This window comes from Anoplopoma fimbria, chromosome 2 (assembly GCF_027596085.1).
Source record: "Anoplopoma fimbria isolate UVic2021 breed Golden Eagle Sablefish chromosome 2, Afim_UVic_2022, whole genome shotgun sequence".
NCBI classification, from domain to species: Eukaryota; Metazoa; Chordata; class Actinopteri; order Perciformes; family Anoplopomatidae; genus Anoplopoma; species Anoplopoma fimbria.
Genome location: NC_072450.1, coordinates 5,847,066 through 6,135,423, shown reverse-complemented (window position 1 = coordinate 6,135,423; position 288,358 = coordinate 5,847,066). Strand labels below are relative to the sequence as shown.

The 288,358-nt window shown below is 41.7% G+C and overlaps 2 protein-coding genes, 1 long non-coding RNA gene and 2 other non-coding genes across 9 annotated transcripts; 1 reads left to right on the top strand and 4 right to left on the bottom strand.

Annotated features, from left to right (window-relative positions):
* Positions 1-51,765: 51,765 nt before the first annotated feature.
* LOC129106541 (uncharacterized) lies at positions 51,766-58,215 on the bottom strand. Of its 5 annotated transcripts, none has more exons than XR_008531855.1 (9): positions 58,118-58,215; positions 57,889-57,982; positions 55,627-55,714; positions 55,022-55,114; positions 54,095-54,232; positions 53,378-53,560; positions 53,140-53,204; positions 52,717-52,761; positions 51,766-52,480 (listed from the first exon to the last, which is right to left on the bottom strand). It is a non-coding gene; the product is annotated as an uncharacterized LOC129106541 (long non-coding RNA). The 5 variants fall into 5 exon arrangements; XR_008531854.1 differs by having other exon boundaries at positions 58,124-58,215; XR_008531858.1 differs by having other exon boundaries at positions 53,378-53,556; positions 58,124-58,215.
* On the bottom strand, positions 55,452-55,565 carry LOC129110065 (small nucleolar RNA SNORD67). Its single transcript, XR_008532119.1, has one exon. It is a non-coding gene; the product is annotated as a small nucleolar RNA SNORD67 (small nucleolar RNA).
* LOC129110071 (small nucleolar RNA SNORD67) lies at positions 57,488-57,601 on the bottom strand. Its single transcript, XR_008532120.1, has one exon. It is a non-coding gene; the product is annotated as a small nucleolar RNA SNORD67 (small nucleolar RNA).
* A 4,252-nt stretch (positions 58,216-62,467) lies between the features above and the next one.
* On the bottom strand, positions 62,468-177,703 carry lrp4 (low density lipoprotein receptor-related protein 4). Its single transcript, XM_054608185.1, is given in 39 exon segments — positions 62,468-62,809; positions 64,913-65,054; positions 65,188-65,275; positions 66,136-66,197; positions 66,631-66,678; positions 66,680-66,731; positions 67,244-67,357; positions 68,096-68,240; positions 68,573-68,681; positions 69,378-69,512; positions 69,715-69,933; positions 70,249-70,552; positions 71,890-72,115; positions 72,511-72,673; positions 72,816-72,987; positions 73,086-73,172; positions 73,265-73,405; positions 73,782-73,913; positions 75,250-75,439; positions 75,667-75,868; positions 75,973-76,078; positions 76,195-76,276; positions 76,506-76,714; positions 77,478-77,603; positions 79,994-80,170; positions 86,123-86,340; positions 86,893-87,049; positions 87,487-87,717; positions 88,148-88,273; positions 88,730-88,864; positions 89,944-90,069; positions 90,760-90,885; positions 91,106-91,225; positions 97,254-97,382; positions 98,683-98,799; positions 98,924-99,037; positions 105,641-105,757; positions 125,154-125,300; positions 177,388-177,703. Coding segments are annotated over 39 exon segments (5,691 nt in total). The 5' UTR covers positions 177,443-177,703.
* Positions 177,704-277,209: 99,506 nt separating this feature from the next.
* Positions 277,210-282,984, top strand: LOC129107717 (N-acetyllactosaminide alpha-1,3-galactosyltransferase-like). Its single transcript, XM_054619225.1, has 6 exons — positions 277,210-277,292; positions 277,538-277,631; positions 278,007-278,084; positions 278,219-278,314; positions 281,186-281,323; positions 282,120-282,984. The coding sequence occupies exons 2-6, from the start codon at positions 277,603-277,605 to the stop codon at positions 282,811-282,813; spliced, it is 1,035 nt and encodes a 344-aa protein (XP_054475200.1). The 5' UTR covers positions 277,210-277,292; positions 277,538-277,602; the 3' UTR covers positions 282,814-282,984.
* Positions 282,985-288,358: the final 5,374 nt, after the last annotated feature.

Here is a 288,358-nt window from a genome sequence, read left to right as displayed (position 1 = left end):
ATGTATTGAAAAAGGCTTAAAACTATCGATTGAGACCATAAACTCATTTTTTACAATGTTTACTGAGGTAATAAATCCAGTGAGAGGAAGTGTAATTTTCTCTTAGACCTCTATACAATCTGGCCAAAACAGAAATCAATCAAACCAAACAAAGATAATGTGGGGTAGAAAACTTACTTAATTAGCCGTAATTTTACCTTTTAGTTATTTCAGTGCATTTACACATTTATGATTCCAAGGCTGACCATGCAAACAAATCAAAGGGTGCATAACTTTTCTTTACATGCTATATATATGGTTTACTACCACACATAATCAGCAACAGCTGTCTGCTTTCCCTCTTCAGGAACAGGATCCTGTGATGGCCATTTATGAAGAAAAGTCTGCCATGTCATAAACCCAATCTAAAAAGATCCTCCCAATGTTACCATGGATTTTTGAATTTGGATGACACAGCAAATTATGTCACTGCAGCCCTCTCAGTATGTCTAGTAATAAGTACTACAGTAATAAAGCAATTATAGACTTGAAAAAGTACAGGTTCAGGGTTAGAGCCACAGCCTAAAATGAGAAAGAAATAATACATTTTTTCTCAATTCTATCAGTGTCACTGGAGCTTAGATTCTTTTAGAAGCAGCGCCTGAATGCACCATTAGTTTTGGTCTCTATGAGGCTAGACCATGCTATATGAAAAATGAGGTGAGGTGTAACTTTCTCAAAGGTACAATCTGACAAAAACACCCATTCCGAGCAGTGATTGAACAGGGGTGAGGGAAAAGAGAAAGCATGCAGGGTTCCTTCTCTCTAAAGTTTGGTAGTCTGAAAGTGTGCTGTTATCCCCATTTGTATGATCAATTGTGTCTCGCACATCTCTATGATGGCACACCTGTTGCGCGAGTAGGCTGGCCGTGCAATGCTCCAGTCTTCAGGTCTTTTAAAATGACCTGCCTACACTCAGAGGATCCAGGTTCTGAGGATCCAGGCTCTGAATTCGGACTTAGCTGTTGTCTATCTATGCTGAGCCATTAATCAACACTTCCCCTCAGCCTCAAGGTCTCCTCTCTGATGTGGTTGACTGCCAGATAGCAAGTTATAACAAGTCGTGATATCAAAAAGCATGTGAAAGCAGTTTGATGGTGCACAACAGATTCCTGCAGGCCAGAACAAGCACCAGCCATAGCTGCTGATGAAGTCGGGCAGAGTTCGTGGTGGGTCCGACTTCTGAACCACGGAGAGTGGCAGAGAGACACATAAAATGAAAAGCGAGAGGGAGGGGGGCTAATTAAAGCCATGTCGAGCAGGCCTGGATTTGAGTATGCCAGGAGGTCACCAAGTGTTGAATGTGTTTACAGACGGCCAGTCTTATTAAGGCTGGAGAGTCTAGAGTTTTTCCTGCTACAGGTCACACATTCACAGCTCTAACGCCACTGTGGTCCTCCTCCCTGTCCTCTCCTCCACACCTCTCTCCAAGCTAGTCTCAAGAGCGCCAACGTTTCCCTCAAGTGTCGATGTTATCGCCCTGTTTGTCCATCACTGTCTGTTTTTTTCCCTAAGAAAACCACGGTGGAGATTTTCTAACACCGTCTCAAAATGTTGTGAAATGAGCACAGACTTTGAAAGGCGAACTACGTGTTACGGCCATGAATTATGCTTCAAGTTCATACATGAAATTATAACTTGATAACAGCAGACATCTGACATGCCAGGTGTAGCTTTTGGTCCGGTGAAATAGTTTTTCAGTAAACTTTTGTTATGCAGTTCTTTATAAAAGTCAAATAATTTCAGAAGAAGGATAACTCTGTTTCTTTTCAAAGCTGGATCCAACGTTCAAGGTCTTCTCTACACCTTCTTCTTACTCTCTGGTTTATCTGCACATCGTCAGCATATTGCAGATATCAAGACTCATTTTTCCTTTCTCAGTGTAAACGAATTAATTTGGTTTCATCAAAGCTCCTTTTTTTTTTTTATGTAAAGCAAAGTTAATCAACCACTGGTGCTCTAACAATACTGCTATTTCCTGTCAAAAAATGGGATGATACTGGAAAGCCCAGTGCAGACAACACAACTTGACTGTGATTTTCCGGTTCTAGCAAATTGTTAAGATCGGAGACAAAAACTCCAGAGTGGGCAATTTGTGTGGCCAAAACCGGTCTTGGATTTATTGTGAGCCATCCCCGTCTGTAGAGTCAACCCGTTCTCACTCCCAATGCGTTGTATGCCGCTGCTGGGTCAGCGTGTATACGACGCACAAGGGTTTGCAACCAACTTCAATGTAAACACGCTAATTGATAACTGCAAGATAGTCAACATATAGCCGGCAGGAAGGGAGGTTGATCAAACAAACACAGGACTTTCACCCAGCAGACTGCTGTTTGTGTCCCGTGTCAATCTAAAAGTAATCATTTACATTTTGGTCACATCAGTCATTAGTCAGACTTTTCCTAAACCTAATTAAATGGTTTTTTTTGCCTCAACCTAAACAATTTTTATTTTAATGAGACACTATGCATGTAATGGGTGTTTATTGTCACGCCATCTCTGACAAGTCCAAAACTTGCTAGAGGGCTACGTAGAGGGTCATAGCTGGAAATATTGGAGCACTGACCAAGCTGCAGTATTTGATGCATTTGGGTAAGCATGCGTTCGTAGTGTGACTTCTTGCATGTTTTTGTTCAATATCACGATCATTCCTTCCAGTGGAGGATCATCCAAACGCCATAATCTCATTAGTACACCAGTTGTGTATTTGTGGTCTGCTTAAAAAAACAAACTTTTTATTTTGGTCAGGGGTGACCTTGTTCTCTGGAGTTAAAAGGAAATGTCTCCCTCCCTCACTGCTGACCTTCCACTATTGAATGTCAAACTAGTTCTTGTTTCTGGTGGTGTCTGGGATATTTTTCTACTCTTTCATCCACACAGCGCGTTGTTCAGACTCTAAAACATGGTGCTCATTTCACAAACTTTTTGGGAAAGGTGATTCTGGTTGTTTAACCCCCCCTCCGGAGTTTGACCTTGGCATGCAGCGAGGTGTGCCACCCCTCTGACCTCTCGGTCGCAAAGTCCTTGTGTCGTCATCCATGTGTGTCTCACTTGAGCATTTCTCCCTGTACTATCCTCCATCGTCACAATGCCTCTTGTAAAACTGAAATTGTCAACTGTGCACAAAGAACACACACACAAAAGAAAAAACAATGTATGTAAATGGTATCTGTACCCATCAAAGTTTAACACAGCAATCGAAAGCAGACATTTGTACAAAGGATCACTGAAAAACAATGTTTTAAGATTGCTCTGTTGATTGATTTGATATGAAATATGATGACTACTGTAAAACACTATTTGCAAGTCTGTGTGTAAGCGTTTTTACATACTGACGATATGATAAAATTATACAGTTTTTTAATTATCATTGTGTTCATGACTAACGTGTTAATTTCGGTGGACTACTTTTTTTTTTTGTGGGATAGGTTCTGTTTTGCTGTAAATACCGTGTAAAGTGACGGGTTCTGTAAAGAGAGTAAGACCATGTGAATAATTCTCACTAGCATAGCTTCTTAGGATCTGAGCGTTGCCAGTCGAGTACGACAGAGAAGCAACATTTCTATTGTTTTTACTATTTCTTTATTTTTCTATTCTTGCCTTAACCCTTTTAGTATCGGTCATAGTTTTATGTCTTTTCACTGTTTTAGGACAACATTGTAGATTTGACTAGCCTGTGTGTTTGTACAGAGCTCTGATCGGTGTCCCTCACTGAAAGCTCAGAGAGGCAGAAGCGGATTTTGGAATTCAGACTTCACCTCACGTCCTTTTTTTATTTAATTTTTTTCCAACACACGTCTTTTTGAACTGAACTGAGAAATACCTTCATGAGAACCAGGCAGAAAAGAACTATGTACACATGTAAAAAAAAAAACACAAAAAAAACAATTCTAATGTTGAACATGACAATGTTGTTCTTGATTGAGTTCCTACTCAAAAAAATAAGCAAGCCATTGTGTTACTCCTTAAATGTCTGATTTTTTCAAAGAAGCAGTTTTGGGTCTTCTAGATCCTGATGTGCTTGTTCATGTTTTTCATAGAGGACCCCTGCAGAGAGATCCTCCGGGTCTGTTCATTGTTTCTTCTCCAGATCAGAGTGGCCAACCTAATTGTACTCAAAGGGTTAAGTGTCATTTGACTTGAAGACTGTGTCGTGATAAGAGTTTGCTGTAAAAAAAAAAAAAAAAAAAAAGTTATTCGGTTAATAAATATTTTAGTTGTTTACTTTATTTGCTGAGAGTCTTTGGCTTCAAAGTGTGATGATGATGATGATGATGATGATGATGATGATGAGAGAACAATCATGAGGGACGCCTAAATGGCTCGCCATCACTTTCTCCACAGGCAGCTTAAACGAAAGCAATGTCTTTCAAGCCTTGGAAATTAAAGTCAATCCCAGCATTGGGATATAGTTCTGGAAAAGTCTTTCATGTTTCTACTTGTATCAATACTGCTGTTTTCCATTTCACTCGGGAAATGTATGAAAGGCTGCGTCGCAGTGAAGATTAGTACATTCTTTTGATGCTCTAAAAGGAGCGCTGCTGTGCCGCTGACAGGAGCCGCTACAGCAACGCTTTTGAGGCTACATTGTCAAAGAAAGCTCCACAAAATGAGACCTCATGTGTTATATTTTCCTGCAGCGCCACAATCGATAAAAATGCAAATACTAAGCACATTATATAAAACACACATATGCAGATATCCCCAAAGTAGTAGGACCTTACTCTTAAACACATGAAACTATGATTTTAGACAGCGTTCGATAACTCAGCCAGAGCAGCTGAATTTTCATCAGATAGTAAACACAATAGTCTTGATCACTCAGGTTCTGTCCTTGAACAAAACCTGTATACGAAAATGTAACTTTAGGACAAAAGCCGAATTCCAGTAATCCAAGAAATCGAGTCACGTCCCTAAAAACCAAAAACATCAACCTGTTGGTGGTGGTAGAGGAAAAGCTCCAGCTGAAGGAGTTTCTGGTGAACCTGCATGATTTCATCTGATTTCCTGTGGAATGCGCAGGTTTTAATTATGTTCTTCAATATACTAAGCAAGACAAAAATGTCATGTTTTTTCACTTGAAATAAAACCGAAAAAGGTGGAAGACTCTGTTATCTGTTACTGCTTTGTTGTTGTTGAGATAAAGAACTGATTATCTGCAATGAATATAGCACAAACACATTAGAGAATACAGTTTGAATATTATACAAGAACTATTATGACATTAGTCCCAGTGCGTGTTCTTGAACATCCGCTCCCAACAGATCAGTAACAACATCTCTATCTTATACGGTGAATTGAGATGCCTCTGGGGGTCGGGGGGGGGGTGCTCTCTAGAGTGCAGCACTGGGGAGGGTTCAGTCAATTAACCTCCTGTCAGTCAGCTGTAAAGCAAGTGCTCTCTCGTTCTCTCCACTCCGTCTGTCCCGGTCACGGTGAGTGGTGGCCTTGCTCTCCCCTTGTCCATCCCATCGGTCAAGAGCGGCTCCACCCAAAGGTGCTTACCATTCATGGACTGGAACCTTTGAGCTCGCCACTGAGGTTGATGGAGCGACTCCCTCAGCAGCAAGTCTCATCTACTGTATGAGATGCAGAGGTGGAGGAGGAGAAGGGTGTGGGGGTGGGGATGCAACTAGCATCTATGCATGAACGGACCGACTTAACAGCACGCAAGTGAAAATTGCTTTTTCATTCAGCTCTACTTTAACTTTAAGAGATGCCTAACTCTTCCTGATAGATTTCCTATGGGGTAGAACAACAGAGACGAGATTGATGCAGTCTGGCATCAGTTCAGCAAAACAGAAAGTAACTTCAGCAGCCCTCCCTCCTCCACCTCCTCCACCTCCTCTTCCTCCCCCTCCTCCACCACCACAGCTTCATCGTGCCACCAGCAGTCAAATCGATCAATTTCTCCACTTTCTATTGACATTTCATGAACCCCCCTCGGGCAGCCCGTACATTGAAATGCAAGAGGCAACAAACACAAGTGCTCCACCTCAGGCTGAGAACTAATACATAAACTATGTGCATATTGCTCATGTTAATACAACGAGGATTAAGCTGCTTAAATGCCTTATCGGCATCCCGACCAATCAATGGGGGTATAATTAAAGAGTGCGGCTGAGCCAGTGACAAGGCGAGCGGCACTGCCACTATTGACCTGTGGTCAGATGGTGCAGCTAAGTGTTTATTTAACCCAGAGTCATGGCGTGTCTGTGTGTGTATTTAATGTATCTATAGGACCTGCTAACCCCGCCTGCTTGTCGATTTTTGCTGATAATTAATTTATTTAATTAGAATAAATGTACTGTTTTGGGATGTTACTCCACATAGTGTGAAGAATGAACGAAGTCAATAATCACAAATACGATTATGTTATTCAATGTTCAAGCAACTGTGAAATTAGGAAACCAGGTGGAGATAACAGAAACAGGAGTGTTATTCTCTGCTAATAGCAAAAGGGTAGTTAGCTTAGGTGTTGTTGAATGTATTGATGTTCAGAGTCTGCTGTAGGAGAGGCCCGTTCCAGCATGTGAATAAATTGCCTACTTGGACCTTTTATCCCACCACTGATAGAACTTTTCCCTCCTCTTTGTAAAGTGCAGCTTCAGATCTAAAGAAGTAGTCTGAATATACCAATAGATGTGAAAATGATTTCTTTTAAATAAGAGTGGGCAGTTCACCATCCCAGAGTATGAATTTTTCATAGTGCTACTGTAAGGATGAATAAGGTGGAGCAAGATGAGACGGAGCCGAGAGAGATCTAATAAAGATACATATAGAACGGGAACATATTGTGTTGAAAGACCCAAGTGAGGGTGTTTGCTCTATACCTCAGTTTCATGAATAAATAAAAAGATTAATGTGCCACGTCATGTCCAGATATGTCCTGTTCGACAGAAAGTAATTATCACTGTGCTGTCGACGTATGTAGTACTTTAATAAAATGTTAACAAAGGGCTTTGAAAGGTCATCATGAAGCAATTCGAAAATAAAAGACAATTAAGAAAGGTTGTGAAACTGAAAAAAGACAAAGTTACAATTTTTCTTTCCAATAAAAATTATGAATGGCAAGGTTAACGCTCATCTGCAGAAATTAGGTGTTTTAATCTTGCAGATTGCAGGCAAACTCTTACAAAGTTAAAGGCTTCTACTCGTGCTGGTTCTCAGTCACATTTTGAAATGAGATAAGAGCAGAATCAGCGGGTGAGCAAAGGGTCAAGAGCTCTGAAATGTAGCCTGGAGCCAAGCCTTTAGCCGCCTAATATGTGAATATCAAAACAAGCAGACACGTACACAGCTAACACCATACGCCCGACACCCTTAGCACGCAGTTGTGTATTATACACATCCAGCAAACACCGAGCAACAGTATCTTTCCTTTGTAGTTGTTTTTATGTCCACCTCACACATCTAAGTCTACCTCGCTCTCCTTTTAGCTCTGATTTTGTCTTAAACTTCTGAATAAAAGACGGCATCCAACTCATTAGCTGCTAAATCTTCCATTTTCTTCTGGTTGCTAACGTCTCTCTGCAGTTTCTCACGCTATTGCCATCACCCTCTCCACATGCACTCCTAAATGTGAAGAAACACACACCTAAACACAAGTTCATGGACCCTCCCCAGGGTTTGCTAAAAGGCATTCTGGGTAATATGGGTAATCAATAAAATTGACAAACATCTTTGAACATCAGAACGCTGATACCGTACAAAATACAACATACTTTGCTATTTAAAAAAGTAAATCCAAAGGCAGCAGGACAGTCTTTTGGGTATTTCTGTGGACTGGATCCTGATGAAAGTGCCAGTAAGTGTGCAAGAATTAGCCATGGGGGCGGGTTTCAGGTGCTGTGTCTGGTTAGAAAATACTTGAAAGCCGAGTAAAAACCAATTAAACCATCAACCGTCAGCCTAAAACCACGACCTTCACACACCCGCCCTGACCAGCGCTATTAATTTCCTGTCACAAGTTATTAAGCGATAACATTTATCAATTAGGCAAACAGATTTAAATTGGAGAGGGCATGCAGCCCAGAGGCACAACCATCCACAAGTGCCAGGACCCATTTATAAAAAAAAAAACCACACAGACATAAATGAATTCTTGAAGAGACCTTGTATATCAGGAGGTGTCAGCAGATGTGCCGGTCTCTAATGTGCTTGTTTATCACTGCGTTGAGAGAGACTGCGGATAATCAGTCGAGCAGGCAGCTGGCCTTTATTAAAAAAACATGCATTCACAATCAGCTGTTCAACAGCTCGAGGCTCTGTAATCCCCTCCAGAGGCTGGTTATGAGAAAAGCCAGGTTCTAACAGAGAAATCCCTCTGAATCTGTTTTTATTTCCTACTTTATTGCGCGGAGAAAATAAAAAAAAAATGATTTGACAACAACACATCTGATATCTCCCACCATTAATACGGACTGTAAAGCAGAAGTCTTTACATCTCCAGTTGCTGGGTTGAAGTTCACATTAGGGTTGAAGTTAAAATATTCAGTAATATGCAAATGCGGAACCTAAATGAACGCTCTTTGTCATTTAAACATTAAGCTTACAGCATAATGACACACAGCTCCCCGCAATAACTAAAAAATATATAACGGATTGCGTAACGCTGAATAATTACATCTAATTATACATCCCCCCCCAACTCCCTGTGTCCCGCTGTTTCTGTGTTTTTTGCGATTCATTCCAACCCGCTGTGAAATCCTTAATGTGGGCCGAGGAGAGAAACTGGGCCAGACGTGGATGATCAATAGACTTTCTATGATAACCTGACAGATCCTTATTAGACGTGACGCTCTGAAGCCTCCAGCGCCGCCGTCGTATTCATCGTCGCTCGCTCTGACTGACTTTGAATATTTGAATGTGAACAAAGCAGACCGTGACAGCATCCAGCCTCAACCACCTGACTGCCAAAGTCCTCATTTCCTGAAGAGACTGATGTTTCTCTGATGTGCCGCTATAGAAAGAGGAGATGTCGAGTAATTTTGACTAAATGCAGAGAGGCTTACAACATCTGGGAGAAAAAAAGAAACAGACGTTTGGACCAAGATACGACTTTTACAGACACTTCGGCCTCCATCAAAATACAATGTTCTGGTTACTCAAGATTGGATTTAAGATAATAAAAGATTGTCAGCATATGTATTTTTAATAGCAATATAGTATGAATGTATGTGAGCTCTGAAGTGCACACACACACACACACTGATTAAACACTAAGTGATGATTCATTACGGGCACTGACGGATTACGCTGCTAACAAACACGACAGCTCTGTTTTGTGTGTGTGTGTGTGTGTGTGTGTGTGTGTGTGTGTGTGTGTGTGTGTGTGTGTGTGTGTGTGTGTGTGTGTGTGTGTGTGTGTGTGTGTGTGTGTGTGTGTGTGTGTGTGTGTGTGAGCTTCTGAGAAGGCTAAAGGTCTGCTCGGTAAATATGACTGGAATAGATAACAGGACTCTCACTGGGTAATGAGACAGGAAGAAATGTTAAGGGAGCCCTGGGAGACACATGTAATGAAGCATTGTTTGCGGGATGAGTGTGCATACACACACATAGACACACACAGACACAGACACACACTTATACACACACACACACACACACACAGGTAATGAAGCATTGTAGGAGGTTGAGCCTGGCTGAAGCTGATAACATCCCGTTGTGCCTGATGGAGGACAATGGGCCGTAGAAATGGAACCACACCGTCTGTTCACCAAACTCCACAATCACCCCCACCCACCCCCGACCACATGCACTTAAAAAGCACACACAAACACACACAGGTGGATGGATGCACCTGAAAAGCGGGGCTGAAAGATAACAGGGAGGCCTGAAGAGGGAAAGAGGTCTGAAAAGCGATGCTCCGTCCTCGTTGTGCTGCCGCTCTGTTCCCGGCCAACATTGATCAACATCCAAGAGCCCGACGCGTCCCACCAACTAGTTTAATTAAAAGTAGCAGATTTTCATAAGAGGAGAGCCGGGGGAGCTCCGTGGGAACTGCCACATATTAAGGCCTTCCAGAAAAGAAGAAAAAAATAAGTGATATGGTTGCTTAGAAATATTCCCGTGGCGTCACTGCTTAGATGGCTCTCTTCCTTTTTTCATTATCCTCTTTTGTGTGCCAAAAGATTAGCGCACTGACTCCAGAATACTTCACCACAGCGCCTGTACTTCACTTGTGTTCGGTAGGTGTGTTTGATGCGAGTAGTCAATTATATGGTGAGTGGCTTAGCCAAGGCGGACTGGTAAAAACTCCCATTGGGCTTTTGTTTCCAACATCCTGCTCTTGTCATTGCTCCGTGTAGCTCTCACACAGGCAGAAGCAGAATGGGAGTGCGGCTCGACTTGCAAAGACAAATGCAATTTAATGTTTTATCTGGGGGAGCAGATGGAGAACACCCCCCTTGAAAGTGATGGCACCTCAGTGCACACTGTAGTCTAGACTAGAGTTCCTACCAGCAGCGAGGGTTCACAAATTATTATGCGGTTTGTTATGTTTGGAACGGCGGTTTTGTTTGCTGGAATAATGAATTGATATTGATACGGCTCAGGCAACAGAGAAATACGAGTGCTGGAAATGGATTCTAAGAGTCAATTAACCCTGGATAGATGGGGGTTGCATTGCACTTGCTTCCAGACGTCAGTCTTGAATTTTGGATCACATGCAAAAGGAAGCCTGAGGAAGAATGTCTGCTTTCCATTATGAGAAGGCCGGCATCCGTTTTTCCCTGAGATAATTTCAATTATATGAAATAAGCAAGGAATTTTTGAATTAACAACGTGTCTCGAATATGGCAGAGTTAAAAATAAAAATTGCAGCAGGAAGAAAAGTAGGGAAAGTACGTTAGACTTTTTTGCCTGTGTGTGCTGGCTCTGCGGCTGAGAATGCTGCAACCTGACAAACAGCCTGCTCAATTTGAAGCATCTCTACTATGACATGCGCTTTTTCCAGTATAGTCAATCACAAACTGCAGTGGAAGCACCTTTGTGTCATGTTATTATTCATCTCCTCTGTTCCTAATGAGACACGTAGGTCGACACTGTAACTCCTCAGACTGCGGTTACACTGTTCAACAACACATCTGTGCCGGTATGCATGGCATCTTATCCGCACACACCAACTACAATCCGGGGCGGACTCCCCACCAGCCCCCTGCCAAGTGCTGTGGCCTGGTTTACACACAATCTGCTGCCCAGCAGGAGGCGGTGTGAAGAGTGCTACAGAGTCCCTAGGAGGCTGACCTACAGGGAACAAACCCTCTGCAGGTTCCAGGCTGAATTCTAGGCTGCCCCATATCTACATCAAAGTTACAAAAAGTGGGCTGATACGTCCTCGTTTTGTTAAATATTCTACAAATCGAGTGAAACAGAAGGTGGGCCTCATGCGAGTTAAACAAGTAGTTTGACTATAATATAGAATACTTATATTAAGCCTGATGTTCTGTCTAACCCACAATGATGCTGATTCACTTTATTTTTGCCAAGTCCCCAAGGGTGGTGACATCAGATTATGAAATTTGCTGGATATTCATGCTCCTCAGAGGGGGATCCATCATGTTTTTCATGAGCCACTGACCTTGCCTCTTCTGGAACTTCTAGAGTAATCTTAAATCTTAAATCAGACATTATTCTCAGGGAAAATCTAATGAAAGGATCATTTTTTGTCCAAGATTTTAAAGGAGGCTGGTCCAAAGCTGTTGAACCACATAAGCATGATTACCTGCTAGCTATGTTAGCATAATGGTAAAGGTTGAGAGGGATAACGGCATTAGTTTAAGAGATATCATTCATGTGCTAATGCTTATGACAGGTGGAAATTATGACCTATCCGATAGAGATATTCAAAAAAGTCTAAACCAACACACAAGAGAACAACCACGCGTCCTACACCAGTGATGTAGCTAAAATCATGACTAAGTGTCCCTGCAATCACTTACAGGTGAATATGTAAAAAAAAAAAAAAAAGCTTTTTGAAGCTTGATTTAGTGACCAGAGGCATAAAATTGTAATCTGAGCAATATTGATGAACCTTGGTGGAACTGAACAGGGATGTGTAAACATGAACCACTGCAGTTAAGTGTGTAAGGCTTAGACACTGTTGCTGCTTGGTGTCTTGGTGTCTTCTTTTCGTCCCTTGTGAGTCCCATGTATTTGTGAATATGTATGTTTACTCGCTGTTTTTAAAACAATCCACCATGGAGCGCTGGTTGGACGATGCGTGCTCATTGCATGACTTAAGTCAGCGTGAAACCTTCAGAGGTCGCTGCAGGGGAGGAGGATCTGAGGGAAGAAAGAGGAGGGGGGAGTCGGACCAGAGCATTTGACATTTACTGGCCTTTGGCTTCATTGTCAAGAACTCAGCAGGAGAGACCACTGGAGACAGAAACATGCAGGCAATCCTATGCACACAGATTTTAAAGAGCCTTTCCTAACCTTGGGTTGAACCTCGATATGTGGTCGACATAGAGCATGCCTGCATTATATTTCTCCGTCATAAAGAATTGGTAAAACAGGAAGTGAAAATAGTCACCATAATGTCACCCATTGGTTTTGTGGACTTTGAAGCCTGGATTTCTGGAAGTTCAACCAAACGCTGATAATTTTTTGGCGACCAAAATATTACAACTAACATCCATGAAGTGAAAACACACTGTGAGAGGGTTAAAGATGAACTCCAAGACCAGACAACACTTTGCGAGCAACCTGTCAATCACAAGGTAGCCACGCCCTAAAGCATACTCCGCTTCGTTTTTTCTTATGTAATTATAATTTACTGAATTATTATCCTGTATGGTAGAAGATTTGAAACTTGTCTCACATGTTTACTGAGTTAATAAATTGAGAAGTAGAGTCATTTTTCTCATTTTATCTTCTGGAATATCTTCTTTTGAAGAACTTCACATTGGCTTCACTTTTCAGAGTTGGCACCAGATTTTTCCTGCTTGTCTTATGAAAGTCAGGGTTAGGTTGAATATTTAAGTTTCAGAGTTTTTTTTTCTTTTTCAACATTATTCCTAGTTGTCTCACATTTTTGGGTTGCGGTTAGGGCAAAATGTTGGGTTCAAATCAGTTATGAGCGATATTTTCATCCACATATTGTTATGAACATTTTGAAGTATCACATTAGAAAAGCTGTATGGAACACCAACATTTCAATAGATAAAACAAGTTGGTTTGTTAGATAAAAAAAAGTATGTTTTTTTGCTAAACTGGCGTTAAGAAGGTTAACAACAGTTTTGTTTTACTTGTTTAACTTTTGGTTACACGTTACACTGATTTTCTACCATTTCAGACCTCCCATGTTACATTTAAAATGTAAATGCAAAATGTAAGTAGATACTTATCCCTGTCAGCAGTTTTCACTAAATAATTTGTGGTAGCTAAGCTAGCAGGGCATGCCATAGCTAGCTAAATTACTCCTGCGCTAACCGCTAGCCTCTGGTAGTGGTTTACTCCCAGACTCTTTCCTTGGTCTACTTTACTACTTCTCTCCACCACAGAGAAGAAAAAATGATAATCGCATGAATTTGAACATTGAACTGTTACAACGCCATACTCCTCCCTACTTCTTCGTTAGTCTCTAAACAATCATTTATCCTATCCTAATTAATTACATGCAAAAAGCCATGCAATCATTTCCTCATATAGCTCTGCAGCGTATGGGGCTTCTTGTTCTCTGGTTTTGCTTCTATATCAGCATGTGGTTCAGATTTGAGTCCATTCCATCCCTGCCCTCAGCTCTTATTCAGTAAATACCATCGCCCCTTCTGTGGGCTGAATCTTTCTTAATACCCCACAATCCTAAACAGCGCTGGGCAAAGAAGCATGGACAGAAGATTGGCCCTCTATTTTGAAGGGATGATGCTTCATGGGGAGCCAGAGCAGCCACAGATTATGTCCGTTATCTTGACAAAGAATTCAGAGACAGAATGAGGTCTGGCCACCAAAACATGCCGGTCTTAGCCTCCTTCTTTAAGTACAGAGACAAGAAGAGGAGTCGGTCTTTGTCGTGTTACATTTTTGTCATAAATCCACACAACATGCAAGGTTTGCAAATTAAAATCTGGGAAGCACAAACGATGTTGAAATCTGTGTGGGATAAACCAATAAGGGTCACCAGCATGACTCGCTTGAATAATATAATTTTATTTATTATGACTTTCACTAAAAGATGTGTTTATTCTAACCATGAGCCAAAAAAACAGAGCTAATCCAAACTTATCAGAGCAGCTGATTGGCTGCCGCTTATAAAACTCAGCACAAAGCATTATCCTGCAACATTATTGAAACAAATAAGCCTAATGATAAACTTTCAACAAACCTGGATATTAATAATGAGATGATGTTATAAAGGCGATGGAATCAATTCTTTATGTGATGATGGTGCTAGTTTGTGATCTTCTTGCTTAATTTCTGTCAGTGTAGATGCAGCATCAGTGAATTTAAAGGTTTCTGCTCAAAAAAAAAAGACAAAAAAAATTGTCACAGGCTAAAAACAGCACACAGCATTTGTGGATAGAGATAACACATTACTTCATTAATGAAATGCTCGTCTTCTATCTTTATGGTCTTTTACCTTTTTCCCAATTTTCCCAGATAAATATATATATGTTGTTGCCAATCAGCCACTGTCGAGTAAAGGGAAGGGCACTGTAGGGTTAACGGAGGGACATTACAACAAGACAATAGCGACCAGCACTACCATCAGCCAATAGGACTTCTGGGTCACAAATAATGCTTTTTTCATGGCAATAACCACAAAGCAGCTTCTTTCATTACAAATAGCTGTGCAGTTCTAGAAATTACATTTGGTAAAACCCATTTCCATTGGTGGAAAACTTTGATAATAAAAAAGAATTGTCTGTATGTCTTGTAAATATAAAACAAGCCTAAAGCAACATAAATTAGTTTTTTTTGTACATAAGATGAAAATGCCAGCCCCCGCTGCTCATGAGAACCACAGTTCATACTCCAACAGAAAGGTCATCTCTGATTTAAAATAGGTTAAGTGTGAATGTAGCTGCTGCACCCTGCCACATTCACTCCATGTTAACCTGCTTCAGAATGGATTCTACAGAGCGGTAGCAGGATAAAACCTCACAGCGGGGTAGTGACAGATTCAGAGAAACTGTATGGGGGTGTTGCAAAAGGCAAAAGCGTAATTTTGTCTTTGAAAATTAGAAACCATGCTGTGATGGGATTCCACCAGCAGCAGTGTCAAATCAGGTGTAAAATGTGCATGTGAATATTTATCGTTACTGATGAGCAGGTGGCCTTGTATAGTAGCCATCAGTGTATGAATGAGTGTGTGCATGCTGGCTTGTGTTGTAAAGTGCTTTGAGTGGTTGCTCAAACTAGAGAATTGCTGTATGAATGCAGTCCATGGTCTATTTACAAATATTAAAAATTTCGTAACTGCATTTTGATTTGCACATTGACAAAATCTGTCCACAGACAGATATACATAAAAACACTTAGAAAAGTACCGTAGCAGTTTCGTGGCAGTTCTCGCTACAGTGGGTAAATCCAGCGCCACATTCTGCCATGATGACACACACACGCACACACACAGACTATCAAGTCTGAAAATGTCATCAGCCACACGCTGCTGTGGCTTGTTATGAACACAAACAGAGACACATATTGTTTAAAACAAGGTATTTGAGAGAGTGAAAAATATGTGCAAAGTGGAAAGTGCAAGGTTTGGGCCTTATAGAAAAAGGACATTTCATGGTCACATTGTCACAGTTACATAATGAAAGTAGAAATATAAAAAAAGAATGATATTAATGAAACAAAGCACAAAATGAATAACAGTAGATACAAAAACACATATTTTATATCATCACCAGTTAATACAGCAGCTCTCTGATACCTATAAGTCACATCTTGGCTTTCAGCTACTGTATAACTGAAACTTCCTACTTTCTTTCATGTGAAGTTTAACTTTTACTTTTGAAATTTTCAAAAGTACCCAGCAGTTGTTATCTTGGACAGCCAGGCCTTACTGGTCAGCTTCAACACAAACACCTGTCTCTGTCCGCGAAAGCATCATCAGTCAAAAACGCATCAACCTGCACACACACACACACACACACACACACACTTTCAACTCATCACTTTTGGTGTTTGCTCTGTAATTCATTCTACCCATCACATTAAAACTTAATAAATCACATATTTAGCATCCAAGTAATGGTTGGAGTGGAAGCAGACAGAATAAATCAGAGAGTGGAAGGTGGTAAGATTAAAAGTTACAGAAGTCAATACCAATTAGGATACTTTTTTGTCACATTGGATCAAGATAAAAACCACTCAACATGAAATAGACGTGGCTGTTGCCCAGAAACTATTCTGGGGTAAATATAAAATCTGTTTATCCTGTGCCAACATTAACCACCCCAACTTTGACAATGTGGAAGAGACTTTATACTTTGTGTTTTAAAAGGAGAGAACAAAAAGAGATCCAAATAAATCAAACACAGAAGTATTTAAAGTTACTGTGAGGAACTTTTAACTGGTCTCAACTTAATAATGATGCCTTTTTATGACCTACATTAGTGAACGAGACCATCAGCAATAAGATTGTCTTTTTCTGTGTAGTTATTCTTAAACCTTAATGCCACCGGGTTGGATCCTGCGCAAAATCAGATGAAATCATGCAGGTTCACCGGAAGCTCCTTTAGCTCCGACTCTAGCGGGGCCTCTGGCAGCGACCACGCCGCCACGGATTTCAGATGAATCAATTGTGTTTGCATTAATGTGTTTACCTACACACATAACACGATTCTACAGATACCCAGCTGGTGACTTTGAATTACATGTTTTGTCCAACTAATGGTTAAAAACACAAAGAAAATTTGAGATGCTGCAAGTTTGAACATTTTAGTTGGAAAATGGCTTAAATAAACAACTAATTGGTTGATTCATTGATTTTTGAAAATTGTTGTTGATTAAATGTCTCTTAAATTTACTAATCAAGGGTTGTGATTTATGTGACTACAGCAGCCAGTTAAAGCCTTACTGTAGTCAACAAATTACCCCCAAACAGTTCTCATGGTCAGAAGGCTACTTTTTACCAGAAGTGACAATGACAATAGTTTAGTTTTCACCTTGTGAGTCTGTGTGTGTGTGTGTGTGTGTGTGTGTGTGTGTGTGTGTGTGTGTGTGTGTGTGTGTGTGTGTGTGTGATTGTGGCAAAATGTTGTCCTGGCGACACCTTTTGCAGCGGGCACTACCAGGGAAGCCATTTTGAGTACTTTGCTATGTGTTTATATTTCTGAAGGCCAAGTTCCAAGAAGGATGTGGCCCGAGCAAGGGAGCCGGTAATTGTTGGGAAGGAATGAAGATTTTGGCCTGAGGAGTTATTATACGGCTGCAGCGTTTAATCTAAAGCTTACATTTATTGACTGAGCAAAATATCAACTAGAAAGATGCACTCAGATCCAGATCTTGGCGACGTGTGTCAACAATGACCACTGCTGTAAAGTTTGATTGAATGAATTCAATCCTACATGTGTCCATATGGCGCATTGGGTGTGTGTATGGACATCTATGAATGTGTGTTAAAGGAGGCGATGCTATGTCACCATGCTGTGTGTGTTAAGAGTGACTTAAGAAGTCAAAAATAATAATATTGATCTTGGCAATCTTTGACAATCTTTGTTACAAATTATCATCAGGGATAATTATTCTTGAAAAAAAAACATTCAGATTTAGAAACAAACAAGTGCTCTGAACAGCAGCCACAGGGTTGAAACAGTCTGAAATCCTTTTCGGTCTAAGTTACTGATCTTCACTGAACTGTGTAGATCAAATGAGCAACACTGCTGGACATTCCCAGCATCTTGGGAAACACATTACAAGTAATACATGAAGAAATCTCATAAAAAACATGTCTTGCTTCTCTCTATGGAAAATAATTATGGCTTCTTTTCAAAAGCAGTTATCTAGGATATGTTCTTCTCTGTAACACTTTTGTGAGTTTAAAGGAAAATCTGTCTCTGTAGAGACGGGTAAGGTAATGTGATGTTATTGTAAGTTTTAAAAGCACGGCGCCTCCTGGTCCTGGTGTGACATTGAAGCCCATTTAAAAATGTTTTGAACCGATTCCTCTGATCACTGCCTGCCTTCTTTAAGCATAATAAAAATAATAAAAAAATGAATCAAGAAAAATGTTTCTGGAAGATTAAAATCCCAAACCTCATCATGTCCACAACACATCTATTTGAGACATTTTGCCAAATGAAAAATAACTCAGACCCTTCTCTAATTTTCAATTAGATAAAAATATCACAAAAACATAGTTCAAATCACAAAGGTAGTTCATAACAATGACAGACCGCTGGGCCAGAACCTCAAGCTAGAACATGAAAAATAGTTATGATCCAGAGTATTAAAGCACATTTCTACCACTTGCATACCATATATGCAACCCATAGAATTCGAATAAGAGGAGTATACACATTACCACGCCAATCAACATAGAAGGATGGTCATAGCGGCGGCCATTTTTATGTGTAAATGTAGCGGCCATTGTAGCAGGCTATCTTCCCTATACACTTCTTTATAAACCAACCTGCATCAAGTCACAGACTCAGTGTGTTGTCACCATAACAACGAACAATAATCAACATTTTCTTTTGAAATACTCAATTGACCACGGCAAACTGTTCAATGTCCGGTATACTCTCATTCTATTTCTACAATGCAATTACGGCATCTATTTACCACGTACTTAAGCACTGCCAGGACCAATTACTCAAAAAATAAATGATAATGTAAATCATTAATGATGTACGACAGGATGAGCGGGAATAGAGAAAGAAAGAAGTTGGAGAGAAAAGTCTCAACTCTGTGATTGGCGACCATCATGACTGCATATCATAAAAAACAAGGAACAGAGAAAGAGGGAAATGAAGCAGAAAAGAAACAATCATGTGAAAAACTGAGCACGGCCTGTGCACCGACAAGTCATCGCTAAACCTGCCTGGGGACTAGAGCAGAAAACAGATCCAGCCCATTTATGGGAAATCTGGAAAACATCCATATTCATGAAGGGGAAAAAAAAAGTGTCTGACTGTGTGCGATGATGTGTGTTGGCCACGCGACATGACTCTCCCCCCTGATGCAATGCTGACATTTCGGACATCACCAGGAGGGAGGATTAGGGGGGAGAGAGAGATTCAACCCTGGATGGTGCCACAGCTTTGTGCCGTTGTGCAGAGCTTTAGTTTTACAACAACAAGTGTCTGTCTCTCTGTCTGTTGGAAGGAGTCTGCACTGCTCTGGGCAAAGAGCATCTGCTTTCCTTTAAGGGATGTATTATCACATTATCTCATTTCTTGTTTACTGTCAATGGGAAGAAGGTGTGAGCTCATACATTTAAATGGCAAATGACTTTGAAAGTAGGCAGAATACACTTATTATATATTATATGTACAGATTATAGTTGTATTCAATCAAAGCCCTATTTTAGTATATGCAAAAAAAAATTATATAAATATAAATATAATATAAATATATAAATATATAAATATATAAATATAAATATATATATATATATATAAATATATATATTTAAAAATAAATAAATAAATAAATAAATATATATATATATATATATATATAAAATAATATATATATATATATATAGAGAGAGAGACCACCAATTTATAATCAGTTTATCCTTGGATGTTTGTGCCAAGTTGGAAGAAATTCCCTCAAGGAGTTACTGAGATATCCGTTCACAAGAATGGTACGAACTTGAGGTAACAGCGCCCTTGACCCTTTACCACCAAATTAGTATTAATAAATACTTGAGTCCAGATAGACCTCTATGCCAAGTTTGAAGAAATTACCCACAGGCGTTCTCAAGATATCGCATTCACAAGAACGGTATGGACGGAGAGACACGTGAAAAGATAATACCTCCGCCAATGTCTTGCAAGACAAGCATTGATGTTATGCACCTGTGACATACACACTAGCATCCACCCTGGCAAATTGCACCCACAATGCATTGCTGTGTGTGAGGCACAAGAGGCAGCTCAACAGCATTTTCTGCACACTGGTACAATATGGTCTGTCCTTTCGAAGAAAAGACTTCATATTTTGCATGCACAGCAGACTGAGATGAATGACTACCCTGCTGTGCTGCTGAGAGAACGATAAAGAAAAGCAAAGAAAGAGAGAAGCAGTGGGGGAAAAAATAGATCTGCTGGTTGACTTTGTTTAAAGGATATAAAAGAAGGAGAAAGACTGATTAGTCTGCTGGGTGTGCAATAGGAAATTGAAGGTGAAATGTCCAAACCTCTTCAGCAGCAAGGAGTAATAGAGACAGCCAAAGCCAACATCTTCATCTGAGATCAATGGTTTCTAATCCAGGACACATGTACGCATTAATGATCTCTTAACCTATTGCACCTTTTTCTTCAGCCCCCATCCACTCAATCACTGACCTACTCGTTCCCTCAGCTCTGTTTGTTGAACATCTGAGGTCTCCGAAACCCAATAACTCCATCCGACTGGGCAAATATCAGTCAGCAACCAACGCTTTAAAAACTGCCTCCAAATAAAAAGATCTTTCCTCTCCACAGAGGCACACTACTTTTGATAAATATCTCACAGTTTAATGACGCAATTTTCCTGGAAAGTTCAAGATCATTACCAACCAGACAGTGAGAGGTGCATACGTTACCGGCGACTAAAAACAATGAGACTGCCAATTCGGCAATGAAAAATATGACCAAGTTTGGAGTGTGGGCTGTTGTATATTTATGGGAGCCCATTTGCTGCAGCTGATATTCGTAACTAGGAATGGGTAGCACACTGTGTTGTATCCAAAATGAAATATGAAACCACCAGAGCAAAAACAGTGAGCATTTGGAGAAAGTTGAGCTGGAATATTCCAGGCAGGAAATCAGGTAGACAGTTGCTGTCACCTCATCCGCTGTAAGCAGATTAAAATGTCTGGTGGGAAAAAAAAATTGTATCATGGCAGAGCTCCTGTGCAAATGACTTCATTGATTAAGTTAGCTCAAAGCAAATATGTATTATACAAATATAAAATGGCAATGATAAGTATAAAGGACCATCTTAAATCTGGTACTAGTCAGCGGTAAAACAACAAACTTTCTTAGTATTGTCAGCTTCATCAATAACATCATTACCATCAAAACTATCCACCAAATTGACGATTCAACAGAAAGAAGGACGGGAAGCTACAGTTTCAAGACACATGTTCATGTGAAAACCCATTGGAACAAAAAGACTGTGAAGGAAAACCATCTCAAGCAGACCAATATCACCAGATGCATAAAGGATCAATGAGGACAAAGCAGAACATCTTGTTAAAAGAGGTGGAGGATAGAAGGAGGGAGATACAGCAGGTCCAGGGAGCACCATTGACCAAATGAGAATCCAACCTTAAATTGAGACTAGGATGAACACCATTAACTTTGGCAACATCAGAAGGATCCCAGTGGGATTCTCTTATGCTGAAATCAGACTACTTAATACTTTTTCTTTAGGCGATCCATGAGTCCGATAAGCGATTATTGAGTGACATACACGGGTGATTGGTAAAGTGCCAAGTACTGACCACATGTCAGCAACAGCAACAAATGTTTGAATAGTAATAGCAGCTTTATGAATGAAATTGAACCTGAAACCATTCTGCAACCATGGACTGCACCTTTTCCCCTTCCCTGTTGGTAAAAAGGGTGCAAGTGTGTCAGTGTGCGACATACATGTTTGTGCCGCGGGTGATGTCATACCATACATGTGTGATTAATTTGATAAAATGCCACTGACCCGAGGGTGATAGTCAGATTGTTGCCTGCGCAATACCAAGCCTGATCGGTCAGACATTGGACGTCAGGAACAAAGAAAGTGTCGGAAACTACAATTGCTTGGCAGCACTTACTAAAAATCCTTCAGCTCCCTTAAGATCTCTGCTGGTACACCCTAAAGACAGAACCCTATGGGAGAGTAGGACTAGAATGGTTCATGAAGTCGTATCCACCAACTGTAGGAAATACTTAAGCACGTTTTGAAGTTCACTTCAACAACTGAGACAATTTCATGACAACAGAGCCAACTTCATCCAGTGACAAAGATCACGAGAGGAAGTTGCAAGCACCGTCGAAAGCTGGTGAGGGGACCTTGGGTTCGGATGATGACGCCAAAGAACAGTTAAATAACCCTCTCTTAAAGCTAATCTACAAATATGCTATTAAAATAAATTCCCACAGCTGGCCAACACACCATTGTTCATTTGAGTTAACCTTAGCTTTATATATTAGATTTGATTTTGAATATAACTCTGCGTGGACTCTCTTTTTGTCACATTCCCTGAGCCAGATTAGTTTTTTCAATTTATTCAGTTATGGATATATTTTAGAAAGAAAGAAAACTGCCATAAGAGTCCTCTTTTTTTAGTTTTCAGATAGAAGTTAATTAGAGTAGTGGTGTGTGTGGTTTCGCCTAAGCCCTGCATTTGTGTGTGTGTGTGTGTGTGTGTGTGTGTGTGTGTGTGTGTGTGTGTGTGTGTGTGTGTGTGTGTGTGTGTGTGTGTGTGTGTGTGTGTGTGTGTGTGTGTGTGTGTGTGTGTGTGTGTGTTTGTGTGTCAAGCCTTGGAGCTCTAGCGGTGTTAAATAGCAAAGAAATATAAGTTGCTGTCAAAATGAAAGAGTCTGGTAGTGTACAGTGATAAAGCTGCTGCTGTTGAATTAAATTAGTTCAAAATGTTAAGTTTTTCCGCTAAGAAAGCACAGTCAATACGAGTGTTGTGTTGTTCATAAGACCAGAGGCTGTGTTCCTGCTGGTTTCACTCCTCTGACTCTCTCTACAGCCCAGTATGTTCTGAAAAAAGAGAAACTGCACAGTTTTTTTTTTTTAATAACACACAAAGAGCTGTGGCACTAAACAGCCCATAGCTCTGATGCATGGGAAACATAAATGGATGGGATACACTGCATTTACCCATGAGGCCATAGGTTTTGTTCACCCTCGAATTTACCTCATATGCCACCCAACAAAAGAACAGTGTATCCTTGTCAATTATGACTTCATGTCCTCTAATTAGATTCACAGCGATACAATCTGAGGCAGAGGGATATTTGTTTTTGGGCTGTGCGACGTCTCATGGGAAGACAAAGATATTCTTATTCTTTTGATCAGCAGATAACAGTATTTGGTCTCAGTGATAATTATGCCAAAGTGTTGCTATAAAATCAAATTTAGAAGAGCTCTGAATGTAGGACATTTCATATCCTTTGGATATATCTCACATGAAACATTTCAGAAATGTATTTTGTTTATAGTTTTTACACAGTATTATATGGTTTGGAATATCAATGAGAAATACAAAAAAAAAACATTTAAATCGACTTAATTTTGACTTAATGATATTAGGCATTCATTACAAACATTCCTGCTGCCTATTAAAAAAACGTCTGCCATCAAGCTTACAGTATTTGTAAATAATTGCACTTTATCTGCTTTTATGCACCATAGTGTCCTTAAAAAAAAATCAGACAAATGCAAAATGTATGGTCAAAGCTTGTCATGAAACCACATAGACAACAGCCAATGAGCAGAACACAAGCATACACATATATTGAATAAATAAAGAGTATATTAATAGTTAATCGTCTGTATTTCTAAACCAAAAAATCTTCACGTTAATCTTGTTTACCATCCAAGTGAAGCGTGTTAGCATTCTACCATTTGATGCTTTGCATTAGAGTTAAGGGATCGGCAACGTTCTTACGGTTGCACTCGAGGGGGACATGAATGTCTGAACCAAATGTCATGGCAATCCATCCAATACTTGAGACATTTCACTAAAAACACAATTATAAACCTCATGGTGGCTCTAGAACGAAGGTTTGCAAGAGTCATAAGGATGCATCATCAAATTTCGGTGCCATTTAATCAAACAGATGTTGAGATATTTCAGTCAGGGTGGGACTATCTCATCACATTCCTATTCTTCAGATTCAATATGTTTAAGAGTGTGGGACCACTGGAGCCTCATGGGAGTGGTAATAATGGACAGAACAAACTGTATGGTGTACACTTTCCAACTTGAGAAAAAAAGCTACAAAGAAAAAAAAAAAAGACACATTGCCCCCCAAGAGTAGATATTGATTGGAAAGTCTTCTTGTAGGCCATCAAATAGGTCTCTCATTGACTGCAGGAATTGAGCGGATTGATCGGCGGCTTGGTTGATCGATACAGTGTTGGGCAGGATACTTGGAAAGTGCTACGCCACCAGTTACTCTGCATTAAATGAAGCTTCCCTACACTGAAGCTACTCACCAGATAAATGTAGCAAGCTAAGCATCAGCAACATGGCAAAAGTAGTTTAACAACATGACATCATTTTTTGGTTTTACTACATTGAACGAACTTCATTGAATGCTATTAATATAAATTATATAATATAATTTGAAATATGATTATTTTTTCAATGTAATGGATAAAATAATATGCAATATGCATAATGTCAATGCACACTTAATTCTAACATCCATGGACAAGATACATACTTTTACATTTGTTTACTACTGTTCTAATTGGAAGGGCTGCACGGTGGTGTAGTGGTTAGCACTGTCGCCTCACAGCAAGAGGGGCCCGGGTTCAATTCCCGGGCCAGACAACCTTCTGTGTGGAGTTTGCATGTTCTCCCCGTGTCAGCGTGGGTTCTCTCTGGGTTCTCCGGCTTCCTCCCACAGTCCAAAGACATGCAGGTTAGGTTAATTGATGACTCTGAAATTGCCCGTAGGTGTGAATGTGAGTGTGAATGGTTGTTTGTCTCTATATGTCAGCCCTGCGACAGACTGGCGACCTGTTGAACCCTGCCTTCACCCATTGACAGCTGGGATCGGCTCCAGCACCCCTGCGACCCTTAACTGGATAAGCGGTTACGGAAGATGGATGGATGTTCTAATTGGTGGTAAGTTTGCAGAATTCTGACCTCATTAAACTAAAACTATGTCTCGGTCATTTATAGTTTTCATTGACGCCCTAGAGGTCTACATGGGTCCAGAATTTTGGATGACCTGAAACAGACCAGTGCATGAAACAACTGACCAGAGCTAAGGCCAGCCCCCCCTTAGTTACTGTTGCTAGGTTGGACAACCTCAACAAAAAGAAACACGGCAACGCCTGTTCCGTTTAGCCAGGTGCCACAGTGTCTTGGATTGAAGTCTTGTTTTAGGGAAATACTTAATCTGGAACCATCTTTCAACCAACCGACTGTCAGGACTGGAAAAAAAGCATCGTTAACCGTTCCAATATTGGTGATGAAACAGCCAGTGCCCTGTGCATAACTGTAAATGTGTTACCCCCAAATGACAGACTATCGACCTGCCTTGGGAATATCACACCTCTTGCCCAATGCATGCTGGGATAGACACCAACCCCCCCTTCAACCATAAACAGTAGAAGCGGTGTAGAAAATGGATGGCGAGATGGATCTTTTTGATATATCTTCTCACTGTGCTCTCTACCTGTCAGCATGATGTCACTACTTGTCATCAGTGTCCACGGGACGCTTTTCCAATTCAAATTCAATCAGGGAGAAAATGAAAATCTCACTGGGCTGTATTATTTATACACAGAGACCCTGCTTTCATCATTGCTGCATTCAGCATCCTGCCCTCATTATGCAGACTCATAAACACATAAACACACACACACACACACACACACACACACACACACACACACACACACACACACACACACACACACGTCAAGACAAACTTGCACATCTTTTGCATTCACATGCTGTTGGCTTTACTGTATGACAGAGAGGAGGAGCTGGAAACCTGTCCCTGGTAACTGTGGTAGGCAGAAATACTGTAAAGGTAACATTAAAAGCATTGTTTGTGCTCTGTGTTAGAGGACAGTGACTAATGTACCTAAGGAGTCAATTGTTTAATGTGGAGGTTTGTATTTTGGCAAGATTTATATATATATATATATATATATATATATATATATATATATTTAAAAGACAAGATACGTGTGAATAACCTCAGCTAACTGGAAAAAAAGTCCAACTACATATAATGTTAATGCTATTTAATTGGCTTCTAAAAGAAAGATCCAATGAAATGATTCAAGATAAATTCCCTTGGCATTAATGTCAGATGTCAGCAAAATTGCAAGCACGTTCTTGAATGACCTTCCTTACGTATCTGCACAAGGTTAGGTCTGTGAAGAAGGCCCATTCAATCCTGGCTGAGCGTAGTCACAATATTACCAAAGAGTTGAAATTGCTTCGGTCTAGCTGCAGATTCACTCTAGAGTCAAAGAACTCATCTGTCATCTTCCATTGGCCTTTTAAATATCCCAATGTTTGTCTGACGGTTATGTGGTGACTGCCAGCTGTAACAACAAATTGGGATGTCCATGATCTTGTAACCCTCTCAATAAGATGTCACTGTCAACAGTTTTCATGGGGACTATTTTTTCAATAGAAAGTAGTTCTAAAGCAGAATTTGGCATCTGAGCCTTCAAAAGAAAGCTGCTCTCCAGATTGCATTCTTTTTTCTCTATACTTTTAGTTAATGCTGCAACTGTCCTTACAAAGTATGTACTGTTGCATGCGGTATGCATTAAATTGGGGCATACTACTTTCTCAAAATGTTGCACTTTCAACTTTGACCCTCTTGCTTCTATATCTGCTGAGCAAAGAATGGTGGGTCAGAATAGCCAGAAAAAAATGCACAGGAAGTGTTTTCTATCAGTTTGTCCAGCTGATTGACAGGCTTCTTTGTTTAATGCCCATGTGGCAAAATTTTTTTGACAAATGGCATATTCAGCTGGTCGATAACTGACCATCTAATGGGTGTCCAGTAAATAAAAATTGTATTTAGTCAGCATTAGATAATATAAAGTTTTGTGAAAAGTTACTGTAAACGAACTGACACTCTTTCACCCACTGTGAGGTGAATCGTTACAGCAATTAATTTCATGGATCTGTGTTTCCGCCACATCAACCGAGGATTAAAGAACAAAGGGGGGAATAAAAGAAAATGGGCGAACAGTGCTGACTTTAGAGGACGACATGTCACGGCGGCGGGGTCTTAAATTCTGACGAGGAGCGGGATGTGACAGGGACCATCTCCCTGACACTAGAGAGGTTTAATCATCTCTCATGGTTTCACACATCATCGCTCCTCACTCCAGATTAGATAAATCACTCCTTTTAATAAAGCCTTTCTGGGAGTTTGCAGACTCTAAGAGGAAATCGGGATCTAGGGTGTCTCAGACTGTGGTAATGTCAAATATCTACATAAGTCTCTTACCAATAATACGCTGGTATATTACCTTGTTGGTCACAGAAGGTCATAGCAGTGACGCCTGTCTCCATTTTCTGCTAGACTGAAATAGGAGGTAGAAGATGACTCTGGCAGCTCTGTGGCATCAGATGGTCTGAACTCATCCACCCAGTCTGCTGTACCTTTAGGCAAAGCCACAGGCTCAGCCAGCAGCTCAGCTAGTCATTGTAATGCATGAGGTGAGATATTACAAGATCCTCAAACAGAGGTCCTGTGGAAGTTTAAATCATTGAGCTTTTTCCTCCTTTGGATATATTGCTCGCACAGCTAACTAAGGCCAGATGAAAACATTTGAAAACACAAAGGTATTGCAATTGTTTGGCACCTGCATTTTTAGATTGCTTTTTTAAATTTCCACTGCACACATTAAAAAAACAAAATGAAAATAGCAAAACAAAACATAACAACTAAATAGTAATAAAAAAAGTATCTTTAAAAGGTCCAGTGTGTAGGATATGGCGGTTGCATATTGCATCCAGTTGAAACTTATCTCGTGTGCCAAGCGTGCAGGTGAACTACGGTGGCTGAAATCGCAAATGGCTTTATCCATAGCCAGTTGTTGTAAGGGTAGCGTAGGTCATGGAATACCAGAGCCACAGTGTTTGTAGTAGGGAGTGAGTTATGAAGAAAGAGAAAGAACCGCGAACGAGTTGGCAGCATGGCAGAAGAGAGGATTCAACAACCAACAGAGGTTTTGTTTTTTTCGGCCTAGGAAACCAAAAAAACGATGTCCCTTCTGTATTTCAAGAACATGGTCGGAAAGCTGAAAGCAGGTTAGTTAGTCCGTTCTGTGCTACTGCAGAAACATATGTCCGTATGTACATATAAAAAGGCTCATTCTAATGGAACAAATACACAGCTCTTATTTTCAGGTGATTATACACTAAAGAAAACATAATTATTAATATTATATTCCATTTCTGCAAATAGAGCCCCCTGAATCCTATACGCGAGTGCTTTTAATGTCTCGTCATACAAAGGGTATTAACTCAGGCTCTCATTTCTTTCTTTCATCTCCATCCGACTCCTTCTCTCTAATGTAATGATAGGCCGTCCACACTTTCCTGCCATTGAGTTACATCCTGCTGCCACGCAAAGTAGCCCAGATGTCCCATATTTAAGTCACAACCTGCAGATTCTCCTGAGGGGATCCTGAGGCTTTTCTCAGACCAGATAGTTTTAATGAGTGTTCTGGTTCTGCCCCTGAGTCTCCTACTAGGGCCTGGAATACCTCAGGGAAATGTCTAGGGGTCATGATCAGATGGCCAAACCATCTCAGTCAGGACCTTTCAGTGTGAATGAGCAGCGGGTCTACTACTATAGACCACACAACCTTTAAATTAAAAACTCATTCTGGCCTCTTGGGTTTCAAGTTTCACTCTCTACTCGGAGCATGTGACCCCAGATGAGGACACAAATGTAGATTGTTAAATTGAGACCAAACTCTCAATTGACAACCTCGTACAACACGTCCATCTTTGCTGACTATGTACAAATTACTTTGGGAGAGTAATTTATTCATGAGCACTTCAAACTAGAGCTGCTGAGCTTCCAGTGAGGAGTTTGGATACTGATATGAAAGTGTATCTTAAATAACTGCGTGTCCACACAACATTCTTCTTTTTTGAGTTTAAGGGCATAAATAAGGTTCAAGTTTCGAGTGAGGTCAAAATAAAGTCATAACTCGAGTTCGGGCATATGCCCTGAGCTGAGACATTTTCAATCCATGTTATCAAATCGCAGTTATGCATCTCTCTGCCTTGATTTGCTCTGCATTAACCCAAAAAATCGGTGTCTGATTGCATCCAGCTGCACAATTCCACTGAATGGATTCAAGCCCTTCGCTACAGTTTGCTCCACATTCGGTCTACCCACAATACCTCTGGGTAAAGACTGATGGAATTAATGCTGCACATATGATACATTTCCAACGCAAGTCATTACAATTGTTGTGTTCTTCTCACAAAAAGTATGCATTTCCATAAGGGAAAGCACCAGATTCCATCAGAAACCTGAAAACAACCTCAGACAAAACCCTGAGGGAAAGAGAGACGCGAACGTTTCATGAATAAAAAATGGTGTACTGGAGAAGTGTTTTAATTTTCAAGGACTCCTATCATATGGAGGACAGATTAGTAAAAAGTAAAAATAAATTAATAAATGCATTAATAAATGTATAAATAAAAACAGTAATAAATAAATAAATAAATAAATGCTTGAATCAATGTATAAATACAGAAAGTCATAAATAAAAGAATAAATAGATGCTGAAATAAATACAAAAATATTGAAATGCTGAAATAAATGCTGAAATAAATAAATAAAATAATGAATAAATAAATAAATGCTGAAATGAATAATAAAAGTTAATGCCTAAACAGGACATAAATAAATGTATTTCTCCATATTTGTTCACCTTCATTCATTTATTTCTGTATTTCTGTGTCCGTATATTATGAAGTAGGCGGTCTGAACATCATTCTTAAGCAGGATTGGTCAAATAGGGGATTCAGACAGAAGCAAACCATTCGCAGCTAATCGCCCCTGTGGACAAAAAACTAGCTATGCATTTATTTATTTTTAATATTTAACTCATTTTCTGTCCATACTATCAATGCTCACATTGGTCTAACTTTCGCTGTTTGTGCATTCCCAAACTTAGAAATAGTTTTTGTTTTTCTCCAAATACAAGAATACTGATTTTGAACAGCTTAATCAATTACCGTTCGCAAAATGCATAATTTATTTGATGTCAAAACTTACAGTGAACAAAAAATTATATTATTCTTACCATAGTTATGCAAAAATGAGATTTTTGATCATTATACTACAGCTACAAGTAACTATGTGAATACATAATACCACCCAGTACAGCCAGGTCTCCCAGTCAGTTGAAGCCGTGAGAGGGAGCAAAGTACATGTCATTTGGGCTACAAATTCCATTCATTTAACCCCTGGTGAGACTGCATGTAGAGGAAGCAAGATGTACAGCTAATCATGTCCAACACATTCGCACAGAGTCAGGGTCTCAGGGTCTCAGGGGAGAGGTTAGACACGATGAAGGGGAGCAGGAGAAGTTCACTGCACATATACGATGGCAGCGTGAGAAAAGACAGCAGGAGCGGGTGAGAATAATTCAGAGGTTTTGTCTTTGGTAGACATGGAGATGATAATAGATGAGACACTTTGGGCTATTCATCAAAAATTTGTAACAGAATCCTTATTCTCTCTGAGGCGAACAAGATAAACAAAACTCCTCGTGCCTCGCTGTCATTTCGTGCAAAATTAATTAAGCTTCCAGGGCCTCGTGGGGCAAGTAAAATGTAGATTTTAATTAAGAGCTGAGGTTGCAGGGTTTCTCAAGCCCTCAAAGTATTTGGTCTGTTCATTGCTTTATTCATTAAAAAAAAAAAATACCCTTCTGTTTTTATGAATGCCCTAATGCAAAAAAAAAAGTCAACCGAATAGGATTAAAATGTCCTTTTTATCTTAAAACAAGTTAGTCATATTTTTATAGCAACAATGGATGCAATTAGTACATGTTAGGTGAAAGGTATCACTGTGTTCCCATCAGCTATACAGAGGTGTTTTAGCATCTTTCAGCTCTTTGTTTTGGTGTTGCGGGTGGTAATTTGGTGCTTTTAGTTCACTCTCATCAGAAAAGAGAGAAAAAAAACAACTCAGGACTTACTGAACTTGGTGGAAGGAGGAGGGTGATGGAAGGGGGAGGATGATGGAAGGGGGAGGATGATGGAGGGAGAAACTGAGTCGTGGCCAGCAGCCAAAAAACTCTCCCCTTCTGTCTGAGATCCAGATGAAAGAAAGGCTTAGCCGCTCAGAAAGTTCAACAGGGAAAAGTGCTATCTCTGAGCTAGCTGTCACAGCTATCACGGCTGTCAGCTGTCATAATTATCATAGAGGCCGTGAACTGATTTCCAGAAGATTATACGAGGTTATCTTTGCGACGCACCTATTCAATAAAAAAAAGACAAGCCGGGGCTGGCCCAAGCATTTTCTGGAGCCCTAGTCCCCCCCCCCCCCCCCCCCCTTTTCTCAATTCCCCAACTTCCAAGACTCCCCTGATGAATCAGCAAGTCTAAAGAAGGCAATCTAAAGCAATACTTCACCATAAATGTAGATGTTTGAGTATCACTCACCTCTTGTAGTCGTCCCACTGCTTTAAGCTTGCTTCTTTGCAGGGTCAGGGATAGCTTGGGTTCACTGACCTGGTTTCACTGTAAAAAATAAAGTATCAAAATGTTCATTGAAAATTCTTAAACCACTGCAGCAAAATCCACTTCTCCACTCTCCACCAGTTTGTTCAGTGTGATCTAAATACTCATATTTTATGCCAAAATAAGACTAAATATATTCCAATCTATACATTATGTTATTTGACAATTATGTAATAGTGACAACAGCGGGAAGTGTAATACCACCTCTGCAAATAAAGGTTACTTGAAGTCAATATAAAGAGAAAAAAGTTGGATTTTTGTTTCCCTTTCAACAGAGTTGCCTTGTTAGAAAGGTTGGTTGTATTAGATAGAATAGTCTTTGGCAGCATTTTTCAGTGGTAAGAGATCAGACAATCAACACTTTTTCAGGGTTTGCCAGTTTTTCACAGCAACATGAGACAATTTACAGTGCCCCAAAGAGTTGTTATTTCTCACTGAAAGCGACAGTTTAACATGCAGGAGTAGGAAGTGTTGTGTCTGTGTGATCACACAGTATCTGCTGAGCCCAGCTGCTGTTCCATTACTCCCACTGTCTAAAGCAAGCTCCTTCTTTTTTCTTTTCTCAAGAAACACATGTATTGTAATGCTCTGCCACAGATTATCTAAGTCTACAGTCTATGAATAACAATGTTGTTGGTATTCCTCCAATCAGAACACAAGTCCACTGTATTTTTTTCTGTAATAACTTACTGTTGTCACTGTATATTGCCATAATTCATCCTGATGACTTTGGTGATGAACTCGTGCACCACCAGGCTGCCATTTTTGGTTTTGAGTGTCTCAATGTCAATCAATCCAAAAGCTTTTGCCATCCAACATTTTTATAACCATATTGGACATTCATGGTCCCCACAGGATGAACTCTGTTAACTGACTTTTTCATCTGGCCCAATCATCAAGTCCAAATTTCATTTTGTCCAATTATTTGATTTGCAAAGCTCTTATTGTGAGCATTTGTAAGGATGACACTCACTACCAATTTTGCATTTAGTACTGAGGATCAAAAACTCTGAACCTATTTTTTACCATATTACAATTTTTTGTCCTTTCTTTTTGTTTTTTGAAATGAGCATTGCAGTCTCACTGAGCTGGCAATGCTCTTGCTCTTAGGCCTGTTTTTTTCCACATTTGCTTTTAGTAACGAATCAGATTGAATCAAGCCAAAACAAAGCAAGAAATACATTGGAAATGTCAGATATGCATGTTTTCATGTCCACCAGAGACCAATTGTACACACCTGACATCCAGCAGAAAAAAAACTCCCTTCATGTGTCGCTCTGAGCCTCTCTGTAGTATTGGAGCATCAAAAGATACAAGTACACCTTTTTTTTGTGTTTTTTGTTGCAAAAGAAAGGTGTGATCTGAATAAATGCAAAATGTATGTGCACAACTACATACAACGTCCTGGCGGCGCAGATGTTGATTTGAGATATGTCGAAAATGTTACAATTTGAGCAAAGAAAATCATGAATCTGTACATGGACATACATAATGAAAGCTTTACATAATTTATACTGTTCACATCTGACACAAATAGAATTAATGTAAAACTGCATATTACAGTTTTCACGCATAGACTGAAATAAAAGAAAAAGCACTTAGACAGTCTGAAACTAACAATGGCTCCACACCGCTGTGTTCCCGAACAGACTGAAGCCAGACAGGTCGACAAGAACAAATTATCGGGCAGAAACTGGACAGACAGCCGGTGAGAGTAGGTGTAGGCAGAGAAACAGAGCTGCTACCAGACCAAGAAAGTAAAAAGAGAGACACACTAAGGCTGAGAATGTCAGACAAGTCTTGAGTGGCTGGAGGTTTGCCAGAGCACTCATTGTGGAGTTACACGGTGGGGGAGATGACCTGTAGATGATAAAGCTTTTCACCCGCAAACTGTTAATCGCAACCACCCAGAAGTGGAGAAAAATGGCTTCAAATTATGTGCAATATGCAGTTTTCTTATATGTGTTTGTCATTTAGATACATACTTCCTTTACATTTGGTTGCGCTCAGTACAAGAAAAACATTGTATGTAACACAGCATGATTCTTTATGTTATAGACACCAGCTTTTGCTGAATTGTTTTGCAGTAGCTGTGGTTAATAGAGTCACATGACTCATCAGTGGACATGGCCGTGTATCTAGTGACCTATTCTGGGGCAAATATAGAAAGGAAGTATCAGATCCATATGGGAAGTACCAAAGATTAACCCCCAGCCAATGTTTATCCTTATGGAGGTGCTATAATACATTATGAAACTAAAATGACGACCTCACGGTTTTATGCCTCCTCTGACCAGTCAAGGTGCATTTTACATCCATGTCAGACCAAAATGCCATCACTTTATCCTGTTAGACATCTGTGTGGAACTGTCATTTGAGTATATGAATTCTTGAGTTATGGCCAAAAATGTGTTTTAAAATCAAATCAGTTCATCCTTGTATCCAAGTGGACGTTTGTGCCAAATATGACAAAATTCCGTCAAGGCCTTCCTGAGAAATGTGTTCTCGAAGAATGGGTCGACCGGAGCTCACAGTGACCTTTGAACACCACAATCGAATCAGTTCATCTTTAAGTCCAAGTTGACGTATGTGACAAATTTGAAGAAATTTGATAAAGATGTTTCTGAGATATCGAGAGAGTGGGTCGGACAGGAGGACACAGTGACTGAGTGACATTGACCATTTTTTATATTTAGAAAAGGCTATCTGAAAATACTTAAATGTAGTGTACACTTGAACTGATTTATCAGGCATCAAACACAAAATATAATAAACCTTAATAAAACAGTCACTGATGCCCAAAACTGAAACATTACGACGGAAACATTACTTCTTAAAACAAAGTCAGTGCTGACAATAGTGGAAGCCCACTATCTTTATCACCTAGTCTCCTGTCAACCAAGGTGCATCTTAGCAGCCCACTGCTCCTCCGGGATGGGTTAAATGCAGAGAATTGTAATTTCCCCATTGTGGGACTAATAAAGGCTTAATTATTATAAGAATACACACTACTTGCATTTACATTTTTTGCACCCAAACATTACTACACAAATTGCCAACAGAGTAGTAATTGTATAACTATTAATGGACTTGCTGTAAGTTCACACATCAGCGATTACGCTGACACTGTGCGCCTGCAAGGGACAAAACAAGGCAATTTGCTATTTTTCGCAGTTCAGCCTTTCTGAATGTTTTTATTTAACTATAATGTCAAAAGAAAGTTCACAGTTCTTTCTTCTGTGCAGTTAAAAGTGCTGGTCCTTCATGCAGTAATGTTTGTATTTATGAGGAGTATAGAGCTTCTGTCGTAATTATAGTGACGGTAACACGGTATTGCTTTTTGAAACTATAAAGGGCAACATTTGTGGCAGCAAACAATGTGCATCAAATATGCATGTCTATTGTACACAGTGTAATATGACAGTGTTTGAGTTGCTGGAAGCTAAATATTCAATTTATATTGAATTTCTTATCACTCAGGACAACAGCAAGTTTCAGAATTTCCCAAGTATTCCTCTAAATAAATAAAACATTTGCTCGCTCATAGACAACCTTCCTACAGAGTCTAACCAAGTAAATAATAGTTGAGGAGCCTGCATAAATCTGAACGCATGTTGTTAAAGAAAGAGGAAATCCAAATCAGTTTCCTGTACCCTTGTCAAACCCAGCAACTGCAATGATTTTATATATTGTCTACTTTTAATATAACTCTAACTCTAAAAAGACCAAGGTATAGGACATTTAAATTAAAAAAACTGCCCAAATGTGACCTCAATTACATCTTTCCTGTCTGTCTACCTTTACAGGTTGTGAAATGCAGAGGGGTTCACTTTCAGTTCACACTCTCTCATAATTTATTTCCCCGTGAAGCTGGATTGAGAAATGGAGCTGGAGACGTACGGCGGAGAAAAGACATCCTTGTGTCTCTCTGCACAGAGCGGCACAGTAGAAGCCAGGCTTTTACCTCTTTGCAGGTTCTGTCACTTCATGAAAAGGGCTTTATTTAAAGTATTCATGACACATCAGCTAAAATGTTAAATCTGTCATTTTGGTGTCTGCGCTGCTAGCTTATCACTTCCTCAGTTCAAAACATTTGAAGTTGTTTAATTGTTCGGTTTCATTAAACTATTTTACAACTCGTTAACATGACTTACAGGTGTTAGTCATGTTAACAGGTTTTTCAAATTTCCCCCCTTATCTCCCCTAGTGATAATTACTCACTTGTGGAATGCAGTGTTACTTTGAAGTTTGATTGAGGGAGCGTCACTGGAGAGATTTTTCTTATAATTTTTCCGTAAAACAAAATCTGCTACTTTGTTCTTACCTGTAAATACAGTAAAACATATACAGATCTGTGTAGCAAGCAGCAAGATTGACTGACTTTGACTTAAGCAACAAAACAAGCTAACCTTTTAGTCTCTGTACGGTTCCTGCATCATTTAAATCAGCAGCCATCATTCCTGGAACAAAGAAGTGCATTATAAGCATTTTTAATGACAATGGGCCTGTTGTACTGACCACATCTGCAATAGAAATGTATTAACACCTGTCGAATGTTATGTCGGAACACCACCAGTTAGCGTATTGGGATGGTAGGTCAGTGGATGTGTTCTCATTGATTATCCTGATCCTGCAAATGTCCCCGCTGTGGGACTAATAAAGCATTATCTTATCTTATCTTATCTTATTACAGGCGAGGAAGAAGACGGCAGGTTGCTGGCAAACATGGATGTAAACAGTGCAATTCAAATTGGCTCTACAAAAGAAATGCAATCGCTCTGATTGGTAAGTCTCAAGGATTCACTGTACACATTTTTGGATGTGAAAGACTTAATGTAAACATGACTATGTGTAATTACAAGGTAACTCCACAGGGTTCCTTTAAAGGGGACATATCATGCTCATTTTCAGGTTCTTATCTGTGTTTTGGGTTTCTACTAGAACATGTTTACATGCTTTAATTGTCCATTAAACACATTATTTTTCTTATGGCGTCTGTCTGAAGACACCTGTCCTCACTCTCTGTCTGAAACACTCCGTTTTTCTGCCTGTCTCTTTATTCCCACTCCTAAAAAAAGCCCAGTCTGCTCTGATTGGCTTACGAGAAAAATATTGTGCACCTTTGCTAAGGTAGTTCTCAAGTTGTGTGTAGGGATACTCACATGGGATGTGGTAATGTCTAAAGAGCCTGCATGTGACATATGAGGGGGGGGGGCTGATCTAAATAGCTTGTTGAATCACATGCTATCTGATCTAGGAAGCCCACAAATAAAACCACTGGGTTATCTTATTTCACAGTTTGTGAATTGGTAGTCACTCCAGACGCCCATATATGTGCACAAGCACTGAAAGAGTGAGTTTGCAAAAGTTGCATATTTTCCTATCAGCACGGTATAAATAATTCCTAGCAAATGTTTATGTGGTAGAAACTTGTTGAATCATGTACCGAGGGAAGACTATCTAACTATCTACACTACGTCTGAGTAATTGTAAATATCTGTTTTAGCCGTGCTTATCTCTCTGAGTACACTTCTGCTTTGAAGGCCTGGCAGAGCCCAGCGAACGTCTCACTGACAGTCAGGGCAGCTGCTTCTGAGCACATCTCACCGGCAAGCTCAGCAATGCACAGATGGCTTCAAATATACTGCTTAGAGTCATCATTCACTTTAATGTTGCCACTGTATGGCCGGGCGGAGGCATTCCTTTCCTTTCTGTCTTTCCCTGGACGCTAAAGAGTTACCAGCATCCCCCCCGACTGACTCACAACAGCCTGCTCTGTATTCTCGACCCAGGGTGAAGGGCGGGAACGCTCCCCTCTCACCTGCAAATTGAACAAAGGAGAGTAGACTTTATCCTAGGCAATTCTGTAAGCTATCAGCCCACTATATGGTCAGCAGAAATATCAATGCACCAACCAAGAGCTGCCATGACCCTTTTTAGAGTCTCACAATGGCTGTTTTCAGAGGAAAAATCCCCCAAACACAGCACTTATTCAATCTTTTATTCTGCAAACTTTCTGCTGGCATGAAATAAAAAACACATCCTCTGCACTTATAGCTTTAGAAAAGTGGATATTCTGTATAATGTGAAAAGTAAAATTCTTCAACTTGATTTGTCCTTTGTCCTCACGTCACTCCTTTTGTTAAGAAGAAATGCAGTGTGCAATTTCTTACAATGAGTGGTATATAGCTGTCGTGTGAAGGTGTGATATTAGCAAGTGGGTGACTCAGAGATAATCCTCTCTATGAAGTGATGATTCATCTGGATGTTTGGGGGGGGCTTAAAGAGGAGAGCGAGGGCTGTCTGGTCCCCACAGGAATTTAAACAAGATGTAAGGAGGGAAACCAAACACACGAGTAATTGGACTTCACTACCTCCTAATCACTCACTGTCTGCACCTGCAAACTCCAAATGAAAGAAAGCAATTGGACAAAGAGATTCATCTTAAATGAAATCTTTTTGTAGAATATCCGTTTCACGCTGGCACATCTGGCGAATATTAATATCTGAACTGGGAGGAAACTCCCATTGAGGCTCATATTGTCCTGTTACCCTGCGTCATCAATGGAAGTTGCCTCTTCCCTCTAATTTGTCTGAAAAATGAAGGTAAATGGACTGTACTTGTATAGCTTTTTTTCTAGTCTTCCAACCACTCAAAGCGCTTTAACACTACATGTCATAATTCACCCATTCACACCCATTCATATACTAATGACAGGGACTACTAATCAAGGTGCCATCTGCCCATTAGAACTATCTAATCATTCACACACTGCCGGAACAGCCTCCAGGAGCTATTTTGGGGTTATGTGTCTTGCCAAAGGACACATCAACATGGACTAGTGGAGCTTGGAATTGAACCCCTGATCCTCTGATTGAAGGACAACTCTGTTCTACCACTGAGCCACAGTCGTCCCAGCGTAAGGTAATACATTTTATTTGATTTTATATTTTGGCAGAGCAGTTTAATCCTGCGCGATATATCAACACTGAAGCCCTGATAGTGAATTTATTGGAAATAAAGGCCAATTAACATCATCACAACAATCACCTGGCACCAGTTAATATGGATGGGCCATGTTGTACGCATGCCAAATACCCGAATTAAATGCTTTATGGCCAACTGAATGAAGGGCAATGCACCCAAGGGGGACAGAAAAAGCGGTACAAAGACGACGTTCAAAAGTTGGTGCTTCAACCTCAACAACTGGGAGAAGATGGCTCTTACCAGAAACCTATGGAGAAGGACGGTCTGTGAAGGTATAGCACTGCAAGAAAAGGACCTCCACCGTGCCCCAGTGGAAAAGAGGCAACTAAGAAATGTAGAGATCCACCACCACTACCATGACAACCACTCACAGATGCCCCCATTACAACAGAACTTGTAGATCAAGGTTCAGCCTCTAAAGCCACCCGAAGACCCCACAAATGACAAGACCCACCAACAGGAGGACAATAATACTCGACTTCGAGCGATGGTGACCTTCTTGATATTTCTCATCCAGGAAAATCCATTTCAATTATGTTATGTTTACATCTGTTAATGCAGTTTGAAATGTACGTTTATAGAGATATGATTGCAGGACTCATTCAATTTTTAGCCGAAATAAATCCTTGTTGTTTACTTGAATTTATTTACCAAGCACAGTAAAGTACAGCATCTTGAGCTGGGATTTTTTTCCAATGATATAGAGGGAAGGTAATGCAAGGCAGCTTTATTTATAAAGCCAATACGCAGGTCAGAGCTAGGTTCAAGGTGCTGGAGTGTTTTTCTATTAAGTGTTTATGTCATTTTGATAAGATTTCTCTAGTAAAGATCGGAAATTTATCGTTGAATCTGTCATTATTGTGCAGTTTATCTGGCCTGACAGTCATCTGTTGCGGCAGACAGACAAGAGTTTATGGCTGCAGTTTTAATTAAACTGCAAGATATGAGAGTAGATTGGACCGTCAATTAATTTTAATCTATACTTTAGGCTCATATAATGATGGCTGTATTGATGGCTGCATCATAACCCGCAGGGTGTGGTTTCCCAGATTTCCCATTTTTTTTTATGTTCAGCTCAAAGTAAAAACATCAGAATCACTGCTACAGACCACAGATTAACCTAGTTAGGAGTGCAGCTGTTATATTGTTATTGAACAAATAAATATGTGATTTAGACGCAATATAACATTGCTGTTCTAAACTGCTGTTTCTTTATCTCAACTCTTCTCCTTAAGCCTTCCATTACAAGTCACCCTCAGCCCTCGGTGGCTCTCCAAAACAAAAGCTGTGGCTGTCCTGCTACTTTTGACTTGAATATATTACCAGAAAACAACAAATGTTTCATTTGAATGGATGCAATGCTACTTTAAAACACTGTATTGGTTTGTCCTAATATAGTGTAAAGTATGGGTTTTATATTTTAATTGTTAAAAAGTAGAGAATGTGTAGTATTTGAGGTCACCTACTGATGGCATACTTTAACAGTCTCGGGAGAATATTAGGAAATCTAATGTTCAATTATATCATAATTATCTTGCTGCCACTCTTTAGAAAAGCTTCTTTTAATTAAGCCAGCCCTTGTTGACAGGAAATGCTAGTGGTGTTACCAGATGCCACCATCATGATGACTGAGCTGAGGACTTCCACTTCTGCGGTTTGTGTCAGGACTCACCCTGAGATCGCAAGGACAAAAACAAATATTGAATGAGGACAGCAGGAGAGCAGAGCAGCGAGTCAGATAAAGGCATAAACCGAGGGATCTTGTTGGGATGTCAGATAAGCATCACAACAGGACTGTGGTGCAGTGTATTAAGCGGTGAATTTGGCAATTTGACGCAGTGTCCTGGTGCTCGGATAGAGGTGTGATTAAGTGAAGTGAACAAGGACTCTAAAAGACTAATAGTCAGAGAAGACCAGACATTACTACTAGCTTCCCTTTAATAACCGTGTATTCCCTTCAATACTCATGGAGACTAGCTGAATTCAAAGACTTGATACATTGACTTGACACAAGCTCAAAGACTTGGGACTTGACATGGACCCTAGCTTAACGTTTTGAGTCTCAAAGACTTGGAGACTAGCTCAAAGACTTGGGACTTGACATGGACACTAGCTCAACGAATTGAGCCTCTACTTGGAGACTAGCTCAAAGACTTGAGACCTGACTTGGAGACTAGCTCAAAGACTTGAGACCTGACTTGGAGACTAGCTCACAGACTTGAGACTTGACTGGGACACTAACTCAAAGACTTGGGACTTGACATGGACACTAGCTCAACAAATTGAGCCTTGACTTGGACACTAGATTGAAGATTTAGGAGTTGAGTGGGACATTAGCTCAAAGACTTGGGACCTGATTTTCTAGCTCAAAGACTTGGGACTTTACTTGGACTCTGGATCAAAGACTTGAGACTACACTGGGACACTAGCTCAAAAGTGTTGGGACTTTGACGGATTTTAAAAGACTTGGATTTTGACCTACCCCTCAAAAGACATTGCCCTACAAGATTTGACTTGCAAAAAATGACTTGTGAGTATCTCCGGCTGAATCCATACTACGTCTAAAGCTTTCATTAAAAATCAAGGACACCGTTCATTAAAGTCCATGTCAGTGTAAAGTTTCTCATCGTGGGGATCATCTGAGATACAGAGGGGGGGACAAATTACCTACATAAACGAGTGCAGAAACATATGTAATGCAGATGCTTCCGTTGACCAGAGCTTTCTGAATGTCTTATCTATTCAATTCAATTCAATTCAGTTTATTTTGTATAGCTCAGAATCACAAATTACAAATTAGCCTCAGAGGGCTTTACAATCTGTGCACATGCGACATCCTCTGTCCTATCTGTCTGCTGAAATCTTCCAGCCTGATTTGTCAAAATGTTGTGTCATTTTCATTAAATGTAACAGTGTGATATCAGCAGACAAACTGTGTATTCTCTGTAATATCATGTTGTGCAAATCTGCTTTCTTTTCTCTCCCAATTTCCCTTTCCTCCCTCTGTCACCACATCTCCCTCCCCACCTCCCTGTGGTCTGGTCACACAGTGCAGCTGAGGCTGGTAATAAGAGGCGGTCACACCGATCGCTCTGCTCTCCATCTGGGTGCAAACGCCACAGCAAAAGTAGGAGGTCGAGAAGGAGGAGAGGAGGACGAGTTAACAGGTTCCGAGGAAATTTGGGTCACGCTTGAAGCCATAATGATGCTATAATGCACCAGCACAATCTCTGCTGCAGCACCGAATAAATCACAGATGCAACACCCTTCACAGATAATAACTAATGGCTGCTCTCGACACTCTGAGCCAGTGCACAATATGAATCTGTAACCAACAAGTTAGATAAATGAATCTGACATGTGACATTGAATACCCCGAACCACACACACACACACACACACACACACACACACATTCTCACCTCTCTTACTCCAGCCAATGACATTTCACAACTACCTCCGAGGCACCCAAACAAAGATTGATCAGAGCAAAAAGGTATCAAGCAGGAGATTATGAGACAGAGTTCCCAGAGTTTTCCCATTACTGGCCACCTAATCCGTTTATAAGGATATGCTCTTAATGGGATGGAGCGGTGAGAGCTGTGGGTATGTGTGTGTGTGTGTGTGTATGAGGATGAGGTCATCCATCACGGACGGACATCTGAGGGAAGCGAGGGGACAGCAGGGAAGGTTAATGTCGGCCTGGATCTGACTGAAGCTCACATCTATTCAGCCTCCAAATCTCCGGTGACAACGCTGAGCGATTTAGCTGCTACCTTTCTCGTCGACGTCTGTGATGCATATGCCAGCAGAACACGGGTCAGCCACCTGACACACGCCGCACAACAATATCATCCCACACGGCCTCCGAGTCAGGCTTAAAATAATCCTCTCTGCTCTTTGCACAAAGCAATCATAATATCAGTGAGGGTTAGGGCTGCACAAGATATCGTTTTTTTTCATTTTCATTGCAATGTCAACTCAAACAAGACTGCAATATTGAAGTTTGAATGCAATAACAACCAATTAGATGGCGTTCTGTCTGTATATTTTGTCTGATATATTTCATGCTGTTTACTCTCAATAAGATGTTTATTGTGAACATCTAGATGCTCACAGATTTTTTGGATTAAGTTGAATATTAGTAGAAAACTGCACTTTATAAATGAAACTCTCTACCTTTTGTTTTCAGATAAATTTGTTCAAAAAATGTTTTTATAAATTAACAAGCTATTAGTTGTATTTTACCAGTATACTGACAGCAGCAGAAAGGCAGAACTGAGTATGTCTCATTTTTCTCATATCCTAACCCAGTCCTCGTGAGGGTTTGCAAGAGTTTCTCCATAAAGACAATGCCCCTGAACTACTCATTGGTTGTCTGTATTTGCTGGTAGGTCTCATACTGTCAGTCCTACCTTAAAGGTGTTAAATCGACCATTCAGAGCATTTATGTAGCAACTCGTAACTAGTACACAACTATGTTCCATGTAAGAATACATGTAAAGAATTCCATGTAAGAATCCTCTGTGTGTGCTGGAATAAGATCTTCTTCTTGCTTTATTGACATAGTCGGGCCGGCTGTGCGTGCTATGAACACTGCAGAGTGAATAATGAAATAATAATCTGTTTTGAACCGGCCACATACACTTTCTGGAGGATTTTGGTGGAAGTCTACTCTGACATATTTGTAGAAAATGCTCAACTTTTCCGCAGCTAACATGTAGCCTAGTGCATGTGAGCGCACCCCACTGTCATCTCACTGCTGCTGTTCTGCACTATAGGCTTATACAGCAGTAACAGCTGAAAACGCCGATCCAACCGACAGTGTCTACACTTAAGTGAGCGGGAAATACCTAGATCCTGAAGGCACCTGAACTACCCACCAACACTGACTTTCCCTGGGAATGTTAAACTAACCATTGATACTGTGCATTTTCTGAAAAATGCTGCAATGGCCAGGCTACCTGAACTACCCACTGCATGTGTATTGTCTGGGAACGTTCCTATTTCCCAGGCCCACTAAACCATCCACTGGCTCTGTATTTTTCGTACATGCTCTGCCTCCGTTTGTTGAGGCCCTGATTTGGAACTACAAGTCAGCTGATGCGCAGAGATCCACGTATTTACAGGAAACCTTTGAACTGAAGGTCAAGGGGGCTCGCATAACAGATTTCATATCTAAAGAGACATTTTGAACAGATTCAAATTCCCTCTGAAATATTTTGGTAGCTGCGTGTCTCCTACCTGTGCAACCTGTTGCATATTTAATGCGACAAGTTCCTGCTCTTTTTATGATGGCTTGATCTCCCCGTCCAGTACTGGATAAGTGGGAGACTGTGAAAGGGTGATAATAGAGAATAATGAAATAATAATCTGTTTTCATCCGGCCACATGCACTCTACGGAGGATTTTGGTGGATGTCTACTGCGACATATTTATTCCAAATGCTCAACTATTCCGGTAGCTAACATGTAACCTCACACCTCGCGACTCCTCCATGACCTGCCTGCCTCCACTGGTGCAAGGGACACAGAGAAGTCATGATGTATTCATGAGCTCCACATAAATATGACAATCTGTGTGTGTGTGTGTGTGTGTGTGTGTGTGTGGGGGGGGAATCTTTGGACAGATCTCACCATTAAAATGCAACCAGCGTGACATGATTTCAGAGCAGAGAGTGTGTGTTGCAATATTTCTGAAAGCCTTCTCTGTGATATCGGGATGAACACTCGTTTGCTTTGATTCGCCCAAAGACATGAGCTTTATGAAAATAAACGGCGTGTCTTTAAACCGGAATCAATCACGGCAGAACACATTGTATTGAACGCCAGCCTATTTTTGATGCATTTTCATGAGGTGATATAAACAAACGCGCGCTATTCATTTGTGTGCTCCCTTGTGGTTTCTTTTGAACACCTACACCGCCACGAAGCCAGAAAGGCGTCATAAGGCAAACAGAACTTTAGCCAAAGGCATCAGCGGAACCCAATTATAAAATGTTTACAGTTTAAAACCGTTTCCCACTTAACCTTATTATGACTCATATTCAGAGAATCGTCTGTTTAGGCGCTCTATGTGTGTCTCAACATGAGAATCCAGTTGAAGAGGAGAAAATAAAACTTGATCGTGAAAATCACACCATTCTGCAGCATCAAAAGTGGTTTTCAATTAACTTCCTCATTGGATGAAGAGGGAGCTGAGCCAGCGGGCAAAGCTCTTGTTTCCCGAGTCTATCTACGTTAGTTATGAGCTTTGGGTGACCAATAAAAAAAAAGGAGATCAGGGATACAAGAGGCTGAAGTGAGGTTCCTTCTTAGGTTGGCTTAAAGATAAGGTGAGGAGCTCAGAAACTCGGAGGAAGCTGCTCCTTCCCGTCAAAAAGGACCAGCTGTTGTGGTTCCGGCTTCTGATCAGGACTATGCCTTTTTAGAGGTTTTTGAGGCACATCCACCTGGTATCAGGACATAGAGAGATTATGTATCTAGTCTGGTCTGGGAAAGCATCGGGGTCCCCCAGAAAGAGTAGGAAAACGTTGCTGGGAAGAGGGACGTTTGGAATACCCTGTTTACCCGCAACAAGGCCCTGAATAAAGGGAAAAGGTATTGAATGGATGGATGCAAGAAAATGCCAAAGAGCATTAAATGGTAATTGTTGATGTACTCAACTTTGGTTGGGAAAAATCTGGCCTTGTGTTGATATGAATACTATAAAAATATAGTATAAAATACTTCTAAATACATACAACCAAACATTTTATTAGAACTCACAAGTTCTATACAGTCAACACCTGGCAGCAGGACAACAAAGAGTGAGCTAAAAACATCCAAATAAACCGAGCATCCAAGAGAAAAATGACTGAGCACAGCTGGTGACAACTCTGCGACAGACTGCCGCACTGGCACTCACGGCAGTGTGCCCAGTCATTTTCTCCAGGTATCTAATGGCCCTACAGTCGGCCATATCACAGCAATTTTGAAAGTGTGAACAGCACTTTCGGCAGAAGACCAAAAGGTGTTATATGGAGCAACGATGGTTTGGAATGAAAAGTTCCCATTCCTTTTCCCAAAAGACAACGTGAGGAGACTGTCTGGTGGAGATTTTTTTTAAACTTGGGTGAACCTGAGTCATCATCTGCATCTGATTAGTAAGTAATGAGTTTTTAGGGGAGTAAGGGGAGATATCTGTGTCTAGGGTTCTGGGAGGTAAAGTCTCATCTGCTTTCTGCACAGACAATGTTAAATGACGTGACGGACGGACATGAATCTCTCACCAAACCCAGGCACAATCAAGGTTAGAGACATCCAATCAATTAGTTAAATGGCACTTAATGTCACAAGCTAAAGTTAAGGCTTTGTAGTAACCTGATAAAAAGAAATTCATAGTTTGGATTCTTGGTCATTAATTCAGCACCTGCAGAGCTGCGACACCAAAGCATTAAACATTTTCACTCAGCTTAACATCTAAATAGTTGAATTCAGCCATGACATTGAAATTATTTTTAATAACACTAAGCTATGATTTCTAAACTTCCACACAACACGCTCTGACAAAACCAGCAATCTTCTTTCCAACGGTCTCTCACATTTCCACCATCAAAAAGTTTTTCTTTACCTTTAACTTTCTAATATTTCTGTAGGGTCCTTTTACATAACTTATAATAACAATCTGAGCCTGTCAGTGTCAAAAAACAGGCAATTTTACTGGACGTAGATTGACGGGGCAAAATTGCCCGTTTAGCGGCTGCCGTCTGCAGCGTTCTCGCTAAATACTGGATTTATTTTTATTTTTATAGTTGTCACAATTAATCACTTAGACACAAAAAGCTGAGAAAAAAGGGTCAAAGTTGAAATTATCAGTTAATGCACCCGACTATTTCCTTGCTATGAGCAGTTGCCAGGCAACCAGCAGAGACCCAAGAAGGCTACTGGTCGCGGGCCAAGAAATAGTCCCGCACATAACCCCTTGTATAATGGCGAATGTTGGATTTATTATCTTTTTTGTACAGATTTAACAAACCGGATATGACGAGTTAATTAGTGAGATTTAAAGGTGCTGGTATTTGTATTTTGTTCCAATTTGACCAGGGCCGCTGGAGGTCAGCGAGTTGGGGGGTGCTGAGAGAAAGTGAGTCTATATAATGACGTCGTTCTAAATCCTACACAACTTTATTGTTTTTGCATTAACTCCCTAGGCTAGGATAATTTATATCCAATAGTTCTTTACACCAACTTTAAAATGTTTTACACTGCAACAGATAGAACACCAACACGCTGTATGTCAAAGCAGCTACAGTGAAGACAAGCACGAAAGCTGCATGGAGAGAATGAGGGAGTGCACGTACTCGGCTGTGTTTGATCACACTTTATGCAAAGCCAATTTCAGAGGTGTGATTGAATATAAAGTCAATGCAAATTCAATCTGGATGGGGAAAATTGAGGCAAACCCGTTGGTACAAGCTGTTAATGTTTCAGTATTACTACCCAGTAAATCTGGAATACAGACGTAAACATGACATGTTCATCGGATTGATGGGGCCCTTAAAGCATGAGTTCTACACGAGGAAAGTTTCAGCCCTGGACCACACCGGGACTAATTATGATTCTGCACATCTTCATTAACAGCGAATATGACTGTACTATGAACCACTGACACAAAGCTGCTTCTCACCATTAACACGCATTGGTGAAACGTCTAATTAGTATGTTTTCATATTCATGTGCACAGCTCCATGTGGCCCGGGATTACTTTACTCATCGGCCATTTCCAAGAGCTGAACAACTCAACATGGCCTTAGCAGGAAAACTATTTTGTCCGTCGATGTGAAACCTTCCTCTGGTCGGCAGCTCACATCTGCACAGCGACCTGTGGAAGTTTCTTCTGAGCTCCGTTAAAAAGGTGTAGTTCCCTCTGGACTTGCACACTCATACGACAGCCTCCTCAGGCTACACAGACGTATTAATCCCTTTTAACAGATCTGCCGCCATCTCAGCTTTTCTCACTCTCAGGTGTTGGACATATTTATTTTTTTTTACTCCCTAATACTCAGGAAACATCTGTGAGAAGCTAGATTTTCACAGACTCCCGGGTGAGTTCAGGTAAAAGCAAAACAAAAGCCGCCTGCGGTCACAAAATCTAGTCGATCAGTCCTCTAAGAACGCTCTCTGTACTGTCAAACACGCCGGAAGGAAATGAGACAAAAGGTCCGTTTCAAATCCCTCGTGGGCATGTGTGAAAGCAACTAGATATGTTTTCTACTGGTTAGATGTCCATATACTGTGACATTAAAAAATGACATATTCAGCGAGACGAGCAGCTCCACCAACAACCCAATAGAAATAATGCAAAGCCAAGTAAAAAAACAAACAAACAAAAAAAAAATCTCAAATGCAAGCACCCACAGGGCCTTTTTGGATTCTAAGCTGTCAGGTTCTGTGGGTCTAACGTCAAAAAAAATTAAAAATGTTTGCATTGAATTCAGCTCATTTCAATGCTTTCATAGAGTAGTAAATGTGTGTGAAAGCTTTTGTGTCCAGTCTTTAGATAATGCCATTTCATGCTCTACTTTTCTGGTTGTAAAAAACTGCAGTGCAAAAGACCCCGTAGTGTGGTCTGGTCTGGGGTCAGTCATCAGACATGATCCATTGTGTCGTGATTATTAAAGCTGCTACGAGGAACGTTCATTTTGTGTTGATTTTGGCGGTCCCTGTGGACGAAAGTGGTAGTGTTTCTGTGCCCCAGAGTCCCTTTAGAAAACTTGTTATTTTACCACAGCAAGGTCTGACAGTCGGTTACGCACCGTCCTGGTTCTGGTTCTCTCGTGCCCCCCTTCCCTCCAGTGGGCCTCCAGGAGCGAGGTGTCGGTGTGTTCAAGTTGTAATTTTCAGATTAAAGTCATTACTTGTATTTCCTGGTACATTTTATGGTTGAAACATGAATATAAACTACTTTTTTCTTTTCTTCATTCCAGTTCTCTTGTTATTTTCTTCTATCATCTTCAACTGATCTGGTTAAAAGAGTGATAACCCCATAGAACCAAAGACGTACAATATCTCTACTCAACACGGAAACAAGAAAGTTATTAGACGATGTCATTGCTGAAACAAGTAGTTTGTTACGCAATTAGTCAAGACGGAAAATGTGTCGACTACAATGCTTGATTAATCATTTATGTAATCTTTAAAGCTGCTGCACATTCTCTGCTGATCATCTTTGTTTCTATCCATGTAATCTCAACATGTACTGGTTTCATTCTGTTGCTCAAACAACACAAGCTTTCTGTAAATCTAAACTACTGATCTGGGAAACTGTTGGGACATTTTCACGACGTCCAATCTTTGTGAACAAATTATGGATTAATTGAAAAAAACAAGCAGGTTAAGTTGACAAAGAAAATAATCTGCAGTTTCATCTTCATGCTCATTGAAGTACTTTTACTTTGATACAAAAGAACAGCCAACACTTTTTTTACTTTCACTTAACTAAGCAAATAAAATACACTACAGTCCATTTCATTTGCAAAGCAAAGAAGCAAAGAAGAAGCAAAGAAGTCTGGCCTCGAACCTGGCGGACTTGAAAACAAAACTGAATTGAATTAGTTTGTTGTTCCCTGAGAATCAAACACACTGCAAAGAGTGAAAGAGAACAGCTGCCTCTACAGCAACAGAAAAAGAGAGAAGAAGAAAAAAGATGAAGAGCAGAGAAAAGAGTGGAGGACTGCTATCATCGAACAGAACAGACATCTCAACCGCAATCTGAATTTCACTCCAACGGGAGAATGAAAACATCTTTGTTGACAGGACGAGGAGGAGGAGGAGGTTATGTCAGTCATGCTGAAATGTTTTGTTCAACCATTGTACAGCATTCTGCTCTATGGATGCTATAGCAGTGGTGTCAGCCTGCAGTATAATATGGGGTTCAGTCTGACAGAAAAAGTACCGGTACAGGAGGAGGAGGGGATCGTTCAGCTCGGTGACACATCATGACTGACAGATCGGATGATGCTGATGGGTTCGGGTGGGAAAAAAAACGAAGACTTTATTGACATTAGCTGAGAATCGAGAGCTAAAAATGACTCCGGGATCTCTAAAGGTAATGACAGCGCTGACATAAACAAGACTCTGCAACCTTAGAGGCACCACTCTTGAAAAAAAAAAAAAAAAAAACCCTGGTGTCGCTTCACAAATTAACGAGATGAATAATTGATTGTCTCTTGTTCCACATCAAATGAACGCACATAGTGCCTATCACATGAATACAAAATTAGATTTGCAGAGTTTGATAAAGTTGCACAGTATTTCATATTATCAGTGTTCCCTGCAGTTAAACAGATTAAAAACACTGTGAAGAAATAAAGAGTTTATAACACGACACTGGAGGCATTTGATTTTTTTTTTTTCTTCCCATACCAGAATAAGATCTTCCATCACATTATTCGGGGAGAGAAAATATGCTCACAGAACAACAAGTGAGCTCTCACAAAGTCCTCAGACCTTTTCAGGTCAAAGGAAAAAAACTGACTCTGGGTAAAACTGGCACACAGGTATTAAAATATGCACGTTGTTAAAATCAGAGCTTGATCTTTGAGGGTTTTCTGTACCGACTGAGAGGAGCTGATGGAAAAAAGGTACGAACAAAAGAAGAGAAGCAAACACAGGACATGTGAACTAAACTGTGAATGAGCTGAGTCATACACAACCCACTGGCACATGTACCATTATGTGCTGAGACTCAAAGGGTTGGTGTTAAATATGCCTTCAGTGACTTATCTAAGCTCGGTATCGACATGGTAAAGTAGAAAAGTAGGTTGAGGTTTCTTGTGAAAAGTTATTTATTTAGATAAGGTGACACTTTAACATAGTTTACATCGAATGTTTGTATTTGATCACTTAAAGTTGTATTTCCTACCACTGATAGTTATATTGAAGGCTTAATAGAAGTCATTTTAAAAGTTAAAATAAAGCGGATTAAATCTAATGTATGTATTTGATCACAATGTTGTATATTCAACCATTTATATTATGTTTAGTCCAACTAAAGCTCATTTTAAGTGTTAAAACACAGCTGGAAATTCATAGTCATAATATATTCATAATGCATATTTGTGTCAAACTTATCAGTATATATATATATATATATATATATATATATATATATCTTGGCTTTCATCCAGAATCCTTGATAAGTACAAAAGGATATTCATTAAAAAAAATGTTTCCTTTGAAGTACTTCTCTAAGCAAAAAAGCTTTGGCCAGAGAACCTCTCAACTATGATAAGGTGTCAAAAATAAAATGCAAATAATTAATATAGGGATTTTTTTTCTCGCCAAAGGAATTTCAGCATCAAAGAATTTGTTGTGAACTTGCCCGCAAGATGAAGCTTTTCATCGCAGTTGTAGCTTTACCCAACAAGATTCCTCCCTGGGGGATTCATCTGTGTTTGTGCGGTGCCTTCAGGTGCTCGTGTGCTCCTGTAACAAAATAAATCCAGTGAAATGTTGCCTTACTACACACCTGTGCCTGAGAGAGCATCAGGCCACATGCATCTGTCCACCGACTGGAGGAACTATGATGTTTAACTGCCACCTGGTGGTGAAAATAAGGCTGTACAGCAGAGACGGAGACTGAGTCATGGATGTCACTTCAAACACAGCAGCTTCTCCTTTCCTTCCCAGGATGAAGTCCAAACATGTTAACGCTGCTTTTAGCGACTGTACACAACGATGCTTCAGCAGGTTCAAAGCAGAACATATTCACCCGTGCACATTAAACTGTGTGCAGATGTTCAAATAGCAGGAACGTTAGTCACAACTTGACATTTAGTTAACTTTTCAAAAAGAAAATGTATACGCCAACATAAGCAAGCATCCCTCCTAAAAGTCTCCAGCCTCACAAACAGCTGATCTTATTCAAAATATTCCCTGGCAACACAGTGCAACTACAGCAGGTTCTGAATCAAATATAAGTGTAACTATATAGGCATAAGTGCATTCTGGCTCTAAAATTTGCCAGGTATATCTTTTTGTGTTGCTCATGGTGGATATTAAGCTTTTTTTATTGTCTTGTTGCATTTAAAAATATATATATAAATATACAATAAAGAACACAAGTGTCAAAACTTATAATTCTTTAAAAAGAAGTTTATTCAGTGAAATGAAAAAGTACAAAAAGTAGTTTACCTGTAGGATCCGCTAGGTCTGGCTAACACCAAATCTGTTGATTAAGGCTGGTTCTTTAATTCATAAACTTTGTTTATTAAAAATAAGGCTTATTGGAACACCCAGGACTCCACGTAGGGAGGCAATAGAAATAACCTCAATCCGTTATTTAGCACATTTAACAAAAACGTCCACGTAACCAAGCCCGGGGAGCGGCTGCTGGCTGACAGGAGCACAGAGAACAGGGGGATATTTGAGATGAGCTGTGGCCTCTGATGATGCAAGGCAATCACATAAACTGCAATCCCTTCAGGAGGAATCCACAGGCACCGTCAACCCATTCCAGTCACCTCTGCAAAACAGCCTCAGTAGAAGCCATTACTGTGATGTACAGCGGCCGCGCAGACTCAAAGGGATTACCCAAACAGTTGGCTGCCATGACAGGGACTATTAGAAATATATATGATAGTGATTGTGCATATTTACTACAGTGTGTGTGTGTCTGGGACCCGTTTTTTGTGGCGATGACAGTAAAGCCTTAAATTTATTTGAGGATTAATGCAGACTTCCTCCTGTGCTGCTCACCAGCAATAAACCCACAACACAGCAGTGGAGCTGTGGGAGGTCTTCCCAGGGTGCACAGCGGTCAACAACGTTCATGCTGCAACAATGTTGACCATCACGTCTGACATCCTCGTCAATCTGCACAGTCAAAGAAGAGAAAAGACAAAAATGTCTCAATATTGCAAATTGTTTCTACATTTGTTTTGTAAACAAGCACAGCTCATCATTCAATTTGTATATATTTTTTTCTAACTCTAAATTCCCTTTCAGACGACAACAGCACCACTGCCCTCTGAAACACATTATTTCTAATTGCTTTAGCAGCGCCGTCTTTCCACATCCTGTCTGGGAGGACCGTGGTGATTTGTCCTCACCTGTGTGACAGCCTGCACGCCGGCGGCCGGGTCCCCAGATGGAATCTAGGATAAAGCAGAATGGAGGCAGGATTTGAGTAACGATGAAAGGCAGCAGGACGCTGGCATAGTCTGCAAAACAGAAGAAGTCGTCACGGAGACTGACAAAAACAAACATTGTTGGAAGGAAATTGTAATTGTGTTATTCTATCCAACCTTCCTGGTGTCATTGCTTGTTATTTACCAACACTGCGATCTGATCTTGTATCCCAGGAGACTCTCAGAGCTCTGGGACTCTAGTAAGGAGCTGAACGTTGGTTGTTCCAACATTAAAGTAACAGTATCCTCGTTTTTTTTTCGTTTACAGGAAAGTTAAAGGTTGAATCATTACTTTGGGTTGCAAAATCCAATATAGATTCTCAGACTGATTCTTTCAGTGTGTACCTTTGTCATGGTGAATAACGTCCCCTGTCAGGCAGGATTCTAGTTTGACATTGAGCCAAAACAAACTACAAAAGAAAGTCAAATTAAAATCAGTACACAACCAAATGACACTCATTTCGTAATCTTTTTTTCTTAATCTTCTCGTTGTTCTAATCTGGAGCTCTGGTCTAACAGCCCTGTTGCTTTTCAACATGACGGTTTAGAACCTTATAAGATCCTTTAGTACAAGAACACATACTGGCAGTGTGTTTCCCCTCATTGGGTCAATTCAGGTCGTACTGCTGCAGCTCAGGGATCAAGGACAGGAGAGATGTGCAGCAGGTGGAGGTCCAGCTGAACTTAGTTTGTGACCCGCATCTGTACCAGTGGCTGCTGCTGCTGCTGATGCTGCTGTCGGGCTGGCAGGGTGTTCCGAGTCTGCCTTCAGGGACAAAAGGAGGGGGGAGAGAGAAGACAGTAAGTAATGAGGGCTAAAAACCAAAAAAAGAAGAAGAAAATCTAAAAAAGGAAAAGTGCCATCGTGGGCAAAACACCTCAAGAGTCCGATTACCAAGTGGGCCACTGATCACAGCCGGCCCTGAGATTTTAACTGGGTCAATAGTGACCAACAGAGCCGTTATATGATAAATAGAAATGTACCAAGTTATTAACACAGTAAGAAATAAGTGAATGTGCCGTCTCTGTGAAAATTGCCTTCACACTGTATCCTATTAACAGATGCAACATTTTGACTCACTGTGTGAAATGTTAGAGCTGTATTTATTTCCAAATGTCAGACATTAGTCTTTAGAATTCAGGCAGTGAATGAAGAAGCTCGGAGAGTGAAGCTCTGACTTTTTAAATAAAGACGATCCGAACACAAGAACAAATCGACACAAAAAAAAAAAAAAAAAAAAGTCTAGATTTGCTTTCAACAAAACACAGCAGTTGACTGTAACAGGCAGTGTGTCCTCACCAGCTCTCAGGTTGGAGTTCTTCCATCCATTGTGAAGGGAAACCTCCTGCTGGCAGGATGCATTTTCTTCTTCTTCTTCTTCTTGTTCACAATAGCTCTTCCTGCCTTAACACGTCCCTGAACTCTCCCATCTCCAGGCTGCCAAAGAAAAAAAAAAAAAGAGCAGAACAAAAAAAATAAAAAATTAAACATTAACACATTTGTAGATCAGGATATAACGTGGAAACCTTAAAAGCAGTGCCCCGCTGTTCCTGACAGAGTTAGGTCCGACTCAGAGGGCCCCTGTGCACGATTGGTGTCACCACAGGCTGTCAGGACCGGCCCGCTGTGCTGCTGCAATCAGAGACCCGACTGATGGTGCTATTTAGTCATTGCCACCACCACCACCACCACCTCTCTAGAACACTGTGTGAAATAGCAGGACTGTTCAGTTTTGGATAGTGAAGGCATTTCGAGTTATGTATTCCTAAATCAGCGTCAGCACATTCCTGTTTGTTATCACCACACTTGGTAAACAACACTGAATGAATAGAGCTATCATCATCATCATCATCATAATGACAAGTTAAAAATGTTTTTATTAAGTTGAACTGATTGACTCTTGAGACACGCTGCTGTATCCACTGTTTTTTTTACAATATGCTCACTTGACCCAATTCCTTCCATTTGGTTTGGTGACACGTACGCCGTTTGTCAAATGAAATGGATCCAAAGCAATCTGGAACGACGCTGATAACACACTGATTAGGGTGCTTGAAGTTTATTATCTTTTATATATTTTGTAGTGGATGTTATGGAGAACATGGCCGATTAAGACACTCGTCAAAAACACGGTGGGTGACTAACTCGTAAAGAAGACTTTTGTCTGAAAGGAAAGGAAATAATGATCCTATAGTGAAGTGGACAGTAACGGAGCCAGAAACATACCGTGAGCCTCCAGGGCGGTGTGCCCATAGTCCTGCTTGAGGGAGGGAGAAGCCTGATGAAGTCCACAGCATCCTTCCACTTTGAGATGCTGGACTTAAAAAAATAAAAAAATAACAGGTGGTATCAATACAGATTCTGGAAAACACACCAAAGCTTTGAACAGAAATCCAGGTTGTTCAGTTGTCCTGTTGAATCCCCTTAAAAAAGTAAAGTAATTATAAAAGTAACGGTTCACAGTTTAGTCTTCTTAAATGCAGCAGTGGAAGAATAGTATTCTTAATATAATAATATTGGTATTAATAGAGTCCTACAAAAAATATATCACATCATGTAACAGCTTATTGCAAACGTTCTCTCATGTTACTTTGTGTCATGTTATGGTGTGCACGTATATTCAACGTACAGCACACACTAATGAAGAGGGTGAAGGGTGGAGTCAGATGGCCCCTGTGCACACAGTGTGTCCTCAGGTTGGGTCGGATTGGGGCGTCGACGCCACTGCATCAAACACCCCAACTGATCAGTGCAACTCATCACTCTCACACCCACCACCACTTACTGATTGTTTGGGAAATACTATTAGTTCCTGCTGTGTTTGTGTTTACCTTGTGTTTCCATCTCTGATCCAAAGGCAGCTCCATGCAGTCTCATTATGCTCCAATGTGTTGACTTCATGACAGTTGGCAGCAATTCCTGTGTAAGACAAAAAAAACAAGCAGGTTAGCTTAAGAAATTCACAAAACATGGTCAATCTCGGCTACCCAACCAGTCGTGAAAAACTCAAATGTTCCAATAACTATTTTTCTTAAAAAAGGTTGAAAACAAACAGTAACTGGTTGAATCGAAAGGCCAATGTTGACTAGCCGAGTTGACGTAATGTTAGCTTACCCATAAACTGGTTAGCTATGGTGGCGTCTAACATTAGCTTAAGTTTCTCAACAACTTTTTTTAAAAAGAAAACACAAAGTTGGGAGAGTTTTGATGACGTTGGGTACTCGATACTTTTCTGTTTGCACTGAACAAATGTTTACACTGCACTGTTTGCACACATTTTAAATGCTGTACATAGGAACGTATTTATTTTATCCCTGTATATTGTTGTTAATATTATTATTATTATCATCATCATACCAGGCTGCTGGCTAGCTGAGAGCTGCCAAACGGAATTTCGTTGTATCACTACAATGACAATAGAAACCTCTTTATCTTTATCTCAATGCTCACAGTGCACAAACGTCGACGTAGCAGCTGTCAGTGATATTGGTATAAAATGGTCCATAGACAAATGCTGCATATCTTATTAAAGCAATTTAATGCATATTTACTCCTAATGACGTCATAACTGATTCAAAGTGGATTTTTGATCCTTTTGATGCATCTTTTATTTCAAAGTCTTGACACAAGATACCAACTAAATCTAAGTCACTGGTGTTGTCTGAGGCTGGTTTACGTCAGATAACAGATATATCTTCGAGTATGATTATACACATCATGCAAAAATTCAGTATTATTAATATAATATTGATTTAGTTAGTAGAGCCAAGTCACATAACAGTGGAGAGAAAACGTAAACTGTTAAAACCTTATGTTCTGGGCAAATTAAGAAATGTAATCTCATACAGATTAAACAAGCTCATCCAGTGTTATGGTTTGTATACAGTACCAGTCAGAAGTTTGGACACACCTTCTCATTCAACTACTTTGAAGAATCTAAAATATAAAACATATTCTGGTTTGTTGAGCATTTGTTTGTTTACCACATAATTCCATATGTGTTCCTTCATAGTTTGGATGTCTTCAATATTAATCTACAATGTAGAAACAAATAAAACAAAAAAAAAAAATAAAAAAAAAACCATTGAATGAGAAGGTGTGTCCAAACTTTTGACTGGTACTGTATATATATAATATATAATATATATATATAAAAATACATATTAAATAAAAAAAAAATAAAGAAAAACCATTGAATGAGAAGGTGTGTCCAAACTTTTGACTGTTACTGTAGGTAGAAAGGAGAGATGTTAAAAGAGAATGAAGCGGTTAATTGAAGACAACATACAGTGTGTTGTACAAAAAGTATTTTGCAGGATATGTACCAATCATACCAAAAAATATGTTTATTAACTGGTGTAAACAAGCCCCATAAAACACCAGTAACTTAGATTTAGTTAGTATCTTGTGTTCAGACTTTTTAATAAAAGGTTAAAAAAAAAAAATATGAGAATGAAGAAGAATGAGAAGGTGTGTCCAAACTTTTGACTGGTACTGTATATATGTATGTATATGTATATTATTAAAAAAACAATATTAAAAAAAATATATATATAAAATAAAAATAAAAACCATTGAATGAGAAGGTGTGTCCAAACTTTTGACTGGTACTATATATATATATATAAACACAGAACACGTGTTAAATAAACACAGAACACGTGTTATTACACTTAGAAAGGAGGGTGAAGGGTGGAGTCAGATGGCCCCTGTGCACACAGTGTGTCCTCAGGTTGGGTCGGATTGGGGCGTCGACACCACTGCATCAAACACCCCAACTGATCAGTGCAACTCATCACTCTCACACCCACCACCCACCACCACCACCACCCACTGTGACCTCACACCCACCACCCACTGTGACCTCACACCCACCACCCAGCACCAACCCACTATGACCTCACACCCACCACCCACTGTGACCTCACACCCAGCACCACCCACTGTGACCTCACACCCACCACCACTGTGACCTCACACCCACCACCACCACCACCACTATGACCTCACACCCACCACCCACTGTGACCTCACACCCACCACCACTATAACCACATGTTAGACTCTCCAGTTCCTGCTGGGTGTTTGTTTACCTCGTGTCTCCATCTCTGGTCACAGGCAGCTCCACCCAGCCTCCTCTGGCTGCCATGTGTTGACGTCATGGCAGTCAGCAGCAGCAGCTCCTGTCTACAGAACAAAACCCAATGAGTTAGCTTCATGTTAGCTTAGCAGTCAATGCTAGCTGTAGTAGCCTCGAACATCCGCCTCAGTCTCTCAATAAAGCACACTGTTCTTCCTGAAACACAAGCAGCACTGACTCACACTCACACTCATCACACGGGGTGAGTTATCTCGTGTCTTCCTTCTTTCTTTCTTCTTTGTTTGTTTTACATTCTGCTAGCTACTGTCTGCTTCCGGTTTGAGGGAGTGCTTTTAGTAAAGCTTGTCGCTGATTGGCTCAGACGCCCCGGACGATGGTGGGCGTTCATTGGACAGCTGAAACCCGTTTCCGGGTTGAACAACCAATGAAAAGTTGTATACTTGTCACATGCACACAGTTGGCTTCACAAGACCTCATTCCAGCATGGATTAATAGTGCCTTAATGTGGTATCTACAATAATTATCCAGTTTTTTTTTTTTATTGTTTAGTTTGTTTTGAACTTTTATAAGATAAGATAAGATAAGATAATCCTTTATTAGTCCCATAGCGGGGAAATTTAGGCTTACAGCTTTTTATTAAAATGTCTGAACACAAGATACTAACTAAATCTAAGTTACTGGTGTTTTATGGGGCTTGTTAAAGCTTGTTTACACCAGTTAATAAACATATTTTTTGGTATGATTGGTACATATCCTGCAAAATGCTTTTTGTACAATACACTGTATGTTGTCTTCAATTAACCGCTTCATTCTCTTTTAACATCTCTCCTTTCTACCTACAGTACCAGTCAAAAGTTTCACTTCTCATTCAATGGTACCAGTCAAAAGTTTGGACACACCTTTCATTCAATGGTTTTTCATTCAGTAAGTCAAAAGTTTTTCTCATTCAATGGTTTTTCTTTATTTTATTTTTATTTTTTCTACATTGTAGATTAATATTGAAGACATCCAAACTATGAAGGAACACATATGGAATTATGTGGTAAACAAACAAATGCTCAACAAACCAGAATGTTTTATATTTTAGATTCTTCAAAGTAGTTGAATGAGAAGGTGTGTCCACACTTTTGACTGGTACTGTATGTGTCAATGGCTTCTCTATGTTTAGCCGTTGAGTGTTTATAAAGTTTGTCCTCTTTCATGGTCTTTGTGGTCCAGAGTAGGGTTTGTGGTTCAGATCTGTTGCCTAATTTATTTTCTTATTCACATTATTCACTCCAGACACTGCAACCCTCAGCCTGAAACACCTTAACTTATCACATTTAATATTTACTTGATATCAAAAAGATATGAACCTGACTTATTTTGTCATTTTATGTTTTTGTTCTACTAAAACTATGCAACAGTTTATACTGTAATGACTATTTTGCCTGTTTTCCCTCCTCTGTTGCTCTACAATGTTGTTTTAAGTTGGAGGACTTGGCTTCATGCCTCCAAAACCCTGATTCTCTGATTACATCTGTGCTCCCATTGTTATTTCTGTAATTATCTGCAGACTCAAGACCTCTGATTTTCCTTTTTTGCTATATGATGATGATTGTGTCTGATGAGGAAAGGCATTTTTCTGAGACCAATAAGTGTATAGATGAGCGAGCCAAAGGTTTCATTGAAATGCAAATGCAATTTTATATTAAAAGATAGCAAAGGGATCATTCACTATATCACACAACACAGCTTGTTAGTACTGCCATGGAAATACATATACAGTCTTTTCATATTTACACATCAAGTGACAACCAAACAGAAAATCATAAATACCTCTTTTTTGTTAACTTTACAACAGCTATACGCAACCAGTATTTCATGAGATAAAAGAGCACTATTAAATAACTGGCATCTTCCCTATCATTTACAAGGCTTGGAAACACAGTGGTTAAAATAATCCAGCGAAAACAAAATGTTCTTCTCCAGTGAGTAAAAATTAATACAAGTCTAAAAACGGTCATGAAATCCCTTTGTACAAAAGACTATACAACTTAAATCAACACAATATCTTCAACAGAAACGTTTGCTTGTATCCGCATGATAAAATCTGTACAGTTTGAGCATTCCTGCAGCAGAGTTGGAGGGACTGTGAGCCGGGGTGATTGGTTACTGGGTCGCTGTGATGCTCCGTGGGCCTACCGTCAACCAACCGTCAAGAGACCGTCGTTATGTAGCTGCCAAGACCCTCTTTCATTGGCCTCAGTGCTTCGTCTAGCAGCAAATCAGCACGTTGCTGAGCTTGTAGCAGATACTTCAAAAATACATGGTTCTATAAAGTCTAACCGATATATTTGTCAATATAGCAATATAGTATTTCCTCGTACCAATTTCTCAACGACAGACTGGTACTCTAAAGTTAAAGCAATGCATAATATCTTTACTTGTATTAAATTCATTTTTCAGTAAGTTGTCAGTGATACATTTCTAATCTATAACCCCTCACTGTCTGATGGGGTCAGACATGCACAGCGTTCCTAAGTTACCCTTTTGTTATAGTGAACTGTGGCAGATACGGTAAGAGTTGATGGATCAAAACTCAAATTACAAAGAAAAAAGGAACAAATGTTCTCGTTTCCCCTCTAGCAGTGTTTAGCCATGCAGATGCTTTTGGTTGTATACTCCAGGTTTTTGATATATTCACCTCTGAAACTTCGCGAGCCTAATTAGAGCTTATTATTGTTGTTTTGTTCTAGAATTAAGAAAATCTAATTAAAAAAACATACTAACATTTGTAAAGATGCAAATATCTAAATATCTAACCCTACAACATAACCTTTCTCTCAACAGCTCAGTCAATCTGTGAGAACTGGGATTTTTTCTCTCAAAAAACCCCAACAAAAAAACAATGTAATATTGTTGTTTATCTAATATTTACATTTGTACCAGCCTTTAAACCGTTGTCGGTGGTATAAGGATGGACAGGGAGGGCCGAATGACGTTTACATTTTTTAGGCAGCTAAGGTTACAGCAAAAAAAGTTGGAGAGGTGACATTAGGAGAGAAGAGGTGTTTATTTATTTAGCGCTTAAAATGTAATATTGTTAAAGTCAAAGAGCTTAAAATTCTAATAGTAAGTGCTATTGTAGATAGTCATTAATTTGGCGAGTAAACCTCAGGAACATGTTTTATAATTTTTTAGAAAGACCAATGAGTAAAACACTCAATGAGAGATTGCATTGAGAAAGTAGTTCCGAAAATAACCTCTTGGGTTTTGGGGCATCAGAAATCCCAGAGACACATGACTAACACCTGGGTAAATAGAACCACAACTATCTGCATGGCTGAATAGCCCTAGTGGTACAAATACGCTTTTCTGCAATTTGGGTGACCAAACCCGAGTTTAAAAAAATGCTACGAACATTTTAAAACCTCTGTCAAAAATAATTATACAGCTGAAGGAGGAAAAAGAACGCAATGTTTGGCACTTAGGGCTGTTACTTCATCGTGGCTTCCTCTGCTAGGCCCGAGGATCAGCAATAGTTGAATTACAACTTTAAAAAAAACAGGAAAAAAAGGGCTCCTTTAAGATTACTTTTGCAAAAGATGAATGAAAATCTGCAACCAGCTGAGAGCACCAGCTGCAGTACGTCCTTGCTTGACCTGTTGGAGGCTGTAAAATAAGGGTTCAGAAGCAGGTGGCACCATCAGTGAGTTGTCCTACCGGTGGGGGCAAGACAGTGAAGTCAAACGAAACAAACATCCAGTAATTAAGATACATTGCTATTGAAGTGTAAATGCTGAAAGAAGCACGGGGACTGTGTGAAGCCCAACCCTTTGGCACTGTCATAAATACATCTCGTGAATATCCGGGTCCGATTCTAACACAACACTCTCGCCGTTATTCCGAAAGTCAGCAAACCCACTCCACAAGTACAAAAAAAAAAAAAAACGTTCATAAATAGAGTTCATAAAGACATGAGTGGCATCAGAGAGAGCATCGCAAAAATCGCAAAAAAAAAAAAAAAGTTCACAAAGATATAAAGGTGAAGTCGTACACAGAGAAGCGTCTGTCGCTGAAGAGAGTCTGCATCCTTTAAAAAGGCTCCAGATCAACGCTCGTGTCTCTCTGTTCACTTCCTCCCCAGAGTCCTTTGCTTTCTTATTCCAGCATGCTCATTAGTTCATCATCTTGCCTGAAGGCAGTAGCACTGAGGGTACTGTTGGAGGAGTGTACTGCGTGTGTGTGTGTGTGTGTGTGTGTGTGTGTGTGTGTGTGTGTGTGTGTGTGTGTGTGTGTGTGTGTGTGTGTGTGTGTGTGTGTGTGTGTGTGTGCACAAGTAGGACGGAGCCCCAGTTTCAGAGACAGGAGTTGTGTTTATGGGAGCTTAGTCGGGTCTAACCAGGTTCATTTGTACCGTTCTTCTACGTATGCATCTGTTTGTACCTTTTCATATTTGTGTGTTTGTACCAGCTATAAATACAGTTGTGTGTTGTGTGTGTGTGTGTGTGTGTGTGTGTGTTAGGTAACGGAGGTTGAGAAGAAGCGTGGAAAGCAGGGGGTGGGTGGGTGGGGGGGGGGGGCCTCCCTCACACTTCGCTCTCGGTGGAGGGCTTGCGCGTGGAGACCCAGCCGGTGTCGGGGAGGCTGTGCTGGGCGTGACGCTGCGGGGTGATGGCCGAGGGGGTGAGGGTGGTGATGGAGGAGCATTCGGACTGCTCCTCCTGGAGGAGCTGCTCCGTCTCGCCGTCGTCTAGCGAGGCGCTGCTGGCCTGCAGGGACACGGTGTCCGTGCGCATGCAGGTGTGCAGGCCGCCCCGGGACGGCTTGATCTGTTTGAGGTCGTCCCAGTAAAGCTCGTCGTTGGACAGCAGGCACACGCCCTCCACGATGCGGATCTTCTCCTTGGTGTAGCCTCCGTCCACTCCACCCTGGGACAACGAGAGACGAAAAGTTAGTCAGAGTGATGGACGCTATTTGAGACGTTAAAAGGGAAATCCACCTTCAGCTGCTAATCAATATGTTGAACTCAACACTTTCTAGGAGTCAATTGGTGATTACATTTTTATTTTTTTCGTTTTCAGTGTATTAACTTCCAACGAGCCACCAAGATGTGTCAGATGGCCTTGTTCTCCTATATTTCTTTAATACGTTCACATTTCTTCCTTCCTGAACCTAAACCCTTTTGCCTGCTTTTAAAGAATAATTTCAAAGGTTAAAATCTTCAATACAAATCTCAAAGGCTCTTTATAATGTTAAATATGTTAAAGGTGGATTTCCCTTTAAGGATTAATCAGCACAACACTCCAAAACAAGATGTCACCTTAAAAACACAACCCATGCACAGCAGGATGGCTCCGTTTGGTAATGCTGCACTTTCCTCTGGAGTTAGTTTCTCATTTTCAGATCAGGTGCCACAGCTATAGAATTATCATTAACAACTAGAATTACTGCATCGCTGGTGTATGCGGGCGCCAACCAGTCATGTTGAAGTTTACATCCACGTCTCTCTAAATTATTCTCACTTCAGATTTTTTTATTTTAGACATTTGAGTAAAATTTTAATTTTTAGCATACCAATTATTTTATTATGCCTGAAAACGTGTTTTGTGAGGTCACAGTGACATTGGACCGTCAAATTATTGTATCTCATTTTTTTCTACGATGAATATTTCTATTGCTTCTGATATTTTTGAAATCATAGTTACTGTATTATATTTTTACATGTCTTTCTTTATTTACTATTCAATAACTTTCTTATATGGAGCCTCCCAGTGAAAGGATCTCACACGATTGTAATTGTACAACCTGTGACAATAAGCATATCGAATCTTCTAAGTACAATTGGACCTTTTTCGGCAAATTTGAAGAAATTCGCTGCAGGATATTCCTGAGATATTGCATTCACAAGAATGAACCGGATGGACAGACAAAACCCAAAACATAACGTCTCAGACCACGGCTGTCCCGGGCTCGGAGGAATAGAAACACTAAACTGTAAACCTAATCTGGAGGGAAATCTACTGATTGCTTTATGGCACACAAAAAAAGGAGATGTGGTTCATAACACCCACGGACAAAATATTCGGTCTGTTTTAGCAGGAATAATTTGAACAGTGTCTCTATACTCCAGCATGACAAAAAAGTGGCACACCTGTTAAAGCAGAGGCAAAACGACCCAAAGCGGAAAGCTTATTTAAAACTTCTGCATTTAGAAACAGCCTTCAAGCAGTCCAGCCATAAAGTTTCCAGTATTTAAAGAAGTTTTTCAACAGCTTGTGCATTGCGTTGCAACAAACAAGGCATTGGAAATGAATTCAGCCTTATATGCTAAGCTTATAGTGATGAATAAAACAAAAAGCAGACATCCTTTAATTCTTCTCTCTTTTGACAACAACAACATATGACCTGCAGGTGCTACTAACAGGATATATGGGAAATGTAGTGCTGAGTTTAAGAAACGCTAAGTGTAACACCTTTGACAAATGTATCCGCACACTTGGATTTATTGCCTGTTGAAATGTCAGTTTCACAAAAACCCCCGACATGCTACTGATCACAGAGCTCCGACGCCGCACCAATCGGATAAATTGTTATTTTGGAAAGCAGGTAGCATGCAGTGAAAGACAGAAGAAGTGAGGGGAAAACAAAGAAAGCAACTCAGAGGACGCCACTCCTTCATGCTGTGTAACTACCTCTCCACGGGACAAGTGGGTCAAAAGATAAAGGGAGAGAGGGAGTTGTAGGGATGGGAGAGCTGCAGTGAGGAGAGAGAGGGAGGGGGGGGGGGTCGGAGAAAAAGATGAGGGCTGCCGTCGGTAACCTGCTTGTGTCACATGTTACACTATTTCAACACAATCAATCTGACAAACAGGAAAAGTCATTTGTCTCCGTGGTTACCCACCGTACGCCTCCATAGTCTGGGACCATCCTATGGAATTAACATGGATTCACCTTGAATCCATTCAAATATTAAACAAAAAAAAAAAAAAACGTCTGTCGTTGTCACTTTAAAAGTCCAGACTGTCTGTTACCTCTTTCTTATATCGAAGCTGGTTGTATATTGGAGGCTTTTGCGACGCCTCGATCTTGACCTCCTGCGTGGACGTCCGATACGAGGGGTTACTGTAGGTCAGGTTGCTCACTCCCGGGTCAGCAAACTTTGACTTTTTATGTCTGTCGATCAAAAACAGAAGGAACACAGCACATGGCTTGATAAATCAAACTATCAGCTGTGTGTCAAATGTGAATAATAAGACCATGTGTTCAAGAGTAAGAACATTAATATGTGTCAAACGGGGGGACTGACCTGTAAATAATCAAAGCGGCAATGAGGATCAGGATAGCCAGGATGGTCAGAACTCCACCAATCACATAGCTGATATGAAGTCCTTCCCCTGAAAAAGACAGCACAGATGTTAAAGACTGCTGTGTTCACAGAGAAAATCCAGCAGCTTTGTTTTAAAGAACATTAAAGACTATTTTGGGAAAATGCAGTTGTTTGCTGACTTATCTCAGCAGAGAAATAGTTCTGAAAGTGTTTAGCCCAGCTTATACTGCTTTAATGTCCTGTGGGACAGAGGGTGGGGTTCACGTCATCAGAAACTGTGCCTTTAAACTTTGACAGTTGTATGACTGCAGAGTTGGCCCTGTGAGGGTTAAAAATACTGTGCATTTTGTAAAAAAAATAGCACTAGAAACTTATCATCTTGATTTATTTATTGTAGTTTTGATTTAATTGTATTTGTTTACGTTTCACTTTTCTTATTGTAAAGCTCTTTTTAACTGTGTTTTTTTTGGGTTTTTTTTTAAAGTGCCATATAAATAAAGTTTTCTTACATCATCATTAATTCACTTCATCTGCAGTTAATAGCTTTGATGACAGACTTGTTTTTCAGGCACATCTGTATTCATTTCAGAAAAGAAAAAGGAAAAACATAGTTTGCCAGTCGTAACTGCCTGGTGGTCGATGTGGATGATATTTAGAAGTGTGAAACTTGTTATTACTTAAACTCCCACATGACATAACTGTGGCGTTAACAATGCAACACAGGAAGCAGGGGGGAAACTTTAAAAGTGTAAGAACACTCTAAGCTAAGGGAAACACATCCTGGTCTTATCTCTGTGCTTGTCACGTATGGATAAAATGAATACATTGCTTTTTTTTTTTACTGTGCGTAAGATCATAAGTGTGAATCTCCCAAATGTCGTACTGTTCCTTTAAGACTACATTCGGGCGTTCAACCCGTGTACTGACCGTGAGGAGCCGTCACCACGGTGCTCAAGCAGCCTTCTGCGTTTTGGTTCTTGTCGGTGCAGCTGTAAAAATAAGACAGAAATCCAGCTTGAGAAAAGATACTTTACTTAATATATCTTAATATCAGCTGTAGGAGCCTGTGTTGCATTCCAGCTGGTTGAAAATCTCATTGTGTATTCTGTTAAAGATGAACAATTAACATAACACTCCTCTGTGGGATGAGAAAAACACTCATGAAAGGCTTCAGAGCACTCAATATTCATTTCTCCAATTATTGCTATCTCGTATAAAGTAGCTCTTCAAATTAGATGAACAAAGTCTAAAAGGTGTACTCAAAACAACGGACAACATGATGCTATTTGAAATTGTTAAACAAACAAGAGTTATGCTTTAAAGAAAAGGTTTGCCAACATGTGGGATAACGTAGGGTTGAGTTATTAATTACATTTTGCATCATAAATCACTTTGCTGTTAAAAACAGACAGGCAGACATACTTGACCGCTGAGGACCCTCCGTGTGGAGTGTCTGTGGGAGCTTTTGGGGACAGGAGTGCTGCTGGCCCCTTTATCAGGAGAGGTGGGGATGTAACCTGAGACTGATAAACACATGAAGATCAGAACCTGAGTGTGCTGTGTCGTTTTAAATGTATATATTTTTAAACTGGGGCTAAGATAATAACGGAAGTCCTGAGGGGCAAGTTAGAAAGAAATGGTTCCGGTGATCCATTTTCAACATTTCGGAATTGTTTTCACTCCTGTGTTTATGACTTCAGAACAGGTTTTGTCGGGATATTCTCTAAGAAGATGAATTAAGTTCTTTTTGGTAATTTTGGTCTAACTGTTTTTCACATGCTTTTGCACATTAAAGACAGTTGAAAAACTTTTCTTAAGTCATAATCACAGGCGTGAAAACAATTTAGAAATTTAGAAAATGGATCGCCATCCTTTTTTTTCTCACTTGCCTCTCAGGACTCAACTATGAAAAGTTCTTATTGACCAAGAGATTAAGCCAAAACATGCAAATACTTTGGTAAGGTCAATTTTAGTAAACCATTAAGAAGTCGGCAAATAAAATAATCAGACAGCATCATTCCCAGCGGTCACTCACTGGTGGAGCAGGGCCGGCCATCGGGTTCATCAGGACAGGCGCACACAAAACTGTTGGTCTTGGCGAAGCAGAGGTGAGTGCAGCCGCCGTTATTCACCCCACAGAGATTGGTACCTAAATGAGAGGAGAGAGGATGCTCACTACTTGTTTCCACAGGGAGACAAGAAAACTCATTTGATTCAGTTCATTTCAGTCCCAAGGATTGCAAAGCGACGTCTGATGCTTGTGTAGGATTACAATGTCATAACATTCTCAATTTACGTCAATCAGTAGTGGTCATACTGACAGAGCAATTTATTAAACCTCAAAGCACCGAGTGACGGCTGTCCACTAACACTTTTACGATTTCGCCGACTGATCTCTTAGTTGATCTCATCGACAGATCTGTCAAACTTAGTTTCTCCACAAAGAATCACACAAAACGCACACAACTTTCAATCTCGTTTTCTACAGAGATATATTTTTAAGCTTCTTGGGAATAAGTTCAGCATGCAAAAAGCATAAAAAAATGACTAATCGGATAGGAAATCTAATTTGACTAAAACCAAAACGACTGATTAGTTGATTAATCGACTGCGATGGGGCAGCCCTACTTCAGTAATGTCTTGTGTTAGAATATATTTTAAATACAAATTGGGTATGTGTATCAGGTTCTTCTTCTTCTGTATCCAGTGTGTTATCTGTTTCTGTGGTAATCGTGGTTCACCAGACTGCCCTGACTTGACCCGCTCTGTACCTGTGATCATTTCCTGCCATATTTCAAGCTCATACATTTAAATCAGCCTCTGCTGCTGCATCAACTAGTGCATCAGTGTCCTTCAGCTTGAGCTGTGAGAAGAGAAGTGTCCTTACCGGTCTGTCTGTGAGGCGATACCACTATAATGTCCATGAGGCCCTCCACGTTGGGCAGCACGGTTTCCTTGTTACGGCCGGTGTGTTTGTCCACCCGTTGGATGGACTTAGTCTGCCAGTCCGTCCAGTAGATCCAGCGGTCTTGCTGCGAGAGTCGGGAGAAAGGGGTTAGAGGGGAGGACACCGGCTTCAACTGGGGAAACGAGGGAGAAGAAAGAGAGGAGAGGAAAAAACACAGACAAGGAGAAGGGGGATGGGAGGAAGAAAAGGGGGGAGGGAGAGAGGAGGAAGAAAAATGAGGGTCAGAGTGGAAGAGAAGTGGAAGAAATGGTTAAGTCGAATGGGTTCAGCATGGGGGGGGAGGGTGTCACACGGTGAGCCGATGAGTGAGAGAGAGCAGGTGAGTGGAGGAGGCAGCCAGGAGGAGGGTTTCAGCCCAGTGATTGACAGCTGAGGGTGAGGAGGGGTAGTGGGTACCTGTGTGAGGGCGAACGGGTGGGACACCGGGCTCACGAGGACCTGACGCAGTTTCCCGTTCAGGTCGGAACTCTCGATCCTGTCCAGGTGAGCGTCCACCCAGAAGATCCTGCAGAGAACAATCACAGGTTTTACTTACACTGTAAAAAAAGAGTTTAAACCCTCTGTGAGGCTGTCAGGATTAATATGCACACGATAACAAAATGAAAGTTGAGACACAACTTTTTTTAAAAACATTATTTCTTTATTACCTCAACCAAAAGTTGTATCCTCTAGCTTTACATGATAGTTAGCTCCTCTGTATCATACAGTACCAGTCAAAAGTTTGGACACACCTTCTCATTCAATTTTTTTCATTTTTTATTTTTATTTTTATATTTTTTTTATTTTATAGATTAATATTAAAGTTTGGACATCATTCAATGGTTTTTCTTTACTACATTGTAGATTAATATTGAAGACATCCAAACTATGAAGGAACACATATGGAATTATGTGGTAAACAAACAAATGCTCAACAAACCAGAATATGTTTTATATTTTAGATTCTTCAAAGTAGTTGAAATAGAAGGTGTGTCCAAACTTTTGACTGGTACTGTATATATACTAAATTCAATATGTTCAGTTTTACAATAATAGTCAGTTCATGACTCCTTATTTGTCTTGTAGATCTACTTTCTGACACTGCGATGTAAGGTTTTCCCCACAGGGACAATTGGAATCATGATTTAATCTACAAGGCTCCTGTGTGCTAATAGATAATAGCAGGTAGCTCCTTCCACAGACAGGCTTCTCCGTCTCTGACCTTCTCGTGTCGTAGTCCAGTGTGAGACCGTTGGGCCAGCCCAGGTCGGTGTTGATCAGAACCTTTCTGTCCGAGCCGTCCAGGTGAGATCGCTCAATCTTTGCAATGTGACCCCAGTCGGTCCAGAACAGGTAGCTGCAGAGACGAGGAGAACAAAGTTGAATATTCCAAACTAAAACAAATTACTCTTCAGGATGTTTTACCTTCTTTCTGCTAATATCTTGCTTTTCTTCTCCTGATTTACACACAGCTTGTTATCTCACTTTAAGTCATTTATTAACAGCTCCAAAACCTGAACATTAATTTGAGAGGGTTCGAGCCCGGACCCTTCTCTTACCCTTTGCTGGGGAACACTGCGATGGCTCTGGGTTCATCCAAGCTGTTGTTGACCAGGACTTTGCGGCTCGTTCCGTCCAGGCGGGCCACCTCGATGGTGTTGCGCCCGGTGTCGGTCCAGTACATGTTCCTGGACACCCAGTCGACGGCCAGCCCATCGGTGGTCTTCAGGCCCTGGCTGATCACCGTCTCCATGCCGGTGCCGTCTAAGTTTGAACGCCTACAGAACAAAGGAAAGGGCGGACATTGTATGACATAGGGTGGATTGATCAGAGCCAATTCAATCATACCGATGATATCATTTTTAATGTTTTAATGTTTTTCCTTTCCCTACAAAATAAAGCAAAAACACTTTTCATTTGTGCACAGCAACATTAACACCAAGTCAAACTTCCAGATCCAGATCTACTGTATTTTAAAATCTCTAGATGACTGACAATGTTTGATGAATACAAATCATAATGAATATAATGAAAGCTAAAAGATAAATGAAAAAAAAGAGTTCATGCATGTAGACGTGGTTTTGCGTTCTCGCCTTATAACATCCAGGGTGACGTCGGTGTAGTACAGCTTTCCGTCCACGCTGTCGTAGTCCAGCGAGATGACGTTGTGCAGCTCGGGCACGGGCACGTGCACGTCGGTGTGGTCGTTGGTGTCGAGGGAGATCCTGCGCACGCTGACGCGGTTGGAGAAGAGCAGGTACGACTCCGGGGAGTCCTCGCATGACCGGCCGTCCCCCTTGAGCAGGATGCCGGTGGGACAGGCGCAGGATGTGTCGTTGGGGCGGGGCAGGCACAGGTGGGTGCAGCCGCCGTTCCCCCGCCCGCACTTGTTAAAACCTGAAGGGGGGGACGGAGAGAAAAGGGTTAATGCAAAGACACACAGGAGGTCTGATAATTAAAACATAAATACAGACACTTTAACACAAGAATCAGTCTGCACTCAAAGCTGATTTCTGTTTACACAGACATGTCTGACTGTTTCTTGGCAACATATAATTACTTGTCAATCACCTGGAGCGCTACTCATAATATAATCAGCGGAAGCTATATATAGGATCATCAAGTAAGGAGACCAAAATAGAGATGGAGCATAAAATAAATCCAGAAGAACCACAACAATGGCTATAGTGAGAGTGTAACAGAGGCCGCTGTTTGATCAGCTGTGAAAGTAGAGACATCTACAAACTGCAAACAAACAAAATAGATTGTGTGAGAGCAGGTCAGCAAATATTGACAAGGGGGTGGAAATGAATTAAATGAACAGTATAAATAGATGGAACATTTTTTTTTTCCCCCTGAGGCAGAAAGGCTATTTCCAATATGTATTTGTAGCAGTCACACAGCAGACAGTTATGTGTGAGCCAGGGGTGACCCTAAATAGTTGACTATTTAAAAGATTTGATTTGAAGAGACGGATTTAGCTGTCAAAAGTCAAAGTCGAATTTTCATGGGCAGAAAAATGGTGGAAACAGGATCATTTCATTCAGGCTTATGGGTGAGCTGAATGTCAGATTTTACGTAGTACTGCTTGTTTTCTCCAAATATATTATGATATGTAGCCTATTTTGGTTTGGTAGGTTTTAAATATCAACCTATACATGAAGCTGTTAATAAAAAATAACTTATGTAATTTCAATCAATACCCTAAGCGTGCGTGAATAAGTCACCATGTACACTTCATCCACATTTGCCGGACCATTGGAGCAACGTCTTCATGTTAGCCTCAGAAATTCTAGATAACAACATGGTAAGGCTACTGTGTCAAAATCAAAGAATGCATGCATTAATCAGAGCAATTTGCATAGGAATGTAGAACTATCAGAGCACTAAATATTTCTTTGATTTATGAACCATTCTTTAAAATTAGCAGAAGGAGGCGTGTAGAAAAAAAGCTGTTTGCGACTGGTTGGGGATGGAATCAGGGCTGAAATGTGTATTTACAACCATGTGGTAAACAAAAGTGTTGTTGTTTTAACTTTTTTTTTTCTATTTAAAGATTATAAAGCGCAAAAAATATATATATATATATATGATTTCAAGATCAGTCGATGACCGGCGGGACCTGACAATTCAGAATAGACTATGTAAATATATTTGACATATTTTTTAAGCATAAATATTCTTTCATTCATGCACCACGACTACAGTGTGATGTTTATGGTCCTCAGACTCACCCAGCGGTCTCTCCCTGTCCACGGCCTGGATGTCCATCAAGCCCGGCAGGTTGGCCCGCACCGTGATGGTGTTGGTACCCGTGGTTTTGTCAGCTCTCTGGATGCTGCGGCTCTGCCAGTCGGTCCAGTAGATGTGGGAGCCCAGCAGGGTCAAGCCGTACGGGTGCTGGACTGGAGTCACCAGGGTGCGTCGGTTCTGCCCGTTCAGGTCGGCCGCCTCGATGCGCTGCAGAGGACCGGAGAGAGGAGAGGGATTACCACCATGACGTCTGACACCTTTTGTTTAAAAGCATTTACTTTGTAGTTAATTAGGCATTTGACCTTTAAATCCCTATTAAATTCTACAGACTTTGGTTATCTTTTTATGTTTGTTTTTAATTCAATTGGGAAATTTTTGTTGTAAATTATTTGACTATCATGGCATGAATTTGCAATTTTGTGGTTTTCTCACTGTGAAGCCCTTGTCATATACAGATAAAAAATATGATTATTATTTTGAACAAGATAAATTCCCTCAACATTACAGCACAAGTCCGTAGAAACACACAGACCGGGGCTTTTCTCCGGTTACAATTAATGATTTGTGAGGTGGAAGTTTATGCGTAAGGAGTCAAAGCTGACCTCGGTGTGAGCGTCGGCCCACAGCAGCTGCGAGCCGGCCATGTCGATGGCCAGGCCGTTGGGCCAGCCCAGGTTGTTGCTGATGAGGACCACGCGGTCGGTACCATCCATCGCCGAGCGCTCCAGCTTAGCGTGCTCCCCCCAGTCCGACCAGAACATGTAGCTAGAACAGAGAACGCAACACGGAGGTCAAAAAGGTCAGACATGTGCGAGGAGACTGAAAGTAGGATACGAGAGAGGATTTCAGAGATTTTCACCCAATGCTCTGTAAATTAAAAAAAGCCACAAAGCTCTAGCAGTCTCACCCCATCTCGTGGTAGAGGGCGATGGCTCGAGGGCTGTCCAGGTTTTGCCAGACGAGAACTTTCCTCATGGATCCGTCCAGGTTGGCAACCTCGATGCGGTTGGTGCCCGTGTCCGTCCAGTAGATCTTCCTGCCGACGGCATCCACCGCCAGGCCGTCCGTCGTCACCAGCCCTGAAGATAGAGAGGCGGAGAGAGAGGTTGAGATGGAGTCGTGACGCTTTGACAGGATGGAGTCAGACGTCATCGTGCATGAGAGCCATCCTCCTCACCTGTAGATATGAGGTCTTCTTGTTCTTTTCCGTTGATGTTGGATCTGCTGATTTTCTTCAGCGTGCTGTCGGACCAATATACTTTTCCTGCGGGGGGCGCCACATACAAATGTAAGGACTCGCTTTTCTTTCCAAAGAAAAAAAAAAGGCATTATAGAAGTCTGAGAAGAAACACAAACCTTCTTTGGGGTCGACCCCGATGGCGATGGTGTTTTTCATGGAGCCATTGACGGCCAGAACCACGTCGGCGAAGTAGGGGATGTCCAAAGAAACCATCCTGATGTCCGTCCTCCGTGCAAAGATGAGGAAGCTGCTCATCCCTGTACAAACACACACACACACACACACACATCAAAGCGCCTTCCTGTCACAATACAAAAAGGGGCTGTCATGCTTTTATCTTCCTGGAAGCAAAAGCTTTTGACATTTACCCTTTGAACTATTGTCTCCTGTCATTTGATTTTTTGTCAGTTCTGTGTTAAATTGTTTTTCTTTTGTTTGTATTCCATTTTAAAATGTATAGAATGATAATGTAGGTCAACAAGTTACAGTAGATGTGGGATTTTTTGGCTATTTATATACGTTTGTATTGTGGTAAATCATCAATATAATCAAATGTTGCATTAGCTACAAGCAGTTACTCTTCGTAGCATAAACATGGGTGTACAGGCAACAATAACTGGGTTATTTTGGTACCGGGCGTGCAGGTCTTTCCGTCCGTCTGCAGGTTGATCCCGGTGGGACAGGCACAGCTGGAGGCTTTGGGAGCAGGAGCCAGCAGACAGAGGTGACTGCAGCCTCCATTATTCACCGCACACGGGTTACGCACTGCAGAGGGGGGGGGGAACACACAAAGCAACTCCGCTCAGTCACTGTTCTACTTTCTGAGTTAGCCAAGAGGCAAGCGATGGAACAAGGGAATGGGAGAAATGGGGTCAAACAAAACAGAAACACACGGCTACCCTAAAGGGAACAGTGGAAAGCCCCACATATCAGTGAGATCAGTGAGAGTTTCACTTTGGAATGAGCCCCCCCGAGGCTCTCTGCCCTCTCAGTCAGAGATCTGGGATCAGTTTACCTGTAATCCCCTCAGCGTCAGCAGAGACACGGGATCTGAGCTCCGAGAAAAGGCGGCAGAAATTAAAAAAAAGTAGAAAGTGACAGGAGGTTTTCTGTCTTTGTCACAAGAGACTACACAAGTCCAACAGGACACGTCAAGTGTACGGACACATTCCCTATTTGTATATTTTATAATCTCTGTTTGATAATGATTTTAATGGTGTGAAGTGTTTTTGAAGGTGTTCATACACATCCTGGATGAACAGTGTGGGACTGTGTATAACATAATTAAGTTATAATGACGTCAAATATCATAAAACCTAAAAAATAGCTGGTCACTCAATGTCATCCGTATTGCAAGGATCATAGTGTATAATTCCTGAAGCATTCAAATCTTTGAAAAATTTGTAATGCATATAATGTGATTATAACTTACTCTAAGTGGGTTTTTTTTTTTTAAGTAAAGTAAAAGTTAATTCTACAAGGTTTTGTGCATTGTTCAAACGTAGATTTAATGATATTTTTTTCACATAACTTAAAGGATCAGTGTGTAGCATTTACCAGCAATTATGAAATATTATGATACTTGACCCTATAAGTCCTGATAAAAGGCTTTATAATGTATTAGAATTAGAATTGCAAAGCATTGTGAATATGTACAAGTGCTTATAACTATAATTATACAGCGCTAAAAGGAGATAATAACTTATTAGAAGTATGTTGATAATGCACAGACATGGGCGGCATAGAAAATGCTACAGTGCTACTGGACATTAGTCCTCTGGTATCATAATCAAAACATCATATGTTTGGCTGCTGAAGCTAATGCTAACAGGACAATCTGCTCCATAGCTCAGAATGCTGGAGGCCCATTGGTCAAGCTTGGGCAAATAACAGTTATTAGCTTGTGAAAATGTCTGGAGTTCCTACACTGTTCATGTGATGTGGATGTAAACATCCTCAAATTACAGCTGAAAGTCTGCACTCAAATCCCACAGTCTCTGTTTCATTCATTTCAGATCCAAAGTGTTGCAACAAAACAGTGAAGAACGTGTCTCTGTTCCTCTACTTGCTGACTGCGCTGTAGATGTGGACGCACACAGACCTGTCTCTCGGTGTCGGTGGAACATGTGAATGTCCATCAGGTTCTCCAGGTTTTCGGCGAGCGTGCGTCGCCCCAAGCCGGTGAGCTTGTCGGCGCTCTGGATGCTCTTGGACTGCCAGTCGGTCCAGTACAGCTTGTCCTCGTGTACAGTCAGGCCAAAGGGGTGAGGCAGCTGGCTGCCAATCAAAACCTGGAGGAGAAAAGAAAACAGGAGCGGAAGTCAAGGTTGATTGCAAATCAACAGAAAAGATCTAAAGCAAATCCCAACCAAGGATGAACAAATCCTCAAATTGTTGCAAACAAAATACATTAAATTCTATACTTTTTAAATGTTAAATTTAAAGAATTAGTCAAACATATCAGCATGAAAACATGAGGTTAAAAACGACTGCATGATGTCATAAAAACACCCTTTACCTGTCGGTCCGAGCCATCAAAGTTGCCAAATTCAATAGTCTTCATGCCGGCGTCGGCCCAGTACAGGCGCTTGGTCTCGTAGTCGATGGCGAGCCCGTTGGGCCACGTCAGGTTAGATGAGATGATGACGATTCGACTGGAGGCGTCCATTCCTGCACGCTCGATCTTTGGGTTGGCACCCCAGTCGGTCCAGTACATGAAACTATGAAGACATAATAATAAATTAAAAAAAAGAATGAGACATAAAGAGAGCGCCATGTGAAGTTCAGATTCATGCGTTTCAATATTTTTTTTAAATCATCTCACCCTCCGATCGGGTCGACGACGATGTCTCTGGGCCGGTCCAGGTTCTCCCAGATCAGGACGGTCCTCATGCTCCCGTCGGCGTTAGAAACCTCGATACGATCCGTACCTGAGAAACCCAAGACATGACATGAATGGTTGAAATCCCAGAGCGCACGCTGTCATGCAGGTGATGGCATCAGGAATATGATTTTATGAGACAATGTGTGAAATGAGGCTTCTTACCAGCATCGGTCCAGTACAGCTTGTTGGTCACCCAGTCAATCGCCAAACCTGCTGGGCTTTCCAGACTGGTGTCCACCACAACCTTAAGAAACAGGGACAACAAAAGATATAAATTTCCCCAAATATTAGTTTTCAACCTACATTTTCCTCTGCAGAGAACAAATTGACGTTGCACTTTCACATCAGCCCCAGTAGATGTCAGTATTGCATAAACATAAATTCTGCAGTCCCCCCCTTCTGTTGATGAGATGGTGTGAAATGATGGGAAATTCTGTGTCCAGTTCTCTCAGACTGTTGGGGGTGTCACTGACCTCCTGCTTGGTGCCGTTCCACAGCGCCCTGTTGATGGAGTCGGTGGTGACGTCGGTCCAGTAGACGTAACCGTCTTTGGCGTCCCAGTCCAGCGCCACGGCGTTGCGCACGTCAGCCAGAGGGATGACATCATCGGACATGTCCTCTGTGTCGAAGCTGATTCGTCGGATGTCCGTCCTTCGGGCAAAAAGCAGGAACTTGTCAAGACCTGATTAAAGACCAAAGGTCTTCTGTCAGTCTTCTAGGTTTAACAGTGGGGTCAACAGTAAACACAGCAAAAACAGCACTGACACACAGACAACTAGCAACCAAACTGGACTGATTAATATCATAAATCATGAGCCTTTCTCTAACATCATTATCTATATAAAACAGATGATAAATGCAGATGTTTTTATGACTACAGGGTGTGTAAATGTCTCAGAGTAGAGAAAAACTAAAGAAAATGATTAATGAAATACTAGTTCAGCACTTCTTTAGCTGCACTGAACCGTAATATGTCATTTCTCTTGTTTAATCCGACTTTAGTGGATTTCTTGCCATCCTCAGCATACAGTGTAACCTCGACAATGACTCTTTCTGACTGACTTACTGACACTGACTGTTAAATCAGTGTAACAATCTCTTTAATACTGCTGAGGATTTGTCTTTAAACTTGAAACTTTCTGACTCTTTATGCGCCAATGAAAGATAAAGATTCTCTGGCAGAAGACCAGAGATGACTGAATGAATTCTAATTAATAAAAAAACAATAAATTCAACCACCAGGACACAAATACGGTTGTGGGTGTCGTGTTGTAACCACTAAAAAACTAGATAAAAGTATTACATTGTAATTTATATATTAATTGCCAAGGGGTAACTGGCTTGAATTATAGTTGTTGGCATTTTATTGCAAAAATAAATATATACATATGTCACATCCACTCAATTTTGACAAATATCAAAGATCCAGATGTTGAGGGACTCACCGCTGGCACAGTTGGAGTGGTCCACCTTCTTGAAGCCGGTGGGACAGGCGCAGGTGTGAGTCTTGTTGCTGGGGAGACACAGGTGGCTGCAGCCTCCGTTGTTGGTGCCACAGCGGTTCCTGCCCCCTACAGGACAGACGGAGAAACACAGCTCAGTACGTGATGCTTTATGTGGTGGGAAACTTTTTGAAAGAAGCTGTTTTATTTGATTGCATGTCCTCCCTTCACACTCATTCCTTATTTCCTGTCCCCCTCTAGACTGTGTGCCATCAAATTAAAGCTAAAATGCTTCAATTATAGGAAAAAAATGCTTCAATTTGAGGAAGTACTTATATTTGTCTTTACAAAACGGCAAACATTTCATACATGGCCAATGTCTCAAAATGTATATTATGAGGAATGTCTTATAGTAAGTGATGACATGCGTAGAGGAAACCAGTGTGATGCTGATGCTGATGCTGTGTGATTTCCAAGGTTACAAAAAAACATCATCCTTGCAGCACTCTGGTTGGAGCCGGCTGATGCTATGCTATGATTGGCCGTTCTAGGTTCGAAGGGCGGGACTTAGCCAATGCTCAACTGCTCTTTTTAAGGAAAAACATATCAACTTTATTAAAATGCAAGTAAGAATCTGCAAGCAGCTTGGTGACATTTTCCATTATGATTGCGGTCTCCATCTTCTCATCTCACTCTTGGCAGGCAAACAAATGAGCACATTTCCCAAAATACCACATATTTATATAATAATTGATCTATTCCGAACATTTAATGAACTTCACATGGACAGCAGAGCTTTTGTCTTCTCTTCTAAATGTCACAGTGTGCCTCTGGATTCCACTCGAGTTCTGAAGCATCCCCGCTATGTTTAATTGATGCGCGGGGGCTTAGATCTTTCCCACTCCCACGCGACCTCACATGACTCACTGAATCTACACCAAAACAGAAGGAATAGTGCCCGACCTCCAACACACAGAGAGGCGTATAAGTGTTTGACTGTTAAACTCCTCTATCAGCGTGATAACCCAAACTTTCCCTTGGCCAGAGCTCAAGTTCAACATGGTGTGTTAGCAAAGAACACAAGAACTCTTTGCTACCACGCTGATAAAAAAAACAAAAACCGCAACAACCGTCCGGTTCAACCACAGGGTCTGACACCAGTGAAGCAAATCATTCTCTCATCTCTGGGTCTGGGAAAAAAGTCTCTGATACTCATAAGGTTCCTCTTTTCCACGTCAGTCATCAACCGGCTCATCTTCCAACCTCTGATGAGGGTTGAGTTTGTGTTTGATGTTTTTTTTTTTGATGTTCAGCTTTCTGTTTTCTGCTGCATGACTACATGTTCTACCGCTCAAGGCTGAGAACTTGGATGTTTCCAAAAAATAAATAAAAAATAGATCCATTGTTCTCACAACTTGCTTTAAAAAAAAAACCATAAACACACACACAACACACACACACACACATAGTGACGGACAGATCTGAAGAGATGCGAGTGAACAAGTGGCCATTTATGTAGCCTCTGGGCCTCATGAATGGAGGACAACGGTTTTCTTTTGCTTTCAACTCCAGCTGAAGTTATGTACACTCTAATATCTCTGCACGGCTCTTTGTCCATCCTGTGTGGTGCGTTATTGTCAATGCTCTTTTTGAAACTTAAAAAAAAAAAAAAAAAAAAGGCACAGACATCAAAGTCCATTCATCCTAACCTCTAGAACCTCAAATATTCCTGTTTCACTTAATGTGACGTCACTCTGGTTTTTCCTAGAAAGACTTTGGCTGTTGCACAGAACATTACTTCTTCTTCTTCTTCTTTCTTCGGCGGTTCCCGTTAGCAGTCGCCACAGCTGGTCAAATATTTCCATCTAGTTGGTAACCCTGGGCCTCGACCGATCCAGTATGGAGATCCGATTTTACGATCTGCATTTTTTTAAATTAGGCATTAGGTTTTACGCTGGATTCACTTCCTGACGCAAAACCCATTCACAGAGCCGGAAACCATGTTATGATGGTGGGAGGAAAACCGCATCACCCTGTGGAAACTGTACAAAATCCACACAGACCGGCCTCACCCAGACCCGACTGTTGCACATAACGAAGAAGTAAATTGAATTTTTTGATGATACTTTTTTGGTTTTGCCTCAAACGGTAAAACCTATATAAAAAGAGAAAATGTAACATCATCATTATAGACTTCTGCCATGTCTTGCTGCTGTTTGATGCAATATCTTAACAGTGTATTGAATTCTTCCATTGTGATGTTATTGATTGCACGATTTCAAGTCGCTGCTTTGTGAACATGTTTGTATCATAAACAACAACAACACGGCCTTTGATAAAACTTATTAAAACCGGCTTCAAAGATATTAAAATTCCACTTTCCTCTTCATTTAGCTCCCATGTGTCCTCTGATCCTCCCACAAAGGACCTTGGCTGCTCCCCCTCAAAAAGTGCTCTGCTAAGCACTGAGGCATTTAAACAAGGCAAACAAATTTAACAAACTTAAACCTGGCACCGACCTGCGGGCTGCCTCTGCGGGTGCAGGGTGTGGATGTCCATGGGGAAGTGCAGCTTGTTGCGTATGATCTCCTGGTTCTTGCCGGTGAATTTGTTGGCGCTGTTGATGCTCTTGGTGTGCCAGTCGGTCCAGTAGAGGCTGTCCTCAAACACGGTGATGGCGAACGGGTGAGGCAGGCCTACAGAGAGAGAGAGAGAGAGAGAGAGAGAGAGAGGGAGAGATTTCAGAAAGGCTGAACGATCCTTGATGAAGTGTGCAATAAACCCAAAACAGGCCGACAACATCTTTCATGACACACAATGAGCCGCAACTTATCAAAAGGTGATATGTTTGACACCGTATATAAACAAAACTTGAACAAAACTTCTTCGTGTGGACACACAGGAAATAGAAAGCAGAAATCAACATTTGTGTTGTTCCACCAACGCTCTCCAAACATCCTTTCAGATGTTTGGAGAGCGTTTAGAGCTGCTTTCAATTACTCTGCCTCTCATTGGCCTGGTGCTGGTTAAGTTGTGGCCAAAAGCAGAGGCGCTCCATCGCTCTACTTAATTAATGGGACTTTTTTTTCTCCCCCGTCCAGAATCTGAAAGCAAGGTGGAGGACAGCCCTCGAAACCGGGTCAGACCGGTGCTCGAGACTTTTTGTCTTAGTCTACACTTAACTTTTTATTTACTTTGTAGATTTCAATCGTTTAAATGGGTGATTTTAATCTGAAGCACAGTAATATATCCCAAAATATCCCACCATTTACAAGGTGTGTGTGTGTGATCTATCCAAAAAAAACATTCTATTGGGGAGTTTTATAGTCTTCTAATGGTCTAAATGCTCGTAAAGATTTATTTTACCTTAAAAAGTCAAATACTTTGGTGAAAATGTTTTTATTTCTTTATTGGTGTCGTCTTAAAACCCTTTCCCCCATATCTTAAGTACATGACGCCATGAACATCTTTGACTATATGAGTCTAGCTGATGTCATTTTTGTTTGACAGAGCCCCCCCACACACACACTTCAAAGCAGTGAGAAGAACGCAGAGAAAGCATCAAATCAAAACAAGTCCAAAAACCATGTGTTCTAACTTTGGCAAATCATAACGTGCTTATGTAGAACCCCAACCCCTATAGTGAGCGCAGTGGATTTGAGTCTTTGACTACTTTTGCCTTTGCACAATTCATTTCTGCCCAAAAGTATCAGTGTTCACGGCCCATATCGGAGGAGGCCCGGCCTAAATACTAACCCCCCCGCCAACACTCGCCAAAATGAACGTCCGCTTTATCTCTCCGGCTTAATCCTCCTCCTCCTCCGGTGAAATAGCTGCACACAGCCAGTTGGAGGAGAGCGCTAAATGGATGGAAAAAGCGATTTTTGCTTCTGCACTGGGAGGTGCTGGTGGAGGTGATGGTGGAGGTGGAGGTGTGGCGAGCGTGCTGGGCGCTTGGCTTTTAAAAAACAGCGCTGTTGGTTTAATGACAGTGTTTTACAGCACGGCATAAATGTCAAGTGGTAAATGGTTTACACTGGAGAGCAGAATAATAATGAGCCACGCGGATCAGAGTAATTGTCTGCGTTTGTTTGAGTGCTTAATGATATAAAAGTTTTTACAGTTTCATTCTATTTAGATGTTTTATGAGCAAACAAACTATTTGTTTAGTGTCTCTTTGGTCCGCGCCAACATTAGTGCAGAAAATGTTTCCAAATACCTCAAAGCTTTGTTAGAAATTAGAAGCAATTGGATCGCGTTGGACGGTAAACAACAATTCTTTTTTTTTTTGAACAGAGCTGCCAAAGATATGTAGAAGTTACATATTTTGTCCACAGTTCTTTGATAACTAATTGCTATGGTGCACTAGCTCATCCCGTCTGTTGAAACGTGGACTTCACAGACTTTAAGAGGACACAGATTTGGATTTTGGAGAACAAGGGAAGCTCTGGCTGTTCTTTCTGTTCCGTAAAGTTCGTAAAGTTATCTCTGCTTTTAAGGATACTGAGTTGAACATGTATGACTGACAGAGAACATAGACTTTATTGAAGTTAATAAAGATAAAAAAAAAAAGATAATAAAAGATAATTTTAGTGGATACACACTTGGCTTCAAAAGGTTGCATGTTTAAATGTGGATTTTGACATAAGATGAGAAGATGTTTATCGATGATAAGTGTTTGAGAGTTACATGTGTGTAAGGCTTTGATCAAATTATTTATTTCTGGATTAATTTATAAACACAGACATATTAAGCCCTGGGTTGCTTTTTATAGAGACCGGCTTTACCATTGAATACTAAAACTGGACAGGCTTCTTGTCTCCATATAACGTCTGCCGTCTACTCTGACCCTAAGCACTCTTTGCCGAGTAGGACTGGATATTTAAGTGCTATTTTAAGTGCTAATACAATACGGAGTTTCAATAATAATCTCACAACAATACTGATTTAATATGTTACTTTAAGAAAATATACTTTTTTCTTTCAAATTCCCTTCCTTCCATGTGTAAACTTCTCTTTAATTAGACAAAATATGATTCAAATCAGGAACGGTCTGGTCAAAGAATACTTAAAGAAGTATAAAGTCATTTTAAAGTTGTAATAAAAAAGAAGAAGTTTAAATCGAGAAACAGTCAAGTCTGTACATCTTCCCTTCCCCCTCCTCCTCCTCAGACAGGTCCAGGTGTGTGTGTGTGTGTGTGTGTGTGTGTGTGTGTGTGTGTGTGTGTGTGTGTGTGTGTGTGTGTGTGTGTGTGTGTGAGAGAGGTGATACAGGCTGAATGTGTGTGTGTTCTCTGATCTTATCCTAACATGAGGGAGACAACAGAGCACCCTCTTCCCTCCTCTGCGCCATCGACATCTCCGAGGCGCCTGCCTCTGATACGGTCACCTTCCTTCCTCCCCTCCTCCTCCTCCTCCTCCTCGTCTCCCTCACCCCTCCCCTCTCCTCCCCTCCCGATCCTGTTTTTCCGGGACAGCTGGGGGAGCAGCTGCAGGCCGACAGGGCATCAAACGTCCCACCAGCCTCCGCAGTAATGTCCCCTTTAACCTACATGTGGCACCTCCACAGTCCTTTCACGCCTCGCCCTGAATCCGTCACACAAGTCATCGAGACACAACGTCGCCTCCGGCCGGACGGAGCGCCGCTCTGCTTAGAGCGTGATGGACGGCAGCACGGGGAACGCTCAGTGCTCATCTTTGAGGTTTCAGTTCTTGAATGGCAAAAACATTAACTCCCAGTGATCGAAACCAATACCTTCCTTCAAATTCATCATTTGTTTCTCGCCATACACTCATTTTTACCAGATTACGTATAAACACGTCATGAGAACGTTATAGTTTAATAATTAACAATTGGCGATTCTCATTTGCTCTGAATAGAACTTGAACTATCTAACACAATACAGCCTTCCTGGTTAACTCTGTTGTTTAGCCCAGCAGCACTGTGCTGCCCACCAGCTTCTAAAAGCTAATGTTACCAATTTCAACACAGATTTCATTTTCACTCGATCGGGTAAATTTACTATCTTCCCTCCGGCGACGTCAGTTTCGAGCTCCGATCCCCCGTACTGTGAATTAGGTATCATTGCAGTATGTTTGTCCTCGGGCTGATGTACTCTATGACCACGTCCATACACACAAACGCACAGGAACACACACACACCCTTTCTCTTCCTGTCTCCACCCCCACCTGCACAGGTGTGCAGACTGGATAGCGGTGTTATCCGTGACACCCACCCGCTGCCTAGCTCCAATGACAAGAGGAGCTGGCACACATCCAGCACACACACACACACACACACACACACACACACACACACACACACACACACACACACACACACACACACACACACACACACACACACACACACACACACACACACACACAGAGAGAGAGAGAGAGAAAACTATAGGTGAAGGGACATAGACACTCGTTAGCATTCCAGGGCACAGTGGCTCAGAATGTAACTATGCACACAAGCGCACACACACAGACACACACAGACACACACACACACACACACACACACACACACACACACACACACACACACACACACACACACACACACACACACACACACACACACACACACACACACACACACACACACACACACACGTCCTATTTGTCCGGTGTGTTGTCTGAGCAAACAGAGACTGTGGAGGAAGGACAGGGCCAATTACAGCTTTTATCCTGAGAGCACACATCATTAAGGAGAGCTCACAGGGCTGATGGCAGACACATGGCACACACACACACACACACACACACACACACACACACACACACACACACACACACCACACACACACACACACACACACACACACACACACACACACACACACACACACACACCCCGCTCATCAAAAATTTGCCCTGTTGCTCTCCCTTTTCACACGTGGTTGTCACTGATTTGCTTCCACACTTTTTTCACTTTATCACAAAAATAAAATAAAAAATTGGAATTGAAAACCTGAATAAAGTATGGAGGTACCAGGATCAGCCAAAACCTGAGAAACACATTTTACTGTAACACGAGGTCTCATGTTACTGTGTGTGTGTGTGTGTGTGTGTGCTGCCTCCCGCTACTTTTAGTGTACACACACATCTACACACACACACACACACACAAAGAGGCTAGGCTTCACTGTAGGAGCCGACAACATAAACAGAGGCACGCACAGCTTTATGTTGTCATTTATGACGTCTGTCTGTGTGTGTGTGTGTGTGTGTGTGTGTGTGTGTGTGTGTGTGTGTGTGTGTGTGTGTGTGTATTTCAGTGGTAGCCACATGCTTATGCTCTTTACTGGAAATATGGCATTGATTATCTCCATAGGGTATAATGAAGTAGCATCAGCATGGAGCATCCTCTATATATGATCCCTTTGTTTGTGTGTGTGTGTGTGTGTGTGTGTGTGTGTTTCTTTTTGTTTGTTATAATAGATGAAAATCAGACCTCGCTACATCAAATCTCTCCTCTTTCTCTCCAGCTCACTCAAAAACCAAAGCACCAGACATATGGTTGGGTTTGTTTACATTTTATATATTCTAATTCTGCTTATTGATGCTTAGTTTCAATATGTCAAGAGCATGAACCGCAGACTGGGATTCAGTTTCGAAGGAAAAACAAACTCTCAAACCAGTGTTGGTGATTGTTGGGACAGTTGAACGACAAACAGGGTTTTGGTGAGTCTCGTTTTGTTTCTGTCAAGTTTGCATGAAGTGTGTTTGACAATGATTGGCGGTAAAATGAAACGGAGTCCGACAGCTTTGAGGAGCGCATATTTCTTTTCATATGAAACTCAGTTTTTGAAGGGTTTATGTCGACCAAACCAGACGTACGACTGTTTTGTTGATTTTTATTTACTTTCTGTCAAGTTTCAATTGCTTTTTTTCTCCAATGATCCTCGAGGTAAAATGACCGTTGTCTTGTGGCTTTGAGGATAGAATATTAATTGTATGTTTTCTATGTTAATAGATTATAATAATGTCCAAATCCCCGTTTATCTTATTCATTATATACTAATTTCAACGTGCGTCACATGGCATTGTGCTGGAAAAGCAATGAAAATAAGTCTGTCCACCTGGGAGTCATGTTTCCATCACTGCTGATCTGAGCTGATAAATACAGTATCTATTACTACTGCAGAGTGAATGAATGCAAGTTGTTACGTTTCCTACTGAAGGCAAACACAACTTTACTGCAGATGTTCTGCTACTTTCTGCTTGGACCTGTAATAATATCTGCAGTTGAACTTGTGTTATTGCAAACATATTTAGTATTGTTACATCAAAAGTAAAGACTTTCAACAGGCTTCATTGCTGAAAACTGTCAATTGCAAGTGTAAAACTATGTCTTTGTTCAAATATATGGATATTTGGGGGATTTTATGGAAGTTTTAGCCTCCATTATTTAGACACTTACTCCAGTCCATCACAAAACATGTACAGAACTTAACCGTCAAAGGAGAAAGTAAAGTAAGACATTCATACTTTGCAATCAGGAATCGATGAATAGCACCCAAAAAAAGCATGTTTCTTCACAATGTCCCAGTTCTATCTGTAACAAACTCCAGTTCTGGACTGGTTTTTGATCCTCAACCTGACCAATAAAGACATGCATCAGTTGGGAGTCTACCTTGGCTGATGACGGCCTTGCGGTTGCGTCCGTCCAGGTCGGCCCTCTCGATGACATGGTGCTTCGCGTCCACCCAGTACATGCGGTGGCCGGCGTAGTCGATGGTGAGGCCGTTGGGCCAGAACAGGTGTGTGTCCGCGATGACCCGCCGGTTGGAGCCGTCCATGTTGGAGTACTCGATGCGAGGCGTGTTGCCCCAGTCCGTCCAGTAGATCTTACTGGAGGAGGAAAGTGGGGACAGTCGTGGTTAGTTTACTTGTTGTTAAGAGGTAAACAGATTGCTGTCAGGACTCAAGACACAGCAGATGTCTGTTATTATGAAAAGTCTCCTCTGTCCTTGACATTCATGTCCTCCTCCTCATCACTCATCTGTCCGACCGGCCTCTGAGGGAAAAGCAACTTTTAAAAAATATTTTTCAATTATCCAATGCAAATGAGCTACCTAATAAACTCAACGAGTTTTCTAGCTTAGAATTTCTCAGGGGCTTCACCTAAAACTCTTTCCTGCCGCTGCAGCATATGAAGCTAGCAAGAAAAAAACACATTTAGCTGCTGCCCCTTTCGTGAAATACTTGTTCCACACAGATGCTTGCCTGTGGGCGCTGCTGTGCTGCCAGACTTTAATCCCTGCTCTGCTGCTACACTACAACTGGGACACATCCAGGGGGGATATGTACATATGGGTGTGTGTGCATTCGAAACCATCTGTAAGGAATTATAGTTCTGTATGTGTGTGTGTGTGTGTGTGTGTGTGTGTGTTGGACTCTTACCCCTCTATAGGGTGCAGTGCGATGGCTCGGGGCTTCTCCATGTTCTGCCACAGCAGCACCTTGCGGTGCGTCCCGTCCAGGTTGGCCACCTCGATACGGGACGTCCCAGAGTCCGTCCAGTACAACTTATCATGGATCCAGTCTATGGCCAGTCCACCTAAAAGGACAGAAAAAAACATGTTGAATTTATCCGAATATGAACCTATATTATATTTATCTCATTTTTAAAAACTGTTTTTATTGTATTTATATTCATGTACATCTTACATTTACTAGTGAGCTTTAGGGGTGTGTGTAGTTTTTTAAACTTGACTTAGCCAAGCTAGGTGTTTCCCTCTGTGTCCAAGCTAAGCTAAGCTAACAAAAACCCAGCTCCATGCTCACACAGACATGAGATTGATATTGATCTTCTCTGCATCACTTTTACAAAGAAAGACATTTTTGTACTAAAATGTTGAACTATTCCTTTAAAAGGGGACATATCGCGAAAACCCCTTTTTCATTGCATAAAATAAGACATCTTAGTCAGTTTTTGTGATAAACGGGCCTGTGGTTCCACATCTGAACCTGCATCCTATCGGCCGCCACACACACCTGGACTCTCCAGACCAGTGGAGACCACCTCCTCCACGTTGGAGCCGTTGAGGTTGGCCTTCATGATGCGGTCCAGCGTCACGTCGGACCAGAAGACCAGCTCTTGGTTGTGGTGGAAGTCCAGGGCGATGGCGTTCTCCAGGTTGTTGAGCAGCAGGGTGTACTCGGAGCGGTGCGGCAAAACCTGGCGGATGTCGATGCGGTTGGCGAACAGCAGCACGGGCTCCGGACCTAAAAGGACGGAGAGACGGACAGCGAAGGAGACAGTGTAAGTTTGTAATGTAAAGACGAAAGAGACAAAAAATGTCTTGAGTCACGACCGACCGTCACTTTTTAATAACGGCGGGCATTAATCTAACAGGAGGTGAAGGTCAGGGTGATGGCAGCTGCCTGACAGACAGTCCTGACCTGGGTTTAACTCCGGTCTGCAGCAGATTAATGGGCTGCTGGATCAGACCTGCACTCTACCTTCGCTGATCCAAATCTAGTCCAGACCGTCCAAATCAGCCAGCCTCATTCTGAGGCATGGATACAGTTACCTCTGGGGCAAGTATAAAGACTATGCAACCGTGTTTTTGTTGGAGGTCAAACCCCAGCGACTTCTCTGTGGTCACAAGTTAAGGTTGAAATAGAGTACAGTGTTATTGTTTTTTTTACTTACCCAGAGCTTTGCAGCTGCGCTTGTCAGGTCGGAGCTCGTAGCCCTGAACGCACCAGCACTGGAACCCCCCCTCCGTGTTGGTACAGCCCTGGCTGCAGTAGCCCTCCTCGGCACACTCGTCCACATCTGGAACGGACCACAGAGGCAGAAGACAAGAGGGGGGGAGGGAGAGAGGGAGAGAGGGAGAGAGGGGGATGCTGGCGTCAAACTCCCGCAGGGTTATTTTACAACAATGAAATCAAGACGCAGAGTTAAGTGTGCGGAGGTGTTTGGAAGGTGAGCAAACTCGTTCACGCTTTTGGAACACATCCAGATCCTACTTCTTGTTACTACGCCCCTTAAAGTCGAAATTAACTTGAATCTCCATGAATGAAAGAATTCTGTCAATGACACCTTTAACTGTTGGCAGAAATCCAAGACTCCACACGTAATTCTTATTAACAATCTCTCTGCCCAAACCTTAACCTTTGAGGTAGTTCCATGGAATTTTTTTCATATTTTGGGTAAATTTCCTGCTGACATAAAGACTAACTGTAATGAACACACACACACACACACACACACACAGACACACAGTGGTACCTTGGCAGGCTTTGCCGTCGTCCATCAGTCGGTATCCAGTGTGACAGGTGCACTGGACCAGTCCTCTGACCATCTGACACTTCTGGGAGCAGCCTCCGTTATTCTGGTTACAGTTGCCCTCGCTGGAGCGTGGACCTGCTCGCCGCACAGAAACATTACAGGAACATAAACTCAGCGTGATGATTCAGTATAAATACGACCGCACGCTGTGAAAAAAGTATGTAAAAGTATGACTCATGTGGTGTTGGGGAGCCTTGAAATATCTGAGGCCTACGAGCAGCGAGGCCTGAGGATGGGGGTGACGGTTAGTTTGGTTCAGGCTAAGAAAGCTGAAGAAAAATACAGCCCCGGTTGTCATTTAATGATTTCGGTGACCTTTCCTCTAGTGCCTCCATAAGGCCTTAATCTCACCTTGGCATTTCCATTGCCCCCCACCCCCCCACAAGATTGTCAATGAATCTTAATTAGGAATCAATAAGTGAAATGCTCATGTCAGTCCCCATGACATTGTTATGTCATCTTTAAAAGCAGGTGTTATTTCAGAGTCTGTGCATGCTTTAAGGGGAAAAAACGGCTGAAGTTAAAGACTAAAGGCCTTATCTTACACCGGCACAGAGCAGCATTGCACCATTGACAGGCTGCATTATTAAGATGGTAAGAAAAATTCCCACATTTTTCTCCTAATGGAAAATTCTTCTTCCTTTTTATATTTGTTGGCATTTAGCTTCGGATAAAAATTGCAAATATAATGACACATGCAAGTATCCGACCATAGAAGACACAGAGCACAACTCTGACGATGACATAGGTCAATTATTTAAAAAAACACAGTTTGTTATATTTCCTGAAAAGTAACGGTTTTGGACGTACAAAGTTTTACGCCTTTCAAAAAACAGCATTTTCATTTTATGTTCCCTGCATTTTCACGACAAGTGCAGGGAAGTTAAAGGGGCTGGGAGAAGACACACCGATTAGTTTAATTCATGTTATAATTAACTAAGTGACTAAACACAAACCCTTTACCCCTTGGGCCTTACAATGTGCTCAGATAATGCACCGTTTAATTAGAGGAAGTGCGATTGGACATGTACTTAAACACACTGCGCTAAAGATCTTTAAAAAAAAAGGCTCCAACACATTCAGTCTTCACACTGCAGTACAGATGCGGATCATATCGTCTAAAGTACGGATGCATATGTGGTGCTCCAACTCACGACAGTCATGGTGTGGGTGTTCGTCGGTCCCGTCTCCGCAGTCGTTGACCTCATTACACACCTTCCTCTGACCGATGCAGCGTCCATTCCCACACTGGAACTGATCCGGAGCACATGGAGGACTCTCTGTGGGGACATAATACATCACACATCTCATGAGACCCTTGGCCTCCATCTGTCCCACACACAGATAATGATGATTATTGCAACAACTCTTCATCTCCCACTCTGCTCTTCACTTAGATTACTCACACGTGACATGTTACAAAAAGCTTTAGCTTAAAAGTACATGGCTAACATTTCGAAAGCGATCTTAAGTGTTTTTTTCCCCCTAACAACCTCCATCATTACATGTAACTGTTCATTAACTTCATATTTGGAAGTCTCATAGATATTCTAGTGTAGCCAGAGACTCTTAAAATGTCAGGCTGAACTACAGGGGAATGTATGCACAATGAAGTGTGCAGTCTGAAAAATGACATCATGGATTTGTTTATTTCATTACATATGACGATCTGGAACTCCTTTAAAGTCCCAGGTTGTTTTTTCTTTGCCGTCTTTTCATTGTTCATGTCTGTCTCAATAAACGGGACAGTTTCTGTAGTTTGTCCACAGGTTGGTGTTTCCACCAGCGAGGGAACTGCCAAAAAACGGATCAGTCTATTGTTTGAAAGCTACCGTGTTTCTCAAAAAGAAAAAGAAAAAAGAAAAGAGTAGTAGAGGAGGGCTGTTCTGAGCTGTTGCCATGCCTACGATTGAAGCCGGTGTTATATTTAGCCCCTGAAAACAAGATAACAGCAACAACCACAGTCTCACCAGTTTTCTCGCAGCCCTCTTCATCACTGCGGTCGGAGCAGTCGGGCTCGCCGTCGCATCTCCACGACAACCGGACGCAGCGTCCAGTACCACAGCGGAACTGGTCGGCCGTGCACATGGACGTGGCTGCAGGACACACACACACACAAAAATGTTTTCATTCATTCTCGGCTCAGGTGATTTGAGATATTCTCAGTGTCATTGCCTTGTTTTTCCATCACTAGCATGAAGTCAGATAAAAGGCCGAAACTGACAGAGACAATCACATAAATAAGGGATAAATAAGTAAACAAACACATGTTTAGAAACACAACTCTACACAGAGCATGTGTTTGAATCTACTCACTGCAGTTCTTCTCGTCTGATTGGTCGTCACAGTCGTATTCGCCGTCACACCTCCAGCCGGCGTTGATGCACATCCCGCTGCTGCACATGAATTCAACCGATCGGCAGGGCTGGTGGGAAGCTACACACACACACACACACACACACACACACATAGACACACATAGACAGAATGACATCAGAAACATGACAACCACCAGCAGGCAACACAGCTGTAATATAATTAAGCAATTGCTCACGTCAAGCTGTGTTATGTTGTGATTATTTCACAGCTAATGGCCGTTTGTTCGGCTCCACACAAAGCTATTGTTTCTGTAAAACGGCCATAAAGTAATATGGCAATATTAAAAGTTATAGACACATTCCAATTTAAATAGCCTTTTTTTTTTAATTAATGAATGGAAATACTCAAAATAAAAAAACAGGCCCTCCTCGGCTGGATGGCTGCACGTCCGAGGCGGTTATTATGGAACAGCTGGTGCTCTGAAAGGTACGCCAGCAGACAGCAGGTTTCTCTACTCATCACAGGCTTGTGTTATATTAATCACATTATTTGTATTATGCCATTTAGTTTTCAACCACTGGAAAAACTGTCCAGTGTAAGTATAAGGACTTTGATATCAGCATGTAGTAGAAGTTACCTATAAAAGTTCATATTTGTAGCGGGGTTAAGCAGCTAAATGAGTTACTCTGTAACCTGTACCCCTCTTGACCGTGTTGCTAAGCAACCACGACAACACTTTACTCTCTTAACACTTTTTTTTCTTAGACTGGAAGTGATACTGTAAGAGAAAATTATTATTTTCACGTCAAAAATACTTAATATACTTTATATATACACGCATCTAGGAGTAGGCATCCCATTGCTTCTGTTTACATTGGAATAAAGACAGTTTCTGGTAAAATAGACCCTAAACCCAGGGCGTATCCAAATCATATATAGTGTAAGTAAGATAAGATTAGATAAGATAAGATAAGATAAGATAATCTTTTATTAGTCCCGCAGCGGGGAAATTTGCAGGATTACAGCAGCAGAGAGGATAGTGCAAACAAGAGACATAAGTAAAAAAACAAGATCAAAACAAGTATTATAAATAAGTAAATAAGTAATAACACAGTAAAGAAGATAAAATAAGTGAAAAAAGTTAAAAATCCACAATAACTAAAAAATATTATATATACAGACAGAATACTTATTGTAAGGTCGGGGATTACCCTGTTGTATCTGTCTGTCAATATGTCCAATATTCAAGCGCATCCAAGCAGATCAGCTCTGAACACTTGGACAAACAAGTGTGGAGTTTAAGAAAAACCCTGACATGTTTTACTGCCCTGACACACTGTGGCTGCCTGCTGATTGGTGCAGCACTGTGTCGGTTTGAGTCTGTTCGGGGTCGACCATATTTTGGATGGGGTCCAATTATCCTCGGGTCTATTGAGATCGGGTCTCTGCCTCCATCTCCTTTTGTTGGAATATGAAGTCATGCACATGGGATTCAGGTAGGTTTTCCCTCAAGCCAAAATTAGACTGTAACTATGCACCTGTGTCCTTTAATAACAGATTGAAATCTGATTGTCATATGTACAGGAGGCAGTAAACAGCTTATGATGATAGTATTAGTTTGCTGTTGTAAGTCATTTTTCCTTCCCCATAGACATTAATTGATTGTTTATTTTGAATGCCTTATGATCATTTTTTACTTGCAGATCATAGCTGTCCCACCATAAAATCCCCCCCCACACACACACACACACCCCCGCATCTCAGCAAGCGCTCAGATCAAAGTGATCGGATCAAACTGGCAGTAGATGACTATGGGGAGTACGAGGAAGATTAAAGCTGAATCACACGTAAGCATCTTATGAAAACCAAAGTGTGTGTGTGTGTGTGTGTGTGTGTGTGTGTGTGTGTGTGTGTGTGTGTGTGTGTGTGTGTGTGTGGGAGAGCGTTATGCTTGTACGCCTTGGACATGTTTCCTCCTGACAGCATGAGACGGCTCCCCATCAAAGCCACAGTGGGTGTGAGATAAGGGACGAACAAAAAAACAAAACAAAAAAACAAAAAGAAGGGAATGCAGGGGAAGAAGAAATGAAAGAGATGTTGTAGAGCTTCAAGCAAGCGGGCTTATCGGCCGGACGAGAGAAGAGAGGGACGGTCAAAACAGCAGGTGGCTCTCCCACAGAGAGAGAGAGAGAGAGAGAGAGAGAGAGAGAGAATTATAAGGTTACTAGAATCAGCGTGGGACGCCGACGAACACACCGACGCCCACACCGACGCCCACACACACTCAAATGATTCATCCAACCTTTATCTCTTTCCTTGTGTCTCTCTCTCTCTCTCTCTCTCTCTCTCTCCCTCTCACACACACACACACAGCAGCGATGCTCTTTCATCTGCTTAGCTATGCAGCCGAAAGCTGTATCAGTGTCCGCGAGCGGTAACGAGGCATGCAGTTGTGAGTGTTTTTTGGATGTGTGAGCGTTCACATAAGGGAGAGAGATAGGGAGGGAGAGAGAGAGAGAGAGGGAGGGAGGGAGGCAGGCAGAGAGAGGCTTCTTCTCTAACAAAGCTCCCTTCATGTGTCTGGAGAGCCGATGCCAAGGAATGCTGTCTGAGGATGGGCCCTCTTGTGCCTCTGACGAATGCCTCCTCTGTGTGTCCACAAACTGTCGGTATGTTTCAGAAAGCGGAGACGTCTTCAGGTTGTTTTTTTTTTTTTTTTTTTTAACACTTTTTAAAATCTCAACGGCCTCATTCTGAACGAACGCTGGTCAGAAAATATGACATACAGACGAGAATGGGCGAGCAGTTTAAGAGTAGAGGACAGACAGCAGGAAATGGACAGTTAGGGGGACTTGAGATCCAGCTGGTTTCAGGACGTGACACAGGATGTGGATTGATCTATGAACCTTGTTGGTTTTTTTAATGCAAAGTGAACATGTAGCGCAAAGAATCCTGTTTTTTTTTGCTTTCTGCAAAAGCATCTAACAGGATTTAGGTCATTTTATGTGTTTGAGTTCATTCTGAGATCTGTATAACGTAAGACAAAGACAAACACAAACAATACTGTGATGACTCATCTGGATCTGATATGCGAGGCAGGGTTTCACCACATAGTTATTTTAAGTATTTTTTTAAGGATCTATCTCCTGACTTTTTTTTTTTTTTTTTTTTTTTTAAGGCTTTGATGCCAGCTCAACTTCCCAAAAAGAAATGTCAAACACTTCAGAAGCGAGGCAGCAATTAACAGACGTAGGAGGAAACAGAGCGGCTCGGTCGACTGACATGACCGAACGATGCTACAGAACCCTGATGCTGCGCTTATCGCACTGCAGATAAACAGAGGGAAACCACTGTGCATGAGTGTGTGTGAGAGAGAGAGAGAGAGAGAGAGAGAGAGATGTGGTGGGAGGTTATAGACAATGAGCGAATGAAAGAAAAACGTGAGAAATCGGAGACGAGAGACTGAGGAGGGAGATGCTGAGAGATTTGTCGGCAGCAGGCAGCGTCTCTGGAGTGAGGAGAGCGAAACATGATAGTCTGTGCTAATCAGGACCGTAGCGTCACTGTGTGTGTGTGTGTGTGTGTGTGTGTGTGTGTGTGTGTGTGTGTGTGTGTGTGTGTGTGTGTGAGTGTGTTTGTTACAGTGACAGGAAAAGATCTAACAGGCAGTTCTGACAGATGCTGTGGAGCGGTGGCGGCTCGCAGAAAGCAGCTGTTCCTGAGCTCAAACTGACGACAACTGACTGTGAAAACGGGGAAATCGAACCCTCTATGTTATGATGTCTTTCGGATGCGTTTCTCTATAAATGTGAAATATTTATGAATGAAAGGACAAAGTAAGTTTTACCCTCAAACTCCTTTAGGACGCTTTGCTTCATGGAGACTGTGTGGGTGTCGTTTGACCAGATGATCCAGCTTCTCTATTGTGAAGATTTTCCTATTTTCTCAGTTTCTATGTAACAGAATATGAATATCTTTTGGTTTTTGGACCTGCTGGATGGACAAAACAAACCACTCAACGATGTCCTTAGGCTCACAGAACTCGGAATGGGCATTTTTAAAAAAATTCTATATATTACAGACAAAACAATTAATCAGTGGTTTGAAAAAAGTAATCAAACAAGGTTAATCAAATACAGCCAATAATTGGCAAAATGGAAAATTTGATTGCCTCTGGCACATTTCAAAGCCACTTTTCCATCAAACACACTGATGGTAATTATTGAATTTTTTAATGAGTTTGCCTATTGTTACCTTGCACGGCAGCTGGTTTCTCTCAATGTCACTAGATCACGCAAGATCACATTTTACACGAAAATCCATCTTTTTTTAATTTTTGGGGGGAAATATGTTTTTGCTCTTCTCCCGACTGACTTCAGTAAGAGTTTTACATGTTTTTTTTGTGTTTGTTTTTTTTACTGAAAGTGCCTACCCTTCACTAAACAGTTTCCAATGACAGCATCTCAGATGGTTCTGAGTGACTGTGATATGTTCACACAAACTGAATAGTATTTAAAACCGTTTGATTAGAATAAAGAGTTAATATAATAAAGGCTGGCAGTCGGTGCTCATGGAAAGTGGGTGCATCCACACAAAAAAAAGCTCTTAACTTGAGCCTTGAATGTACTTTAAGTTGAAAGACATGAGGATGACTAGCTTTTTTTGGGACACATCTGCAGCTGTTCCATTTGGGTACATGTAGGGAGAAAATGAAACGGAGAAGAAGAGGAGCCGCCTGCCAGAGGGAGAAAAGAAACTTTACTCTCATCTAACGGCATGACAAGAGGACTGATCTCCCAGAGGAGCTTCATCTTGTCATCCTGCACAAGACGCCGTTTAGTGAGAGCCAGGAGCGCTGCCGTGGATAACACAGAGTGTGTGTGTGTGTGTGTGTGTGTGTGTGTGTGTGTGTGTGTGTGTGTGTGTGTGTGTGTGTGTGTGTGTGTGTGTGTGTGTGTGTGTAAGGAGATAACAGCAGCTCACTGTGAGCTTTACACCAGCAGGACAGGCTGGATCGTTCGCTCCACTGTACGCTTTCGTTTCTTCTTGGATTTCAACCAAGTTTGCGAAATGGCCAGCCAACATGACTTTCTTTAGGAGGAAGTAGCTGGCGCCGTTCTTCATGCTAGATTGTCTGGAAGGGGGCTCCATAACATTATACATTTTGACCCCAAAATATCAAACGAAAACTATTTCTGTGCCAACTTTATGATAATCCCAATGCTGGTTTTTTGCCTGCATTGAAAATGTGTTATTTTCGCCTTTTTTTTTTTTTTTTTTTTAAATGGTGTGTTTTAATATTTATAAACTCAACAAGTCATCAAATTGCCTGAATTGGGTATGACTGGAAAGTTTAATTGTGTTCATGTGAGATGATGTTAATCCCCATAGTAGCCATTTGAGACCATTTTTAAAAAAATGTTGACGATGATGTCACTGTGTAAAATGAACTTTTGTGACCTCAAGGATTATCAAAGCCTTATGAAACTTACCACTAACAAACAGGGGACCTAGGGCATTCAAAGGATATATAGATCACTTAGGTATATTGAACATAAAGGAGGTTTCTGAGCCTTTTTCTGAAGAGAAGTTCTCAGCATCCAACTGCCAAAATTCCATTCCTGTCAAAATGTCAAAAGTTTTTGATACCAAAGCACAGCATGGATTTTTCTATGGTGTTCTTCAAGGTCTTGGTGTCTCATTGTGGTATTTTGGAGGGATTTTTAATCACTTTTATCAATTTTCAAGTACTAAAAAATGGTTAAATTTAACACCAGATCTAGGTTGTTAATGGTATCAACCAGAAAATTGCTTATGAGACATAACAGAGCATTGGAATGGCCATCATATTAGTTAATGCATCTGCATTTATGATTTATAAAGTTTCATCTCAATTCAATCTTCAGGTTCCCAGCTTTCAGATGATGCATATCGCTTAAATGTGACGTATACTGTTCAACCTGCTGTCTCCGGCTTAAGATCCTGCGTTCCCCCTCAAAGAGGACAAAAACCGGTCTATGTGGGTCTCTAAGGGTTAAGTGAGGGAAAGATTTTTCTTTTGATGTTTCGAAGTTAAAACCTAAACTCACAGCTGGTTCTTCATAAAGTTGGAAGTGTGTTTGCACGCGAGAGATGTAGAACTTACAGCAGTCCGATTCGTCCGACCAGTCACCGCAGTCGTCGTCTCCGTCACAGTGGTAGATGTCCAGGATGCAGCGGCCGTACGCACACTGGAACTCCTCCACGCTGCAGGTGGCTGCCATCACATCTGAGGCTGCAAAGAGACCGAGACGTGTTAAACAGATGCTTGGAAAAAGATGGTGCAGCAGCTGGCTGTCGGGGGGGCTCTTTGAAGCGTCCACTCTTCTCTGCTGAGTCCGTCAGAAACTGTACATGAAATGAAAAGAGAGGCCCAGCTCTCTATGGAGACAGGGAACACGTGTACATGCTCGGCAGTAAACCGGTTGCTGTAAGATCTCGGCTCACGTGCAGCCGGTCAGTAACAAGAATTTTTCCCCTTCTGGTTTTGGATCATGAGGCTGCAACCCGAGGACTTTTCGATGGGAGAGTCTGGACTGAAGTCAGACTCTCTTGTGATCTTTGAACTTTTACAATAACATACTGTTCAGATGTGGAAACTTTTGGAAGTCTTTTGATTCTGCTATCTGCCACAGAGATAAGCTCTCTGTTTGATACATTTACTCTCTTTAGAAACCAAAAAGAACGGGAAAAAAAGGAATTTAAAATAGGATTATTTTACACAGATTTGAGAAATTGGGCTTCAAGCCAAACAACAGTTTCATGTGAACGCACTGATTGAGTGGCCTGCCTGCTTTTTTGTTGCTTTTTTTTTTTCTTCTAGCAATAGTCAAATCATGTCTCTGAATTAACCCAGTTATAAAATGTTATAAAACTTTTATGTTTACGCTCTCTAGAGAAAGACACACCACACTTGATCCCCCTTTCATCAAACCATTATTTTGGGCTAAGACTTATGAAAGCCTTTTGTTGCTTCGCGTTTATGTTTAATTTTGTTTTAATTTCAAAGGTTTCCTTGAGATTCACCCAAGTCTAACAATACCAAATGGTGGCAGCTGTAGACCAGCAACTCCCATGTTCTGCAAGGTACAATTACTTTTTTTGTCAACGGAGTCCAGTGGCTTTAAAGAGACTCATACGTAATGGCTTCAGTTCCCCATCGGAAAGCACTGTCTGATGGCAAGGTAAAGCTGTGAGAATATTCTAAATATAGAGTACACTTAAACATGTTTTTTTGAATGGGCCTTTTTATGGCGGGACTCCTGTCGGTTTCTTAAAACTAGGTGTGTGCCGACCGTCATCTACTGCAGGTAATACACCGACTATAGATAAGAACCTCATAAAAGCACACCTTGTTTCTTATCGTGTCTTTCTTAAAACACACACACACACACACACACACACACACACACACACACACACACACACACACACACACACACACACACACACACACACACACACACACACACACACACACACACACACACACACACACACACACACACACACACACACACTCAAGAGTAACTCACGGCAGTTCTCCTCGTCCGATCCGTCCTTACAGTCCGTGTCTCCGTCACAGTACCAGTGCTCGGCGATACAACTGCCGTCAGTGCAGCGGAACTCCTTGTCCGAACATTTACGCATGTCTGTTATGGAGAGAAGACCAAAAAAACTCACAGGTCATATAGTTAAAAGACAGTGTCAAAGAACGTGTGCATTATTGATAGTGAATGTGTGTGTGTGTAGGTGTGTGTAGGTGTGTGTACCCACCACACTGCTCATCACTGTTGTCCCCACAGTCGTTGTCTCCGTCGCAGTGCCAGAGGCTGCGGATGCAGTAGCCGTTTTGGCAGTGGAACTCGTCCTCCTCGCACTCTCTGGGAGCTGAAGGGAGAAAAAGAAAGAGAGGTTTTCAATTAATGAGGATACAACAAAAGGAAAGAGCAGATACTGTACGAGCGTGTGATCAGAGCGCTGCAGATGTTATATCTACAGCTGCACTGACTCAAGGGAAACTGTGGCCCTTCATGTCGGGCTCTAACTGAGAACCATCTCTCCGTAAACAGGACGGACTCTCCCGAGGCTGCAGGTCTAGAAAGCAAAGATCCACAGACTGAATGTCCTGCGGTTCGATCTCAGCACATAAGATGTTTGATTGACAGCTCCTGACTCCGTGAGGAGGAGGTCTGAGGAAAGTCATGCTGAGTGATTGTGGCAGTCTTCACTGTCACAGTTTATTTATACGACACTTTTCCAAGCCATGTAACAATGGATATCTCAAACCAGAACTGAAGCATTATCCTGAGCTTCAGTTTGTTCCAAAAACTTGAAGTTGCGCCCCAAACGGGTCTAAATCCACTGCATCCAATTCAATCCTCGATCGACCCCACAAAAAGGTCGGAAAAGTTCAACTGTAAAAAAGGTGTCAGAAGGCCTCAACTTCAGTGCTTGACAAACAGCCTCCTCCAACACCTTTATGACACGGTTCTTTGGGGAGTTGCAGCCGACAACTTCTGTAACTTTCCAAAAAAACGGACATTAAAGACATTCACATGCACTTTGCTCAGCCATTAGCCGGGTGTGTGGGGACTTTAAATTTCTCTCTGGAGCTCTATTTATATTTTTCACACGATAACTTTGGTGTCAGCCGAGTGCAACACAACAGACGGCGTCCTGAGGGGAGAGAAATAAATGTGCACCATAATAGCCATATTTAAACTATGGTGTTTCGCCCCTCTATGACGGATGACTTTTCACCCTGTCTCCTAGTGTGGCTGTGAGCTATGGAAACTCACGCCTTCAGATGGAGTCAGGAGACCTGTTGTAGAAATGACTTCATATTGAGTAGTGACATCTTAAAGCATCTTGGTTCAGTGCGTTAGGCTGAAGTTTGAGAGATAGATTTAAAAAGTCTGTAATTTGCTATGATTGTCAAAGATATGGCCGTCCGGAACACATCAGAAATCTAAATGTTCTCTATCTTGCCATGCACAATTGAAATGATGGTTTAAAGATGAGGTGGATGTCCCACTATTAGTTGATTCTCTGACATTATGACCACGATTATGACTGCAGACATTCAAATCTGCTGAAGGAAGCATGCAAAGGAGAACAGTCTTCTTTGCATCTTTCAGTCCACCACATTTCAACTCTAGACAGTAAATGTGGATTTACATGCATGACGGGCAACGCAGGTCGAAACTTTTCTCTCATTTTCAGGAATCGATAAGCTGCATAATAAAAAAAGCTTAATCCCCAGCTCCTTTCAATTCTAAACAAAAGACACGTTTGTCATTCATGCCAACGGCCGTGATGACGCAGTCAGACAGAAGTCACTCCCTCCGCTGAACTTTCTGCACTGTGACATTGACATTGTTTCAGTTCCCAACCCCTTTTCATTAATCCAAACAACTCCTCCACCTTGCCTCTTTAATCACGTGTCCATTGTTAAAAGACTTAATGGATTTTTCAAGACGCAGCCTGCTACTGTAACCGCCGCAAAATCGATGGCCAAACCCAGCCACGCTCGCCCCGGGGGCCGAGTAAACAGGTTCGTCAAGGAGAACCATTGATGGATGGCCCCCGGCGGGAGGTAATCTATAATTTATCGCTGCCGTGTGGGTGTGTGAGTGTTGGACAGCTGAGACAAACAGAGAGAGACAGAGAGAGACAGATTAAGAGGGATGACCTCACAGAACAGAGGGGAAGAGGAAGAAGACGAAGCTTTGCAGTGAGATCTTTCATCTTTTCTGAGGTGTGTTGCATCACAGGACGAGTGCTGGGGATTGACTCCGGTGCTGAGACGTCAGCCTGTGTGTGTGTGTGTGTGTGTGTGTGTGTGTGTGTGTGTGTGTGTGTGTGTGTGTGTGTGTGTGTGTGTGTGTGTGTACATATATCATAATTTAGGGGGAATGTAAACAAACAGTAGAAAAAGAGTGAACCCAACTCGAAAATAATGTCTTTAAGCTAAAATTCAAAATGCAGTTTTCTTTTCTTCTGGACTATGACCTGAATCATACTGTTTTTTGAGGTAGATACGGTACAAATATTGATGTTTCAATGCAAAAAAAAAATGTAATTATGAAATATCGGCCAATATTTGATTTTTCACACAAGCCAATAACTTTTTTTTCCCATGGATCCCTTTAATTTCTTTTTTAAAGAGCTGTGACCAGTCAAAGTACGGAGCAGGACAGTTGGTCACTGCTTTCTGAACAGATAAGTAAAAGTGATAGAGATAAGTAATGGCGTTACTCTTCATAAACTGCATCAGATATAACTTAAAAAAGTATGATTTAAATTTAATCTACCAGCATTGATACGATGTACCTGGGATAAGCAAATATCGCCCAGTGGATCAGCCGGGACGATTTACCGCTCTACTTTCAAGAGCTTAACCTCAGCTGACCTCACCAACATCGACCGTCTCTCAGCCAGAACTCCTTCCCCATCCCCCCCGAAAAAAGAAAATAACATAAAACCACAAAAGCCCACCAGTGGGTCCACATACAATTTTAATTTGACGCACATTATGGACGAATACACTCATTTACTATTCGGCTTGTAAGAAAATAATTGATTTTCTCCCACTCTCTGTCCCTCCCATGCTCCCTTCCATCAATGAGGTAAACAGAGGGAGGTCAGAGGTCAACAAGCCCCGAGGACGCTCATCATTCACGCAGCGGCCAAACGTCAAACGTCAAAGGGCAAAGGGCGCTGGGAGTCATTACCCGCCTCCCTCCGTGTGTTTTTGGTGAAATGGTGTCATGTTTTTTTCTGCAAAAAAAATCGTTTAAACTTCAAGAATTCAGAATATCTGGTGTTCGCTCACACCGAGGCACGCCGCAGTCTCCGTGTTTGTCTGAAAAATCTTGACAACTACTTCGGTTCCAGCCGAGCGTGGAGGATTGTCTCCCCGTCTGTAAATAATGAAATAAAACCACTGCAAGGCGGGGAGGCCCGAAATATATTGTGAAGTGAAAGAAAGACCGGGTTGCAAAGAGAAAAAAAAAAGAGAGAAAGAAAGACGCATGAAATAATAAGCAGTTTGGGGAACCGAAAAGGAAGGGAGGGGAATTTACTTGGCATGAGGATGAAAAATTCATAGCCGGCTCGCAGCAGACAGACCCCCCATCAGGAAGTGATTCAGTGTCTGGCTGCTGATACAGTATGTGGGTCAACAGAAATCACTAGATGAAAGACAGATAAGAAAAATCATTCAGAGGAGAAAGAACTAACCTGTACCTGCTGTACAAACAACAACTACATGACGGAAAATGAAAGAGTTACTATGGAAACCAATTACTGTCGAGATTTAAGTTTGATTTAAGTGCTGTTAAAGCTACATACTGTATATAAGAAGTGGACCTAGTCACTGTGACGTCACCATGTTTGTGGAATGCTGTTTTGAAGCCTTGAGTTCGCCATTTTGGCCGTCGCCATCTTGTTTTTTACACTGAATAAGAAATTTGTGGGTTAGTAATGTTAGAAATAACACACACACATACGCGCAAACGTTAGCTTAAAGCTAACATCTGTCGGCACAAGCGGTTCTTTGGCTGTTTGGTGCCGATAAACACAGACTTCACTTCCCAATATATTTCAATCCTCCCCGCCATGCAGTGGTTTTATTTCATTATTTAGAGACGGGGAGACAATCCATCTACGCTCGGCTGGAACCGAAGTAGTTGTCAAGATTTTTCTGACAAACACAGAGTCTGAGGTGTGCCTCGGTGTGGATGAACAATAGATATCCTGAATTCATGAAGTTTAAAAGATTTTTGTAAACCTTGACGTCACCATGTTTGTGGAATGCTATTTTGAAACCTCGAGTTCGCCATTTTGGCCGTCGCCATCTTGTTTATTTCACATTCAATAAGACATTTGGGAGCGACCAGAATGTTGCAATTAGTAATGTTAGAAATAACACACACACACCCACACACACACACACACACACACACGTAGACACACATACGTTAGCTTATAGCTAACATCTGTCGGCACGAGCGGTTCGTCGGCTGTTTGGGGCGGATAAACACAGACTGCACTAATGGTCCATCAAACAACGTGAGGAGAAGATTCACTTCGCTTTCTATCCTAACAAACCTTCAGAATGTGACCGTGGTTACTCGATGCTTAGACTGAGTTTTTGCATCTGTGAGCCCACACGCTGCCTTCCATCTGGCCTGCAGATATCGAGCTGCTGGTTCAGGAGTCTCTGAGCTAACAGAACACAAAAAGCTTCCTTCTTCAGCTTAACGGCTTCCTCCACCAGCGTCCTCAGGCAACTTCCTTGTTCCTTGTTGACTTTTTACTAAGATCTAATGTTTGCTGTTGAGATTCATTGAGAGATCCATCAAAGAGCAAAGACAGTTTTCCACCAAATCTAACTATATAGCTATTTTGCCATACTGCCTTGCCTTAATGTAATAAAAGGAATAGTTTGCACTGTTTGGCCTTATAACATCACTGCAAGAGTCCAGGAAGTTCCCCGTGTTTCGGTTACAGCATGCTATGCTAAGCTAAGCCAAGCTAAGCTAACCATTCAGTCTGTAACTTTAATACTTAGATACATACAAACATAACGATAACCATCGTCAAATCTAAATCTGTTTCCCAAAACTCATCCTTTTGGTGTTTCTGACCAAAATTATTTTATTCTTTTCACACACTAGCTTCTTTATCAGACTCAAAAATTAATTTGAAACAAATGAGAAAAGCTTTCATTAGCTAAATAAAAGGCAAACTGGGCAAACAAAACAGACAGTTATCGAGCAAATCTTGCAATGAGTTAAACATGTTGGTGGCTGACGATCCTTTAAAAGTTTTTTTTTTGATACTGGAAGATTTAGAGGGGCGAAAAGAAAACCAGCCTGTGTTGATCTTTCGATAAAGTTAAGTCTTTAAAAAGGACACTGCCCGACTCTTTCTGCCATGTGTTGCCTCCATCAGGAGCTCGTCGCTGGCTGTAACTATTCCTGTACCCCCACAGGGTTAAGGGGATTAAACCGAGTCACCGTAACAGTGTGATGGAGCGGCTGGTGTGCAGCGTACGTCCACACGGATCGGGTGGCGCACATGCAGCCCTCTGAGTCATCATGGGTAATAAATACAGAGACTAAAAGTGGACGATGTGGTCACGGGATCTGACCGCCAACTCCACAGAGACAAATGAAACACGCTCGCTTGTGAGGAGCGTCTCATTTACACAATGCATACTCTAACCTCACAACTATACTTAACCTAATTCTACTCTTAAAGGTGTACTACAGCAATTTAGCATTTCACTTCTAGAAAGTTTTGTCAAATTTGACCTGATGTGACGCCGACATTCAGTACTTCTCAGTTTTTTTTTTTATTCCTCAGTGGATCCATCATTTCCCATAATGCAACAGCATATTTTCTTTAGACCCTACAATTCAGCTTATTTTTAAATGGAGCTAGACGGCTATTTTTTTTTATGTAGCATACTCCTGCTGGTTTCTTCCATCTTTTAACTCCTTAAGCTTTGTTTATACTCATGCTTGGCACGGTAGCCTCTGCAGATGGCGACCAAGCGCAGAGCATGCAGGGATTGGCTTTATACAAGCCCTATAAAAAAAACAAGTCAAATATTACATCCATTATAAAGAAACAAATGTCTAATATCCAGTAAACAATTTGGTTTGGAGCCTTCGCGCACAACACGCAGGCTGTGATTACGCCATTTTTGGGGCGTGTGCCGGCTTCACTACGTCGAGTATAAACTCAGCTTTAAAACGTCTCTTTTGAAGATGAGAGCAACTGACAAAAGGCCCCCCCCTAATCCAAAACTGTCTTCACTGTCAAACTTAAGATAGAACTCCTACCCAGCAGGCAGCGATGCATAGACACATACATGCGACTGCAGGAATAGACACTCTCCTTGCTTCACCCGCTGCAGTCCACATTCTGCCAGGCAAGCAGCTGAGGGGTATTTTGGGTTGAACACACACTCATGAACAGACACACACACACACACACACACACACACACACACACACACACACACACACACACACACACACACACACACACACACACACACACACACACACACACACACACACACACACACACACACACACACAGATAACTCCACAAATCAAAAGAAGAACAGGATAAACTGAGGGCAAAGGCCAGTTTCTGTCTTGTGTGGTGACCGTGGGACTGCTGAGTGTGTGTGTGTGTGTGTGTGTGTGTGTGTGTGTGTGTGTGTGTGTGTGTGTGTGTGTGTGTTTATGTGTGTGTGTGTTACCAACCAGGCAGCTCCTTCAGACTCAAAACAAACACCTCATTGCACATGGCTGCCTCAAACATCTGTCCACTTAAATAACTCATCCCCCCCGGGCCTGTCGGAGCACGTCCAGAGTGTGTTTATGTGTGTGTGTGGGTGTGTGACAGCACACTTCACGGTTTGTTTGTGTGTCTGTGTTGTCGGGGTAAAAGGAGAGGGCGTGTACTCACGACAGTCCTGTTCGTCGGAGTCGTCCTCGCAGTCGTTGTCTCCGTCGCACACCCAGGAGCGGCGGATACATTTGCCGTTGTCGCAGTGGAAGTCCAGCGGCGAGCAGGTGGGAAGCACTGCAAAGAAAACAAGAGCCAGACGACAAGTCAGTCAGCAGGAATGAACAAACAAACAAATAAATAAATAAACAAACAAAGCGTGGCTGAAGGGAGAGGAGAGTTTGAAGGTGTTTACTGAAATATATGTCTTTTGGTGATTTTTTGTCAGTATTTAAGTATTTGTTATACTTTTAGTATCATTTTCTTTTTTTGGTCTGTTCTCAAGTGGGTCAGAAATCTCAACGTTCTCAACGTCAATTTTTACTTGCAACTATGTAAATTGTTTTATTTATGAGCAGTTATTAAATAAAATTTAAAAAGAAGAATTTAAGTTAATCAATCTCCAGATTCACCCACATCCTCGTGCGTTTTGTTACCGGTTTGGACCCAACTCTTAGTTCTTTACAGTTGTGTTTAGTTTGTTTTTACAGCACATTTTGGTCAGTATGGTAAAAGCTTTCAGATCCAATACCCGGTCCAATATTCCAGATGAATATGAGCCATTTAGCTGAATCCGGTTTCAACTTCTTTAATATAAATATTAGCCTATTTTCATTCTTGTCTGTGATTTATATCTTTTTTCAACCATTTTTTGGACAAAATATTATTACATCTGATCACTTGGGTTTTGGAAAGCCTAAATGGACATTTTGCACTATTTTTGGATATGATATCGACCAAACCCTAAATCAAAAGACGAATCCTTACATGCTGCCCGAGAAATAAAAAGTTTACAAAAACTAGAACACAACACAGTGATGAAGCCTTTATCATCACTCCTGCATGGCAGCAGGCTGCAGTAAAGGTCATAGTTTGAATACAGGAGGGTTTATTCCCCTTCTGGTCTCAGCTCATCCAGAGCCCGATCCTGATCCGGACCCAAACGTCCTCCTCTGTCCCACCTTCGTACCCTGAGAGCCAGAGAGCCAGCAGCACCGAGCTCAGCTGGGCTCAGCGCATTCCTCCTTAACTTCATGTCCGCTCTAAGTGCAGCCACTCGCTATCTAAGCAGAGCCCGAATGACTGGCCCTTTGTCATCCGCAGACAGAGCTAATTTAATTACAGGCCGGGGAGGGATGGAAGGGGAGGGGAGGAGGAGAGGGGAGGAGGCGGGAGGAGAGGGAGCGCCGACTACTCACAGCCGACTCTCACCCCCGCCTGTCGATACCAGATATGAAATATTGACCGGGCAACGCAGACTTTATGAAAAATGTATGACGTCACGCAGCAGGTTAACCAGAGAGGCAGACAGGCGGGCGAGTCGGGGCTCACTGAGTGAATTAAGTGTGTGTGTGTGTGTGTGTGTGTGTGTGTGTGTGTGTGTGTGTGAGAGAGTGTTATGGGGTGTGGCTCTGGTCTCCGGGGGAAGTAAAGCCCCACTGACCCACATACCCCTGCATGGATATTACATTATTCAGAGAGAAACACAGAAGCAAACAGAACCCTCTCACTTATCCTTTGTACTCCTAACCTTCTGATCAACTCTCTTTCATGTCGAAATAACACGACCATACTGAAGGTTGGGCTACATTTGCATAAACAATGCATTTCTGCAAACAATTGTCTAATTTATACAGTCAGTTTCACTGTTTTTTTTTCCTTTCAGGCAACCATTGATTTCTGTTCAATAGCGTGATGTGAAAAGGAAAATTGAGATGCTATAAGTCATTGTCCATTAAAAAAAACTGACCATCTTCAGATTTTTGTGCGTTTGTGTTTTTGTCACATTTTTAAAAACTTTCCCGTTGTGGTGCATTCAAAGATGCTCCAACGTCTGAGGTTTGAGAATCTGCTGCAAAACCAAAAAGAATTTCAAAGCGAGAAACATTTGAGTGTCTTTTTTATGATGCCAAAAATTGTTGTGGAGCTAAAGTGATTCATTGATTTATTGATTAGTTGGTCAAGATAAATCTCATTGTAATTTGTGTATTAAAAACATGTCAACAAACAATCTAATCAAATTTTAGCTTCTAAAACCTAAATATTTATATTTTTCTGTCTTTTTTTGAAAGTAAACTGAATATCTTTGGGTGTCAAACTACCGATCAAATACAGACTATTTAAATTATGACCGTGTCTAATTGAAATTGGCAAGAAAACACCAAATGAATTAGTTGTGAAAATAATCCTTAGTTGCAGCCCTAGAGTTTAGAATACAATTTAAATGGAATTTTCACCCCAATAAATAAAAATCATATTGCAAAAAAAATCTAATTGAAGATTCACCTACAACATCCAAATCTATTCAAATAAGTTTAAGTGTTACATTTGCCTCTCAGTTGACATGATTCACTTTCAAAAGATGCAAAGAGGGAAAACAAAATAAGGGCTGATTTAAATATCTGCCAGAGCTGCTGCAATAAGCTGGAACTGAACAGGAAGTGAACTTCGCAGTGGTCCATGAGTGAACCTTCCAGAGAGTCTGTCAGTACGAGTCCTGACGCCTGAACACACCGTCTACAGACCTCTCTTTGTCAAAGCGGGTCGGTTTGATGCATTCTGGATGCGTCTCCGACAGAGCGTCAGCAGAGTCGGGGCCTCGACCAACAACAGGAGGAAAACGCTGCTTCTCAAAGCTTCAATAAATAATTCAGCTCATCAGAGGAGGCAGAGAGAGAGAGAGAGAGAGAGAGCACACGCAGACATAAGCAAACTGTCGCTGCGCAGGCGAAAAACAAACGCATCTGCACACAAATTTAGGAAAGGGGTGCAAATTTTATGCAAATAAATACTCCACTCACTCTCTCTTACACACAAACACGCATACACAAACACACACACACACACAAGGACAAACGGTAGGCGGGGCCTGTATACTGGTATCAGGTGGATCAGCAGGGAGCATGCTGGGAAGGTTGATGAGGTCTCCGGGCGCTTTGATCTCTCTTATCACACTGATTGTTCTCAGCTCAGCGCCGCTACTCTTGCTACCACTGCATTCCTCTGAGGCCGAACACACACACACACATTAATTAACACACACACTCAGAAGGGACTCATACCATGTTTTCTTTTCTGATACAGATTCCGATATCGGATCTTTAAATAAACAAAAATGTATTTATTATTACTGTTTTTTTAGCAGCTGTATGCTACTAACCCTGTATGGATGTCATACGAGTCCCATCATTGTTATGGGGACTAGCTCAGAAAAAAACCTTCGTAAAGCATTAACAAAAGAATACAGAGCCATATAACTTTATTTTTTATTATCCAGCATTACTAGTGTAAAATATTGCCAAATTTGCTGACATTTTCCTAAGCACTGGCTAAGGCAGCGAGTGACATGTGAAGCATAAATGAGCTGATTAATGATATGATTGCGTAATCGCCGATACCTCATCCAGAATTTTTGTCCAAATGTGAGACATTTCCGATACCAGTATCGTTAAAACGCTACTTCTGACCCTTAAATATGTCTTCGTTGCAGTCCAGGAATCATTATTTGATGTGTTCCACTTTTCTGTGAACCTACTTTCCCTCCATCTGCCTCATTCCTTCATTTCTCAGAAAGCTCTTTCCACTTCAAAAGACAACAACGTTGATGATGTAGATATTTCTTGCAGTTGATAAAAAAAAATAAAAAAAAAAGAAAAGTCAGAGGGGCTGACAGGATTATGCCACAGCGAAACCACATCAAAGACGGTGTTACATTTCACGAGCTACTGACGCAGGATGCACGACGCATTGCATTCTGGTCTACTTCCTGCGCCTGTGGGGCTCCATAAGTTATGTAAAACATTTGACATCTTCTTGAGCATTTTCATATAACCTAGTTTATGATACAACTTTTGGGAATTTGTTTCAAATTGGCTAAAGCAGACTTTTTAGTTAATTCACAACCCAGAATGAACCAAACACTCGCACACAAGTTTTTCTCATCGGAGCTCAAGAATTCCCACTTGCATTCCACAGGTCATTCCCACACACACACACACACACACACACACACACACACACACACACACACACACACACACACACACACACACACACACACACACACACACACACACACACACACACACACACACACACACACACACACACACACACAAGGCCTGTCTGCATTGAACATAGCACTGCTCTCCCACAGTCTTCAGTGAGCGCTGAGTTCATTTTGTGTGCGTCCATTGCTTTTAAAGAGTTTATTCACCCAGATTACGGAAAAAAAAATTTGTTTTCCCTCTTATTACAGTTTTATTTTATTAGACCATAAGGGCTGCAAAATACTTTATACTACAAAGCTTCATTAATAACGTTGACGTTGGAATTATAATTACTAATAACTTAAAGAAACATTGCGTGCAAAAGTCCTCTCTCTCTCTCTCTCTCTCTCTCTCTCTCTCTCTCACAGCGAGTCCTTAATCCCCAAAAATGTATTGAAAAAATACACGTTTTTATCCAACGAAATATTCTGCTTCAATCCATAATTGTTGGCATTTAGCCTTTCAAAACCGACATTTTCACTGCAGTCAAAAAACGGTTTACTCCCCCTCACGCATATGTATCAATGGGGCGATCTGGTCGGAGTAAACAGTACATTTATATAAAAACAATAAAACAAAGTCATATTTTATAACATAGGATACATATGATGAAAAAATTCAAAGCTTCATTTGAAACCCTTGGGTTTTTTTAAATGTAAAAGAAACCTCAGAGCCATACAGGTATTGTTTATGTAACTTCCTTTAGTGCTAACATTCAGTGTAGTCGTCTCCTGAAGTCAAACATGGAGCCAAACAGATGAATAATGTACACAGATATCCAGATCAGCACAAATGTTTCCAGTAGAGACGAGGCTAACCTGTAGCTGAACCTTTATTAAATATTCTCGTTAGACGTTCAGACTCCTCTGTCCTGCTGTGAGATTTCTGCTTGGACCCTAACATAATGGGCTGATGAAATATGTGAACTGGAGTCCTGATTATTAAGAGTTATACACTGTTTCTGGACAGAGATGTTGCTGGATGTATGAGGTACTTTACTTTCTCAGTGTTTAACCTTTAGTAGAGGGCGGTTGGCACACACCCAGCTTGGGGAAACGGAGATGAGTATGAAACAGAGCAAACTACTGCTTTGGTCGGGGGCAGCAGCAAAACCTATTTCAGTGTTCAATGTAATCTTGTAAAAATGTAGATTTGGCGAGAAACTTGAATATATGAAGGTAGTTGAAGGAGATTTATTCACAGCAATATAAAAAAAAGTTATCAGAGAGGGAATTATGTTCTGTTAGCTCTAATCAGCTTATAATACATAATTCAAACTATTAATGCAAAGAAAAAACTATTTTAAAATCTATAAAAATACACTATTTTATTTCCTGATCATTAAATGAGTTAGTTTTTATGCATATAATCATTATAGATGACTTTAACAAAGTGAAAGGATAACTTTAAAAAGTCTTGATTGTTTGCAAAGACTTTTGGGGCAATTGAAATTAGATTTCTGGGTGGTGGTAAAAAAAAGAAAAAGGCCGATATGGCTCATTGCATTCTGCAATTATATCGACGGCAAAAAAAAAAAGAAAACATGATAGGGGCATCTCTAAAAGTTATATTTGCTTCCTTTTTTCATGCCGATCCGATCCGTGACCCAAAACACCATCACAAAATCATGTGTTTTTCCAATTCCATTCAATTTATTGGTATAGCCCAAAATCAGCAATTTGCATCCGAGGGCTTTACAATCTGGGCTTCCCAAGAAAACACTTTGAGAAAACCCATTTTTGTAACCTAGATGAACGTGGTCATAAGGATAAGGTTCCTCGTAAGAAAACACCTGGAATTTATTTAATTTTTTCACAGGACCAGATTAGTTTAAATGGATTTTCACACTCATTGCCACACTCAGAGTTTATGTGTTTTTTCTGCAAATGCGGATCATGGTAGTCCTCAATAACAAAACAACCCAGAAAAAAAAGGAAGAAATGGGGGAAAAAAACTAAAATGAGTTGTTGATCAGCTGCCAGAGGCCCTTTAATATAGTCATAAAAAATGCTTGTTAAACTGTCGCTTTATATCCAGATTTTATATTCTGAACTGTTTGTATCATAAACCCATGTTTCAAAATAAACATGGGTTTATCCCTTTATCCCTTTTTTAAAGCTCCTGTAAAAAATGAACCTTATTGATTCTGCATGCTTACTGGCTGTTATAACATGTTTAATATCTGACTTGGTGGTTTGTGTGTGTGTGTGTGTGTGTGTGTGTGTGTGTGTGTGTGTGTGTGTGTGTGTGTGTGTGTGTGTGTGTGTGTGTGTGTGTGTGTGTGCACATCTTTAAGAGGATGTATGCTCGCGTCTTTAAGTGGCCTTGAGCGGCAGAGTTAATGGCCTTCCCTTTTACTGTTGAGCAGCAGACAACAAGTGGCTCTAATGGGACCAATATATCTGCCGAAACGCCGCTTATCACATCGGCTCAACGGACGGGAGGATGGACGGATGACATCCAGAGAGAGAGAGAGAGAGAGAGAGAGAGAGAGAGAGAGAGAGAGAGAGAGAGAGAGAGAGAGAGAGGACAGTGAACTGACTGGAAAACAGATGTGGACTCCAGGGAGCGATAGAGAGGAGTCTGAAAGTCTTACGAGAATATTTCATCCGAGGAGCTCTAATAAAGGTTTTTCCTCTTTCAGTCCAAAAACACGTCGGTTCACCTCCAGATTACTGTCGTCTGCAGTGGAAACATTTATTCACACCGGTGGTCTGTGGGGTTTTTTTTTCATTATTTTGTCTCCATGTTTGACATCAAGCGGCCGTTGCACACAAGACAAAAAACACACACTTTCAAGACCGAGCTCCATTGCAGCAGTTGAGGGTAAACTGTGTTGGCAAATAGAGCGCCTTGATATTGCTGCGAGAGATGGAGAAACATGTCTCACAAATAATGCATGAAAGAAAAAAAATCCCATTATAGGGAAAAAGCAGCAGCTCCAGGAGTGAACAATTTACGTGCAAACATAAGGCGGCATGCTGCGTTTGTTCTTTTCTCATTTTTTTTGAAAATAAGCAGTTTGCTTTTTTCCCCTTTTTTTCAGATTTGAAAGTTGTTTTGCGTTCCACCCCTAACACGGAGGAAGCCCCTCGGTGTGCCGTCACATCAAGATACTGTTTCATATTTTCTCTTTTCTATCTTCTTAGGAGATACAGACTGGATTAAGACGTGTAAGTGTGTTCACAGCCTATTTCACAACATTAAGAATACATAGAGATCGGGTTGAAAATTGACAAAGTGGTCCTTTAACTTTTTTTCCTGCTGCTGTATAGACAGGTTCAGCAAGCATTCAACGCGAGAAGTTAAAGTGGTGTGTACGCATTATTGACCCGGAGGTTTGATCAGCTGATGCAGCTTCTCCAGACGGATTGAACAAATCTGGAGACTCGCCCATAACTCAATACAATCTAAGTGGTTATTCTTACTTTGACATAAACAAATGTGTCAGTGTTAAACTTGGCTCAAGGCAGTTTTATCCCCAACTGTGTCTGAATACTTCCCTTTGTTTACACTGGAGATGTATTCACACACAAGCAAAGAAGTGAAATGGGTTTCTTGCGAGTGACTGGTGTTGTTGTTGCCGCCGCGTTGCGTAAATGAGCTGATAAATGATAGAACGTGATATCTGATCTGTGCATAGACTTGACTAGCCCCCAACAGGCATGAAAACGGGTCAGGGGTGAAAAAGGTGAGAAGGATATTATCCCTCTAGGGGGGTCCGGGTGGTCCTCCCCCGGTAGAAAAATTTGAATATTCCATATTTTTTATTGGCAAAAAACACACATAAGCTGTATGGTTATGCTGTTGAGAGCTTAAATAAATGCACTATATAAGTTGACTATGAATAATTATTGAAGTTTAACAATTTGTTCAGCAAATTTGACAACTGACAGATGCAATATTGTAGCCAGTGAAAATCGCAAAATTCGGACTTGTACATTAATGGGCAAATTTAGAATCGCATTGCAATTCTCCGCCCGATCGATCTTATATGTTGACAACAAAATATTTGTAAATAGTTTTGTAAATAAACTTCCAAAGCTTTAAAAATCCTATTTGGTATTTTATTGGTCCTGTGCAAAGTAAACAACGTACAAAGTAAATAAGGTCCAAAGTCAAACCGAGTAGTGTTTCCGGAAATGATTTTGTTAGAGGACCAATCACAGCCCTTACCGTCTCTGTTGCGTCGACTGATATATTGGATGCGCACGTAAACTACGGAAAGGTTCTCCGACAGGCTCTCCGTGTCTAGAGTAAAGCACTTTACGGAGGACTATAAACCTCTCGCAGTGAAAAGACCTCATGAAAAGCATTCACTGGCCGGCCTCTGAACCTACCCCCCAAATATTTTTTCATCGAATCTACACGATTCACGGAGGTCACCTATTTTGGTTTCAAAATGGCGAATTTCGCCGAAAGGTGAGTGATTTTCATGCCTGCCCCAAACAATCCAGAGTTATTATAGTCTGGTTTGGATACTGGTTTGGGCATCAAAACAGCTCTTTAACACTGAGGATCTGCACCCAAATGAATCATGTTCTTACATGAAAAAAAGAGATTCCGCTCTGAAGCGCCAGACATTTATCTCCCAGTATTTTTATTAACCAAAGCAGGTGCTGAAAAAAATAGAATGGGTAGCATTAGAGTAGAGGACTAACTGCTGGTTCGGTTTTAGGATGGCAGACAGTTTGCATCACTGCAGCTCAGCACCGTAACATTGTTAAACAAGTCTGCGTAAGACGTTTTTTGATAGTTTCTAAGACCTTGAAATGTGTCATATTCAGAGTTTAAAAGAGTCTGCCAGCGTTCTCCAACTCAAACTAATCCCCCCTCTGTTCCTCTCATCCGTCTCAGTCCCTCCTGCTCCGCTCGCTCTTTATTTGCCTCTGGTAGCCGGTCCCGACAGAGCTTATCTGATTCTAGGCCGCTCTGGTTGGTGGCCAGCGCATATTTCCGTCCGTCGGGGTGGAGCGGCGCTGCCAGCGGCGTTTTTCTTGGCAAAGTGTGCGCCGTTGGCCCTGCGTGATGGGGCCCCCCTCCACCCTCCACCCTCCACCCTCCTCCACCTCTCGCAGTGAAAAGGCCTCATGCCTCGCCACAGCGCATTCATGAACCCGTCGGAAAACTCACTGCAGAGTTACGATTGCTAGCTTTTGAGCCCCACTGGGAAGCGTTTATCGTAATCTGGTGATCAAATTCACCACCTGTGATCCAAAAACTGTTCATCCGTCTTTTGTGAAAACAGAAAGTTGTAGTTTGATAGTATTTTCCTCTGAAATGTAGAAGGGCTTAAGTACAAATACATCAAAACCGTGCTCGAGTACAGCCCTCGTACTGAAGACATCGTTACAAGACTAATGCAGATTAATGCAGAACCGTTTTCTTGTTGCCATGACAAATCTCTGCTGAGTGCTCGACAGCAGTGAGGAACAAGCCGAGTGCATCCTTCATTCATTCAGTCAGGCTTCCATTTAACACACACACACACACACACACACACACACACACACACACACACACACACACACACACACACACACACACACACACACACATTACACACACACACACACACACACACACACACACACACACACACACACACACACACACACGATTCAACCAATGGAAACACAGCTGCGTTTGGATAAAAGCGTCTGCTAAATGACTGTAACGTCTGTCTGCTCATGTGACATAAAATGAATGCATTTGTCTAATGAAACACATAGTTAACCTGAGAGTTCAGGTTAACTATGTGTGAACTCTTCCAATTCCATCTGTTCTTTAATCAACAAACTCCTTTAAAAAAAAAAAAAAAAAAAAAAGGTGCAGTCATGTCTGAGGTTGTGACTAATAAACCCATCAATCATTATTTTCAATTAGTCCTTTAATTATTCAGCACATCAAACACGTCGACGAGTTCCTTTACCACTAAATCTCAGAGCCTTGAGGCCATGTCTGCAAATTGTTTATTTTGTCTGGCTGTCAAACAGATCCAAATGAAGAAATGCAGGACTGTAAATAACAGTGAAAAAAAGAAAAAAAAAGAAGAAGCTAAGCAGAAGTGCTTGACACGCTCGTACCCGCAGCCGTTAAGAGTGTGATTGATTCCCACGGGGAACATACACATTCTCTAACTGTAGCTTTCTCTCCATCCAAGTCATGCAGCTTCATCCACCGGCGTTTCCTCTCCCCTCCCTTTACCTCTTAACATTAGTCTGTTTTAATTGGACTCTGGTGCGTTCCGTTTGGAAAGTTGTTGATTCCAGTAATCGTACGCCAGTGGGGGACCATAACAGCAGTTCTGGGACCGTTTTCGGAAAGGTGGTTTGATTGCATTGAGAGCATATTCAGACCCGATTGCAGGAAGGGAACCAAAAACGCAGCCTGCCTGAGTGAGAGTTTGTTGAAATCTTTTCCAAACGCAGCGGGTGAATCTCTAGTGAAAAATAGCCGCTAACAAAGCTCTGACAATTCAGTTATAAACATGTTTTATTTCCCATCAATTATTCACAGTAAAAGTCCCCCGTCGTTTTGCTATTTTAAAAACTTTTATTATGAAGCGGTAAAAATCAGGTGGGAGCGAAAAAAAACTAAAATAATGCAGATATCTGAAAGTATGGTAACTGAAAACACACAACATCTTTTTTCTGGTCGCATGAACAAACAGGAGTTGAGTCTAAATAAAAAAAAAAGGTAAATAAAAAAAAGGTGCAGTCATGTCTGAGGTTGTGACTAATAAACCCATCAATCATTATTTTCAATTAGTCCTTTAATTATTTAGCACATAAAATGTCAACCACGCTGACGAGTGCTTTTACCACTAAATCTCAGAGCCTTGAGGCCATGTCTGCAAATTGTTTATTTTGTCTGGCTGTCAAAAAGATCCAAATGAAGAAATGCAGGACTGTAAATAACAGTTTGTTAATGTCTGGTTGACATCAGAGCCGAAGAGAACGTGCAGAATATGCTAACTAACGTCCACGAAAATAGCGACATTTTTTAAAGTCGTTGGGAGATTATCTGGAGGGGAAGGGATCCGTGCTCACAGCCAATCAGAGCCGAGGCAAAGTGGTACACTCTCCCTGCGCAAATAGCATTTTTCATTTGGTACGATTGGATTCTTGAAGTGCGAGAGTGTGAAACAGAAGCAGACGAACAGAAAAACAAACCAAAAGTATCAATTTCGGTCTGATTGGGAACAGCCAGACAGACTATGGCTTTAGAAAAAAATCGCCCTGAGATCTGTATTGATTTTAAAAATCAACAAATCAGACCAACATCGATTCCTGACACACTTTGAAAATGATGTAAAGCTGAAACCACGGCTGAGAAGAGTTAACGCCTGCAAGTTTCTGCTGAGTCAGATTCAGAGGGGAGTCCAGACAAATGTTAGCACTGCGTTTCATTTCAATGGAACCACGAAACAGATGCAACGGCAGTCCTTAAGTAGAGTCTCCAGCAAAACAACACAGGGTTGCCATGGAGATGCAAGAATAAATTGTATCGTAAACCAAGCGAATTCTTCTTTTATGTCAGAGTTTCTGACAAAAAAATGACTTCCAACATGTAGCAAACCAACCAATGTTCTCCACCTTGGTTGTTCACTAATTTAAGAGTAAAAAGAACAATTATTTCTATTATCGATAAATCTGTTAAGTCCATAGAACGTCAAAAATGATTCATTTGACAATATTTTTTAAATGTCACATATGTAATTCATAATAATAATGTTCCACTTAGCACTTTTAAACCCTTATCCATCACCTCTGTTGTGTTTAACTACACACTGAACATATTTAAAACCCACTCAAACAAGCGGATACAAGGTCTACAAAGAAAGGTGAAGCCAGGCCTCCGGACCAAACAGGCTCTCTGTCTCTCTTCGTATTCCTGTCTCTTTCTCTGCCCTCAATCAGCCTCTAATCGTGTCCTCTTCTGTGTGAACAAGTGTGCTCTCCTCGTTTACTGAGCGGGGAGTCAATATTTAGGAAGGAGGCGGCGGAGGAGGAGACGGAGCGAGCGTTTTGGTGGGGTGAAGAAAGAGAAGAAGGAGGAGGAGGAGGAGGAGGAGGATTATGCTAATGTGTCCAAACAACTACGGTCATATCCCAAGACGGAAAGAGAAAGAAAGAAAAAACAAGAGAAGAAGAAAAGAGACAGGAAGACGGACAAACCGAGCGAGGGAACAAACACAAACCACATAGTGAGGAAATAAATGAGAAAGCCTGGGGTGAAAAAGAAAAGCGAGAATGGTTCGCAGGTTTCCCGTGGTCAGAGGGCAGAGAGGAGAAGGACGCGAAGGCGGAGGGAGGTACGGACGGAGGAGATGAAGGGACGGAGAGAGAAATTGACACATTGAGGAGGACGGAATGGGGTCCTAATCTTCTGCGCTCCTGCTTTCGGATCAGCTCGGCTCCCGCGGTCACAGCTTCTCCCTGATTGGCGGAGACTGCGGAGAGCCGTAGATTAAAGGACGGAGGGGGTATTTCTTATTTTTTTGGGGTCGGTGGTTTATGTGTGTGTGTGTGTGTGTGTGTGTGTGTGTGTGTGTGTGTGTGTGTGTGTGTGTGTGTGTGTGTGTGTATCAATGTCCTTGTGAGAACCCGTTTGAGTTGAGGATTTCTTTTTTTCTTTTCCCAGAGCTTGAGCTCACTTGTTTTGTTCAGGGGACGAGTTTGGAGTTTGATCAAAGGTCAAAAGGTCAAGATTAGACTTTTTCTATTAAGCCAGAAACTTATCTTAAGCCTCTCAAACGTTCCCAACGTGCTCTTAAAACACTTTGAAACAGACACGGGCTCAAAGACAGACGTCTGGAGATCTGGAGTCGTCTTCGTTAAGAGTTACTTTGCTGAAAAGCTCATTTGTTCAGATTCTTGTCAGAAAAGAAATTGGAAACTCATGAGAATGAAGAAGTGCCCCACATTTGCAACCAAGTTAACAATTATGAAATGATATTATTATGACATAATGAAGGTTTTAAAAGACCTTCATTCTTCAGTAGGTCTTGTGGTGCATTTAGGTTCACGCTGAATTATCAGAATAACCAAAGCAGTAAAAAACACACCGGCCCTGTTCATGAATAAATACACCACAGAGATGCTATCAGACATGAGGCCTAGCTGGGTTTCAAATAAGAAACAGATTGTACTGTTCTGAATTCTTCTAAAAATAGACAAAATAAACAGCATTCAACATACTTTAATACCTTTGAAGCACTTCAAAAAAAATAATATTCTAACACTGATGCTCTCCTCTAAAAGAACTGAAGGGGTTGTGATTCCCCGATGGGGAGTCAAGTACACGCCGTGCTTGGTTTTCAATTGTTTTCAATTGTGAGAACACTGTTGCTAGGCAACTGACAACAACAGCAGACCTTTCCTATCTCCCCTTTTCAGTATATATATATATATATATATATATATATATATATAGTTTGGTAAAACTTCCACAGGATCCACGAGCACTCAGATCATTTATAGTTAGGAAATTGCGAAAGGAAGTCAGCGCTCGAACGGATTCTCCTCATAAATATGTTAAATATGACGCCACCAGGAGGTCCTCACAGATATCCTGAAATTGCATCCAACTGAGGGGTTCTTATAAGATGTGAGTAAGGGTGTGTGTGTGTGTGTGTGTGTGTAGATACCTAAGAGTGTGTGTATGCGAGTTCAAAGTACACACCGCTTTCTCAAACTTCACAGGCTCGTGTTAGCTGACAGCAGAGGAAGCCAAACGTCATGCAGCGCTTTCAATCACTCACAACAGAGAGACACAAACACGCACACGCCACGCACACACACACACACACACACACACACACACACACACTGCTTCACATCTAGCTCCTCTGCAGCCCTGTCTCCTCACTCTGGCCCAAAGCATTTGCTCTTTCACAACCTCAGCTGCTTTCAACTCAGCAGGACTCCAACAGTGTGTGAACGTGTGTGTGTGTGTGTGTGTGTGTGTGTGTGTGTGTGTGTGTGTGTGTGTGTGTGTGTGTGTGTGTGTGTGTGTGCGCTGATGTCCCGCTTTCACCAATGTAAGTGAAATGCAGAGAGGGAAATAAGTTGGATGATATATACCAGCGGGGGAGGGGGAGGGGGAGGAGGAGGGGAGGAGGAGGAGGAGGAGGAGGAGGGGAGGAGGTGGGAGGAGACGCGTGGTGAAAGAACCGAAGATGCGTCTACGTCTTCCAAGGTTATGGAGTCTTATCTGCTCTGGGTTCAGTTGTTATGAACGCTGTCTTCATGCATTTCATTAACTTGAACTGGGAGGTGAGATTAGGAAAACTGAGACCCGTTTAAGATATGAGAGAAGGAAAAAAAATAATAACATCAGTCAGACTCAATTAGACGGTTGGCCTTGTCCACTCTCAGGGTATCCAGAGAGCTCAGAAGGCCTCGCTCAAAGGGAAATGCTGTTCGGGGGAAATGTAAGCCTGTTGGCTAAAACTACAAAAATAACATTACGGTAATAAAAAAGAACAAAATAAAATGTTTCCTTTGAGACTTTTTAAGACGTTTAAACATACCAGACCCGCTAACTGAATCATGTTAAGTCACAGCTGATCACAGACAATCCAACATTTCATGATTTTGCTACTTCAAAATAAAAGCTTTTAACCGAGAAAATAACAGGGGACTTTTATTGGGTAGAATTTATAGGGGAATGTGTCCATTCCAGAATTAGCAGAGCTTTGTTAGCGGTTATTCCTCCATAAAACAAGTCTTATAATAATACTGCAGGGAGGAAGAGTAAGCATCAACAATAAGCAGGTTTTTGGGGGTTTTTTACAGTGAAAAATGTAAAAGGAAATTTGCTCTTTTGAACACGAAATATATTCAGGAATGTCGCATTGAAGTGTCGAGTTTGGACAAAGCTGATAAATTATTGTGCAATTGTACTGTAATTCTTGACAAACCTACTGCAGTTTTAAAAAGCATCATCACCCACAATTATTCATACTATCAAAATAAACTTCAGGACATCATGTCAATTGTTAAATAAAGCAAAAAAATCCCCCCAAAATAATCTTAAAGCTACACGCAAGCCTTTTGTTTTGATGGAAATCTGACAAACTGAAGCATCTTCCCTTTCAGCACATTTCCATAGGAACCAGAGTCACAAAGGCAGCATGTGACCTTCCTTCTCCTGGCGAGGGTTTATGGATGTGGACCTGACTGCCAAGAATATAAACGTATATTCCTCTAATGGAGCAGTGCTTCATGTCAGAGCCTCTGGCAGCTCGTACATTCGTCCTGCTGTCAGACGTGGTAAAGAGGGTTATCGTGTCCGTGTGCCACCCGGAGCCACGTACTCGCCCTGAGCTCAGACAGCTGGATCAATGAAGGAAAAAGGGGGCGTTATTAATTTGATTAAACGTCTGAGAGTTATGCCTTCATTAAATTTCAATCAGGGCTAATTAGTGTCTGTCCTTGAGAGAGGCGTGACCCCGTAACCTGCTCTTCGACTAGTGAGGCATTGATACTTGTTTCGTCTTCAGTCAGGAAATTCACAACAAATATTTTTTACTAGATTTATTGTTCCAAAAACAATAAATCCCCGGTTGATCTCCCATTCAAAGACTGTATTTCTCCTGTATTTGAATGATGGCAGTCTGTTTACACAGTGGGGGGTGGGGGGAGGGCACAGGGTCACCCACCAACAAATTTAAACCTGGCTCAACTTTTTGGGTTGAGGAGAAGGACATCTGCCATTCAGCCACGTTCATTCGGCTACAAACTCCCCAAAGAAAGATTGACATTGATAAAAAAATAAATAATGCAGACTTAATGGTCGTTATGAATAGAAATATATTCGGATACCATCTTTTCCTTCCCAATATCAATTTGAACACCTGACCTCGCCTATCGGCCGATAGCGAGCGCGAGTCTCATACCAGTGAGTAAAAGAGACAAAAATATATTTATTATGTGATTCGTAGATTGGATAATAAAAGACCCTGCCATGGTCCGTGAACTTTAAGCTGCTACTGAGAACTCTTATTTTGTGTTGCTTTTGGCGGTCCCTGAGGATTAAAGCTGTTGTGTTTTTACCACCAGAGTCCCTTTTTTTAGAAAACTCTCATTTTATTGCAGCGGGGTCCGACAGTCTTATAAGAATAACTATACAACCAATAATCCCGCTGATGGTCTTGTTTACTCATGTAGGTCATCCTGAGGCATCGGTACGAAATAGAAACTGTTTGGTAACCAGTTAAATGTTTCTAATAGTAACTTTAATGTGTGTTTTTAAATGGGTACATTTAGGATCACCCCGCCCCCTTTCTACCCAGTGTGGTCCACTACAAACAGACAGATGTTACAGATGTGGGTGGAGGAGGAAAGCGGGCCGGCTGTAAAGACCATTTTCCTCCTCACCGCCGCCACGCACCAGCAACTCCTTTTGGAGTGAGATGGAGTTCCTCCGCTGACATTCACACCACCACACGCTTTGTCCTTTACTCCATCACACGCACGCTTCTACAAAGAGAATTCAAACATGTCGTTTTGGGTCCCACATCAAATCTTTATCCACCCCCTCTTTGGTCTCCGTGCAGCTATGAAACTTTATACGGGGGGCGACGACGACGACAACGACGACGCAAGCACACAACAGCCACATCTGCACTACACGGCGTCCACATGACTCCCACGTCGTAATTAGATCGGAAGTTTACACGGATAGCTTCATAGACACAGTGGGACACTTTTTCCTCCTGAGTTTTACAAGCACACACACACACACACACACACACTCACACACTCCTGCATTGTGATTCAACACAACTGCGCTTTCTCTCGAAAATTGTTAAATTGGTTTAACTGATAAATATGTTAAAGTTCAAACAAAGTCTGGATGCCACAAACTGCACTGCTCTGCTGAAAAGAGATATTCCTTTGTGTTTTATCTGTGTGTGTGTGTGTGTGTGTGTGTGTGTGTGTGTGTGTGTGTGTGTGTGTGTGTGTGTGTGTGTGTGTGTGTGTGTGTGTTCATTGTGATTCTGCGTTCCCACGGTCACACGCGTCTGACGTTCCTGCTCAATTGGGGAAACCGCTCTCTCTCTCTCTTTTTCTCTCTGTCTCTCTCTCTCTCTCTCTCTCTCTCTCTCTCTCTCCACCGCACCGAAACTGTGCCTCCATAAATTCAGTCCTTTCGCTCCGTTTGGAAGGCGTCGTTAAAAGACATAAAAATTTCACTGGGGTTTTACGATCCGACTCGCTTAATTCAATCAGCGTAACAGGAGTGGGGTCACGTGGGCCTCCACTTTACCTCCGTGACACGCACAAAACACGCAGGTGCAAACACGCACAGAATTTTCATGAGATTTCAAACGGGCAAACACACGTGACGCCAACGTAGTTCGTCACCTGAGGAAGTAAATCTTCCGGTTATCAGCCAGGGAAATATGGAAAAGCTGACCTTTCTCTACTGGATTTTTACTCTGACGTTCACACTTTATGAAAAGGTCATTAATCGATACATTTATTAAGTCTATAACCCCAAACAAATTCCCAACATTTTCTGCTTTTGTATCCCTATTAGCAGGTTGAAAAAAAAGACAGTCAGTAGTTCAGACTTGAGAGTGAGTAGAAATGGTTTAATTTGAGGCTTAAAGACGTAAAAGTATCCATCAGTAGGAGTAAATATTGTAATGGGCAACATAAATCTCTGTGATGTGATGCCCCCGGTTGTTACGAGATTGACTGGATGGAGTCCAAGAGGGGCGAGCGTCCGGCTGCAGAGCGGCGGATCGATCAGACGGGGCACTAATGGATTAGGAAAAGTCCAGCTAGACGCTCTGATATCTGTCAGCTGCTTCCATGTGTGTCCGTTTAAATAAGTGACGCGCCGCAGGAATCGATACGCGGCGATCGGGCTCACTGAACGCTCAACCTGGGCTTAAGATCAATAACACTTAGCATCCCCTCTCCCACCCAGCCCTCTAACCAGCCCTAATGTGACAGAGGAGGACTGATGGACTGGAGACAGAACATCAACACACGCACACAAACGCAGCCACACACACACACACACACCTCTCAGAGAGGCTGAGGAAGTGTCAAACAAACAACAAAAGAAAGGGGGCGGCATCTGCAGGAGAGAAAAAGTAGACCCTCACATTGACGCCTCACATCGATACTCAGAAGTGTTAAAAGAGGAGCGGCGGAAATGTCCTCCGCTTCACGAACTGACATGCTCTGCAGGAAAATACTCTCGTCTGGCTGCGCTGCCAAGATTTTCCCTCCAGCCGAACGCCGTCTGGTGCCAGAAGTCACTCAAGCTGGGTTTTTTTTTTTTTTTTGTGCACGGGGGCAAACGCCTCGCTCCGCCTCAGCATTAGAAATACTACCCCGCCTAGACCAGTGACCCATTCACTGTTTCACTGGGTGATGATGGGATCCATATGGGACCACTTATAATTTTTTTTTTTTTTTTTTTTTTCTCTCTCTTACTATTCTGGACAATTTATGCAGGACGGCTCTGCCGGAGCACACTTTTTACATTTAGAATGAAAGAAATATTCAGAAGTCGTGCACTTACACACATTTTCTGCAGAGAGCTGCCAAACAGAGCCGGAGTCTGAAGATTTTATATATATTTTTTTAAACCACAGCTATCAAACTGGTTCAGCGAATATCTTCAAGTTTGATTTTTAAAATAAGAAAAAATATTTTTAACTGAAATTACAGTAGTTTCAATTAAATATCCATTCATAAATACCTGTATCAAAATGTTAAATACAGCAGTCTGAGTATCCAACCTCAATACTGTCTTGGTAATGACTGGTAGAGTATAAAAAGTTGATTTATGTACTTACAATTTTAGTATTTTGAGTATTTTATCTTGATACAAATATTGTACAGTTGATTGTGTTAATGAATCATTTTACAAACAAAAGTTGAGTTTGACTTGGATTCTAATTTCAACGTGATCACAAAGGCCAAGTGAAATAAGAGAGGACACGTGGATCAAGTAATCACATCAAAGCCAAGCTTCAAATTGGACCAATCCAAAGTCAATAAATCTTAGGGTAAATCACGGAGTACGGAAGCCCTTTGAGGAAAAAACTACTCTGGTGAGTTTGGCCAGGACTATTTTTTGTAGTACAGTTTCTTTCATCTTTAAAAACCAAGTGAAAAAGTGAAAAGTTTGGGCAGGCAATTTATTTATACTTTTAGGGACATTTTTTTTTCTAATTGTTTGTTGTTGTAATTCTCATTTCTGCCTCAAGAGGATTAAGAGCCCCACTAACCTAGTTCCAAATAGGAAAAAAAAATATTTATGTTTTCTTCCAGGGGAACTTATGAATGTCTCCACTCCAAACACAAGGTGAAAACCTAGAAAACGTATTTTCCCGGCTTCCGTTAACAGTGGGATAGAACCAAAGAGAGAAAGGGGGAGGAGGGGGAACTCACTGCATCCGTCCTCGTCGCTGTGGTCCCCGCAGTCGTTGTCCCCGTCACACTGCCACTGGGCCGGGATGCAGGTACACTCCCCGAACGCACTGACCGCACACGTGAAGTGGTTCCTCCCGCACAGGCACTCAGCGCTGCCCTGGACTCCTGCGCACAAAGAGGAAGAGAGGCTCAGAGTTAATTACACATATTCGAGTTAACCAACTTTTTTTATTGGATTCCATACAAGCAAATAGTAGACAGAGTAGGCTGGCTGCAGAGGAGTCCAACAGGGAGGACAATTACTGCAACACACATGAGAGGACGGTGGAAACCCAGAAATCCAGCTCAATAGTGAAACGGACTTTAACGATTTCTTACTATGTTTTTTTTCAAATGGTATATTTGTCCTCCTTAAAATTAATAGATTGGTTGTTTTGAAGTGGGGTTGTAGTGAGGTACTGATCCACAGTGTATTTCCTACAGTTGTTTGAGGTACTTATTCATAATGTATTTCATACAGTTGTTTGAGGTACTTATTCATAATGTATTTCATACAGTTGTTTGAGGTACTTATTCATAATGTATTTCCTACAGTTGTTTGAGGTACTTATTCATAGTGTATTTCAGCTGATGACGGTCAGTATGCCCCTAGCTTGGAGAACCTGACAGGAATCAATGTATGGAAGAAAAGCAATGTACTTCTGCAGATGGGGGGCAGCAGGAAAACATATTTTAATCACCTCAAAGAAAGTCCCACCAAAAGAATCAATATCAGTTTCAGTGTACTCTATATTTAGAATATTTGCGCCGGTTTACCTTAACGTGAGACAGCTATATAGTCTTGTCTTTCGAATTCAAAAAAAGTCAGACCATACCACAAACAAACTAACCAATCAAGGCAGCAGGACACCGGCAACTCCCGTGTTCTGCGGCATAACGTTTATTTGTTCTTCCGATGGAGTCTGTTTGCTTTGGAGAGAGCAAAGAACGGCTACAGTTCCCCATCGACGGAAACGGCTGTTTCACGGCAGGGTAAACCAATGGAAACGTTCTAAATATAGAGTCCACTTAAACGGATATTGATTCGTTTTATGGCGGGCTGTTCTGTTAGGTGGCTAAAATATGGTTTGCTGCTGTCGCCCTTCCAGAGCGTATGTGTGTGTGTGTTTAGTGAACTCTATTTGATTTATGCTGCTCCATGTCCTCAACGTATTCAAGGTGTGAGGTTTTATTATTTTTACTGGTTCAAACTATTAACTTAAATGTTTGGGCTTTGGAGTCTAGTCCTCAGGTAATAAAGCGACCCAAATCCAAGTCTGAACTCCTCAACTCCTCAGCAGAACAGTGTCAAATTCACTCCCTTCTGCCAAATGCATACACACTAATTAGCTAACGTAATACTAACTAATTGCAGTGGTAAAAAAAGTAAAAAGGCAATTCAGTCAGAGTATCAGGGCTGCTATGTTCTGCTTTCTTTCTTTTAGCATTAAGCTGCTTTTTCCTGGGCCGCTTTCTCCCGTGCAGCGTCTCTGTCAGCGCTCCAACGAGCTGTGTACTGTAAACTAAAGCTTAATACGCTCCATACAGCCACAGACGATGTCACCATGTAGAAATGAGACTTCACAATCCCTCTGAGGGGCTATAAACATGCCCCATCTTAACATGAATGGCTTTCATTAGCCCAATCTCTAAACATGTGCTGCGTGTGTTGCAGACAGAGCGATGGTATCATGGCTTCTCAGGGTCGGGAGGGTTTATATTTTTGTGTGATTTGAGTGGGTTAACGAGTACCGAGATGTTTCCAGTTAAGATGCTATGTGATGAGTAGGAGGAGCGACTCTTAAAAGAAAACCAAGGGATTTTATTTATTTATTCTTTCAGTTTATTATGTTCAGTTTGTGTGTGAAAAAAGGTCGGAATTTGGTTTATTCTCATTTATTGCCACAACACATTCTTTAATACTGCCATGATGTGTAACCTCTCACAGGCCCAAACAAAGAAATGTCTATTTGTGGACACTTCTCAGCCCTCGAAAAACAGAAAAAACAGAGATAAATCTGAGGGAAAAATGGTTTTCTGCTTTTCTTTTCCCATTACAGCCATCCGAATAATAGACAGAGGCCTCTTACTGTCGTGACCTGAACCTACCAGGTAGCTCAGGGACTTCTGTAAACAGCTCTATAGCCAAAGAAGACATAACAAATCTTTCAAACTTCAACCTCCCTCGACTGCAAATCAACTTATTTTGATTCATTTAGAGATAAAATACAAGAAATACATATTAGATCTGTTTTTTAGCTCAACATATTTCTTACTGGCGCTCTAAAATGGCCTGATCAGCTGACACCGTGCATATGTGCACAGACAAACACGCCATCCCAAAATACATAGTCACAGACAGACAGACAGACAGACAGACACACAGACACACAGACAGACACACACACACACAGTTCTTTACACTCTGCTACTATTTCCCACCACAGCAGAGGTAAACACGGAGTCACCACATTTACAGACGCATCACAGCAAATCACGTCCAGGAGAGGAAAACAAATAAAGGTTTCCCATTTTGCTCTCACTTTGAAGCCCATTAATGACCATCTGTGTGTGTGTGTGTGTGTGTGTGTGTGTGTGTGTGTGTGTGTGTGTGTGTGTGTGTGTGTGTGTGTGTGTGTGTGTGTGTGTGTGTGTGTGTGTGTGTCTCTATTTTGCTGAAACTGGCCTGCCGCAACAAACCCCTGAGTTTCTTGGAACGCGCATGCATGTATGTGTGCATTGTGTGTGTGTGTGTGTGTGTGTGTGTGTGTGTGTGTGTGTGTGTGTGTGTGTGCGTGTCCTGGCCTCCTCACAAAGGCATCAGTCAACCCAGGAGGGCCTGGCAGAGAGAGCTCAGTAACCTTCAGATCCCTCCCACAGCACTAAATTAATGGCCTCTTTCTTTTCATTCCCCTCTCCTTCTCCTCATTCTTGTCTTCCCACCATCCCCTCTTCACACTTCCCCTTCAGCTGCCTCCCTTCTTTTTCCCCACTTTTTTTCTCCCCCCCCCCTCACCACACGCTTTGAGTCTCTTTAAGTCTCCGCTAACGGGAGGGAAGCGGTTAATGGCGTCATCCAAGTCTTCCTGTCTCTGAAGTTGTCCACAGGGGCATGCGGTTTACAGACAAGGACCAGACTAAATCCTGAAAATTCACAACTAAGACTGATACTCCATATTGTAGGTTTAAATATAGACAGTGCAGGCGATGTGAGTGTACTGGGGGGGGGCAGGGACAACAATGTGTTGAGTGATAATTGAACTTTTGTGAGTGATTCAAATTGCTATCACAGAAGACTTGAAATTATAATAATATTGGTGCCATTCACTATACATAACCTTTAAAAGGTCAACCCATCTTCATTGGTTTTCTTTTTTTGTTTTTTTTTGAGAGTTTTTTGAGGGTTAAAAAGAATAAGGCTCATAAAAATGTAAATATATATATATATATATATTAAAGAAAATAAACATATATAAAAAAAATGTATACAATATATATATATATATAATATATATATATATATATATATATAAATATATAAAGAAATAAATAAAAAAATAATTGTTTTTGTGTGTGTGTAAAAGATTAAATAACAATGCCCAAAATGGTATTTTTGTCGTAAATAGATTTGCAATGATGTCTTCTGGGTAATAAATATGCTGATGTCGATTGTCAAGTATCTATTTGTCAAGTATCTATTTGATCATGTGACGAGAGATACGATGGGTGTGTGTGTGTTTGCTTTATAACGAGCAACAAGTGTACACTTGGCACCCATCAGAACCATCTCACATTACACATCCATTATCTATCCTTGGTACAACATAGACGATACTGCAGTGCTGGAAGCTGGGGTGGATTTGTATCTTTAAGCATATGTGTGTTTTATGTTTTATGCGGGTTTGCACTGAGCTAAATTAAAGTCTGAGAGCCGGAGCAGAAGCTGTGTCAACACGAAGCCACATCACAGGCCGCTGCATTTGTCAAACATCATTTTAAAAAAAGAAGAAGAGGCCACTGGCTCCACACAGAGCCAAAGCAAACCACCGTACACGCTTGTACTGCACACGCACATGTGTTCACACCGGGACAAGATCAACACACGGATTATTAGTTTAAGTAACAAGGGTTTATACTGAGAGCATATAAACCTGCTGAAGGAGTAAAGAGAGAATCATCGCGACTCACTGGATTGTTACGTAAGGCTCCATGCAAACGCACACACACTGGCACACACACACACACACACACACACACACACACACACACACACACACACACACACACAGATCAGAGACTCTTATGTTTTGGAGAGACAGTGGATCTCTGTGAGCTGGAAGTGCAAGTTTGGCGACGATATATCTTTTCAGTCCACTAAAGCGTGTTAAAGTGGAGCAGCAGGCGCAGTAGAATCAACTGAGCAGTTAATTGAGCTTAAGCAATTATTTTAACTGAGTTGAAAAGCTGAGTTGAGAAAAAACAAACTAAAACAACAGCAACACAGCGGCTGCTGAAGAACAGAAGAACTTTATAGACTTTGTTATCGTGCTTTCTTATAGCCGACTTTCACGATTGAAAAGCTGCAGGTGCTTGCTGCAATTTGGGCTAATATGGAAGGGTTTAAGGTAAATATCGGGGTTTTTTTCCCGCATTTACTTCCTCTGATATCATACAAACATTCGAGAGAAGCCCCACTACAGCCCGTTATATTCTGAATGTTGAATGTAACATTTATATAACATGCTGTTGTTCCATTTACAGGAACAACAAAACGTGCTACCAGTTTCATACATCCTGCCAGATTGATAATGCACATACACACTCTCTTTAGTCACTCTCATGTACCGTATTTTGCCCTGGTAATGCGACAAACCCGTGTTTCAATTGGATGGAAGGCGGAGAGCGAGTTAACGTTAGCTGCTAGCTAATCTTAATCGTGGTTGCATTGAGTTAAATTATAATAGCTATAAGCTAGCTAGCTAAGGAGCTTGTAAATACATAACAAAAACTACAAATGCCAAGAATATTTTATTAAACAAAGCAAATATTTAAATAAAAATACAATAATTTATTTCCTTATCATTTGAATTGGGGGGTTTTATGCAAATTACCACTATAGATAACATTTGATGAAGGATGACATTTAGAATATTTGAGGGTTTACATCGACTTCGGGGCTTTTGAAATTGCGGTTCTTTGAAGGTTGTGCAAAAAGTTAGTCTGATATACATATATAGTGTTATATTTATTTACACACACTGTAAGTTCAGGTATCTTACTACTCGAAGTAGTAAGTCCAGGTATCGGTAACAGGAAGGAAACAACGGTATCAGAACACCTCTAACGCCAAACCCCAAAAACAAGCCAGAATGGAGGAAAAGCCCCCATTTCAATTCAATAACAGCTGATTTAGGTTGACGTGTTGAACTCTCTCTCTCTCTACAGGCCAAAAGAAAGACAGACTGACAACTAAATCCTCTCTTCACTAACTGCTGCCAGAGGCCCGATGTGTGAGCTGTGAGCCAGAGGGGAACCTCCAGTAGCAGGAAAGAAAACAGAGACCACCAAAGATCCTCCACGGCTGGTTCCGACAGCCTGAAACTGTCCAAACAGGCCTGGTGTGGAACGAGACAGGTGGTCCCGACCAAAAGGTAAACAGAGAAGATCCCGCAAACCCCCCCCCCACCCCACACCGCACCTAAACCTGACCGTCCCAGAAGGCCGCCAAAAAAGCCCACGCCGCCCACCGAACCGAGCCGGAAGCCTCCGGAGTCTCAGATCTGACCAGGTGGCATTCAAACCTCTATTTCACAATTTGCTGTTGTGAAATAGTTAAATGACGAGTGTGAAGAGACGAGTTGGGAGCCGTGGGGCCAAAACACACAATGGTAAGTCGGCCCTGAGAGCGGGTGGCCACGCGCTTTGAACGGTGTCAAAAGGCTGCCGCTTAATTAGGCGTGGACCTCCCCGGAGACTACCTGGAGGGTCGGAGCTGCGTCTTTTCTTTCAGCGTGTGAGTGTGCCGCCATAAAAAGTGATAAGCGGGAAATTGGGGAGTGGGGAAAATGAGCCGTCTGACAATGCGGGGAAAAAAAGGGGGAAGACGGGGAGCACGGAGGGGAATGACTCGGGCCCTTTTGTCCTGTCCTCATGTCTTCCTGCCACCCCGACCGCTGCTGGTGTCGAGCTGTAAAGGGCGTCGCTTCAGAGGGACAGCTGTGTCCCAGCGTGTCGGCAACTGTTCAGCCCCGAAACCCGTCTTCCCCCCCCCGAACCAGCTGCATTCAGCTGCACCGCACGGGCGTCGCGCGGCTCTGCACAGCGAGAATGGACACAACCGGCGTCCCGCCTCGCTGTCAGGCAACAGTGTTTTTTTTTTTTTTTTTTTGGTTTTTCTTCTTCTTCTTCTTCGTCCTTCGTCACGTCTCGCCGCGTGAGACCGACGACGGAACGGGACGCCAGACTGGTCCCGTATAGAAGGACGGCTGTTCACCTGTGATGACTGTCATTCACTGTTAACACTGAGCAGAGAGGACTGCTGCTGTGTTGAGGCTTTTTTTTTGGTACTAAGATAGTGCCGAGTGGACAAAACAGTGTTCCAAATATAAGAGAAAGAGTTTTGGAATACCTGTTTTAAGGTAGGTTTGATATCTGGAAATATCTGGACAGGTGTATGTGACACAATATTCAAAATAATGAAGGTAAACAGAGTATAGTAAGTAAGCTTTTTAGGGGCCTTTTTTTTGCTCTGGTCACATTTTATGTTTTCTACAGCATTATATTAGTTTATTAGTCCTGCACCTTTATGGAAACAGCAAATTCATGGCTAGAAGTTGAGAGAACTCAAATATCTCTTTTTCGCACTATAACAACGACCATAATGCTGGAAAATGATAAAGATAATTGAAATAATTGAAAGTCAATGTAATCAATATATGTTGCCAATTTTGAGGCGGCATGTTCTATTGATATTATATACTTTTTACACTTTTTTCGACCTCTTCTTATGACTTCTCCTGTCCAGTTTCACAGTGTTTTTCGTCAGGTGACTGTTGGTCTCAGGCGAGTCCATCGTGGGTTCCCAGTTGCGCTGAGGAGCCCAAAACTTTATGTTTTTTTACAGGATCTGATTGGTGCAATCGTTTTTTTCTTTTTGGGGTGAAATTTAAAAATGACACATGGAGAATGAAATAACACAATTTTAAGATGAAGGCGTTCATCACACATGATGTGTTCAAGGACCGTCGTAAAGTTGAAAATCTGACGATAATGTCGTTTTTTAGAGCGTCTGTAAGCTACGATATATTTAGGGCAATTGCTTAAAGAAAACATGCTTTTCAATCCCGCCGGCCGATGTACTCTGCAGTAATCAACACAAACTGAGATGTGCAAGAATAAATACTAAATAAAAGTGTTTTATACAATCACTCTTTGTCTTATCAGCAAAAACAAACCTGTCTTAAAGGAATGCAACCTCGACTCACACAGCAGATTGTGTCACTTCCATCTTCCGTCTAGTCTATGACATTCAGATTGGTTTGACATGGCCGTGTGGGACGCTTCCCATCAGCTGCACATCGCTCATTTGAATAATTGTGAATCTGCATCACCGGTAAAAGCCAATTTGGGAAATGTTACCGTCCACCAGAGTTTTATGAGGAAGACGAGCTTTTTGTGTGCCCTGAGGGGCCGGAAGGCTGTAATAAAGCAGCAACGTAATTCCTGCTCCGACACAGTTGTCTCTTAACGTGCTGAGAAAACAATAGAACACGAGCGAAACACATTCAAAGCTGATCATCACTTTCATTTAGACGCTCAGGTTCTAGTCTAGTCTGTAGCCGTCTGCCGGTTGGTTCTGGGCAGGTGCTTTACGGTTTTTTGAGACCTTTTTCCGTTGGAGACAATATCGAAAAATGTTCCATGAATTATTACAATTGGCTTAAAAAGAGACTAAAAAGCTCCATAAAAGAGATGGTGATAATTCTCAATGGATTAATCACCTCGCACGATACAACGGTGCTTTAATGACTGTGGGCGCCGTTTCCCAGGCTCCTGCTCCTTTTTATATCCACTCCATTACAACATATGGGCGCTCTGACACATTTGCTGAATTCCCCAGCGGTGGTGGTGATGGCCCCCGGGGGGTCACGCTGACTTGGCTCCGGCGATGCCAGACGGCTCATCCTCCCTGCCCCCCTTCTCCGTCGGCTCATCTCCACCTACTAATTTGCCCGCCGTGTGGGTCAGGCCGGCCCTGATGCGGCGAGCTGACGACCACAGCAGCACATGTTGAGCTCTGCTGGGCTGGGAAAGAAAATAAATAATCTAAATCAAAATGGAGTGGAGAGCGACAGGCATGAGTAGACGCAGGAAGTTCTTAGATCGTTTTGAAATCACCGGGTTTGTGCACTCAAGAGCATAAACAAGGTAGCAGACAAACAGCGTTCAGATTGGTGCCAACTCTTCAAAGCGTTGCTAAAAAAAATAAATCTCCCTGGACAGACCCAGTCATCACGAGCTCATCCCTATGGTTTGCACACATACACACACACACACACACACACACACACACACACACACACACACACTCACACACACACTCACACACGCACTCACACACACACACACGGGAGCGTTTGAAATGAGCAGCAGTTGGTCGGCAGCGGGGCTCTTTTGGCGCCTGCTCATCTCAGACTTTCATTAAAACTCCGGTCTTATCACACGGCAGCGCTCAATCACTTTCATGTGACGTAACTCAGCAGGAGTGTGTGCGTGTGTGTGTGTGTGTGTGTGTGTGAGTATAAGTGTGTGTGTGTGTGTGTGTGTGTGTGAGTATAAGTGTGTGTGTGTTGGCTTGCCTTTAAGGCCGAACAGCCCCCCACCCCCTAACCTGACAGCAGGCTTCATAACAGACCCTTCCATGTCTACATGTTCACCCTTTGCGGTGCTTCATTCAAGCAAACAACACAACGCCGGACGTTTACACACTCACACACACACACACACACACACACACACACACACACTCAAAGACACGCTCAGCCGAGTTATCGCCTATTAACTAAGTGCAACCCAGAAGCGTGTGGGAGGATACTGTCCTTTATTCCCTTGAAATGAGCCAAAACAACATAATTACACGCTTAGTGATATATCATCGTCCTGCTGCGGAGGGTTAAAAATAAAAGGCCTCTGAGATCAAACAGAATGGGATGGGGGAGGGGGGGGGGGAGAAATGAAAGGATGGTGCTGCTATGGAGCTGTATACAGTGTACACACACACGCACACACACACACACACACACACACACACACACACACAGTGCCATCATCCGCGGCCGGCCAGCAGTCTCTCTGAAGTCGGTTCAAAGATAACACTGACTTGGCCACGGATGAGTGGATGGCTGCTGGACGGGCATGCGGGCTGGCACTGGGGAGGGTGTAAGGGGCGGGCTACATGCAAGCAATAAAAAAAATAAAAGATAAAAGATAAAAGAGGGGAGAAATATCGGGAGAGTTCAAAATCAGAATGCTTCAGTGCATTTTTTCATTTGTTTATTTTACTTAAACCAGGTTAGAACAGATATCTGCTCAATTTTTTTTTTAGATAATCCAACATAATCCCCTCCAACAAATCGCATTTTTCTCCGGGCAAAGTGTCAAGACTTCAAAATGAAACGTAGCCAAGATCTCACTGAACAACCACCACCAACACTGAACAACCTTCCAACCTGCAAAGCTGCAGCCGGACATGTTTAGTTAATGTTCAGGTGATGCGTTAACTGAATTGCACTATGTGGTAAAGTAAGATTTATTTATAGGGAATGTATATGCATTATGCAACATAAAATAAAAGCTGTCATTTGATGACTTGTACCAGAGTTAACTCAGAGCCCATTTTCATGCAAATTAAATAAATAATAGCACTAAATATAGGCTTATTATAAAAAAAAACAAAGCACATGCATCCAGCAGAATGAAACCAAGTTGTAGCAAAGTGAGATAAAGTTACATTTTCTCTCCCGCTTGTCAGACATTTTTTAAGATTTTAAACATTTATAGCGGACGACGTCAGACTTTGGACGTCCGTGTCTTGGTCTGCGAGTGCTTTGTGGTGCAGTCTGCCTGGTCACGTGGCCGTGAAGGGGTTAAAAGGAGGGAGAGGGGCGAGCCTGTCCTTCTAGGTTTCATTTTCCACAACTGTCAGCCTTTTGTGATGACTCGGGCCTTCGCACACTGTACTTATGTGGCTTTGGGACTCCAGCGTGTGTGTGTGTGTGTGTGTGTGTGTGTGTGTGTGTGTGTTTGCGTGTGTGTGTGAACATATGTGTGTGAACTGTATACAGTATGTGAATGAGGGAAGGATTCTGTATTATGATCAAAGAGAAAACACATGAAAGAGCCACCACAACTACTTAATCTGTGTTGGAGACAGTTTGAAGGACTTAATGACCTAATGGGAAACTGGACGACTATACATTTCCACAAAGACGACACACACACACACACACACACACACAAACGCACACACACACGCACGCACGTTTAAAAAGGGACTCGCTGATGATGAGGCCGTTTGTACAGGACTCAATGCCGCATATGGGCGGATGAGGAGGTATGGGAGGACTCCTGCGGTGTATTTGAGAGAAAGCGAGTGGAGTCAGAGAGAGGAGGGGTGAGGAGGGGTGAGGAGAGCAAAGAGAGACAGAGAGTGTGAAAGTTCGGCGTATTTGTTCAGAGGCCGCCGAAGCTTCAGCGTGAGCGCGATACCTTTTAAATACTAAGCGAAATGTTCCCATAGCACATATCATCAAATACTACCAGGTACCAAAAGATGATATTGACTGTTAATAACATATTCATACTAGGGCTGTCCTGATAGCAGATTGACGGTTGTGTTAAATACTCCTTGGCTTTGATTGGTTGGTTTTTTTTGTGCGTAACTTCTATTAGAGGCACTAAAAGGAGGCGGAGGAACTTTATTTTTTCACAGATTATCTGTTTCATGTGCTAGTGTCAGGATATAGTGACAGCAAATATGACAAAAAGCTTTTGTTTTGTTAATTACCGACTGTAGCTTTAAGAGGCGCTGGATTATTAACAGGATATCATCATGTGTGTTTTATTAACATGATGTCCTTATTTTATTTTGAAATTTCACGGTTATTGTTAACACCCGCATACTGTAACACACTTAGTTCAAAGACTTGTTCTCTGATCAATCTGTAGTTCCAAATTTAAAATCATTATTCTACCAATGTATGCTGTATTACAGTTAGTAGGTACATTTCTACGGTTTGGCTTCTTGTGATCACATTTTCATTTGAGCAAAAACTAAAAAAAAAGGATGAATAAAAAGTTATGTTTTGTTCAAAGAGCTTCAGTTCTATGAGCATCACTACAGATTCACCGCAGAATGTGAGACTTCCAGCATTTCAGTGCAAATATGTATTGGCTCTGGAATGAATAGGATTGTGTAAGTGTGTGTGTGTGTGTGTGTGTGTGTGTGTGTGTGTGTGTGTGTGTGTGTGTGTGTGTGTGTGTGTGTGTGTGTGTGCCTGTCAGGCCTGGCAGCAGTGTAAACACAGAGGAGCTCTGAGCTCTGCCTCTGGCTGTGAACACTAGACTCGCTGGGTAATGTGCTGAGCGAGCACTTGGTGTCCAAGCTCGCTCTAATCCACAGATTGTCTCTTTGGCCAGCTGACCCCCCCCCCACACACACACACACACACACACACACACACACACACACACACAACTCCCCACCATCCTCACTTTAACCCCCCAAAAAAATCCCCCAACTGGGGCCTCTATCAGGGACACACTGCTATAACTGAGCCCAGAGCTCAGCGCTCCCTCCTGGGAAGTTCCAGTTGGAGTCTAATAACCAATTGGATTATTGATATTATGCATCAATTCTTAAAATCCTAAAATCCTTCTTTTCACTCTGTACCTTTGATCAGTGAACGTGTGGTTTCCCCCTATTCGTTCTATGTAAGCTCCTCAGTAAAGGAAAATGTGCCAAAACTTTTAATCAATAACAGGTTTTAAACTAATTGTAAGCATTAATTCTAAGTGTTTAATAATCCATTAATTGATTAAATCAGTGGTTTCCTAATCTAGATCCTGGCAGAGACCTGCCCACACCAGATTAGATGAAGAAGATAGTTTGTCAGATTTATGTATTTCTCACTATTTTCTGACATTTGACAAATGAAAAACACATGTATCACACAGTGGTCTATTCCACTGATGTTACCATCAATAAAAACGTCAAGAGTGAAATATAAGAAACAAAATAAAATCAGAATCCGGAGATCGATGCCAGCATGAGAGTTCTGTTCGTGGTTCTAAACTCAGCTTGAAATAAAACAACAGAATCATCCGTCTTCGCCGTGGGATGCCAACCTCAGAAATGTCCAATAAAACCCGAAATAAGTGACCCGTCTCCTCTGCAAACATCTATTGTTCTGTGGAAGCAAATCAAAACCATGTTTCTGGGTTGTAAAGGCAAATTAAAGTAGCTGAACCAACAGGAATGTTAACAACGCTACGCTTGAATCGTAGCCCAGGTAGAAAAAACGAATTGCGGAATAACTACAAGAGAAAAAACGAAATGGAAAGCCAGCTGGCCGTCTTTTGAAACCTCTGTGTGTGTGTGTGTGTGTGTGTGTGTGTGTGTGTGTGTGTGTGTGTGTGTGTGTGTGTGTGTGTGTGTGTGTGGGCAATATTTACAATCTCCAGCAGGACGTCTCTGGACTGCAGGTGAAGTTTTTGATCTTATCTGTGTGTGTGTGTGTGTGTGTGTGTGTGTGTGTGTGTGTGTGTGTGTGTGTGTGTGTGTGTGTGTGTGTGTGTGTGTGTGTAATTAGTGTCTGGATCAGGTCCAGTCCAGTGGAGTCAGTCTGTAAGTGCTACACGAGCGGCAAAGTCTGAGCCAAAACATTGAGCCTGGACCCCGCCTGTAACAGAACCCCCCCGCCCCAGAGGTCAGAACCTCTCCGTGGGATTTATCGATCCGCTGCTCTCGGGCTCCGTGCTGACAGACTGAAATCTGTCTGACGTACAAATCAAAGTCATGCAGTGGCAGCTCACAGGAGAGAGTGCAGACGGCAGAATCACTTTTATGAAAACACATTCACATTAAAGAGGGGATGGAAAATAACTCTGGATTTGGCCATAAAAGCATTTTACAACTTTTAGGGCTATTCATGTGTTGTTACTTGAAAGTCGATATACCTCCAAAAGATGATTACAGACGTCTCTTTCCCAATGTAAGTCTTTGGGAAAAAGTCTCTTTGGGCCGTGTGACATCACGTGACCCCAAAAAAAATTGCAATTCCACCGTTTAGCCACTATGTGAAATAAAAAAATTGCGTCTTTCCTGAGACCTTAGTTCATATATTTTGGGGGAGTGGCTTTGGAGGGTATACTTTCAAAAAATCTAGCTTACTCAACAAAGTAGGAGCCTGTGGGGTAGTGGAGAGCAAGGTTCGCGAAGGCTGCCATCGGTGTGGACCCCAGCATCAAACCTTCCTCTCTAGGAGCATGAAGCGTCTGCTAAATGACTGTACTGTACTGTCTTACATTTTCTGAGAAGCTGGTTTTCACAACACATAAGATCCTAAAAATTGTAATTGTTAGAGTCCAATTGAAAGAACAAATCTTTAGAACAAGACAAAGTGAGTACACGGACCCATCAGTGCCAATGGTAATATCTGTAACTTTTTGCATTTAAGCTTTGTTTGCTGGTAACAAAAGGCGGCACCGTTCAACTGGTTAATCATCGGCCACAGTTGATCGATACTTTAGTCCCTTAGTAAGGTCAGTACGGCCACAGATACCGATCCAAACCATTGTTGCATCCATAACTATGAATCCAAACTGAATGATTGATTTGCCACCAGGGTAGGTTGTGTCCAAATTGTTGTGTTCAGAGCTTATCATTGATTTCTTCATCACCAAATTGAACATTGTACCTTAATCTGCATTTCATTGCGCTGTACCTGAATCAGTCACACATTGACCTTGTGCAAAACATGATTTCATCCGCGCAAACATTAACCCTGAGCCTTGTAAGGCACCGACACACCAGAACAAGAGCGGGCGGAGCGTTCCTGAACAGGCCTCATGGCAGCGCCGGATGCCAGATCAGTATTAGCAGCCTGTCTGTGAATGTGAACTCAAAGGCGAAGGGGATAAGTGTAATAAGAGGAGATTATTCCATGCGGGCGAGCTCTAACTCACTTTATGGGCTCTGACTGGATGAGGAGAGCAGGCGCTGAGGTCCAGCTCGGTAATATCCAGTTATAAACTGACGCAGCATGAATGGGCCTCGCTCCGCAGCTCCAGCCTCCTCCGTGTTGGCACCAGACGCTCTATGATGTTAACATTTGGGATTTGGGGGCAAAAAACTAGGCTTGTAAATTCCAGCTCTCCGAGTGAGAGTTTGCCAGCTTCGGTATATTGACCTCTCTGTTTTCTACATCAGTCCAACAGCCAGCCGTTAAAATGAGCTGCTAACTACGAAGGAGGGTTCACACAACACAAGCACACACACACACGCACACACACGTAAAAACTAAAAAAAAAACATGCCCGTACAAATGTGAACAGACCGTCAAAGGTGTTAAGTGATTCTAATTATCAGCCAAACTGGTCAAGAGAGAGCAGGATGGAGCCAGACCCATATTGGATTTTTTTTTTTTTTTTTATGTTAGTTTGACAAAGAAAATCACCAGATTTGAGGAGAAAATTCAATAAACCACCTAAACCTGTAAGACACCAGCAACTGTAAAGTCTTTAATAGTCTTTAATTCCAAATTATTACTTTTTTTTTTTACCTTAAGAGTACATTTTTGTCACTTCAAAAATAACTTTTTTTTATAAATGAAAACACAAACACCAGAAATCAAGTAAAATGAATGCATAAAAATACAATCTATAAAACATCTACATACATTTTTGTACCATTTGACCAATATTATTAATACCAATCATACCATCTCTAGGCTCTACCTGGAAACGAATCAATATTTGTCATCAAAATGTATGTTTTCACTTAGTAATGCCCCAAACCATGTAGGGTATCATGATGGATGGTGAGGGTACTTGAAAATCTCTTTTTTCTTTTTCTTAAAGTTAGTGTCGGTACAATCTGGGCATATTTAAAGGCTTCCTATTCCCTTTAAGAAAAAACTATTCTACTTCAGTTTTTGTACAGTAAGGATACAGCTCCAGTGTTTTTCTATATCAGTGCTGAAAGACATCCCTGTCAATCACCTGACACCCACACGGGAATGAAAGAGTTCACCAGGAAACAAGTTACCGAACAAACTTTACTGTCACGCTCTTATTTTGGGCATTTTCATGAGCTGAAACAGCAACTATTTTAAGGCTGAGTTTGATGCATCGAAGGTCATCTTAGAAAAGTCTTTTTACATATGCCGCAACTTGTTAAATAAATAGGGTAACGTAAACTAGACGTAAAGAATGACAATTTAATTGTGCTATTAAAAAGAGGTACCGTAAATTGTAAATATGTTTTTATATTCAGCGGGAAAGTAATTTCGCATCCCTTTCCCCAATGCACATACGTGCACATCTTGAAGTTATGAAACCTCATAAGACGCACACACCCCGGTCCCCGCAGGACGACAAAACCCCGGAGCATTCCAGAGGAGGTGGGAGTGAAGAGTTAGGAGGGCGGTGGGGGTTTGAGGGATGTTAAATTGGTGACTTGGAAGGCAGAGCCTTTCCAGAAGCGAAGCGGACAACCTGTGGTTGGGGCTGAATTCTTTCCTTCTCTGGCTCCTTTTAGAAAAAGGGGAGAAAACAGCAAACACAGACCCTTCCATTCAGAGTAATTTATCCCTATGGCCAGGCCTTCTTTACCGGCTGCAATAGGCCCCCTTCCGGGGCTGCCCAGCAGGATGCCCGCGAGTGGCGTGTGAAACTCTCCTGTCTCCTTCAGCTCAAAAGGGAAGGATGAACAATGGCCCTCGCCAGGCGCTGGCTCCGAACAATCCCTCTCTCTGCTCCGCTCTCTGCCTTACTTTCTCCGTCTCTAAAAGCGACCGCGAGCTATTCCCGCAAAACCCACATTCCTTTATCCCTCCAGTATCGTCCTTCAGGGGCCGCTTCCTTCAACACAGACTTGTTTTCTCCCGTCCGTTCCGTTTTGATTCTCTCTCGCCTCAAAATTGTCTCTTGGTTTCCCCGGCCATTTCTCTCTTTGCCTCAAACCCTTCTCCTCTTCCTTTCTGAGGCAAACACACTGAATCAAGGCGAAGGGGTGCACGAGGCGGCCCCCACATTGGCTGTGGGTTCTCAGGACCTCGTTTGACCCTCCCATTGCCCCCCCGATCATCAAAAAAAAAAAAAAAAAAAATGTGAGAGCGACTCATCCTCCATCACCACGTCTCGCCCCGACCAGCTTTCAATCATTGCAAAAAAAAAAAGCCCTGCTGGATCTCTACTGCCTGAAGGGGGCTCGGAGACTGAACCCGGAGAGCGGCTGAACAAAGCGGTTATCGGTCTGATTAATAGCAGCGTTTGTCAGAGACGACATTCCAACTGACTTTGATTTACCGTTCCCCCGTGTGAGATTTCCTTAAACATTGGAACACAACGGTGAAAACAACGGGAATGAGTGTGGACAGCGAGACATCTTTGTGCCATTACCATACACTCCGGAGCATGTGTCTTTCCCCCCAGGCCGAGGATGTTTAGAGAGCAGGAACATGTGGTTCATCAGTCCGCATGGCGACGCTCCAACTGGTTCCGGTTGGGAAACGGGCAACGTGCAAATGTCGGTCTGATGGATCAATAACAAGATATATATAAAAAAGAAAAAAAGACAAACTGTTTCTGGACTCCTCTGTGGGAGCAGTTACGGGGGGGGGGGGGGTGGAAATGTGGACGGTTCCGCCACAGAAGGAGCCTCAGCAACAATCTGCACAGCTCTCGCAGGGGAAGCCATTCTCTCCCCCTCCTCCCTCCCCAGCACTCAACCATTCACCAGTGGCTCCTACAGAGCTATTGAGCATTCACCAGGCACCTCCACATCCCCGACAAGCGCAACAAAAAGCATTTTAAAGCAACACTCCCTGCAGTTCCCACACTATTTCACCTGTCAAACGCTCACAAAACAGTCAGGGAAGGCCAAACGCTCCTCGGGGGCGCCACCGCACACCTCTTGCCAGCCTCGAACCCCCACTAAAAGACGTTGTTATTCCTCTTGATGAAAGAGTACACTATGCACTTTTTATATAGACTTTCCCACCTACTATCAGGAGCGACTATTCTTGAGCCTCGAGGCCCAGACGGGACCTTCCACCTTGACAAGGATCGCCTCACGTCGAGCAGGAAACGAGAAGAGAAAAAAAAAGCGCTTCCTCGCCGAGCCAGACTCCCAGAGCGAGCGGATGAGTCATCTGGGAACGATGCTCGGGGAAATCAATACAAACCAATTGTCTGTTTGAGGAAGGAGACAAGAAAAAACAAGAAAAAGAAAAGGCAAAGAAAGGGCAGTGCCGGAGATCGGCCCTGTTGTAGGAAATTAGAGGCGTCTGCCGAGTCAGGACCTTATCCGGCTGATTGATCATTTGAGTAAACTAGAAAGATTGTCAAGGTCTCGCATAGCTTCACGGAGGTCTGATGGAGAGAGGATGAGCGGCTCTTCGGGTCATCATTTTCTCGACTTTTCAATCTGAATCGGAGGAACACGGCTCTGCAGACTATAGGGGTGTAATGATGCCGTGACCTCGCAGTTTGACTCGTTCTACAAACTGTTATACTGCTGTATAAAGTTTTTCAGCTCCTCAATGCGTATAGTCATATACACACACAAGACATTCCTATTGCTTCAACTCTGACAAAAGAGGATACAGGTTAGAAACGTCTTATAAGTGGCGTTTGACCGCAAGGTGACAAAAAAAAAAAAAAGTACAATAAAGTACCTTATTTAATGACGGGCTTTTATCTTCCATCCTGTTTGAATGAGAGACACTTTGAGGCCCCTCGAAATCGTTTTGAGAGGCAAAGCAAAACTCCCACTGAACATTACTTTTTCAATTTTTCTGCTGCCTGTGTAGGATGGAAGAGGTTCAGCTTCACTCGGGCTAATTATAGGCCGTCTCTAACTGGTTTTGTTGCCATGGTGCGCATATTCCATTATCTGCGTAGCACGGATGTCAAAATATCAAACTGGCTGAGAGCACATTTGCTGTGTGTGTGTGTGTGTGTATATAGACTAGAAATTCAGCAAAAAAGACCAATCTTTTAATGCAAAAACAAACAGACTAATAACTCCATTAGAGGTTCGGGTTACAAGAGAGCTCTGAAGAGCTCACTGCCTCTGAAACAAGGCAGTGCCTCTGAAACAAGGCAGTGACTTGAGCTCCGGGGGGTTTTAGGAAGTTAAAACATGACGGAAAGCTTTTCACCCGTCTGCAAGTAGACATGACAGCAACCCCACTAATAACCCCCCCCCGTTTAAATAGACGGCGCAAATATTTGCTCCGTCAGTCTGAGGTGCTTAACGCGCCGCAGCCTCTCAGATCACGTTTGGACTAAAGATGTTATGCATCCCCTCCGGCTGGAGCATAATTACGCTGTTATGACAACTGTTAATGGATCTTCAACAGCCACGAGGAGGTGGAGGCACAAGCCTCATCAAAGTTTAATTTGTAGACGCTGCAATAATTGAACCAAAAAAAAAATAATTAAAAAAAATCACAACATAATCCCATTCTTCGAGTTAAAAATCCCCACCTTAATCAAAAAATAAAAGGCCAAAACAATCAAGTGTGTGTGTGTGTGTGTGTGTGTGTGTGTGTGTGTGTGTGTGTGTGTGTGTGTGTGTGTGTGTTTGTGTTTGTGTGTTCTGCACTCCCAAGACATTGTGTGTTGTTTAATATCTGCCTGGGATGATGGGAGCGGTATCCTGTTTTTAGACCCTCATAAAAGGAAAATCAGGATGTAACTCAATAAACGCTAATTTGGCCCGAGGCATTTCGGAATATGAAGACATCAATCTTGATGCTGCTGCCCCCCCCTCCTCCTCCCCCTCCTCCCCCTCCCGCCAGCTTGCGACAGCAGCTTCGGCAGATCAAGTCCAAAACAGCGCTGGTGTAATGAAGGAGAAAGAGGAGCGAGCAGAGAGGACAGAGGGTGATAGAAAAGAAGACATTTCAAGGGTAATTCCAGTTTATTACAAATGGAAGTCTTGTTTTCATGGATTTGGCCATCATTTTTATGGGTAATAACATTGTACTGACCGAGGTAATCGCTCCGATTTGGGAACACAGCGATACGACAAAAAACATGTCCAGTGAGGCAGTATGGCGGTTGCAGAAATCCTAAAAGATTTTAAACAAAGCCCCGGTTTAGACACCTTTATTCGGAGGAGAAAATAGAGACGAACTGTAACGCTACTGACCAAACTGTAGGATGGAAAGTTTCAAAACTAAGAGTTACCAAAGCTGTGAACTCCTGTGAAACCATGGACTGGATATAAAGGAATGGACGTAGTCAACGTGACGTCATCCTTTGGTTTTACAGACTATGGTTTTGAAGCATGGAGTTCGTCATTTTGGCCGTCGCCATCTTGGTTTTTGCAACCAGAAGTGAAACGAGAGGGTAGAGCGAAGTACAACTGAACGGTTATTACGATATTTTTAAGTGTCCAAAATGTTAAAATGAACTATCATGAACTGAAAACACAATGTGAAAGGGTTAAAGTTCTAAGAAGAAAATGCAGACAACTCCCAGGCTAGACAACGCCATGGTAGTGACCTGTCAATCATAATCTAGCCACGCCCTAAAGCATATCCTGCTTTACGGTCTATTTATCTCTGAATGGGATTATAATTAATTTAATGAACATCATGCTATATTGAAGAAGAGTTGAAACTAGAGATTGAGACCATAAACTCATGTTTACAATGTTTACTGAGGTAATAAATCAAGAGAGAAGTAGAGTCATTTTCTCATAGACTTCTATACAATCTTGGCTTCTTTTTGCAACCAGAGGAGTCGCCCCCTGATGGCCAATAATCCATGGCTTCTCAAGATTTTTGCAGTTTTGTCTCCATGTTCCCAGACAGTCATCATAACCAATAGAAATAATGGTCCAAACAACCAAAAGAGGATCCAGGATATAAAAAAAAAATGCTGTAAATGTCAATCTAATTTTGTTTCATAGGCCATGATGTTAAAATTATTTTTATTTTCTTTAAAAACAAACCAAATTGTTAGATGTGGCTTTGATCATGTGCCGTAGAGCTGGATTCCTGAGGCGATATCTATATTTACGAGCTGTTAACATCCAGTACTTTTTGTTGTTTTAGAAATATGACACAAATACTTTTTGTAAGGATCCCATGAATGTGGTTATTAAGGAATATTGGACAAGATATGTATTGTCCAAGAGGGGGACATTTTATGGTAATATAAAAAAATTGTCTGACAAAACTAATAGCAAAAACACAAAGTTCTGCTTTGTTCATACAAAACAAAATGTTTTTGTGCAAATTGTCCCCGTGGGTGCCAGCTGCAAAATCATATTCTGACCCATTTCCATCGGGGGGGAAGATGAAGGTTATTCTTCAGCACATTACCGTCGACAATGCATCAACATTGTGAGCATGACGCGTCCGTGTTGCGGTCATCACATCTTTCATTCAGATAAATTTGTTTTTCGGGGGTTCGGCCATAACAAACGGTGCCTGAGAGACCGCCCGCCTTCGGACAAATGGAATGACAGTGTAATATTTTACCGTTAGGAAGGAATAAATCGCTCTACCGACACACACACGCACACACACACACACACACACACACTTCTTCTTCTTGCTCTGTCGGCCGTCCCCTCCTGAAGCTGACTGACAGCTCCTTCCCCCGGCTAAGATCACTCCTGTCTGTTTTCAGCCAGCCTTGATTAAAAGAACGGACCTGTCTGGCCCACTTCGACACATACACATACACATACACACACCCACACACACACACACACACACCATGCGGGCAGAGTGATGTAGCCCAGACTGGGAGAAGACAGAAGAGGTGCTGCCCGAGGTCTGATCTCGGCGTCGGGCCTGTTCGGGCCTGCCTGTCGGCTCAGAAGCCCGCAGGCTGCTGGCGGCCAACCGAGAAAACACACACACACACACACACACACACACGCACACGCACACACGCACATGACGCCTCCTTGTTGCCAACAGTCATGTGAACACGGCATAGTATTCATTTGATGAATACGTCTGTGATGACTGTCTGTTATTTTTGGATGATACATTGCGCAGGGCTGCAAAAAGGAAAACATTATAATTGCATAAATGATGTTGCATAATGCTGCAATCAGGGTTATAAATGATGATTCTGTCAGTTTCTGGAGTTTGTTTTTGAATAAACTTTTGCACCTTGAGAATATTATCTAACTGCAACTTACATTAGTTTTTGTTTTTTTATTAGAACACATCATGATCTTCATCTGTTCATCAGATCATCACATAGATTGTCCTTTTAATACTCAGAACTGAAATATTAACATCTGTGCAAGCTCACTCTGCTGACGAAGATCATGTGATATTATGAGATCCTGCAGAACAGCAACTCAAATGAAGTTATATTTATTTATTTATATTTTATCTGAAGCAAGATTTGGTTCAAAATCTGTTTTTGGTTTTCACAGATTTTCACCCAAAAAAAAAAAAAAAAAAATAAATTTGAATTTGTCCTCACAGCAAAACTGTTATACAACAATCGCTGCAGCGTCTCTGAAGTAAGAAATTATGGATGATGCCAACACAATACATCCATGGTTAATACATAGCACTGAAACCACAACGGGGAAGGCATGAAGGAGGAACACAAGCCTCGCTCATGCAGAGAAATCAGAGTCTCGGGCGACGAGAGAGATCATTTACTATTCTCACTTTTATTTTTTGCTATTTCAAACTGCACTCCCCCCCCCCCCCCCTCCCCCTCCCCCTCCCCCGGCCTCCTGACAGATCGCACCGCGGTGTTTCCTCTCCTCGTTCCGCAGCATCTGAGGAGCTTTACCTTCACACGGAACAGATGCAACCCACTTTAGAGATGAAAGAACGGGGACGAGAAAGAAAAAAAAAAAAAAACAAGAGGATGAGTGCAGAAGGAGTTACAAACCACGGCGCTTTGGAGGAGAGAGAGGAGCGTGTAGGAGGAAACGTTGGCAGCAACAGAAACCGATGGAATAATCAGGACTTTGATTAAAGCCGGATCAGAGCACAACCAACGTTCTTCCTCTGCTTGTTCTGGCTTCTGTTCTAGCAGCCGCCCGTCCTCCACATCACAAACCCTCCCCATCTTTTTGTTTTTGTAAAGTAGAAGAGGTGAATGAAGCAGAGGATTGTGGGGGGTGGGGGTGGGGGTGGGGAGAGAGCCTGTATGAGATGCAAAAGGAAGCGACTCATGACTCGACGATGAGCTGGCAGATCAGAATGTGGCATCTAGTGCTTTCACTGTAACAGCATGTGGTGGATCGGATGAGGAGGAGGAGGAGGAGGGTGGTGATGAAGGGGAGGGGGGGGGAGATAAACAAACTTGCTTTTCCTTCTTTCAAAGCCGTTTCCTCTCTGACGAGGTTTGTCGGTGGTATTTCTGGGCTTCAGCAGGATGCCAGCTCCAGCGCTGTTTTTGTGTCAGTTTTGTCTTTTTTGGCATCTCATACGCGTTCCCTTTTTTTCCCCCTTCACACCCTTCATTTCCTCAGTGACAGTGCAACATCTGCGTCTCCACATTCTGCAGGACAACAAAGCAGCTGAGGCTCGGGAGTGATGTTTAATGAGCAACCTGCTGGTCCTCATCAGAACCTGCAGGACGCCGACGCCTGAAAACGCGTCGGCTCTCCTCCTCTTTTCCGCCGTCAACAACCCCGACGACAAACAGAGCTCCTTTTGTGTAGGAAAGAAAAAGAAAAAAAAAAGAAAAAAAAAAAAGAAAAAGAGACGATTACTGACCTCCAGACAGGCCGGGGTAATAAAACCTGCAATGATTAAAGGACCTTTTAGTAAATCATTGACTGCTTTGCATGGCAGAACCCTCTGAAGTCGCCTGAAAGACTGGAAGTGGAGGTGGAGGAACTGAAGAGGAGAAGGGGGGGGGGGGGGGGGGGTGCAACAGCTAGTGAAATGAGATGTGCTTGAGGCTCATTAAAAAGGAGAGGGGCTGAATTCATTCAACCTCCCCTACCCGCACACACACACACACACACACTTCAGAACTGATCATCTTAGGCCCTCTTGGACCTGATGTCAAAAACACGACACAATCCACACACACACACACACACACACACACACACACACACACACACACACACACACACACACACACACACACACACACACACACACACACACACACACACACACACACACACACACACACACACACACACACACACACACACACACACACGGCTCTCATTAGCTTAACAAAACTGTCGCGCCGGTTGTCCTCGTTAAGCGGGAGACAGCGGGGCCGTGTGATGCTCGGCACATTTGGGCTTTAAGATGAGGATTTAGATCTGATTCAGATACACTCCCCCTCCTTTCGTGTCATCTCCCTGCCTGACATCATGCTCCCGTGCTTCTGATCCGATTAGGACGTTTTGGAAGGTGCGCAGCGTCGCCGCAACGAGATTTAGGATTAGTACCAGCTGAGGTTCCGGGGGTGGGAAATATACATCAAAACTGTGGGAGTGGGGAAAACAAAAAAAAAGTTTTTTATAGAATAGGAAAGAGTTTGTTAAGGTCTGTCGAGGCAGCAGGTGTGTGCCTATAGAACAACGGGACTGTGTGGATTTGTTGAGATCCGGGGATGCAATGACGTCTCTAGAATGATGAGTGGTCAAAACATCACATTTACATGGTTGTAAATGGACCAGAGGTTCTGACAAACTTTTTGGGGGAAATGAAGGTAAACAGCTATCAAAAAGCAATCAAAAAGGTTAATATAAAAATAGGACTGATGGGCAGAACTATAAAATAACAGGACCAGTAAAAGTGCAGAATCCGGCCGGGGGTTTGCGGCGCGGTGAGGCGAGAGGTGCTCAGGTGTTTGAGAGGTATCCCAAATATAATCTGGTCCGGATACCCGAACCCGTGGATTAAGTAAATGAAGCCGAGGCCTCTTTGTCCGTCTGCACACTTCACCGCCGAGCTGGGAGCAATTAGCCACTTACTGCACTCGTGGTGGGACACACACACACACACACAACACTGACACACACACACAACACTGACCAAGAAACACATGTTCTCTCTCTCATATCTGGTATTGAAACGCACAATCCTTCTCTGTCACACACACACACACACACACACACACACACACACACACACACACACACACACACACACACACACACACACACACACACACACACACACACACACACACACACACACACACACACACACACACACACACACACACACACACACACACACACACACACACACACACACACACACACACACACACACACCTCATGTCTATCCCATTACAGGAGCCCCCAGGCCCAGCTTGCAGGCTGAAAAGCCCAATTTGTTTATTCCTGTGGGGATTATGGTGGGGGGGGTGAAATGCATCTAACAGAGCGCATGGGGCCCCCTCTCTCAAAGCTCTTTAATTACTGCTCCTCCTCGCCCTCCCCCACCACCCCCACCCTCCTCCCCCAGCACCACCGCCTCCCGGAACTCCACCACAATGAACTTGAGTTAGAGTTAACTGCACGGCCACTCTCATGGTGAGTGTGTGTGTGTGTGTGTGTGTGTGTGTGTGTGTGTGTGTGTGTGTGTGTGTGTGTGTGTGTGTGAGTGTGTGAGAGAGATATAGACCGAAAGGGAGGAAGAAAGAGATCACTAGCCAAACTCCCATCCCCCCCCCAAAATGCTCCCTTCCTCCTCCTCCCGTCGAGGTATTCCAACCTCACGGGAGGCCAACAGGGAGCAGTGAACCAGGACTAAACCAACAACATCCCACCACGTCACCTGCACACACACACACCTGTGTTAAGGGTGAGAGAAGGAGTCGGTGCATTTGGGAAGATATTTGTCCAGAAGATGTAGCTTCTTAAAAAAACAGAAGCTCCAGCAAGGGGGTTCATGAAAAAGTTGGACCGACGCAAAGCAACATCATCCATGACTGACCTGTCGTTGGGGATTACTGACTTCTGAAGGCAAAATGAATGCACCATGGATAGTTATAAAAAGGAACAGACAGTATAGGGTTGTATCCACTGATAGCCTGAGCCTACACAATGTCTTAAATGGTAAATGGACTTCACCCATTCACCCCTTTATCATACACGGAGGCAGGGGCTACCATGCAAGGTGCCACCTGCCCATCAGGACTAACTGATGATTGACACCCATTTATTCACCGCAGGCACAGGCTACGGGAGCACATGCGGGGATCGAACGTGCGATCTTCTGATTAAAAGACGAACAGCTCTAAATCCACAGCCCTAACAAAAACGTGTTTTTATTTTGTTTGTTTTTTTAAATGAATAGATTTGCACGTCAATACCTTCATTTTAAACGGTTGATTTTGTCATGAATACTTGCAGACAGGGCACAGATATTACGCATTGAAAAAAAACTAGATTTTTCGAATTGTTAACACCACTAATAAAAGGCATCAACCAATGGAGTTGTGCGTAACGGGTTGCGCTGCTCCTGCACTTACTAAAAACATCCAGATCCATTGGATGTTTCATGTCGTCTGACTCACAGAATGTAGACTGTGGATAAGAGCACGTATCGTTCCCTTCACTCTCATCTTTTCTACTTTGCAAGGCCACCGGCGCTGCATCTCTCACAGAGCATGTGAGCAGAACAAGATTTTAGACGGAGATTTCTTTGTTAAGGTCGAGCGTTGCCTTATCTTCTACTCAATGCACGATGATGATGGCGGTGGCGATGACGATTACGGAGCTCAGTTCCATATTCCTTTTCATTTGTTGATCCCCTGTAACTGCTTCAATGGATTTTCCCCACAATCCCCTGCAGTCCTGAGCTGCTCCCACAATGCACGGTGGGATATCTGTGGGTCCCAAAACAAAAGCCCCCCCCGGGCAGCCGGGACCACAGTTAAACATGTTAAAGAAGAAACACTGGAGGAACTCTTTCTCTCTGTTTTTCACTCTCTCTCTCTGTTTTTCACTCTCTCTCTCTCTTTCTTTCTTTCTTTTTATGACTCACCCCCTACCCCCACCACATCACCACCACCGCTGCCACCTTCCTGCTCACACTTCATAAGAGGAACAGAGGGGTGGGGACTCTTATCCCACAGAAAAGAGAGGAGGAAGGAAAACAGTGAGGGCCGGCAGGGACAAGGGGGGGGGGAATAGAAGAGGCTCATAGAAGCAGCTAGATATGACTCCATTCATACTTGATAAAGACCATTTTCCAAAAAGGCTTCCTCCACTCACACACATACAGAAAAAAAAAGTGACTCCTCTGCTCTTAAAGGCACTCTGTGAAAAGCAGGTTTCCTCTACAAAAGACTCCAATCCCCAAACTTCTCTCTGAGCCCAGCAGAGAAGCAGCCAAACTCTGCGCCTGCAGGCGATCTCTAAATATAGATTTGAACTTTGATATCGAGTTCAGTAAACAAACACTTCTACTACAGCAGCACTGCAAATGGCACGTGTGGATTCCAGGATTTCCTGATAAGTACAAGACGTGTTTTCTTTTTTTTTTTTTACCACTTGGCCCAACAGACCTGACATGTGCCATCAAGACAAGCCTAGAGTTCCTTGAGGCGTCAGAGTGCTTCAACTGAAGTGCCTGTCGGAATTGTCGAGCAGCGACTGAAACCCCGCTCCGACACACCTTTCTGATCTCGGAATCCGGGAGATGCGTCAAACTATTTCAGCAACTTTCTGAAACCGGTAATCCAACGTGAATGCATACTTTATGGTGCGAGTAGCCAGATGTGTAGAATTGAGAGAGTATAGTGAATTTTAACTTCTCTCTCAAGCTTTTTTCACTACATCTGTTACTTTGTATTTGTACGACCGGTTGCAACACAATGAATGAACTTGATTATGCAACGCCCCTGCACATTGGTCTTGCCCATTAAGCCATCTCCAGTCTCAGAGATCTCAGAGCTTCTTGGCTTTGTCAATAACATCTTGAGGGAACATATTCTCCCGGATTTCCATTCGTTTTTGACATTGCACAAATCCTTTTTCTAATCAGAGTCTGCATAAGACTGCGTAGGTCGAGGTGCATGGTTGTGTCAAACACAGGACTTTCACCCAGGAGGTAGGCCTTCGTGTCCAGTGTGAAACCAAAAGTAACGTACTACTTCTAACCCAAAACATGATCTTTGGTTGCCTAAACGAATGCAGTTTTGATGGCAAAAGCACCACAGGTGGTTAAAACACTATATTGTTGATTCATACATATATAGCAATGTTGATAAGACACGTATTTTTGTCTGTGGTTTGCAGAAACCTAATTATATCATTTCAATTGATGCCTTGCCGCCTTAGCCTTGAACCACATTTCAATCATCTTTTTTTGTATTTCTTGATTTACATTTCCTCTTTTTCAGAGAAAAACTATATTCAAAAATATTTTTTTTTCCTTTCTGTGTTATGTGCTATATAAATGTGCCGTTTAAATAAATGTATTCATTGTTATTTGATTACACATGGCCCTAAATTTGCAAACTTTGTAAAAATGTTAACATCAGTTGGGGCTGTTGCTAAACCCCAAATGTCCTAGTGTGTAAGTTCATAAGGCTGCAAGACTGTAAAACCCCTCAGAACAGTGGTGACCTCCCCATCTACCCCGGACCAGGCGCCCTGTCTGCTTTTGAAGATGAAGGAATGAGAACAGGTGGGCCAGTGGCTCCAGACGCATGGACAGCCATGTAATCGTCATGACAAAAGGGATTTGGACCGGGGGCAAACAGCCTCTCACCCCGGGGCAGACCATATTTCCTGACATCATGCTCGACAATTGTCTCTCTCTGTGTACAACACGTGCACGAGGCCTCACTGCGGACATATAGCTTGGTTTGACTTTTTAAGCCTCTGAAGGAGTGCTGAGCCGCAAAGTTGAGGACAAAATAGGAAATAAACTACTTCTTACTTCATTTTTGACTTTGTCATCGAGCATCGGGGGAAATATCAAGAGACTCTTCAACTAACTATCAGCTTCTCTCCATCCGGCTGAGGGCTCAGGCATCTTTAAGCACAGTTAACTGAGCTGCCAGTGATATTGTGTAATCCGGTTTGTTGCTTAAGCCCGGCTTCCCCTCACCTAATCTACTCATAATGGTCTTGATAACCTGTTCCCTCTCTCTCTCTTTGGAGCACACTGGCCTTTCCACTCTTTCGGCAGGCTTGTCCTGTCTTCTCCGGCTCTCGGCATCCATTGGACCTTCAACCCTTAGTCTATTTGTTATTCCGCTCAGTCTTCAAGTTCCTCTTCTATGTCCCTTCCTCACATGTTCCTTCTCAGTTTTACGGGCATTGCTCGTGTTTTTTCTCATTTTACATGCGGTGGCCTCCAGCTGTAAAATGGCTCATCCAGACGCCGGGGAGAAGAGACTACCTCCGATTTATTTGCCTCTTAAGTTACAAGATAGACGATTGTTTAAGCAGAGCTCCGCTCCAGCCAAGCCCTGCAATAAATCTGGGCTTATTTAGGCTGCAGAGACAGCTTCCTTGGACGGGGCCGAGGCTGCAGTGAAACAAGGAGATTTGATGGGCTTGATAGTCTGGCCAGGGTTTGGCTGAAAGTGTTGTCAGATAAGAATAAAAAGAAACGAGTGAGTCAGACACAGAAGGCCATCGCTGTTGCATTCGAGGCAACCTGTTGTATGATGTGGTTGTTTGTCTGGGTTTATGTTTTTATATTTCTATATATGAATCCTTGATATGATAAATCTTCTGTGAATTTGGGATTTTTTTTTATGAAAAAACTGTTATAGATAAACTATCTATGTGGGAATACACATTACTAAAAAAAAAATAAACCTATGCCAATATTAGATTTTGAGATTAACTTAATGCATTAATGTCAAAATGTAATATTGCCGTCCACTACTTTGGTATAAATGAGGTAAATATATTCACAGATTTCTGTTGTTTAACAGTATGTGTCATATCACGTGTTTGACCAACCTTCTACAATTGTGTGCATGTGTAAGCGCCATGTAGCAGGCTAGGAATCCGGCCATTTGCAGAGCTGGTCAACGTTCTGGGAGGAGCTTGGTGATCGATAGGCCTGCCAGGCGGCATTAGTCGTCCTGGCCCACGGGGCCCGTCTCTGGACACAAGAGCACGGGGACTTTAACTCTGATCTTATTTATGAGCACACAAAAGGGAAGCACAAGGGGTCTTTTGGTGGGGCCTGTTCAAACAGAAGGCCGATGTGGATGGCTCTTTGAGGGGGCTGGGTCGCATTGACTCTGGGGAAGAGAGAGCGGCTGACAGGTCAGTCTTAAAGCCTTAAAAAATGGGGCCGGGATCAGGGGGTACCGAGGGAGGGGAGAGCAAGGGGAGCCTCAGCCTTCTCTCCCTGCTCCCCAGAGACGAGCCGGGGCTTAGGGACAATGAGTCTGCGCCGTGGAGCTCGGGGTAGCCAAGAGTGAGCGCAGGCTGAAGGCTGAAGAAGTAAAAAAAAAAAAAAAAAAAAAAAGGCAGGGAGGCAGGCGGGTGGGGTCTAGGGGGCGGCCGTTCTAGAAAAAAAAGGGGCTCCACCTTGCCCCAGCTGTCGCACAGCCCCACACAAGTATGCGCCGTACCTCTCAAACACTCGGGCCTCCCCCCGCCGGCAGGGGAAACGGTGCTAAATCAAGGAGCCATCCAGCCCCCTCTCGAGGTTGGCAGGGCAGGGCTGATTTGGGGGGATGAAGGGCAAAGGATCAAAGCCCTCAGGAGAGGAGCACAACAGTTATATCCATCTGGACGCTTCCCTCCTGTCACCTCAGTGTTCGAGGTGGGGAGGGTTCAGTATCATAAACCGCAAACCAGCAGGGCACTTGGTCGTACGGCATGTGTGTGTATGTGTGTTTATGTGGGGGGGAGTTGGCTAAAGTCAGATGTGACGCTCTGTGAGCCAAAGCACAGATCTGTCACGGCTGTCATTGTTGCTTAGCAATGAGGCGAATGGAAAAAAAGGAGAGAGATTGAAGAAAGAAGTGAGCAGGAGAAAAGCTAGAACAGGGAGAAGAGAGCAGAAAACGGTAGAAGAGAGAAAACCATGAAAGACATCGGCAAAGACCGAGGAGGAGAGCGGCGTCCATGGGTTTCATTTCATCCAAACACACTTTTAATTTATTTGAACCCACGTGCCGCGTACATCTGGGTTTGTTTTCCTGCGAGCTGACCATGACAGCTTTTCCAAAATTTGTCGAGCAACCTAGAAAGTTGCCCCCAGTCATCCAATTTATAGCTGCCTTAACCCAACCGTGACCCTCGACCCCAAGTCCACTGACCTGGAAGTTACGTCCATTCGGGGCAGCCATTTCCTGACTCTATAAAAAAAAAAAAAAAAAAAAAAAAGGAGGCAGCGGAACTGAAGGAGACCGAGGGTGAAAATGGAGGGGCAGAATCATTAACTACCAGCACAATGAGCACGACTGTGTCCGAGTCCAGCCCAGCGTTTTGAAGAGGTCAACCCCTAAAAGATCTAAGAGCCCCACAGCAAGCGGCACCCTGAGCCTACACAGCTGAGGGGGGAGGGGGGGGGACAAAAAAACAGAACTCTGACAGGACTACAGGCAGGGGCAAAGAAAGTCTATAAACAGCTGGCCGCTCTCACAAACAACAAAGGAAGAAACCGCGGGGGGCAGAATTTAGTTTTCCAACAAGTAAAAACCAGAGCCAAATTGGACAAGGCGCTGCTGTGCAAAGTGTGTATGATAATTCTGGTGTATCAGATGTCCAAATCTGAACAAATACGAAAAAGATGTTGGACGCATATCAAGGTCTTGATCCTCAGCTACCATTAGCAGAGTGTTTCCCCCCCACTCACAGCGCCTTGGCTATCAGTCTTCACAGCTCCACGGCTCGGCATCCAGCCTCAGACGCCGTGAGGTAAGGTCATTCTGGAGACGGAGGCGCTTGTCTGGGCGTGGCGGTTTTCGCTGCGCTGGTCCTGGCTTTGGAGCAGATCTGGAACTCGACTTGTCAGTTTGTGCGGCGGTCTCCGGCGCGGTCAAGGTTGCGTCAAGGACCAGACAGCTAGACCGGACTGAGGAAGAAAAGAGCCTGGCAAACCTCCAGTCTCCCGCAAACTGCTCCCTAAAAGTCTGAGCAGTGTACAATCCAAAGTCCGGCATCGGCAGATAACATTCGTGCTACTCTACCAATGGCGCTGTCCCAGTGTCGCCGCAACGGTTGTACACAAAAGGACTGGTGTTTGGCGATAGTTCAGATAAGCCTTTGGCAAAGTCAACAGTGTGATACAGATATGTGTGTGTGTGTGTGTGTGTGTGTGTGTGTGTGTGTGTGTGTGTGTGTGTGTGTGTGTGTGTGTGTGTGTGTGTGTGTGTGTGTGTGTGTGTGTGTGTGATGGATAAGGCAGTAATGAAGTGGCCGGATGGCCGACAGGCAAAGGGGAGAGAGACAGAGTGAGTGAATAAGTGTTTAGTTTAATGGGTGAGGCATTGTTACTCTTCCCCCTCCTTCACCTTTCATTTTACTCATCCCGTTTGAGGGTCGGATTTCCACTGTTTCTCAGAGACCACCTTTATTCAAAAAGCATGAATCTGGATTTAGACTTGGGACTTGGAGGACAACGGTGTAGCAGTGGAGCCTATAAACTTAGCCTTCGTAGTACTTTGTGGGTCACTTCAGTGACTCCACTACTTGCAGTAAGTCTGTTTTAAGTTTGTAAGTTAACCTGCTTCAATGGTCGCAATGGTACATTGTACTACCCTGAGCCTTCCACTTAGCACTTATTGTATTCGTATTAGTTTGTTGCACTTATTGTATTCGTATTAGTTTGTTACTGCACTGTAACAAAAAATTGTTGACTGTGAAGACAACGGAGAAAGTTGAAGAAAGACTTTCTGGCAATACTAGGCATATTGTTAGGGCTTGGTATTGTTTGACACATTTGATTTTACTTCGCATAGAATAAGTAGCTTTTACCGATACCGTACTTGAAGGAATATAAACGTACCGAATTGAAAAAAAACTAATTCAAAAGTGCTTGTGTACTTTTGGTACTTGACAGTTTAATACAGACACATTACAGCTTGTACGAAAATATACACAAAGTAAATAATAATAATAGTAAAAAGAATGGTTCCCTTTGGGCTATGAAGCTAAAGCACAACATAGCCTGATACATCATAAGATATCCAGCTTGTGTCATAGCGGTGAGCTCAGCGTGTTGAATCCAACACTGGATTATAAATCAATTCCTCTGCCAAAGGCGTCTCACGATGGCAGCGTCTCTATGTGGAGAAGCTCTCAGCAGAGTGAATCGGTTAAATGTTGAAGGTTCAGCTTCCTCTTGTGCAGCCCACACAGCGAGATATAGATGCACATGTAGAGCCAAAAATGGGATGAGTATATTTAGCATCTCTTTCCTTTTGATGTTCTGCCCCCCCCAGCCTGCATCTCTCTCTCTCTCTCTCTCTCTCTCTGTGTGTGTCTCTCCCTTTCAAGTGCCATGGCTTTACAGATAAGAAGTGCTTCTCACTCCCAGAGGAATGGAAAAAAAAAATCTGCAAGGACATTGTAAACACAGTAAACAGGGCACAACACCATTAAGTCGTCCATGACTCAGCGCTGGCACAGAGATCCTGAGCGGCTGCTTTTAACGGCAGCAGTATATTGGTCTAGAAAAATACAGCATGTGAAGCATATTGAATGATGTTGTGCTAGTCTTCGTGTGAAAACAAGCCCGCTCTAACCTTGGCAGCGGCGAACAATTTGGAAGACTCGTCATTGCTCTTTGTTGTTCTTGCTGATCCATGCCGCCTTTCTGCAGCGTGCTTTTAAATGGCGTTAAAAAAACAAAAGGTTGAAAAACCAAAGCATTGAGAGATGCAAGCAAGTGTTGATGTATGTGATGTGGCTGAGAAACTGCCGCTTCTTCATAACTTGAACCTTTTCTACATCCATCTAGCTTCATTCTTGGCCTTCAAGTAAAAATACATTTAAGCGCTTTTGAAAAGTAATGAGTCAATGTGACCTTCTCCCTCTATTTTCAAATGCTGTTCACCGACTTTTACACCCCACCATCAACAAAGGAAGACAGGTTGTTTGTCTTCACTGGAAAAAGTCAATGTCTCGCCATTACTATGTCATCACCACCGCAATCAGCGCTAGTTTTGTTCTCGCTGAGAAGACATGAAAAGCATTGCTGAATGGAACATGTTCAGGCCCCTTCTCTGCCCATTTTGTAAAAGTGCTTCCAGCAAATTGAGAAAACCATAAACTTAAGTAGTAGATGAGGCAGATTGGGGAAAACAAATTGTACAGAGAGCCATAAATTACAACACCATGCCAATGAATACGCAGTTGAACATTAAGTTTTGTGATTCAGCAGGGTGTCAGACGCTGGGAATACATTTTACCTTTAACCCTTTCCAAGAACCAATGGGGGAATCCTAAATTAAGAAATGCTTCTCTTGTTTCATACACTTTACTACAAAGTACATCTTCTTTACCAGGACTCCAGTGTCCATGAACATCGTTGTTATAAAGAATGAAGGTTCAGATACATGTTCTATGAGTCAGATGGGGCCATCTCCACAAAAGGTAGCTCAGAGGGATAAACCATGTTGATATACTTTGATACTCGGGATAACGCGTGTATAGATACGTGGTAGATATTACTACAAAGTATCTTTACATTGCAGATAGTTGTTTGCTGCCATACTAATGATCTGAATCCGTTATATTGCACCCTCAAGATACCATAAGTACTATTTTGGGGATAACGAACCGTATGCCCCTTGTGCGGTGTTCCACGTTTTAAGTGGATCTGAACGAATAGGACTGTTCAGAAGTGCATCATGTATTTGTCTTAGAGCTGTGTCAGCAGCGGTTTTGTCTGGGAGTGACTGGGTTTTCCGGTCTGTCGCTGCAGTGAATGGTGGCTCTGTTGCAGAACAGCGAGCCCTGAGCCGTCTGACTGATCAGGAACACGAGGTCAGCACTTGATGTCCCCTGGACATTGTCTCGGTGTTATCTCCAACCTTACTTCACATCATGCGACTCTCGAAACTGGCCGTGGCTCAGTATTTATTTTAGAGCTGGCATCTTTGAGGGATTCCCCAGTGTAAAAAAAATGAATTATGTAAATGGGGGAAAACTACAGTTTATATGTGCATACCGTCGTTTGACCTACAACTGGGAATATCTCAGGTTTTTTTTTTTTAAGGTAGTCGCATCTTTGTGGTCCCATTGATGGTGGTCTTTATTGGTATATTGGAAGCCATTGTCTACAGCCTTCATTCTTTGTGAAGAACCGAACTAAGAACTTATGATAGCAAACTGTCAATCAAGGAGCATATGTGATAAACAAAAGGTACGATTTGGGGTGGGGTATCAGTTGGAGTATAGTTATGATGTACCAAAATATATTAAGGCCATTCCAGGATATTTAACATGGATATCAAGTGTGAGTCCCCCCCAAAAAGTCAGAGTTTAATACTATGTGCTTTTGTGTTGGACTCTGTGAAGCAAACTGATATTAAAGAGTTGACTCCATGCCATACCAGACCAGATGAAGGACATTTTACACTTCAGTTGCTCTACAGAGAAAAGGGGGGGTGACAGGTACAGCATCCACCCATTATCCTGACCGTCTCTCCCCCCTCCTGAACACAAACCGAGGTCAGATGCAGTTCAAGGGTAATGGGAGCGTTTTGTTTGCATACCAGGGCGGATTCTATGCTGCTTAAGTGGTCAGACAGTCAGTGTTTGTGAGTCCTGGGGCCACATGACCTCCGCGTCCTCCTCTGAAGGTCAACGGGTCATCTGATGCGGGGGGGGGGGAAGAAGGGTTATCGCTGGGGGGGGAGGGGTGAGACGGTGCGAGCACACTCCACCGCCGAGAATAGCCAATCGCCCGAAACCCCTGAGGCAGGAGGAGGAGGGAGAAAGGGGCGCTGACACCCTACACTTGAGAGGGACGGAGTAGAGGGTGGGGGAGGTTGGGGGTTTACAGTAACTGCGGGGCAAGTGAGAGTATCTGTGGTATCCAGCCTTCAACTACACAACTGGGATGGTGACGACGGTAGAGTTCTGGTAGCCGGTTCCATTTTGGATCCGGTTACGAGTTAACTGAAATACCTGGATTAGTTGAGCCCAAAGTCTTAGAAATCTTGGATATGTATTTCGGGTTCTCTCTCTCTCTCTTTATTTACTTGCTAAAGAGCATATATTTAATTCAGTGGAATGTGATGAGAATTTGTACGTGAATCGAGTTGAGTACAAGTTCCTTAAACTTTTGTTTCTTTAAAAGTTGTTGCGAGCTAAACTTTAATAGAGTTCATATGGGGTCCGAAAATATTTGGATTAGATAAGCGGGTTTGAAACTTAGATGCTATCAAATGCCATTTGCTGTACTGATGAGACCAACGCGCAATCTTCAAAAACATCCCACGATTCCCATCTCGCTTCTTTGGCCGAAAAAAAACCAGCAGTCCATTTACAATTGACTTTTAATCAGCTTATCAGATAAAGAGAAGCACTAAAGGGATATAACGCACACTAATCTAAATTAGTAGCAAGTGTATTACCAGATATTCAGCTCCACGCGGCTCAGCGACAGAGGAGAAGCCAACAGCGGGAACAAAGCCTTCAGTGCGGCGTGATGCTTGGACTCGGTCACATACAGTCTCCCAGGCCTCCCTCATAAATCAATGCTATCCGGCCAGGAGGGGAACGGAAGAGTGCCAACACTAAATCCAATTATAAATCGGGCTGGCACCACTCAGCCTGATGACGGTGTCTACCTGAACCCCCAGGGGTGACAGCAGCGCCGGGGGTGCCAGCTTCAGCTGTACCCGCATAGAGGGAGAAAGAAAATCAGCCAAAGAAGATGTGTGCGTTTGATTGTTTGGGAGTGTGTATTTGTTAGAATGGACAGGGTCAGTTGAGTGGTTCCTGGTTGGCGAGTGTGTGTTTTTGTGGCACGCTGCCAGAGGCACATTTCTGAGTAAAGCACTACGGGCGCCAGGCGCCAGCTGAACCTTTTTTATTTCAGCCCGCTGCTGCAACTGCCGGGCAACTTGACTGCACCCTGCCACCTGTCTCACATACGGGACACACACCCGGAACGTGAAAATGCACACAACTGAGCCAAATGCATGTAGCGTGGAAGAGGCTCGCATTAAGCTGCGGCACCTGTCAAGGGTTTAACATGAATCACAGTGAAGAGGACACCTCTGATATTCAGAAGACACGAGTAGTGACCTTTCCTTCAATGCCTCCGGGACTCATCTATCTTCTCGGACTGCAGCGGTGAAGAACAGTCATGGAAAAGGAATAGGACTAAAAACAGACAGACATTCTCTTTCTAATCAACATATCAGGATGGTCTGAGTGGCGGCCATTTTTATGTACATTACATTACAGTCATTTAGCAGACGCTTTTATCCAAAGCGACTTACAATAAGTGTATTCAACATAGGTATTCAAGAGAACTACTAGTCACCAGAAGTCATAAGTGCATCTCCTTTCTTAAACAAGCATCTAAAAGCATAAACCAGAGCAAAAGTACAGAAACAAACTAATACGAATACAATAAGTGGTAAGTGGAAGGCTCAGGCTACTACAATGTACCGTTGCCATTGTGACCATTGAAGCTGGTTAACTTACAAACTTAAAACAGACTTACTACAAGTAGCGGAGTCACTGAAGTGAGGTTTTGCATTAAGGACGAAAACCATAAAGCAAAGCTACGTAGCACAGAGAGCCAGAATACATTTGCAAAATTGACCAACTTAATGCTTCATTAATACACTATTGTCACAGTGTAAGGAAACATCGCTATTCCCAAATGGGTGACGTCTTTGTTCCAGCCCATTTTCTGTAAGCATGAAAGTGTAGCATGAAAGCATGGTGGAATTAGCACGCTAGCTAGCTAAATAGAGGACACGGGAAACAGTTCAATGTCTGTTCTACTCCTATTGTACTTCTATGAACTCATAGAAGTACAATAGGAGTAGAACAGACAGTGCAGCTCCAGAGCTCCGACCTGATTTATAGCAAGCAGACCCGTTTCTACCAAACAACATGTTCAAGGAGCTTATTAAAAGCTAATTCTGAGCCTCACCATGACCCTAAACGCTAGCCTCAACGTGGACGTAAAATTAATACTTCATCGCTGTGAGAAGGCGAGTGTAGAAATCCTTGAAATATGCTATTAGAGCCCCATATGCTGCTCTCTTAAGCAAGCAAGAGCTCCCTTTGGCATCCCTATTAAAAAAAAAAATCAGCAATTTCAGAAGCGACCGTGTTTTAAAGTGCGTTACTGCCTCCCTATTGGCTGCCAAGGTTACAGCGATCAATCGAGCATCTAAAGCAGCCTGCAGGAGGAGAGGTAGTTAAGAGAGGCCGCCGAGTGACATTGTCAGGAGGCATTTGTAAGTGTGGCCCTAACAACTGCTGTCTGTAATACACAGTCAGGTGGATGTTTGATGCAAGTTCCATTGAGCAGTCGGTGTAAATTGTCCGTAGAACTGTAGACCCCAGGCCATCCCAACAAGCAATTACATATCTAACAGCACACTGGCTTGTAAGAAGAGAGCAGAATGAAACGTATTTCATTGGGCTTTGACTTCATTTACACCTGACAATGTGATGGAATCTCATATATACAAATTGTATGTACATCTGGTGCTCCTGGGTTGTATTGGCAGAAGGCATTCAAAGACCTTTTTAAATAAGCACCCTGAAATCTCACTCCCTTTCATATTATCAAGGTCATTTATGTATTCTGTTCATTTGGATTATCAGATGGTGAATGGATTTTAAATCAAAAGAATACATTATAAATGTGTCTGCAACGGGAAAAGCGAGCACTTCATTTCTACTGCAGCAAACTGTTTGGCCCTTATGGAATGCTGTGTGAATGACACTGAAGCCATCAAACCACCAAGGGCACTAAAAAAAAAAACAATGAACAGGCCAGTTTGGACACTGACCAGAGTTTTTCAATAGTCCCGTCCAGCCCCAGTATGCTGCTCCAGCCTACGGGGCTGGGTCCAGGCCTGGCTCTGATTTAACTGTGCCCCAGATTTCCTCTCCCTCCCAGGCTAACACCTGGCCAGGATCTGTAAGCAGCACCAGTCCTCCAGGTCTGGACAAAAACATCCCTGCCTGCTCTATCCCCAGTCACCTCATAACTTAGGAGAGTCAGAGTCACTGCCAGAGTCTTTGGGCTTCCTCATGCGCAAGATTTACGTCTTTGTTTAATATGATCAAGAGGGGGAAAAAAACAGCATAAATCAGAATTTAGAGTGAAGTGTTTGACATGTACCATATGACTGACCCACAGGTCAAACCTTTACTACTAATCTAGATCTTCTCTCCTTTAATCACAGATAAAGATGCAGACATACTGTATTGATTAGCTTTAGGAAAACCACAGAGGCCCCTGCCTGTTAATGATTTGCTCACAATCAAGAGGGCCCATCGTTAGCTCCCATCAAATGGCATTAATACACACAAAAAAAAAAAAATAACAAAAGAATTGGAACAAGCCTTTGAGAGAACCCATTTTGGGTCCGTGACTGTGATTTAGAGCAAGCTCTCTAAAATAAATGTGGGCTAAGTGAAAATGAGGACGATGTGAGACGATGGACTTTGCCCAACATAGACGGGTCTGTCTCCTGATGGCCGATACAATAACTTTAAGTAGGCGCTTCTCAGAATAGAAGCCCCGTAGATCAACCACCTAGCACCAAAAGTGGAAAAATCATGCTGACCCAATTAGTGCCGACTCTCAGCAGAGTATTGTTGCGGCCCGCTTTAGTTCACTTCAGTCCAGGCAGATGGTCCCCCTGGTTCTGGTTGCGAGTCTTGTTGTTGTTATCATCGTTGTCTAGTTTTGCCTCGAGGCTTAAAGACCAACCCTGGCCCCTGGGAGTGGCTAACACAATCCTCAGGCAAAGTCACTGTAACAATGTACCAATCATTTTCCATCCTCTTTTTCTTTCTCTTTTCTTTCAACGAGGAAATCTACTGCTTCTTGGTCATTTCTTTTAAATGTATGAGTATTGGACTTCAAAACACATTCAAAAGTATAAAAGCACCAGAATATAATTATTTCTTTGTTTCGCAAAAATGTTAGACTACATTGTTTGTTTATGATTCCATTTTTGTTCAGATTTTCCAATCACTTAGCACATTTATGCAGTATTTTCTAAGCAGCTGACATGAGATCCCTGAATACTGGCCATTTACTAAAGCACTGAACAAAGAACTATGGCAGAAAAAGATAATCACAATGGCAGAAATCCAGGATTGGGATTTAGACCAAATCTGATAAATCAGTTGTAGAAAAAGGTTATCTTTCATACACACATCAGCCAGATCAGTTTACTCCTTTTTGAAGTTGCAACTATACAGTTAGTACAGCCGGTATAACTAGGAGATCAAAATAGTCTTAATCTAGCAACTGCTTACGTTTACGTTGACATTTGAAATTGCCCCCCTTGTTATAATCACAGTTCTGCAGTTGTGTTGATGACAGGGAAGTCCAAAGTGAATCAAACATCTGTGTACAACTGCGCAGATAAACAACATCTGACAATACGGCTTTTGTTTGTCACACAGAGATCCAGTGCCGCGAGACTGACGTGGTTGTTTGGCGAGGGAGGACGGACGGACATTTCACAACAAAACACAAGCACGGTGACACAAGGACGCTTACAACATCCTGGCCAGTCCGCTCTAGGGCAACGAATAATGATTACTTTGCTATTGAACAATCTCCCGATTCTCTTTTCCATTTAATCGATTACTCATTTAGCAAATAAAAATGAAGCCAAATTGAGCCAATTGGAGCACAAAAGGAACACAAAGGTCACTGCTAACTTTATTGTCTTAATCACGTTGTCATTTGGCTTATTATTGATGCAATACAAGCTGGATTTGGCGCTGTGATGCTGTAGGCACAGATTGCAAGTTACTTTTTAAATTTGCCAGAACTTTTCATTATGACAAATGCCGATATAGCCAGTTGGCATCAAATAGAACTAACCCAACTCATCCAAGCAATGTCTTAAAAATGTAATTTTTATTGGACAAGCCTGCCCAAAAAAGTAAGCAGTTAAAAATGTTGTGAAATGGAGAGAGAAAAAAAAAGCAAGCATTCGCTAGTGACCTGGTTGCACTGGTCTATTCATTGAACAGTTTTGATTCTATTTAATGCACACGAATCATTTAACGACACTGTCTGCTCTGCCTATAATAAACACTGGCCATAAAACAATCGTGGCCCCTTTCATGGCACCAACTCTCGATCACTGCACCGTAAACAGTGGACTCAGCCAGCCATGGGCCCTTATCAGGCGCTGCTGAGCTCCGTTCTATTCTGAAGGTGCCGTTATGAAACACTGAGTGGGAGTTGTAGTATTATACATAGCTGCCTGTGTAGGCCAACTCTTTAATCAGTCACTGTAATTGCCGGGATGGACTTTGAACCACAGACATATTTGTCTCCGCTTTTCATCCGTGGCTAAACAACTGCTAGGGGGAGGGAGGGAGCGAGGTTAGGGAGGGAGGGAGGGAGGGAGGGAGGGAAGGGAGGCGGCGAGCACTCGCGGCTCCGGCCGCCGAGCCCCGGCCTCCGCGAGCAGCCAAGCATGGCGGAGCAACGGAGGGGTCACAAACAGAAGAAAGAGTTTTTTTTTTTGGGGGGGGTGAGGGTGGGACCCGAGAAGGAGAGACTAGGAATGGAGGGGGTGGAGCGGCTCGGAAAAGAAGGGAAGAAGGGAGTGTAGAGGCGGCGGACGGAGGGGACATGATGGTACACAACTCCCCAGTGGCAGATTGAGTGCTTTTAAGAGCCCAAACAGGGCTCTCCTCTGAATACTAAGGCCTTTCATAGAGGCAACACTGCTACAGAGACGCAACTCCAAAGCCTCTCCTTTGAGGCCCCCCGATATATATGGGGCTTTCACTGCTTGTGCAAGAGTAGGTCTAATTGGAAGTCGAGGCGATACAAGGAGGGGGTTAGGGAGGCGGGAGCAGGGGAGCTAAGGAGGAGAAGAGAGGCAAGGAGGGGGTGCTTGATTTAAGAGGCCATTGTTTTAACAAGTACATTCTGCCTCCCCCTCCTTTCTCCTCATGGCCTCCCCTTCAGATGCCCACACTCCGCGGAGTCAAAAGGCGGCGTTTAGCCCCTGTGAACGAAGAGGGGCCGGGCTTGTTTTGACACTTTGTCCTCCTTGGCTTCTGTGAAAAGGGCCCCGCTTCTATGGGCCACTCGAGTTCATTAGGGAGTGCAGCGCTTTCAGTGTCGCGTCCCCATTTCCAGCTCGCGGCCTCAAAGGGGGGGGGGCCTCTGAAAGCCCCCCTTTGGCTGTTTGTATAATAAAAAGGGACCCCTCAGCACCTTCACAGCTACCCACCTCCGTTGCCTTCATCTCGGGGCCCCGGCTGAGTTAAGGCCTGTCAGGGGTACGGGCGCATTGAAAAGGAAATGGTGGAGAAGAAAGAGTTGGGGGAGGGAAAGAATGTAAAGACGAAAGCATAAGCGGGAAGACATATGGCGGAGAAGGAACATATGCGGGACAAACATTTTCACCTCCACGGAAGTATGAAATAAACAGGTGCAGCGCTTCACCCGCATCGACCTCTAGCTGCGTGAGAGGAGGGTGATCTCTCTCAGGACGAGCATTGTGTGTTTGTTTGCGTTTGTGTGGAGGGTCGGGTTTCAGCTCTCACACTTTCAGGTGACATCCCTGTGCGTCAGTATCGGGGGGGATGTCACTCTAGAAGGGCAAAGGCACTCTGAGATCATACGAGCCCCAAGGAGGTCTCCGTCTGTGTGTTGGTGTTTGTGTACATGAGCTCCATTTGGGGATGGTTACTGTGAGAGCGTGAAAGTAGGGTCATTGTATACCTCAGTTAAGGGTTGGGCGATTGGACCAAGATGTTGGATATAGGCCATTGGCAAGTTGGGGTTTTTATTGGGCGATTCTTTGAGTAAAGTTTGTAATTTTATTTTTGCTAATTTAATGGTCTGCCTCCAGAAAACAACAAGAGAAACAGCATATTTTCACATCTAACTCCGGTAATTAGAGGTCTGGGCACAAACCAGAGTTGGCGATTGATAGAAAGACAAACCAAGACGGGTTTGGTGAGTTTTATTATGTTTCTGTTGTGTTTTGAATAAAAGTATGTTTAACGATTCCCGGGGGACGGGGAGCCATGTTAAACCACATATTTGGCAAATGAATAGTAGATTACAGAAGCATAATAATTTCATCGTCAATCAACAAACATGATTATATATATATATTTCGGTCTTTGTGGACACACACGCATTTGAATCCAAGTTTGTTGTGAACATCTAGATTTATGCAGTGCTAAAATGATCAACTAAATCGACAGAAAGTGCAACAATTTTGAGGAATCAATGAATACTTGAAGCAGTTACTAAATCAAAAATGCAAAAATTGTATTTCGTATTTGCCGTTTTCTCAGTTACGATCGTCAATAAAGTTTATTTGGTTTTGATTGTTAATCGAACGTTACAAGACACCGAGCACTAGAAAAACTGGGATGGACATTTTTTAACCCTGTTTTATAACATTTCATATAATGAATAACCAATCGCTTGATGGACAGACATTGGCCACTGAAGACACTGTAGCCTCTGAAAGTTGGTGTCACATTAAATCAGTTTTTTTACGAGCGTGTCTTGAGATTTCTTTAGACGTGTTTAAAATTCCATAGGTGCTGCAGCATGCCTCCTACTGGTTTCAACAGCGACACGGACATCAGATACGGAGCAGGTGCTTCCTCGCAGTTGTAGAGTCTCAGGGAGGGAAAGGCAACACTGAAACGCCATGCGCTCATACTGTACGCGGTGTGATCGGAAACCCGAGTCTCCATTCAGCTGCTTTTCCACAAGACAACATTGGACTATACATGCACAACTGCTAAACATGAGATCTGGAAAAGAACTATAGCAAGACTAAAGGATTTACATATTTTTCATATCAGGCCTTTAAGCTCTCTCTCATGAGGTTACCAAAAGTGTAAATGCCAAGACAGGATTTGTTGAAGTGTTACAGGATTTAAAGTCCCAGTGAAACTAAAGTTAGAGCATCTTAAGCTCCTGTTCTGTGACGTATTTCACAGTGAAACGGAATATTACAAGGTTTTGATCGGGATGCTAAAAGTGAGCTAGCTTAGAGTTCAGCGCTATTGGACTGTGGGAGGAAGCTGGATAAATCCCCAGCTGACAAAGGGAGAACCTGCAAACTCCATATCACAAAGGTTCAGCCAGCGCGGTATCGATTTGATCCATAATACACCGATACAGATTTTTGACATACATTTGGTATGCAACAAGAGATAAATAACCAATTTAGACAGGGGTAATACTTCAAAAACTGACGAGTGTGAGTTTGGGGAGGAAGTGTGCCGAGTTATGTGCTTGTGTGGGGGGTCGGAGTCAAATCATATCACACTCCTAATCTTATCTCAAGCTTAAGATGGAGGCTGCGGGTGTTTGTGTGTGTTCCTGAACATATGGCTGAATAGGCCGTTTGTGCATACAGGCATGTTGAGAGAGGTGAGGAGCACCTTTTGGAGGTGAGCTATTAGACAGCTGCAGCCCCCACCCCCGTCTGCAGGACCACCATTGGTGAACAGAGGGGGGGCAGGATGGTTAGAGACGGTGACCATAAGCCACCTGGAAGAATCTAATGTGCTGAGCACGAGAGATCAGATCAGGGAAATGAGTAAAACAAAAAGTGAGAATAGAGGCAGCTGTGTTGAAAGAATACTTAAAGAAAGACGTGAAGAGCAGCAACGTTAGATTCACCTCCTGTAGGCTTGAAAAGTGTTTGACTCAAGCACTATCAAAGTGGTAACAATGGATTCCAGTAGTGACACAGAGAAATGGCAAAAATGTTGCAAAAAAATGCTACTGGCTTGCAATGATATCGCTTCATCGAAACTCAAAAGCTCCATCAAAAGGAGCATTTTGGGAACAATTCTTCGTATTTTTTATTCATTCCTTTTTTTTTTCCATGATTATAACAGTCATGCAGTGAAGCTGAAGGAAGGAGCATGCTGCAGAACTGTTGAAGTCTACAGGCAGATAGTGTTTCATACTCGAAACATAGATTTTCATTAACAGAGAGACGAGCTAAATACTAATGGAGAGGAAGCAAGTGTAAGTGTGTGTGTGTGTGTGTGTGTGTGTGTGTGTGTGTGTGTGTGTGTGTGTGTGTGTGTTGAATATTGTGCAGAGAAACAAAGACGGAGTCACAGCTCTGACATCGATTAAGAAAAAGCATCGTCGGCCGAGTAGCGGGCAGGCTGTTTGTGAGCTGTAGTAAAAAGCATGTATGCGCACACGCACACGCACGCACGCACGCACGCACGTCCAGTTAGTAAAGAAGCCTGTCTGTCTCTGGAGTTATTTATATCCCAGAAGCAGCTGGGTGCTGTAGTTTTTTAACAAACAATTCTCAACATTGAGCCCTTGTTGGGGACTATTTTCAGCAGCAGATGAACACGCATTCGGTGCTCTAGTGAGTATCTAGTGACGATGGTGTGTATGGGACAGAGAGTCAGTGTTCATTGTGGTAATGGAACATGTCAGCTCCTATAAATTTAGCTAGATTTCTTTGTTTATTACTGGAGCACGTATGGCATATGACAGAATACATCAGAAAAGGAAGTGACGGGGATTGGATTAAGAGCAGCGGACCTTGAAATGATCACCAACGACGACCAAACACCCAGCCAGACCGAACGCCACCGAAGGCCGAATCGGGAGCAGAGAAGGAAGCTAAGGTCACTAAGCAAGGACGTACTGCTACTCCACGACTATGTCTGATGGAATAAGACTTCCAGCTAACCCAGCAACAGGAGGTCAGTCACTGCTGTGCCCACAACTTTCCAGGGACCCGGTTCCATGGTGGAATCACAGGCCGAACTGCATTTGAAGGGGCGGACGGCGCAGGAGAAAGAGCGCAGGACTCCAATGGGACAGGAGGAGGTGGACTTTGTGTTTACATCATGATGCTTGGTGCTCAAACATAGTCAAAGTTGATGAACAATGAATAAAAATATTACACTTCCATATTTACACCACATCACATAACTGCTGCAACAAAAACAAAAAAAAGGATTTTCATTAGTTGTTCAGAAAGGGAGGGATATGGATGATTAATTGCCGTCTATTCAGGAATAAAGCTGGGCATTCATTACCACGAATGATAGGACAACCCCTCCAAAAAAAACACGACAAGGGGACCAACTGTCCGCTGAAAAATTGTTCCCATGTTTCTAGCGCCCAGAGACAAACGTCCTACCCAAACCATATGTTTGTGTGTGGCCCTCTGTGCAGTTTAAGCCATTAGACACGCCGACAATATGGCTGAATAAATTCCCAGTCTCCACTCAGTAGACTGAACCCGTACAGACACTGGCAACAGATTAACGTCGTCTTTTTTTTTTTTTTTTTTTTTTCTCGGCAAAGAGGATCCCATGATATTCTGCTTACGAGGCAATACACAAGAATAAGTGGCTTGTTTTTTTTATGCTTGGCTGAAACCACATTTGGAGGACAAAAAAAAATAAAAAAGAATCAGCCAAGCCACAAACATTTCACACTAATGTCTTCAACCAATATTGGCCAGAATTTCATTGTCAAGAAGGTCACATCATGAAACGTTTCAGCGCCCACAACCGTGACGGTCAACCGGGGTCGGACTGTCCCCTCGCCTGCGGCGATGTCGTCAAACCCACCCGAGTCCGTCTCGTTAACCAATGCTTTGTGGGATGTGACTTTGTTTTTTGCCATTCGCATCTGCATAAACCACTGGGTTTATGATTAAATTGTTTTTACATGAGCACATAATTCTGCAGAAAACAAAAATATTGCAAGGTCAGTTTTTTCTAAAACATACAGATGCTTTTTCCCCCGCTACGTCACAGCTACGAGAGAGAGAGAGAGAGAGAGAGAGAGAGAGAGAGAGAGAGAGAGAGAACTGACCCCTCTGAAGAATTGAGTTACTATGGATCTGTACGAGTGCGTGTCCTTCAAAATGTCTTTGTGTCCCTGCACTCCCCCCCTCCCTCCCCTGGTTGTGCTCAGACAGCGAGTCTCCAGCCCTGCTTATCTTTCTGTCCTCCGCAGCAGACCCCCGCTGAGACAGAGAACCAGAGTTTATTACAGTCTCTCCAATAATCTGCAACCCCCGAGGAACTCGCATGCATACTGCATGGCCTAAAAACCGGCGAACGTTCCCTTTTGATACTGAACCTCTGCGGTGACATGGCCTGAATTTCACGTGACACAACATTTTTTTTTAGATAGTAGCAGTATCGCAGAACACGTCTTTGGCAGATTGTTAAACTGAAACCAGCAATTTTGTAATCAATGTTTTAAGGAGACTTGGGTTGTCTGATGTTACCAGCTCCAGACGATAATAGTCGGAATTTATGTAGCACTTTGTCTCTTGTTCACCTGTTCACACTTACACACCGATGGCCAATTGCTACGCCATTGGGAGCAATTTTGGGTTTACTGTCTCGCTCAAGGTCACTTTACCATGTGTCCAGGAGGAGGTAGGGATCCGACAACCAAGCCTATGATTAATTGTGACCCACAGCTGCTGGAAAACCCCATGTTTTTTTTTTAACAGTGATCATCAGGAAAAACTGTAAATGGGGAAGTTTGGAAGGCTCGTTTTCATCTGTTGTCCCTGTGCCAGATGTTAAAATAGGTCTTAATTCTTTTGGTCAAAGACCAAGGGGCTGTACTGCAGTCAAAAACCCCCCTCAAACATCAGGTCACTTAAATAAACAAACCCACATGGGTGGTAATCTCTCATCATCCTTGCAGAGTGTGAAACTGGCAGCCGAAGCAGTATGACAGAATTCCATCCATGACACCGATTTCCACTCGTGGACTGTTTTGTGTTTTTACAGCGCCAACCGTTGAGGGTCTGCCAGTGGTTGGGTTTGTTTGTTTGCTTGCTCTCAAAAGCTGACATCTGCGACATATATATATATATATATAAGCGCCGCGAACATAATTGAAATGGGCCCCCGGGGGCCGTGGCATCATGTTCTGAAATCAGAAACTACCCCGAAGACGAGAGCCCGCTCGGGGGGGGGGTCTCTCGAAGAGCAGGAAGGCCTCACATTGAGGGGGGAGGGGGGGGTCCAGGTGATTTATAAGAAGGTGGAGGAACATGAGTAGCAGAGTGGGGGGGGGGGGTGACATTTATCCACATGGGAATGTTGGAAAGGGTGGTGGTGGGGCTTCAAATCAAGTAATCATAGGTTACCTCCACGGCTACCTTGGAGGTGCAATTCCATCCCCTCAGCAGAGACACACAAAGCACAGTGGGGGTATCGGGTGGCCCTGCCTGGCTGACACCAACCGAACCAGCCATACCACGGGAGGGCACACACAGGACACCAACACCGCATACCCTCCTCCAACACAGCAGCTCCGCTCTCACATCTATTAATGAATCGTCCGTCCTCCCCCCCCCCGAATAGCTCCAGCCTCGACAAGAACGTCACCAGAGTGCAAGGTGAGCGTATACATGCCAAAAACAATCAAGCCCTGCCGGGACGACAGACAAAGGAGTCCCGTTTCACAGACCTCGAGCCACGGCCACATCCTCCAAAACAACCCCTCTCTGTCGGAGGGAAAAAAAAAAAAAGTATCGTCGCCTGCAGAGTGGAATCCGTACCAAAAACAACTCGTGGCGAGCAATAAATCTGTCTGCAGGCCGAGTTATTCTGTAATATCAACATTGCAACACCATTAATACCAACGCGATTACTCGGAGGGCACTTCATCAAATTGCGGTGTTGGAGCTATTTTTGCAAGACAAAGTCATAAATTAACATTCTAATGCTTGCTGGGCACACAAAAAAAACCCAAAAAAAAAACACAGGCCTGCAGGCTGTGCGAAAAAAGGCCACAAGTGAAAAAGTATGTGTGTTGGTCCAGGATGAGGAGGGTGATGTCAGGGGACTAATCAATCCAAGAAGGAGATACAGGCGGCAGGGAAGGGCAGTACTCCTTGCCCCTCAGGAGTAGGGCAGCTGATTAAACTTCCCTTTTTTTAAACGGGCTTTCTCCTTTGCTCTCTCCGTTCATCTAACTTCTACCACTTCCTGGTCTTGCTTCTGTGATTTTCATCCTGTGACTTCTCCGGTTCTGTTTCCATTCACCACAAATGCTGAAATGATTGGTTGATTAGGCAATCAAGAGGAAGTTTGTCTTCAATAATAAGGAAATGTTTTTGCAGAGGTGGTAAGGCGGAGATCTGTATGGTTTACAATTTTTCTATACTACAAAAGTGCTTAAATATGTAGCAGTGAGGATGCAGAACCCCACATGAGCGATACTTTTGGCAAACCTTACCTCAATTAAGTCAAACATCTACCAAATCCTTTGTTTCATTAAACAAAAAGATGTGTTTTTAATATTCTCTACTCGTCTCTTGAGATTAATTTTCTGTTGTTACTAGACGGCGGCCAAGACAACAGCCACGCTGATTAAAATGTGACATTTGCTCAGCTTTTTTTTTTCCCCCCTGAAGGTGAATTTGTGCTAACTATCGCACGGTTAACAAAAGGCGCTCTTTATTTCTTGTGGGTCGACCCGCCTCTGCAACAACACACTGCTGGAAACTCGCTCAGGCCTTTTATCAAGTGAAGAAATGTCAAACAAACACTCACCACTTTCAGCATCTCAAATAAGAGTTGGTGCTTCTTTTGTTTGCTTTAAAGCATTTTTAATTGAATACCTTTTGGGTTTTTTGGGGGGGACTTCAAACAACCTATTTGAAAATGTAGCCTTGAGTTCTGGGAAACTGCAATGGAAATGTTTTTAATGATTGTGAATAATTGCAGCCCATCTTTTTCCCCCTTGTATTTCCCTGTCATCATACCCTTTCTTCTTCTTCTTCTTCAGCAGAAGCTAAAACCGACCAACCCTACAGGAAGGAGCTTTTTGGGCTGTTGCCCAGCTGTCAAATTTTTACAGCGACATTGTTTCACTTCAGCCCTGCTCAGCCCTGCAGGAGAAGGATCCTCATGCAAGTTAAATATTTCCTACCATCCCCAATCTCCAGTGGTTTTTGGGATTTAGAATGCTTTACTGGAAGTACAAATGTGATTTAATGTGCAGTGATGCATTCGGCAGGAACAAAACCAGAGGTTCTGACTCAAGCTGTGAGCTGAATCAATAGCTGATGGGTAAATGAGGACGGTCCGGTGGGGATCGCAGGAGTGGCCGAGGCGTCGTCCTGTCCCAGACGACATCATTAAACCGTATAAAAACACTCCCCAACACACCATTAAACCAGGCTAGCCTATTACTGCAAGGCCACTAGATTTAGCTGAGAAGGCATCTTGACCTCTCACACACACACAGACACATATGTTGGAGACTCTCTCTCACACACACACACACACACAAGCAGAGTAATAAATCGTAGCCCTGGGTCATCTAGTGTCAGCTGGGACCGGCGGCTGGTCTTTATAATGCCATTCAGAGTACACAGCTTAGAAATAATAGCCTTTACCACTTAAATCATATTTCCATGAACCCCTTAATATATATTTATAATACAAGAGTCAAGGAAATGAACGGCTGACATGCCAGGGTCAGAGCGATATATATCACTTAACCAACGTTTGAGACCGATATGATCAGAAAACTTTTTAATTCTTGACACACTGGAATTTTTTGCTTTGAGGATTTGATTTAGTCGACTCATTGCTCAAAAAGATTGTGTGTATCTATGTTGAGATGTCACGCATCCTGGAGTTTCCCAACCGCTGGATAGCTGTGGTGTGAGATCCCGTCTTTAAGCGCCACTAGCCCTAAAATGATCATTAGTGCGAGTCTGACTGTCACCGTCACATGAGGGTTCAAATGCTATTTCAGAGGATTTTCCACCCTGACAATCATGAAACTCTCAGGGGGGAAAAGTTAGAATTTGGAATTACTAGCATTAAAAATGGTCACATATCAAGATCTTTAATTTAAAATCAGAATTAAAACACCACTCGTCAGATACTGGCCTTCCAAAACCAGTAATCAGTTGAGCTATACGTCCTGCGCCACAATGGAAAATAGGAACAGCGGTAGCTCACAGTCATTGCACAACAGACGGCGATGTGTTTAAGACGCGGACCGGCAGACTTAATTGCTTTATGACAGAACAAGTCCATTATCAAACGAGTACTCCCCCCCATACCGCCCCAGATAAAGAGGGGAGGCGGCGGGGGGGACATTGATAACTATATCTGAAAGGATGAAAGACCAAACTATAAATAGGATGTGGATCATTCAAAGGGGGGGGGGGGCTTTTGTTTTCAATTGGATACTGAATCTTATCTGGCTGACATTTGTGAGACCGTCTCCCGGGTGACATTTAGGAGTCGTCACAATAACATCAGTCTCCTTTTTTTTTTTTTTTTTTTTACAGATATAATTTACGCTATCCTGACTTGTAAATCTTTTTTTCGTGTGGTGTCAGAGGGCACGGGACCCATGTGTGCGACTGTGCGTGCGTGTGTGTGTGTGTTTAGCCCGGTGTGTGTGTGTGTGTGTGTGTGTGTGTGTGTTTAGAAATAGCTTACGTAGGGTCTTTTGCATTCCAGCGGCTGTTCTAACATGTTGTAAATACAAGGTGTTAGAGAAAACAGGGGAAAAGGGGGGTGGGGGGTGGAAATCACTCAGACCTTTTATAAGTGCTGCTGGGGGCGGGTGGGTGGGGGGGGACAGGATGCAGGTTATCGTAGATAAACAGCCCAGTTCACCTGCAATCACAGCCTGGAGCAGTGTGCACTGGGTTTCTTTTTTCTTTAAACCGAATGGAGAAACGAATGCTGCATCTGACCGACCACACACACACACACACACACACACACACACACACACACACAAAACACACAAACACTTCTGCAATTTGCATAACAGAGAGAAGTGAAAAGTGCATTTTTTTTTTAATTTCTTTTTTAAAGTAACTGTACCAAACTTTCTATTCTAGCTAGCTATAAGTGCACACAAGCCAGCACACATTTTCTTTCCCACATTGCATGTCTCATTCTCAGATTCTAGTCATCTGCAGCACATGCCACCACTTCAACCACCATTCTAACTAATTTAAGATTAGGGGGTTTTTTCCCCCTCTTATCAGACAATGATGAGGATAATCTGCTCAGGACACCAGGCATATGCATACACACCTCTCAAATTGTAGCGCATACAAACCAAACCTGCATGCAACAGCAAAGAAAACAGTCCCAAAACCCTTATATTTATATATATATGTCAAGTTTAACTCATTGCAACATCTATATACATTACATTACAGTCATTTAGCAGATGCTTTTATCCAAAGCGACTTACAATAAGTGTATTCAACATAGGTATTCAAGAGAACTACTAGTCACCAGAAGTCATAAGTGCATCTCCTTTCTTAAACAAGCATCTAAGAGCATATACTTCCAGAATGCACTCATTCAAAAAGTATCAAAAGTGGAATTATAAAATGCAAAAACATTTTCTCATGTTAACTCTATTATTTATTTATTTTTGTTTGTTTGTTTAAATGACGAAATGCTGCAGCTTGAGCCAACAAGCATGTTGTCAAATAATATATATATATATATATATAATAATAATATATAAATAAAAAAAATAATAATAAATAAAAAAGCACTCAGACTCAGACTCCTCTACAGTGTCTATGTTAACCATACATTGCACTCTCTAATAATTTGTAAACTTGTCTTGCTGGGCTTCTACGTCTGCAGCCGCGACTCCTCCCCGTCCACAGAGCTGCTCCGGCCGGGGATGAAAACTACTAAATCCTGTCAACAAACACCGGCGCTGCAAACCCACCTCTCCTTGCAAAACACGCTCACATGTTCCAACTCCACTTTGCACATTTATTTTTTCTTTTTTTTTATTTTTTAGTGGAGAAATCACATTTTTTTCCTTACCTGGACTCAGCAGCAAAGTTATCAGGGAGCCCCACAGCACCGCGGCCGGCTGCATCTTTGTACCCCCGATTTAGACTCTCTTCCCCGGGCTTCTCTCTCCACCTTTCCCCCCTCTCCTTTTATTCTTCTGGTTCTTCTTCTCCTCACAGTTCTGATGCAAGTAGACGATCCTGCTTCCACGTCCCTAACCTCATAACATGACTGACTTTTCGGCCCCCTCTCTCTCTCTCCCCCGACTTCCACCGCCTCCTCCTCCGCCTCCTAACGCAACAAACCCGGGATTAGAAAGTTAACTCTGGGAGGAACAGCCCGCCGACGCTCTCCAACATGTTGTGCTCCAGTTCCTGACGCTGTAGCTCCCAAAAGAAGCTGTGGACCGTACCAAACGCAGGCCGAGGGGGGGTTAACTATGTCTACCGTGGTGTATTTAATATAAATTGAGCGTAAATTAGCCACAATTACACATTATAATCACATGTGGTGTTGTGAAATACAAAATAAATATTGAATATCCAAATTGTGTTGTTTTTTGGGGTTGTAGTTTTCCTCATCCCTACACCGCACACCCCTATCCCGCACGAAATCGGCTCGTCCAAAATCTCTGCTCTCTTAAATTAAAATGTCTTTAAAAGAGGCTGGTGGTCAGCAAATCAAAGGATGAATTCAGACAGCATCTGGAGATACATGTGTATTTGTTTGTGCTTCTCTTATTCTGCTTTTCTTTTCTTACACAGTGAGGGTTAAAGAAGAAGAAGAAGAAGAAGGAGAAGAGGAGGGGAAAAAGTTCTCTGTTGTCACTTAAGTCAGTGGAGGCAAATGACAGAGCAGTGGTTTGTACAGTGGGGTGTAATGGCCATGAGATGAGGTCATTACACAGCCATTAGTCAGTACCACATATTTAAAAAAAAAAAAAAGTTGCTGGAGAGATATTATGGTTTATATTAAAATGTAATTTGGTCCAAAAAGGTTTCTGGGTACTCATGTCATTTATTCTTTTTTATCCAAGGATTACAAGACTGTCCAACAGGAATTATATAGTTATACCACAAGTTTATACACGCAGTTTAGTCCAAAAAGTCCCTGTGACACACACACACATTACAAAATCCCAAAGGGATATATGATTGTGATTCAATCAGACATAAATCAACTATTAAGTATATTTGACATTCACTAATTAAGTCCAGAGACACACTTCAGGCTCCCATAGGAACGTTATGTGGCCACCAGGAGCTTGAAAAATGACAATTATATCATATAAAATCACCATAATCTCACTGACAGGGATCACAGACCAGTTCCTATATGAATAGCTGGTGTTATTGCACCACATCAGATACAATATACTTCAAGTATAAAGCAAGAAATGAAGTACCATTAACAAAAACACATTTCTAGGCCTTCCAGGGCTCATGAAAGCTTTTTTTTTTATCAGTTTCTTAGAGCAAATGGGCAATAATAGCGCTGTAAACTATAAACCATAAACGTTAACAAAAATACTTTGTTACCTTATACCAGCAGCACAATATACAGAATAGTTCATGCACCATTTCGGTGTCTGATTCGAGGAACCTTCATAAGTGGCACCATATTTGACACATTTGTGGTAACGTTGACTCAGCAGTCACGGTGAAATTTGTGTAACTTTTTTTTTTTTTTCAGTTCAACCTGACATTCATTATGTTTCTGCACTTGTGCCCGAGTTTGGAGAGTGTGTTGGCGGACAAAAGCTGTGACGGCTGTAATTTCACAAATCACATAACAGCCTGCAGTGTGAATGTTACCATTGTGCAATGATTACCTATAATGATCTGGTAATGTCGGTGCTGCTAATTGGCAACTATCGATTGTAATAATGAGTGTGTAATGGTCTGTCTGCTACTACCACACAATATTTGATTATGTGTATATTTTAAGCCTACCAACTCGTTCTCTGGCCTTACGAGATGAATCAATCACTAACACGTGCACTGCTCCACAGTCTTAATATTTCTTGCCCCTCTTTCTCTGGAAGGGAGGCTTCAGAATCCACTTCTTAATTACGAGGCAGCTTCAGTTAGGATGTGAGCTCCATCGTCTCTAAACGGGACATCGTCATTCAGCGCACGCCTTCCCCTGCACTCTCCTGTGGAGCATCCATCAGGGTATTACATCTAATCCAAATAAAGGTGGTCTGCGCTGTCACTTATTCTTGATTCCATGCAGAGCGTTTAAATAAACAATGCATTTTGGACAAAGAACTCTTGTATTCTTGTGAAAGATCATAAAGACACTGATACATTTTTCAGCTTTTATTAGCTACGTTTTTCTTCATTATTCCTTTAGATTCTCGCATGTAAGATCCCATAATTGATACACTATAATATTATTTTTGAAAAACTGTAAAGATATTATAGACAAGGACATGATTAGTGCCTTAGACACCATCTACGTCTCTAATTCCCTGTTACAATACTTTATGATTAGGAAATACAGTTACAGGAAAAGTTACAATAATACATATTTAAGTCTCGTTGATTTGGCAGCAAATGCATGTTTAATATGCAGGTCCCAGATTAAATTTCTAACTTCACTTTTGTATAAACCACTGGGGCTTCAAACACACATTTAACAGCCACTAATACAGAAATGCAACAGAAGAAGATCGATTTTTTTTATTTATTACTCATTGTAGTAAAAGAGGAGACAGTCAACAAGGTCGTCCAAGCGGCAAATGTAAAATACAAATATGACTATTACTGCAAAAATGACAGCCATAAATAGTCATAAAAATGGAGAGAATGACATCACTGGGATTATGTTTTTATATCCTAAAGGCCTGAGTATGTTTCAAACGTTTTTTGATCATCTAAAAGCGAATTTCACACTGTGGAATTGTGCGTCCGCATCCACAGCGTATTGTAACTTTTCGGAAACAGAGAACAATCCCACGGTCGTGTCCCGCTGTGCAGTAAGGCAGGGTTTGAACTACTCTCTCTCAAACTCTCCTCCTTTAGGGAACTACTTCCTTCACTTTCTGGGTGTACAACACCATAAGAAAAACATGTGAGGATGGGAGGAGAGACTGGAAGTCCCCTGGGGAGGGAGTGTGGTGCAGCCAGGAGGAAGCTGTGACGGCGGGCCTTTTTGCTTTCTGAGTGTGTGACAACGGTTAGAAACACTTAAACATTCCTTTGAAGCGTACTGAGGTGTTGATAAGATCATCACAATTAAACTCCACTCTCATAACATAAATGTCTCTTGGAATATTTTACTGGAACCATAATAGTTACACAGACCATTAAGCTGCACTATTAAATAAATACACCCTCCTATGAGAATATTAAATGTAATATACTGATGTGTATGCTCATTAAAGCCAACAGAGGCCAAACTTGAGGCTTTAGGAGACTGTGGTGAATGAAAATAAGGACAAGACGAGTTTGACATATTTCCCTCCTGTGCCGCCGGTTTGCGGTGACTGAGCGGCGAGCTGATCCAGGATCAGGACCTGGACGGCCTGGCTGCAGTGTGAGCAGATAACAGCTGTGGCCCCTTTCAGCTCCCGTCTTGTCTCCGGGTGAAGAGATGGAGACTTTTAATTATAAACCTGTGATTAATGTGGCCACAGCGTGGGCCGGGAGCCTGTCTGCGCTGCACCCAGGGCTTTTCGTCCAGGTCCCAGACTTGTCTCACACACACATACACACACACACACACACACACACACACACACACACACACAATGAGAGTGACTTAGTATGCTGTAGTACACATCGTTTCAACAATCCTACTGACAAGCCTTATCACTTAAAGTGCCAAAAAGTCACACCTCTGCTCCTCTGACTTTTGTATCCTCTGCCTCTTTCTGAGACACCACTGGTATCTGACACCTTTTGGCCAGTGCAGCATATGGCTGTCAGAGAAAAACTGTGTGTGTGTGTGTGTGTGTGTGTGTGTCCGGTCGTAGGTGCTGGGAGAACAGCTGTGGGCTTATCACTTCTGCTTCCGCTGATAAATCAAGAAGCTTGCTGGAAGATGAGGAGGCCGCCACAGACAGAAGGCCCAGGCAGGTGTTTGAATGTTTATTTTTATATCTATGTGCAGTACAGTACATGTTTGCGTGTGTGTGTGTGTGTGTGTGTGTGTGTGTGTGTGTGTGTGTGTGTGTGTGTGTGTGTGTGTGTGTGTGTGTGTGTGTGTGTGTGTGTGTGTGTGTGTGTGTTAGTGTGTAAAACACAAATATGACCTTCCCTCTTGGCCACATGCTTATTTGCACATTCTTCTCTGAGATTAACACAGGATGGGATTCATTTCCTGACCATCTTTCTTTCTCACACATCCACTCAAGTGAAAGACATTCATAGCGCTGTAGCAGCTCGAAACAGGAGTCACACATTCACATGGAATAGACACTTTTGTAAGTCGAAACTGGTTCTTATTTTTATTGTTTTACATTGTTGCCGCTTCTCCCATAGTCAAAAGACAGGCAGGTTTGGTTAAATGTTGATTTAAAACAGTTTAGGCCTATTCAGAACATGTAGTGCACTTCAGCCTCTTGTGGCCAAAATTAGTATTACAACAACAAATGACAAAAATACATTTCACCTTTTTAACAGATGACAAAAAATGAAGACGCTGGAGAGAAAACAATTTAGATCAGTCTTATTGAAAATAGATCACCAGATATTTTTGTTCACACTTTCCTCTCAGGGCTTCCATAGAACCTGAAGGAATCAGGTTACCAGTACTTCAGCCAGAATGGATGCCTGAACTAATCCTAGCGCTACACAGGCAGGTCTTTCCAGGAAAAGCAGTGGGATTCATAATAAGGTGCAAAAGCCCTACATTTAGAATATCTTTTTTTTTTTACTTTGGTGTCCCCCAATAGCAGCATCAATAAGACAATGTTCCAGACAGCAATTACAGAGAAGAACAGAGATACTCGTTTCCATTTTCATTATATTAATAACTAAACCTTTAATTAGAAATTGATAATTCAATTGAAGATAATGAATACATTATTCATTTCTTTACTTTAATTAAGATCTGAAATGAACATGTGTTATGTGAAAGGAGTCACTCACAGTGATTAAATCACAGAGAATTATCACCAAGTTTGGCTCTGAGGAGGTTTTTTGGCGTCTTTGGCTCATTGCGTTTGGCACATTTTCCGTACGGTTCAGTCTCAGCTCTCTCTGCCTCGTTTAGATTGGCAGCTAGTTTCAGCGAGCAAGTTCTGATACACCCACAGTATGAAACAGGATTAATGTTTTAGGGAGATGGATATCAGAACATGCTCAAAGGAGAGTGAATATTATACTGTACAATAGTCAGTTGTAGAGAAATACGACTTTAAAGTGGCCCTATTATGCTTTTCCACGTCTCTTCTTTAGTGTGTTATATATATTTTTGTACATGTAAAAAGTCTGTAGAGTGTAAAACCTGAAGTCCACGCCTAAAAAGAGTTACCTTCCCCCTCAGAAGCTCCTGAGCTCCTGAAACGGCTCCATTGAATTCTCTCCTTCACTTCTGTAACTTTATGAGGTCACAATGTTTATGGTAAAGTAAATGTAAAACTCTTTCCAGCTAGTTTGGCCCTCAAACAACAAAAGAGAGAGACGGAGCTGAAGAGCTTTTTGAAATGTGAAACATTGACCAATCACAACAGAGCGGGCTAGCTGACCAATCAGGCCAGACTTTGCTTTCTGGAGGGAGGAGCAAGCGCTACAACGGAGCGTTTCAGAGAGAGGGTGAGAAGAGGTGCTGCAGGACAGCCAGGATGAGAAAAACAAGGAGGATTATGAGCATTAACGCATGTAAACATGTTGTAACTGTGACTTGAGATAAAAATATGCACCCGGAAGATAGCATAATAGGGCCTCTTTAAATGAATGCTAATGTTGCTCTGTGTCTGCTGGATAAACAGACAATGGCTAACATGTTAGCTGGCGATGGCGATGTGTCTGTCAACCATTGGTGTTCTTCCCCAAACAAGCCAAAAAAATGAATCCAGCTTTGACTTATGGTTTCAAGCTAATTGGCTAAATAAAACACGCTGAACCACCAGAATGGTTGGATGGTTTGGATATTATAACGCTGACGGCAGATTTTCTCTACTTCCTGTCTCATTCTTTCCCCTCTCTCTCTGTTTCTCCTGGCCATGATGTAACCAGAGACACCCTTATTAAATTTAGCAGGGGAACCCGACCACACCACAGTACACATGGACTGGCTGCTGTGCCACAGTTAAACCCACCACACACAGACACACACACACACACACACACACACACACACACACACACACACACACACACACACACACACAGAGTGCGTCCTGCTGTGGTGTGGTTCGGAGCCCAGCAGCCTGTGTTCTGTGGCCCGTCTAACTACAGGGCTTTTCTGTGTCAGGTTTATTTTGGTGGATGCTCCGCTCTCTACATGTTCTCCTCGCACAATGGCCTCGTTTACATGTGGCCAAAATCAAACACACGCGCTGACATGGACGCAGGCTCTCGGCCACGATTCATCGTTGGCCTTTCGAGGCCTCACAGACTCGGGTTCTGACCACAGGCTTGTCCTCGGACGCAATGAGAAGGGGCCTTTATTCTCGCAAGCCGGTGTTATTTTAGATCCAAGCATAACTCGTCCTTTGTGTGTCTTAAAGGAGAATACTGCTGTTATTTACAGCTTACAGTCCACTTCCTTCTATTCTATGTGTCACATGCAATCATATTTTGTGACTTTTAGTTATTTCTCTCCATGTCAAACCAACAGTATTTGGGGCTGCACAGCTGTCCTGGTCAACAAAGATGCACAAAATGAGAACAAATGGATGCAATGCTTTCAGGTTTTTCTTTTACTCTATGGTGTACTCAAAAGCTAGGTGCAAATTTACTTTGCTTCCACAAGCGATTTCTCTGGCAGTCCAATATTTCACAAATTTTACCCCAGTTGTTGTAGTTTTCCCCACTTAATTTTACCTTAAGCACATCAGATTTTAAACAGCTGTTTGGTTTATTTCGGAGCTGACAAATTATTTTCTTGTTTAAATACTAGCACCTGCTGGTTTACTTTCATACTGAAAAAGAAAGAAAGGGCAATAAACAGCTGCTCTCTAATGCCTCAGACAAGGGCATACAAGCAAGATAAACCAGGATCACTGACAGTCACTTAGACAAAGCCTCACTTTCACCTGTTAAAACATTCAGTCTCTCTCACTGGAGCTCGCTCGGCTTTTAGTTGAGATTTCAACATCTTTCAACATGAGTGATCCACGTTTAACATCTGCAGCAGGCGCAGGAGAGATTTAGACATGAATGTACATAATCAGCACCTACACAAGCAAACACACACACACACACACACACACACACACACACACACACACACACACACACACACACACACACACACACACACACACACACACACACACTTGTTCCTGCAGGTGTACATCATTTGAATGAATCCACGCGTTCACACGCAGGTAAACACACACACACACACACACACATTCCTCCCCAGTGTTAAGTACACATGCTGCAAAAACCCACCTATACAGACTCGAGCACCTGGCATCTTAAAACCTCATTAAAAAAGCCATCAGATCTTCCATGAGTCAGAGTGCCGGGGCGCCGCTGCTACCAAAGAGGCCCCCGCTCTGAGGCTCTGTACCCAGAGGGAGCGCACCGATGCCTGGGTTGAGGAGAGGTGAAGCTGGGGTAGCTCTGGAGGCTGTGGATGGGGTAGGGCCAGGCTTTTCTTCTAAAGCCGCCGAAATGGGAACAGAGGCCAAGAGCTTTGATACAGCTTTGTAGGCAGAATTATCTCTGGGGGCGAGATTAAGATTTTAAAGTAGGATAAATTGCTGCTAATCATCCTGTTCCTTCACAAAGTGTCATGCTGCACGCACACACACACACACACACACACACACACACACACACACACACACAGTGCTCTGAATCTGATCTGAAATGATGAATCCTCAGCGGTCCTGTAGGGGAAATCAGATACCAATTAGAAATTAAGTTAAAATGTACCAGAGGGAGGGGGTTATAATTTGTATGATACATGATCTCAATACAAGCATTTGAGGTACACAGTGAGCTCCAAAAGACAAGTTAAAACTGGACTAAACTTGTTGAAAAGTGAAAGTGGGACATAGATAGATTTTGAGCATATTCAACAACTGAGAGAGTAGAATGGATAACAAAAGTAAAAACAACAATTTCTCCCTCTTATTCAATGTTTCGATTCTTCCCTCACACAGACTATTGAGACGTTTGTGCCACCTGGGTCTTTGTGTAGTAAATTTCAACAATGGAAGAGAATTTGGAGACGGAATTCCCCTTTAACTGCTGTATTGAAACAACTTTTATCCCGCATCAGCTCTGTTCAAATGACAAAGAGTCGTCGCTGCTACAGCAGTAGTTTTTCATAACGGCTTGTGGTTTGGGGCAATAAGATAATAAAGCATTGTATTTGCTATTGGAATGGTTATTTGGTTAATGTAGAGCAGCTTGTTTGTCCTCCGCTGGCTCGACGGCCTGTGGAGGGTTTGCAGCACAAATCCAACTCTGGCTGAATGCGTCACAGCCCCGACCACAAGGAATGGGACCAAATATTGACATCCAGCTCTGAAAGCCAGAGCTGCTATAAAGCTCACATGTTTACTGTGGGACCGCTGGTGATTTAGTGTTGTTGCATCCACTGGACTCCACCCAGGGGGAGCCGCTCGCCCCAGCCTCCCCAGCAGGCTCGGCGTAATTTTCAGCCTCAGTTCATCCCCTCATCACATCAAACCTGACATTGATACACTTCACAACAATGATGCTGACTAAACGGAGCCAACAATAGGGGTGTAACGGCACACAGAAGTCGCAGTCCTGTTCACGCCCGTCACGTAGTCATGGTTTAGTGCGAGTTCGGTAGAGTGGAAAAAAACGTAAATGTAAAGGTTCCCCTTCAGTTCTTTTTTCAACAGAAAGTAGTGCAAACAAAAACATCTTGCTGGGGACTGAGGTAGAATTTTGCCCACCGTCTGCTTTGGAAAACACTTTTCATTACAAAAAAATAGGGAACATTTCAAACAGTCGTATATTACACTGTCCAAACACTGAACAAAAAGGGCAATAGTTCACAACATGCTATATAATTAAAGGCATCTATTATCCTATGAAATTGTAAATACCAAACACTGGTTGCTTTTTCCTCATTCCAATGATTGGCACATCTGGGTGATGCTGCCTTAATACGCGTTAGCAGTTAAAATTGTCCGCATTGAATTTGTGCTTGTGAACTTTGGCTCCGTATTCCGCCTGTCAATCTACATACGGTTTAGTCTACAAGCACTTGGCCCCAAAACCATGACGGTTCGGCACGAGTACACAAATTGTTATATCCTTGGCCAATAGTGTTAGCAGAGTCACAGTTTGTGTATGTTCATAGGAAATCCCCCTTCACACTGTAAATTAATTTGTAGTTGTTTAGTGGTGTCGTAATTGACCTTTTTGGCAAACACGTCTTCTCTCAACGATGTTTTTGATTCAGACTTTTAGGATTTTAGGACTCAGGAATGTGAGAAGGATTTTCAAAGTGATTGGATCTTTTTTTGAGGTTTTAGGGGGATTCTGAAGAGTGAAAACAGTTTAGAGTGAAAACGTGGAGGCGTTTTTTTCTCGGTTCTTCTGAGGTGTTCATTTAACACGTACATGAACATGGGTGATGGTACACATTGCTGCCAAGGGTCTCACACTGTTCCACAGATCTAGAGGTGGTGGTAATGAAGTAAAAATCACAGCAATATGACAAAAGAAAAGCAGGATGAAGAAGAAGACTGCTATCAACAAAGATGTAATAATAAAGTTTTTGCAGATGAAATCTGCTTTGCAAATGTTTCACTGGAAAAAAACACACACTCAGCATGTTTGTTAGACCTATAGTATACACACAATGTGTTTTGATGACTTTACATGGAATATCCTCAGGGCCCCTTTAAATCTTTATGCTCATCTCTTTCAAGCGGCATCACTATCATAAAGGACCGGGATGTTTAGACAAATATGTCTGGTTTCTGGTTTGGGGTGTAATTCTATCTCCTCTGACTCTGTAATGATTTACAGTGTTTTGGATCTCTGTGTAGCTAATGACACAATCCCAGTTATGATACTGACATATCTGAAGCACTCTGACTACATGTATACACATAAAATATTTGATCTAGGGTCAATCAATCATTGCTACATTGAATCCCATTCCACCAACTCACCATTTTATACTCGTGCAGGCTTCTGACGACGGACACAGACAAATTGCTCAATGACAGGACATGAATAATGTTAATTGGTTATATTGACATCTAAAAAATGAGCAGGTTGGCCTTTATGGTTAGCACTCCATCAAATAAATGCAGCCTTCTATGAGTATAGTGTAGATTAGTGTCCATTGGCTAATCAGTGGGGCACGCTCACATGCAACGACCGTCGCCATCTTGTTTTTTGCAACCAGAATTCACACGAGAGGGTGGAGCTAAGTACAATGGAATGTTGAATAAGGCATGTTTCTGCCACCAAAAATATTACAATTCACTTTCACAAACTGTAAACAAACTATGAAAGGGTTTATTTTGGACAACTCCCAGACTGGACAACGCTATGGTAGTGACCTGTCAATCACAACATAGACACGCCCTAAAGCATACCCTGCTTCATAATCTATTTTTCTCTTAATGGGACCATAATTTACTAAATGAACATCATGCTGTATTGAAGAAGACTTGAAACTAGCAATTTGGACTTGAAATTGTTGTTGTGTGTGTGTGTGTGTGTGTTTTATTTTTTCTAGCAGTCATCTCTCTCTTAAAAAAAAAAGCCCACCAAAACATTTCTCTAATGCCATTTTGCTGAAAGATCTGACCCCTCGCTCCTGATTCTACGAATTTCCATTCGGCCATTGTTTTGATGGTCCACTTTGCCTAAAACCTGCACTTCAACAAGATGGCGACGATGCGACGATGCGGCGGTGTCTGCATTGTTGCGTTTGGGACCACTACTTTTTTTTCATTTCTGATTTTTTTTCTACTTTTTTTTCATTTCTGATTTTTTTCTACTTTTTTTTTCATTTATGGGGCAGTAGAATTCAAATGCATGAAAAAAAAAAAAAAAATAAAAAAAAAAAAAAAAAAAAAAAAAAGGGGGAAAAACAAACACAACAAAAAAAAGAAGCGTTTATTCCTGCCTCAACTTCTCCTCTCCGCCAAAAAGAGGAGGCGAGGGGGGCGAAAGGAAGGAGGAGGATAAATCAAGTGAGTAGAAGTTTCATTTTATGAAAGACTACAGTACAACCACACTTCTTGTTGCAAACAGAGGAGTTTTGAGGCACTTCTGCATTTGCTTCACTTTTCAGACCAGGTTGACCTGATTTCAGCACATACAGAGGGACACTGATTCTGCTCAGATACACATGACTACACTATATCTTAGCAAATAGTTGCTTGGTGCTATATTAATAATCTGACTATCGTATAGAGTACCTTTAAACTCATGGATCTATTACTCAAACTTGACATCCCGGGTCTGACTTCATCTCGCTACACATCAACATCAATGACACAACAGAGTCTCATTTTTAGTCTGACTGTGACTTTACTGTTTAAACAGTGGTTTAAATGAAATCTCGTAGTGCAACAATGTTCCCCCCCCCAAAATGTTTGTTTTCCAAACCACTGTCAGACTGCTATGTTTAAATGTACTGACACTGTAGAACCATCTCCGAAGGCTCTATTTCCTGTGGTGGAAAACACCCACTTAGTGTGAATGGAAGCTCAAAACAGAGAAAAAAGAAGACCTGTTTTCAAATGTATCGACATCGTGTTGACATTACATGGCCTGTTTTGTCAGTCTCGGTTAATGACGAGTCAAGGTCACTGAACCCCCGCAGACTTTCTTTGCATTGAAAAATCAATGCAGAGATGTTCTACAGTGAATGTGTTTGTGTGTGTATGTGTGTCCTTCAATTCACACACTGATTGATGTGCACTTGATTTAAACCCTTTTTTCCTTCTGTTTGAAATTCTCTGCCATCGTTGATAACAAGCTCTTGCAGAATCGCCCCTTTCACATTTCAACAAAATGATAGGTCAGATGCTTAACAGGGTGTAATTACGTGACAATTTCCCTCATCCACATGTTCCATCACAAACACAAAGCTGGCCGTCTGCCGTAAACGCCCAGGAGTCCTCTATAAATACGTCTTTTCTATCGACCCTTTGTGCTCCGCAGAATGGAACTTGTAATTGTGTGCCGCTTCTTTTTTTCTTCTTCAAGGCAGCAGCACTTTCCCTGCAACAGCTGGAGAGTGACAGTGCACACAATGCTCTCACACGCATAATCAAAAACACACACATACAGTACACAGCAGTATGTATGCATATATGTGTGCAGGCATGCATGTGTACACAGAGGATCCTAATATTCTGCTTACAAAAGCTTTGGATCCTCCGGGGCTTATAAAGGCTTGTTGGGTTTTTGTCTGGCTTCTTCAGAATGTCTTCTACCCGCTTGGATTTTCTTTTAACCTTCAAAATAACAGATTGCGGTGCATGCAGGCTTCCATGCGAGCCTCTTTTCTTTAGGCGATATGGGCAGAAGGTGGGGCCCGCAGCTGTGTCAATAGGCTACCGAGCAATCCTAAAGCAGACTCAAAACCTCTGCAAAATGCCTTTTATGTTGGCCTCCTGGCTAAAAGACAGGCCTGTTTACACTTTGCTCTTTGTAATAAGGCTTACACCTGTGTTTGGGGGAGGGGGGCGTGTACAGCTTGGTGTGACGGTGTGTGCACGTACCTGTTGAATGATGAGCAGCACCTGTTGCCTAAATGGACCCCGTGAACTTGGACAAGTCTTATCTTTGGTATAATTAGTAAACAGTTAGAATAATGGGCGAGGAAGATAAGAGGAGTTGAGAAGAGAAGAAAACTTAAGTGGTATCTTCCCTTTGATGTATATTGGAATGCTCTATCCACAGCTTCTTAACCATTGCATGATATTCAAAATGATATTAAATAACATTTTCACTCATAAGTATTTTCCCAGGTTTTGAGAATATTTCGATTTTAATCAATGACTTTTTAAAAATTAGCAGCCACGAGGCATCCTGGTGACCTTCTAATTATAGCAGTGCCCTAAGGGTCATGTCCTGGCTTATTTTGACACTTTACACTGATAAAAAACAAGCCATATGAAGAACGGTGCACTCAGCAGATCTCTGCCAGATGTTTCTGCAACAACCACTGTACCACAATTGGCTAACCCCCCATCTAGACTGTGTCTAATCCATAAGAAGTGTTTTTCCCTTGCACCGGTTTCGTCTGACGGCCGTAACCGCGACTTGAAGCATTTATCCATTGCTTCAAGTCCATTGTTACGAAAAAATACACATGGAAACATGAGGTTGATGCCCAAAAATAGGGCACGGAATAACTGTGTCTCTGGCCGCAGAGCAGTTTGAGTGGGGGCAATTCAGCAGTATGTGTAGTTTTGTTAGCTGCAAACATACAATCCAAAACAATAAAAGTGGAAACAAACTGTTTTTCTTCCCCCTCTGTGTTTGTGACCATTGATTAGCAGCTGGGGTCTGGCCATGCACTCTGCTGTGTTATCAATTGCAGCCCTTTCCGGCAGAGGGCCGGTTAAGGATAGTGAGTTAGGAGTCAGCAAGCAGTCAACGGCAGTATCAAAAAGGTAATAAAAGATGTTTTGAGAAAAGTCCTTGAGCATGCAGCCATAACTAGCCACCGAAGCTATAATGCAGTTGGCTGCAGCGGAATGCAAGATTAGCCGTGGGACAGACACAGAGGTGCACACTCACTCACACGCGCATGATCGCATGACTCTCCAGGAGGAGATAGAAAAAAGTAAATAAAAGAAAAATAAACAGTTTTCACTGGAACTGCTTTCAACTGAAGAAACATTCCACTGGAATGTGTCATCCAGAATTACTGCAACACTGCTCCTGGAAAGAGATGTTGATGAGTTCTTAAGAAATTGAATTTTTCAATGCTGCAATAAAATACCATTCACTTCCATTTTATTTGTTGACAGGATATCTGAAAACCTAAAACTCCATGCACGGATAGATACCAACCGAGGTGAGGGAGAAATTCTGTTTTTTGTAAGTTCGGTGAACTCACCTTTTAAATAGTATGAAATGAGTTTAAATGTTCTCGCTATGTCTATGGAGGTTTCCTCCCACAGTCCAAAGACTGAATGTGTGAATGTGAGTGTGAATGGTGGTCTGTCTCTATGTGTCAACCCTGGGATTGCTTGGGGATCTGTCCAAGACACTCGCCCCAATGCATCCTGGGATCAGCTCCAGCCCCCACAACCCTCTGGAGGATAAGCTGGTACAGCTAATGGATGGATGGATGGAACGGGTGAAAAATCATTAAAATTCACCTTTTAAGTTTAACACCATCAAACGTGCCCTTTGTAACTTCTCTCATAGTTTGTCTTGATTTTTTGGGGGGAAATCTAGCAGCACTACTTTTATTAACTGAGCATACCAAGTATATTGAATATTGAAATGCAGACAAATTGAGGGTTTAGGCCAGTAGACAAAATAACCTGAGGTGAACGCCGACAGTACACGTTAAATACCAAGAGAAACAACTTAATAGCAAAAGCAAATAAGTGTCCTGGCACCGGCCCCAGCCATTGTGTTGGCACAGTCCAAATCCAGCTGGCCACAGAATTCATTTCATGCTCCATCTCTTGGCCTAAAGAGTCGAGACTGAAAAGGCCGCAGTGATAATTGTGCTGCTGAATCCGCCGTGAACAAAACATATTTTTGTACAAGGAGGGGGCCGGAGGGAGAGGCGAGCGAACATGCTGACACATCAATATTACACACACATACATACATACACACACACACTCAAGACGGACACACAAGCTCTCAGAGACCTGTAATCAACAGTGCAATGTAATGAGAGTGTTCTTCTCATTAATTAAATTCACCCAGAGCTTCAAAACACGCACAGTGGGAGGTGCAGCGTCCTTTGCAAGGATTCTTGGACATTTAACTAACAATCTCACCCTACTGCCGGAGTTACAGCCGACTTGATTCTCACAGACTTTTACAAGCATGGATGACAAATATCATAACAACCCTCCAACAAACCACATACTCTCTTTACAGCTGTTGTGAAGCAGCTATTTGTCTGTTTGAATTATTAACACATCCATATATTCTTTAGAACTGCTGTTTTTGTCATTAGTACTTTCAAAAAGAACATGAATATCAAACAGCAAGAAAAGCAACATCCTTTTTTTTTCCCCCGGAAAGAGGTCGATGTTGCTGAGCTCCCACACCGCAAATAAAGTCATTTACCAATCACGTGGTCTGAACAAAGATTGCAAACTTAATTTTTCCTTTCAACTGTTCCCATTTTTACGCTTTCACAATAAAAGCCCTAGAGATATACAGTACATGACTGTTTACCAGATGGAACTAATCAGATGATTACGCTTATTTGCTAAAAGGAAACTCAATAAAATAGCTTACAGTAGCCTAGGCAATACAGCAATTTATCTTAGACAGACTTTCAGACGCTGCTGAGCGTCAATAGAAATCCGGTAGTTGGTCCTCTACCTGCAGAAAACTTTTATTTCCCACGCTAAGTAAATGCCTTCAATTTCGAGAGTTTTTGTGAAATTATGTGTCTAGTTCACAAATGCAAGAATAACCTGTTGTTGCCTCAAGGGCACACCTGTTGGATGGGAACAAACAAGAAACCAATCCTCGATGAACAGCACTGTGCTGAGCAGTGATTTTGGCCGGCAATGTGAAGCTCTCTTTTTCATACACATCCATTACAAAGTTTTACTTTGTAAAACAGTTATGAAACAGTGTTGAATTGTCTTGTAAACACAGCCCAAGACCCTCCAAGTGTTATTGGCACCTGGTTAGGAATGGATAGAGACGTTCTGGCAAATGAGTCGGTATGATAACACTGCATTGGAATAAACAATTGGAGTGGACAATATTTTTGACTACCTTATTCTTCGTTTGCTAACTAAACTGGTTAAAAAAAATCTCCATTTAATGCTATTACCATATAACTCAATAGATGAATAAAGAACATCATAATTCATTTATGATTATCTCAAACTGTAAGCAGTACATGTCAGGGTATGTTCCATCTGATTAAACCGATTCAAACAGACACAGAACCACAAGCATTTGTTTGGCGGCCAGACTCTCTTCTCAGTCAGAATGTCTTTTGGGGTTGTATTTGAGGGAGTATGAAGGCATGGGGAGGATAGAGGGGTCATCTGAGGTCAACCAGGTTTTTACCCATGAAACTGTCCTCCGTCCACGTGTCCTTGAGCCAGACACGAAAAACCAAAAGTACTCACTCTCTGGGTCACAGGGGTGAAGAGCGTCAGCGTAATGAGGCATGAAGCTCTGCCGGCTTCTGCGTCGCTGCTGCTGCTGCTGCTTCTCCGTGAGATCCCTCTGAGGAATATTCAAAGTAATTACACACTGTCTGCACTGTCTAATATTGCGACTGGGTGCTCTAAATTCCTGAGAAATTCATAAACATGCACTCTGGCCCACAACATTTGTTTGGACTGTTTGCTTTCATATGGCATTGTTCAAGCCGCTGTGTGTTGAACACTTCTGACCGATACAATCCTGTCCTTGAATTATAAGTGTGGTAGGGGTCTACTGCGCTGCCTGGCGCCATCGTCCTCCTAAACATGTCATTACTGTAACCACATGGTCAGCACACACACACACACACACACATCCTCCGAGCTACGTATCAGTGCTGCTATATTAAAACATGAAAAATATGTCAACAGAAGCTTTATGAAACACGCCAAAAGTAAACCACAACGCTTATCATGTCTGTAGATTGCAGTCTATCAATCGACAGTGTGATAAATTATGAGAAGTTTTTGGAACAATCACGTGTCATGTCTGCTGTAAATGTTTTTCTGGCAGCAGCTACAATTTCTAGGTATTAATAAGAACATAGATAAATCTGCTGTGGTACCGTCCAAAGAAAAACTAAATCTGCGTACCAACATCTCTTAAAGCGGACTTGGACTACAGTTTTTTTTTGGCTTATTTATCCTTGATTCACCCCTTCTGACAATCGAAGGAGCAATCTGGTATTGTACCTTTGTCGGTAACAATGTTCGACCCAGAATGTCTGGTTAAGTGTTCTAGTATTAAATTTCCCGAACTGTTTGCAGATTGATTAGCTTTGTTTGTCCATGAAATGTCACAATATACTGATTTCAGAAATTAGACACAAGATAAATGAAAATAAAAGTTTTAAGTCCGCACATTTGAAAGTCCAGTTAATATTTGGAATTTTTATGTGATGAATTTCTACAGAACGCAGAGCATATCTATTGCCTCCAACGGCTCTCAACATGGCGACAGCTGAGGCGGCTGTTAGGAGCTAATGATGCTAATAGCATGAAGTGTAAAAACAATGGCAACCGTGCTGACAGGGCTAACAGTTTTTATCGTTAGTGGAAACCAGATGGTAGGTGTTACGCTTCCTCGACAATGCTGTAGGTTAGAATGGCGTTTTCAGTGGTCACCGCCATGTGAGCGCAGTGCAAAGTAGCAGCCATTAGCTAGCCAGTGTGGCACAACGGAGAGAGTTAGCTCAAATGCACACATGGCCGGCCCGGCTTCATAAACAAAGCACAGAGAAGCTTTGATTACAACACACAACGAGTAAGAGTGACTTCATTCTCTGCTCTGGTCCATATTACTCCATAATATCTTCACATAGCAAATAGTGTTTTGCGGCTATATTAATGCTCTGAGTCCCGCATGTAGAACCTTCAAAACAATCAATTATTAACATTTCAACTACAGCTTAAAAAGTAGCTGGTGTTACTTATCTTGAAGTGAGGTTGCTGGTTCGCACTAAAAGGTCATAGGTCATCAACCTACCGGATTGTAAGTATGCAAATACATTTACTAAGATGATGGAGCATTATGATTGCCAGCAAATACAATCAACATTGTTTGTTTTTTTTCAGTAGCAGAGTAGCGAGAAGGACTCCAACTAACATTTCAACTTTTTGTGGATTTCTGCTTCAAAAGCCATTTCAGCGTTTTTTTTTCCTCTCTGTGTTTGTACCAACTGGTAACTACTCTTAACAACGTCTCTCGGGTGAGTGTGCGGCCTCTGGGGTGAGGAGGAAGGAAGATCATAAGGGCACTGCTAGCCGTGCTTGAATGCTAATCCCCGCTCTGTCAGCATGGCGGCTGTGAGGGTGTGAAGAGGTTATGTTGTTCGAGAGACAGGAGCCATGAAAAAGGAGGAAGAGGAGGGAAAACCTCATTGATCTCAGCATTGGACGAGAAAAAGGGCGCACAGCTAGCTGCTCCATCGTCTCCAATCCCCCGGAGTCTCACTTAGCCTCATTTCTCCTCGCTACTCCCCCCGTCCCCCCCGTCCCGTCCACTCCTGCTCCCCTCTGCTCCCACCGCCCGTCCTGACAGATTGGAGGAAATGAACGTCTGCAAATTGGCCTCAGTGGTGAGGCGAGGGCGACTCCAAGACCACGGCGGCTCTGCTTTCTAACCAGATAGCTTGTGGTCTCTCGCCCAGCTCCTCTCTGTCTCCTGTATTAAATTAGCATCAGAAAGCAGCCCGGTTGGAGGTATAGCTGTCGTTGGGCTTTGTGTTTGTATTGGACCATTTCAAAGTGCCTATTAGTGGTTTATATTAATGGAGTACCATGTGAAAGGCAACTATTTCTATGTCTTAAGCAGTCTCAGCCGGTGTGTACGCGCTTCAGACTGTTCCTTTTTTATCTGCACTAGGCTTGATGAAGAAGTGTTTTAATGCACTCCGAAGTGTTTTGTAAATGATGAACAAGCATTCTGATCAACGCTCCGTAAATTACGATGTGATTAAATCTAAGTGCTGAAAGCATTTGCATTATTTATTGTCCCCACATGAGTGCTATTCTCATAGCAGCATCTTGTTTCTTCTCTTGAATTAGTTGCACAGGGAGCTCTCCATTTAAAGAACAGATAACTGGTAAAGTGAGAGAAACTGACGTTTCATCAATTTGAAAAATTACGATTTTACCAATTCCAGTCATCCCAGAAACACAGAAAAAAGTCCTCAGGGAGGTTAAATGTACTTAAAGCTCATGTTAGTGAGCGACAGCCATTCATTGTAATGTGTTTCTGACATTAAAGTTTTATTTTCCATTAGTTTCTTTGTTTGTCGAATGGCGGTAAATACTACAATCTGTCTATGGACAGATCTTGTCAATGCGAATGCACCACCACTGTGCATGAGGCAATCAGGAAACTTTACAGGTGTGTAGTTGTGACCAAAATGGATGCCAGGTTCGTAGAATGGTGTGGTCAGAGTAAGGGTGACAGAAGGTCGTTATTTTGTACTGATGATTTAAACAGGAGAGTTTGAAATATTTCGGAATGTTGGAAATGCTTGAAGAGTCAGTCACCTCACATTTCAAGAACTTTGGCTGCCCTCAAACTTCTCACCCACCTCTCCCGTCTGCTGATTCGATTTTGGTGATCCAGAACTGGGCTTTTGACACATGCATGCTTTTCTTCATACTTTTACACTGTGTTTATGTGTGCTCATTCACCTGTTTTTTTGATGAAAATAATAGGTGTGCAGTGATTTATCCTTATTATACTCTCCATAAGACTTCCAGAATACTCAAAAGTGAATTATTCATTGAGTCATACAGTTGTCATGCGTCAGGAAAGTAAGGATGAGTGGATGAAAAGAAAAAGACATCTGACTGTTCTCACCTAAAACACTTATATATAATCTGAGAAAGGTAAATTAAGTTTTTCAAAATTAGCCGAAAGATAAAGATTACAGATCAACGTCACCATGAACATGTGTTCAAACACTCATCTCCTTTGCCAATACTGTTGAATTTCATTTGCACTTCATACATATCTGTGTCATGTCAATGTCATACAGGAAATCTGAGATTGAGAGCACGCCTGCAGGGAGACCTCACCTCACAAAAGACTTAAGGTCTACAACCATACTAGCAGCTCTATGATGTTGATGTTAAGCATGTATTACCATGTTTACCATCTTAGATTAGCATATAAGCATGCTAATATGTGCTGATTTATTGGGAATACCTATGGCTTTGCAGGTATTTGGGCATTATTTATGTTATTTATTTTATTATGTTAACTAAGTTATTTCAAGAAATACAAAGTTGACCTGATGATTGCTATCGAGGAAAAATTAAGGGATCACCAATGTTTTCACAATTCTTCCTGAAGGCAACACAAATGTGTGTACCAAATTCCAAAGCAAGCTATCCAATATTTGAACAGACATTTTCATTGATTGAAAAAACAACTGTCTAGTTTAGATTCACCTCAGTGGTGAAGTGCTCATACAAACATGTGTAAGTAAGAAATACTAAAGTGTCTTGAAGGTCTTCAGCATCATCAGCTTTTCTTTATACCACAAAAAACATAATAGACCTCTATATCCGTTTCTGAAATTCAGTCACATTACATTACAGTCATTTAGCAGACGCTTTTATCCAAAGCGACTTACAATCAGTAGTATATATTACATATCATTCACCCATTCACACACTGATGACAGGCTACCATGCAAGGTGCCACCATCAGACTCTAACTAACATTCATGCAACATCCAGTCCACACCGATGGCAAGCCTTCGGGAGCAACTTGGGGTTAAGTGTCTTGCCCAAGGACACATCGACTGCCGAAGCCGGGTATCGAACCACCGACCCTCTGATTGGAGAACTACCTTGCTCTCCACTCGCCACAGCCGCCCCTTTGTTTTTGAGATATTACACTCAGGCCAAAGTGGTGACCAACCAACAGACCGGCAGATCGCCCATCCCTCCAGCCATGCTGCTAACATGGCTAAAAATAAATCGCAGACAGTGACTTTTGTCCTTCTAAAATATGTTTTTCCATCTCCAAAATGCTGTTTTTATTCACAATCAAAATGCATTTTTCGCTTCGTTCATTCCAAACACAAAGCAAGAACGGTAGGGCAAATAAAGAAACTGCGTCTTTTGCACTTTGATAATGTGTAATACTTGAATTGTTAAGCTCTGTATTCCTTGAAAACAGAAGCCCTGACATTAGAAATTCTCACTTCCCTCCCTCGCTCTGTTCTTCTCTCTCTCCTTCTGTCTGTCTCTCTTGCTGGTCGGGCCCCCTCTTGCCCTGTAGGAGTAAGATTAACTTTTCTGCTGCCAATTTCTTTTTTTTCTGAAGGTGGAAACTCACAAAAGACTCGAAAGCCCTGCAGGCTAGTTTTCTCCCACTGCTGATAGATTTCACGTTGCAACTTTTACACACACCCATCCCCCCCCACACACACACACACACACACACACACACACAAATCATCACACACTCTCTCCTGCCAGTAGTCCCTTAATAGTCGGTGATTGTCCTATACACGGGGGACAGCTCTGCTAGAAGCTGCACAAGACCCGAGTCTGAACCTGCCTCAACGGAGCGATTTGTTGTAAAAGAGGAACAGGCAGAAAGGGATATTAAGCTCTCCCTCCCAGTATTCAGGCTTCATAAATCCACATTGTGAGACGAGGCCGCAGGGCACATCAAAGAAACAAGAAGAAATCATCCCTTGATCTGTTCAATTATGCACTTTTTTATGCACTTTAAAAGTTAATAAATCACATCAAATGGACTTTGATCGTATTCACAGCTATTATCTTTGACAGAACATTTCACTGGATGTCAGCTGCATATGATTCTTATATGATACATCGTGAAATTGTTTATTATCGCCACCATGGCAATGTGTGTCATTGAGCAACTTTGCAGGCTGCTTTGTGTTTTCTTCATAACATAATAAATGGTTATGGAGGTCTTATTTTGTTTAGAATTGATGAGTTATCTCGAATCAATTGAATTGATGTTGGAGATAACAGATAACAGATAATAATCCTGGGCGGGAATCTATGGCATCGATCATGGCGCTGAAATATCAGTAGCCGACCATTGCTGCGTATTGATAAATCCATGGCGCTGGCCGTGGTGCTGAAGTATCAGACGGATTTGTAATTGGGACTTTTATCTCTGTGTCCCACCTTTCGGTCAGTTTCCTCTTGGATCCATAATATTCTCTAAACATGAACCGGTTCGTAGATGGTGAACGAAACTAATCGGGTCCCATTAAGGAAGATGACCTGCCAACCAACCTCCAATTTGTTGACTCAAACTATCTGTAAGAACTGTCAATGAGCATAACGCCAGACCCGGTTCTAGACCTATCTGAACCACTAGACAAGGTGGAGATGTGGACAGTTATTGTAATAAATCTGGAATCAGACGATTTGTGAAATTAGAATCGGTTCTTATTTCCATGTTAGTTTGGCCTTCCTTTGATGCTGTGTCAATGTCATTTTCTGTGGCTCAGTGTGCATAAATGTTTCCACAGAAGGATTTTACTGTGAAGCTGCTGCTTGTGGTCAAGTTGGAAGCAGTCTGATATTGCAAAAGAATGTACTGACTCTTTCCCATTTTTTTTACACTGCTTCTGTTAAACAGCAATTCATCGTAGTGATAGGAATGGCATGAATACGTCGGACTAATGATATAAATGCTGTGATGCTGGATTAACCACCTTAAACCAATTAATGGCAAATCATGATGAATTTAATGTTCATTTTTAATGCAAAGTTTGGTGCAGTATATTTTTAGCCACATCAGAGGAAGGGCTCTGATATCGGTCCGTCTGTCGATCACTGTGGAGAAATATCTTGGCAACTGTTGGATGAATGGCCACAAAATGTTGTACAGACGTTCATGGTTCCCAGAGGATGCATTTTAAAGATTTTGGTGATCCTCTTACATATAAAGCTCCAGCAGGACTAGTTTTGTTTTGACAGTATCACCAGGAGTCTCCAGAATTTACAAATCCCACACTTAGTCGCATTAAAGCAACATTTATTTTCTCTGGTAAGCCTGTTTGTGTGTGTGTGTGTGTGTGTGTGTGTGTGTGTGTGTGTGTGTGTGTGTGTGTGTGTGTGTGTGTGTGTGTGTGTGTGTGTGAGAGAGAGAGATCAAAGTATTGGCACTTGATAAAACAAGTAGGAGAAAGGCAGTGATTATGTAAACAGAAATATTCAACACATTTCTTTTTCTTTCTTAATATAGCTGTGCAGCGTAGCAGCAACCGGCCACATCCAGTACAACACTTCACTGCTAAAAACAGAAGCGCTCCCATGTTTGAACACGGACAGCCTTTCATTACTTCATCAACAAATATTCACTTCAACCAGCTAAATATTCCACCCAAACCTACAAACACACCACATAAACACCACAAGGGCTTCTATGTTAGAGTGGAGTTTCACATCAGGGATGCTATGTACTTGTTGTTGCTGTTGTTGTATAATATGGTTTTAATGGAACAATAATGTTCACATTTGTCAACATGACACACTGAGTGAAATTATCTTCCAAGATCCTGCAAAATATCTACTATATCTATATACGTGTTGTGGGGTTTTTCCCATTTACTTTAATACCGCCTGGATCTAAATACCATTAGAGGAACAGAACCTGCACACCATTCAACTGTAGTAGCTTCTCCCTAATTACATGCATTAACGTATTAAGTTACACGGACAATACATTATTTTGATTGTCATGGAGGGTGTGCATTGAGTCTAGTAATTAGAATGGATTGCCATTTCCTTTCAGCCTGACATTGTGTTTGTGTTAGCCAATTTCATGTTGGGAGGGCAAGTGGTTTTTCTTCCCATTACCAATCAGTAGCGGAGACAAATCCAATTGGTAACATGAGAGCTGCTGTAACAGTTGCTTGTAGCAGTTAACATTTATCAGAGAAATATGTCAATTTCCGTGTTTTAGATATTTCTGTACGCGACTTACAACAATTTGTACAACCGCCCACTCTGATTGGTCAACTGTTTTTCCAATAACTGGAGCAACACCAAACCTACATGCATTTATGTGGGTGGGCTTCATCTCAAACAACCTTGTCTCTGAAGTGGCTGCATCACCGTCCTAAACTGGCAATTGGGCTCATTGCCAAGCTGATTCAACACTACACCTTCACCTGTCTTATGGAGCGTTTCAGAAAACGTCCCAGAAGTGGCTCCCTGCTAAAAATACATGCCATGGCTTTTTTGGGACGGAGCCGTGGGATGTTGCACAGAGCAGATCGAGCGTGGCAGGAAGTGGAATGGTGGAATAGCGTCAAAATAAACACCCTTTGCAGACTCCAGATCGTACCACATCACTAAAGACACAAATCTTTTGATCCATGTCATTCATAACTGGACTTTTAATGGTGTTCAGTTTGTAGGTGGGCTACAGCACACACAAAAAAACCCCGAGAAGAAATAACAACTATACAACACAAAAACACATTTAAAACAAAGAATCAATTAAATCTGCCCCACTTGCAGATATTAAGCCATGACAACCAGCTGCTGCTCATTGGGGCAAATTCCAAAATCCCAGGAATGCTTTGTCTGAACATTACATTATAATAATACCTTATTGGTCGCTTTTTCAGTCTGTTTGCTAATAATCACTCAGCTGATGTCCCACTGTTACTAAAAAGGCCTATCCACCAAGAGTTTGATCGGGGTCCCAGTGTCACCTGTACAGAAGTGCATTGCATTTTAAGGAAGAAAAAAAAAAATCAGTTCCTCATAATTCCAGATGTCACATACCAGAGTTCATAATTACAGGATATGGAAGTCATTATTCATAAGTCATAATGAAATGTTTTGCTTTGGTGGATGCGGCGTCTGGGCGGGCCTCATGTTTTGAGAGTTTTGGTGGTTGACTTTTGAGTATGAAGGGATCTCTTGCGTTGAAATGCACCCAGTCAAGGAAGAAAGAAATAGTTTTGTAGTGAAGCAAGCGATGTGAATTCATCAACAACTGATCAGGACGATATCTGAAAAGATTTCATTATATTGTCCACATGCAAAGTGGCTGCAGGACTGCGAAATCGAATTTGAATGTATCCCAACATAACCACTTCCTCACAACTGCCTCCCACACAAACACATATATACACCAACTCCTAATGTAATTTGTGTTGGTTTTCAAGCTCTGCATCCATTCAGCAGTGAGGGTGTTAATGGATGGGGAAACCCTCTTTGTGGATTATAGATGAGGGTTGGTGACCTGCTTCTGTGACTGAATGTGTGATGGAGGTGATAGAGCAGCATCAGGCTGTTTTTAAGGCTAAATTATTCAGGAATTGCCTCAGGCCGCCATGATGTTGTGCTCATTGCGCATTTTGATTGAGAAATAACACATGGAAACTAATTTCATGATGGTAAAAAATGTCAGGTTAATTTTACACAACAGCGGGCAAACCAGTGGTGTATAAACCTATATAAGAGTTCTGGAAATAGGTATCCACATTGAGGAAACCAATTTCACCCTCAGATTGTTATTATACGCTTGAATCTGATCAGACCATCATGTTAAATGCATTACAATAGTTATTTTATTTCGATTAAGTGTGGATATTAACATGTTTGGTGAGCCGCCCTACCCCCAACTGAAGACTTCTACTACAGTTGGTTCATTTTCAGTGTCATTTCACAATTGCAACTAAGATGTGTAAACATGTGCAAGATGCTGCTGATGGCTGAAGCTGTGCCTTTACGCCAAATGAGATGTATCAGCCACACAGAAACCAAAAACTCAATGTGTTTGGGTGATCTTTGATAAATGGTAAAGTCAAAGAGACTCCAGTTGATTCTGTGTAGAGAAAAGCTGCATTTCCAAGCATCATTTGAGATCCTGGAACAGTGGAAATGAAATTGTGGTCAAATTGTTTTCGATCTTGATATGCAGACGTCAAAAGTGGAAACTCTTACATTTGGGATGCAGCAATGGCAACCATTCATAACCACGTTATGTCATTATGTTATTTTCAGTCCTGAAAGCATGTCACAGAGTGCTCTGAGGACAGAGCCACCATCAACACAAAACGTTGACTGTTGACTAAACTGCATTCACACAGTGTTGGAAGAATGGGAAGCCCATGATAAAGCCCTCCTGTTGTTCTGACATGAGGTCATTCCAAGCAGTGTTAACTTAGGCAGCTATTTTTGATTCAGTCTTAGTCTTACTCTTTAGATGGAAATGTTTATTAGTTTCAGTCACTTTTTAGTCATTTTTATCCTTCATAGTTTTAGTCAAGGATCAGTCAAAAACGTTTAAGACCAGTTTAAGTCAAGGAAGTCATTCCATTAAAGTCAATTTTTAGGTTACACTTTTAGTCAATGTTTTTGCAAGCCATTTTCAAGCCATCAGATTATATTTAACTATAAGTCAATTTAGTCCAACAAAAAAACACAATTTTATCATTCTTGTTTTAGATTTTATTTTATTCTTATCTGATGAAAAGTTGAATGATTAAGAATGCAGCTTTGCCACTCCGCGTCCTTCTGACTGTATTAATTAGTGATGCGCAGGTGGGTCAAGTTGCACCCACTTGACCCATTATGAGAGCCAATCTGCACCACCCAACATGCAAAAATATGCATTAATCAACCACCCAAACCCAACCCAACCTGCAAACTGAAAACTTTATGCATAAAAGTATCACTTCTGTCAGGACTGGGAAAGGGAGGACAGAGACGGATAGAGTGACAGAGGAAGAGAAAGAGAAGGTAGAAGGTAAAATTAAAGAGAGATTTTGGTAACGCTTTTATCTTTTTAAACAACATTTTAGTCTTTGTTTTTGTCAACGATATCAAATGTTGATTTTCTCACAGTTAGTGTTTCCTGACATCTCTTCTTAGTCATGAAAAGAATATGGGTGGCGAACATATTCTGAAGAGATTTGCAAGATTAGAGTTAACAACCTGGTTACCATAAATGTAATGTGAGCTCCTCGCAACAGCTCCTGACGGTTGGGTTGAAACAAGTCGCACATTTCAGTAAAAAAAAGTATCTGCTGAAAAGCAAATAGTTAGTAATTCATTCTGTTAGGTTGTAAAAAACAGTAATTGAAAGTAATTTCAGGGAAGGGTTTGAACCACTGTTTTGCTTCTTGCCACTGTTGAATTTTAACCTGACATTCAATGCAAACATTGAAGACTTGTTATCACACTCAATTGTAGCTCTTGACGTCCGTGTTTTTCCCATCGAGAAGCTGGTAAGGCCTTTAGCACTGTGTTGGAGCGATGAAAGATGATTACAGGTAGAAGCGCCCGGTAGAGAAAAAGGCACTAAAAGATGTTGGCAGGGGAAAAGTTAAGCATCTCTTTCTCTCCAGTATAAGCCCAGGCATGCTGTGATCAGTTTATAATATCCCACAGCAAGAAAAGAAAAAAGAAAATGCTGCATACTGTATAGTTACAGTACATGCAATAGTAAACGTACATTAGGTCTGTCTTTGCGTGAATGCATATAATTGCCAGGTTCTTACATCAAATGCTCTTCAATCTGCACTTCATTATTGCTGCACTCCAGTGGGTGGGAAAATCAGGTGTGTTAGTATGAGTTATGTGTGTGTGTGTGTGTGTGTGTGTGTGTGTGTGTGTGTGTGTGTGTGTGTGTGTGTGAGAGAGAGAGAGAGTGTGTTTGTGAATGTAACCCACGGTTGTTAAGTGCTATGAGCCTTAGGAAAACACTTCCACTTCTCCACAGCTATGACTGCTCTCACTAAATCATCGCTAAATCTCCTGTGCGCTCCGCCCTCATAGTCCATGAATTACATGCTCTCTCACACTCGCACACACACACAAACACACACCAGTCTTCACAAAACTATAATGTCTCTTCGCTGCAGCACTTCATCTAATGAAAATAGTGGTTTTTTAAATCCCTCACAATTTATGCCATAGCAGAACACAAAGTCTCAAAGGGAAAATCCACACTAAAAAACGTAAACGCTGAGGAAAAGCTGCTACTGCTGCAGCGTCTCTGTCCATTCTGAATGCAGTATAATGTTCACAAAAAGAAAGATATATATATATATATATATACATATATATATAGTATATACAACAGAGACCAAGATTGCGATTCCCAACAGCAATACATCTAGCTTAGCCGTGTTTGCTGTTGGGAAGCTGGTGAGGGATCATGCTCTTGTCACTCTGATGGGAACTGTGAAGTGTGCTTTATTCTTTCAAAAGTGACTGTTTATTTTGAGTATTTTTTGCAGTCTGTTTTTATTTGCCACAAACAGCAAATGTTAGCTGTGGCGTTACAGTTGTTAGCTGCAGCTGTCAGCCTGCTAGCAAACTGCTAGCCCCTTCCTCCCCGAGCGAGAGCAAAGGGAAGAGAGGAGGAAGCGTTGTGCTAAGATCATAGACTGTTTATAAGAAGTCGCCGTCTTGGTATACGGCCGTCGCCATGTTGTTTTCTTGGCAACCAATGAACGGAAGTTACCATATTTGGAATAATAATCAATCCTTTAATAGTCCCACAATGGGGAAATTATTTCTCTGCATTTAACCCATCCCGGAGGAGCAGTGGGCTGCAATGAAGCGCCCGGGGAGCAACTTGGGGTTAGGTGTCTTGCTCAAGGACACCTCGGCATGTTGCCGGTAGAGGGGTTTGAACCACCAACCTTGTGGTTACGGGACAAGCGCTCTACCTCATGTGCCACAGCAGAGGATTAATGTAGAGACACCATATGCTGCTCTGGTAGCAGCAGCGACTTGTCAATCACAGTAAGCCCGCCCTAAAGCTGACTCTGCTTTATGGTCTATTTTACTCGAAAAGGGACTAAAACTAGGAGATAAACTATTGAGATAAACTCATGTTAAGAATGTTTACTGAGGTAATAAATAAAGTGAGAAGTAGGGTCATTTCTCATAGACTTCCATTCAATCAGTATTTATTTTTTTGCCACCCGAGGAGTCGCCCCCTGCTGGTCAGTAGAGAGAATGCATGTTTTAAGTAACTTTCTTTTTAGCTTCCCTCTGGCTAAGATTGCTGCTGATGAAAACCCAACATTACCTGGTTTTGCTGCTTCAAAATAAAAGCTTTTGAATAAACAAATAACAGAGTACTTTTATTGGAAAGAATCTACAGGAAAATGGGTTTATCAATTAAAGGAGCTTTGTCAGCAACTATATTCTTTACTAAAACAAGTCCACTGCTACTACTACTACTACAGGGAGGAAGAGGAAGCAGCAGAAATAACGAGGGACTTTTTTATTGTGAAAGATTTATGAGAAAACCAAACTTGTTTATCCTCCAGTTTACAGCCGCTCCTTTCACCAAGACATATATCCGATCATTATCAGATCAGGCACTTCACTTTGAAGTGTGGACACAGCTGAGTTCCCATCTGACACATTCGTATACGAAAGTCACGTTGAAAAGACAAGTGTAAACACAGGTTAATGTGTAATAATGCCACCTGTCAAATTTGATTTGTGCTTAGTCTAGGGGCGAGATATTCTTGGACAGAACTAGTTTGTGAGACACACGATGATACTGGGATTTCCCTCCTTTTTTCTCCCAGGCCCCATAAAAATAAACGGCCAGGTTTGAGATAGCACAGATGCTCATTTAAGCCTTTTGAAGTTACTTATTACTTACCCCTCACATGACACATTTACAGATACGGCAGGTTTCCTGTTGCAGCTAATGCGAGTTGGTTCAGAATTTGGCGTTTTTCTTTTCCTCTGAGGATCATTTCATGGCTGTGAACTGTAACCAATCACAGCTAATAGAGTCTGTAGCTGTCAGAGATGGAGACGGCTCGAGAAACAGAGCGAGATACAGGGGCCGACGCCGGCGGGAGGAAAAAGGACAGGAAGACAAGGAGAAAGAGAGAGAGAGAGAGAGAAAGGGTGAGGCAGCTGAGGAGATAAAATTAGAGAAAGGAAGCGGCTGGGATTGGCTCGACGCCGCCGTCTGCTGTGAAATTACAAAGCCATTATTTGATGGAGGCTTAAACGTCCCGCGCCTCCTCCTCCGCCCGCCTGTCCTGCCTCCCCGTAAGCCCCGTCGTGAAGCCACACGGCGAGGAAACTATTTCCAGGTGTGAAATGGATCCACCGTTGCTCTGCTTTAGGGATTTTCAGAGGGAAGGGGAAAATGGAAACTTCAATTTGATGAAGACTTCAGCTCAGACAGACTTCCTCTACCTTTTGCTGGGCCTCTGTGGCTTAGCCATGAAGCCATTATGACCGGCTCCGGAGGAGTGGACGGGGGAACAAAATCCTGCAATACACCACAACCCCCCATTATCCAATAACAGTAATATAGAAATACACCTCGGTGTCAACCACCTGAACCCGGTGATAAAGATATACCTGTCACAGGTAATAAAGCTGTAGGCCGGGGATAACTAGGGTTCAATGGGTTTATAAAAGTCGGCAGTCATATTTTTTTATTAAGTCTGACAATAACAGAGGGACACAAAGGACAAAGATTACTTTTAATGAAAAATATTTAATGGTGTTTGCACGTTATTACAAGAAATGCACTTTACAACAAACAAGCCTTAGTGAGACTTTAATTATCTTCTGATTATGTGTGAACAATTTTCTTCATTTGCCATTTCAAAATTGGGAGTAATAAGCAATCAGACATCAGAGGCTTTTCTCATGATTACGAACAAATCTATTTGTTTTCATTTCTTCAATTAAATAACAAAATTGCAAACAACGCAATGAGAAATATGATTCATATTTACTTGCTATCTACCTATAAATAGCGTAGTATCTTGAAGCAATACTTCTGCCACATAATGACCATTTGTTATCACTCACCCCTGTGTAACCTTGATTTCTCAACGATAACTATTTTCCTTGCATACTTCCACAGTAAATGAATAATTAACAAAAAAAGAAAAGTCTTGATGAATTTATGTAAATGGGGGCAGCTTTTAACAACATCAGAGCTCCGTCTCATTCATCCAGTCATATGCTAACTACTTCCCCGAACACATACATCTTTGCTAAAACCTTACTATTTAAAATGCAAGAACAAGTAGTGCTCCTGTGCAAGCTTGAGACTGTTAAAGAGTGACGTTTTTTGATGCTGTTATTTAACGTAATCCCTGTTTACTTCAATGCATCAGCACTTTCTCTGTTTGTTGATTCTCCGTTCACTGTGGAAGCGTGTGAGAAAAACACATTTTTCTTTAAGAATTACAGGTATAGGAAGTATTTTCCCTAGGCACATTTCAAGAGAGCCACATACAAATCAAGGTGCCTGAATTCATTGAACTTACTTAAATCTTTGGCCTTATCTGGGAGTATAATATAACAGCTAGGAGCTAAGCCTAACCTCCAATGAATAATGAATGGTCTGTAAAGGTGATGCCGTCTGTGGCCGAGAGGTTTATGAGGCTAATTTAGATTTTGAACTCAGTGAACAATACACTTTAGCTAATGACAGGCTACATCAAAGCAGACAGCTTTTAAGAAAAGTTTACCTCGGCTGTTTTCTGCCCAGCTATTCTTACTACACTCGCACATTGAAACAGTCCATCACATAAAAGTAGTGGGAACAAATTGTCTCTTAGTTTCATTCAGTTTCATTTTGGTCTGTTTGGTTCAAATGCAAAATATTTCCTTTCACGGTGCTCCCATTTAAGATGACGTTTAAACAGATAGTTAATGAACCTGATATATTAATAACTTCATCCACACGATTATCTCAACACAGGCTTCCAGCAGACCGACTTTAACCATCAGTTTTACTCTTCGGTTTTAGTTACAGGATGTTTTGTGGATGCAGGAGAAGCAGCTCCAGCCGCCTCAGAGCATCCATATTCATCACTGTTCTGATGTGTCCACAGTTTGCTCCCTGTCCTCCTCACTCAGGTGGACTCACCTTGGAGGGGGCCATCACGCCTCGATGCTCCGCCTCCTCAACCTGCTCATGCATTAGCCTTGAGACGTGGACACGGACTGTGGAGCAGCAGGAGACAGCAAGGACACCGAACCGACTTCCAAAGGAAATACACATGCAGGTTGTGTATGTATTTAAGTTTTCGGTATGAGAACTCGAAAGCTGATACTTGCAGCATTACTTTCATTATTGTTCTGTATTTTTCTTTAATAATGACTAATCTTCGGTCAATAATCACACACAAAAAAATAATAATTACATTTAGACATTCTTTGGACAGTAATACTCTGACCAACACCCGGACTGGTGTGATTACTTAAGGGTTAGCAGCATGCTGACCCTGTTCCATGTCAGGCAAACCTTCAATTTAATGACATTATACTGCAGTCATTTTACTGTAGGTCAGGCAATAACATCGGTCCGTTAGAGTCCAATATCAGCCTGCTACATAAGCATAACCTGCAACACAGTTCACACAGGAAATAATGAGAGAAGAAATTCCCAAAGGCAGGATGTTTCTGTCTGGAGGAACCATTTTATGAATCCCTTATAATCAGTTTTTTCCCCGCAATTAACTTTACCATAATGTATTCACTTCACATTATAGTGTTAAAGGGCCAGGGCAAAGGATTTTTTTGGGGATCTATGAAAGAAAAAGAGTATAAATTCATAACTATATTTTAATTAGTGCATAATCAGCTGAAGCTAAGGATGGTTTTGTTTTTGTTAGTCGACCATGCTGAACCATTATGTTTCTACAGTAGCCCAGTACAGTCAAACCAAACACTATCTCTAGCACAACCCTTTTCATGTTTTTACGTTACCTGAAGGCCACCGTAGTTCTCCGACACGCTTGTGAAACTGAGGTTGGGTCGGCCCAGAGTGCTAAATCGTGGTGCCGCCAGTATTCAGTTGGTTACTATCCTCCACTAGATGCCACCAAATCCAACAAACTGTCCCTTTAAGGTATCACCTCCATCTATTTTGAACTTGGCTTTTAAATACTTTTTCTTCATCTTAGAATTTAACATAAGTGCATTTGACTGATGAAATTATATTACTTTACTTGAAATAAAATTTAGATTTGAGATTTTTCATCCGTGTGTAGATGTTTAATTAAATAAAGGATTTCAGTACTTTTTTCACCATTGGAGAGTCTAATGTATAATGTTGAAACTTTAGTATAAATAAGGATTTTTGCCACCTTTACTGCAGATTAAGTCCAGTAGAATTGACAGAGACACTTTATTGTGGCCTGGGAATGAAAATAAGAGTTCAATTTCACAACAGAGAAAACTTGAGTGGCAAATCGGAGCAGAGATCCAACAGAAACAGAACAAGGAGTAGAACATTACTAAGCTCAACAGTAAAATAACAGAACTGCTTTGGCATTTGCATCTTTGGCCAGGGAACAAAATATGCAGCGCCAGTTGGAGAGTTTTTAATTCCAAATGGATTTCATGCCAGAAAGTACCTTTTGAAAGCCAGTAATGTAGCACCACCTTAAGAATGCAGAATTGTAGTGTTCTTTTTTTTTTTTTTTATAAAATTGTTTCTAAATCTCCTTTAATCCCTCACCAGCTTCTTGCAGATCCGTGTTCGATTCCTGCTGTATCTGTGACATTTTCAAGCATGCACACAACACTCTGTGACATTTCATATTTCCACTTCGACAAGGACGGGGTAAAGTCATCTGAAAGGACAGGAGGAGGGATCCTGCTTCTTGCTCAGACAGGCATCAGAAGCCTGGGGGCCCGCTGCCCTCCTGACGGATGAAGGCTGCAGGATGTTTAGTCATATCACCGTTAGCCTCATTAAAGCTCACCCTTGGGTGCTGTAAACAGTGAGAGGACGATTAGTCTGTGTTCAGGGCTCAGTTTAGCTTCAATCTCTGCTCTCAGCGGGGGAAGAGCCTCTGCAGACTGATATTCACATTCATTGTCCTCTGTAGTTTGGCCATTCTGACCACGGGTCTGCCTTTACTTCCAAAGGTATTAAATCTATACAACAAACAAACACAAGTATGTTACAACTGCTCTGGTAGTATTAAGAGAATGTTTAATTGCCAACTTATATCACAGAAATACGTGAAATGACCACAACCTTTTAACAGCACATTATATTTGTTATAAGTTACATAAGTTCCATGAGTTGTTGGCAACAAAACCAAATAGTCAGTTTTTAGGAAAAACATCATGGTCTGGCTTGAATTAAGTACGTAGACAAAGATAAATATGCAAAAACGTCACAATCCAAACTTCACAATAACTCAACAATACTTTGGTAGTCAAACACCGATCTGGAACACCGTCCTGTGTTTGTTTGACTCATCTGCCTGCACTATTCACTGTGTGTTTTCTGTTCCTCCCCTGTTGCCAGCCATAAGCAGTTTTTCTCACTGTTTGTACCAAGTAATTTGCTGCATTGCATATTCACGTGGATGCGTTCAATTAGTGTGCCCATTACGACAAAGTTCCTAATTTACTTTGCATTGGCATTCCATGGCTGACATGTGATTTTAACACATTACCACCACCATGTTATGCAGTGTTAACAGGTCTAGATCAATTCAAGTGTTTCTGTAAGATCAGGTTGTTCATTGCCTTATGTTTTGAAGTTCTCGTCACTTTTTTCAAATAAAATCTGAAGATGATGACAATTTTCTTCATTATGTTTTATAAAAAGAATCACACAAAATAGTGGAGCATTTAGCAGCTTCATAAACATTATTCTCAGGATGGGTGGGGACCAAACTGGAGGTAAAAGTTATTAAATCCTGTACAAGATTGACACGAACACAGATCCAAATGAATGCTCACACATTTGCCATGTAATCACTATAAAGTGATAAAGTATAAAGTGGCCCAAAAATGTATTGATGCAGCTTGTCAATTAATGAGAGCTGCATCTCAAAACTGCTGGACAGTATATCTGTTCACAGCAAGATATACTGCCATCAAATGATAAATTCATGGTATCCACTGGATGAATCCTAGCCATTTTGGTGAGCCCCCCTCATTTCCTCTAGTTTCATCCTCAATATAAAGATACCACTTCTTCTTCTTCTTCAGATGAAACATCAACATCGAACAGGAAGAGAGAAATGAAATTTCCTTAACACATTCATGCTCCCCAGATGATGAATCCTATTGATTGTGGACACTCTCAGGACTAAATGTCTACAAGATACCATACAAGAATGATGGTAAGTCAATCTGAAACATCAGTGCTGCTGGGGTTCACTGACAAATGTGATGGAGCAGATTGTCAGACATTCTGAGATAACGGAAATCTATTTCTCTGTCAGCTTCCACCATCTGCCTGACAAGTGAGAATACTCCTTGGATCTCCTTTGTTCTGTTCAGGGGATGTGCCAGCTTCTTTCCACTTACTCTTCCTGTCTTCCACATGAAAAATAAAAGACTCTTGGCCTCTGAATGCCATGTGTTTATCATGCGTTTTTGTATAAATGCACAACATTGTGTGATTTATTAAATTAGCTTTAAAATGGGTACTACAGGGTTTTCAACCACCTCTTGTGGTCTTCTTCAGGCACATGATATGAAGTAGTTAGGCCCGTTTGAAATGAGGCAGACCAACGCTGACCTGCGCAACTTCGATCGCCATCTTGCAGAGTGCATGGTTTAAGGGTAATCATGTTGTCCCACTTGCTCTTGGGGCTCAACTGCATTGACAAGGAAATGAACAATGGACATACACACCTAGATAGGTGTCTCAATTTCTGTCCTTGAGCTGCAGATAGCGAAATGCTTCATTGGAAACGATTTGCCAGTAGATCAATTTTAGGCTCATTGGGAGTTTTTATTCATGAATTGGCTCCTCAAAACGTTTACATCACCACTCACAATTAAACAACGACACTTTTATTTTTATTGTTCATCATTATTCCACAACGTTCATGTGTGTTTTTATGTGGTTAAACTTTTAACCTGCCATCCTGGCCAGGATCCCTTTGTAAAAGAGATTCAAAATCCTAATCCTGGCTAAAAAAAGCTCAAATAAATGCATAAATAAGGTTACATAAAAAACTGAATGTGGTACCAGGTATATGTGTTTGATTTGCAAAGGCGTTGGATCCTGGATTTGACCTCTGCAGGAGACTGTGCGGCACAGAGAGGCGCCAGGGGACACGAGCCGGCTTGTCTGGTTGTTAAGAATATCAAGTTGATCAAAGATCAGCCAGGCAGTGAGATGCGGAGGGAGGAAACTTCTTTAAGAGTCCCGTCATCTCCCAAGTTGCTGCCCTCATGCCAAAGTCAATGTTGTCTTAACATCCCGGGACCAATTTCAGGAGTTGAAAAAAAACCAATCCACGGTGAAAGGATCCGGAGAAAAAACGAGGTTGAAGCCCGGAGCGCAAATTAAAATATCACTTGGGTAAACAGACTGGGTTTCCTCCTGTGGTTACACACCCTCGTCACCCTTGTCACCTTTTTCTGCCTGTCACTTCTCACCCCCTTTGATTCTGATCACCCTCAGAGCGCTCGGCAGCCAGCTGCGGTTGTAAAAGAGCCATTCACACAGTGGATGGCCTTAATAGGCTGTAATTCATTGAATTATGGTTCATTCATAAGTGCCATATACAGTATTATGGTCATGAATCAGAAGTTCATAACTAGTGCTATAAAGACAATTTCACTGCTGTCGGGTATAACCTTCATCACAAGGTACATCAGGCAGGGGCTTAATGTCACTTTTCAAAGTCTTACTTCTGCTGCCTTACGTTTATTATTCAAGGTTTATATTCTTTTCCAAAGTCTGTCTGAACTATGTCTTAGTTTTAGCCCTGATTTTGGCCTCTTGGGCAACATAAAAGCTGCCCTACCGTCTTAGTGGATGTTGTTGGGGCCGTATGCTTGTGAGGAAAACTATACTATTCGGGGGCCGGAAAAAGTCCAGCGACTCAATAAAAAGCTGTTTTTATCAACACTTTCCAATCCCAACTAGTCACATACTGATGCTTGGTCAGGACTATTAGCGTCACACTAGCATACCCTGCGTAGCCCAGTGAGTAAAACTAGGACACTCCACCTGGTTTGCAGTAAACACGTGGTTAACGTTGTGAATTCAAATGAAGACCATTGCTTAGATTTAGGCAACAAAACGGCCTATTCCGCTTAACATAAGTACTGGAAACAAGTAACTTTAAATCAAAACACTTTAGGACAAAAACACTGGTCTCCTGGTTGAAAGTCCTGTGTTTGTTTGACCCTCCCACCTCCCTTAACTTCCACTAACTGTGCGGTTATTATGGGTGTTATCACACACTGTAAGCATTTTCTTTGAGTGTCTTATAATGATGCGGATGGGTTTACTTTGAAGTAACTTGAAAGCCTAATTGGTCTGAAGCAGAGGAGCGTGACAATACGGTGGTATTTGACGCCCTGGGAATTAGAACGGGCTGGTTTGTTCACAGATAATTCTCTTAAAAAGGATGCTAAAAGTGATCATAAATCAAAGATAATGCAGCAGAAGACAGTGCTTTATGTAGTAAAGAAAGATGACATTGGAAGTAGTTGTTTGAATTTTTTTCTGAAGCGAAACCAATGCCCTTGACATCAGTCAATTGGTGGTGGAGGACAAAAGATTCTGTGAAACCTGGAATTGAAAAGAAAGTATGATGAATCTTTGATGCAGTTTTACTCTTTTCAAATAAAGCGACACATCCTCACGGGATATTAACACAGCGCTACATGTTGTTGCCAGATATACTTTGGTTGGAAGGACATCATAGTGAAACTGAGAAATTGCCTTTTTTTCTAATGTGATTTCTGGCTCCAAAATATTATTAGTATAAGCTAGTGTGGACTCTTTATCTTGACAAATGGATGGAACTGCAGAACATACTTTTGAGTAAGATTATCATGTAGGGGTGGATTTTCAGTCATTTGCCTTAGCACTAAAGTCAATACAACTGGCTTACTTTTATGTACTGACACTCCATGAAACCGGTGGGTGATCGTCACAGACACCATGGCCATGTTTTTCCACAGTTTAAAGAGAGTGCTTTATGAATTTCAAATGAGTGTATTCATTTCCATACAGTCACCTCTGCGCTCTGGTTTGCTGTCAGCGTCTTTGATGTCCAGCTGGATTTCAACCTCTTGGAATAGGAAATTAGTCTTTTGGAGTTTTTACCTGAGCCATAACTAACACGGCTTGTCTTGACACCACTGGTTGTTTCATTTGACCTGTTTCACCTGGGTGGGTATGTGTATTGTGTGCTGTGTATGTGTGCATTTGGCCTGAAGCTAAGTTGCCAGATTGACAAGGTGAGCAGCAGAGTCCAGTCCAGGGATCCCAAAGGTAGCAGGTTTCAACTGAGGTTTGACCCGCCTGCTTCCCCTCATCATCATCCTACTCCGTCTGCTCAGTTGCGGATTTCCCCAAAGGCATCTTTTATGATTCAGTCTAAGGAATTCTGCAGTTTCTTTCTGTTAGTTTCAGAGGCCGGTTTCCACTCTTCATGTCAGCTTTAACATGTCACAGATTAAGCATTTGTTTTTACATCTTAAATGTAAAAAAATATATATCTTAAAGCTGTATGAATTACTTTTTGAGCACGATGTGTCAGAGAAACCCAAACCATAAGAACTGACAGCTGGTGCTAGATGGTTGGAGACATATGCCATGTTTCTACTGCATGGTACAACTTGACTCACTTGGAATCTTTTATTTGGTTTTCCATTGGCAAAAGTTGTGGACAGTACCTGATACTTTTTTGTTTCCCTAAAAGGAAAAACCCTGCAGACCACTGATTGGTCAGAGAGAACCATCACTAGCGCGAAACGTGATATTCCGCCCTAACCCGTAATTTTTACAAGACCAAGCTACCATCAATAGCAACCGCTTTTTTTTTTTTATTCACTTGTCCCAGCTTTTAAAAATGGCAGCCCGCAAAACCGCGGTCAGTTGGCAAAATGTAGACATTCACTTGGTCACAAACCAAGTTCAGTTTATTCAACTGTTATCGACTCCTGGCTCATAATTGTCTGCAATGCCTAATTTATGGAGCAGTTTATACTCTGTAAGAGCATGGTTGAATAATAGTGGATGGTGCAACACATCTAATAAGATACAACAGCTTTCTACACTTTAAGGCCTCATGCCCATGAGCAAACCGACTCTCTTCAAATACTGTTGTGACCCAGCTACTATAGCATTTTAGTGGCTAATGGAATGCCTTCTCATTTCTGCTAAGGTTTTGTCTTCACAGAGGTCAAATGCAGATGGCTCCATGTGCCTGGGGCTGTGGCCTACGACATTGGCGCACATTTCACCATTTTGCAAGAGGGGAGTATATACCATGTGCGCCGGATCACAAGAAAACCAATTTGATCTCATCACCCCATAGCCGTTTGGGTAGTATCTTGACGTTGAAGGTTGGCACATGTCGTTAAAACTGTAAATTGGTTGTGTTTAAAGTTGCAACACATGGTAACATGGTGGCAGTTAGGATAGGCAACAAAACTACTGACTAGTAGTTAGGGCCATAAAAAAAAACTTCATGGTTTGGCTTAACAAATAAGTATGCTTGTAATGAAATTCAATTCAATTCAGTTTATTTTGTATAGCCCAGAATCACAAATTACAAATTTGCCTCAGAGGGCTTTACAATCTGTGCACATGCGACATCCTCTGTCCTTCCCTCACATCGGCACAGGAAAAACTCCCCTAAAAAACCCCTTTAACAGGGAGAAAAAAGGAAGAAACCTCTGGGAGAACGACAGAAGAGGGATCCTTCTCCCAGGATGGACAGAATGCAATAGATGTCATGTGTACAGAATGAACAGCATAACAGAGATACAACACATTCAATGTATATGACATAAATGATTCATATAATAAGACTACTTATAATAACAGCAGCAATTATTACAGTAGAATTATAGCCATGAAAATAGGGATAGTAATGTGATTAATAATAATAATCGAAGTAGCAGTGGGTGTCAGTCGGCTCACAGCAGGAGGCACGACTACGGTCCAGGTACCACAACGATTCATGGAAACCTGCAGAACGAGAAAGCAAAAGGGCTTCAGGGTGGAAGTAAAGCTAAAATGCTTAATGGTACAGGTAATAGTAATAGTAATGTGACTAGTAATAATAATAATGGTGGTAGCAATCGGTGTCAGCAGGGCCATAGCAGGATGCACGTCCACGGTCCAGGTACAGCCACGATTTATAGAAGCCTGCGAAGCGAGAAAGCACAAAGACTCCAGGGTACAAGCAAGTCAATAAGCGTAATAGTACAGGCAATAATAATAGTAATGTGACTAATAATGATAGTGGTAGTAGTAGTGGGTGTCAGCAGGGCCTCAGTAGGTGGCACGATGACAGTCCAAATATAACCCCGATTCCTGGGAACCTGCGAGGTGAGAAAGCACAAGAACTCCGGGGAAGAAGCAAAATCAGTAATGTGCATAAATAGGAGATTAATACATAAAGAAGAAGGGAGAGAAGAGGAGAGAGGAGCTCAGCGTATCCATGCCATGTGGCCCTGTGGCGTAGCGTCGTGTGACATAACATCATTGAATCAAATTTTGGATTCACACTGGACACGAACGGCAGTCCCCTGAGTAAAAGTCCTGTGTTTGTTTGATGCCATCTTCTCCTAAATACTAGGTCTGTTGCTTTGAGTGTCTAATAATGAAGTGTATGGGTTTACGTTGGAGTAAGTTGTAAGGCCGGTGCGTTACATACACTAAAGGGTGCCTTGTACGTTGGTATCAAGACGCCGAGGGTCCCTGTCCATGCATAGGTATTTGATGCCGTGGCAGTGAGAAAAAGATGGTCCTGCAGACATTTGGTTTTGAGAGACACGTCTCAATGTGACTGTACTATATGAGATTATACTTCAGAAAATAATAAATGAAGGATTTGGGCATAAAAGCAATAAAACCAAATTCTGTCATGGTGCAACAGGATGCTCCGGGGACCTTTCAGTTGAAGCCAACAATCTTAAGGACTGAGATGAATAAATTCCTTTATTCATCTGGCCTTCCTTGAGTTAATAGGTTGCATTAGTGGAAATTTCCGCTTTTCTTTAACACAAAGTTATCTTAGTTATTTATCTGCAGAGGCTGACCAAGTTCAATTTCAGTCCAAGATCTCTGAAGCTGATGGATGACTTCCCAGTCGGAAGCTGACTTTATGTGCTCCCATTTTTTGTTTTCAATCAGTTGAATTTATAGCATCTTTCATTCTTTCATTTCATGAAACTCAATATGCTGCACAAAAAATAGTCACACCAGACACCAGAAAGCTATAAACAACAAAAACAAGGCAGAAATTCTAAGAGCTTTCGCAAAAATAGAAGGAAATTAAAATAAACATACAATTTTAATTAATGCAGAAAAATAGAATCTGTTAATCTAAAGCAATGCAATAAAAGTATTTTTTTTAAAACAGCAGCAATGATGAATGATGAATCAACTGTGTTGGCCTACTCATTTTAATTTACTGATGGCAAACAAAGAGGACTCTGGTTTGTTGATCTCAAACTGTGAACAGGTTTATGGTCCTTTAGGGCAATTTGGTCTGTTTATTATGTAAGGCCTTTAAAAAACAAGTTCCACCATGTTAAAATAAACTCTCAAAGAGAAAGGAAGCCAGTGTGAGGTGGCCAAGACAGGTGCGATGTGTTCATTGTCTTTTGTCCTGTAGTCAGCACTCTGGCAGAGGCATTCAGTACAAGCTGTGCTCTGTCTATTGTCTACGTTTAGCAAAACCGGTGAAAACTGCATCAGAGTGTTAAAGAAAGAACAAGCCAGCTTCTTTTTTTTTTTTATGCGTCATCTAATAGCAAGAAATAAAAGACTCTACCTGCAATTTGAAGATTGATAATAGGAAGTTTTGTTTACATGATTTAAAGGAAATAGAACTAGAGACTATTGGCCAGGGGCGTAAAGTTGGGATGTCAATGGCCCCTTACGCAATTCTTCATTTTAAAGGCCGACATGAGCAGCTCTAGCTGGCATGTTTTTGATTAATCCTTATGTGCCAAATAATCTCTCTGCTCGACAGCCAAAAAAACATTTCTTCAGGCCACACATGTTCATTTAGAGTTAATGTTGAATCACCTGTTTCATCTCTTTGTGTCTCTAAAACCCTCCAGCACCTTACTTATGTTCCATGTGGTGTCAAACTTGAAACAGATGTTCAGTTAGAGTATTTCTCTGCTGCTTTGTGATGGATTGGAAATTTAACGTTGAAAGAATAAAAACAAACAAGTGTTCTTCTCTTTCTCTCACCTGATCGTGCACTCCGACTACACCAGAGAAGTTTCCACTTCTCCTTTCAGCCCAGAGGAAAGAATGTTTAAGAACACAATGAGATTTATTGTCTTTCTATAACCTGTGGCCGGAGCTTGGCAAACACGCGACCTGAGCATCTGAAGCCTGACCAGAGTAACATGATGGATTATACAATATGCACGATCACCACAATGCAAAATCGGAGCAACTCTGACCCCAACATCTTCTCAAGACTCCAGCACGGCGAACATCAGTCACCATTAACCGTGTCGCGGTTGTTTGAGATGTAAGCAGACACAGATGGAAATCCGGCAGCGGCAGCCTCAGTGAAGGGAAAGAGTTATAGGCGCATAAATACAGGTACATTAAAGGTTCAGTTCATCACATTTACAAAAGAAAGCCATATGCTCCGACTTAACCTTGAGTGGGATTTGTCCATGCAGATAGTTTGTTTTTTATATCCCCTGGTTTTGAGTTATCTGTGTCTGAGGTTTCTGCCATCACCATCATTTATTCTGTCCACCTACTGAAGCTAAAATAGCCCTGTAACAAACCCCATCTTCAGGAAGATCATAATGTTGATTTTGTGTTGAAAATCTTTTAGAGAGGTGTTGATTCAGTGTTCTGATGATTTCAGGTGATGTAGTTTGTGGTGCTTCTGAATTCTCTTGTGTTTTACCAGCATCAGCGTGAAATACTGTTGTTTTAACACAGCCTTTGACGTCTGATCAAGCGCATAAGGCACTCTTTAGCATCTGTCAGCTTTTATACTACGTCACCAGATATCTCACACAAAGTCAGCTTACAGCAGTTGATGGGAGGATGGATGGGTCAAACAAACACAGGACTTTGACCCAGGAGTCCGCTGATCGTGTCCTGTGCCAAACCAAAATTTTATTTGAAGTAATTTCAAGCTACGTTATGGAACTTATTTGACCCTTAAAACACAATTTTTTCCTAAACCCAACAGGTCATTTTATTTTATAAGCACATAACATGTGTTTTAGTTTGAATTTACAACATTTGCCATGTGTACCACGTGTGAGCGTTGTGGAGTGTCTTCAAACAATTTATATTTTATTTGATATGAGAAAGGGGTTTCTTTTTCTTACATACACACATTCAGAATGAGCTCAGCCACTTCTGCGTCCCCAATCTTTGAACAAAACATCTCTGCTGTATTCAGCTGAAAATCCATCTTGGCTCAGTTTGCTTTTCTCTGTCCCCTCTTTCTGCTGATGCTCAGCTGATGCTTCAGTGTCTTTGTTTGGTATCTGCTCTCTGTTTCTCGCACACACACATTTGAACCCAAGGAAGTATCGTCTTGCTCCAAAACAGCGGAATGTAAATGAAAGCGGGGGGTTGAATCAGTGGTTTACTTTGCTCCCTGTTTGGCTAATGGCAGGTTTTAAAAAAGGGAACTAGGGATTGAAAAGATCAGCCTGAAAGCCAAGGATGACATCATGAACTCCGAAAAAGACATGTAGCTAAAAATGGACCGGGGCCTTTGAAGAACAACAGGCTCCAGTAAAGATGATTACCTCCCTGTCAGCTGTGATTTACAGTTGGCTTTCTCAAATCCGATGACTCACGGTCAAATAGTAGAGAGACGAGGCTCCCTGTGTTCAATCCTGCCAAGATTCTTTTCCATCTTTACAATACAGAAAGGTGTTTTAATGACCTCCGGTAACCATCAGCATTGGGAAAGGGGTTACTGAGGGGGCTGCAGCTTGAAGTACAGCAGTACATATGATGTCCTCCTGAAGTATCCTGACATGTCTATGTGCGTTTTCCCAAAGCTACAAGCTACACTGATTAACATAATTGGCCATAACAAATTTAGGCCGCAGAACAAAAGCTAAAATAGCATATTTCTTTACTTTCTTGGCCGAAGACCAGAATCAGCCAAAGTGTCCAATCTGGCCAACTGGATGATCAGAATGGGGAAATATAAAGAAGTCATTTATTCAAGTTTTCCAATAAAATTGACTTATTTTCTACTATAAGAGTAGCATTCCTTTGCTGGATATGCTATTGTAGATCCCACATGCTAATGTACAGGCTACGTGATCAAAAAATGTCAAGTGAAGGCTACTGTTCATGCAGGAGCAACTGGTCGATCAAAAAGGAAATAAGTGGAGACAGACTGCTTGTTTTTTTTCCAGAAAATTTACCAGTTTCTATGTCTTGTGAGGTAAATGGGAAGCCACTGTACTTGTGTGCTCACAGCCCCTTTAAGTGCCAAAGGAATATAAAATGTGGTTTTCACTATCAGACCCATCCTGGCGAAAATACAAGAAAAAGAAAAAATTAATTGTTGGCAGGTTTTAGGAAACAGTAGTCTGTTATTGGTCATTGCCAAGAGATCAGGAACACATGTCAGGCTGTTAATCATCTGTTTTGTAAATGGATTTTCAGAATGTACTTGTACTTCTTTGCACTTAAAGAAAGAGAAACGCCTCCAAATGGATGTGTTTTTATTTATAGGTTATTATGAAATGGTTTTACTGGTTCGGCCCAGATTAAATTGGGTTTAATGTGGCCCATTAACTTAAATGTAACCATTGCTTTAAAAAGTATGCAACCAACTAAAAATACACTCTATGGAAAAAAGTAAAACGGCGTCCAGAAGTGAGAGTAAGACTGGATGCTATCTGTACGTCTCAGTAACTCCGCTTCAAGCAGCTCAGCCTGACCATGAAGAGTGATATGGAAGTAAAAGAAAGTTTAAAACAAAGCCTTGGGCCAACCCAGTGTAGTTGTGGAAAGGAATTTATGACTTACATGCGTTAACATGAGTCTAAGCAGCCTCTGTTTTTTTTCGACACAGTTAATTAGTTGAATGACCTCATCGGTTACTGCCTTGTTTGTGCCTCGAGGAATGTTACTTTGTCATTACGAGGTGTTACACCAAATGTGTTTATAGCGCTCTCTGTGTGACTTTGTTTTCTCATGTGTTTTTTCTCAGTCTAAAGCTCTTCCAGCTCTTCCTTGGTCCTTCAGCAGCAGATCGGGTTGCTCTCGGGCGTGCCGGTTGGTTCTGATCAGGCGGTCGTCGGGGGTTACCACCATATCATCACCAGTGGGGAGCTGAGAGGTGATGCGAGGGCCAATTAGAGACAGCTGTCATCACTCGGATCACATCAGGCTACTGCTAAAGTGATGACAGAAACTTCTGTGAATCTGTATCTTATTGCTGTGATCTCAAAAGATCCTTTCCAAGTCAACACCTGCTTCCATCTTTCAGTTATATATATATATAGTTATATTCAACTGTTTAGTTTGTCAACAGGCTTGGACATATTGTGTTCAGTGGTCCTGGGCTCCAGTGTTTTCACCAACAAGTAGTGATTTTGAAACCCCACTACAAGGCGGACATATTTGAAAATGCAAAGTGTGTATAGCAGCGTGGACAGGTGCACAATGAGCTTTCTGAAAATGTTATCATATGATTATGTCACCTGATCTTGCTCCATTTTTCCTGCAAATGAGACGACGGTGAATAGAGTTGTTTGCAGACACAAAAGAACGTAACTCATCACCTCAGAAAACAGTATTAAGGTAGTGTTCGTTTTTGGGAAACTGGTGAGGGATTGTGAATTTGTCGCTGCACTGTTGACTTCTTCTTGTTGTCATGGATTCCTGGGTGGAGTGGGGTTGGATCTAGGAGGGATACAGCGAGACTGTGGTGCGAAAGAAAGTGACTAGTGTCAATTAATAGTAAGAGCTTACTCTGGCTACTATTTAACTATTTAAAAACTGCATATATATGCTTAAGTTTAAGTTATAAGTGGGTTTTTTTCATCAACACCGGTGGTATATTAATGCTCTCAATGTTGTATAGCGAACCTTTAAGCAGGAGACATGATCATTTGACTTTTAAGTATAGAAACAAAACCACAACCTTTCCCTCATCCTAAAGTGTTGAGTCGTCAAAACCGAATAATCATTGAGGCACAAGAAGGCTGTTTCTGATGTCAAAGTTTTTACTACCATACTACTGTGCTGTTAGAGAAACATCACAGTTCCTAGATTGGAAAAAGACACAGCCAGTGACTGTATTCCAGACAGCAATTAAGCACGTGTGGCAAAAGCAAATTAAAAGTATATAAGCATTTAACAGAAACAACAACTGTAGTACACATAAGGAACTGGCCAATCTACTGTATATATATATATATATATATATATAGTTTATATTTTTATATAAAAATAAAAATGAGAAGGTGTGTCCAAACTTTTGACTGGTACTCCTGACAGCAATATAATATATATATATATATAACATATATAAAAATAAAAATGAGAAGGTGTGTCCAAACTTTTGACTGGTACTGTACATATATATATATATATATATATATATATGACAGTACAGTCATTTTTATTTGTTTCTACATTGTAGATTCATATTGAAGACATCCAAACTATGAAGGAACACATATGGAATTATGTGGTAAACAAACAAATGCTCAACAAACCAGAATATGTTTTATATTTTAGATTCTTCAAAGTAGTTGAATGAGAAGGTGTGTCCAAACTTTTGACTGGTACTGTATATATATATATATATATATATATATATATATATATTTTCTTTTTTTTTTACCAACCAAACAACAAAAAAGAAAAAACTTTTTTTTCGAGTGCAATTTACTTGCAACTTTGAAACTGCAACTCCCATCTCTGAAAGACGGACTGTAAACAGAGTTAAAGAGACAGGAAGTGAAAGGATAAGAACACAATTAGATCTGTTCAGTCAGACGGGGAAAGTGGCTTTGTTGCTCCCGGACTCATCATCTCAGAGATGGCTGGAAGATTAGATAACTCCTGCAACTGAACAAGTTCCATCTGTATCCCTCAATTAAATCTATAATCCCACTGTGACAGAAGGGGAAAGTGGACATCCAGTGGACTGAATGCTCCGAAGTAGCTCTCGGTTTGGGCCAAAACCAAAAGCTCAACCCAAAGACACAGAGCTCTGGTGAAAACAAACAGTTACAGCAGAGCGGTTACAGCAGATAATCATCATTATGCTATAAAGTTTTTTTTTGCGCAATCTTGGCTTGAGATGCAGAGAATAATCAAATTAAAACCTCTTGTGTGTTCTGTTTCTAGACCTTGTAAAATAAAAAAGGGTTTTATAGGCACAATAAGCAGGGCTGTGCTGAAAAGCCTTAAACACTATGCAGCCATGACTCAATCATCCTCCTCTCTTCTTAGGCCAGCCTGTTTCAATGAATCACCACACACACAAACACACACACACACACACACAAACACACACACACACACACACACACACACACACACACACACACACACACACACACACCTCCACTCTCTGGTATTTACTTAGCACTTGTATGGCACAACAAGGACTTATCAGTTAATATGGATGAGTTCTCTCCTGTAGTAATCAATTGTTGACTTTTAGTTGTTTGTTTGACTTACTATGAACATCCAAAGGGCTGTACACTACATTGCTTCTAATTGAAAGGTGACTTATTCATGAAACAGTTCTGTTGACTTAAAATCCTGCAACATCAGCACTAAATTGGCCTGTAAGTGTATTCTGGAGACCAATGACCAGTTATGAGACTATTAACTGCATTAGAAGCTTGTATTTATTTTCTCTCTTAGCCACAAAAAGCTCACCTGAGAAATACTTAAAAGTATAAATCTCAGCAAAGTTGTCAGCAAATCCCAGAAAAAAGACTAAATCCAAAGATGAATTATTGACAATTAAAGTTTGGTAGTCATGAGGCAAAATGTTGGCTTCATAAATGGAGTCAAGTGGGGTTCACTGGTGGTCTTTGTTCCATGTCAGGCCCCGCCTCTCTCACCCCTCACTTCCTGTCATCTCTCTGCTGTCAGCCATCTCATGTAGACATACAATACCACCAAAAAATGATTCAATATACACATTGCCACATATAAATGGCAAGGTTTAAAAAACAAACAAAAAAACATGGCAAGTAGGGATATCTAAACCCAAAAAATACCACTTGCTCCTTGCCTCATAGTTTGGCATTCCACCAAATTATAATCTGCAAACAAACAGACAACCAGCACAATTTCCATGTTTTGTAATCATATTATTGTGATTTCATTCTTGGTGGTTTTCACCTCCTCTAAAGCTCTCCAGAAACAAAACCAGACCTTGAAACCCGAGAAAAGCTGGCAGCCAAGCTGGGGATCTGCTTAGTGTTTGAGCCGACCGCAGATCAATATTTTTACTGTAATTCCATCAACCGTCATTACAGCTACAGCTCCTCGGGTGGAGGGTGTTGTGAGGAGAGAAGGACGGAGACATAGGAGAGCCACAAAACTAAGAAAGTTGGCCTTTCTTTGGTCCAAACTGGAAAAGTTGAGTTTATTCAATTTTGTCCTTGCTCCTTGCTGTTTCACACACTAGAACCACAAGCCAGCCAGGACTTGTAAACAGCAGTGACATGGACTAACAGGTTGCTTGTTTATTGGATGAAAGTTTTGATGTCCTTTTTCTCCTTTTGATCTTACTGATTCTGGCAACAGACGAGAGACTCTAGACTTCATTTTGTTCGGCTCAGTTTTCTTCATGTCTTCGTTTCAATCTTGTGAGAAAATTGTTCAATCTATCCATCTACTGAGATCTGTGGATGTTTGGACATCACTAGTACCCCATTAAGCATTCATGTTATGATCTTCAGGTCAAAAGACATTCCGATGTCTGGGTTAAAACTCTGCAAAATCTCATTAAAAAGTTTAATTTTCTAGAGGTCTAGGTTAGATATTAATAATTTTTTAACAGTATTAAATAACTGTGTTTCAAGAAAAATCAGGTCTTATCTATATCATAATATATTGCTGTTGGTTGCCATGGGTATAGGTAATCTCAATGGCTGTGTCCAAAATCCTTTACTATTCCCTAATCCCTATCTAGTTCTATGTAGAGGACTTTTTTGTGATAAATACATATTGTAAGACATTTTGTTGAGTGGACTTAGAGCGAAATGTGAGTACATTTATGTATATCCTGGTAAGCAATGACACAGCTGTCTTAAAGGGCTTTTATTGTGAAAGGAAAAAGTAGAACAAGTAAAGCGGCTATTGTGAATGTACGGGCTGGAACCGTTTTTTTCCAAATCAATAAATACACTGTTGTGAGAGTAGTGACATATTTTGGCGAGTCCAGTATGCTACAACAGATGATCAAGCAATATCACCATGTGCCAAGATTGGCAATATGTACAGTGTTTCGTCCAGCCAATAAAGCCAATTTGAGTTGATAGGTTCCAGATACATAGAATCAACAAGAGAACATTAGAAAATATAAAAAAATGTTGAGTTGGGTCAAGATCTCGCAGATAAAAGTTAAATGAACTCAGATTCCAGTGCGTGCATACGTTCTCTTAACTGTTATCTCAACCTGGCCAGCCAAACTGAAGTAAAAGCTAAAAAACTTTAAAGATCAAATAAGCTGCACAGAACTTGCCGGGTGTGAACTCTGTGTGGGCCCGCTGCCTTCATTTGCAGCCCCTCTACCCCGTAAACAGCCTCATGTGTTGTTTGGATTTTTATTCGGAAACTCTGCATTCCACTCGGAGAGAAATTTTACCTTCGCTGGTTTTGGCAAGAAGCAGCGTCATTGCTGAATCAGACCCCGCAGCCTGTAAAATAAAGGGAATAAAGAGGCTCGGCTGGCAATGAAAACACTCGCCGTTTTTTATGATCCACTCATAACACACACACAGTGGGTCTGGTCCATGTTATGTGGGAATCCGACAGAAGACACACACAGAGGGAAAGAGAAGAGCTCATCAGCAGATAAATATGTAGTGATTCATTATGACTTAAGTCATTTACCTGCTGAAGCATGTTGCTCCCAAAAGATGCACATAATGTGCTCGTAAAGGACTCCTTTGATTTTCCCAACAAAGCCAAAAGTTTTATGATTTCTGAAATACAGATTATGTGTTTGGACATTAACAACATTCTGCAGAACGACTTTATTGTCGAACCAACGTGTTTGGGCTTGTGGCACAATAAAGTTGTTCTGCATAGAACATGTGTTGCTGGAGTTTTACCTCTTCTGATTTTTCCCAACTCCACATATCTTGGTAGTTAACACATTTTCTCTTCCAACTAGTCAAATACCGACGCTTGGTCAGGGGCCCCACTATGGCGCTTTAGGTACCCTTCTAGCGTCACTTGTGTGTCAGACGGAGTGTCAATTTACGCTCCTTAAAGACTTTAAAACTCACAAAGTAGGTTTGTTTAGTTTTTCGGGTTTACTTACGGAACAAGAGTTGTAAGGCTTACGAAAAGATTGTGGGTTGGGTTAAACTGAATATGTTTGTAACGTAAAATAAGTAGCTGTTTGTTATGTCACAGTCATTCGTTAAGTAGCCTTAGTAAGTTTTGGTAAAATAAGTCAACGTTTGCTTGGTTTCACATGGGACACAAACAGCGGTCACCTGGGTTTAGGTCCTGTGTTTGTTTGAACCATCACACCTCCATCCAATGTTGTCTTTTTCGCTCTTTTACTACGTCAGTTGCTCCGACCGTCTAACAATGATACAGATGGGTTTACATTGGAGTTAGTTGAAAGCCCAGTGCATATCATACAGGCGCCAAAGGGTGCTTCTATGGGTTGGAATCAGACACCATGAGGCACTGACCAAACGTTAGTATTTGACAAGTTAGGGCTGATAATTGGTTGTGGAAGTATGTGAAGCTATGCTGGAAAACCTTACTCTGTTAAGCTAAGCTAACCAGCATATTTAACGTCTCCAACTCTTTCCAAGTCAACAAGTCAATGTATCTCCCAAAACGTCCAAACCTTGTTTTTTAGAGCTTTAACAAAAAAGAAAGTTTGTATGTTGATCAAACACTGAAGAAAGTACAATGGATTGGTAAACAGAGGCCTCACATGCAAATGTTCACTTTGAGAATGTGCATCATAATTATGTAGAAGGACACAGTTGTCTCCTTCAATCAGACACACATTTGTGAAGACCCTCTCAGCTCATCTGTGAGGCCAAACATCTCTGTCTCTTTGTTGGCTTGTCATGATGGCGGCGATAGCAAGTGTACTTGATTATACGTTGTAGAGTTTGGATGAAACGTGTGTCTGAGATCTTCAGTTTGAGTGCAGAGGCACAAATAGCGGGCAGACTTATAATGGCCACCATCACTGCTCTCAGGCAGAGAACATGAAAATATGTTCCCACAACAACGAACGTGGAGCATCCAAATTGCAGCTAGACATCACATAACACTAGGAGAGCAGTACATGGGGCACATAAAGCCCCAGTTTGTGCCTCTGGTGTAATCACCGTCATTATGTAACACTTAAATGTCTACAATCACATTTGGGGCTCCGAAATGCGCCTTGGCTCTTGTCAAAACCAAATCAAAGTAAACAGAAGACACACAGCAGGTTGTTAATATCATGCTGTTTGCAGTTCATTACACTCCAGAGTAAAAAGTTATTGGAAACTGAACTCACAAGTCTAGCCAATGGAACCATCGCAAGTAAAGATGGAGATGTTTCTACAAAGATAAGAAGTATACGGACAGTTGTGTTTCTTTGTAAACAGTGGATTTCCAGCAGCAGGCTACTGTTTTCAGCATAAAAGCTTGGATAAACACACTGTGACATCTATTTTATACAACACAGCTACCGTAGAGACTTCCTCAAAGGATGCACTAATGAACCCTCGTTTATAGCTCCTCCAGCGAGCTTCCTCACCCCTCGAGATGTATTTTAGGAATTGGGATGCTCTTCAAGACAAAGTGCTGAGATCGATTTCCGTAACACAAGCCGGAGGATTGAGGAGGCACAAAATTAAGAATTTTGAAAGCCCAAACATGTCAGATGTTATTTTTTCAGGATGTCATGCTGCCCCGAAACGGCCAAAAAACTTACTTGTGTTACTGTAGCTATAAGGACATCTGTTTTTATTGTTTAAAACCAAGTTTGAAGGAAAACACTCTGTTTAGTCGTATTAGACAGAGGGGTGAAATACCACAACATTTAGTCATCAGGATGTTTTATGCAGAGGTATGAAGTATACAATGGGTATTAACATCATCAGTACACAGCATCTAACACTGAATATTAAATCAGCCACATCCTAATCCATAACTCCCAGAGTTCTTTTTATTAGAATCTTTTCGTCATAACATTGGTCTGTTTACTCGTTGGTAAAATAATAGAGGCTGTCTTCATTTCTGTGTGCGTGACAATCATTTCGATTGACAGCAGCTGAGAGGCAAGTGGCCACACTCCATATCGTATTGATTTTAGCTTAGAAAGGCTGCTGTGTGCAGACGGAAGGATGGAGGGAAGAAACAAGGGAGAGAGTCCTGATATTGATGATGATGATGATGGTGGTGGTGATGGTGGGTGGAGTACAGAAACCCTGAGTGGCGTGATTGACGTGGGGAATTATGGAGGGCAGCAGAGGAAAAGAGCCTGAGGGAGAAGTTTAGTGAAATGTGTTGATGTGTTGGAATCCCGTAAATGCAGCAATTTGTCATTATGACTACAGTGGAATGAATATGCCCACTGGTTACATAACAGTGCTCATGCTTTCCAGTAAGGCATGCTAATACGCTAAACTATTGTAGCTTATATTTGCAATTTATATTCACTTGAAAAAATAGATTTTTCTAATATAGGTTGGGTAAGCCAAGTTGAAGCCATATTTTTTTATATCACTGTAACCATGATGTTTTCTCAAACATAAGTCCAGGGCTCAGAGTGAGTGTGAAATGGATTTTTGTTTGACTGGCAGACGGTTATTGAACCATGAAACTTTTTTCACTGAGCTTTATCTCGGTGTAATAACTGACCTGAAATGTACTCCTGGAAACACGTTGAAAATATCCACTGAACCAACTCACAGTCCGCCTCCCAGGTTCATCGGAGGTACGAGGGAGCAATTTGTCACATGGTGTAACCGGAGAATAACCAGAACCATTAACTGAAAGCAGAAGCAGGACTCTAACACATGTGTTACACAGAATACTCAGACAATCAATATACGGGTTGAATAAAAACAAAGAAGGTTTGCATTCAGACTGCTTTTCAATGTTTTGATTATTGTTATTTTTGCCAACCTAGTAAAAACAGGTCCATCTGTCAGTCCAACACTTTTGTCCAGAGCTAAATACCTAAACAACCTTTCGTCTGTCCAGAGTTAAATTTAGATCTGGACAGAAGAAAGTGTTTTTCCCTAGGGGTCACTTTAATTATGTAAAAAGTATGTATGCAAAAACACATTTGTCTCTCTTTCTCTCACAAATACACCATCCCTTCCCCACTTTACTCTTATTCTATATTCCCACTATACTAATATAGATATAGAGATTATTTGTTTTAGAGGACATTTACTGGTTCAGTCTCAGCACACCATCAACCTTGTTTCCAGCAGCAACAGGTATATGTTTTCAGCAAAAGAAGACTCCTTATAAAGATCTCCTTTTTAACCCACTACCTGCCCAGTGCACTATTAAAAGCCCCATTTCAACTACAGGAACTTTCCCCAGGGACTAGGAACCTCTTTGGGAGCTCAAAGATCAGGGTCTAAATAAAGTTCAAGGAACATATTTACTCCCCAAAAAGGCCCTGGTTGTGGATAGTACTTTCAGAAAGTACAATAACTTTCAGGGTGGGGTACAAAGACAGAGCTTTAGGACCATTTTAGGACGAGGGGAAATAATTTCTCTTTGTTTGATGACAATAAAAGTAATGTTAGACTTCCAGACTTATTTTTAAAAAGACAGAGAAAAAGAGATAGCTACAGCGAGACAGACATTTAGTCCCTCCGACTACCAGCAGCCCTCCTCCCATGTTGTTTTTTCATGTTAGCAGACTGATTTGCATAATCTTTGCAATGGAAACAAAAACCACAATTGGGCTTAGACAATCTTTTAGTTCCATGAAAAGTATTCCAGGGACTAAATTTACCAGGAACTTCTGGGTGGAAACCTGGCTAGGGTGAACGTTTAGCTGGCTAGGCTAGCTGCTAAATAGCCAGATATTTTTCTCAGGAGTTGTTTGAGACCAAAACAGAGCTGAAAGTGTGTCTAATTGTAAGGCAATGATATGTCTGCTGTTTTGAGCTGATTTCCCCAAGTGTCCAAAAATGTAATGCAGCTTTAAATGGTATGGTTTAATGTGTTTCAGAAGCATTAAATATGTCAAAGACTCATTCATTAGATTAGTTAAATCTTTCTTGCTGACAATAATGAGCATTCTTATTGAATTTTGAATGTAGTAAGTTGTCAGTGTGCCTTCCGACATTACTTGTTCGGGTGCAATGACTGCAAAGATTCTGAACTTGAGATTCAACTTGGAGTTGAGTCTCCCACTCAAGGTTTAGTGGCTGTGCAATAACGGGGCACAGAAGAGCCTCCATCTCTGTCAAAGTCTCCACCTCCCACATTTCTTGTTACTTTTTCCTTCTAGTTCACCTGTTTCTTCCCACCCCCTCCCCGTCACTCCCACACATTCTCCGCTGCGTCACCAGCAGCTCAGCGCTCCAACACTTCATTAGCTTCCATCATTCCATGCAGCGATGAACCTACAGGTGGAGAAACAAAAGTGACAGTGTGCGAAATATATTCCCTCCCACGTGGGGACAATCGCACCGAGCAAAACCGCCAGTGCTCAGTCTGTATTTAACAATTCTTAAACAGGCAGAAAGGATGTAATATCCCTTTAGGTTTGCTTGATTTCCTTCGCTGTGCCGGTTTTACTGCGGTGTGGTTGGATTATTAATCTATAATGCCTTGCAGATGTGTCCTGATTGGATCTATATGGGTAATATTACACACAGTTTTTGCACGCACATGTCCATATGTACAGTATGTGAACACACACGCGCAGACACACTCGTGCACACCAACGGATGCCGGCCGCAACATTAAAGGAAATTATATGAAGGAGGGATGAAAGTGGCAGTGAGCAGAGTGGAGCGGAGGGAGGAGTGTGATGGATCGAAAGCACCCTGAAGGAAAGGGGCATTAGAGGGGAGGGGCGGTGGGTTATCTCAGGACAATGTACCATTATGTATTTGTACGTCGTTACACCACAAACCCACTTATTACGTGCCGGTAATTTCGGGCCCCGGCTAATTTTTGCTGCTAAAATGTATCCGTGCATAAAGGAATCACCAGTTGTCCCTGGTTCAACCCAAACACACAAAATGGAGCCGCTAAACCAACAAAGAGGGCTGTTTCCATTTTCTGCCCGCACCATGTGGTTCTTGGAAGTTGCTTATTTTGTAGCTGCTAAATGCTTATAAGTATCGTGGACGGGAGAACAGAGTGCAGGTCTTTTTCCTTCTCTATTTAGTTTGAGTTAGCCGGGCCAGAGATTTGGAGCCGAGATAAACACATGAGCTACTTTTCCTCTGGGTTTGAAGCGGCTAGGTTTTCATTTTTGCTCTGGCTCTCCCCTCTCCATTAAAGGGAATCAGAGTAATTAGATCAATATTTTTGACTGTGAACGATCGTCTTCCACAACTAGGAGCCAAACAAATGGGCCTCTACTAAAGGGGAGTTTTCTTGAACATTGATAATCAATGAGACATCGACTTCAAGGATGCGTAGGAGGTTTATTTGAGACAATTTCTTTGTGGAGTGTGCTCATATCGACAGAAACCATAATGGCACTGTATCTGTTAGTCCAGTCCATGATGGAGAAGCGCAAGAAAGTGTCCCCCGATGATGCTGAGGATCAGAGAATTGATTTGCTGTGTTTTTTTTATTGGAGGGAAGCTGTGATTGATCAATACATAATCGTAAGTCTAACATTCACAATACAATATAGTTTCCTGAAGTCATAGCTGTCAAACAGAAAAGCACATAGGGTGTTAATCAGTTTAACACTTATTAACTGTGATGTGTGCATGCTTTTTGTTCAATCTTCAAACACATCACATCACAGTCAAAAAGAGATGGGTCATTCCCTACTCCCAAAAGTAGTAGACCAGTTAATTATCTATCATAACAACGATCAATTCTCGCCATATAGGTTTAAAATAATAAGTGAAAACCTTGACCCCCGTGCAGGAGGAAAAATCCTCTTATGGGGACCATGAATGTCTGTATGAACCTTTTCTGGTAATTCTGCAGCATCCAATGGAGATAATTCAGTCCGGACAAAAAGACAATGATTGGCATCTTTAAAAGTAGTGAGGCTAACAAAACCTCCTTTCACCTCCTGAAATGTTTTCATTTCGAAAAATCATTATTTATGACTCCAGCAGAATATAAAAGAAGCATTTGTGTCATGTCCTGCCTTAACATGCTGGTTCAATCAGAAATATATTAATCCCAGGAGCAAGAAACCATCAAATTCTCTGTGACTTTAAATCTTTAAGGATTTTTTTTTAATCTCTCCTTGTTCTCTCTGTTCACCTCATTTTTCTTTCTCTCTCCCACTTCCTGTGTCTCTCCACCCCCTGTCAGCTTTTGAGGACATGCAGATGACTAGTGATGAATAGTGATGAGCATATGGGACAAATATGTGTGTGTGTATGTATGTGTGTGTGTGCATGTATAGGCTTGTTAATGCAAGACCCGCAACCCTCCTCAGTCTCTGTCACATCTTGAAAACCCACTGCATCCCTCTGGGAGGAAACATCCTGATTCTGTCAACGGTGCCGACTCCAACCGGCTTTACGGGAGGCTCGGCTCCGCCTCCAAGGAGATGAAGCCCGCTGGAGAAGAGGAGGGTATCCAAAGACGGAGGAGGAGGAGAATGATAAACTGATACAGAGATTTGGCAAGAGAATAAAAGAATCTAAATTAAGATTGCGTGTAGAGAAGAAAAGCCAAAGTGGAGCTGGATATATTCACAAATATCCCGGTTCCCTCTGCAGCTAAACAAACTGTTTGTTATTAACCTTCAGTGTTTTTTTTTTTTTTTCATAAGCTGCTCTGTGCTGCTGTGGTTTTCAGTAAACAGTGTCAGTGCGGCACTCCACTGATAAACAGATTTCAGTGAGCTCTTTTAGGTCCAAACATTTCTCTTTTAGGGTAACACTGCCTTATAAAGTCTTGTTTGTGAGTAGATCAGAGTTACACAGGAGGAGGAAAGATTCCCTGTAAGACATGACGAAAGAAATTTGAGAAAAATCAATTTATAAATTATTTATAAATAAATAATAATAATTAATTGTCGAAGTCCTTTTTCATTTGCTTTTTCTGGCTCTTTATTTTCCAGGATTTGCTGCTTTTCTCTAGTTTATGTCATTTTAATTGAATATCTTTTGATTTGAAGATACCAACTTGGGTCTGGGAGAATGTGATGCGATTTTGTCTTAATCGTCCATCATTTAAAATTGATAATTTCAAATAACTAATTTCAGTTAGAGGTTTGATTTACGTTGATTTAAGATTCATTTCATGAATGGATTCTGTGATTAATCAAATCTGCAGCCATATTTCCAATTTGACCACATTTCGGGGACTGGCGGATCTGATGTTGTGATTATTTCTTTGCACAATTGCAGATTCTTTTTGGGAATAAAAATAAATCAATAAATGAAGATTCAAATTACAGTAAATTTACTAAAGGTCTAAAAGACTGTTTAAGTAATAGGTGGATTGGATTCATATAGTAAGACCAAGATCAGTCTTTTAAGACTGAAAGCAGTTCTTTGCCATTCCAGTGCTGCAAGTCAGGTTTGTGTTTGGGCATGTATTACTCATTTTGTGGTTACACAGTCACATTGTAGGGATTTGCCTTCCTTTCGAGGACACAAGTCCCAACAGTGTAAATCATTACATTTTAGGGCGAAGGCTTGGTTTAAGGTAAGGGTAAGGTTAGGCTTAGGTTTAGGTTAAGATTAGGATAAGGCAAGGCGCTACGAGGGTTAGGCTAAGACTCCAGGAAATGACTGTTAGTCAGTGTAATGTCCTCTAAAGTAATGGAAACATCATTGTGTGTCTGTGTGTGTGTGTGTGTGTGTGTGTGTGTGTGTGTGTGTGTGTGTGAGAGAATAGTCACTTCATCATCCTCCAAACTCTACATGCAGCACTAGTCATACTGGATTAAGCCCAAGGCTCAGATATCATTATTATCCAGTCACAGAGAGGGTTTCTGTATCAACAGCACTCACATTGCATAATCACAGTGAAGGCTTTCCAACTGAGAGGCTCTTTGTTTTGAGTGGTAAGCTCGCTTGATTATAAGTGAATCCATTAAGCCCCCATATGGACGTGTTGATCAGCCGCCTAAATCAAATGCCTCAATTAAATGGTTTAGAGTTTCTCAGCGGGCTCCTTGTTCCTGTTAGCAGGACAGGCAGACCTTTGTTTACCTGGATTATTCATTTTGTAAAGGTATTTGGATTTTCTGCGTTTTTTAAGCTCTCATTCTTTTAGGACGTCCGCTGTTGGAGCACAGCTGCCCCACCACTGGCTGTGTTTACACAGTGATTCCTTCAATAGCTGGGGGATAAACCAACAAATAAATGATATACTGACATCAGGATTAACTTTGCCCAGAGCCCGGAGAGCCGTTCCCCGTTATTACAAGAATCCTGCTTTACAAACTTTTAAAAATAGAACAGTCCCCTCTCCCCAAGCTAAAGAGGTGTAGCTTTCTCCTTGACAAGGGCTAGCAGCTAGCCCAGTTAGCTTTCAAAACTGATTGTGCTCACTGCTGTGTGCAACAAAGCTAAACAGCTAACTGGCATCTAACATAAGCTGCATATTATGACTTAGTATTTGTGGGTAAAAACACAAGAATACAGGCAAACTTTGCTAGGAGGCTGTTAAGCGACATTATGTAGCCTTTAAGTACACCTTAAGTAGGCCCACCCTTATTGAGAGGAATCCTCCTCCTCAAACGTTTAAACATGTTACTTTATGTTTTAATGTTTTTTGGAAATACGGTATACTTTCTTATTTTTGGTATATATATGTTTGGAACATACTCGGAATAAAGGCCGAAAGGAAACAACTTTTATTTGAATACAGACAGACAAAATATGTCTTAAGCTCTGCTAGCTGGCTGTAGTTGGTAGCTAAGATACTTTAGCTACTTTTTGGCAACCATTTACGTGCAAGGAAAGGTTGACGACAAAATGGTACAATGAAAGTGAAATGGTTTGCATAGAACAGAACCATCGCTACAGGGATTAGTTAAACCTGCTTTTTCTGCTACGACAAGAAAACACTGACCCTGGATTGAAGCAAAAGGTTTAACTAGGCTACCGATAACACCATTTCTTCTTTTCAACTTAAGTTGTAAGGGGACTTGAAAATGAGGGATTTGCATTCCTTCCCCATTTTCTGAGCTGTGCTTATCTCAAAAGAGGCTTCTTTATCGTATCTTGTAGCATAATAGCATGATGTTTGGGTGTGTGGAGACATAACATTTTGGTAAACGGCATGTAAAGGCTGTAGTTTCACACATTAACAGTAGCATTAATGGTACTGCAGAAACTTTTCAGCAATTCTTTAGCAACATTTCAGAAACACACACTTGACTCTTTACATGTGGCTACCCTGGAGATAATCTATGTGTAATGTACTACTATAGCAGACTAAGACTTAATTCCATATTATACACTAACTACACAAATGGCATTAAAGTGGCCAAAACTTATTCGCCCAGCTTTAAAATGAAAAATGAGAGGACAAAACTTGACCCAGCACTAACTGTAGTCTTGAACTTAGGAGTGCTTCTTGCACAACTCGCTCAACTTCTTGGTTTTCTTTGCTGTCCTCGCCGGCAGTGACTGTGATGAATGATAACATGAAGATACTACATCAGCAGGAAAGAGATACGTCCGCAAGGGAGAGAAGATGGCCTCAAACCACCAAATAGCTATTTAGTGGGTTGCCAGATATTTACAGCAGGACAAAACTTTAACTCATCCTGAGTGCTGGACGTGACAGTTTGGCTCCTGCAGAAGAGGTGACCTCAGAGTCAGGATGTGGTCAAGAATTTACAATCCACGCTCTGAGCACTTATTGCACTTGTGGGACAGACTGAGCTCTGCACAGACACGGTCAAACAATTGTGAAAAACAAGTGAATGCATGGGAGTAATAATGTTGTTTAGAAAAATGCATTTTTGTTCTGTCTGTATCTAGTTCACATTTACCCCAGTGCACTGTGATGCATTTGCAATAGTTGTGTCTTCTTTTCATTTGGTAAATTTGCCATATTTGATCGTTTTTCCTTATTGCAATATTTTTTTTTTTACACAATTTTTGGCATATTTTTAAGAATTTTGAATGTATTTGTTAGTATTTTATACAATGTTTTTTGATTCCTTCTGTATGCAAAAATAGACCCCTGCAGTACAAAATGTGTAACTCTGTCTCAAACGCTTTTTGAGGGCGAGTAAGGCTGTGTTCAGATTGTCATTAATGATGCAATCAAGTTGAGGCAAAAAAAAACACGGTTTAAAAAACTACTAAGTTTAAGCAAGCTTATCTTTTGCTGCCAAGGAATCCGGCACGACACTGCAAGGGCTGGTCAAATGTGCAAAAATGGATACACCAGGTAGATTTCTTTGCAATATTGATGCTGTAATTTCACTATTTCTCTCACCATCGTTGAGGAAAAACAATTGTCACAATGATAACTGTTACAATAGACTGTTGTGACCCGTGCATGAGCATGTTAGCCTAGGACTCGCAAAATGTATTTCCTCTTTGCAAGCGACAATCATTGAAATCAATATTTCAAAATACTTTTGTGAAATTACCCCGAAAACAACACGCTCACCCAACAATCAAGCCATGAACTGGCATTTTTGTGTGTGTATACTATGTTTACAATATTAATTTGTGATGTGGAGCCACAATTACAGTATAGGTGGGACTTCAGTGACACAAATCTTGAGTCTTTGAGTTATAGTTTGATTCCTGTGGATGTGGCAAAGAGCCAAATTGGGCTCAAAACACATTTCTTAATTCAATAAAATAAAGAATGCACTTCAAAAGGAAGCACATTACATTTTTGTGAGTATTTTGAGAGATTGAATTCACAACAATATTTAGAATGTTAGTGTAAGCTGTAAATGTCGGCTATTTTCTAACAAAGACAGCTGACAATGAAAAGCGCAAGGCAACACTTTCTTTATAGATTATTTCCTGCAATAGCTTCTATTTTCTTTCCTGTGACTGTCAGAAGCTGAGTGCATGAACAGGAACTGGACAAAATAGCATGAATGCCTCGTTATACAACAAATTCCCCAGAAATAAACACCACCTTTGTCAAGCTTATTTCTCTTTTCTATCATCCGAGTCTGTTTTGAGCGTGTAATTTGGTGTATTGTTGTGTTTGGATCACATTACATTGGAATATGTTCCAAATGATTTTTCTCCTGACTCTGTCATTGGACTGAAATGAAAACACTGATGAATGAAAGATAAAAACAGACATTTTCAATGTTTACTTTGACTGCTTGTTTCGCTCTGTGGGTGTTGTGTTTCATCCCGATCAAGAGTAAAAAATAGCTTTTTATGAAACAGGGAAAAAAACAAAAACATGCCGACTCTGGAGATGTGAACCTGAACCGTTGACACCGACTTAAAAAACAACCCACCAGTATTACCCTTTCAAAAAAAGAGTCAGTGCTTTAAGCTCAGTGATCCATGACGTGATGTGACATGACATTCTCTCTCCCTCCCAAATAAAAAGCTCCTCAGTGTTTCCTTACAGGTCAGTCCACACTTAGATAATCCACTTCCAGAGGAGGGTCCACCTTCTTCCTATTCTCGCCCTCCCTGGTTCTTTTCAAGCGGAGAAAAACTACTAACTAAGCCCAAGAGGCTCTTTGACAGCAACCGCAGCCACTTCTTTTCAAATCAGCCGTCCTAATTAGGGCCTTTAAGTGAATGCAGATCCTTATGCGGAGCGCCATATGCAGGTCTGAATATTCATGCGGGCACTGAGCTGGCTGTCCCTTCTCCGGCCCGGACGCAGCATTTCTCTTGCCCTCATTATTCTGACACGCTGACAATGAGCAACAAGGCAAAGAACAAGGAGGAGAGAGCAAAGTCAGCGCCTGGCAAAAGTTCAGTCCGAACTTCACGACACTGGGAAACACAACAAGCATTTAAGTTGATTCCTGCGTGTGGAATGTGTTCGCTGAAAGACTAAGTGGAGATTTTCATGTTCAGCTCATTATGAACAAGTTGTGAATATCTGACATTACTGCTGAGGTGGATTTTCTATCCTCTGGGCCTGGGAAATACAGCTTTCTGACTTTTAAATCCAAATAAAGAAGACTGGAAGCCACTTAAAAAAAAATGTGACAGTGATATTTGTACAGTACCCATATCTGCTATAAATCACAAAAGTGCATCCTATCCAAAAACGTCATCATATCATTATAGTGCTGAGACAATTAGGGACAGTTTTTTTGTTGGCTTCCAACAGTTTTGCAGTCACAAGGTGTAAACGAGGAAGTCAAAGTGAGCAATCATGGGTATTAAAAAAAACAAGTGTGAATTTGGTTTCCTGCAGGTTAATTAATGGATAATGGATTTGACTTCTGGAGGGATACTGAACTACTTGATTCTGCTAGGATAGACTAAGTATATTGTTTTTGCTTTCTTAAAATTGATCTTAAACTGTACCAAGCCTGCTTAAAAGGGTTAGTGTCTGATGCTGATTCTGTTGTTTCTGCTGTTCTGCCATTCTTGTAATCAGGAAGTGTTTGATGCTGATTCTGTTGTTCTGCTTTCCCTGTAATCAGGAACTGCTTTGAGAGGTGTGCTTTAGTTTCAATAGGTCAATTGTCGTCTTAACTGCTAGGTGGAGTGGCTTACACATCTCAAGGATATATATACTCAGACCACACAAACCTTTACTCCAGTGTATTTGACTTCTGGAGGGATACTGAACTACTTGATTCTGCTAGGATAGACTAAGTATATTGTTTTTGCTTTCTTAAAATTGATCTTAAACTGTACCAAGCCTGCTTAAAAGGGTTAGTGTCTGATGCTGATTCTGTTGTTTCTGCTGTTCTGCCATTCTTGTAATTAGGAAGTGTTTGATGCTGATTCTGTTGTTCTGCCATTCTTGTAATCAGGAAGTGTTTGATGCTGATTCTGTTGTTCTGCTGTCCCTGTAATCAGGAACTGCTTTGAGAGGTAAGATAAAATAAGATAAGATAATCCTTTATTAGTCCCACAGCGGGGAAATTTGCAGGCTTACAGCAGCATAGAGTTAAAGTGCACACAAGAGACATGAAAAAATGAAAAAAAAAAAATAAAAAAAATAAAAGAGTATTATAAATAAGCAATAAAAACAGTAGAAAAACACAATAACTAAAATATAACATTTACAGACAGAAAAAAACTATTTTAACTATTATTGCACAGTGTTTTTATTGTCATGTGGTCTGCTGGGAGCAGAGCTGGTTGTGCAGCCTGACAGCAGCAGGAAGGAAGGACCTGCGGTACCTCTCCTTCACACACCGGGGGTGAAGCAGCCGGTGGCTGAAGGAGCTGCACAGAGCTGCCAGGGTGTCCTGCATGGGGTGAGAGGTGTTGTTCATCAGGGATGACAGCTTGGCCATCATCCTCCTGTCTCCCACCACCTCCACCGTATCCAGTGGACACCCCAGCACACTGCTGGCCTTCCTGACAAGCTTGTTCAGTCTCTTCTTGTCGGCTGCTGAGATGCTGCTGCTCCAGCAGACCACTGCATAAAAAATGGCTGATGCCACCACAGAGTTGAAAAAGGTCCTCAGGAGTGCTCCCTGCACTCCAAAGGACCTTAGTCTCCTCAGCAGATACAGTCTGCTCTGACCCTTTTTATACAGTGCATTTGAATGATTAGTCCAGTCCAGTTTATTGTTCAAGTGAACACCCAGGTACTTAAGATTGCACAATCTCAATGTCCTGTCCCTGGATGTTCACTGGTTCCGGAGGACAGTGTTTACCCCGGCGGAAGTCCACCACCAGCTCTTTGGTTTTACCAGAGTTGATCTGGAGGCGGTTCCGCCAGCACCATCCTATGAAGTCCTGGTTCAGTTCTCTGTATTCCCTGTCATCGCCGGCGGAGATGAGGCCGACGACTGCAGAGTCGTCAGAGAACTTTTGCAGGTGGCAGGTAGCAGAGTTATATTTGAAGTCCGATGTGTAGATGGAGAAGAGGAATCGAGCCAGAACGGTTCCTTGTGGGGCCCCCGTGCTGCAGGACACCCGATCTGACTCACACTCCCTTAACCTCACATACTGTGGACGGTTGGTGAGGTAGTCCAGTATCCACGCAGTGAGGTGGTGGTCCACCCCGGTCTGCTCCAGCTTGTCCCTCAGAAGCAAAGGCTGGATGGTGTTGAAGGCACTGGAGAAGTCAAAGAACATGACTCTCACAGTGCTTCCAGCCTTTTCCAGGTGAGAAAGGCATCTTTGTAGCAGGTAGATGACAGCGTCATCCACCCCGATGCCAGATTGGTAGGCGAACTGAAGAGGGTCCAAAGATGAGATCACCAGGGGGCGGAGGTGCACAAGGACCAGCCGCTCCAGGGTCTTCATCAGGTGGGATGTTAAAGCCACCGGCCTGAAGCTGCTGAAGTCCTTGGCCCCGGGGTCTTTGGGACTGGTACCACGCAGGACGTCTTCCATAGCTGTGGTACCCTCCCCAGCTTCAAGCTCAAGTTAAAGATGTGCTCCACTATCCTGCACAGCTGGTCTGCGCAGGATCTGAGGAGCCTTGAGCTGATGCCGTCCGGACCCGTGGCTTTTCTCACCCTTAAACTCTTCAGTTCTTTTCTCACCTGGTTAATTGAGAGGGACAAGTTGGGGGAAGGGGGCTGTGTGCTGTAGGTTGTTGGAGTGGGGGTGGGGTGTTGGAGGTGTGCAGTGTTTGAGGAGTGTGGAGGGGAGCCGAGTGTTGTGGAAAAGGGGTGGAGGAGGAGGAAGAAGAGGGGGGTAATCCACAGGGGGTGCAGACGATGGGGGCTGCAGCGGCAGGGAGGTCTGGGTGGGGGAGGGGTGGGTGGCTGATCAAATCTGTTAAAGAATGAGTTCAGATCATTCACCCACTGTTGGTCCCCCACAGGTTGTTGGTTGGGCCCCTTGTGGCCAGACATGGCCTTGAGGCTCTTCCAGACTCCGCTGATGTTGTTCTGCTGCAGCTGATCCTCCATCTTCGTCCTGTAGACATTTTTCCCTTCCCTTATCTTCCTCCTCAGCTCCCTCTGCACAGTCCTCAGCTCCTCCTTGTTTCCTGATCTAAAGGTGTGCTTTAGTTTCAATAGGTCAATTGTCCTCTTAACTGCTAGGGGGAGTGGCTTACACTCCTGGCAGACAATGAGCAATCAGTAGGTAGGTCCTTAACCACTGCTGCTGGCTGGAAGCGTCAGGCAAACGAAGGCAGGGCGAACAAAGGCAACAGGGCGACTTCTTCAAGCAATGACTTCTCGAGCGTGTACTTGTACGGGTCAGTAATTTGTTTGTATTGACTACCATGTGCCTGCATCCTATTTCTGTCTGTTCCTCTGTCCGGTGGTCACGTAGACAGTGGGTCACTCCCAGGTGCCGTGACCCCACTAATCTCATCTATCCCACTCTCTCAGCCCATGGTGAGCAAGTGGTGTCGGGGGGGCTTTGGAACTGCCAGTCGGCAGTGCCGAAAGCTGAGTTCATCTCAGGCTACGCATCCTTGCTCTCCCTCAACTTTCTTGCTCTAACTGAGACCTGGATCACACCAGAAAACACCACCACACCCGCAGCTCTGTCAGATGTGTACTCCTTCTCTCACACTCCCAGAGCTGCGAGGCGAGGTGGTGGCACTGGCCTGCTAATTTCCCCAAAATGGAAATACTCTCTTGTCTCTGTTCCACAGTTCTCCCCTTCCTCTTTTGAATTTCATGCTGTTACTGTCACTTATCCAGTCAAGCTCACCATTGCTGTGTGTATCGCCCACCAGGCCCTCTTGGTGAGTTCCTGGAGGAGCTTGACACACTAGTCTCGCACTTCCATGACGATGGCTCCGCGCTCATCATGCTCGGCGACTTCAACATCCAGACTGATAAGTTAGAACCTCTGCTTTCCTTCCTCTCCTCCTTTGACCTCTATCGCTCTTCCTCTCCTCCTACCTACAAGGCCGGCAACCAGCTGGATCTTATCTTCACTAGACACTGTTCTACTGCTAACCTCTCTGTCACTCCCCTCCAGCTCTCGGACCACTACTTCATGTCCTACTCCCTCTACCTCTCCACCCCCCCCTTACTTCCTCCACCTACCCACATGGTTTCTACCCGTAGTCACCTCCGCTCCCTCTCCCCCGCTGATCTTTCCTCTTCCGTTACCTCTGCCCTCCCTGACCCTGAATCCTTCTCTCTCCTATCCCCCGATACTCCTACTGATCTTCTCCTCTCCACCCTTTCCTCCTCTTTGGACAACCTCTGTCCCTTCACCTCCAGGCCTGCACGGCCAACTCCTCCTGCCCCATGGCTGTCGGACTCAGTGCGTACTGATAGACGGAGCCTAAGAGCGGCTGAGCGTAAATGGAGAACAGGCAAACTCCCGGAGGACCTTCTTAACTTCCAATCTCTCCTTTCCACTTTTTCCTCCTCTCTAGCTACTGCTAAAGCAGCTTTTTTCCACTCTAAAATCCTAACCTCTGCTTCCAATCCTAAAAAACTCTTTGAAACTTTCTCTTCACTCCTCCAACCCCCACCCCCTCCTCCTACTTCCTCCCTTCTCCCTGATGATTTCGCCAACTTCTTTGACAAGAAGGTAAACGATATCAGATCCTCCTTCTCTCAGCCCCCTCTCCCTGTCCACCCTCTCCCTCTCTACCCTCTCCAGCTCTTCCCCCTCAGCTCCCCCTTCCCTCTCCACACCCCATCTTACCCTATTTTGCTCCCCTCTCCCCTAACGAGGTCCTCGACCTTGTTACATCTAACCACCCCACCACGTGCTCCCTTGACCCGATCCCCTCCCCTCTTCTTCAGTCTATTGCCACTGAACTCCTTCCTTTCCTCACCCACCTCATCAACACATCTCTCATCTGGGATGCTTTCCCTCGGCTTTCAAGACTGCCAGAGTCACCCCCTTCTGAAAAAACCATCACTTGACCCCTCTGATGTCAAGAACTTCAGACCGGTTTCTCTTCTACCCTTTCTATCCAAAAGACTTGAACGCGCTGTCTCTAAACAACTGTCTTCCTACCTCCACCAGAACAACCTCTTGGACCCCCACCAGTCCGGGTTCAAGGTTGGTCACTCGTCAGAGACGGCCCTCCTTGCGGTGACAGAGTCGATTCACGCTGCGAGAGCGAACTCTCTCTCCTCTGTCCTGATTCTCCTGGACCTGTCAACACGGTGGTCCAGGAGGGGATTGGTCTCAGGCTCTGCACTCTCCCTGCTTGCATCCACCTGAGGTCCCTGACATGGAGGGGGCCGATCCACCCGGGGGTCACAGCAGTTTTTTCTGTCCTGGCCCCTCATCTCTGTGGTGGAATGAACTCCCCACCGACGTCAGGACAGCAGAGGCATGCATTGCCCATCTTTACATCTCGTGGAGGCTGAAAACCACCTCTTCAAAAGAAGTTCCTACTACCCTGAGCCTTCCTCATTGATGATGCACTTATTGCATTCGACTTGAGTTGTTGCACTTATTGAATTGCATCTGTATTTGTTTACTGCACTTATCCTATTCGTAGTAGTTTGTAGCACTTATTATATTCGTATTAGTCTGTTGCAATTATTGTTTTCGTAGTAATTTGCCTCTGCACTATACTTTTGCTCTGGTTTATGCTTTAAGATGCTTGTTTAAGAAAGGAGCTCCTTCCTATCTCCATGCACTTATGACTTCTGGTGACTAGTAGTTTTCTTGAATACCTATGTTGAATACACTTCCTGTAAGTCGCTTTGGATAAAAGCGTCTGCTAAATGACTGTAATGTAATGTAATGTAAATGGATAATACCAGTTTTTTACAATTTGGATCTCATTGAATTTGTAGTTTTGTCCATCCTTCTTATGGGTGATTACAACATCGTTCACACAAACTTTATAGCTGGGATCTGGAAACCGAGCAACATTGCTAAAATGATGTCCAAAGGGTAAGAGCCTGTGTCCATATAGTGTTTTTATAGTGTGTATTTTTATCTGTTCCCAATTAGGAGAGTGCGTATGAGGCAGCATGTGGCCATCGGGAGAAAAAGCACTACGCAGACTCTCATGTAGTGTGGATGTAGACTAAGAGAGAACATTTTTTTTTTTCCTTATTACCATGCTAATATGATAACATCATCTCTATAAATGATTTCAGCTATGTCACACTTCTCTTTATTATCGACAAATAATGGGACGCTGCTCCTATCCTGACACCATTATCACAAAAGAGGGCACAGCATATGACAGGCATTTTAATTGGTAGCCTGCTCAGGAAGTAAAGTGTGTTATGTAGTGAAATAGCTGCGGCTTGCACTTTCTCTCGCAAAAACTGTGAACGTTTGTTTCAGGAGTCAGAATGGCAGCGTCAACAGAACAGCGGTGTCACGGCGAGAAGCAGCGGTAACAAGCGCAGGTGTGTGTGTGACTGTGTGTGTGTGTGTGTGTGTGTGTGTGTGTGTGTGTGTGGGGGGGGGGGGGTAAATGTAGAGTCAAAATGATTCGATGAGTGCCTCTACTGGAGGAGGAATGTGAGGTGAAGAATGAAGAGCGCTGCAGCTCCAGCGTTGACAGCTCTGCCTGTCCTTCACCTCGCTGCTCCGCTCAGGCTTCAACACCTCCTGCAGCCTCTCTCGCTTGGACGAGCTCCAAGTGCCGCCAAGGTCAGGAGAGCACTGTCATTCAACACCACTCTCTGTGTGTGTGTGTGTGTGTGTGTGTGTGAGATGTTGGGGAGTGGAGGGGTGAGGGCAGGGGGTACGGACATGTGTGCAAGAGCAAACACAAGCCTAGACGTGTGTGTTTGTGTATTAGTTGCTGTGGTAACTGCAACAGACAGTAACAATGGCAACGGTGGTGGAGTTTATTTCTCCAAGCTGTGTTTAACTCTGTGTGTGTGTGTGTGTGTGTGTGTGTGTGTGTGTGCGCATGTGTCTCTTTGTAACAATCCAGTCGAAATATCCACCAGTTCTGACAGTCCCACTACAGATCTGGATCATCCATATGTCAAAACCCCATACCAGTGTTCTGAGCAACAGCCTTTCAGACATTCAAAGAAAATACCAAGCATTCTGCACTGGATTATTTAAATTGATAAAATCAACTCTGTAGTAGGATACAAGCTTTGTAAAGTATTGAGAAATCATTGTGATTCTGCTTCTGACTGTACATAAACAAAGACAGTTTACAGGTGATTTGTTGGTGCGGTTGTAGGTTACAGCCAACTGAAACCCCTCCACTCACTCCTCCCTTTCCAAGGGTGTGGTAACGTGAGCACCCAAGATCAAAAGCCGTGGTAACATCGTTTGCCTTGCTCGGAGGCCATCCTTACCTGACACTGCTGTAAGAAACAACGGAAGTTAGAAAGGCGGACGATACTTACGAGACAAACAAGGCAACGTGCTCAGATGACATAAAAATATGATGTAGTAGGGCTGTAACGGTTAGTTTAATGCTTCATTCAAAAAGGTTGCCATTAAATTGTTATCATTAATAAGTCAGTTCAGTCCATCCCTAATTGCGTTCGTTGTCAGACAAAATGTATTAAAAAAAAAAGATGGATGTAGTACTTTCCATGTTACTGTCTTAAGAAATATTCTGCTTAAATCAATACTTGTTGGCATTTAGCCTTTCAAAAACTACATTTTACCTGCCAAAAACAGTTTATTCTCCCATACACATCCGTATTTATGTGGCGGCCTAGCAGCAATCTAACAGCACCATAAATTATATTTAAATAAACAAAATAACATAAAATCACATTTTCACATTCCAAGCTTCATTTAAAAACCTCAATCAAAGCTTCAAATGAAACGAAAAGGACATTCAGTACAGCCCTATGACAAAGCTTGTCTTTTGGATTCACAGTGTGGTCGGAGATAAGGAGGGACCGGTCTGTATTATTAATTATGTCTGAAAACTCTGACCCAACAATTTAAGAAGACACCCCAATAAAAAAGTGTTTTTTAATTGTGTGTTTTTACTTGCATGTCCAAAATTACTGAAACATTTTCATGATGTTGACGTTATTTGAATACACAATTTAAAGATATTATGTTGAGTCAGGGAATAATAAGTCTTTCTGCTAATAGATGCTCCAAAATGACATACAGGCCCTTCAAGCCTTCTTAGACCAGGAAAAGAAATCTCCTTTTTGATAACTACTGTAGACACTCACAACAGTATCAGATACACTGATACATTCTATTGATAATAATGTCCGAAAAACCTGCTTTCGATCACGTTTTAATGTCTATATCTGCTCCTTTCATGGAGGTATTTGAGGTTCAACAACAAAGAAAACATTAGAAACCAAGAAAAGGAACCCAGGTTTTAAGTCTATAAGATTTAATATAATCTGACAAATTGCTTATAATCAACACAGCATTGATTGACTTTTGTTTTCTGTTTGTCCTACAGACCATTTAAGCCTAATACTTATCTTAACACTGAATGTAAAGACATTAATCTGAAATCTAAAAATCAAATGCATTTTGAAACTAAATCTAACAACAACTTTCACTCTAACTTAACATCTTTCTGTCTCTGAGTCCATCTGTCCCAGATAAGATGCTTCCTGCTTTCGAGGATCTTGCCAGCTAATAACCAAGTCTCTTTTTCTCCGTCTCCGTCTCCATCTCCATCTCCGTCTCCACCATAAACTGTCTGCCGTCTGCAGTGAGAGTGTGAGGAGACAGTGGTTTGGCAGTGAGGAATAATCCCTCCGATGCCGGTCACCCTGCTCTCCTCCCCTCCCTCTCATCACACTGGAGGGTCTCACCTCCCCTCTCTCTCTTGATACTTCTCTCTTTACTTCTAAGTTCATCCTCTCTTTTTAATTGCCACTCACTCATGTCCACTTCACTGCACTGAGTGCCTCTAGTCGATCACTCCGCTGAATACAAGGGACTCTCTTTAGAGACTGTTATTCTGGTGTTTATTTCACGCTCAGTGAGTGACCTCTTTTACATCTCTGGAGCTTCTAATTCAGAGTGAGAGAGGATGTGGATGCTGATCATTCAGGCGCCCATCGCTCATTTACTTCACTCTTTAAAATTTCCTCTCCGATGTGCCAGAGAAGTTCTGTCTGACCTCCCCTCTCTCCGCCTTCCTCGCTCTCATTATCATGTCTTTTTTTGTTTCTGTATTCCTGGCCCTACAGGAAACTTCTGCCCCTGCGGTTTTTTTTTTTTACAATCTGATTCAGTAATGAGAGGAAATCAGAGTTTATCTGCTTCAGAGACAGACGAGCGAGAGAAGAGTCAAACTTCTCCGAACCCTGGGGAAGGAAAACAAAGCATATTTTAGCCATTTCTGGAGGCTGCAGACAGATAACCACTAATGAACACATGGATCGTTGTGTGGCTAAGCTCGGCTGCTTCCATGCAAAGAAATGCAAAACTCAAATTAGTGTTTCTATGAGTTGAGGTGAGGAAACAGTGAAGGCACAGTTTTTTGCTTTACTTCATTTGAATCCACATCCACTGCAGCCTCAGCGTAGCATTTTACACCAGTCAGTGTCTGCTGACTGTGGGACTGGATCATGTGTGACCCGGCTCTGGCCCGTTCGTTGGTGCCAGATTTGGCAAGCTTTTAAAAGATGTCACCCAATTTAAGTGGAGAAAAAAACTCCCGTTAGTGGTGCTAAGGTCATCTTTGGGCTGGTGTCAGAATCCAAAATCAGGCCAATGTAACTGAGCCAATTCAGACACATAGTCCATAGTGATCATGGTGATAATATTTAAGCCAGCTGTTTAGCCCAGAGGTAGGTAACCTCAGTTTAACCAATAGCACACTAGCATAAAGTGCGCAAGAGACTTAGCCTCTTATTTAAATGCCAAATTAGCTCTTTGACAGCCACTGGCAAATGCACAGTTTGTTATTTAGTTAGTTAGTTTGGTTGATTTTATTCCCTCACCTGCACTCTGCGAGGGCTCTACTCTGCCACTGATTGGCTAGTACTTGTTGCGCTCTTTGCAGATACATTTTTTGGTGGGATTGGGATTTGATGACTGTTAGATGTCAGAAATGGATGTTTTCATAAGGTTGGCAGACTTCCTCTATAGTGTTCTAATTTACATGTATGTACAATGTTCTGATTATGGGAGAAAATGTGTTTTGAAAAATGTTGCTATGGCATCAGATTCCAGAGCGAATGAAGAAGGAAAGTGTGATACAAATTTATGATCGTAATGGATGAGAACCCTTCGTGTATTTCTGTTTTCTTTTTGTGAGGAGAGACACTCCATAGACAAATAAATTGTGGGTCAAATTCCTGAAGAAGCTACAGTAGCTGAAGGCCTCCGATCTACTTTACAAGCAATAGCTGTCATTAAGTATTAATAGGTTACTATCAAGAGAAGTAATGTGGTGATGTGTGCTAACGATAAGCCTAACCCTAACCCACACACTGCATAGATGCATTTGTAAGCATCTATGCTGCAAGATGCTTACTTTTTATGCTTTTATATCTATTGATGTTTTTGGGAATGCGTCTTTTTCAGTGTCCGTTCACCTTTGACTTGTATTATATTATTTTCTTCCTGTTTATGTTGGGATGTGCATGCACTACCTGATAAAGCACGTGTTTTTATAAAGAAGAAATTCTGCAAATTCTAAGTCAGAATTTTGGCATCACACCACAGCAGCTTAATTCTCTGTGCTCCACTCACTATCACTAGAAGTAACTAAATTAATGGAGGACACTAACTGAACATATGCAGGATAAAATGTTACATTTAATTAGAAGACTATCTCGACTGTCACCATTGCATTTGTGTAATTTGTAGAAAAATGTCCCCCAGTCTGTAGATCAATTTCATGCACCAAGAGTCACATATCGTAAATGAATTTGTTGCGAAGAAATTAAGGGATTAAAGTGGATTTCAAAATCTGATCAAGAAGAGGGTTATGTTTGCATAAATATTTATGACCACACAGCAATACGACCCCTGCCAGTCACCTAAACCCCTTCACTCCACTTCTCCTCAGATAGCTTGACTTAATTTGTCTTTTCATGATTGCTTTCATTGACCGTTTCCATATTCCTCCCTGGAGTGTAATTCTTTTGTCACGCGATCTTTCATTGCTGAATTTAGAATTTTTCACATGCAGAGCAACCTTAAAGACCTAGTGACCATAAACTGATTTCAACAACAATGAATGTGTAACACACAAATACTTGTACAGAAATTCAGCTTTTGTCAGTTCACAAAAGGAACCAATAAGGGATAAAAATGGAGTTCATCAGCTTTGAGTGGGTGTTGAAATAATCTGCATGTGGTGCATAATGCAATTCCTGTTCTCACTCAATTCATTTATTTACTCGCACAAATAAAGAATACTCTCGTTGTTAATATTACCAATTTCATGCGCCCTTGCATAATGTGATTATTAAGTGAATGCATATGTGTCGCCTTCAAGTGGCTGCACTCAAAGCCCCTGCTGTTATGAATTATAGCTATATTAGTCCCATGATATTTTCTTCCCCTGCGTGCAACTCCCACATTATTATTATTTGAGAGAGCGAAGCAATGAAGGCTGGGTGTAAACAAAGGCAATAGCTGTAAAAATGTACATCTCAGGGCTCGTTAAGCAAATGTAGTAACTCGGGAAATCTATGAGGAACGGGTTTACTGACTGTGTGATGTTTAAATCACCAAACAGACAGTAAACGCGGCACAATATGATATGAGTCTCATCCCAAATATCTATTATTACAGCAATTATGACCTGAAAACAAAACAGTTTGATGAGAGCTCTTAAAACACTGTTTTGTTCGATATCTATATATATCGCTTTTTTCACAACAGTGTCATCTGGAGTTGAGTACGCTGTTTTGTTGGTATTTCCATGGCTATAACCTGATGGAAGAGGTCAGGAAATCAATATCTATGAATAACCTCATGAGAGCCAACAGGAACATGAAGATCAAATATTGTGTTTGTATTTCCAACATGGTGACATTTGAGGAACGTATGAGAGTGGCTCTAATCATAACCTGTCACACTCTCTCATTTCTATTCCACACACAGCTGGAATGTTCCTGCTTTCAACATGTAGAGGAATGTATTTATCAATAACGTGATATCCTGTTTAGTTGATAAATACTCTCATTCATTTACATGTAAAATTTGTATTTGTTTTCTGTGTTATTATCATATTTATCTATATACAGAATGCTGATTTTAGGTGAAGAACCCCAAAAACTAAATTTGTTTGATTTTTTTTCTCAACAGTGGCGATGCAGGACATTTTAACAATATCTTTATTTATTATGTATTATTAACCTTATTTACGGACAAGTCTACTGTAATATTTATACAAAATATTTTTCCATATTTTAGTTATCTTTTCTAGTCTGCCACTATTAATAGGAATAATTTGCTGTTGCTGCTGTTTGCTGTGAGAGCTAACTCAACACTTCCTGCATCTGTTTCACATTAAAAGGCCTTCATCGGTTCAGGGGGAATGTTTCCCAACTGAATCCAGTTATTGCTTCTGTACAGCGTTTAGCTGTATGTGGTCTTTTTATAGACAGCACATTTGTTTCTTCATTTAATCCTCCTCAAGTGGTTTGTATCTCACCAAATCCTATTTTATTTATGTTTGTGAACGAAGCAGCACAAATATGGATCTGCGGCTTCTCGTTGGATTTAGCTTGAAGGTGCTAAATTACATCTCCAGAGCATATGTATGATTGAGGGATTGCCTCCACATAGCTCTCAACAGTATTACAGTCATTTAGCAGGCGCTTTTATCCAAAGCGACTTACAATCAGTAGTATATTACATATCATTCACCCATTCACACACTGATGACAGGCTACCATGCAAGGTGCCACCATCAGACTCTAACTAACATTCATGCAACATCCAGTCCACACCGATGGCAAGCCTTCAGGAGCAACTTGGGGTTAAGTGTCTTGCCCAAGGACACATCGACTGCCGAAGCCGGGTATCGAACCACCGACCCTCTGATTGGAGAACTACCTTGCTCTCCACTACGCCACAGCCGCCCACACGTATGAATTGATACATGACAGAATGTTGTACATTTGATTCGTACCATATTCCAGCAGATTGCTGCTCTTTATTTTCGTCTTTATATGCTACTAAGATGTTTAGCGAGCTTTTTTTCAGTGAATCACATGCTGCATTTTGTGCAACACAAAAGGTTATAAGTGAAGATATATTCAACACTTTGACATTAGAGACGGTTAATTGCATCTTGCATTGTTGGGTTCAGGCAACAAAATTACTTTGGTTGATGCCAATTAAGTTGATACGATGTGTTTCATCCTTGAAGACACTTTTGACTTTTTCAATATTTCACGAAGACCATGTTATTCACGCTGGAACTAGCAGACGCTCCATGGAGCAGGAAAGCAAATTAAATATAGCCAACACTTTAATTCACAGTGTTATTCAGCATGTATATATATACTTTGGCAAATTAGTTGTATAAAAATGTAATTTCTTTTGTTAATTCTGTTTACTCTGTGTACACAGCATCTATTTCATGTCTGTCTGCCCTGAAAGATGTTTCCCTCCTCTGTTTCTCTTTATTTTACATTGCTTCCTTTTGTCTTCCCTCTTTGGGCCAAAACATATTCATACAAAGGACATATACATAAATGCAAAGCAGAAAATGTACATATTAATGCGTTACCCACTGTATTATTGATCACAGCGGAGGAGAGTATCCACAGCCTCAGGACAGAATCCAGATCACTGCCCCTTGATGACATGACACCTGTCCAATTTGATAGTCAGTTCCTGCATGGTTCAGAGCTGAGTTTTCCTATGTGAGTGTCAGTGCCTCTTCTGCTTCCTCCTGCACCCCCCCCTTAATGTCATTCATTGCCTGATTTTCAGCATGAGAGGTAAGCCCAGTGGACTGTAGAGCAGTCCATCACTGAATCAGCTTTTAACAAGAATATCCTGTTCGTCCCAGCTCTATGCAGCCCACCCCCCCTAGCTGTCAACACATCATCCAGATAGAGTGAATAAATAAGTAATGGGGGGGGGGCGCGTGTTTGCATCGTAGGCCGAGAGATGTTTGCTGCCTCGACAAAGCCTTGGGGCACTGGAGCAAACCCAACCTGCTCTGGACTTCCCCTAATCAGCCGCTGTCCATCAAGGCTTCCCCCGCTCTGCTGAGTCGGCCCATCCGGGGAATCTGCCTCCTCCACTGCAGCCGCCGCCGCCGCCGCCGACCTGCTATCTCCAACTATACACAAATTAGCTGCGTTAGCGAGGCATGCTCCAGGGCATCTTTTAATTGGCAGATACTGAATGACATCCTCCGCTCTGTTTCTTCATCATCTGGCAGAGAGAGAGAGAGAAAGAGAGAGAGAGAGAGAGATGAACAGACCCAGGTAGAGATTTTGGAAGTCACCTTGGCTAAAACCGGCAGGCTTTAACCGGCTCGTCTCCCGTCCGACACCGTATAGTCCCTCATATTATTTTCATATATTTAGCATTCGCCTTCTGCCCAGCATTTCTATTTACTGCATATGCCAATAAGAAATCTATACTGCATTCTCACCAATGCATCTCAAGGTTCAGTGTTCAGGCCTCCTGCTACTATCCGTGATTGATTTATTGAATGCATTGGTTTAATGTAATATTAAGCATGGCCATGTCAAGCAGAAATCTTCAAAACAGTGCCTTAAGCTTATGGTTTTTCCAATAGCCCTTTAATGCTGGCGCCAAGAAAACTCAATCAGAGGGCCTTGGATGGTTTTCAGACATCCAACTAAGACAAATGACTTCCTTTAAAAGTAAGCTGGAAAGGCATTGGTTTTGTTATTTATTAATGAGATATTACAGCTTAAAAATATGATGTTTTTTGGCATGTTTGCTTGACTGAAAGGTGTCCAGGTCTATAACTGTCAACAATGGTACATCCTGCTTTCTCTTTGCACCCCAGGCTTCAAAAACAGGTAAAATGGCAGTAGTGAGTGGAAAATGATATCAAAGACACAAACAGATCTATATTTTTCATATAATGTATCCGTTCTGTATGTCCTTTTATCTGCCTAAGAGGCACCAAAGCCTGGTGCAAAGTATTAAACATTTGAACTTCTTGTTCCCCTCCAGTAGTTTCACTATAATGACACATATCCATTTATTAAAGTGTTCTCCTTGGCTACTTTAATTAACAAAACACACCAAGTGGACAAACAAGCTCCACTGTGATTCATTGTCATCTGTGACAGATGTTGCATAACACGGTTCACTCATGACATCATAGTTCTGCTTCATGCTGCCACTTGTTCCATCTGCACATGTTGGTGCATCTCTGAGCAATGAATGTATTTGGTGCACAGGTGGGCCGTACCTCTGACTTTGTTGTGCACGAGGGTGGGAAGCCTGCGGGGGATTATGTCCTTGTCAATGCACTTGCAATTGTAACTGGTTTTGTCATGGCATCTGGAAGGATGGGTATGAAACTGGGGAGCATTCATTTATTATGCGGAACCTTGCTTAAAGGTGAAAAGAAGCAGCTGGTGAAATTGTGTTTCACAGAGTTTGTGCATGTCACTGGACAAGAGTAGTGTTTGCAGAGAAAAGGATCCCTTTTACAAATTGTTTTATAATGTGGCTAAGGTGATCCGATTCCAGTTAGATGTAAATGATCACGAGAAAGTACAGGTGTTGGTACAATTACACAGATTGAGGGCAGATTGTGATCTGCTTGGCTAAAACAAAAAGATGGTGTCCACTTTGAACACAAGTGTTGACACAATTGAATTTACGATCCAAATACCAAAACTATTTTGGCCGTTATACGTAATGTGAGGCTTGGTTGTTTGAGCTGAACTGAATGGTTGGATCTCGCTGGATTTTAATGTGGACGCTGATGTAATCAAATTAAATCATCAACAATCCATTTTAATGCAATGTGTAAAGGGGGTCCTTGAAGACTGAAGTATATAGAAGAACTGCAGAGGTTCATTATTTTAAATTCCAGTCATCCAAGCACTTTCTATCCTCCAATGTCACAGAAAGACGCTTGTTGACTGTGACCTGGTTGTTACCTACTTACAACTCGCAGCGCAGCCTAGCTTGCCACAATTAGCAAATAACCCAGCCTGCTAAATGGCGCTTAGCTCCAAACTATGACGCTCTACGTACACATAGTGTCAGGGTCCACGTGTCATTATATGCTGATGACATGCTTCATGTCTTTTCAGAGAAAACTTCCTTCACCACAAGTAGTTAGGTTCTGGCAAAGAGTACGGTTAACATTAACTTGACTGACAACCAAGTGACAAACGAGTCACATGACTATGTAAAGTAACTTTAGTTTGGCATTGGACACAAATAGTGTTGTCCGGGATGAAAGTCCTATGTTTATTTGAACCATCCACTACTTATCTCACATTTAATACTACGTCAGTTGCTCTTCCCGTAATGCCGTGTGTGTGAGCTTGCTACTTTACTTATATTTTGTGTTCGATACTTACCGTTGCACAAGCTTTATCTCACAACGGTCAGCTATTCTTTGTGTATTTGTCTATTGTCAGGAAAACATCGATAAACCGCCAATGCTTTTAAACGGGCACTGCAATGATGGAGGCCTATGGGGATTCCACATGATGTCAACCTGTCTTTATGAACCTTTGCTAAAACAAATCACATTTAAAAGAAAAAGAGAAAAAGGAGCACCTGGTCCACCACTACAATGATCCAGACTTTGTAATTCACAGACATGCCTGGACATAACCTGTAATTACGTATGGCTAAAGTGTAACCACCTGTCAAGCCTTGATGAGCTAATTAAGAGGCAGTTAGCTGATTGTGTGAGCCGCAGAGTTGATGTTAAGCCAGATCTGGGGATTGAGTGTGTGTGTGCTGCTATTAGCCATTAAGGGTTTACGCTGGACTGACTTCACACAATACCGGCCGGGGACGGAGCTGTCCTTTACACAGGGAGAGGAAAAGCCACATTAATGGAGGTGGAGGATTCTCATTCTCTCCGTCCTTCTACGCCTCTATCCCTCTCTCATTACCCATCTGTGGAGTCCCTCGTTTGTTTCACATGCTCTTCATAAGAAACAATAAACTGACCCCCTTCCCCTCACCCCGAGGTGCTTCCTTTGGGGAGACGGAGGGGCCCTTTGAAAGACAGAGAGTGCAAGTGTGTGTGACGCTTTGTGTGAGAGTGTATTAGTGTGAGGGTCTGAGTAATTAAGTGCACGATATTGTGTGTGTGTGTGTGTGTGTGTGTGTGTGTGTCTGTGTGTAATGGCCTGCAAGTGGGTTCCACTCAACTGTGTGCGTGCTTGCACATGTGAATGTGATCACAAGTGCGAGTGTGCGTGTGTGTGTGTGTGATCTGTTTCCAATTAGCCCTGTTGTGTCCCCGGTAGCCCGGAGGCATGACTAATGTCTTGGTGGACTGAAGCCCCGGCTGATGTCGCTGAAAGGGCCTCCATCTGCTGCGAGATCATCACAATGAGGAGCTGGGTAGTCACAGACAGAGGAGAGCGACAGGGACTAAAGGCGACGGGCATCATGGGAATGACGGAGAGGGGGGTGGGAAATAAGCTATTAGGGACAAATTGCGCTTGGGGGGTGGCCACCTTTACTTATACATGGTGAAGAATGCCATCAGCACCGTCTGGCACGCGAGAGGGAGAGCATGATCACAAAGATGAATGTGCACGTTATTGAGAGGGTTCTGGATAAATCAGATATCAAGGTGTTTAGAGAAAAACATCTGTCCAACATTTGTCAGAAAAAGGAAAATAACATTTTGATCTGTTTCATCCTTTTCATGTTGGGTCTTCTCTCTTTTATGTCATACTCCGATTCAAGTCAGTCATCTTTCAAAATACGGAACTTCAACTTTATTGAACACATACTGTCTTATGTCTTATTTAAGATTTGACTCAAACTTGCTCACCTGCTTATATCGAGAATTGCTGCTTTTCCGGGGAAGAAAATAAAACAGTTTTACTTACAGATATAAGAAGAAAGACTTGTGTTTAGATAATGGATTTACAAAAGGAAAGGCTGTATAGCGGGTACTGTTTTCACAACACCATGTTTCCGAGCCACTATGCAGCAACTGTTGAAGAGATTGGCGCCACGATTTCTGCCTGTCCAACACTCCTTCAAAGCTCGTGACTTTGGAGGATTGTGGATGCACTGAAAAGAAATCCTCGGTTGGCAGAGTCAGTCTGTTCCAAGCTGTACATTGAGATGTACTCACTGAGTCATGGCTCACTCACTCTCTCTCTCTCACACACACACACACACACACACACACACACACACACACACACACACACACACACACACACACACACACACACACACACACACACACACACACACACGCAGACAGTGTAATCTAATCAGTGATCTGTTATTGTGGCTGTTGATGAATTACTCAGACGCTGGGGAACAGCCGGACACAAACTGTTCACAGTCAGAACCAATCAGATGGGATAAAACCCTTTGTCTTCACAGCATGGTAACAGTGTGTGTGTGTGTGTGTGTGTGTGGTGGGGGTTGAATGTGGGCGATGAATGTGGGCGATGATCTGTAACCACTTACATACATACTGAAACCCCTTTTTGTAAACTAATAGGGGTGTTATCAGAATACTGGACTTGTCAAATGTTACAAAGACATGACATTGCACGGCAGCTGGATTCTTTGTAACTTCCGTAGTATAATTATCTATTTATGTTCAAAAAAGTACGTGAAAGAAAACATGTAAATGTATCCTTCAGGAACTATACGCTGGGAGGCCGTCTCTACCATAAAAACACTCATTTAAAGGCAGTTGAATTCAGATGACTGGATTTTTTTTCTGATCATAAATTTAGGATTTAATAATCTTGCAAATTTGTAATGTTTTACTTGTACATTTGTTACTTTAATCTCAGAATATGCAACAAAAAAAATCTCATAAAATTACAACTTCTAATCTCAGACATTCTAATATCAGCTCAGCTCCATAATAATTACTTTTTAGTTTAGTAAATATTACAGTTCCAGAAAGTTCAAACGAGTGTTACAAACAAGAGGAATTTTATTAACAGTTAATGTGAGAATAATTCCTTTATTTTTACATTTATTACATTTTTATCATTTAAATATTTCAGTTATAATTCCAGTGTGAAGTCAGTTGAATGGATTATTGTGGATGTGTGGGTTGCAAAAACCTACATTCAGGTAGTGTTGTGTTTTTAATGAAAGATGGAGGCTGAAATAAAAGAGTAAGATGAGCAGAGGAATGATAATAGAACCGGTTGGACCACAGAGACACCTCTGGCCTTGAAACTCAGAGAGGTAGACTTTGTCTTTGTAGAGTCTTTGTGTTTGTCCTGGTGACTCAGGGGGGGGCGTCGCGTCTGCCTGTGCGTTTGAAAGTCCAGCAGCTTGAATCTGCCCTCCCAGGTGTCGATCCTCAGCAACAAAACTACCCATCTTCATCCTGCAGCCGGCTGCCCGCTGAGCTGAGAGACACAGAGTACGCAAGAGAACACACAAAACGGAGGAGAGAAGTCAGAGACAGAAAGAGAGCCAAAACACTCTCAGTGATTTTTTATTTCCTTTGTTGGTTTGTCCTTGCTGTTCACATGTGGCAGCTGCTTTTATTTCATGTTGCCTTTGTGCTTGTGTGTGTGTGTGTGTGTGCGTGTGTGTGTTGGTTTTAAGAAAACATGCTGTGCTTTGACACCGTGTCCTTGGGACTAAACCTTTCACTGTCTAACACCGAGCTTTATTAAAAGAGCTCTTCAAGGTGTCATACATTGCGCGGTGCTTCCACGGATTTCTGATGTCAATCATCACTTCCATAAATTCCTGATCACTTTTCACTGAAGAACCGCATGAACACAGAGATCAGAAACACTTGAAAAGGCCTTGAGCTGAACAGTAAAACCCCTGAGTTTTGTACACACACACACACACACACACACACACACACACACACACACACACACACACACACACACACACACACACACACACACACACACACCTTATGGATTTTCTTCGCTTATGCAACAAACTGTAAATTGTTGAAAAGCATGCACAGAAACCGTGTATGAATGGATATCCCAGCTGTAAAAGCAGATTTATGGTTCCAAAAAAAGCTTTGTGGACACATCTCGGACTCTCCTAAACACGATTACGGATGGATGGATGGCCGAGGCGAGGGTAATTAATTCTCTGGAGGACAAAAATGAGGCTCGAGAGGACAGCGCCCCCCCCCCCCCGTCCTGTTACAGTGTGCACATCCTGCTGCTGGTCGCTTGAGAATCTTAAAGAAAACAGCCGAGAAACATGCTGTGAGGGATTTGGTGGAGTCTAAGTTGTCAGCAGTGAACTGTGAAACCCATTTACCTCGGTGTAGCATTACGGTTTATAGAGCGCTGCCTCAGAGGCTGAGCATGTTGTCTTCTGTGCTCAGTGCCTTCTATTGTCAAGGTTGTCCGTGTTTAGTGGCTGCGTTTGTGTATCTGCTTTTGCACTTAGTCAATCTAGACAACAGCCATCTATAGGGAGAAATCCAAATCACACCAGAAGGACTCAAATACCAGGATGCAATGCAGCCCAAAGAAATGTGAAAGCTGCTACAATCATTGAGCCTCATGCAAGAACTGCTTGTTGGGAAAGATCGGTTCTTAGGTGATTTTTTTCATATTTCGAATATTTTCTTTGAAGTGAACACAATTTAAAAAGTGGTCCAGATCTGTTGTAGAATTCATTTGAACTGAATTTTTTTCAGTTTTTCCCTAACGGATTTCATTTTTCATTTCTTTCAAGCAATTTCCAGTTTTAAAATGGTATATAAATTACACTTAATTATGTTGTTGTTTGACTATGCAATGTGAATTTATAGGCTAATATAATTCTAAATGTATTTATAGAGCCTAATTATATCACTATTCATTTAAATTGGCTATTGATGCTAATATATAAAACTACAATATCAACATAAACATCCCAAACTGCAAAAGGACTTTTTTGACTTTTTTGACCCCCACCCTTTGCAGTCATCCATCACCTCGCTTTTGCGCAACATTTTTCCAATATGTCAGTGACAGTACGACCCTCAGGTGGCAAGACATCAACAGAACTTGTTATTTTACACATTCCATGGCTTTAACAGGTATTTCATTCTGCTACTGACGATGTAAACAATTACAGACTTTCCTTTATGGAACCTTCAAAAGCAAGACTGCCGTTTAGGACATATGGGACAGGACGTGTATCCTTATATGGTATTTTAGGGGAGGGGGGTTATTGTTGTAGATTAAGTCTATTAAGTCTATTCCCTATTACAGTTTTTGTGAATGACATCAGTCGACAGGAAGTAAACATAGGCCTCGCAACGCAATTCCGTTGAAGTGGTCTACATCAACAACGGATCAAATGACTCATACACTTTTTCTTTTTACTTATAGTACATACTGCAGCTGACCTTATAAAGTACATACCGTTGCATGCAGATTCCATTCTATTGGGACACTTCTTCCTCATAACATAGCACCTTGAGTTTTGACCCTTGCTTAAATATCTGGTGCGCAAAGGATTATGGGTCAGAATATCCAGAAAAGCATGCTGACTTGTATACTGCAAAATTCAACCAGATGGAGAAGGACATCCTGGTATTTTCTGACGACCGCATTTGACATACTATGGATTTTGACATTCTAAATCTAAATAGTGTGGTAGTGTTGGTATTCAAAAGGGGTTGCTCATAGTGACAAACGTACAGAAACGTGTCACTGAACTCTGAAGGGGGAGATTTTTTGTGAACACTGTGAAACATTTAGCAAACTTAAGAGCCAGATATTTCCAACGGGTGTTTAGATAGTGAATCGAACTTACTATACCTATCCATATACATACTTATGAATGAATGAGCCATATCAACTTAAAAGGTGATAATGTGTCAGTGTTGTGTTTACAGTTTGCGTCTGCTGCCCCCATGTGGCCAGAACATCAGTGGTTTGAGCTGAACAGACAGCTGATGCGAGTGGCACACTGTTTTGCTTGAGGATGTTTGGCAGTGTGAGTGGGGAGGAGCGTACCAGCGAGCATGTGCCGGTTCTTTTTAATCTAATTTTAATCAGACCAGCAACAAAAATGAGAAACAAAAAACATTTCATTAGGTTTATCGTTGAGGGTCTTCTGCAGAAAAATAGCCTAACCCGTTTGTTGTCTTCTATCACCTTCTATACCCTGTCACCTGCTTTCTGTGGCCAATCAGGGGCGGTCTCTGGAATCAGAGCCAACTTTACCCAGGTGTTATCAATCTCCCCTCATTTGGAGCCAATTGTTGGTCAAATGCACTTTGACAAAATATATACTAATGAAATGTTACCTCTCAAGAGGCAAAAACGAAACACAGATTTTCTTAGTAAGGTAGAGAAACAAGTAAACACTCCTTTTTTTGGAACTGACTAACATTACTGAGAAAAAAATCTGTCTTCTTAAAAGGGACAGAACACCTGCGTGAGAAAGAAAGATTAAACACAAGTTAACCAGCATTTGTCAAACATCACGTTAGTTAACGCCTCATATAAATGTTAACGCCTCATATAAATGTTAATTGTTGTTCCTATAAGCACACATACCACTCAAGGAAATTATAGATTTGGAGTGGAGAAAAAAGGCTTCATGACACACACATACATTATGTTGTATGACTCACACATTAACATTGTACAGAAAGAAACAAGAAAAAAACAAGCACTGCAAAAGTCAAAAACGGTGAAGAGAAAATAGAAAAATGTACACAAAATATGTATTGTAAAAATACGGAGCAGCATATTGTTTGAAATGAAAGGCTGGAATGTGCAAAATATTAATCAAGGAGTTTGCAAAAGTTTAGTATAAAGTATAAAGAATCCGTGCAATGTGCAGAGATAATAATCCAAAAGATGTGCGTTTATGTAACATATTGAGTCAGATGTAGAGGCTTCCCTTTATTGTTACATAAATTTAATGGAGGAGGAAACTGTCAGCAAGAAATCCAAAAGTGTCTTGAAGGTCAGAATCATCGAATTCTCTTCATAACCTTATTAGTGTTAAAATGACTGCCAAAACATGTTGGGCTCTCATAAAAGGCTTCTCCATCTGAAGGTCCCGGACTGATCTCTTCGCCAGACTTCTATGTGAATTCATGGTACTGGCAAACGCAACAAGGCACAGAAGCACTTACACACTCACACACTCACACAAACAACTCATCACAAGAACACAAGTACACACATTTTAATGCACAAACATACAAACAGACTTTCAAAAACACAAATGAGAGGCTTGTCGTTGACTGTAGCCACTTCCCCATTCAACAAAAAACACTAACAGCCATCGGCCTTTTGCCTACAGTGGGAAGTAAAACTTATCCAAAGTGTCTTTGTTAGTTTTTTCCATTGTTAAAAAAAAATCACCAACTCTCTTTTGAGAGTTTGAATGAGAGACTGAATCAGTAGCAGAAGTAACCACCATAACTGTTAACAAACAGGGGGGAAAAAAAGAATGGAAAGTCCTCCACAGAATGGACCAGCAAAATCCCTCTGACACACACACACACACACACACACACACACACACACACACACACACACACACACACACACACACACACACACACACACACACACACACACAAACCCATTCAAAATCTTCTCGCAGCCGCCATCCGTCGGGTCGGGCCAATTACAGGGAACCCAACTGCGGTAGCATCTTTTATCCCTCTGAAGAAGTGTCAGGACTGACAAAAATGTAATCATCCCTATCCGGTCAGGACAATGGCGATGTGAGATTGCTCTGTTTGTTTAACTTTCCACTTTGGAAACTTTGAATCTGTTATAACTTCCACCAAAACTGGAGCACCAGATAAATGAGAAATTATAAGACAATCTGTTCAATAACTGAATATTTCCGACTGACCTTTCTATACGATACACAGAAATGTGGATAGTTACTAAGTACAAATAAGTAATGGTCAGGTAATCATGAATCAATGATGATTACCTATGTGGCCATCACTTCACCTCGGGGTGCAGAAAAAAGTAATGATGATGCAGTATGTAGGATTTGGCGTCATTACAGATTGCAACCAACTGAAACTTCTGTGTGCCGACGCAAAAATGTTGAAAAGGCAAATGCTTCTATATAGCTTGTGTAGAAACATAGCGGCGTTCTGCGAAGGGAACCCGCTCCATATGTACATATAAACGGTTGATTATAGACTAACGAAAACATATAGTCTTTCCTCTAATAACTCTTCATTGTCGACTTTGAAGTCCTCAATTCTGAGTTATTTAGGAATGATTCATTAATTATCTGATTTGGTCCGCACATGGTTCTCACATGTTTTTGAACCATATTGTTAAGAGTTACTAACATTTGTTGATGCCAGACAATGGTGAAAGTACTCACCTGGTATATACAATTACTCACTTACATAAAGCAAAATCATCTCATATCTTCATCTAGAATTTTACTGAAGTTGAGTTATAGAAGCATTTGTTGTAAGTGAATGTATAAACTCTATTTCCTGATAATACGACTATTTTTAAAAACACCCGGAAACTTATTTCTGCACCTATCTATCTTCTATCTTCCATCTTCCATTTATCTTCCATTCCATCTTCTATTTATCAATACAGTGATGATTGTGTGATGAGCCCTAAGCGCTGCCAAAACGCAGGTGACCTTCACTCAATACGGAGCCTGAACGCATCTCGTGTAGACACAGATGGAGGTCACGTACTCTTTAAGAATTTAGATTAATGAGAACAAAACAAACTGCTGGGGTAGCAGCTGACTGCACCATGGGACCACCAGGGATCTGACTACCTAAAAAGATGGGAATTATTCATACCAAGAAATCCTTGGCTTGCCCCCTTACCATATTATATCATTTATTTCATCGATATCAGCTATATCTTTTAAAATATGCTGTGGGAAAATGTGTTTATTTGGCACATGTAAATACATGTACAGACTTTTCAAAATCTCCAATAAAACGGTGAAAGTCTGCCAACAAACATAGACTCATGGGTGGACCACTTTAGGAATTTTCACTGAAACTATTTATTTTACTGTGAAAATGTGCTACAATGTCTGTTTGGGGAGCTTAGTGAAGAAATGCCCCGATGCATTAATCCATTGCTCTCCTTGGAAAAGCTGACAGTGTATTGACATTAATCTTGCGGCGCACATCCAGCCGCCCTGTTAACAATAATTGGCCCTGTGAGGACGCTATAATGAAAGGTCAAACATTTTAAACTTAAATGTCAGCTGTCAAACACCTGTGGTGTAGCACTGGTGATGACACATTTTGGCTCTAACGCCATAACTGCTACACCTTAGAGCACAGCTTCCTGTCATCCCTGAGAATTGTACACAGAATGAAGGACTTCAAGGGATGAACAATGAGGGAATGAAAGCATATGTCTTCCACTTCCTCTGCTTCTTTACACTACACGTTTATTTCCATGTTCTCTGTATACAGATACAGATGTGTCAGCACTAATGTTGTGTATATTTCTGTGTATAGTTGCCCTGGAAGCGTCGTAAACACAGATGTAGCTCTGGTAAATACGGCAGAGAAAAGCTTGAGGTCACAGTTAGCTCACTATCAGGTCAAAGAAACCCGGTCGGGGTTGATTCTGTTGTCCGGCACTGGTCCACACTGATTCACAGCAACACTCACTGTGTTTAAAACTGTATACCAACATGCAATATGTACTATTTGCAATGTGGACTAGTTTTGGAAGGTCGTAAACTATACAGATAATAGGTATAAGTAGGGAGAACGGTATCGCTGAGAGCTGCTGTCATTTTCAAATTAGTGCAATATAGCAATTAACCTTTCACTAAGCCCCGCCCCCCTACTGCTACTCTGTCAAGCTGTCAGAGTTACCAAGGAGATCACACTGTCAGAAAGAAGCAGACGGTAGGGTCGATATTATGCGTTTGAAGGATATATCTGAGATGTCAAAAATGATTCAGCAGCAAAAATGGGTTAAAATGATAAAGATAGCTGGAAGTCTGCGTTGGGGGCGGGACTTAGCGAAAGGTCAATTACCTTTTGGACTACTGCTTGCCCGTTATTTGGACATTCAAGTTGCCAAACCAGGATCCTGGCAAAAACTGAGAGAATGATCTTTTGGTGTGTTCTGCGGATTATGAATTCAAACACGTAGTGAGCAAATGGACGTGTGTGTGTGTGTGTGTGTGTGTGTGTGTGTGTGTGTGTGTGTGTGTGTGTGTGTGTGTGTGTGTGTGTGTGTGTGTGTGTGTGTGGTGTTTCATAGGGGACTTGTGGTCTGCAGACTTTCCGACTGTGGCCTTCTGAAGCCCAGCTAAATCTATAAATACTGTGTGGAGCTTTACATAAGTGTGGTTGTCATTAATGTGGCAGGCTTTCCTCCTCTGCAGCACGATATGCACACACACACACACACACACACACACACACACACACACACACACACACACACACACACACACACACACACACACACACACACACACACACACACACACTCAGTGTTACTCAGAAATAGCTGTTCTCAAGTTACGACCCATAGGCCCTCACTGTTGGTCACACCACTAAGATTGTATTTGCAGAAGCACATTTATGGTAATTAAAATGTCCCAGAATGTATAAATGCATATGAGGGTGACTGTGTCTGAGTGGTTGCATTTAAAGTAACACTCTTTTGTAAATCCACTTCCAGACACGTCCTCCAGGTGACACATTAAAGCAGGAATTGATCTGGATCAGCTCTCTCTAAAAAAAAAAATGCATTTTAACAGAAAATAATTCACTCAGCAGGTTTACCTCAATTGAACGACATGATCCGGGTTCCCAAACTGACTCTTTGCTAAGGCCCGCCCCTAGAATGCAGAGTGGCCAATCATAGCGTGGCATCAGCCAGCTCCTGAGTAAAATAACTAATTTAGAGCTAATGTTTTGTGAAATTCCATATATTTTGAAAGACACTGCAGGTGATACAAATAAAATAAAATACTATTGTATATCACGATGAAACCACCCCAATTGTTTAATTACATTAAGACAGATTTTTTGTATTTCAAGTTTTCTGAAATTTTATTAAAAAAATGCAAATGAGGCTTTACTTAACGCTAACTTTTGGGTCATTTAGAAAAAGATTTACAGACACAAACAGACAAAATGTTTAAAAAACACCTAAATGTGTTATTCAACTGTTTTCTTTCCACTAGCCTGAAAGAAGACATGGAAGAAAAATAGCCCAAAATCTCAAAATTGATCAGCGCTTGAAAAACATCCCCTGGGGTTTTCTCGTTCACCTATAAATAACGTGAGACACCTGAGCGGCGCTCTGCACCTCCCACACTTTACTGTCAGCTCTGACTCAGCATGCACACATTCACTGTGTGAAATGATTCTACAGTGCAAAAGACCAAAAAGTAAAGAAGAAGAATAGGACCTCTGAGCACATCAAGAGAGAAAAGAGGTAGAGGAGGGAAAAAGAAAGGGGAAACATCAAAAGAAGATGAGGACATGATGGAGCAGGCCCCGGGGGAGAAGCAATCAAACACCTCGCTCACACACACACACACACACACACACACACACACACACACACACACACACACACACACACACACACACACACACACACACACACACACACACACACACACACACACACACACAGAGCCTGCATGTCACTCATATGTCAGAGAGGAGGGCAAACCCCTGCTGGATATTAATTACTCTGCACCATTCACAGGGGGAATTTGGGGATTTTTCTCTTTTGTCCTATATGGTGGACACAAACCTCTGCCCTGGGGGACGTTCCACTCAGAGGGTGCAGTGCTTCCAAAAAAGCTGCCTGCTCTCACTGTGCCTATTTAAGTATTAATAGGATGAAGAGAGCAGAGAACATCCAGTTCCACTCCGAACTTCAGCTTACGTGACATCCATGAGGAAAACCAGGACATTTCACTCCTTGTAGTTGGTAGTTTTGTGAAAGGTTTACTATAACATGTGAACATATAGGATAAATGATAGCGTAACATCAATGATGCCTATTTTTATTTTATTTTATTTTATTTTATTTTATTTTATTTTATTTTATTTTATTTTATTTTATTTTATTTTATTTTATTTATTTTATTTATTTTATTTATTTTATTTATTTTATTTATTTTATTTATTTTATTTTTTACCAGCAATGGAAGTATATGAGCTCACTGTCTTTCCTTAATAAATCCACCAAGCCCCGGAGGTATAATAAACAGACCAGTGTAAACTAAGCCTCGTATTAAAGGTCCTATATAAAATATAATAAACCCACATTATGATTAACACATTATGACTCTTTTCAGTCCAGCATTTATGATGAAAATGAGTGCAATAAAGCGCCGCATTTACACTCGTTACAATGACATGCTTATTTAGCTTCACCTTTTTTTATTTTTTTATTGCTCACTTTGAATATCGAGCCCGTCTGTAGTGTGCCGAGTGGAGTTGCGGTTTATTATATGAAAATCAACGATGACAACAATAAATTGATGATTATGTGACGGAGCTAAACTTTTTCGCCGGAGTCCAGAGAACACTTATATTCCAGTTGTCAGCCTTGGTTGTTGGTCTTTTTCGTGTCATCCCTGGTGTGAAAATACCTTTACAAGGTTTTATTTTTCTATTCTGCCACAGTTGTCATTTAAAGTCGAACTTTCTCTTGCTAGTAGCAACCCATACTCTTACATGATCTCATCCCGACTCCTCATATTTTGCCTCATGGGAAGAAGCCCCAGGTCCATTACGCTGCTTTAACTATATCCTTTTGCGTAGTGTCTTGATGCTGAAGGTTCGCGGGTGGTTTGAACGGTTTGAAACGATTGCGGTTAACGTCGTAACATGTGGTTAACACCCCAAACAGTGGCTTTTAGCGGCGGCTGAGGCTCTTTAAGTCGAGTCGGTTGTCCATTTACCACAAGATCAGTGGCTCCTACTGTCTTTTATGTGGCAGTGTCCTTGAGCAAGACACTGAAGTTTCTCCCCTGGTGCTTTACAGCAACCCATTGCTGCTAAACCATTGGATGGGTTAAATGCAGAGGTCAAATATCATGTGTGTGGATTTTTGTCACTACAGTAATAATATTAATGTGATATCGTTAGTAAAAATCACTTAACTTTTGGTTTTACATAGGACACAAACACCGGTCCCCTGAGTGAAAGTCATGTGTTTCTTCATTGACCTGACAGAACAAGACTTTCATTCACTGAGGACAGTTTTGGCTTGTTTGCAAATGCGCTTTGTGGTACCACTACTACAATATATGTAAAGGTACATTACATTACATTACATTACAGTCATTTAGCAGACGCTTTTATCCAAAGCGACTTACAGGAAGTGTATTCAACATAGGTATTCAAGAGAACTACTAGTCACCAGAAGTCATAAGTGCATCTCCTTTCTTAAACAAGCATCTTAAAGCATAAACCAGAGCAAAAGTATAGTGCAGAGGCAAATTACTACGAAAACAATAATTGCAACAGACTAATACGAATACAATAAGTGTTACAAACTACTACGAATAGGATAAGTGCAGTAGGTAAAACCTAAAAGTACGTGTTCGGCCTCTGACACTGAGTCCCTGATCTTCTAGAGGCTTCTGATTACAGTGGCTGATGTGTAAAGGACTGACAGGTATGGATACTACACCATGCACACACACACACACACACACACACACACACACACACACACACACACACACACACACACACACACACACACACACACACACACACACACACACACACACACACACTGAGTACGTTGCGTCCTCTCTGACCACAGGTCACGTGATATTAGAGCTACACTATATCACGGCTCATCCATCCTCCTCCACCTTTCTTCTCTCCTTATCTTTTGAAGTTCACACCTCCTCTCTTTACAGTAAAGAATCATTTACAGGTGGTATTAAAACTGTCAGCCCATAACTCTGCACAATGGAGGTGGCTCAAGGCCAAACGCGTGTGTGTGTGTCGTAGTGTGTATGTGTGTTGTAGCTTATAGGGTAGATAGCAGTGAGGATACGAGTCAGATCCAGTTCATTACAATGGTGCTTTGTGAGCGTGTCAGACAGGAATGTGTATGATGGGAAGGATGAGCCGTGCCAGATGCTGCTCCGTGTTTACAGATTCAATCTCATAACTCAGTTTTTTCGTCTTTCTCTTCCTTTCTTTTTGTTTTGCAGTTTCATTTTCTCTGTTTTTTTTTCTTCTCCTTCTTTAATTTCTTGAACTAGTCTCCTTTTCCCTCTCTCCCTCACATGGTCAAATCCATTCACACGTCCTCCACCATCACGGAGGAATGTGACCCGTGGAGCGTCAAAGTGATACTTTGGAGTATGATGTTTCAGCTTTGACATATATCCTCTCACAAGGGCATGCAAGGGTGGGTGGGAGGGGATCTATTGTGTTTAGGGCTTTGTGAAAGCAACTTTCATCAAAGTCAAAGATCAGTGTGAGAGTCAGGAGGGGTAAAACCTCTAAACCTCAAAAATCTGCTCTTCATTTCACCAAACAAAGCTCTGCTCTTATATTCTTGTGTCTTATTAGAGTTCAAACGAGAATAAATGACGGGGATTATCCACAGGGATTTCTTTTAAATCAGTTTTAGTTTTTTCTGAGGCCTTCTGGGAAGCACTGGAAATTATTATTTGCGTTTGTGTGTATAAATATGACACAGGACTTTTATCCAGGAGACCGCTGTTCGTGTTCCTTGAGAAACTAAAATCAAACGTCATAGTCATGTGACTCGTTTGTACCTCGCTAGTAACGTGAGTCGTGAGTCATTCGGTTGTCATCAACAGTGAAGTTAAGGTCAACCACGCTCTTTTCCTTAACCTAAACAGTTTCATTGCCTAAACTTCCTGTGAAGACTGGAGTTTATTTAGAAAGTGTCACTGACACGTCCAAAACGGTGGATGTTAGGCAAGAAAACATCTTAGTTAAGGGTAAGACGATCATGGTTTGGCTTAAAATCAGTATAGTTAAAATGTAATGTTAGATACAGGCATAACATCATGTGACTCAATGGCGTAGCGTCAGGTGATATTATGACGTAGTCAATTAAAAAACATTGGAGTTAGCTGAAAGCCCAATGCTTCTCATACAGATGCTGAAAGGTGCCTTGTGTGAAGATGCCACTGCCGTAGCATCTGTATTTGACATCAGACCAGGCTGAAACAAGACAAATAAGATATTCTGTTGCTAAGTTTGGAGTATTTCTTTGTTAAGCTAGATAGATTACATTATTATAACTGAAATAAATTACCATCTGCATGTTTTGTAAGAAAGACTCTTTCCCAAACAGAAAACTAAACAAAAAACAAACAAACTGCATGCTGTTATTTGGTAATTAGTTCTAAACACAAAGTACAGCTCAGGCTGATGGATATTTTTGTTGTTTCAGAAGTATTTAATCATATATACTGTTAATAAAGAACTGGACAATTTGTATTTTTGACCCTGACAGTGGCTCCCAATCAGGGGTCCCCAAAGTCAGTCAGCCTCATCCACTGGGGACCATGAATGTCTGTGCAAAATGTCATGGATATCCATCCAGTAAGTGTATTTCTAAGAAATTTCAGCTAGAACCAAAGTAATGGACAAACGCTGACATCCCAAGAACCAAAAATAAATAAATAAAAGTCCATGATGCAATTCTTTTTCAGATCAATTACCCATTGACTTGGATGGAGTTTTTAACAAGCTTGACCTGAATCCAAAATGGAACTGGGTATTAGAGGCCAACCTGACCTCAATCAAAGTCTTTGGAAAGCAAAGTGGCACGGCCTGCAGTGGCATTAGAAGGTCTGCTTCACACCTCCATTCATGTTTGCTTCTTTGTTCGAATGGGCTGCTCAGTAGTGATTTTAAGAATGGATTCTTTTTTCAGTTGGAAAGGGCACAGGGAGGCTGAAAGCAGATCTGTGCCTGACGCATGCCAGGTGCACATACACCTACTACTGACTTCATGTTCACCGTAACGTTTTATGTGTAATTCCAGTTCCCCCGCCATATTTTCATAGCTGGGTTTCTACATAGATGTCACCTCTCGGTAAAACACGAGAGCAACATGATGTCAGCTTGTCCCAACCTGGAACTGCTGCTTCCAAAAAACACGATGGTGAGGAAATGAACGACCTTTGTGGGTAGAAACACTTCACAGCATTGATTCAGTGGAGGAGCTTTAGAGAAACAGGTGGCAGACTGTTTACCTGTGAGCGACCTCTCCATCAGGTGGCTGCTTTAGTGCTTGCTTAGGACAGTTTTTTTGTTTTGTTTTTAATGTGTCACACTTTTTAACACACTCTTGTCACGACCCAGGTCAAAGGCTGCGACAAAGATGGGAGGAGCCAGCAAACAGGGGCAACTAGTGGAGTGGAGGGGCGTCAGTCAGTGTATTTGTGTTCAATCATGTCTTCTATAAAGTCTGTTCGTATGCATATATCTGGTTTTGCGTCTAATAATTATAGTAGTTTGGTGGAAATTCTTTTTTTTTGTATATTATACAAAACATTTCCTCACAATATTTAGAGTCATTGTTCTTCAGTTGAAGTTCATCTAGTGTTTTAATCTTTTACGGATAGGTGATTTGATTATTAGCTCAAATTCACCCTAATTTTCTGCTTGGGGAGCCCGATGCCATGTTATGATTGGCCAGATTGTGTTAAAAATATTTTAAAATTGCCAGAATTCCCACAATTTTCACTCTTCAGGCATATTTTTTGGTTCAAATTGTAGATAAACTTGTCCTAGTCGCAGCCATAACACTATGGAATCCAACAGTCTTACACATTTGACTCCATGTGCCTGAAAGCAACATGAACTCCAACCAACTGCTCCGTTAGACTATTTCTTTGACAATCAAAGAAAGCAGATGGTACCAGTTTTCTAACCTGCTCTGAAGCTCACATTTTTTAAAACAACAAACATAAAAAGTACATCTCTGCGTTCGTCAGAGACTTAGCTTTCAGAACATTTTTTTTTTTTTTTTCATTAGAATTATGGTTTTACGATTGTAGGTAGGAGTTTGACAGTTAGTTTTGTTCAAAATCAGTGTCTGCTCTCCCCTCTCTTAATTAGTTCACCCAGGTGCTCCCTCACCATGGCAACCAGTGACCGTGTGTGTGTGTGTGTGTGTGTGTGTGTGTGTGTGTGTGTGTGTGTGTGTGTGTGTGTGTGTGTGTGTGTGTGTGACCTCAGAAACAGAGATGAGGAGTGATAGCTCTTCATTCTCAAGTGATCTCGTGGTCACATTTCAAACACCACAAACATAACAAGTATATCAAAGCGATGGGCAGAGTATCTTCTCTCTATTGATGATATTATTTTGGAGATTGGACTCAAATCATTTTTGAAATGTACCCCAAACTCACCCTCATGGTCACATTTTAAACACATACAACACATACAAACATAGCTTTAAACATGGCTCCACATTATATTTAATTAAAACCAACCAACTGAAGTCTTGGAGAGGAGACAGTGTAGGGATTTTGATGCTAGCATGGTGATAGCTTTGGTTAAGCAGGACAAAATGGCTGACATATAAGATTGTTTATTAGGATTTAACTCTGTGAGAAAGGCGGCCTTCATGAACCTGGTCATTTGATTGACAGAGAGAGACTGTGTGTATTTCTTTCTCTCTCTCCCTTTCTCTCTCTCTCTTCCACTCTCTTTCTCTCTCACTCATGCACCCTCTCTCTTCTTTCAATCGCTCTCCTTCCCCCTCACTCACTCTTTCACTCTCTCTTTCTCTCTCACTAGATCACTCTCTCTAGATCACTCTCTCTCTCTTTCTCTTTCCCTCTCACTCACAAGATCACTCTCTCTTTCTCTCTCACAGATCACTCTCTCTTTCTCTCTCACTAGATCACTCTCTCTCTTTCTCTCTCACTCACTCACCTCTCTCTCTTTCACTCTCTCTTTCTCTCTCACTCACTCACCCTCTCTCTCTTTCACTCTCTCTGTCTCTCTCACTCACTCTCTCTCTTTTTCAATCTCTCTGTTGATAATATTATTTATGCGATTGGACTTACTTTTTTTTTTCAAATGTACCTCAAATGAACCCCAAACTAACCCTAAATGAATCCCATTGATACAGCTGTCTCAGAACTGTTAATATATGCAAAGTCTTCGGGCAGTAGCAGCCACACAGTCAAAATTTCTTGCGGAATTTTCTAGTTATTATTATTAATTATTATTATTATTATTATTATTATTATTATTATTATTATTATTATTATTATTATTATTATTATCATAATTATTATTATTTCTTAGAGAAACAGGTGAATATTTGCAAATCTCTTTCTGTTGAATAAATGAGCATTTTCTTTTTTACTTTTACATTTTAAAAAAATATTTAAATAAATATAGTTGTTTTCACAGTGTTACTTTCATTTCATTGCATTTTGGGGGAAAAGTGTCTTGCCCCTATTATTGTGTGCTCTGTGTGCTCTGAGCTCCACCGTGTGGCGTTTTCCCAAACTGGTAAGTGTAAAGAGAGTTTTTGAAAACAGAATGTTCCATCCACTATTTGGCACAGCCTGTACAGAGCATCTGTACATTTTGAGATGATACATACATGTCTTTTTTCAGACTAAAATACACATTTCGGTGTTTATCTTATTATTCTATGTATACACCAAAGGTTGGCATTCGATAATTCCTCATTTGCACATTTGCACAGAAAACAAAAACAAATATAATTGTAATTGAAAGTTTCATGGTTATATCTAAGAGGTTTTTTTTATTTTTTATCCTATTTACCTGTAGTGTTTTGGAATTTTACAATGCATATCATTAAAATGTGACTTTCAGGTCTCAATAATTGACAATATAATGTTTTTTTTTTTTTTTAAGATCAAATAAGAATATGTTTTTTCGTGACCATTTTGGATGGGCACATATAGAAAGTGATAGTTGATATTATTACAGAGAAGCTATGGGTACGAGATGTGCAGCAGTCAGTGAAGCTGCAGATTGCTGCTGAGTTGAATATGAGAGCCAAAGCAGACACAAAATGCCTTCATTCATATCATGAAGCTTATTAAAGATTAACTGAACAGGCCCTCAAAATGTTGTCAGGGCTGACTTCCAGTGGTTTAACGTTTCAACTTGCTGCAGTTAAGATCCTGTGAAATCATCACCAGAAAGCCATTGGCCCCGAGGTGAGACGATCTGGCAAAACATAGATTTTCAGCTTGGTGTAAAGTTATTATTTAACGGGGCTGTGTCTCATATCAAGTTTTAGATTTCAGGGGCTGTGGAATATGACCTTTGCACTGAAAAAAACCTGCAAAACTACAATACACAAACACACAAACACACAAACAAACACACATATACAACACATGCATTGGTGGAGGGTCTGGTGTGAAGATAGGTAGACTTGACCATGGCACCCACATGTGGTACATGACTAAACTGCACTTTATTTTATAATTCATTTTCTTCTTTTCTGACATTCATTCTTTGCTCTTCAAACGGGGAAGCAGTGCTGCACTGTGTACACTGATAAAAAAACAAAAACAGTTTGATTTAAAAAAATATTGAATGCAACTATCTGCATCATGTTAATATGTAGATCAAGTATGACTATAATCTACATTTTTCTGTGTAAAACCTATCTTTTTGCAAGTAAAATCCACTCAATATTATAACTTAGCTCCAGGAAACTAATCTGAAAACATTAAAGAGAAGGAGAAAATTCATAATTACATTACATTACAGTCATTTAGCAGATGCTTTTATCCAAAGCGACTTACAATAAGTGTATTCAACATAGGTATTCAAGAGAACTACTAGTCACCAGAAGTCATAAGTGCATCTCCTTTCTTAAACAAGCATCTAAAAGCATAAACCAGAGCAAAAGTATAGTGCAGAGGCAAATTACTACGAAAACAATAATTGCAACAGACTAATACGAATACAATAAGTGCTACAAACTAATACGATAAGTGCAGTAAACGAATACGAATACAATAAGTGCAACGAGGAAGGCTCAGGGTAGTGCTTCTTGAAGAGGTGAGTTTTCAGCCTGCGCCTAAAGATGGGCAGCGACTCTGCTGTCCTGACGTCGGTGGGGAGTTCATTCCACCACTGAGGGGCCAGGACAGAAAAAAGCTGTGACCGGGTGGATCGGCCGCAGGGACCTCTGAGCGACGGGGCAACCAGTCGCCCGAGGCAGCAGAGCCAAGTGGTCGGGCGGGGGTGTAGGGCTTGACCAAGGCCTGGAGATAGGAAGGAGCTGTTCCTTTCACTGCCCTGTAGGCTAGCACCAGAGTCTTAAACTGGATGCGAGCTCTTACAGGGAGCCAGTGTAGAGAACGGAGAAGGGAAGTTGTGTGAGAGAACTTGGGGCGATTGAACACCAGACGTGCTGCAGCTTTCTGGACGAGCTCCAGAGGTCTTGAGTTGCAGTAGTCCAGGCGGGAGATGACCAGAGCCTGGATGAGCACCTGCGCCGTCTCCTCAGTGAGGAAGGGGCGAATCCTCCTGATGTTGTAGAGCAGGAATCTGCAGGAGCGTGTGACCGATGCAATGTTTGCTGAGAACGACAGTTGGTCGTCCAGGGTCACACCCAGATTCCTCACAGTCCGAGTTGACGTCACCACGGCATCATCAATGGAACAATGGAACATAAACATACCACAAAACAATGAGGGGACTGTCATGTTTTATAAAAATTGAGGGTGGCTCGATTGCAGTAAACATCAGAAAATGAAAACAAAGGCAACACATTCTCACATTTCAGAAGCTTGAAAATAAAAATAATTTCTGCTATTTTTTATTGAAATTTTACGCCTACAAAATGAAATGATAGAAAATCATATCATTTCTTCACACTTTGGAGGATCTTTAATAATAATTTGGGAAATATCTTAGGTTTGGCTACTTGAGCACAATATGGTGATTTATTAACTGAATTAAACAAAACAAGAAATCTAAAATCATAAGCCACATTAAGCGTAAATGCAGGGCTCACATTTTGCTGTGATAAAATAAATTAAATTGAGTTAATGAAACAAACTGTAATTATATAAGTAATACCTTAAGTTCCACATCCATTAAGTTAACTCAAAACAACTAACTCAAAACAACTGCGTTATTACTTCAACAATTCATTTTTTGAGCTGGATTGAACTGATGCAATAATAGTTACAATAGTTTTTCTGTCTGTAAATATAATATTTCAGTTATTGTTGTTTTTCTACTGTTTCTTATTGCTTATTTATAATACTTGTTTTTTTTATTTCATTTTTTATTTTTATCTTATCTTTCTTTTACTATGTCTCTTGTGTGCATTATTATCTTATCTTATCTTATTTTATGGGGATGACTCACTCAAAATGGTTTGGGAGTAGAGAGTGTTGTGACATTACCTCTTTAACAGTTCCAACCTGTGACCTTACAAAAGTAGCCCTTCCCTGTTTTTCACCTCCCTAATACAAGAGAGTACACCTGAAGGGAGATCTCTGCAGCAGTAGAGTCAACCCAGCCATTTGAAACCAAATGTCCAGAGGGGCGTTATTCCAGTTGATGTTCTTGGAGTGTTGTGGATTTATACCTGAAAACAACCCTAAAAAGCAGGTAAGTCAGCAATGTCCTCCCTAGGTAACATATCTTTTAATTTAAGGTTACAGCTACATTGTTCATGTGTTTTACTTCAGAAATCAATAAAGATCACAACAAGGTGAATTGTACGCACTTCCAAGAAATTGAGTTCCAGCTGCGTATGCAATCACACTTACTCCTATTGGTTAAGAGTGACAGTGGGTTAAGAATGTTGTATCCAGTTTGACTGCAGCGTTGACTGGGTATATGTTTTCTTCAAGGTGCCATTTCACCCACCTTCCAACAGATTGCTTCACCTCCTGCAAGAGTTTGTTTGCTGAAAAAAATGAGGCGGAAGCTTTTTGCAGTTGTGAGGTATCCTGTCTCTCATCTTTCAATTTGCTTTTAGTTCAAATACTGAGAAGGATCAGTTTCCCTTCCTGGTCTGTGGATTATTCATAGCTACTGGGGACATTGTTTCTAATTTAAGTTCTAAATTTGCTGTATCCATCAAAATGATACCACTGGGGGGTCTTTTAACCGGCAATTTGGATAAAAAAAGATTTAAAAAAACTGCATGGGTTTTAAGGTAACTATATTTCATTATCAATGACCATAATTTATCACAAAACATCACTTTCATCATGTTCTTCAGCAACTTCAGTCTTTCTCCCTCATACAGCTGGGCAATATCTCCACACACAAGACTTTATGTTTTTTTATTTATTGTTTGCTTTTGCATTGTTTCAGTGGCCTGAAGGAAAGGAGTACCATAATCTACTTATGTCTTTTGGTGCTCGTTGTCAGCTTCATTTCTTTCTATTCCAGGTGAGTAAAAAAGTCATAATTAATGCTCTTAAAGACCTATATGAGCACATATTCCAGCCTATTTGATTCATTTTCAAGAGGCATTTCAAAATGATTGCCTAACCAGTCTCATGATGGTCATTTTTAAATGTTAGACTTTTAGTGAACATCTTCCCTTCGGACTACCTGCCGGTGGCCAATGAAGGAATGCTGAGACAAAGACTCAATTTAGACGAAGTGCTTAACTTTGGGTAAGAGATCCCTTTAGTTTTCTGAAAATTATAATTACACAACAACAAGATCTGTCATTAATGTTTACATATATTTAAATAACATTTGAGAAGACAAAACCATAAAGACTTAACACAGCTTGATTTCCTTCTTCATTTGAGCCTCATTGATATGAATCCATGTGTCATTTAGTGTTGCCACGATGCACTAACAACACTTAATGAAAGTCATTATTTCTGAGGCATCCTATAATTGGGCATATACCCACAAAACACAAAAGATTGTTTGTTTTTTTAATTGCATGTGATGAAACAGGTCGAAAAGGTAATCTCACAAGATTAAATGAAAATACAAAATGCATCCACAAAGCCAGTGAATTGTTTGTTCACTTTTTGAGGCCCCACAGTTTGAGTGTTGTTGACTCGATGAGTGAACAAACAAGAAGGAGAACAGCATAAATTAAGGTCACGGATATGAGAAGGAAGAATGGGTTTTGTGACACTAAAACCGGGCAGATTGCACGAAAGCCCTTAGGGAAAACATCTCCCGGCTCCATTTACAGCAAACAGGAATAAGTTCCTAATACTCAGAAGTTTTCTGTTGTTCATTTTATGGAATCCCTTTGAGTTAGACACACGTCACAGAAGAGAAACCGGACACGTTTCTGTCTGTTCGTGTGGGTGAAACACAAATTTACTTAAGGAGCGTTTTTAATCAACTGTGAAAGTGAATATGAAAATGAGCAATGAAAATTATTTGCAAACAGGAAACAAATGGACAGGTATGACAGGTAGACATGAGGAAGCAGTGTCCATTTTTTACAAGGTAAATAAATTAGTGGCTATAATGAAACAATACTGAGAAAACATTGAAGAGAAATACTGTCTAACTATTAAAGAGAAATAAAAAGCAGTTCCATCAGACACCTGTTTGTCAGAGGATACATTATAGGCAGGGGTGCAAACTCATCAGGGATGAAAAAGGTGACAAGGATCCGAACCCCCTAGGGGGGTCCGGGGCATGCTCCCCGGGGAATATATATTTTTAAATATATATATATATATATTCATATGCTTCAATGTTCACAACTTTCACAACCCCTTTAACTTGTCTTTGATCCTTTTCCGAACAAGGGAAAGGGAAATGAGAAATGAAGCCAGTTCTTTTTCTGTTTATAACCCTAACCCTAACTTCTGTTTATTGGAATTGTACATAGATAACTCACAGAATCAACATTTGATATACTTCCTACATAACTCCCTTCCCATGTGGCCTCCCCCCACCCCAACCCAGCATCCCCTTGACAGACACACAAACCAAATATTTAAATAAACGTCTGTATACAGTATTGAATAACACACAAAACAAAACAAACATGTAATGTACACTCTGTTAGAAAGGCCGATAGCGGATTGCCTGTACGCATGCGCGGGGATCTGTTTTCGCAGCATCTCGTGATTTGGTTCAGTTCACGGGAAATCACCGGGTGGATGACATGGGTTGGCCAAACGAACAAGCTTGAAAAAAATAATAGATTCATGACAGCTTGCGTTCGCAGATTACTTGGAGGACCCCCCCCCCCCAAAATTTGTTTTATTGCAGATCTACACGAATCACACAAATGACCTATTTTGGATCAAAAACGGCAAATTTCGCCGAAAGGTGACGAGTTTGCACCTATGATAGGGGTTTATCTATACATCAATCTGATCGATATATTAATTCAATGATTAACTATCTTATATAATTGGTGTAAAGTGATAACATCAATACATATCATCTTTAAGATGCCATTATTTTGAAATCTGTCGAACCGATTTAAATACAAGCACCATAAACTTCCTGAAGTTTATGGTGCTTGTATTTATGTATTTTTAATTGTTAATATAGTGCTAGCAAGATAACCTGATCTGGAAATGATCTGCTCAGCCAGGAGCTGTGAGGTTTCACCAACACAAGGCCTGAGGTGGGACGTTAACATTGAGCAGGATAAAGGAGCTCCCGCTGGTAATAACACTGTCAAGGTTTTAGCAAAGAGGCAACAGGAGATGGACCCAAATGCAGTCTAAAACAAAACTTACATGTAGGTTATGACAAAAGTAGGAACTAAAATATCCAACACGTAAAAATGATAAGAAACAGGAACAAGGACTATTTAAAGACACATAGAAGACACACACAGAAGACACACACAGAAGACACACATAGAAGACACACACAGAAGACACACACAGAAGACACACACAGAAGACACACACACACACACAGAAGACACACACACAGAAGGCACAACTGACAAACCAACAACTAGCAGACAAAAGACAGGACTATAAATACACAAGAAACTGATGAGACAACAAGACACAGGTGGGCAGATATGAGGGCAGGCTGAAAGCTGATTGGTGGGAGAAACACAAGGGAACTGATCAAGGCTGACAAGCCTAATGCATCACAGGTGGATTCAATCAGACAATTACAAAAACGGGAAAACATACAAAAGCAGGAAGTGAAGTGAACACAAGATACAAGAGTCAAGGAACTTCAAAATAAAACAGGAAACATACTAAAGTCAAACCAAGATCGTGACAAAAACAGATTGCATTAATGAAAATGGTTAAGTGAGGAGAGTATGTTATCCTGGATCTACACACCACAATTCATTTATGTTGTTCCGCCTCCCCTCGTTTTCCGAGATAGGTGCTCTGCTCTGAGGAGTCGGAGGCCCATCAGCTGTAAGGTACTATCCCCAGATAGGCTTCCAAGCCAGGTTCCGGTGAAGTACAGATCAGAAGATCAGGAGAAGTCTGTTTGCTTTGTGAGAAGCAGCAGTTTTAAATATTCTCCCCATATGGCTGTTTAACATACATCTTTGTTTTCAATTTCCATTTCAGGGCTAGACCACAGGTTGAAACACGCACACCTTGGGAAGCTCCTATCATCTGGAATGGGATGTTTGACCCCGAGCTTTACGACCAAATGTACATCCAAAACCAGGCATCTGTGGCCCTCACTGTGTTTGCTGTTGGAAGGTTTGTTTCTCCTGTGATCGTGAAAATAACAGCCCACCTAAATGTCTGTTTGAAGCTGGTATCTTTTTGCCAATAGATTTGGTATCATGAACACTTACTCCAAGTCTGATCGGAGACCGGCCAGGCTTTTACAACATTGTTTATTAACTACTTTGAGCTTGAGTTCAAGTTCAAAGAAGTTAATCAGTTATAAGTATTGGCTGTTGTATAAAATATTACAAAGAATGTTTCCTCATTTTTTGTGCATTTTCCTTCTAAAGCCAGCAACACATGTTAATATCGGCTTGTTACATGCATACAGTCTTTTCAAAATAATAGCTGCCGTCTTAATGGTAAAGAACGTAGTTAGGTTTCGAAATAAAAAGTTAGGTTCAGGAAATGATTTTCGTTTGGTGTAATATAACTACAGATGTGCCATTACTGAAGCACGCAAGCTACATAACAAATAAATCAATGACTTCTCGTTTCACATGAGGAACCAACAGCGGTCTCCTGGGTGAAAGATCAGGGTTTGTTGGACCAATTCACCGCTACTCCCACATGCCCTGTGGGCTTTTGCTGCCTTTATATTTACTCTTTCAGTATCATGTGGATAACATCCACCACAAAATGGTTTTGTGTGATATCCAAGAATTATGGCATATTTTTTTGTGTGAGTATGAAGGGTGGATAAGAGTATGAAGGGTGGATAAAACCAGCCTGAATAATGACATTAAAAAAACATGAAGTGTATTCTGGTAATTCTATTGTTGTTTTTTTCTCATCATAATACTTTTTCTCTCTGTTTTTACCTAAGTTACTTGGATGCCTACCTTGAGACTTTCCTTACCTCTGCTGAAAAACATTTTATGTTGGGATTACAAGTGACATATTACGTGTTTACGGATCTACCAGATAAGGTGCCGATCATCAAGCTTCCTCCTCAGCGAAGCATGAAGGTTATCCAGGTGGAAAAGCACTCCAGGTGGCAGGACATCTCCATGATGCGCATGAAAACAATATCACATGCCATAAAATCAGAGATTCGGCACCACTGCAATTATGTCTTCTGCTTTGACGTAGATCAAGAGTTTAAGGGAAGATTTGGCTCAGAGGCTCTGGGGGGTTCTGTGGCTGTACTACACGCGTGGTTTTACAAACGTCCAAAGGAAAGTTTCACCTATGACAGAAACCCCAAATCCAAAGCATGTATGAAAACCGGAGATTACTACTACCATGCTGCTGTCTTTGGAGGCCTGTTAGAAAACGTGAAGAATTTGTCAGATTACTGCTTTCAGAGTATCATGGAGGACAAACTAAACAATGTGGAGGCTAAGTGGCATGATGAAAGTCATCTTAACAAGTACTTTTGGCTTCATAAACCAAGCAGGCTGCTCTCCCCTGAGTACTGCTGGGACCCGATTATCGCGGAATCAGGTGACATAAACGTCACCCGCCTAATATGGGCCCCGAAACATTATGACACACTTCGTAATCAGTTGACAAGCTAAGGGAAACACTCAATGGAATAAGTTTGAGAAAAGTGCAGGATTGTTTACTAAAAGCTTTGTTGGATTCTTACTATAAAAAGTGGGACTGTGAAATAGACTTGTTTTTTTACCTGTTCTGAAAATCCAATTTATGTAAATATTTATGATTGTCTTTGTGTACAAGAATGTCTAACGGGGATTATGCTGACAAGATATGTGTCAAATTTTGCGTTATTTTATGTTTCAAATAAGTCTTCAATGTATTTAAGCAAAACAATTGTACATGTAAATTCTTATTTTTTGAAAGATTTATTGAGAAATATATATTGAAAGAAATGATGTATCATGTTTTGGATCTTGAGTTCTGAGTTATACTACTATCTACCACCACCTGGGCAGTTATTGAGGAAGTAGCAAAATACTGAGCTTAATGTTTACAGTGTAGCTTCATGCTACACACCTAGCATCGTATCTGTTAACGTCCCGAGATGACTCTCAATGAGTGTTGAAATAAAGAATATATATAAAAAAATAATAATAATTGTGTCTTTGTGGTATTTTATTCTTGCAAGAAGAGGCAGAGGTTTACAGAGTCACACAGAGGCTTCACAACCAGCTCTGTCTGCCATCCCAGTAGACCACAAAACACCAAAAAATCTGTGCAATATAAATACACTGTGCAATACTATAATTATTCTGTCAGTATATACAATATTTATAGTTATTGTGGATTTTTTACTTTTACTTATTTAATATTCTTTCCTGTTTTTATTACTTTTATTACTTATTTATAATACTTGTTTTTTTACTATGACTCTTGTTTGCACTATCTCCATGCTGCTGTAATCCTGTAAATTTCCCCGCGAATAAAATATTATTTGATTTTACCTCTCTCTCTGCTATATAAGCGCGCTACATCTTGTTACATCTGCTGTCGCCTAAGATAAGGAGTTGATGATCAGGCAGGCATGAAGGTAAAAGAGGGAAAAACAAGTTGTTTCTCCTCCGCACCTGTCCGCTGGTCACATGAAACTTTCCCACAGTAAATTTCCATTACATCTGTCACTTAAAATATATTTCATCCCATTAAAATATCAGAGTGGAGCTGTCAGTCCTTGTTGCTTCTCAAATAATAAAAAAAATGTATTAGATTGTATGGAAGTTTATAAGAAAATGACCCTACTTATCACTTGATTTGTTAACTAGGCAAACATTGTACACAGGATTTTATTGTCTCAATCGCTTGTTTCACGACAGAACAGGGATTGGCTATCTTGTGATTGACAGATGGCTACCACGACGTTGTTTGATTTGGGAGTTGTCCATGTTTCGTCTTAGAACGGTGATGTCCCTCAGGCCTCTCCACACTGACGTCATTGTTTGAAAACCTGTTTTTCAGCTTTTCAATGCATCTCCCTTCCAGTGGTAATTACCAATCACGAAAGGGGGATATTGGTAGTATTAGGCAGTATTCCATTACATGACAGCCGAACAGAGGCCACTGAAGGGTCAAAAAGTAACCCGGGGGCACTGCAGATTTATAACTGAGCTGAACCTTGTAAATCATGTCACTTAAAAAGATTAAGTATAAAATAAAGAAGGGTTGCCTCTTTATCTGTATAAAAGTGGAGTGAAGCAACCTGCAGGATTTATAGTTGAAGAGTGGCGAGTGGCAAAAGTATGCAGCCAAATAAGCCTGAAAGAAGCATCTGTAGAAAACGTTTTGACCCTAGAGTGAAAAATGTCTTATCACAATAAAAAATATGAAAGAATTAAAATGTAAATATAAAACCTCTAGTATAATTGTTTGATTTTTCAACAACATTTTAAAGCATTTTATATTGTTTTCAAAAAACCTTACCTATACCTTTAGTAAAACAAAAATTTAAAAGCCATTTTGAGACCACATCAGATGTTGATAGTCATGTGACAATCTTTGACTTCTGAACTTTTTTTAACGAGACGAAAATGCTGTTTTTGAAAGGTTAAACGCTAACAAGCAGGATATTTCGTTGGATTAAAACATGTTGAATTATTGAAAATATTTTATCTTTACTTTTTCAATAAATGTCTGCTCGGGATTAGGATTACGCTTCGATTTGTTAAAAAAAAGAAATCTGCTCAATTTTGCTCCTCTCTCGCTCACCTGCTCTGCTCAGCATGTCTGGTCAGGCTGCATGCAACCTTGGTAGCCTTTTGGAGGTCAAACTAAATGACCTCGAAGATTCCTGAGCAAAAGCTCATTCATGTTGGGTCGACATGCTGTAACTCCACCTTGCAGATGGTGGACATATTCTGTGTACAGCAACAAGCGGTCTGTGCTCTTTTGGCTGAAAATCAAAGGAATTGACACCTGGATCATCCCACATCTCGTTGGACAGATTTATAAGTAAATTCTTGTTGTACAATCATCTTAAATCCCCGAGGAGTTATAAGTTATTGTTACGACCCCTCCTCCGTGACACCTGCCTGCCGGGTGTGAATGTGTTTGTTTGGGTATTTTTTAGCATGAGTGGTGTGTGCTTGGTGTGTTTGTCTGGTGGTTCCCCTTTCTCCCTTTCTCTCTGTCTCTGCACACCTGTCTTTCATCTGGGATCAGCAACACCTGTCTGTCATCCAGCAATCACCTCTTCCCTGCAAGAACCTGCACCAACAGCCAGTCCCTGCTGGATCGTTGCGCCATACACGGTCTGATTATGTGCTAAACGTTACCTAGAACTATTTAGCAATATCCTGAGATTACCAAAAATGACATTACATGAATCTTGCAAAAGTGTTTAGCTTATGAGCTACATGTTGCAAAAGGAAACAGGTCTGTTTAAGTCTCACTCCACTCGACCATGAAAAAATGCAGCATGTGGACGTGACACAAACAATGGCGACAGATGGCTGTAACTGCGCTTCCGCATGTTACCAGCGGCGATAACCGGGATAAGGTGCATCCGTGCAATAGGACCCCGTTTCATTTGGAAAACGCTGGGATACGGTGTTCACATGCTCAAACACACAAACAAGATACTAAAAACACCCGATTATAAACAGGGTACATTATAAGGTATATTTCTTTCTGAATCAAATAAATCAAGCATTTGACATTTGTGTGAGCTTTGAAATTCCAAAAGAAGATTTATATGCAGACCTGTTAGTAATGCTGGAATAATAATTTAAATAATATATATTTCGGAAAATCACACATTCCCTCAGTCATATTTCAGTTTACGAGACATGTGGACATTAAGTTCGAGCAACAAATGTAAAGTGTGACGAGATCATTTTTTGCACCCAAAGAAACCCCAATTTTTTTTATTATGTTTGTACGTTTCTAGATTATATATTTCTTTTTTTTTTGTCTTGTATTTAGGATATAATGTTTATAAACGTCATCTTGGCTGTGTGGTTAAAAGCCATTATCACTGTGTTTTCTGCCCCAGAATAATTGTTAGAGAGGAGCTGGGGGCTAATCCTGTTGCTAAAAGGTGTCTCCACTCCACATGAATTATTTGTTTGACTCTCTCCCATCTCACCTCAAAGATGGAGCTTTGATTCCTTATATGTGTTATTAATTCCATTTGGCATACCTCATGAACCTTTTATTTCACTTTATTTATTCATGTGTTTGTAGGCTAAGCCATTGTTTTTGTTGTTTACTTATGAGCACAGATTCTAATCATACTAAATTAATATTTAAATGCCTCCCTTAATAGGGTTCAGAGGGAGTTCCAAAAATCTGATTTACTGGATTAATAAAATGTTGACACTTGGATTCCATTATCTTCACAACTTGAACAGAAAATCATCTCAAGACTGGACATAAATGCACGACATGTGAATTGTGTGCATACCCCTCTCCACAGTTCCAACAAAACCAGTAGTAAGGATAGTTTTATTATATTTAGGTTGGAAAGTTCAATCGGGAAAGTAGCCAACAAATATTTAAAGAAGGCTTCATTTTTAAGTAGGCGAGATATTTTGAAACCAGAGAAACAAGGAACAGGAAAACTTACCGAAGTATGAATTTGTTCCTGGTAAGTTATTTGGACATGCTTTAAGTTTGATGCCATATCTCATATGATTGGTATTGATATGGATAATGTTGCACACTCGGACAAAAAGGGACTTCCAGGCGTGCATATGTTTTTTAAATAATAGTTTTACTGAAAGTACAGAAACACATTCACTTCAGCGCTGACTGCACCCTGCAGGTGGCTTTGGTCACCTGACGCAAGCGTTACGTTGCTCTCTTTTCTCACCCGAAGGACCCCCAATGAGCTCCACTCACTGCAACCCAACATTCACCCATTAATCACTGTAGTTGCCAATGCAGGTGAACACATGCCAGCTGGTGACCAACAAATCAATCAGCAAACAATAAAAATAATAAATACATCAGAATATGGGGGTGTCCATGTCCAGCTACCACTATCATGTCCAACATTACTGTGGGCCCCACAATAATAATCAGTAAACATTTGCACAGCTGCTGATCATTATGTTTTTACAATGTTGACACAGTCACAGAGGTGACAGGTTAGATACGCATTTGTGTTTTATTAACTTCAGTGATCTCATGACCTTGTCCTTATCTTGGACAAAAAAAACCACACTCTTGGTATCACCTGGTGCTTTTGAACGATTCATTTTCCATTTTTCAAACCTATTTAAGATTTTTTAAAGCAATCCCCATCAGTGCATACCTTTTAACCTTGTTTGCAATGCAGTTTAGAGATTGGCTCTGCTGTAAAGCCTTATGCAAATAAAGATTATAAATACATTCTTCATTCATTAAGCCCAGATTTGTCCTTGTGGCTTATTCGGATAATGCAACACAGTCAATGTACTTTGTAATGCCGACTGCACAACCGTCATGTTGCTCTCTGTTCTCTACTAAGCAGAACACAACCTCTCGGCTGAGTGAACACACACATTCATACGGAACATGTGTGTGTGTGTGTGTGACTGATACTGACAAATAGTTTCTCTATCATCATGCTCCCATTGTTTTAGCGATTTGCCTCCTTATTAGAATCAAAAATTCATAGAAAAATCCGAATCAGCTTTATTAGCCGGTTACTTACGCTCACTGGTACACAGAAACAGACAAATAAACAAAAAATCAAGGAGGTCCAAGAAGAAAAAAAGGATAAACGTTAACTATTTTGTACACAGAAATATAAAATGCAAAAGTATATATATGAACATAAAAACACAAAAAACAACGACAATGAAGTGTAGATAAAAATGCAAATATGCAGAGTGCAAGGCTGCTTGAATAAATATGGAAACAACTTGAATTTAAAGTTACAGGGTTACTGCACATGGATTTGTACCATAAAGAGGATGAATGATTAATTGTTCATGAGAGTCTGGTAGTTTTGGCGTACAGTGCTCTGTAGCGCTTACCAGAGGGGAGGAGTTAGAACTGGTTGTGTCTCGGGTGTGATGGATCTGCAGAGATGTTTCCTGCCCGTTTTCTTGTCAAGTCCTGTATGGAGGGCAGAGAACCTGGTACACTTGAGGGCAGAGGACACATTTAATGTATGTCTTCAAATGTTTCCTGTGCCTTAGA

What these genes read in the sequence shown, in the direction of transcription:
- LOC129107717 (XM_054619225.1), top strand. Translation starts at nt 277,603, where the DNA reads ATGAGGCGGAAGCTTTTTGCAGTTGTGAG. An exon ending in GACGAAGTGCTTAACTTTGG is followed by an intron (nt 278,315 to 281,185) that starts GTAAGAGATCCC and finishes TTTCCATTTCAG; the next exon opens with GGCTAGACCACAGGTTGAAA. An exon ending in ACTGTGTTTGCTGTTGGAAG is followed by an intron (nt 281,324 to 282,119) that starts GTTTGTTTCTCC and finishes TTTTTACCTAAG; the next exon opens with TTACTTGGATGCCTACCTTG.